We start from the raw sequence: 264,039 nt of genomic DNA on the forward strand, positions 1-264,039 counted from the left end.
GCAGAGAAAGTCCTGCACCAACTAAAAAGGGTGAACTAGAATTTTCCATATTGAACTAGAGTGACAGGCCTTCCAGCCTGGCAAGGAAAGAGAGGCAGCCATAGTCTGAGTTAAGGGTTACTAAGAGCGAAGCCCCCAGTGGCCATTTACTGTATGTACCAGCAGCTTGGGATTACTATTCTTGTTTCGAAGCTGGAGGAACTTGGACCCAGAGTGATAAAGAAATTTGCCCTGTGTGTCTGCTCACTTTATATATAGAGAGACTGACCATGCAACCGGACTACACGGAACCCTGAGTGTGGCTTTCCAGACCCGAAGAGGTCCTAGAACATAGCGACCTCACAAACCAACACTGGTCACTTTTAAACAAACAACTCTACCAAATGGACTTAAAGCCCAAACTCATAAAAAAGGGCCGGTGATAAAAAGTCTGGGTTCTCACTCCTCCACGCGGTTGGGTTTTGTGGCCGCCTCTTGGCAATAAGTAACGTGCGGCTCTTTCTTGATTTATTAACCTTGGACTTTAGCTATCGACTTCTGCAAGCACTCAAGCAAGCCGGCGTACTTCCCCTTCCTGTTGTTGAGTTGCTTCTGCACCCGCTCCTGCCCGGACCCTGGGCTGGGCATTTGGGCATTTGTAACCTTGCTTCTGAGATTAGTTCAAGGTCAACGGCTCTGGCCTCGGTGGGGTCAGTGTGGTCTACCTGGCCCCTAGGTCATAAGCGACTCTCAGCCTGCAGGGCTCAGCACAGCTGTATAGGTGTCCTAGCCGAGTGCCTATTATAGGCTGGCAAAGGTCGCCTGCCACTCGGAGGCGTGGGAAGGTGTGTTTGAGAGGGGCAGGTGAAGCTGCCTGCTGTCAGCCAGGAGGCGTTTTGATGGCCACCATTGGCCTACACATTATCTCAGAGATTTCTGCACATCTGGTCTTCCAGATCACAGGCCTTGGGTCTCCAGAGGACAGATGAGCCTGTGGCTGAGGTCAATGGAAGGCCAGACTCTTGGGGAAGAACTGCCGAGTCACCTGGTAGGAGCACTTCAAATGACAGGCTCGACACCGGGTGCCAGTTCAAACCTGTTTAGTCAGAGATTGTGGGAGGAGGCCGAACTAAATGGCAAGCCGCCCAGACAGGACCATGATTGGCAGAGGCCACACAACAGCTGGAGGGGACAGAAGTCCCCAAAGCCTCTTTATCTTACGGAAGAGCATAGGTCCTGTATGTGGGTCTGAGCATAGAGAGACTCTTATTAACTCCGAGCCTCGGCACCCTGACCTTTACAATGGGTATGTGGGCAGCAGAAAGGATTCTGGTTTTGAAATTCTGAACTGTGACTGGTTCAGGGGTAAAGTACTTGTGTAGCACACACAGGATAGAATCCTGGGTTCTATCCCCAGCACCACGAAAATTAAATAAAAAGAAACAAATATGACAGCCGAGGGAGATTCTCCCACCCGCGCTAGGTGGATTGTTGCTATGGCTACGCACTAACAGCGGCAGGGTAATCATCAGTCAGGGAATGGTCTGGGCTGTTCAGGGTGAGTATGGCCATGCAGGGCACCGGATACACATCCTCCTTTTGCTCTCAACCCCAGGATATGACTTTCATCTGGGTTTATGGCCAGTAGCATGTGTTCTATTCAGACGGGCAAGTGGGGGACAGGAATATGCGGCTTGACACTTCTTTTGAAAACTTAAAAAATATTTATTTATTTGTTTGTTGTTTATTTATTGTGTGTGTATGTATTTGGTCACACATACCATGGGCATGTAGCGGTCAGAGGTCAACGTACGTGAGGTGGCTCTCTCCTTCCACTGTGTGGGCCCCAGGGATCAAGCCAGGTTGTCAGTGGTAGCAGCTGCTTTGACCTGAGCCCTCTCACTGCCCAGACCATCTGTTCAGGAGTGGGGAGCCCAGTAGTGCAGACTCGGCTTCCAGTGGCCACCTATCGTTCAGGGTTCAGTCATGTGAACACCCTTAACTACGAGGTGACCTCGCAAGGATGTTTGGGCCCAGCTGAAACGCGGGGACTCTGTCCGCTGCAATGGCATGAAGCAACCCGCATCCACACAGACTGTAGAACTCATCTGAAGTCAGAACTGGGCTCTGACTTTGGACGGGTTTCATGTGACTTCCAAAGGCTTTCCACCCTCCCACCACGGCCGGACTTTCAATGATCGGGATTTTTCACGCAACAGTCACATCTCTAGTTTATATGGCAAAGACTGAGGACCCGATCATACTGTCTCGTATTTGCTAGTGTCTTTTCTCTGAGCTGGGCCCTGCTGCTGGGGGGCTGTGCTCTCCGGTTCATCTCCTCCCCTCCTGCCTGCCCCATTCCCCCTGCACTGGCAACTTTGTTGCCTGGCCCATGGATGCCACAGTTTGTAATTCTTGCCCCAGTACAGTGGCCACCACCCAGAGACAAAGAAACTGAGGTTAGGGAAACAGGTCCCTGGAAGATCTCAGCACAGGACACCCCAGGCCCAGCCAGGAGCTTCTGTGCCTGGGAGGAAGGGTATCCTAGAGGATAAACAGGTAGGCGAGAGTGGTGGCCTGGGCTCCCATCTGGATTCCGTCACTTTCTAGACATTCGTGCTCTGAGTCTCATCTTCAGAGATAACAGAGTTGGCTTCCTCAGGACTCAAGGTGAGGCCCTTGAGAGTGATGACCACCAAGTCAGCTCTCCTAACAACCAGATGCAATGTGAACTCAGGACAAATGGGAAAGCGAAGATCTTTAACCCTTGTGGCCCCCAGATCTGTCTAAGCTGTAGGTTCTTTCCTCTGTGGCTATGGCAGCACCGTGGTGCTAAAGCTTCTGTGGTGTGAATGGCCACTGTCAGGCTGTGGTGTGAACAGCTGCTGTCAGGCTGTGGCGTTGAGACTGAGCAGCCGTGCGCTGGGAGGCTCTGAAAACACAAATGCTCTCTGGGATATTGGAGCAGGGCTGCAGGCCTTGCATTTCTCCAGCCCCGCTGGGGTTCAGTTATGGCCTGGGCTGGTCTAGCCTTGGGGAGACCCAGCTCCCTTTTGAGTCAGCTGTTTCAAGGAATGAGATGTTTCAGAACTGGGTTTAGCCCTCACTGCATCGCCTACCACAACCCCACATCTGGTTTCCGCCTCTAGATAGGCCACGTACCTAGGTACTCTGGAGTTTTGTTTCAACAAACATCATTTGCATACCACAGTGGAAATAATTTTAAAGTGGTTTTGAAAAAGCACCCACAGCCCTAGCCCAATGGTTCTGCACCCCGACGGCATTGCCTGAGAGCTTGTGAGAAGCAGGGCACTGCCATGGTGGAAGGACATGCTTAGATGGAAACACTGAGGTACCCGGTGGTAGGTCACCTCCTTAAGGTCACTTGAACCCACTTCCAGGGTCTGGCCATTACTTCTCAGAATGTCTCTCCTTGCTCCATACCTCTGCCATCCTCAGGCTTGGCTCAAATACTCTAATTCTTGCTATGTAGAAACTTTCCAGGGTCCCTGGGTATCAGCTCTGCCTTGGAGGAGAAATGCTCTTGAGACCAGTGAAGACACAGCCTTTGTATTCTCTGTGTTCTCTACTGGGTGTACCACGATACTAAGCATCGTGTTGTTGTGGCCACACAGATGATCATGTGACCAATGTCTGGGTTTGCCTAGGACCAAGCAGATTCTTAGAATGCAGAACTTTCCAGGCAAGGACAACCAGGGACAAAATAAACCAGCTGGTCACTTTCAAGGTGAAAACTGGGGCGAGTGTTTTCCTGGTGCCGGATGTGTAGGCTGTTGGTAGCTCTTTGCTGGTCTGCCTGACGGCCCTGTCACAGCCCATTGTTACCAGAGTATCCCTTCCTCGGGGTCTTCTCGAGATGAGGAGACCTCAGAGGACATACGGAAGACTCAAACCCACTTTGCGACCCAGCTCTTACCTAAGCCCCTGGGAAGCCAGCTGGGGACCTAGGATAAGCTGAGGGGAGGACGCCAGTGGTAAATGTCTAACTGTCTGTGCTGGTGGACAAGACTGTGAAATGTTTGGACCATCCGTGGCTTGGCTGTTAAACAGCTGCTGTGAAATCATAGGAATTGGAGGGAGTTCAGCGGTAGAGCGAATGCCTAGCATGCATGAGGTCCTGGTTCTGTCTCCAGTAACACAGGCTTATAGAATTAAAGCTGGGCATGTGTCTGTGGTCCCAACTACTTGGTTGGATGAGGCAGGAGGATTGCTTGAGACTGGAAGATTGGGACCAGATGGCACAAAGAGGCTGAAGGAAGTGGGGAGGAGGGGGAGAGATGGGGGAGGGAAAAGGAGGGAAGAGGAATGAAATTACACAAACAAAATTACAAAGTAGTAAATACTCAGAGCTCTAAACTTCCTTTTCTTTTCTTTCTTTTTTTCTTTTTTTTCTGATTTTGGTTTTTCAAAAAGGGTTTCTGGTTTCTCTGTATTTTTGAGCCTGTCCCAGAACTCGCTGTGTAGACCAGGCTGGCCTCGAACTCACAGAGATCCTCCTGCCTCTGCCTCCCAAGTGCTGGGATTAAAGACGTGTGCAACTATGCCCCACAAAGTAGCACTTTCTAATGGTTACACCTGGCTATAATCTGTCCCTGTGGTTCAGTTCTTGGCTTTCTTTGCTTTCTTTGTCATGGGAATCAAGGTTCACAAACCTGAGCATGAGATGCCATGACGCGTGTGTGGACAGGATCATTCCAGATTTAATCAACTTAGCTGGAGGCTCTTAGGGTCAAGCCCTTTAAAACAGGGAAAGTGGGCCCAGACAGCCATCCAGGGAAGGGGGAGGTGGAGATCTAGCAATGCTACCCTGCCCAGGAGTGTCAAGGATAGCCTTCATCCACCAGAAGCCAGGAAGAATTGTGTAAAGGCCCTTGGGGCCCTCAGAAGGAACTCACCCCGTTGAAACTTTAATCCTCAACTTCTGGACTCCAGAACCAAGAACCCATTCCGGCTCCTTAAACTACTCAGTCTTTGGTACTTTGTTACAATTAATTCCCTGGCAGACTCATACCTACCTCTTGAGGTTGGTGACATCTACTACATGGATATGGGCAATCCTGTAGAATGCTGAGCCCCCCTCATCTTCCTTGGTTCTGAGGTCCAAGCTTGGTCTGCTCAAGCTGTCTGTGAGGAGCTAAGGTATGGGAATCTGAAGGAGATTGGAATTAGGCTGCGGCCATTAGCTCGCCGATCATCTGGATGAATTCAAGGAAGTGGAGGAGAGAATGTTAAATAAGGCACATTTGGTGACTGCCAGGTCTTTAGCCACCACCGTCATCAGGAATAATGACTGACAACAGAAACAGTGACATGATCGTCCAAGCAACCTAGAATCTTGACTCAGGAAAAGAAGTGTGTTGCTGGCAACAGAGGACAGTTCCGCCAGGTTTCATCCCACTTAGTGTAAATGAAAATACCCATTCAGGCCGGAACAATGTTTAGAGCCTGTCGTTACCCTCTCCTAGTTCTGCACCGACTCAGGGCAGAGTGGCCAGTTCTGGCATGCTCAGGACAGCTAGGCCTAAGGCCGCCTGCCTTCCAGCTTCCCTGAGTGACTGGAGTTGGTGTCTCTCCCGGGAGGGAGTGGTCCTCTCCCCAGCTCCCCCCATGCTCACCAGCCTTCAGTTTCCCTACACTTGTCCTCACGCCCCTTCTGAGTCATCCCACGTGCCTTGGGTCCACTCTTCTCAGGGCCGCTGTCTCTTTCCCTCCTCTGAGAGGGCTTCCCTGGTTTCCTAGGTAACATGTGTTCATGATTTCATACACTCTATGACCACTCCTTTATGTTATATGTAAATATTTTTCTTATATTTATGGGGTTTCTCTAATTTTTAAAATTCTGTACCTGACTTCCTCATCAAGGCACGAGTACCCTAAAAACATGCATAATGTTTGTCTGGCCCCACAGAGACCAGCCTGACACTTGGAAAATGTTGGATGAACAAATGAAATACATCAGATATGAAACTTGATGATGTAGATAAGCCAGGGACCAGTAGTCCATTCAGAACATGCTGCTGGCCCCGTTGGGCAATGCAGTTACATTTTGGTCTCAGCCTCCTGGTCCACAAACCCTAATGCAATCCAAATGCAGTGTTTGGAAGCGACCTGGTGCTCAAAAGTGGTCCAGGGAGCTCCTCTGAACACTCCTACAGGTAAAGGAATGCGGGGCCATGGGGTTGCTAGGGTTAAAGACTAACTTCCTATGGGTGGGTAGGGTGCCAGGAGAGGGCAGGTGGAGTTTCCCTGGTAGAGGAGGGGTGGGAAGTGAGTCCCCTGTGTGGGTGAAACCCTTTCTCAGTGCTAACTCCCCTCGATGCATCTCTGTTGGAAGCCCATATGTGACATTTGGTTTCCCCCAGTTTCCTGTGTCTGTCTAGTGGGCTCACCATGAGTGCTATCTCCAGGCTGAGGTGGGGGTGGGGGCTGGAGATGTGACTCAGACGTCACCTCAAGGGACAGGGCCACTCCAAAGCAGTGTCACGGAACATTGAGGACGTGGCCCAATGGTACTGACTCACAGTGGAGCTGTGCATTTCTCTTGCCTGCTCTCAGTATCTCCATCTATAAAATGGGGACAGATATTGCCCTTGGATCTGCTGGCATGAGTGTGTCTTCCAAAAGTCCCCCCCACCCCATCTTCTCCTGCCACTCTCTGGAGAACACTTCGGGATGGACCTCTTATTCTCCCTTACTGACTAAGGGTCAGAGAAAGGCTCCAGCTTCAAAGAACTGAAGTACTACTGCGTGGCAACCACTCAGACCGCAGCGAGGTTTCCTGTCTCTAGACTGGACACAGGTGGGTGACGCTGTGTGGAAGAACCTAGAAGGCTAGCCTTGACTGTGACCAGAGGACACAAAGTTGAGAATGACCTCACTGAGACCTAGCGGAGTCAGAGTCTGCGGCACAACCCAGTTGGCCTTGAACTCTCCGTCCCCTTAACCCAGCCTCTTGCCAGGATGACAGTCATCACTCCTGGCTTGCTACGGATTTACCAAGGCCTAGGCAAGGTCGTCTGCTCTCCATCCTTCCCATCTGCTTTCTGCAAGGCTTGGAAGGCTACCCAGGATGCTGCTGGGGTGTGCTCTGGAGCAGTGACCTTGCACACTCACGCTGCCATGAAGAATGACTTCTGCCAGGTCATTAACAGCAGGAACAGCACTGAGCACATAAAAGGCTGCCGGCCAGATGTCGGTGACTTACCTTCTGCTCTGCACTGGGGATGGGGGACATTTATGGGGCACAGAAACATGTGTCAGCCATTGTCCAGGGGGCTTTAGCATCTTCCCATGGGATCCTCACGGCAGGGACAGGTGCCTCTCACACCGCTGTGCACGTGGACTGAGGCTAAGCCAGGGGACAAAGCAGCAGGTGGAGCCGGGCTCCAGGCAGTACACACCCGGGCCCTGGCCTCACCATCTCCACTGGCTGCTGGGGGTGTTTGTTTTCTGAAACAGAGGCCCCACACTTAGTACTTACTAGGCAAATATTAGCTCAGTGGATAAATACAGGAACTAGTGAAAAACGAATGGCCCAAGTCAGTTAATCTGTGACTAGGAAGCACAGTCGTCACCACAGGTGAAGCAAGTCCCTTCTCAGTGCCCAAGGTGAGCTCAACCACGGCTCAACCAGGGCTCTCCACAGAGATGGGAATTCACGCCCTGGCCTTATGGGCCTCACCAGCTCTGAGAAGGAATGTGGAAGCTTAGCTTCAAAGCATGGGGTACAGACCTGGGGACCTTCTCACCCTGTCCCTCAAGTGCCTGAAAGGGAAGGGACCCATATTTTCTCTATTTCCAATGGGTAGTGGTGGGTTTAGGACAGATTCTGGAGACCATCTGCCTGGGTGTGACTTCAGGCCTGTTCTTGGACCCCACTCTGCCTTGTTTGGGAGTAGCCTACCCCTTAACACCAGGTGGCTTCTCCTTCCAGGATGAGCAGGGGAGTCAGTGTGATCCAGACAGAGCCTGCTTTTGTCTCAGGCCTGGATCATGGTGGTTACAAACATCTCTGCAGCTGGCAGGTCTGAGACCTGGACACAGTCTTGTGACTTTTCGTGTTCTTAACAGGCTATCCCAGAGGATGATCTGGGTTGCCAGGAGACCAGGCCTTCAGACTCACAAATGTTCCTCAGGCACCTGCACTGCCAGGCACGCTGAACTGCCCAACTCTTGTTATTTTTGAGAGGCAATCAGAGCAAAAGCAGGGTTTCCCACTTGATAGATGACCTGAGTCACAGAGAGGTTAAGCAACTTCCCCAAGTGCACTCAGCAAAAGAGGGCCCAAGACTGGGATTCTAGCACCAGCCCTTGCTAGTAAGTGACAGGGAACGATGGTAACTTCACATGCCAGGGGCCCCGAGGTCACATGGGAAAATGTGAAGCGTGGGTGTCACAAGTGAGGGAGTTACCAGTGGCCATGCAGGAAGTCACTGGGACTCCCTTTGTGTCCTTTTCAGGGCAGATGATATCTCCAGGACAACGGGGAAACTCTGTAGTCAGGTTTTTGTGTGGGTCCGCTCTGTGACTGTCTTCTTCCCTGGTACCCCTTATCTGCTCAGCTCAGGGGACCCTGCTTGTGCTGGTCAGAGCAGAGGGGTGTGTGCTCACACTGTAGCTGAGGGGATTCCGGTAGCCAGGGGTTCTTATATGGAAGGGGTGATGGTGGCATTGAGGGTCTCAGCAGGGCCCGGAAAGAGCGGTTGCCAGCAGGCAGGTGCTTACATCACCTCCTTGCAACACATGACCACACCTGTCCTTCCTAGACCCCCGTCTGTCTGTCTGGCCACCCTTCTCCTCTGCGGCCTTGTCTCTACCTTTGGCTCTTTCATTCAGTTGCACAGCAGTGAGCAAGCTCCTCCTCAGCCCTTAAGCCAGGCTCACCCACCTCAGGGCCTTTGCAAAGCTTCTTCCTTCTCCTAGAATGCTCTACTCCAGGCACCCCAAAGGCTACCTCCTCAGCTGCTGTCTAAACTCAAGCATCATTTTCCACCGTCTAGCCCTGCTCCCTTATCACTCCCCTCATCTTGATAGCTCTGGATAGATTTCATATTTATTGTGTATTGATTTATGGTCTGAATCCCTGCAGTTCTGAGAGGCCAGGGATTTTAGTGGGTGGTTTTAGGATTTAGTTCAGCTGTCTCTCTTATGCAGTCTTGGTTCGCAGTTGGCTTTCCATACACGTGTGGCATCCCTCCTCCAGTCCATCCATCTATCCATCCCCCGATCCATCTTCTTTTCTTATTCTCTCACCAGTTACCCATCATTTGTCAAGACCAGACCCTACTCTGGGTCTGCTCTGGTAACGGCGAGGGTACATAGACAAGGAAAGTTAGGGGGATCCATCTGGGTGACAGCAGGAAACACAATGGAGTGTGGGGATCCCCCGAGGTTAATCCGAAAGGAGTGACACACCCCCACGGCCCTGGCCCTCTACAGTGTTGGATACCACTTTGTTGGGAGGCTTGGCCTCTGCTTGAGTTGGCTTCCTGGGGGCAAGTCTGGCTCAGCCTGCGGGTCTCAGCGCTGGGGGTGGGTGTACATCAGAAGGACCCCTTGTATACCGGCGCCTGACTGTAAGAACATTGAAAAGAGGTGGGTGGCAGGGGCTGGGGGGACATGTACGCACAGGGCCTCTCTATTGCAGGGTGAAGCTTGCCTGTACTTCTCCCCTGGCATCTGCCCAAGATACCTGGGGCAGCTGCCACTACCCATCCCTAGGAAGAAGCTCCGTCTCTGCCCCTACCCTCTGCCTGCTTCCACCTTAGTCCAGCAGGACATTTTAGGAACTCCACCCACAGCCCTGGAGGCCTCCAACATCCTCCAGCCCGTGGCTGCTTTATACTGCACTGCAGACAGGATATGGGGCAGGATTCAGGTGGGGCCCCAGCTCAGTGGAGGCGGAGAGAAGCCACAAAGGGCTGGCAGTTTGCAGGTGTGCGGGGGCGTGGTGGCATGCCTCCGACAGACTCGAAAGGTCTCTGAAGCCCAGCGACAGGGTGATCCCAGCCTCATACAAGGCAGCTCATGCTGTCCAGGGTAGAGATGCCAAAAGTCCAGGGAGGCTGAAGACCATTCAGACTGCGCCAGAAAACTCGGGAGTGTCAGAAGGCTACAGACACCGGAAGCTAGAAGGTAGGTGGAGCCTCACCTGGATTAAGGTTACTGCTGCCTAGGCAGGCTCAAACTAGGTACTGGATACCTAGGAGGAGGAGGAGGCTGCAGACGCTGTCAATTGAAGGGCCTGCCTAGACTTGGAGGTGAGAGGCTTCTGTCCAGAGAGGAAGACAGAGGTAAGAAAGAGCAGCGGACATGGCAGGTCTTAGCCTGGCCCTGCCCACTTGACCTTGGTCTCAGCTCCGCATTTCTCGCCTGTGCCTGATCCCTGGTGTCTCCCAGGGAACGAGCGAGTTAGAGGCACTAGCTGATCCGAGGTCGTTCCTTGCTGCTCAGAGTGTGGCCTGAGCATGTTCACATGGGGGTACTGGAACGTACCGCCAAGGTGTAAGGTGTGTCTCTCTTGGCTTAGACGGAGACCACCGACGTGAGGGCCAGAGTGAAGCTTGGACCCCGGCATGTGAATGAGGGCTGGCAGCATGAACCCCATCTTTGCCTTCGTCCCCAGTGCTTCCAGAGCTGTTTCCTTCTGAGATCCATGGGGAACCGGTTTAGCAGCAGGCCACCCTACTTGTTTGACTTTGAGGAGGAAAAGGAGGCAGGCAGACTTTCCTGGAGAGCCTGCAGAGGGGCAGAGCTCAGGTGTGTCCATTTCTACTGTGCCAGCCAAGGGTCCCTTTGCCTCTCAGCCCGGGTTTGTCACCCCATCTGCAAGGGTCTAGCAGAAGGTTCCCCTCTCCTACCAGCTTCTTTCCCCCACATGGTGACCAAAGATGCACCTGGACAGAGAGAGGAAGCTCGGGCTTGCCATGGTCTCTGGTGGAAGCCTGGCATTCCTTCTATCTGGACCCATGGCCCCAGTTGTGCCATGGTGGGGGTGGAAAGCAAATGCTGCTTCTAAAGCCCCAGTGCCCAGCCCCCAGCCCCAACTCAGGGCCCCCAGCCAGCCAGACAAAGGTGGGTGGCTGGCGCCGCTGCTCTGCCTCTGCCAGCCTGGCTCCCCGAGGCATGTGGGCTGCACGGCGGGCCCCTGCTAATGAGCATCTGCCATCGTTCCATTATGTATCCTGCACCACCTGCGCCCCAGCACTTAGTGGGAGACCCCGGGGGGAGGTTCCCTGGCTGCTGGTCAGAAGGGTGTGCAGAAAGTGAGAGGTTCTGGGGGCGGGGTCTCCTGGGACTAGGGTGTCCCGTGCTCTGCGGGATGTCTACGAAGTACTCAGGATCACAGCTCTTAATTGCATCAAAAGAGAAGTTGGAGCTAGGCAGGGTGACACGGGTCTGTAATCTCCACACTAGGGTGACTGAGACAGGTCAATTTCGAGTTCAGGGCCAGCATGGACTCCCTGTCTCAAAGGAGAGGGAGAGGGAAATGGGGAGGAAGCGGTAGAAGCCTACTGGGCTCTCAGGTGAGGAAACAAGTGTGTCCGCTTTGGGAATTCCTAAGTCTCCCGTAGTCAACACCTCAACATATCTGTGCTGTGTCTGCACTGAGAAGAGGATGTGGGCACAAGGGACAGCACAGCCCAGATCCCGGTCCTGGAGACTCTGGCAGTGGGTGACCTGGCATAGTGTTTTTCTCAAGATGAAGCAAGTCTTACCCAATATTTGCTCCCTGCTATACTACCTTATGGGTGGTCACTAAGCCTTTCTGGACTTCCCTTGCCTGCCTTGGCACAGATGAGCTAATGCCTCTCTACTTGATCAGAAACAGCTGGCCTGAGTCTGGAGCCTGGGCAGCTGCCACTCAAACCTCACAGGGCAGGAGCTGGGGAGGGGCAGCATCGACGGGGCACAAGTGTGTGACAGTTGGCAGAACTGGCATAGAGATGCTGGTCATCTCAGACCAAGTCTGACTTTCTGGCCAAGACGGGGTGGAGGATCAAAGTCCTTCTGTTCCTGCACACTGGGGGCGTTTTCAGAGCAGATCCATGGGGCTAGGGAGATAGCTCAGCTGGTAACACACTATGTAAGCCTGAAAACCTGAGTGTGAATCCCCAGGACCACATAAAAAGCCAAACTTGGTGGTTTGTGCCTGTACCTTACCTCTGGGGAGGCAGAGACGAGAGGGTCTCAGGCTTGCTGTCCAGCAAATCTAGCTGAATCAATGAGCTGCAGGTTCAGTGAGGGACCTTGTCTCCAAAAGTAATGTGAGGCCAGCAAGATAGTGAGGCTGAAACAGTTTCCTTCAAGTCTGATGACCCGAGGGAGAGCACTGGATCCCACATGGTGCAAGGACAGAAGCAACTCCTGCAGGTTATCCTCTGACCTCCACATGCATGCAGAGGCACTGGTACCTGCATGTGGGCTTGCATGTGCACATATGTGCATGCACACACAGACGCACACACACACACACACACACACACACACAGACACACAATAAATAAGTGTAATTCCTAAGATGTTTAACACATAAGACAGAGAGTGATAGAGGAAGATACACACCCTGGAAGTTGACTTCTGGCCTCCATACACATGTGCACACATGCATTCACATAGACATGTACGTAAGCATATACTTCAACACAGGCCAAAGAGCAAACCCAGGAGGATGCCACCCCATTTTACATATGAGGACACTGAGGCACAGAGAAGTCAAAGTCCAGCAATTTGATGCTAGACTCCCACGGTTGTTATGGAGGGCTTTGGGGCAATTCTGTGGGGTACCAGAGCAGGGAGAGAGAGAGGTTTGGAGTGGATCAGTGGCTCCCCTGAGCACAAGGCATAGAGTCACACCCTGAAGAGGCAAAGCAGGAAGGCCTCATTGTGACAGCTCCCCTGGTCACCTGCGCCGTAGAGGGAACCTCTGTTCAGAGATAAGTCGGGTCTCACGTTTTACCCTGGGCCTCTGGATCCTGAAAGGCAGGCCCAAACTGGCAGATGTGTGGCGGGACGGGTGAGGGCTTGTTCGAAGTGCCTCATCTTTGCCCTGGGCTCAAACGTTAAGAGTCAGGGGCATGGCCAGTTTGATTCTCTAAACATGTTCTGGCTGGATTCAGCCCTCCTGCTAAGGGCTCTTGGGGTGGCTAAGCTGAGGGTCAGACATTCCGTCATGCCACAACACGAACAGGAGGTTCTTGTTTAGTTTGCGTGTCTTAGGTAGCTGGGCACTCAGGCATGCCCACCTCCGAGGGCAGACAGTGGGGGTGACCTTGGAGGCCAGCCAGCCTGAATTTGTCTAGGGAACAGGACATTGGAGTGGCCTCTTCCCTGCAGGCTGGAACCAGGGGAGCACAGAGAGAAAGGAAGTGTGTCCATGTTAGGGACCAAGGCCACTTCTTGGCATGCTGTCAAATGTCATTGGGACGAGGAAGAGGAGGGAGTTGGGGAAAGGAACTTGCCTGAAGGTCAGACCCTGGCTCTGGTCAAAACACTGGGCTGGCGGGCTCCTTCCCTCTCCTACTGTAAATAAGGCAAAGGCCCTTCCCAGGGTTGTAGGAGAAAGCACCGGTTACTTGTGTGACATTTGGCAAGTGACTGTTTGGAGTAGGGATGAAGAGGGACAGTGCTGTGGCCAGGAGGGGATTAAAAGATTTGTGCCAGCATTTGGGGTGTGACTCTTCCAGACCACAACCCCAGGGCTTTGAAAATAGAGGCAGGTAAATAGAGGCGGGCTTCTGCTTGGCTCCGCCCCCAGGGAGCCGGAGTAGACTCCAAATAAGGTCTCAGAAAACAGGCTTGGGCGGACTCAACTTACATACTTTGGCTAGCCTTCATTTAACTTTATCTGGCAGGGTGTCCTTGAACCCCAAGCCCAGGCTAGAATCCCCACGAGGCTTAGCAGCCCGCTTTAACAGTTGAAAGGGGCCCCCTTTCTCCTCATCTTGGACCAGTCTGGTTTTCATATTCTTCCCAGGCTAGGGGAAGGGAATGGCCCGCAGTGGGAAAGCCTGTCCCGGGCACTGGCACACAGCTGCCTTTGTGAGGGTGGCTGAGTCACATGGGCACCGCCATGCATGCTGGACCCTGGGGCTACGTGACAGGAGGTGGCGTTATCACGGGGGCTGTGGCTTCCCCCACGCTTGTGGGCAGGAGGCTTTCCCACGGGAATGAAGGGAGCAGGGAGGTGTCTGGGAGCACAGTATTGCCCGATCTTCGGGTTACAGGCTATAGGATTGTGGAGTGGCTTTGGGGAGGTCCTCTTTCTGGGCCTCAGTCTTTATCTCTGAAAAATGGGGGGTGCTCCTGTTGTACAGAGGAGACGCTGGATATTTATTAGCTGGAGCTTTGCACCCTTGTGTGTACTCAGCATCTGTATGCTGGGCATTGTGCTCCAAAATATACAAGATCACCGAGCTTGCAAGAGAAACCTGTGCTTGAACTCTTCTCATCCAGTAAAAACCCATCTCTGAGCACGCAGTGGCTGTCTGGGCCCCTGGCAAGGGTGGGCACAGCTTGCTGCTGTTCACGAGGCTGGCTTGTGCAACCTGTTGTTCTCTCTGGCAGGTTAGAAAGAGAGCGAGGTCTGAATGTCCCCTGAAGTTCCACCAGCCACACACTCCATCTTTCTCTCTGCCCAGGCCTTGTCTCAGGCAGCAGCCACAGCAGGCACAAGCCCTGTTGGTTTGCTCTCAGTATCCTGGGGTTCATGTGCCCCTGAAGGTCTCTCCTAAGTGCCGAGGGAGCAGGTGCCATGTTTGTCCTAAACCAACAGCAAAGAGGTGGTGGGGCAGAGACGCTTGCCCAAGTCACCAGCTGGCAGAGTCTGCTGTAGCCAGTTGGCTCCAGATCAGCATCAGCATTGCCTCCCCTCCATCCCTTGTACAGAAGGGGCAACCGTCAACTTCCTCTGTCCCCTACCCCACCCCTGGCTCTGCCACCAGTCTATAGCCCCCCCCCAGCCCTCCCTGTGGAGCCACAGCTCTATGGCTGAGCCCCGGCACCATGTTTCCAGTGGCCATGGAGGATGTGTGGCTCCCATCCCAGCAGGCATTAGGGCTGCCTTTTCTCACCTCCCAGATCTGCACCCCATCCCCAGATATACACATCAGAGATGCTTTTGATACCTCCCCCTTTTCTGATTGACTTTCCCCAACCCTGCATCTGGTCTCTTGAATGAGAGTCTTCACCCCAGCTTTTCTTTGTCTCATCTTACAGGCACCCCTTAGTCGAACACCTTCAATGGCTCCCAGTGCCTTTGATGAGCCCTCCAGTTCCATGCATTCAAAATCATCTACCATATGCCCCATTTCTTCAACAGGTTCTATTTCCTTCCAAAAATGGCTCTCCCCACCTCTCTACCCATGTTGCTGTCCCCCTGGAAGGCCCTTCTGTGGCTCTCTGTTTATTGGCGGTCCTGTCTTCTCCTTCAATATTGAGCAGGGGCTCTGGCTTCACTAAGTTCATACCTGGCTTCTAGCCTTTGAAAGGTGTGGCCAAGAGTCCCTTGCTTTCTCTTTCCCTGGAGCCTCTTCTGTACGGTGGAGATATGGTGGAAATGATGAGGTGAAGGGTCTGCACCTGATAGGTGTTTGCTGAGAGCCACAGGCCCACCCATGTCTTAACCGTGCAGCCTCGGATAAGCCACCCGCTTGTGTGTGGTCACCTTGCCTTACGCAATGGTGCTGTTGTGAGGTGGACCATCGGGCTCCGGCCTGACCCCAACGCTTCCCCAGCCGTGTGACCTTGAACAAGTTAATTCCCTTCCTCTGCCCAGCCCTCTTCCTTCCTTACTCCATTCCTGGAGAATATTTCTCGAGTCTCATTAAGCGTGAAGAAGGCACGAGGGAAGGCTGGGATGCCCGCGGTGTGATCGCTATTAGTCCATTACTGCCATTATTGTTATTGTTGCCGCTTGCCCTCATTAGGTTGTGAAATCCCCATGGCGCTTGCCACCCAGGACTTGTTTGTTCACACCCTATGGAGAGGAAAGACTGGAGACTTCCCTTGGAGGCCTAGGCTTATCCCACTACCCCCCATACCTCCCACTCACCCACTCCCGGCTGTGCAGGACCAGCGAACCTCAAAAGCGGAGGGAACAGCTAACACGGACGACCGGCCTAAGCAGGCATGGTGGGGTTGGCCCATTTCCAAATTGCTCTTTCTGAGGTTTTGGAAGGGCTCTTTATCTGGGCCTCAGTTTCCCATTTGACTCAGCAGACAGACTATTTCTAGAGGTCCCTGGGGTCTCAGGGTCTAGGACGTGGGTTTTGAAAGGTTGCCGCTGACGGAGAGCCAGGAACTCTGGCCTGGCTTCCTGCTGGGAAGAAGATGCTCAGAGACACAGGTCAGCATGGCCTCAAGCCAGCGGCCTGACACCCCCTTCCTCCAGGAGTCTGCCAGTCAGTACTGCTGCCTGCTGCCAAGGAGGTTCGGCTGGCCTTCAGGAAGGGGCAGTTGTTGGCTGCGCCTGGAGGAGGGGACAGCATCTGAGTGGCCTGTTACCATGGCAAATTGGTTTCTTTGACAGAAGTTCAGGAGGGGCAGCCCCCAGGGACCTTGGTAATAGGGGGTGAGAAGGCACAGTCACCCCAACTCATTCCCATCCCTGAAACCGGCACCGGGGTTCTGAGATTGATTAGAGGTGAGACCCAGGTTCCCACTTGCCAGGCCTGAGTCATGGGCATCCCCCAGGGTCCCTGCCTCACCTCTGTCAGCCCTGCCTCCTCCTGCCTCCCTCTGAGAAAGCCATGACTCACAGTTAGCCAGTCATCTCATCCCCAGCCTGAAGGGAGGAGCTGAGCTAGGGCAGGAGGGTGTCCCGGCTCTCCCTCTGGTTCTCTGGCTCCGCACAGGCTGCTGACTGCGGCAGAGGGGCTGCCGGCTGCCAAGAGTCTGCCCCTACTCCCGGCCAGTGCACTTGCTAGCTAGCTCTTGCTCTCTCTCCTGCTCTTAGCCACGAGAGACCCAGACTGGCAGATTCAGCCTTGGAGGTGAATCCTGAAAGGGGGTCCAGCTGCCTGACTCCTTCCAGAGCCCTCTGCCTGGCAACAGGTACGGGACTAAGGGCGGCCAGTAGGTGGGAGGAGAGGCGGCTGCTAAGAAGAGAGTGTAGAAAGTAAAGGAATCTTGTGTGTGTGTGTGTGGGGGGGCAGCTTAGCTCAGATGAGTACAACTGTGGGGGTCTCTAGCATAGAGATGTGTGTAAACTGAAAGCTGCCGAGAAAGGGACAGGATCAGATGGAACCCAACTTTCGGAGCCCCTCGTTGGGCCTCTGGAAAACCAAGGCTTGAGTGATACAGTCTTGGGCCCAGCAGTATGGCATCTGTGCCTTGGGACTTTCATTCTCTGTTCTCAGCTAGATGGGGTGACACACACACACCCCTGTAATCCCAGCATCTGGGGAGGCGGAGGCAGGAGGCTCTCAGGTTCAAGGCCTGCCTAGGCCACAGAGATCTCCGCTCCTATTGCAGGGTTGGGAAAAGGGAGACTCTGAGAGGGCAGGCGGCTGGCCTGAGGTCACACAGCAAGTCTAGAGATGGAGAGCCAGGCTCCAGAAGAGGGCACTGTGGTGGACTGAGCACAGTACCCCTGAAGCTGGCCTCCCCTGTCACTTCCCTTTGGGACAGAACAGGGCCACAGAGACAGCACAGTCTAACACTCTGATACCCAGGAAGGAAGGCCTGGTGCGGCCTCTGGTCTGAACGGGAGGCACCTGAACCAAGAGTCCTGGGAAGTGAAGCCAAGGGGCCAAGAGCTCCTTACCCATGAACCACAAGAGCTCAGGGCCCCCAGCTGCTTGGGCCTGATAGGCCCTTAGTCCCCCTTCCCCTGGTGTAGGAAATGGGGGCAGGGTTCCTGTTTTCCCCACTTTCTAACCAGCCATCTGGTGGTGACCGTTAGGGCCTCCAAGGGGCTCATTTTACTGAGGGGGTGGGGCGAGGAGGGGCAGAGTCCCTTTGTCCCCCTTCCCTCTTAAGCAGCTGTGGTGTGGAATGGATGGCATGGGAGGGGACAATCACATACCTTCTTCAGAAGGCCAAAGAAGTCACCTATGCATCCTCTCAGCGTCTACTGAGGGCTCCCTTAGGTCCTAGGGGCACAGCGAGCAATAAGGCAAATAGGTCAGTTGGAACTTATAGGTGGCCCCCTCCCTCGAGGCCCCCAGGAGTCAGAGACTGTGGGAAGGGGCAGCTTGGGTCATTTGGAGCTGCAGGCTGCTAAGGGTCCCCAGAATTCAGGCCAGTCCCTGCCCCGTTCAGAGACTTTACTAGCTTTTGGGACTAGCTTGTATCTTCCTTTGCTATTGGAGCCCCAGAAACTTGAGTTACAGCCTGCTTTGGTCAAAGCGACTTTACCTAGCCTCTCTCTGCATTGTTAAATTGGCATGGGAGGGGGTGGTCCTTGCCACCTTGCCTCCCATGGGCTGAGGACTTCAAGAATCCCAGCCAGGCTCCTGGTCCTATCTTTGATGAGGAGGGTGTCTGAGGTGGCATCTCCATCCTGTAGGGACAGGCTGGCGAGGGGGTGTGGCTGCAGAGGGAGATGAAGGGACCAGAGGAGGTGGCAGGAGCTAGGGGTCTGTAAGAAATGGGGAGTGAGTTGGGCTCTGAACTGGGCAGAAGGGAAGGGGGAGGGAACGGTGTCTGAGAACTGATGGCTGGAATGTCCATGGCAGAGAATGCAATATGGGAAGAGTTTGGGGGAACGATAAGAGCTTGGAGGCATGGGACTAGCTGCAGTCCTGTCGTCTGACGTGGGTCACTTCAGCACGCTTGGTGTCATGCCAGGGGGTCTCAGTCTTCCGCGCAGGGGAAGCAATGGCGGGAGGACTGGGCAACAGGGCGGGAAGGGCAGAGGATGAGTGCTGAGGGTCTGGCCTGGCTGCTCAGCCCCTGGCTGCTCAGCCCCTGACTGCTCAGCCCCTGGCTGCTCAGCCCCTGGCTGCTCAGCCCCTGGCTGCTAGCTTGAGCCTTGGGCTTAGGGATGACTTCCTGGCTGAGGGAGTCCAGCCGAAAGGAAGGGAAGAGAGCAGACAGAGCTCTGACAGGGCAGTGTGGTCCGTGAGGATGGCCTGCTTACTCAGGATCCCGCATGGTGAGGGAAGAAGGCAGCCTGGGCAGGACAGCCATGGATGGGGCCTCTGTAGATGATCTCCTGTCTGGTGGATGCTGAGCCCTCCGGGGGATGTGGGATGGACTTCTAAGAAGTAGGGGAAGGGGCAGGGCCCTGAGAGGGGTGTGAGAGGTGCTGGCTGGTGGGGAGGTTGGGGGAAGTGTGAGAACACAGCACCCAAACCCCAGTGTTACACCCTCCCTTGAAGATTGAATAGGGCTTCATACCGCCATCCCGGTCCTCAGCGTGGCCTTGCCTTCTGACTCACATCAGATGGGGGCATCATGTGAGCGCACCCGGCAGCCAAGGGTGACCAGCCTCCAGGGTCCTGGCAGATGGCAAATGGGGGGTGGGGCAGAGCTGGCACAAAAGGGCCTCTCAGAGGCAGTGGGTGGAACACTGGCAAGCCATCTCTCGCTCGGCTGAGAGCTTGTCCCTTCTCCAGGCTCTGGATCTTCATCCCCATCTGGAATTGCTGGGGGCCCCCGGGGAAGCCTGTAGATTCTGAGGTCAGGCCTGAGCTACGGGGGAGAGGGACTAAGGTTAGCCCGCTCAAACCACTGGTCTACTTGGTGAGAGATGGTCTGAGACACAGTCCCAGGCCCCATGTGCTCCAAACTCTCCAGGTTCCCTGGGATCCCAGCCCGGATTGGAGCAACCCTAAACCTCCCATGCTGGGCTCAATGCTTTCTTTAGAGTCAAGGAATGTAGGTGAGGAGGCTTCCCCAGCAAGGCAGCTGAATCTCTGGGGCTCCAGGTCCCACTGCTGTCTTCTTCTGCCTCTCTTAGGAGGCAAGGTGGTCTTGTCTGGTCCTAAGCTAGTTGTTGGAGGGCATGTGCCCATGCCTTGCCACTGGCAAGCCCATGCATTGGTGATGGGATTCAGGCAGGCTTGCTCAAAGAGACCTTGGCTGTACCCTTTTTTGGTTGTGTGGGCTTAGACACGTGCCTCTGTTTCTCATCTTTAGCCGTATCTTTAGGGGGCTGCTCAGAGCGTGGCAGAGTTAGCATGAACCGTCTAGAATGGCACTTGCACCACTGGGGAGTTAGCATTTTTCTCTCTCACTCCCATTGGACAGATGGGCATACCGAAGCCAGAGACGTCACTTTTTCTTATCTCCACTGCCTGAGGGGGAGCTGGACACTGGAACGAGTCAGCCTGCCCCAACTAGCTCTGTGTGTCGGCAGGAAGACTTGCATGGTTGGGCACCAAGCTCCTGGGCTGGCATGGACCTTGGCGATGTGTGGAGTACAATTCCAGGCAGGCAGAGATAAGAGCTTACTGAGAGAAGCTGGCAGAGCATCGAGCATCAGCAGGCAGTCCTCTCCACGATAATGGGAGATGGGCTGGGGTTAAGGGACCGGTTCTCCTAAAGCCAGCTCTAGTGCCCTGATGTATCCATGGTCCCGTGGCCAATAGCTTCATCCTGCCCTCCCTGTTTTCAGAGCTGCTCTGACTCCAAAATGTTAAGATAGAAGACTGTCCTTACTGCCTCTCCTTCCCGCCCTTCTGTCCTCAGTCCTCTTCCTTCCTACCTGCTAGCAACATCTGCCTGGATTCTCAGTTCCCATGGCAGAAAGTGGGTGAGCACCAGAGACTCCTTACACTGCCAAAGATGGAGCTTCTCTGGGCCTCAGTTTCCTTGTCTGTAAATGGAAATGACCAGGCCTGTCTCTTGTGAGCTTTGTTGCCAGAACACAGGGCAACACGGGCTGCAAATGTATAGTTAGCACTCTGCCGCTTTGAGGATCCTCTGGAAGCTCTGCTCAAATACTTGGGGATGCTTGAATTACAACGAAGTTCAGACCCTTGACGAGTGACCTTGAACAGAGGCCCTCTCCTCTCTCCTCTGCCCTTCTCCCTCCTCTTCAGTCTTCCTCTCCTCTTTGTTTTTCACACAGGGTTATTGCTATGTAGCCCAGGCTGGCCTCAAACTCATGATCCTCCTGCCTCAGTCTTCTGAGTGCCAAATTAGTAACTTCCTTGCTCTGAGTCTTATTTATGGTAAGGTGAGGATGGGATACCTGAATCTCTAGGAGGGGATGTGGGGAGTGAAAGGGGTAGCCACGTGTTGCTGGGACTCAGAAAAATCAGGCCTCATCCCCATCTGCCCCAGACCTTCCCCGTCTCCCATTATGGCAGTGACCTGGGTCAGGTGCACGAGTAGTTAGGAGTGTGGGCTCTGGGGCTGCCTGGGTCCATCTCAGTGCCAGCAGCTGTGTGGATTTAGACAGGTGTGCTAGCCACCCTGTCCTTGTTTTCATCATCATCATTAGTGGTATTTTGGTTTTTCAAGACAGGGTTTCTCTGTTTAGCCCCGGCTGGCCTTGAACTCACAGAGCTCCGCTTGCCTCCTGAGTGCTGGGATTAAAAGCATGCGCCACTGCTGCCCGGACTTTCTCTTAAAACAGGAGTGAAAATAGCATCTTGAGAGGGTTGAGGGAGCCATGAGATTTTAAGTGCATCATTCCCAGACCTGCAAGTGCTGTGCTCTACTGGTACCATTCTGGAACCTTCTCTGGGGGAATAGCAGAGCCTTTATTCTGGAGCAACAGTCTGCCCCTTATCAAAGATGTCATCCAATTGGTGGACAGCCCACACCCTTGCATATTCCATTGAGAGGGTGCTTCTTTGAGAACTGTGCTGTCTGGGACTTGATCCTGCTTCCTAAGACCCGAGGCCTTACTTCCAGACACTTCCCTGATATGTGGCACTTGAAAGCCAATCAGTTTTATACAAGAGCCACCTCCTTTGAGTCTGTCTTCCTCAGAGCTCCGCCTGGGGTTCTCGGGTGCACAGAAACCCTTGTATAGAGAGAAGAGGTGCTGTAAGATGGTAGACAGACAAACTGCATGATGAACAACAGTCTTTGGCATCTACGGTGTCTGGTCCTCCTTTTTCTAGAGAATATCACTGTTGACCTTGACCCCTAGAGCTCCCATGACCCCTTAGATGTTACTTGTCTGCTGGAGAAATCTTACAGTAGTTTACTGCTTGTGTTCATTGACTCATAGCTGCTCAGTAGTAGCAGGAGGACAGCCCATTTTGACGACACTAAGGGTCAACAGATTCCCTGTGTTCTGCAGCCTTCGAGAGAGATGACTTCACAGTTAGCATCACCATCATTTATCTGGGACTTCTCTTTAAAACTTCAAGTACAGGGGAAAGGGATGGAAGACCCCTTTGCAAAAGGCATAGCAAGGGAAGGTGACCGTTAGACATTGCCTGCTGTTAGATGTAGGCCTGTTTGAACACCTTCCTGGCTTCAGAAGGGATGCCTGGGTTATAGCCAGGCTGGTGTCCTGAGCAGCATTCTGTGGTCCCTCCTCTTTTAAAATGAGTTCCCTTGGTCCCTGGGGCCTGCATTGAGTGGGCATTCCCAGCTGAGTCCAACTCTCAGGGTATGGTTCTGTGTCTGGAAGCCTGGGTTTCTGACCTTGTGGTAGGTGACAACTGCCCGGCCCACCTGTTTTGAGGTTGGCAAGTGTGAGTGGCGGACCCTGGAGGCTGGTCAGGACAGCTGAGTCATGCTGAACCTGGGCCTGAATCCCATCTGTTGTATCATCATCTGGGCAGATGCCAAGTGGCTTGGACCGGCCAATAGCCTGTCTCCTCAGCCCCACTTCCCTGCCCAAGGCCCTCATTCTGTCTTTGGTACTTCTGCTCCTCTAGGGCTTAATTTCTATCCATATTTCAGAGATGATGAAGTAGCGTGGGGGTTCTTGGACAGTCCATGGTGGCAGGGACCTGGTCACTTACTTACCTCTGGTCGGACTTGTTCCCATTTTGTCGCCATGGCTGGTCCCACTGGAGGTTGCGAGTACCCCATCCTTGCAAGTATTCAAGTTGGTTAGAGAAGCCATGTGAGGGCCTTGGGGGCTCAGGAGATTCTTTTTGCAGTTCTTCTAGAGCTTTCCCAACTCTAGGCCATTTCCTGGGGAGATGGCCGCAATGACCACGTCCTTTCCAGTTAAGTGCTAACCACACACGGGTGATGTCTGAGTGACATAATGACCCTCCCCACTACCTTGCTGGTCACTGCATCTAACTCCCCCGTGGGTACATTGGACTACATCGTCAGGGGTGTTTTCCAAGACAACACATGAGGAGCTGGGAGTGAGCGAGGTTGTTTTATACAGGAAGGACACTTCTCCACCTGCAGAGTCTGGGGCCTCTGGATCATCCGTATCCTATAGTCTTGAATCTGGGCAGCTGTGCAGGTTGCCCCATTCCGCTCCAACACCGGTGATATCATCTTGCTGGATTGCAGGCAGTGTAGTAAGGAAACTTCTTGTCAACACTTGTTCCACGCCCTTCTTGTACACAGTTAGGATACCTGATGGTAGGGTCTGGTCTCTGAACCTGTCACAGGGGTCACCAGTACTAGCTGTGACTGGGGAAGGCAGTTGGCACTTCTCCCTGGAGTCCCTGCTGTGGGCATCAGCATAAGCAGGCATCCCACCCCTGTCCCCCTACTAGGGGAACCAGAGTTCAAAGCTGCAGTAAATGTGATCTGTGAAGACAGTGGTGTTCACACACCACATGAGTGTACAGGGATGGTCTGGCCCGGTCCCTCAGCTGTGAGGCCTCGGGATTGCGGTGCAAACCCCTCTGAGCCTCCATCTCGACCTCATGCAGAGTGTCATGGGCCACTAACACTCTTGCGTTGTGGGGCTGCCCGTGTAAGAGTGGGGTGTTGCATCACTAGAGGCACAGGAGTGAAGGAGTTGCAGACTGGATTGGGGTCCAGTTTTACCAGTTCTGTGGCTCTGGGCAAACAGCTTCTCTCCACGCCTGTTTCCTCAGCTGTATGATGGGAAAGAGTCTCCCTCCTCACAGGTGGCAGTGGAGGCATGGAGTCAGGTGAATGTCATGGTGCTCACAGGCACATCTCTGATGTGGATTAGCGCTAGTCTGTGTGCCTAGTCCTAGTCTTCAGAGGCTCCCACATACCCCGGGTTCCTATACCCCAGCACCCACTTCCTCTTTCTGATCCACCTCAGATTTCCTGCAGAAGGCGTCCCACCTCTGTTCCCCTACTTGGGGAATGTGTCCTGACAGTAATAGTTCTGTGACCTCCCTTTGTAAGTGAGACATCTTTCTGGGCTCCCTAATCCCATGACACAGGAGCAGACCCTTGAGAGGTACAGGCTGGTAATATTGCCTGTGTGGGAAGAGAAAATCTGGGGCTTGTTGTTCACAGTTGCTTGTCAGATCTCAGACGTCATGTCATCCAGAAGCCTCTGGAGTACCCCCCACCCCCTGCACCCTGAGGTAGGTAGGAACCTGGGTGCCTCAGGACTTCTCAGAGCTTTTATTAGGCTCTTTAGTGTTGGAGGGGTTGGAGGGGGAGTTAGCCTCTCTCAGCTCTCAGGCTGTGCATGGTCTTGGGTTCCTTGCACTAGCCCAACATGTGGCAGAGGTGTGGGTACTCCTTCACACGCGGTGGAGGTGTGGGCACTCCTTCCCTAGTCAGAGGCTGGGAACGGCTCAGTGTTCAGCCCCTCCAGCAGATATTGTTAGTGTGGATCTACAGTATCAGGCTTGTGCCTCAGTTCCCCTCGCTTGCTTGCTCGTTCAACTAGCAGCACTGGGCAGCTGCTGGGGTCCCCACACTGCGCCAACAGGGACGTCGTATGTGCAAAGCCAGCCAGGGCTGGAGAGATGTGACTCAGTGGCTTTTGCAGGGGATTTGAATTTGGATACCATACCAGACAGTTCACTACCACCTGTCACTCAGCCACAGGGGGATCTCATACCTCTGGCCTCCAGAGCACCCGTGCCCACATGCACAGACACACACAGAGAGAAACAAGCAGGCATGTACGTGGAATTGAAAAAAGTGTCACAGCGACAATAATAACTTTAAAAAGAAAAGACAGCAAATGCCACCGAAGAATAGTAAACAAACCAATGGTAGGGGCACTTCAGAAGTGACCACGAGCCTTCAAATGACACAGATGACTAGAAAAGCCACAATGGACACAGAAGACAGTTAGAACTGGGGAGTCATAGATGGCTTCTCAGGAGAGGAGACATTTGAATGAAGGCCCATCAGAGGGGAGGTCTTAGAACACACAACGATGAGGGAAAGCGTGTGCCAAGGCCCTGAGGTGAAGCTAGAGGTGCATTGGACTTGGTGACTGTGGGGAAGACAGGGGTGGCAGAAGGTGGGACCGGAGTGGGGCCACTGGTTTGTGCTGACAGCTGTATTGCTCTGGAGTCTCGGATATCGGGCAGACATTTCTGATCCCCTGCTCTCCTCAGCTCAGATGCATCCTAGAAGCTCTGGAGCAAAGCTGGTCTAAGTCCAGCTGTGGTTTCTGAGCAGCAATTAGCTGGGTCAGGTTTCTCGTGGTTGAAGATGGGTAGGAGGCTCAGGGGCTGCAGACGGCAATGAGACACTGTGCCCGCTTTTTGCTGTAGTGAGTAGGCACCAAGTGTGTGTAAAGGGGCTGGGGTGCCCGCCCTTTGGGTCCGCAGAGCCTCGGTACCCTGCCAGCTTCTCTGAGGTCGCAGGGTCCAAATGGCTACCTTCCCAGCCAGTGGGCCTTTAGGCTCTTTCTGGAGGCAGGGAAGGTGTCTCCACCCCACCCCCACTCCTGCCCAGGACAGCAGCTCCTTTCTTTGCTTTCTTTTCCTCTTCCTCCAGGCCCAAAATAGAGCCTGAACAGTCCCAGGCTCTGGCAGTGAGACAATAGTGGCCTCCTGACCGCGGCAGCCTGCTGGCCTGGGTCCATGGGCTAGAGGCACTGGGCTAGTGTACCCAAGGCTCCAAGCCCTGCTGCTTTTCCCAGGGCCTGTGCCAGCCCTTCTACCTGAGGCATGGAATTCCCGGAGTTCCCACTGGTGCTCAGGGGAAAGGCTTGCCTCACTCAGCAGAGGCCTGGGACCCTGTGCCTCAGCCTCGGCAGCCCTGCTCTGTCCTTATCTGCTGCTGGCTCAGAGCTGGAGGCCTTTGTGCACCTCTCTACTCTCATTCAAGTTTGTCTGGCGCTCAGGGTCACTCCGAGGGCTGGATGTCTTTCCCTTTTGACTCACAGGGTAGAAAGGCTCCACCGAGGTCAGAGCTGTGCCCACTCAGAAGGAAGTGAGCAGAGTCCTGTCTGGAGATCAAATCGAGCTTGGTTGTGCATGGTATTGGTGAGAGGGCTCCACAGGATAAAATGTGCGCTTAGAGCTCAGACGTCTGTGTTTGGGTTCTACAACCTGCCCCTCCCAGTCAGGTAGCCTTGAGCAATCACATTCCTCCCTCCCCAGCCTCTAGGGTCCTGTCTCAGCCTGGGCTCAACCCTGTTCACCTTGCAGCATGGTGGAAATGAGTTTCTAAAACGTCCAACGCTGGGTGCTCAGTGAAGGAGCCAGAAGCCTTGATCTGTCTGCTTTCTTCCTAGGCAGGTAAAGAGTGGCCCAGAAGCTCCTGCCCTAGCCAGAGAGCTGTGGAAGAAAGGCAGGAGGAGCCTCAGTTCTGGGCTGGCTCAGAAAGGGGCTTCTGAGTGAGCTGTGGTAGTCTGGGAAGGCTTCCTGCAGGAGACAGACCCTTGACGTTTTCAGGGAAGAATGCCATATGCTCTATTCACTGCAGCCAATGACAGGGACCAGAGAATGTTCCACCTGGCTGTGGTCAAGTCCACAGGGAGGCAGCCAGCAAGTGCCAGCTTCCCAGAGGTGTCATTTGGCCAAGGGTCTGGCTCCTAAGGTGTTCTAAAACCATTTTGGTGTTAAAGTCATTGCCGAGGGCCAGAAGTGGTGACACACACCTGCAATCTCAGTACCTGAAGCTGAGGCAGGAGGATAGCAAGTTCAAGACTAGCTTGGACTACGTTGCAAGACCTTTCCTCAAGCCTCTCCCTTAATATATATATTTCATGCAAAAATCTATCATTCTGCTTCTATAGAGAACTTGGGTGCCCTGGGGCTTTGAGGTCCTCTCAAGACAGACAGTCTACCTTCTAGGACTTGGGTTTCTCGCGCATGAGCCCAGCTTGTCCCTGCCAGCGCCTGCCTAGCCCAGGCAGCCTCAGGATGAAAGCACTCACACTCTGGTACAGACAAGTTAGAGAGCCCGCGCTCTCAGCCAGGCCGTGACGCAGTCCATGCAGCTGCCAACGGTTGCCAGGGGAACGGTTGCCAGGGGCTGCTGTCACCTGCGCCCCTTCCTCCCCCTTGGCGCTGGAGGCCCGTCTTCTCAGCCCAGCTTCCCGCCTGCCCCCTTTGTTTGAAGCTCTAGTAAGGGGGTGGTGACTTGGAGGGGGGGCAGGCCTCCATGCGACCTTCAGCCCCTTGTACTAGGGGAAAGTGTCCCTTACTCCAGCAGTCTGCCGCCTGCAAACAGGGAATCTTCGTCCAGTCACTCTTTTGCCTGGAGGAGGAAGCCAGGTAGATTTTTGCTCCTGTCCTTTTTTAATCTCCTTTTTCCTCCCCTTTCTCCCCCATCACCCTTCTCATCATCTCCTTCCCTTTCTCCTCAGCCTCCCTTTTTCATTCTCTCTCCTGAAACCCCGCACGCATCCCCTCTTTCGCTGACACTGATGTGGAGATAATGGTGGTGGGTTGCCAGGGACCCTGGGGGGCATCGTAGCTGGTCCTCTAAGGGGACTCAAACATCAGCAAGTCTGGAGAATCACCAGGAAGTGGTTGGGGGTAGCCACACACTCCCTCCCTCCCTTCCGAGCTGAACATTTTGAGTCAGCTATAGCCGTGGTCACAGCACAGGTCTCAGAGAAGGGTTGGGGGAGGATAGCCGGACGAGGAGGACTGGAAACACCACCACCTTGGGAAGAGCTGTAGAGGAGCTGTGACCCATGGTCACCTCGGTAAGTTCATACAGTGCCCTGAACTAGGGCCTTGCATAGACGGCAGCCAGCTTAACCCAAGGAGATCATTCCCCTGTGAATTCTAAACAGAGGCTCTCACCAGCAGGTAAGCTTCCCATCAGGAGCTGGCCTCTTTCGGAGCTAGCCTGGATTCCCAGAGACCATTACTCCTCGTGTGTGATCCTGGCAGGTGACTTGGCTTCCCAGGGGCCTCTTGTTCATCTGTCCGGTGGGTCACGGTCCTTTTCTCATGGGTTTTTAAGAAGATTAGATGTGTTAATGTAAGTCAGCCCTGGTGGCTCAGGCATGTAATCCAAACACTTGGGAGTCTGAGGCAGGGGGATTATAAGTTCATTGCCAGGCTGGGTGGCATAGAGAGACACCATCTCAAAACACAAGCAAATAAATATATTAGTTGCTCAAAGAACTTTGAGTTCCGCCCTGCCTATCTGGAGTGTTTTGTTGACGCTAACTGTTACTACAGGGGCCAGCACCTGCTTGTTGGTATTACAGAGGAGCTGAGGGAACCTTTGTGTGTTCAGGGAGCTGAGAGGGGACTCTTCAATGCCTCCTGTCTCCTCCCTGCTGGGGCCTTGGATCCAGTCATAGTTGAGAGCTGCTTGGCTTTGTGTCCCCGAGCTGGCAGCCTTTGGGCCAGAAAAGAGGCAAAAAGGGAGGTTTGGTAGCTGACCTTGGGAAACAGAAAGATCCTACAGTCTACAGATGGGCATTCTGCCTGGTTTGGGGAGCCCAGCGCAGCCCCCAGAAAGCCAGCGGGTGGCCTTGGGCAACTCAGGAAAGCAGATGGGAAAGGGGAACTTCAGGCAGACACAGAGACTGCTGTAGTCTGAAAGGGAAGAAAGTCTGGTCAGGCTGTGTGTCCTCTTTGTCCCTCACTGCCAGCTCAGAGGTAAGGTCTTCACCTGCAAGTACCCTAAATCTGCCCGGGTAACAGGCAGAGGACAGGGGTTGTAATTGCCCATTGACAAAACAAGAAACTGAGGCCTATTGAGAGGCAGGCTGGTCCACAGGTCCAGGCTTAGGTGACCACAGAGCTTATCTGACCTCTATGCCTGTAACTGCTGCCACCCAAGAGGCAGATGCTGGTCCCTTGTAACAATCCAATAGGCTGGCTATCCACAATGGCTCATTGAACAGGACTGTGCCCTGGACACTTGGCTTTGGCCTGGCCTGGAACACCCAGGACTAGAAGCTGAACTAGAAGCTCCTGGGTGTTACCCCCCCCCTCCCTTAGCGTCTCAGACTCTCCAGTTAGGCCCAAGATTCCTTGCAGCTTTGAGCATCTACATCCTCAGACTCCCGCTTTCCTCCCTCTCTCCAACATTCCCAGTGTCTTAGCTGCTGGAGATTGAGATTAAACTCAGCCACCTAGGGGAGGTTGTAATGGGCCGGATCATGTTGGGTCAGGCATGGCACTGCCCTTTCCCCAAGCCGCTGCTGCCTGTGAAGGGAGGCAGGACCAGCCTGAGTACAACCCAAGCTCACAGGGGACCCATCGCCTGGAAGTGTCAGAGATGGTGATGAGGGACCCTGGGGATCACTGCAACCTAAATGGCTTTGGTGGCCCATCTTGTGCTGGCTAATAGCCTTGGGGACAGCTCAGAGAAGGGCAGGGCTAGAGACTGTGTGTGTGTGTGTGTGTGTGTGTGTGTGTGTGTGTGTACATACATGTGCACTTGGAGGCGAGTGTGCTGATAGGCTACTGTGTGGTATAAAGGCATCCGAGGGCTTGTTTTTCATGTGAATGACAGAGGCCCATGCTGAAAATGACCTGCCATCCCATTGCTTTCGGGACTGGTGCCAGCAAGCTTTGTGCTGTTTCTTCTCGCTGGACTTATCAGAGCCGTTGCTATGCTAGGGCACAAGAGAAAGTAGGGTCCAAAGGTCTCTCTAACCAGAAGATAAGTAGCAAGTTCTACGCTAAGGCCAGGGAGACTGAAGGGACTCAGTAACCACAGTGGCTGAAACTTGAGGTTTGCCGGACTTGATTTGAGTTATGGTATGAGTCCCCCTTTGTTTTGCAGTCTTGCCTGTGATGTGATTTTCATGTTAAGTTTCCTGTCTTTGCATAAGCATCGTTCCAGAATTAGTGGGAGGTAAGCAGACTACAGCGTTGTGAGCACTGGGGTTACCATGTGGCAGTGACCCTGCCGGTGCTGGTACTAAGTGCTTGCTGGAGGGGACCTGGATTCCAGAGCCTCACTCTCTGCTGCCTACTGTCATCATGGAGCTGTGGGGGAGGCAGAGGCCTGAGCCCTGGACCGTGGCTATGTGACAAGCTAGAACCACAGGAAGGGCCTGTGTGTGTAAGAACAGTTAAGGGAGTGGCCAAGGTCAGCTCATCCCTGCTTGGTGAAGATCCCTTGGCCTTCCTAGGGTCTTCCATATGCATGTCTTCTTGTAGGAACAGGAAACTGCAGAATAGTCAGCTGCTGAGGTTGAGAGTCCTTTGTGCCCACAGGCCCTTTGCTGGCTGGTACTCAATACCCACACAGGGGTATTGCTGTGAGTTTGAGGCCAACCAGGCTAACTGCAAGACGAACAAACAAATAAACAAACACACACAGAAAGTGAGCCTTGCCTTAGTGGGTAAGGCCTGGGAACCTGCCAGCCTCCAGCAGGTGCCAGCTTGATTTTTATTATCATGCAGTCTAGACAGATTCCTGAAGCCTGAAGTCACTGTGCTGCCCCTATGACCCCAGTGTTCCTTCTCAATGAGGGGTAGGTTCTGGAGGGGTCAGATTGCTTGGGTGTCAGTCACCCAACTGTGGCGCGGGGACAGATGAAGAAAGCAGGACCCAGCCTTTACAAGTATTGTGCTCAGAAGCGGGGCGGGGCAGGGGCATAGCCCAGTGTGCTCTGGCTGAGCAGGGAGACACCTCTCTGAGTATCTGGACATGCGGTGCTTGAAGTGGGGAGCTGTCCTGAAGGGCCACATCTGGAAGATGCGGGAGGGAGGATCCTCTCAGCCCTGAGCTCTATGAGGCAGCATACACAAGCCTGTGCCGCTCATGTGCCTTCACACTCCCATTTTGGCCTTGGTTGAGTTGCCTCCTCTGCAGAAATAACATAGTCCGCTCAGCCTTCCTCACCTCCCTCCTCACCCAGTGCACACTGCAAATGCACACTCATGGGCTTGTGGACACACACTTGCAGTTCTGCATATATATACTCTGAAGGTTCCTATCATACCCTGTCCTCTCCCTGAGTCTCCAGAGCTCTCCAGGAACACATTCTACAGCCCTATGTTAGAAAGTAACTGATCGTATGCTGGGCCTCTCCTCTGTCTCCCCAGACAGGGCCTGGGTTGATCACAGGAGACTCAAACCTGGAAAGTAGTTGGCCCTCTCCTTCCTCCCATGGGCTTTACTTCCTTCTTTGGGCTATCCTGTGGGAGGTCCCTCAGATGGTTGGCCCCTTGCCAAATACTGTGGACCACGTGCCATGTCATGGGGAAGAGACAAGAGTCAGGAGAGGTGGGCTGCCCCTTGTCCCTGTCCAAGGTTTGTATTTCCCAGTCAAGCAAATGCAGCAGGCCCTTGCCTGCTCCAATGCTGCCCAAGTCCAGCTGCTGGGTACCCCTGGTTCCCACAGGTGGCCTTTCAATCACTGGATCCTGCCAAAGCCCGGCTATGAGCCCCACCTGAGCTGTGGTGTACAGGACCCAGGCCATATGCTTCACAGCATCTTCCTGGGTGGGGGGGTGGTTCCCAGGCCACTGGCAGTTTGGGACCCCTCTAATGGGGCCAGCCCTTGGTAGGGAGACACACAGGGCTGTGTGTGGTTGGAAGTCTACTCCTGTAGACTCGGGCTTTGTGCAGAAAATCACAGCGGAAATCTGCTGTTCAGAACCCAGGACATCCTGGCAAAGGCCCGAGGCAATGACATATACCCTTGGGATACCCTGTAACCCCAGTGGAAGGGGGTACCGCTGGCCACTTGAAGGGTTAATCCAGAGCCTTCCTAGTCCCATCCATTCAACTTCCACCTCCATCCGAGGAGGAAATGGGTTTTCCAGGAGCTGGCAGTGTCTAGGTGACGCAGGTCCACACAGGATGGCAGGGGAAGTGACTCAGGCCTCAGGAGAGAAAGTGAGCTCTGGGACTGCTGCCTGTCATGCGGGGGACCCCTCCCCAGAAATCAGTCATGCTAGGAATGGGGGTGTCTGGGCTCACACAGCCCTGCCCCCTCTACTCCAGGGAATCCCTGGGGACCCTGTGATATCCTCCATTGTGTCGGGCTGGCTCAGTTTGTTCTGTTCTCTGCATGTTTACCGGAAGCTGAGGTCAAGGATGCCCACTCTGAAAGAATGGGGAGTAGGGGGCTCATCCCAGCAGCTACTCCTCTCTAGGCTGCACTTGCCTACCGTGCATCTGTGACCTCCACAGCTCCTGCTTCTCTCTCTCGGGGGACCCCAAACCAGGGGTTTTTTGAAAACCTTAGGGACTTTTGAAGAGAGGGCTCAGTAGCAGCCCTGTGTGCTCTTGGGAGAGATGGCCTTTTTTTTCTGGCCTCAGTTTCCGCATTTGTACCCAGTCACCCTTCAGAGGTCGCTGTTACTATTGGGGTGAGGCTGTGGACCCACCTTCTCAATAACCATTGCTTCTGGCAGTGCTGTGGCAGGTGGTACAACTTTGTGTTGGCTTGGCATTTGGGGATGGAGGCTTGTCTGCTCTGCTGTTCATCGTCTGTGAGAGAGACATCATCTGTGCAGGTCAGAGGTAGTCCCCAGGAAGTGGGCCTCTGCTTCCCAGATTTGGTTTCTGGAACACAGAGGCCCCTCTCTCTGGCCAGGTGCCAGGCTGTGAGGAATAGGTGACCAGGTCTCAGGATGCCTGCAGGAGGCAGTGGGTGCTCCATCGTAGGCATTGCCTGTGCCCTTTGGGTTGGTGGCAAGTGTACATCTATAGACAGCCCCGGGAGGGACTCAGGCAGGAATACGCTAAGTGGGTAAACAGAACAGTGTTTTTCCAGACCCGTGTGGATGTGCTTTAGTTGTCTGAAGAGCAGCCCCACCCCCATCGTCCTCCCTCTCTGTCCCTGGGAGTCTGTGACACTCAGGGCCGGCTTGGAGGAGGGAAGTTCTCTGGGTGGGGCCGCAGCCTTCCCGCTACTCTATCCGGAAGGGAGGCTCACGTTCTAGGAATTTCCCCTCAAGCGCTCTGAAGGCCAAGCTGGCCACCTGCAGAGGGCAGGGGACTGAGTGTAGGATAAGGAGTTGGGGGAAGGGGTCTGGGTCCCAGCCAGGCTTGCACTGGTTGGAAGGTATACAGAGATGGTCGGACTTCAGTGGTACCTACCCTGTGTGCATCCTGGTCCAAAGCCCTTTATGGAGAACAACAGACTTAATTCTCACAATGGCATCTGAGGTAGGCTTGGTTTGCAATCCTCTTTTACAAGGGAAGTGAAGCCCAAATATGGTGAGCAAGTTAACTCCAGAACGCACACTGGTGAAGTACAGGAACTGGGATTTGAACCCAGGCTGTCTGACTCTGGAGTCCACTAAGAGATCCAAGCAACAAATACCTCCTCATCCAAACCTAAGAATGCTGGCAGGGGCGCTCGTCCTCTTTAGAGTGGTTCCACGCAGCTGGGATTGAACAGGGACTAGGTGGAGGGGCAGTAGGGCATCCTTGTTTGTGTTTGACCCCTTCCACGGGTTGCCAGGGTGATCCAGGATGATCCAGGTGACCCAGCCTCACTGGGTTGTTCCCCTTGCTCATTCCCTTCCCGGCCTCCTTTGTTCTCAAGGGCCAGTTGGGGAGGATTGGTGTAAGACAAATGGCTCTGTCCTGTCCTGGGCCCTCTGCTGACCGCGGTGGCCCATGTTGAGAGGGACATGAGTCCTCACCAGCTGTGTGACCTCATGAATTGTTGACTGTCTCATCAAAAAGTGGAAAATGGATCAAGTTTTCAAGTGATTTGTGAGCTTCAAGTTGAAGTGAGGAGTAAGGAGTCTATGTGGAAAGAGAGACGTTCGGACTGCAGGGTTGAGTGACAGGCGCTGCAAAGGGAAGGGAAGGGTGGACAGTGTCAGGGACCACAGAGGGAAGGGGGGATCTGGCCTGCTCCTAGATGCTGGCCTTCTGCTGGTTCTAGGTGACTGGCAGTGGCTTGATAGGACACGGGGAAGCCCACACGGAGGACACACTAGCTCTCCAACAACCTTCCTGTTCTCTCTGTAATGCTCCAGCACCACGTGAGATTCCGTTCCTCACGTTCAGATCCTCTTCATGCTTGGGTGTGTGGGACTGGTTCTCGCTTGAGGGGCCAGCATGAGCAGAATGAGGCTCAGGAAGGAGACAGGAAGGAGGATCCTGCTTGGGTCACATAGGCATGGAGTTTAACATCTGCCTCTTCCAGAGGGCCCATTTAGTTTCCCTCCAAACTCAACTTCTTTTGTGCCCCAAGTGTCTGGGCCCAGCAGATGAGTGTCCGTCACTGTGGCCTGACAGAGTTCCCGATAGGATCTCCATAGGCTGAGGGATGGTAGTCAGGGTCTGTCAGCACCCAGCTTGGTCACTGGGCTAGCAGGAGAGCCAACAATAGAGCTGGCTCCAGTTTTAGTGTGCGTTCTTGTAGGTGTAGGGTAAAGAGCTGCCTAGGTTGGTAGCCATCCGGCACCCAGCTAATAGTGGCCTATGGAGTCAGTGTGGCGTGAATGGAGCTGGCCCTCATGGGGCACCAGGGTAGGGGTGAGTGGGTAGACACCACAAAGAGCACGTCTGGGCTCCAGCTTCCCAGACTCTGGTGGCTGGCTCCCCCTGGTGGTCATGAGAGACAGCCCATTTCCTCTCTTGGCCTCTAAACCTGGTAGCTGCAAGGTGAATTCTAGACAGGGCCACTCTATGGCCTCTGGGACCCCCCTGCCCCGCTCTGCCTCGCACGAGCTGCTTGCACTCTGTGGAGAGTGGTGACTGTGCCTCTTGATAGCCTCTGGCTGCTCTGGAGAGGAGACCTGACTGTTTCTGTATGACCTGTAGCTCACACCCCACCTACATATATGCTCCTGCTGTGGGGCTGCCCCCCCAATAATGCTCTCACTCTTTCCCAGGTGGTGACTTCTGGGGAGTACAATGGCGGTCCAGCTGCTGCGGCAGATGGTGTATCTCCTACTGAGTCTGTTCTTCCTGGCTCAAGGTAGGCTTTCTTGGGGCCCTGGGACTGTCGTGACTGTTAGTTAATGCCTCCATGTCTGTGAGTGGACTCTTTGGGTAAGAGGTGGTCTGCAGAGCACAGCTTAAGCTGGTTGAGGACACCTTGGGGGAAGCCGAAAGGTGCCTCTTCCTTCTGAGATTCAGTCCACAGAACACAGCTCGGGGTGGGGTTCGCAGACTGGGTGTCAGCCTCTCACTCCTGGGCAGATTCTTGGACAGCCCACACTTGTGCCACAGTCAATGGCCGCTATGTTCTCATTAAATAACTTGTATTAAAGTTGGGCTTTTGACTTTGAAATCATTCTTTATTTCCAGTTTTGTTTTTGTTTTCGTTTTTTGTTTGAAACCAGTAATGTTTTAGCAGGATAGACACATTGTTATAGATCCTTGAAGTATAGAGGTTTGGAATGTGTGTGAGTCCCGGGTCTTTGCCCGTGTTTGGTCCTATCTATTGCCTCTGCCTCCTCAGGTGCCCTCGGTGGCAGTCCCCGAGAAGACTTCCGCTTCTGCGGCCAGCGGAACCAGACACAACGGAGCTGGCTCCGTTACAGCCAAATTCCGGAGCTGCACATCTCTGTGCGGAACACGGACGAGGCCCTCACGATCCACGCCCCCTTCTCTGCAGCCCCTGAGCTCCCTCGCTCATTCCCAGAGCCCAGAGGGCTTTACCACTTCTGCCTCTGCTGGAGCCGCCACACAGGGAAGCTCTACCTGCTCTACGGCAAGACGGATTACTTGCTGAGTAGCGAAGCCTCCAGCCCCCTCTGCTTCCGGAAACAGGAGCAGAGCTCGGAGCAGGGGGTCCCGTTGCTTGCCACCTCTGTCAGCTCCTGGCGGAGCCCCCAGAACACCAGCCTTCCCGGGGCTGCTGTCTTCCGCTTCTCTTTCCACAGTAAGGAACAAATGGATGTAGGATGGGAGGCAAAATGGAAAGCCCGTCACGGAGGACCTGGGTTCTGATCGCAGCTATGGTTACCAAACCTGGGCAGCCCCTGGCAGTAGGGAGCCATGAAAGGTGTCTGAGGAGGGGAGGAGTGGGATCCAAGGAGAACTTCTGGAAGCTCTGTGGAAAAGCATAGGTGAGGGTAGGAAGGTGGAGCCCCGCGGTGGCCACACTGGAGAACTACACCAGCCCTGCAGCACCCTGTCTGTCCCTGCTCTGTTCTAAGACCTTTGTGATAGCTATGGCATCTCTTCAGTCATTAGGAGAGTGATTTAGTTACTTTTTATCTCTAAGATCAAGTGTTCTGACAAAAGCAACAGCCAGGGAGAAAGGGTTTATTTTGGTTCCCAGCTCTAGGGCACAGTCCATCATGGTGGGGAAGTCCTGGCGGCAGGTGCTGGAGGCAGCTGGTCATGTGCATCTGAGATCAGAAAGCAGGCTGTGATGGATACAAGCTTCCCTCCTCCTTATCCAGCCCAGGACTCAAGCCTAGGGGATGGTGCTGCCCACGTGTAGGGTGGGTCCTCCAATCTTTGTTAACCTGATCTAGATAATCACTCACAGTCATGCCTCAAGGCTTGTGTCCTAGGTGATTCTGGATCCTGTCAGGTAGATAATCAGATTTAACTCTCGCAGAGAGCAAGGGATGGAGAGAGTTTATTACTTACAAGTCTTGGGGTGCAGAGCACACATGGAGGTCATAATTACACACACATGAAGGTCAGGACACAAGGAGTGGAGGGGAGGGGGAACACAACTTGACCTGGTAATGTACCGTTAGGAAATGTCAGCATTGGCAGAACCACTTCTATTCAAAGTACAAGGGCTGGAGAGTGGTTAAGAGCAGTTGCTGCTTTTGCAGAGGACACAAGTTCAGTTCCCAGCACCTACATTAGGTAGCCCCCAAACATCTGTAATTCCAGTTCCAGGATCCCCCACATCCTCCTCTGGTCTCTGCAGGAACCCAACATGGACACACATACATGTACTCCCCCCCCCTCTCTCTCTCACACACACACAAATAAGTAAATAAATAAATAAACTGATAATTATTTAATTAGATCATTAAAAAAAAGTATGGATAGAAGCAACATGAATTATAGGCATGTTCCATACACCTTTGTGTCAATAGAGAGGAAACTGAGGTACATAGAGCTATACAACTAACAAATTGGGGGTTTGGGGTGTGAATCTAGCAGCTGATGGGTAGGGTCAGGAGAAATTAAGAGGGTCAAAGTCCAGGAAAACAGGGAGATTAGCAGGGAGGCCTGGGACCATGTCCTTGTGGGTTAGGGAATGAATGCTTTTTCTGCCTGCCTTTATCATCTGGGTCTCCTCAAGTCCCTGATGACACCCAACTTAGAAGGTCCTGAAGACAAAGGCTAGAGGTTGTGAGGTCCCAGAGCTGGCACAAAGAACCCACATTCTCCTCAAGGAGAATGTGCAGTAGACCCCAGGAAACACAACCTTCCTTCATGTTTCAGTGACCTGTGGTCTCCTCCACCTCTTGCATCCTCAGTTCCTTCTGCAAAGTCAATAAAAGTGTGGAGTACCACATGAGGGTTGCATAGGGTTGTATGCTGGCCATTCTCTAGGTGGCAACCTCAGGCAGTCTGTTGCCTTCCCAGATGCCCCGCAGGTCTCCCACAATGCATCTGTGGACATGTGTGATCTGAAGAAGGAACTGCAGCAGCTCAGCAGTTTCCTGCAGCATCCTCAGAAGGCCTCCAGGCGGCCCTCGTCAGCGCTCATCAGCCAGTGAGTGTGGATTACTTTCTTAGGGGTTGGTGGGAGATCTGACCTGGGCCCAGGGACTCCTTCCCTGAGGCTGGACCTCCCCATTAGATCCTGCTGGGCTCTCAGCAAAGATAGAAATCAGTGCATAGCCAGGCAGTGCCCCGCCTCTTCCCCACAAGAGACTCCATCCTGGCGTCTAGCACATTGAATCTCTGAGAGGCTGGGACCAGCTCAGGTATAAGTGGGTCACAGACATGGGCTGAATTCTAGAACAATGTCCCTCGCTGCCACTTCCCCATCTCCATACCCAGCTGCCTTTTTCCTTGGTCCCCTCTCCTCTGTTCCTGACTGCCCTGTGTATCTAGATCCCCTGCCCTGGCCCTTTCCTCTGTCACCTACCATGTATCCCTCCCACTCCCATACCAGGCGGTTACAGAGTCTGGAGTCAAAGCTAACCTCTGTGAGCTTCCTGGGAGATACTCTATCATTTGAGGAGCACCTGGTCAATGCCACAGTGTGGAAGCTGCCACCCACAGCCGGGCTAGAGGATCTGCAAATCCACTCCCAGCAGGAGGTCGGGTGACCCAGGGTAGGGTGGGCTGGAAGGGCAAATGGGAGCATTCCATATTGTATGGTACCCCTTGGCTTGCCCCGAGTCCAGGGACAATCCACAGCCCATGGGAGAGCTAGTGTCTGAAGGCCCAGATTGTAAGACTCCATTGAGAGTCTCCTAGCTAGACTCCTGCCACCTGACTCCCAGGCCTCATGTGGCGTTGCCCAGAGCACAGTGTTAAGAAGTGTGTGGGGGGCCTTTGTGCAAGGTCGGGGTGGCGGGACCTGGGGCATACGCTGGGCCGGGCACTGATGGTCCTTGATACGCAGGAGGGGCAGAGTGAGGTCCAGGGGTACTCGGTGCGGCTGCCGCGGGCCCTCTTCCAGCAGACCAGAGGCCGTCGCAGGGATGCCGCCAAGAGGCTCCTGGTAGTGGACTTCAGCAGCCAGGCCTTGTTCCAGGTATGGAGTCTTCCCTGCCTACTCTTTGGGGAACTGATTTTGTACGTCTGACAGAGAGGTGGGGAAGACAGTAGCTAGTCTCTTTCCTCCAGGAGCCAAAGCCTCTCCTATAAAAGCAGAAAGGGCAGGGCAAGGCCCAAATCTCCTGGGAGAGGTGTAAGAGGCTCTGTGTTCTCACGACAGGACAGTGTGAATGACCCACAAGACTCTGAAAGCAAAGTGCTAGGAGTGATGGAAGTCTGGCAAGAGTGGGTGGAGGCCTCCTTAGCTTTTCTTCTCAGGCTTAAATCTCCGACCTGCCCTCCTCACCCCCAACTTCATATATCTGACCTGCCCCCCCCCCCAACTTCTTATATCTAGGACAAGAATTCTAGCCAAGTCTTGGGTGAGAAGGTCTTGGGTATTGTTGTACAGAACACCAAAGTTAGCAACCTCTCGGAGCCCGTGGTACTCACTTTCCAGCACCAGCCCCAGCCGGTAAGCATCCCTTCCTGCTCCCATCCCTCCCAACTCACTTGTCCGGAATGGAAAGGTTGTCTGGCTGAGAGCACCCAATAGCCAGGTCTCCGATTGGGGGAGGGAGAGAGCTGCAAGGTGGGCTGTGAAGAGAATGTGAAGGGTGGGCCATAGAAAGAAGGAGAGATAGACTGGAGAGAGTACTAAGGTGGGCTATAGAAGGGCCATGGGAGGAGGGCAGAGAGAACAGAGGGCAGACTGTAGAGAAAACACGGGGAGTCGACTGTGGAAGGAACTCCGGGGATGACTTATGGAGGGCCCATTCTTCTTGTCCCCACAGAAGAATGTGACTCTGCAGTGTGTGTTCTGGGTTGAAGACCCGACATGTGAGTATGGAGGGGTGTCTGGGAGAGACGGAGATCCCCAGGGATGGGTTTCTGGAGAAGACGGGCTTAGAGGAGGGAGTGATGGAGGCCAGGGCTCTGCTGGGGGAGGAAAACCTTGCAGGAATGGTCCAGTCTGTGTTGAGGGCATGGTGGGGTCTCGAGGACTGGGGTCCATCAGAGTCTCATGCATCCCCCTCAGCAAGCAACCCTGGGAGCTGGAGCAGTGCGGGCTGTGAGACCGTCCACAGAGACACGCAGACATCCTGCCTGTGCAGCCATCTGACCTACTTTGCGGTTTTGATGGTAGGTGTCTCCCGCTGTAACTCCCTTGCATTTTGGCCACAGGTCAAGTTGTGCGCTGTGTTATGTACTTGGAACCCGCTGACTCATTTAATCCCAAATAACCCTCCAAGGTAGCTCCTATCACTATCCTGCCTGGAAGGAGGTTGAGTCACACACCTGAGGCTGCGCAGGTCATTAAGTGCGGGTCCCTAAAGCTCCTGCTTGCTCTTTGTTCTCAAGTTTTGGTGTGTGATAAAAACGCAGATTCCCACCCACAAGCCTGGCCCAGGACACTGCTTCTTATACACCCCAACTAGAAGCCACTAAGATGTGCTCTTTCAGACCCCAGATCTCAGGGGCTTTATTGACCGACTTCATGCTCCCAGAATCCTTTGGGGAGCTTAACTTTTGGGCCGAACATCATGAAAACCAAGATTCTTCTTGCCTCACAATGTGGTTACATCCTGATAAAACCACTGTGAGGAGAAAATATGTCAAATCAAAAATGTATACTGTGCCCGACACCAGCTCTTCTAAGCACACAGGGTGATCATCTCCTGCCCCAGAGGGCTGAAGCAGCTTCAGTGGCCCTAGGGGATTTCAAAGTCTGAGCTCAGCTTCTCCTGGCAGCTGGTGCTTGATACCATTGTCAATGGACAATCCCCAGCTCAAACTGCCTCAGCTAGGGCTTTGTGTGTTTTAGGCTGGGCCAGAGCTCACATCTTGGGTGAGAATTCCTGGTCTTTGAGAGTCAGAGACTGCCTGGGTTGGAAGGGAGTCCCAGAGGACTCTGGAAGGGCATTCAGGTGGGAGGGGCTTGCCAGCCCCCAGCTGATCAGGAAGGGGCACACACTGGCTACTGGGGAGGGGAGCGTGCTGAGACTGCCATTCTGCCCCCGTTCAGGTGTCATCCACGGAGGTAGAAGCCATCCACAAGCACTACCTCACGCTCCTGTCCTACGTGGGCTGTGTCATCTCTGCTCTGGCGTGTGTCTTCACCATTGCCGCCTACCTCTGCTCCAGGTAGGCCAGAGGAAACAGTGTGGTTCTACATCCGTGTAGCCTAGGACCATGCAGGCTTGCTTCACCCAAAGTATGTGTGTTGTTGGGAAGCCATGGACTGACTGCCTCATGCGGCCATCATTGGATACCAACAGTAACAGTCAGTCCAGCTTTAGCACTGAGGATGTGAACAATTAGAACCCAAACTGCGGGGCACACAGGGTAACAAAAACACAACAGTGATGGAAATGGGACTAGGTGACTTCAGACCGAGTATCCATACGCCATGCACTGTTCAAAGAGGGTGGCAGACTTCTGAGGCCTCACATCGAGGGAGTGAATGAGATTGTCCAATGGTCAGTTAGGTCCTGGGCCTGCCTGGGTGGAGGAGAGACATCCATGGCTTTGGGTGACCCTCAGCAAGTCTTCAGTTGTCCTGTAGCAGAAGGAGGGGTGGAGCTTGGTACAGGTATGTCATAATCAGGTGCATCGTGACCAGGTGCACTGCAGCTGTGCACCAAGGCTAGGCATGCCGTTCTGAGGACAGGCAGTGGTTGGCTTCATGGAGGCCAGGGTGGGCAGGGCACTGAGCACAGGGGCAGGGGCAGAGGCAGGAGGACGAGTGGGAAATGCAGTCTTCCTGTATCAGACACTTTTCCAGCTCTATCTCCCACTGTGTCGAGAAGAGGGCAGTCTGAGGTGAACTGGACTAGCTTGGGGCAGCGTAGGATAAAAGAACAAGTTGAGGATGGTTATTGTGGGGCCAGTGTCTGCAACTCTGGAACTCCTTAGAATCCTGGGGTACAGGGATACCTCACTGCTGCTGGTGGGCACGTGTTCACAGCTACTCAGAGCCACATACGACAGACAGCCACGGAGCAGGCATACAAGGCTTTCTGGAAGAGGGGCATAGGGAAGAGGAAAGGAGAGGAGGAAGAGGAAGGAGAACAAAACAGGGCCATACCCCTGGACCTGCCCTGGCCCACCAGCACATGCTTCTTGTAGGAGGAAGTCACGTGACTACACCATCAAAGTGCACATGAACCTGCTGCTGGCTGTCTTCCTGCTGGATGTGAGCTTCCTGCTCAGTGAGCCTGTGGCACTGGCGGGCTCCGAGGCTGCCTGTCGTACCAGCGCCATCTTCCTGCACTTCTCCCTGCTTGCCTGCCTCTCCTGGATGGGCCTTGAGGGCTACAACCTCTACAGACTGGTGGTAGAGGTCTTTGGTACCTATGTTCCTGGCTACCTGCTCAAGCTGAGCATTGTGGGCTGGGGTAAGTGGCAGGGGAGAGGGGACACCAGCACCCACTGTCTTATCCACTGTCTGCTGGGCTTCAGGCCAAGCACAGACAGCAGGTTCTGCCCTTCCCTGTTAGGGAGACCAACTGGTTCCTGTACCCGGACTGGGGCCACTTAGGCTAGCAATGACTCCACCCATAGACCGCCCCCTCCCCAAAATCCTATGTGGCAGAGTCTCTATGACTTTGGCATTTGTTCTTGGCTGATGACAATTCACTTTACCTACGTCTCAGGCTATTCAAGTCATACTGGGACCCAGAGTTTTCTACTCTGGGTCACTTTGGACACTGGAAAGACCGTGACCTCCCCACACCCCTTGCTGTTCTTCCCATGTCCCTCTCATTCACCTTCTGCGAGGATTCACAAAACCCGGGCTGGCTGTGGCAACCTTGGCTGTGTGAGGGGATTCCCCACCCCCACATGGAACTTTCCATTTCTGCTATCAGAGAGTCAAAGTTGTCCTCCCTGCCAGAGTTCCTGGTGTCCTCTTACTGTCCACCCCCACAGCCCCATCATCCTCTCATCTTCCTTGTTTGACCAGGCTTCAACAGTGGACCGCAGATCTTTTCTCCTGGGAGACTCAGGAAGGGATAGGGCAAAGTTGAAAGAGAGCCTACCCATTATGGGAAACCAGAGAGGACCTACTCAGGTCCTCTGGGAGTAGAGGAAATGGACTCAGAGGGTGGAGCCAGAGCCTCTGCTTACTGCCCACAGGTTTTCCTGTCTTCCTGGTCACTCTGGTGGCGCTGGTGGATGTGAATAACTACGGCCCCATCATCCTGGCTGTGCGCCGGACTCCAGACCGTGTCAGCTACCCCTCTATGTGAGTGGCTGTGGCAGGGGCCGGAGGGTGGGCCTGGAGGGAGGAGCAGGGACAGCATCCTCACCAGGCCATGCTGCCCAGGAGGCTATGAGCTCCAGTGAGCTGGAGCAATGGGCCTGGCAGTGGTCAGAACCCAGGGCTAAGGACCACAGGACCTAAGAGAGGCCAAGACTGTCCCCCAGCACTCAGGTGCCCGTGCTGCAGAGCCTAGCCCTTCTCTGGACCTCAGTGGAGAGGTGTTGGGCCACATGGTCACCCATCAGGCTTCCTTGCCACATCCACTGGTTCTGAGGCAGATGGAGGCCTGTGGCCTAGAGGGCATGGATGAGCCCTCCTCCACCTCCCTAACTTACTCCATCTGGCAGCGGACATCCTCAAATTAGACCTGAAGCCAGGCCTCTTGAGTACCAGGCCTAGAAGGAATGCTTGCCACTGGGTCCATGTAGATGACATTTGCCCCGCTGCACCAGGCCTGGTGGGTTTGCCTCAACCTTGTACTGTCAAGAACATGGTTTTCTTAATACCTGCTTTAAAGCTATCTGACTGGTAACTCGTAGGTGTGTCTTTAAACATGATGGCTCAGTGGTTAACAGTGCACACTGCTCTTGCAGAGGAGCTGAGTTTGGTTCCCAGCACCCACATCAGGCAGCTCACTGACACCTGTAGCTTCAGTTCCAAACGATCTGACCCCTCTGACCTCTGTGCACCAGCACTCCTGTGAACATATCCACATGAAGACACACACACATAATTAAAGATCATAAAATGTTTTTTAAAAACTAATTGACTTTAAAAACAGCACAAAGACAGCAAGGCAGTGGTGTTTGTACATGATGAGCATTCCCAACGGCTAGCCCAGAACCTCCCAGAACTGCCCAGAACCACCCAGAACCACCCAGGACCCTGCTGCTGCTCCCCCTTCTAAGCTGAGCCTCCCCTTCCTGAGCTGCCTACTCTCGTCCAGGTGCTGGATCCGGGACTCTCTGGTTAGCTATGTCACCAACCTGGGCCTCTTCAGCCTGGTGTTCCTGTTCAACCTGGCCATGCTGGTCACCATGGTGGTGCAGATCCTGCGACTTCGCCCACACAACCAGAAGTGGCCCCACGTGCTGACCCTGCTGGGCCTCAGCCTGGTCCTCGGTCTTCCCTGGGCCTTGGTCTTCTTTTCCTTTGCTTCCGGTACCTTCCAGCTTGTCATCCTCTACCTCTTCAGCATCATAACTTCCTTCCAAGGTAGGCATGGTGAGGGCCCCGCCCCTACTCCGTAGCCCTCACCCCTCCAGCTGGTGCTCTCTCCAAAGGTGGAGCAAAGGGAAGAGATGGCCAGGGAACCACAAGTGCTCCCTTCTCTGGGCCTCAGTTTCCTCCTGAGGGTACCCAGGCCACATGCAGGATGAGCCTGTAGTGAGTACTTACTGTGTGCACATAGCCCCCTGCTAAGCCCCAGGGTGACAGTGACCACCGAGGAGACTCAGAGAGCAGGAGAGCTATGGTAGACAATGACAAGTGTGGAACCCGGGCTGGCGGGGACAGTGGTCTTGGGTCAACAATGTCAGATTCACCAGGGGCTTGAAAAGGCAAACTCTAGCCCGCTCAGACCCACTGATCCTTTCTGCACCTGAACAAGATGCCCAGGGCACAGGTCAGGGAGATCTAGTATAGGAGCAGCAGGTTGGGGAGGGGCAAAAGCAAGGGCCCTGTGGTTAGAACAAGTGTTGGGAGGCCGGGGAGCGGAGTGTGGCTGAAGGTCAGGCAGTGGGAGCTGGAAGAAGGATCCTGGAGGCCTCACCTTGAGGCCGGCAGGGTCCACACCCTCTACCCCATGCCTCCCATACTCAGACACAAAGGCCTAGACACTTCGGCACCTGACTGTGCTGACTGACCAGGGGCCACACGGCTATGTCAGAGTCAGTGGAGTCACTGTGGGATGGAAAGGGATGAGGAAATTTATTCCAAAATAGTGTTGTTAGACGTCTCCTTCTTGTCCCCTTGGAGGTACGGGACCCTAAGCTGCTATGTAAGGCCAGCACTGAACCACTGACATGCCACAGGGTACCGAATCATCACGAGTGGCTCCAGGGCCCTGAGTATATGTCTGGGTCCTGCACAGAGGGACTCTGAGAGGGAACCAAGGGCCAGACGTGGCTCTCACTTCCTACTGATGCATGTGTCTCCCTGCCCACAGGCTTCCTGATCTTCCTGTGGTACTGGTCCATGCGGTTCCAGGCCCGAGGCGGTCCCTCCCCTCTGAAGAACAACTCGGACAGCGTCAAACTCCCCATCAGCTCCGGCAGCACCTCTTCCAGCCGCATCTAGGCCCCTGCCCCACCTCCCCGTGGGAGGACACACACATGGCGCCTGTTCACATTGTCTGTGGCTCGGTTTTGTGCCCAGCCTTTGTTGGGTAGGGGCATCATAGTAGAGAAGGCCCTAGTCCCTGAAGGGATAAGGCTGTTGTTCTGGTAGGTTGACACCTAGCTGACTTTGGGGACTACTCTGCTCCCAGATCTGGTTCTCAAAGCACACTGCCATGCTGGCCGTGGGGCTGTCCTCACAGCTGTATCAGGCTGGAGCCTCAGGCCTTGCCTTACTGGTCACCTCTGGGCCCAGCTGTGAGACTCGCAGGCCCAAGCCACGGTTAGGGTTAGATTTTGGAGCTTGACACATCCTGAACTGTTGCCCCTGCCTGAGACACAGCTGCCTTGGCTCTTGCCACTCTGTCCCCGTGGTCACCGTGCGGCACTCGGCCTCTCTGACTTTTGATCCTGGGGATAACACTGAGGGTGGATGGGCTGTTTGGGAGAAGCTCTGGAGCCAGAACCCCTCAGGAGACAAACACATCCTGCTACCTGCCTATCAGCCCTCTTCCTCCCCCAGTCCCCTCCTCCTCTGTGGTCCCCTAGCCCTCCACCTGCAGCTTGGGGTCCCAGGTCTATGCTGTGATTTGGGGTAGCTGATGCCTGCTACAAACTTCTATCTGCTGTGGGCCTTGGCCTTTTACCACCTCTGGCTCAGGGAAGGTTCCAGGGCTGGACCAGGCCAACCTGTCTGAGCCTCTCTCCAAGGTGCCTCCCCTTTGCTCACACCTCAGAGGGGCTTCCGCCTCTCCTAAAGCTTCCCTCCGGCAAGAACTGTGGGAAACGGCGCTTTTTTTTCAACCCAATATTCTGAAGACCAAGACGGCCCTCTCTGGTGACATTGGCAGCTTGATGTTCTCCTGATGGGTGATCTTCAAATCATTGCCGATGGCTCTGAGGACATTGGACTGCCTGTCGTGAATTCTGTCCCAGTAACACACTTTGGTCCTGTGCCAGGTGGGAAAATCTGGCAGTGGCCCTTGGAAACTTCCACAGTGTCCTGGAGCTTTAGTTATAGGGATGGGGAACCACTTCTCTTGGCTGGGAATCCAGGAGGACTTCCTGTAGGAGGTAGCATTTTATCTTGAACTCAGCCTTCAAAATGAGGAGGATATGCTCTTTTTAAACTCCAATTCGTTTGTCTTTTGATATTAAAGCTCTGTGTAGAGAGTTTGGAAACTGTAGGAGATTGTTGAGAAGAAAAATAAAAATCGGCTGTTATCTGATGCCATTGCAAAGCAACGCTGTTTGGAGAGATTCCGTCTCGGCTTTGTGTGTGTGTGCATGTGCACACACGTGTGCGGCTTTGTGTGTGTGTGTGTGTGTGTGCGCACGTGTGTGGCTTTGTGTGTGTGAACACGCGCGCGTGCACATTTTGGGGACACCTTCTCAGGAAAATGGAGAAATGGGCAGCTGGTGTCTGTTGGGGGTGGTGCTGGGCAGAGGCGTGGCCCCAGTGAACTGGAGACCATGACCATCAGCTGCAGCTGGCTATTGCGATGTGGAGGAGGACCTAGGTAGCCACATAATTTGCCTTTCATGGGGTCGAGACTAGGAAGTAAAAAATCCATCGATCTTAATATCTTGGACATGCAAAACCTTCCTAGCCAAGGAGGTCACTCTTGAGAGTTGAGCCCAGACGTTGACCAGACATGGTATACACGGACCAGTTGGGCCACCAGTCTGAGGCAAGTGGGCTGCAAAAATGAAATGGCTCAGCTTTTCTCCCAACCCTACTCCTCACATCTCTCCTCCTCGTCATGTGACACATGTTAGACACGTCTCAGGTGTCCCCTTATGTGTGATTGTCCCCATCTGTCTCCAGGTACAAAGGTATAAAAAGCAGGGTGTGGTGGTGTATACAGTCCCAGTACTTGAGAAGCTGAGGCAGAAGGACTAAGAGTTCAAGACCAGTCTGGGTTATATAGTGAGACTGTGTCAAGAAAGGGAAGGAGGAAGGAAGGTAATTTCTCTGCATTTGAAGTCTGAGATCAGCCAGGATCCACACTCACACCCCACCCCCACCCTTCACGGCTCCAGGGGAAGCTGGGAAGTAAACTAGGCCAGGCACTCTGTAACCAGACAATGCTGCCTCAGAGGATCTAGGTATACGGGCAGTTCAGTTCTCACACCAAGGCATGAATGTGGTAGATTTGGGGACCTGCAGGGACCTTGGCGTGTTGTAATAGGGAGCAGTGGGCTGCGTCCCCGGCACCCGGCCGCCCACATGGCTAGCTCTAGCTTATGCCCCGAAATAATTACACAGAAACTGTATTCTTTTAAACACTGCCTGACCCATTAGTTCCAGTTTCTTATTGGCTAGCTCTTACATATCGATCTAACCCATTTCTAATAATCTGTGTAGCTCCACGAGCTGGCTTACCAGGAAAGATCTTAACCTGCGTCTGTCTGGAGTGGAAGAATCATGGCGACTCCTTGACTCAGCTTCTTTCTCCCAGCATTCTGTTCTGTTTACTGCACCTACCTAAGGGTTGGTCTATCAAATGGGTCTAGGCAGTTTCTTTATTAATAAGAAATCACTCCCACATCATTGGCGTGTGGGAGCCCTTGGTACCATGTCTGTCTCCAATCTTCCTCTACAACTTTGGTAGCCTCTGATTCTACTTGGGGGCTTTTATTTGTTTGGTTGTTTTGAGACAGGGTTGCTCTATGTAGCTCTGGCTGTCCTAGAACTCACGGTGTAAACCAGGCTGGCTTCGAACTCAGAGATCCACCTGCCTCTGCCTCTGCCTCTGCCTCTCAAGTGCTGGCATCCAAAGTATCTGCCTCTACAGCCTGGCTTACTTTGGCTCTTATGTCCCCACCTTTGAGGGAAGAACCAACCCTTCCCAAGTCCCTCTGCCTGAGCAGGATCACAGTGCTTGTAGGCCTCTAAATCTCTGTGAGCCCTATTGACTAACACCCTCTCCCCTCTCACAGGCAGAAAGCACCCCGTAACTTCTTCCCAGAACCTCTGGTTTCAAGGCTAGCTCAGATAAAGGGGTGGGACCCCTAATGGCTTTAAGGGGCTCCTTTGGCCCTGTTGGCCCTTTTTAGGCTGAGCATAGACAACACACTTTCCCACTAAGACAAGCTAGGGAGCCTCGGAGACACCTTTCTGTTTGTGATACAACCAGGGTAGCCCAGGTGATGCCGGCTGGCCTGGCAGAGGGCTTGAGGCCTTGCTGACTAGAAAACATTGGGATAAGCTGAGGAGGGAGGTAGTAGAAGGGGACATTACAGTTATGTTAGTCCTGAAATGCGGGGACCCCGGGGCTCTTGAAGGGACGCTAGGCCAGTCCCTGGTCTCATGGGGGTCTTTCGCCTGGCCTTTCCACCTCCCTGGCTGCTCCTGTCTGGCATTCCAGGAATACTTGACACCATGCCATTGTCTGTGGATCACTTGGCCTTTTCTGTTGGGAGCAGTGAGACCCCAGATCCTGAATTTCTTGTAAACAACTTGTTTTGCCCTGATCTGAGTGCCTACAGCTGCTCTGAGCATGAGACCTTCAGGAGTTCCTGATGGCAGGAGAGTGGTTTCTGGTGGGTTTGGCTGAACACGATAAAGGGGGCATTCTTGGGGAATTCAAGGATGACCCGTGTCGCTGTCTCTCTGTCTGTGTGTGTTTGTGTATTTTAACCTCCAGCCCCTTGCCCGAAGCTCGGGAACTGGGTGCCAGCGCACAGAGCGCAGACACGGGGGCATGGTGTGCGGCACTTTTCAGGAACCCATGGAGCCAGCATGGGTTCTAGGGTGGCCCCCAGGACGCCAGGACCCAGCATCTCACACATCCTTGCCCTTGCCTGTCGCTAGGAGGGAGGCCAGAAGCAGCCAGAGGAGGCTGGCTGGAGGAGGGGCAGGCCCGGTGGCTCTCATCTTCCTGTCAGAGGAAGCTCAGGACACAGGAACTTCTGGATTCTGACCTGGGAATCCAGGCTATATCCCCCACCCACCTTTTACCAGAACAAGAGTGACCCATCATCCCTTCTCACACCCCCTCAGGTCGAAAGGGCCTAGCAGGGGACGTGTGGAAGGAAGGGGAGACAGAGGACAGCTACAGAGTAACAGCTCCCCCAGAAAGACCCCAGAGCGGAGCAGAGCTAGGGTCAGATCTGAGAGGGGTGCTAGTGAAGAGGGTCTTTTGTCCAACTGAGTGGCTGTGACAACACCAAGGGCCTGGCCTTACCCATGACTTCCTTGGGGTCACCCCTTCGCTAAGCGCGTGTATATGTGTACGTGCGTAAGTGCGTGTGTGTGTATGTGAGTCCCTTTCTTCCTGCCTGGACCAGCAGTGAGCAGCTTGGGGAGGGTGAGTAACCTTGCAACACTCATTACCGTCACACGCTAGTTCTGGCCAACTCCACACACGTCACGTGTCCTGCCCAAGCCTCGTGAGGGGGGCCAAGCAGCAGACAGATAGTGCAGGGTCTCCAGGCCAGGCAGTAGCCATGACAGGTATGTCAGGATGATCACTTCCCCCAGACCCTGGCCACCTCCATAGGGCCCACACCCCTGTTCCTGAAGCTGGGACACCAGTTTATTCTCCCTGTTATCCTGCCTTGTGGGAGAGGCTCGAGGCCCACAGTATCAACTCCCTTCTCCTCTCGGGCCCAGCAGGTTAGGTTCACACTTGGTCTTATTCATATGACTTCCGAGTCTTTGGCCTCACGGGTGTACTTGGCCAGGTACAGGTCTCGACAAATCCAGACACTGACGCTCAGCTTGTGAACAAGCTGTCCGCCACTTGGTCCCTCTCACAGGCACGGGAAGGACTCGTGACTTGAGATGTGTAGAGTTGCTCTGCAGAGGAGATGCATAGTCAGTTAGCCAACACTGGCATGAGATGGTAATCCACGCTGAGAAGTGACGGTCGCTGTCCCCAAGCTGGCCACTGCTGGATCAGGCAGGAAGAAGGGAAGTCATATACACGCATGCACACTTACGCGCATACAGAGGCGGAAATGAGCTTCCCACACCCTTGCTAGGGAAATGGGGAAGGTGTGCAAGACTCCAAGCCTACTCAGGGCAGAGACACCTGTGGCTGCTGGGCTCCAGCTTTGCAGTGCCCACTGGCAGGGTGGTGGGAGTTCAGCCAAGTTCCATCTCCAGGTGATCTCAGGACCATGTGGGTCACAGAGCACTTCCTAGTTCCCCACAGCCACCTTTCACAACCCCACCGATGGCGCCATTCATTGGGCAGGAAGAACAAGAAAGAAGAAACAGGAAACAGTGACCGCACGTCAGGCAGGAGGAAGGCCAGTTGGACAGAACTTGCGACTAGGAGGCCATACAGCCACGGGATTCTGCTGAACACTGATGGCAACAGCCAGGAGCCTGGGCCTCCTGCTCTTTCTGCTACTGGGTTCAGGTGAGCACACGTGGTTCCTCTAGCCTTCCTGCAAAAGCTGCAAGATGCCGTGCCACGAAGGACCCCGGGGAGCATGGGGAGAGATCCAGGGACTCAGTCAGGCTGGGGAAGTGAGGAATGAGAGTGACCACCTTATCATCTCTTTCGTCCTGTTGGGTCATTCTGTCCTGATAAATCCCATCAAGCTGGGTCTCAGCTCCCTCCGTCACTCCATAGCGTGTTGTAGGTGGGGCGGAAAGATAAATGTCCATCCATCCCAGCTGGACTAGAACCTGGTGGGCCAAACGAGCTATTGAGTAGCCTCTGGGTTCCAGACAGAGGTGTTGGGGCTTCTGGAATCTGAGCCTGGAAGGGTGAGCAAGTGCTCTGCCCCCATAGTCCACCCATCACAGGCTCCCCCTCCCTGTCAGCGCTGCTCAGTGTCACCAGTGATCGGAGCTGGGACCCAGACCACTCCCGTCATACTCATTTCTGCTTAATATCCCAACATGGGTTCCTAGTCTTGCTCTACCCAGGACAGCCAGCTCCCACCCTTACCTCCATGGGTGGCTCCATGTCCTTGGCTGCCGAGTGCCGACTCTATGGATTGGTGTGGTGAGGTGCTCCTGTCTCCGTGCCCTGTCTGCCTTTGTTTCCTCCAACTTTGACAAGTATCCTCGGGGTCCACTTCTCTGCATGTCTGTCACCTGTGGACTTGTGACTGGCCACATGGGTCAGCATCTTTTGGTTTAAAATCTCCTCTTTTCTTTAGATGTTAGGAGAATTGGTAAAGGACAGAGTTCAATGTCTGGCTCAAAAGTGGGCAGATACTGTGAGACATACTCACTCCTGGGAGGTAGGTGCAGAAGGATCAGGTGTTTGAGTTCAGCCTCAGCTGCATAACATTTTTGAAGCTAACCTGGGTTATTGGAGGCTCCAGATACAAAAGTAGATAGAAAAGGACAGTGCTGTCTTTCCCATGGCTGGAGCACATCCTGGGGCAGAGCAGGCTGCCAGGCAACCCTGGGAAGGCCAGCAAGGCTTTTCCAAGTGGTGACGTGGATCTAATGGTGGCAGGGATGCTCAGGACTGGGTGATGTCAGTCATCTGAGTGACATAGGAGTTGGCAGCTTCATATAGGACGTTGGATTTTGCCCTTTGCGGTGCATCGGATGACATATTCCATTTACCCCCCAGTCCCTTTACTCACACACTCTAGAAGCATGTGTGGTGCTAAAAGGGGCGCACAAAAGTGGTAGCTGCTTGCCTGACACCCGGAGCCTGAAGCGAGAGGAATGGGCTGCGGCTGTAGAAGGGAAAGGTGCCAGTGACGAGTGGAGGGTCTCGGGTGTGAACACGTGTTTTCTGAAGGGAAACTGATAAAGCCTAGCAACAGTCATTTCTGCATTTGTTTTGGGAGACAAGGTTTCCCACATGCTAAGTGGCTTGCCTAGTGAGCCCCGCCCCTGCCCACACTCACTTCCCTGGACACTAGGACTGACCCATTGTACATACCAGACAGATGCTCTCCTGCGCCACACTCCAACCCCGCGTGGTGAAATTCTGATGCAGAGTCCTGTGATACGAGCCTTTCCTGAAGTTTTTGCAGAAGCTAATAAAGATAGAGACAATGGGTGATACACACACACACACACACACACACACACGCACACACACACACATGTCCAAATGCACACACACACTCTCTCACACACACACCAATTTTACTTCAATTAAAAGTCACTTCGTAAGGTGGTGGCCCACACCTTTAAACCCAGCATGCAGGAGGCAGAGACAGGCAGATCTCTGAGTTAGAGGCTAACCTGGTCTACAGAGCAAGTTCCAGGACAGTCTCCAAAGTGACACAGAGAAACCATGTTGGCTCTCTGTGACTTTGTGATCAGCCTTGTCTACATAGTGAGTTCCAGGACAGCCCAGGATATGTAGAAAGACTGATTCTGTCTCAGAAAAAAAAAAACAAAACCAAACCACACCACATCGTCCTACATAAGATGGGCTGTGTGCCCAGGTGTATAATCTGTTTCCATCTCCTGAAACAAAAGGGGTGAGAAGATCAAGCCTCAGAGAGATTGAGTAACTCTCCTGAGGACAAACAGCCAGGCTGTGACAGGAAGCCTCTGGGCTCCGCCGCACAGGGCTCTAAGAAGTCACAGAAGCTGGTCTGTCTCGCTCTGTCTCGTCTTAGAGTAGTTTCCACCTGCTGACTGCTCCAGCCCCTCTGTTGTCCTCTCCCTGCACCTGGGCCTGCTGCAGCCCCTACCTACCCAGGCAAAGCTGGGAGGCTAAGGTCAAGCAAGACTTGTGAGTTAGAGCCGGCCGCAGTTGCCAGGCCTGGGAGGATCCAATGGAGCAATGCAGGGAACCAGGCAGGCTCTGCGGAGGAGACATTCGAGGGTGACAGGACTGGCAGAGAAAGCTCTTCGGGGTGCACTGCATGGAAAGCCTTTGTCTAGAGAATCACGTGCCACGCTTTCCCCCAGTCACCACACCAGCCCGGTGAGGTAGGAGTGGCTCTTGGGAGTTGGGGAGGGTGGAGCCTGCTGGGAGGGCCTCTAGCTGATTGACAGATGCAGCTACCTACCTAGTCCACTGCCCCTCCGCTACCTGCCCCTTGTCGCTCTGTTTCCTCCATTAGTAAAAGGCGAAAGATTTATACGGTCTGAAGAGAATCCAGAGTATGTTGAGACCACTGAAGAGTCAAGGAACGTTTGCCTGTTCAAGGAGAACCATGAGTATGACAACTTTGACTTGAATGACATTGCTGAGTGCTTCACCACGTGCGGGCCGTCAGAGAACATCTCCTGTGATGTGGGGAAGTTGCAGAGGTGAGGGGAGAAGGGTCTGTTGGGAAGCCATAAGGTCATAAGCCCCCAGGGCCCTGGAACACCCTGCTCCCTTCTTCACCCTGGCGTGTTCTCGCTGACCTGGCTCCACCCAGGTAATCAGAGTCCCTACTGACTAGGGCAATGGTTCTCAACCTGTAGCTCATGAACCTTTTTGGGGGGCCAAAGGACCCTTTTCACATGGGTGGTCTAAGACCAACAGAAAACACAGATATTTACATTACAATTCGTAACAGCAGCAAAATTACAGTTATGAAGTAGCAATGAAAATAATGGTGGCAGGGGGGGTGTCACCATAACATGAGGAACTGTATTAAAGGGTCGCAGCATTGGGACGGCTGAGAACCACTGGACGACTGGATGCAGAGACAATTATCCTATCTCTGCCTTGGGAACAGTGGAGGGACAAAAAGGGGCACACATAGTGATGACTTCAGAGTATGGCCAGTCAGAAGTGTGGACAGGGAGCCAGTTTAGCACAGAAGAGGAAGTCTGCTAAGGCCTTCTCTGGGAAAGGGATTTGAGAAGCGTGGGAAAGTTTTCCAGTGGACCCACACGATGGTGGGTGATATGACTGCATAGCTCCATAGTGCTGGGGACAGCCAACAAGGCTTGAATCGTGAGAATGCAAAGACGTTCAGGGGACAGAGGTGACAGTGTCAAGATGGGACGGGTGGGGGACAGAACTGGAAATATAAACAAGGAGTCAGGTGTGAGGGACCGTTATGGGAAACAGGAACACGGCACAGTTGAAGTTAAGAAGGGTTTGGTCAGCTCTGCGTTCTAGACTGATTGCTTGGACTTCAGGGCAGGATCCAAGGATGGTGTCATAGGCGGAGGTGAGACGGGATAGGGCGTAATTCTACAGGCTCCATGGAGCTGCTCAGGAAAGATGGCCCCGGGGAGGCCAGAGATGAACTTCATAAGACCAAGGGAGCTGGTTAGATGGGGTGGGGGAAGGGAAGCCTCCAGGTGCTGTCCCGGCTGGAGCCATTGCCAAGAGTAGCTCTGTCCTCTAGGTAAAGGGACCCAAAACTCACCAGGGAATGCTACCAAAGGGCCAGCTAACAGCCAGGACTCAGGAAACGTTCGTCGAAGGGTTGAATGAAAACCTTTGCCCAAAGCTGGCTATTAAGACCCAGGTTCAGGTCGGCAGTCAGTCTTTCAGTGGCCTGAACACATTCCCAGCCCCGCCTGCCGCTACTCAGGCAGCTTCTTAGACACCTTACAACCTGAATAAACACCTTGGAGAGAGCAAGTGCCGCAGCGACTGAGTTGGTTCCCACTACATCCCTTGAGTTTGCCCTTTTATCTTCATAACACTGTCTACAGTTACTTTTCCTATCCCTGAAACAAGATACCTTGCAGGAGCAAGCTAAGGGGAAGGCTGGTTCACAGTAAAGGGTGCTGTCCATCCATGGTGGGAGAGGCTCTGTCCATGGAGGCAGAGGCTTTCAGCATGACTTGCTCATACATGTCTACGCCTTGTCAGGGAGGGGCACGGGAAGCAGAGGCCAATAGGAAGCGGGCCTCGCTTGTATTCTTCAAGGCCTGTCCCCTGTGTTCTACATCCACCATCTAGGCCCAACCTCCCAAACAGCACCGCCAGAGGAGGTCATAGTGTTCCCACGCAGGAACCTGTGGGACGTTTGACATCCAGACTAAAAAGAGCTCTGAAGTAGGTCCTGTTATCAACCCAATTCTCAGATGAGAGAACTGAGTGGGGTTCTGTGCAGTCAAAGAACTTGCCTATGATTGCACAGCAGGTAAGAGGTCAAACTGATGGAAGCTGAATATGTGACAAGCTGGACCAGTCTGCCAGTGTTCACGTGTCGTCTAGGTTACCTGTAAAATGGGATTCAGAGGATGACAGCAAAGGTTAAACACACAGCTCTACACCTGAGGGCTGGGGTTTCCGCCATCATCCACACGGCCACATTGCCGCGTTCTCAAGGCCTTGCTTCCAACCTCTCAGGCTTCCTCACAATGTCACTGATGATTGATTGCGTGAATAATTCATGGGGGAGTATTAGCAGACAGCAGGAGCTCAATAAATGTTAGTGTGCTTTATTTTAAAGGCTCTTCTGATTATAAAAATAATATATGCTGGGTGTGGTGGCCATTAATCTTAGCACTTGGGAGTCAGAGCAGGCAGAGCTTTGAGTTCAAGGCCAGCCTATTCTACATACTGAGTTCTAGGACATCCAGGGCTACACAGAGAGACACTGTCTCGGCAAACAAAAGGAACTACAAAAAGTAACACATATTCATTGAAAATCAGCTACAGAAAGGAGATGAAATTCCCCCTAACCCATGAACCAGTGATGGCTATTGTCTTCATTTGGGTGTGTTTCCTTTTTCAGCCTCTTACATGACATGTAACTTACTCCTTATTTCTTTGTGGGTGACTCAAGCTTTTAAGCATTTGTAGTTGGGTATTGTAGTGAACTTGTTTTCCCAGGCGTGGAGCTAGTGATTCGGGGGAGAGGCACAGGGTTAACTCCAGAAGAAGCTACTGAGTGGTCAGATCAAATCTCGCTCCACAAGTTGTGTCATTGCGGTTGCCCTATAGCAGTGCTAACTCTTGGTATTGTTTGCTTTTCCCTTTAGCCATCCTTACAGTTCCTAGTGTACCTCACAGAGACTGTAATGACATTTTCCTGATAACTGACACTTAACACCTTGCCTTGTTCCTCTTGAATCTTGACATCTCTGTGTGCTTGTTGGTCTATAGAGCTGTCTGGATTTTCCATAGTGATTTGGGGATCCTTTGGATATTCTGCATGTGTCTCTGTGAATACGCACACTGAGAGTATTCTTTCTCTTCACGACTTCCTGTTCACTTTCTCAGCACTGTCTTTGTTGCTAAGGTTTTTAATTTTAGTTACTATAATTGATCAGATCTTTAGGTTTGCTTTAAGTGTTATTATTGTGTGTGTGTGCATGTGCATGCATGTGCATGCACGTGTGTGTGCATGCATGCGTGTGTATATAATGTTAGGGAACTAGCATGCCACAGCATATGTGTGGAGTCAATTCCCTCCTTCCACCTCCCACATGGGTTCAGGGATTGATGACAAACATCTTTGCTCCCTTGAGCCATCTCACAAGCCCTATTGCCTTTTTTTTTATTTGCAGAGAAAATGGGTATTTAGTGAATTACAAAAGGGAAGGAGAAAGGGGAGAAGGGGGAAGAACAGAGAGAGTAAGGGGGGTGGTGGAGAAGAGAAGCCACGACAGCAGCTACCTCTTCAGGAGAGAGACAGAAAAGGAAGGCACCCCATTGCCTTTTTAAAGAATTTCTTTTCGAAACCAGGCAGATGGGACTAATGGAGCGCCTTTAATCCCAGAACTCAGGAGAAATCAGAAGGCTAAAGAGATCAAGTCTAACCTCAGATACACGATGAATTTGAGGCCAACCTGAGCTACATAAGGCCAGATCTTGTCAAAGACAAAAAGAAAAGAAACAAACAAAAATAATTTATCTACACTAAGATCACAAAAATGGCCCCCTTCTGGTTTCTTCAAAAGTTTTATTGCTTCCTTGCTCACATGTCTAAGCTCTGGTGAGAAAAGAGCCAACTGCTCGGTTCCTCGGAGCTTTCCACTTGGCTGGCAGAGACAGCAGTGTTGGGAGAAAAAGCTTGCTGCTTATTTGGGGCCTTTGAGTCTCAGGTTTGTTTCTCTTCTCTCACACACCTACCTGAGACCTCCTGATGCCTTGCTGTGGCTCCAGAGCTCTGAGCCTGTCTGAGGCAGGGCCTGATCTCACTGCTGCCATAGTCAGCGCTGAGGCAACTTTCTTCCCCTGGGTTTGTCTGTCCTGGTGACATAAAGGGAGCCAAACAGCATTTAGGAATGGCTTCCTTCCCTTAGCGTGCTCTTTTGGTTCATCCCTGCCCTGGCCAGTCAGGTGACCCATGGTGTTTTGTGTCCTGCGGTGACCTCTATTCATCAGGAACTCAAACTCACAGTAGAATGATCTTAGGAAGAACAGATGTCCTAGGACAAGAGAGGCCTCATGTTCACAATTTTATACAGGATGTCACCTTGAGGTCGTCACTGTCCTAGACTTTATACAGATGTCACCCCAAGGCTGTCACTGTCCTAGACTTTATACAGGATGTCACCTCGAGGTCGTCACTGTCCTAGACTTTATACAAGATGTCACCTCAAGGTCGTCACTGCCCTAGACTTTATACAGATGTCACCCCGAGGTCATCACTGTTCTAGACTTTATCCATGATGTCACACCAAGGTTGTCACTGTCCTAGCTGCCATTTACAGGGTGCCACAGCCATTGTTGCATGACTTTGCTTCTCCATGCATTTTTAGGAGAATAAACAACTCTTTCTGATCCCGAAGCAGAAGTCCAACGCCATGCTTCTTTAAAAATATATATGTTCTAATAATAATTATTCTTTTAATGCATAAAGTTTAGCACTAGAGAAGGTGGCTCAGCAGTTAAGAGCGCTTGCTGCTCTTGCAGGTGACCCAGGTTCAATTCCCTGCACCAGACTGCTCACAACCACCTGTAACTCCTGCAGCAGGGGGTCCAACACCCTCTTTTGGCCTCTTCCAGTGCCTGTCCCGAGTGTGGTAGAATTTGCATGACTACACACATCTGTCAACCCCACCCTCAGAAAGCTGACAAAAATTTCAGTCTCACAGAAGGCCTGTCATGCTCCCTCCAAACATGGAGGATGTTAGTAACGGTGGCAACCATGGCGGGGTGGTTAATTTTTCTTAACATTTATTTTCAGTTATTTTTAGATTTTTTTAAATTTTATGAGCATGAGTGTTTTGCCTGAATGTGTGCGTGTACACCATGAACATGCGGTGCCTGTGGAGGTCAGAAGAGGGCGTCCAATGCCTTGGAACAGGAGATACGAATGGTTGTGAGCCACCATGGGAGCCGCTGTGTATGTGTGACTTCTGTAAGAGCAATGGGTGCTTTTAGCTGCTGAGCCATCTCTTCAGTCCTTGATGGTGAGTCTTGATTGTCAACTTATTTGTGTTGAGCAACTGGATGACAGAACTACCTCTGATTGTGTCTGAACTCCTTTCAGAGATAATAGAATTGTGAGGGCTCTGAGCTAGCTCATGAATTTAAACTTGGAACAAACCGCTGGGGTGGGAGAGTGGAACTGGGAAGGTGCTGCCTAGCTGGGGCATCCTTTGAAAGGTACCTCTTGGCCCTGTCTGTCTGTTTCCCATATGCTCTGCTTCCCAGCAGCAATGAGGTGAGCAGCCTCTTCCTTACCTCACATGGTTTTCCGCCTCACCGAAACAGGGAAACAATAAAGACACTCACCTGGGGGCTGAGCCCTCTGAAGCCATAAGCCAAAATAAGTGACTCCTCCCTTAAAACCGTGTCTTTCAGGCAACACACTGACAGCAACAGCGCCCTTGTGGTCACTGTTCTATAGTCCAGTGCTTTTTCAAGTTTACCTGTTTTCACATAACACATCACTTCCCCCTTATCAACATGCCTGTGCCATGTGAGCCCTCTTGCTCTCTCTTTTCCTCCACCACACCTCCATGCTTCCTTAATAGAGTCTTTAGAGGCTGGAGAGATGGCTCAGAGGTTAAGAGCACTAGCTATTCTTCCAGAGGTCCTGAGTTCAATTCCCAGCAACCATATGGTGGTTCACAACCATCTTTAGTGAGATCTGGTGCCCTCTTCTGGCCTGCAGGCATACATGCACAGAGAACACTATACATAACAAATAAATAAAGCTTTAAAAAATATAGAGTCTTTAGCCCAGGTTGACCTCATACTCAACATATAACCAAAGATAACCTTGCCCTTCTGATCATCTTACCTCTATCTTCTATGTATTGGGATTGCAGGCATGTGCCACCACACAGGGTTGATGCTTCCGGCATGCTACAGTTTATTTTCTTTTTGTTTGTTGGTTTTTTGGTTTCTTTTTTTTTTTTTTTTTTTGAGACAGGGTTTCTCTGTAGCTTGGGAGCCTATCCTGGAACTAGCTCTTGTAGACCAGGCTGGCCTCAAACTCACAGAGATCTGCCTGCCTCTGCCTCCCAAGTGCTGGGATCAAAGGCGTGTGGCACTACCACCAGACTACATTTTATTTGCTTTTAAATTTGATTGTATTATCTTCTTTTTCAGCAGTGAGTGTATGTGTGTGTGTGGAGGGGAGGGTCAGGGTCTCTTATAGCCCAAGCTTCAAACTGACTAAGGATGATCTGGAACTCTTGATCCCTCTGCTTCCGCCTCCCAGGAGCTGGAGTCACAGGACTGGGCCACCTCAGTTTGGCATCCTGATGTGGATGCAGTGGATAACAACACACACACTGTTCACCACTAGAGTTCAGTATTAGGATATTTATACAGTGTGTGAGGCCATTGCTGCGGTCACTCTCGATGCTTGTCTGCAGCCTGCTGCTGCTCCTGCCCCACCACCATCGGTGCGGCCAGCCTCCTCCTCCTCAGGACCACCTCTGGGCATCTTGTATAAAGGGAATTCTTTCAAGTGACCCTTCCTTCCTTTAGTGCAGTGAGCCTCATCCATATTTTATGGTCTTTATTTTAGTTTGATTACCCATGCAAATATATTACATTCTGTTGTCCATTTACCAATTGATGGGCATTTGAACTGGTGCCAGTCCTTGATTGGTCTGAATATTGTTCCTATGAATATTTTAATCCAAGTCCTGAGGCCATATGTTGTCATTTGTTGGAAGATCTATGCCTGGGAACAGAATTGCTGGAATATATACTGAATATATGTTGTGCTCCATAAAAGACTGCCAAACTGTCTCCCGAAGTGATTGTGCCATTTGCTTCCTGTCAGGAGTGTAGAAGGCCCTCATGTGGTTCTGGCCACTCAACATCTTTGCATGAGCTCATTGGTCATTTAAATAGTTTCCTCTGTTAAATCTCTCTCTCTCTCTCTCTCTCTCTCTCTCTCTCTCTCTCTCTCTCTCTCCCTCCCTCCCTCCCTCCCTCCCCCCCTTCCTCCTTCTTGTTTCATTGTCAGAAATTCCAGAAGGTCACTCTCTGACAGAGAGTTGTCACCACAACGTATTGTATCTGTATGGTTCGTATAGGGTGTGAGGGTCGGGGAGATCAGTCAAGTGCTTGTTTCGATCTGTCCTCTTGGGGAAGAGGTCATCAGAACTAGCTTACCATGAAGCAGATGTCTGGATTGAACCCATTAGAAAGACTGGAGGAGGGCGTGGGGTGTGGGTGTGGAGACTGCTTCTGAACGGGAACGTTCCGCTTACATTCTAGATGATTGGGAGCTCCAGTGTTGTGTGCATCTATAATCCAAGTCTCAGGAGGTGGAGGAAGGTGGGCTGTGAACTTGAAGTCATTCTGGGACTGTCTCACAGAAGTGAGGTGGCACTAAAGGAACATAAAATAATGAGAAGTCACTGTACCCAAGAACCACTCTGGGGAAACTTCCTTAGGACAGTGAAGTGTGCTGTTTTGCAAAGCTGAGGAAGGTCTCTAAGTATATAAGGTAGGAACGTATAGAAACATATATTTAATTAACTATTTACCACTTTTTGTGGCAACAAAAATGTCAATTCTTCTACAATTTCTTATTTTATTTGGTACCAATGAAAGCCAACCCTTCCCTGACTATTAAAGGTAAATCAAAGCAGGATAATATACTCTGCTCCATGGATTCCACAGCCTCATCTCTATGATTCTGGTCCAATGGTTTTCTTATGCTATCTCCATCCAATGATATTTGCATATTTTTGCATGATTTACTTTTATATTCTGCAATCTATTCTCTGTTATCTCTATAGGGTCCTTTCTCTTTGATAACTATGGCTATTCAAAAACGATGACAAAGATTGGGGTATAGCTTAGAGCACTTGTCTAGCATGCCTGAGATCTCATGTTTCATCCCTACACACACACACACACACAGAGAGAGAGAGAGAGAGAGAGAGAGAGAGAGAGAGAGAGAGAGAGAGAGAGAGAGGAGAGAGAAGAGAGAGAGGTAAGAGAAGGGGAAGAGAGAGAAGAGAGAAGGGGGAATAGAAAGAAGAGAGGAGGAGAGGAGAGGAGAGGAGAGGAGAGGGGAAAGAGGGAGAATTGCCTTTTGTCTCCATGGCCTCAGTCTGGGTGTATCTTCCTCTAGCCTCTTGCCTCCTATCACTACCTCAGCCCTACCTGTTCAGGGTTTCTTGGAAAGGGGAATAGTGAATAGAGGACTGGAGAGAGGTCAGTAAGGTGTGGTGTACAAGCATGAAGACTCGAGTTCTGATCTCCAGGACTACATTTTTAAGAAGTGGGTGGGGGAAGTGCTAGAGAAGTGGCTTAACAGGTTAAAGCTCTTGACACACAAGCTGGACAACCTGACATCAATTCCCAGGACCCACAGAGTAGAATGAGAGAACCAATCCCTGCAAGTTGTCCTCTGACCTCCAGATGCAAAGTGTGGCATGCAGTGTCACTCACATAATAAACAAATAAAGGTAATTTTAGAAGATTTTAACCAGGCAGTGGTGGTGATGCGTGCCTTTAATCTCAGCACTCAGGAGGCAGAAACAGGTGGATCTCTGTGAGTTCTAGGCCAGCCTGGTCTATGAGAGCTAGTTCCAGGACAGCTAAGGCTGTTACACAGAGAAACTTTGTCTCTAAAAACCAAAAAAGAAAGAAAGGAAAGAAAGGAAGGAAGAAAGAAAGAAAGAAAAAAGAAAGAAAGAAAAGAAAGAAAAGAAAGAAAGAAAGAAAGAAAGAAAGAAAGAAAGAAAGAAAGAAAGAAAGAAAGAAAGAAAGAAAAGAAAAGAAAGAAAGAGGCTTGTGATCCCAGCACTAGGAAGACAATAAGAAGGCAACAATTTGGGCCCAGGCTAGGGAAAGAGACCCAAGCACAGAGAAGGTTCTAAATTTCAGCACCACGGAGAGTGACACCAGCCCTTTTCTACAGAATGAGAGACAGCAGCCTTTGTGTTGTCTCTACTACCCTCTGCTCCCAGGCAGTCAAGTCCCATGTGGCCCAGTTTTCTCTCTCTCTTTCCCTCTCTTCCTTTCTTCCTTCCTTCCCTCCATTCCTTTCCTCCCTCCCTCCTTTCTTTCTGTTTCTTCCTTTCCTTCTTTCTTTCTAGTTTGAAGTCTATTTTGTTAGATATTAGGATAGCTACACCAGCTTGTTTCTTAGGTCCATTTGATTTTTTAAAAAAATCCCATCCCTTTACTCTGAGGTGATGTCTGTCTTTGAGGTTGAGTTGTGCTTCAGGTATACAGCAGAAGAATGGATTCTCTTTCCATATCCAATCTGTTAGCCTGTGCCTTTTTATAGGTGATTGCCAGGGATTGCTAGCTCCTGTTATTTTAGTTTTTGTTGTTGGTGATGTTATTGTGTGTTTTTTCCCCTTCTTTTGGATTTCCTGCTGTGAGATCATCTATTACCTGTGTTTTTGTGGATGTAGCCACTTCCTTGGGTTGGAGTTTTCCTTATAGTACTTTGTATAGGGCTGGGTTTGTGGCTAGTTATTGGTTAAATCTGGTTCTGTCATGGAATATCTTGTTTTGTCCATTTATGGTGATTGAAAGTTTTGTTGGGTATAGTAGTCTGGGCTGGCATTCATGGTCTCTTAATGTCTGAGTAATGATTGACCAGGACTTTCTGGCTTTCATTGTTTCCATTGAGAAGTCAGAGGTAATTCTTACAGGTTTGCCTTTATATGTTACTTGGCCTCTTTCTTTTGCAACTTTTAATATTCTTTCTTTATTCTGTATTTTTAGTGTTTTGATTATTATGTGGTGAGGGGACTTTTTTTGATCCAGTCTATTTGATGTTCGGTAAGCTTTTTGTATCTTTTTGTATCTTCATATGCATATATGCTTTCTTTAGGTTGGGAGCGTTTGTATCTTCATATGCATATATGCTTTCTTTAGGTTGGGAGCGTTTTCTTCTATGATTTTGTTGAATATATTTTCTGTGCTTATGAGTTGAACTTCTTTTCCTTCTTCTATCCCTACTATTCTTAGGTTTCGTCCTTACATGGTATCCCATATTTCCTGAATATTTTGTGTTAAGCTTTTGTTAGATTTAATGTTTTCTTTGACAGATGAGTCTATTTCCTCTATTGTATCTTCAGCGCTTGAGATTCTCTCTCCCATCTCTTGTATTCTGCTGTTTATGCTTGCATTTGTGGTTTCTGATCATTTTCTCATAAATTCCATTTCTATCATTCCCTCCATTTGTATTTTCTTTATTGTCTCTATTTCAGTTTTCATGTCTTGAATAGTTTTCTTCATCTATCTGATTGCTTTTTCTTGGTTTTCTTTAAGGGATTTGTTGATTTCTTCCAATTTTTGCTTGTCTTTTCCTCCATTTCTTTGAGGGAATTTTTTATTTCCTCATTAATGGCCTCAAATATTCTCCTAAAGTTATTTTTTTAGGTCATTTGCTTCTGCTTCATTTATATTTAGTTGTTCAAGTCTTGCTGTTGTAGGTCCACTAGTTTTTATTGGTGTCATATTGCTCTTTGTGGTATTGAGTGTGTTCTTACCTTGTCTACCCATCTTTTTCTCTGAATGGTATAGCTGAAGCTGTGTCTCTGGTTGTCAATCCTCCAGGTGCCAGTGGATCCAAGGCTCAGATGGTTGCTCCTCATGGTGCAATCAGAGCCACAGTTTCAGTCACCCCAGAGGTCACTCAGTGTTTCTGGAGGTCACTCAGCACTCCCAGGGGTTGCTCTGCAATACCGGTGGTCATTCGTGCCTGCTCCCACAGAGGTTGCTTGCTTGGGGTTGCCACTGAGGTTACTGCCTTGGGCCTGCTCTAGCAGAGGTCGCTGGCTCAGGCCTGCTCTGGTGGAAGTCACTGGTGTGGACCTGCTTTGGTGGAGAGGTCACTGATTCATGCCCAGTCCCACAGAGGTCTCTGGTTTGGGCCTGCTCCTTTAGTGGTGACTTCCTTGGACCTGCTCCTATGGAGGTCGTTTCCTGGGGCCTGTTCTGGCTGAGGTAGCTGACTTAGGCCTGCTCTGGCAGAGGTTGCTGGTTCAGACCTGTTCCCACAAATGTCCCTGGCTCAGGCCTGCTCCCTCAGAGGTCCCTGACTTGCACGTGCCCCACAGAGGTCTCTGACTTGGGCCTGTTCCCTCAGCGGTTGTTCCCTTGTACCTCCTCCTATGGAAGTTACTGTCTCAGGCCTGCTGGACGGGGGTTGTTGGCTTGAGCCTGCTCCTGTGGCCTTCTTTCTTTCTTTTTTGGTTTTTCCAGATAGGGTTTCTCTGTGTAGTACTGACTGTCCTACAATTTGTTCTGTAGACCAGGCTGGCCTTGAACTCAGATATCTGCTTCCCTCTGCCTCCCAAGTGCATGGATTAAAGGAGTGTATTATGCCACTTTTTTTTTTACACACATACATTTATTTAAGCCAGGTATCATGGCACATGACTTTAATTCCAGCACTTGAGAGGCAGTGGCAAGTGTATCTATGAATTTAAGGCCAGCTTGGTCTTATAAGGCTACATGAGACCTGTTTTTAAAAACCCCAAAATATATTTATTATTGTGTTTTATGGTGTGGGTAGGGGCACACATGTCACTGCACATGTGTGGAGGTCAGACAACAAGTCTGTCCAGTCAGTTCCTCCTTCCTGCCTTTATGTGGGTTCCAGGAGTCAAACTCAGGTCGTCAGACTTGCTCAGCATGTGCCTTTGTCTTCTGAGGCCTCTTGCTGGCCTGTGGCTCAGTATTCAAAAGCTGAATTTTTAGTATACCATTAGCCCTCAATAAATGTGCCCAAAGAGATGTTTTCACATAAGATATGCATAGCCAAAAGTGTATGAGAAGACATTCAACCTCACTGGGTCACTAAAAAGATGCAAATCAAAGCCACCACCTCATTATGGCCGTAAGTGTGGCTACAGGTGAAAGCAATACAAAGTAAACCGTTGTGTTGTCAAGGCTAGGGAGCTGCTGGAGCCTTCATACGCCGCAGGTGTGGACGGGAAATGGTGCAGCTGCTGGGGAAAACCATCTGGTAGCTGTTCAGGAAGCGAAACGGAGAATTAGAATATGACCTAACCATTCTACTCCCGTGTATGTGCCCAAAAGAGTTTAAAATAAGTTTTCTGTGAGCACTCGTGAGTTGGCACAGCAGCCCTGTTCACAGCAGCTGGAAGGTGGGAGCTCTAATTTGCTTTCTGTTGCTGTGATCAACACCACAGCCCAAAGCAGCTTATGGGAGGAAAGGGTTTATTTGGCCATCATCATGGAGGGGAGTCAGAGGCAGGAACTGAAGCAGAGAATTTGGAAGGAGGCTCCTTACTGGCTCACTCCCCATGACTCATTCAGCTTGCTTTCTTATGCAATCCAGGATCACCCATCCAGGGTTGAGCCACCCACAGTGGACTGGGCACACATCAATCATTAATCAAGAAAATGCCCCATAGACAAGCCCGCAGGACAATATGATGGACTCAATCTCTCGGTCCCTCTTCCCAGGTGTCTCTAATTTGTGCCAAGTTGACAAAACCTGTCTAGCACAGTGGGAAATATTCAAGTGCCCTTCATGGGTGGGTGCACAAAGCCGTGTGTCCATCAGAGGTACAAAGATCCATACGCCCATCAATGGTGGTATCCAAAGATCCATATTGCATTTTGAAAGACAAACATCTTTCAAAAGATCTCTAGCTAGACTTCTTCAGGATCAATTTCCAAGCCATTCCTCTTCCTCACATTAACAGTCCAGGGTCTCTGAGATTCTGGGCTAACTATCACCCCAAGAGCCTGATGAGTCGGTGGCTCAGCCTACAAGCTCCTCCTTCCCTCGTCCCTTGCCCCTTGCAGATACTGGCTGAACTATGAGTCTTACCTGCTGGAGAATTCCAAGGAGACTGTGGACAAGCCTTTTGTTAAGGCCTTGATTCAGAACGTCAGCACAGACATCTCAGAAGACCTGCTCTTCTCTCTGACGCCCTCCAAGGTGAAGAGCTTCCTGGTGGCTGGCTCAGGCCTCTGTGGTATCCATCAAAGCTTACCCCTCCTGAGCCAGGGTGCAGGGAGATTCCTGAACTGGCCCCCCTTCTCAGCCCTTGATGTCCTCAGAAAGTCTCCTTTCTCCCAGAGGCCTTGCGTGCTCATCTGGAAGATGAATCTCTGGCACCTCCAAGCCTAAAGTGCCCACTAACCTCTCTACCAGAGCACACATCTGAAGTCAGAGTAAGGGCACACTTGGCCTCAGAGCAACTGAACGGGAGGGAAGGCTGTAGATTTACACTGTCTCAGTGTAAATTTCCTCTGTCCTTAGCCATGGCCATTGTGGGTACACTACTTTTCTGACCCTCCATTTTCTTACCTATAAATAGTGAGAATATTGCCCACTTTCAAGAGATCAGAAGCCAGGCAGAATGATGCATACTCATTCTCCTGGTACTCAGGAGGCAGAGGCAGGAGGATTGCTCCTGAGTTCTGGGCAAACACAGGCTATCCAGATGGCCTCTGTCTCAAAAACAACAGAACAAAAACATTGGAAAGAGCATCTGACTTAATATCCAAGGAATTCTTGGTCCAGCAAGGGCTCAGCAAGTCCTCAGTCTTCCCTCAGGGATGAAGTTGAGGGCAGAGGTCCGGGCATCTTGCTGAGTTGCTCATCACCCAACATCCTCAGCCATTTATGATGCTGTGCCCTCTGGGTAGGGTATGCACTGACCCAAGGTATCACCCACATGTCCTTTTGACAAGATCTGGACTAGGAAAGTGAAACTGGGGCTTCAACCCCAATTCTTCCCATGAGCATGGACCCTTCTGAAGCAGGGAACTGGCAGGTGCAGGCTGAGGCTCCAGGGTACCCAGGAGGCCAGAGACTAGACAAAGCATGACCGGTGATTTCTGGGGAGGTTTGTTCTAACATTCTAACTATGCTCGGTTCCTATAACACTTCACTGTTGGGCAGGAAGGACTTCATGTTCAAGGTGAATACAAGTCTCTTGCACACCAGGGAAAACTTCTTTCCAGGATGTCCCCCACTGGCCCTCCCCACACTTAAAAGCAGAGCACGGTTGCACCAACACAGTCACGCTCAGCTGGTCTCTGGGATGGGGAAGCTGGGCCCCACTGTTGATGCCTGTCCAAGGGCCTAGTCCACGAGAAGCAGAGCCTCCACCCCAGAACTAAAAGTCCTCAGATGCTGCCCCTTCTCCCGACATGCTGCAGTTTCTCTCCCAACGGGGATAGTAGCACCACCTGAGTGGGGGCTGGAATCCTCCAGGTAATGGAGGGGCTTCTGGGTCCGTGGTTACAGATCCCAAAGCAGGTGATGCAGGGTGAGGTCCAGCCCACTGACAGAGTCCGACTTCCCAAGAGCCTGTTTGGAGCCCTCCTGCCTGGCAACAGGTCTGCCATCCGGTTGGCCATAACTGTTCTGGACATTGGTGCGGGGAATGTCTTCAAGGTAAGAGGCCTGCCAGGAGCTCAGGAAGCTGCAGTTAAATACTCAGTGGGCCAGAGTCCCTGGGATGTTTCTCTAAGGCAGCCAGGTCATCTAAGAGCCATTTCTACAGTCTGTGGACTGAAGATGATTCTGATATCCTGACATCAGTAGCTGTTGGCTGTGTAGGAAGTCCAAGTGGGCTCATGCATGCGCGTGTGTCCTTGCACATGCATAAACACACTTTGTATTCCCGAGAACATATAATCAGGTGTGCTCAGATATGACTCTGTCCACACGGGCAAACATGCTCTCCCTGGACAACGCATGCCAGACGGCACTCCTGAGGCATGCACCCATCCGCTTAAACTTAGCCTCAAGCTCTTTCGGTTCAGAGATGTCAGGGGTTGGCTTTCAGCAAGGTGATAGGGAGCCTAGATCCCAGTTCAGCCTAGCTTAGCATGTTATAGGGGGCAGCAGGAATATGGCTGCCTATGCCCCTGGGTCGCCGGATCCCTGCTCCCCTAGTTTCAGGCTTTGACTCCAAGTGAGGGGGTGACCTAGAGTTCTCTAGCTAGGGCAGGTAAGGTCAGCCCCTCCTACAGCCTAGCCTCCTGCTATTGCCTCCCAGGGCCCCAAGCTCCTCCAGGACAACGGCAGCAGCGTGTTGAACAACCGCATGGTGGGCCTGAGTGTGGGCCAGACACACGCTACTGGGCTATCGGAGCCAGTGGAGATCACCTTCTCCCACCAGCGTCAGCCACCTGTGAGTCTTCTGCCCAGGCCTGGCAGTTCCCGGAGGGCACACAGCACCTGAACTCTGAGAAGCCATGCATGGGCCTTGCGCCCTTTACCTAGAAGAAACCATCAGGGTCGTGCAGAGTTATGCCCAAAGACATCTGTGTGCCCTGCCCATGTGAACATACATGCCCCATAGTGTTCCATCTCCGTGTTCATAAATGTGTGTGCGTGCTTCCATACTCAGCAGGCAATGGTCCTGAAGGTGTGTGTGCACAGACAGGCAAACCCTCTTATGTGTGCCGTGTTTACTGTATCTCCCACACGCACAGCAACTGTCCAGGGAGCACAGATTCCCAGGCATGCAATCTCCCCGTGTAGCCTACAGAGGTCTTCCTCTTAAGGCACATGTAGGCCCCGGGAGCACCCTGTCTCCTCCCTGCCTCCCACTCCTTCCTTTCCTGACTTGTACTCTCTGGTTTCAGAATATGATCCTCACTTGTGTATTCTGGAATGTGGTTAAAGGTAGGTCTGGAAGACTTCTCTAGAATGAGAAAAAAAGGAAGCTACATGCTCCCATAGGGCTGAAGGTGAGGGTAGAGGCGGGTCCTCCCTTCCCTCTTCTTCTTCCCCCACCCCCGCCCTTACTTTCCTGTGGCCCCCAGGAGACTGGGATTCCCAAGGCTGCTCCACGGAGCTCGGGGATGAGAGGACTGTCTGCCGCTGCGACCACTTGACCTTCTTCGCCTTGCTGCTGGTAACAGCCCATGCCCTCCTGATCTCAGAGGTCCAGCCTCTGTCCTGGGAGAGGCTTCCTGGCAGGCTGGGGTTTGGGAGATGTGCGGACCTGGCCTCTCAGTGATGTGATGTGGACTTGGGGTCATCTACAGAGGCCGATCTTGGACCTGGCCACAGCACAGACTCTCACTCGCATCTCCCAAGCAGGCTGTGGAGTCTCCATGATCTTCCTGGCCTTCACCATTGTTTTCTATGTTGCCCTCAGGTGAGCGGCCCCACCCCCTTTTTCTCATGCCCTCAGGGATGTACAGGAAAGGGATAAAGTATCTTTGTCCTGTGGCCTCACCTGGTGGTCCTCTCTGGTCCTGAGTCTGCTAGTTGACAAGGTGGGACTAGCATTTGAAATTGGAAGTAGGAGAAATTCAGCTCAGATGGGCGAACACAGGGCAAGATTGATTCATGGAACTGGAAAACTCACCTCCTGTGGCCCAAGCAGGGCTAGAACTAGGGGCTCCACCCGAGGCCGCAGGGGTTGGCCCTACCTTCCACAGCTTTTCTCTCTCCTTTGTCAGGATGCTAATTTCAGCCTTTTCCTCAAGAACGGCTCCTTAGATATTCAAGCAAAGATGAAGCGCCAAAATTGAGGTCTTTAAAAGCAAACATTTTGAAATAATTATAGACTAACTGGAAACTGCAAAAATAGCACAGACAGTCTGTGGCTCCTTCCCGGAACTTCCCCAAGTATGCCATATGTAACTGTAGAGTATCATCAAAGCCAGGAAGCTGTCAGTGGCAGAATATGGTTAAGTAGTCTCAAGACCCCTTCAGTTCCACTGCTTTAGACATCATCAATATGTGCATGCATGCATGTGTGTGCATACATGCAGGGATGCATGCATGTGTGTGCATACATGCAGGGAAGCATGCATGTGTGTGCATGCAAGTGCATGCATATATGTGCATGTGAGTACATGCATGTGTGTTTGTGTGCCCACATCCACACTGGAATGGGGATACAATCTGCCTCAATGAAACTACTTGGCCCCTGTCAGAGTATTCAAAGTTGCAGCAGAAGGCTGAGCACTTCTGTAGGCACAGAACTCTGGGGGTCACACTTCTATGTGTATGCATCTTTACCTCATGAATATCTAGTTGTTTTAGGGTCTGACTTTGATCACAGGCCGATGACCCAGGCCACAATGGTCACAGGGTAGAATGTACAGGCCGGCCAAGCCATTTGACTACTCTTGAATTAAAATGGCAAGAGATTAACCACCACCTTCCTAGTTCCTCGTGGCTGAAGGTGGGAAAGAGTACCCCTTCAGGGACATGCAAGTTTCTCCAGCAAGGAACAGGCATGGGACAGGACACAAGGGACAGATGGCCCTGCCACCTGGCTCTTCTGAGTCAGACTGTAGCAAAGACACCCCATACCTGCTGACATGGAGGAACCTGTGAGATAAGCCTCTGTCCCAACCTTCCCTAACCTCAGCTCCTGGAGCCCAAGCTCACTGGAACCCACTGGGAGCATTTTTTGACCTTCCATCTTTCCAGTCCAGGGACCCTCTGTCTTTCTCATGTGCCTCTGTCACCGAGTAGCCCTGGGCTTCAGCCCTTGTGTGCCGCACCCACGCCATCCCTCCCCTTTCCCACCCCTCCAAGCACTGGCCTAGAACACAGTCCCTAGCCTGTTCCCATTCTCAATGAGCTGAGTGTACCTCACCAGCTAACCATGCTGCTGGATCCTTGAGCAGAGCCTGGAGCGCTAGAGGAAACGGTTGCCGGCTCCCAACACCGGAGCCTAGCAGCTTAGGTAGACATGCCTCTTATCTCCACTCCAGAAAACTGTAGGCTCTGACTCTCGAGTGGGAGCCCTCCTGGTCTTTATCTGCTAGGAATTCAGAGTGGCAAGAAGCCCCACAGAGAAGCAGGGCACACTGGCTGGGTAGAGACTCTGGGACCCTGAGCAAGTCTCTGGCTTTCCCCCAGCCCTGTTCACTGCTACATTCTAGGCCTCACCAGTTTGCCCACATCTGCTCGCCCAACTCACATACCCAGAGCTTCCTGCCCCCCTGTGCAGGGCCCTGAGGCCCAGCATGGGTGGATCCCCTATGGCGAGGTAGCAGAGAATTTCACTGCTACTGGGAAATACCTGCATGGTCAAGCCTGGGAGACACGAGAAAACAAACTCCGTCGTTGTTGCAAGTTCCATGGCTTAGCCAAGCAATGTGTCAGAAGGTGAGGCCGGCAGGACCCAGCGCCCGCACAACCCAGAGAGCCAAGAAAGGCCTTGTGGATTTGAACCTGAGTGCTCGCACAGAGGAGTCCCCTCTGTATGCTATGAATATGTTTTATTACCATTGGTTATTAAAGAAGTTGTTTTTCAGCCAATGGCTTAGTAGATTAAAGCCAGGTGGAAACCTGAACAGAGATGAAGAGAGAGAGAGAGAGAGAGAGAGAGAGAGAGAGAGAGAGAGAGAGAGAGAGAGAAAAGAGAAAGTTGGCTGAGTTGAGGAGACACCATCTAGCTGGTGAAGGAGACAGACACCCAGAACCTTACCAGTAAACCATGAGCCTCATGGTAAAATACAAAATAATAGGAATGGGTTAATTTAAGATATAAGAGTTAGTTAGTAAGAAGCCTGAGCCATTGGCCAAACTGTTGTAATTAATATAGTTTTTGTGTGATTATTTGGGTCTGGGCGGCTGGGAGACAAACAAGCGGTCTAAGCCTACAACTAACCACTGGTAAAGATGGAAAGTGAATGGTCAGTCAGGAGCTGGCCATGAGGGTCATAGCAGCTACCTATGGAACTGTGGCCGGGAGATAGACCAATCTGGGTACCCCAGGTAAGCTGTGGTTCCTTGGGGCTGCTCCCTGGCCCTTCTCTCCCAGGCTCTCTCTGCAGAGGTTCAAATCTGAAGATGCCCCTAAGATCCACATGGCTCTAAGCAGCAGCCTATTTCTCTTGAATCTTACCTTCTTGATCAGTGTGGGGAGCGGCTCTCAAGGCCCCCCATCTTCCTGCGGGGTCCAAGCTGCCATCTTCCACTACTTCCTACTGTGTGTCTTCACCTGGATGGGCCTGGAGGCCTTCCACCTCTACCTGCTGGCCATTAGGGTCTTCAATACCTACTTTGGACACTACTTTCTGAAGCTGAGCCTGCTGGGATGGGGTAAGCACAGGCTGGAGGGGTAGGAGTCAGGTTAGAGGGCTAAGGAGGTAGAACCCATGGAAGCCCAAAGCTTGCGGGATGGATGGCTGCAGGGCTTTGGGACAAGCTCACCCAAGGGAGCACTGGTGATGCCCACCTCCTCCCCTTGCCCCAGGCCTGCCTGCTCTTGTGGTCATTGGTGTTGGGAGTAGCAACAGTTACGGTGTTTACACTATCCGTGACCAGGAGAACCGCACCTCACTGGAACTGTGAGTGGGGCTGTGGGGGACAGAGGGTGTGGAGGTCTTTGGTTTCCTGAGAGGGAGAGAGTGAGGGGAGGGGGCCTTAGGAGGAGAACGACATGCTAAGGATGTTCAGATCCAGCTGACTTGTGACACAGGAGGCAAGTGGAAGTCTGGAGTCAGAAAGCGAAATAAGGGACGCAGTCCAAGAAAGATGGGGCAGTAGTGGAGGGGGCATCTCCTGTCACTAAAGATCAGCCAGGGAAGCTTCCTGGGGCTCAATGGACAGGGGCTTCCTACTCAGCCCCAGCGGCTGTCCTCCTCCTCCTCTTCCTTCAGGTGCTGGTTCCAGAAAGAACCTGCTCTTTATGCCACCGTCCACGGCTACTTTCTTGTCAGCTTCCTCTTTGGAGCTGTGGTGCTGGCTCTGGTGGCCTGGAAGATCTTCACCCTGTCCAGTGTCACAGCAGGCAAAGAACAGGGGCAGACCTGGAGGTCGGTCTTCACTGTTCTGGGCCTCTCGAGCCTGGTGGGCATGACCTGGGGGCTGGCTGTGCTCACGCCCCTGGGGTTGTCCACCATCTACATCTTCGCCCTCTTCAACTCGCTGCAAGGTGAGGCTGTCTCGTCGGCACCAGGGGTACCTGGGGGTCAGGGAGGGCACTTTCCAGGACACAGGATCCCACAGAAACCAGCTCAAGTCAAAGGTGCTAATTTTAGATATGCAAGACTCCTGTGGGATTCACGGCAGCAAGAGTGCCTGGTGTCACCGGGGCCAGGATCAGGAAAAGCCACATAAATCAAAGCAGATATTCCCACCTTCTGTTCTGGAGCTGAGTGTTGTCTCCTACCTAGGCTCTGTGGCAACTCGGTCTCTCTCTGCTTTCCAAAATGACTGCCTAACATAACTCTTTCAAGCCTCTGAATTAGGTGACCACCGCTAGTCCTAACCAGTCTTATCTAGGAAGGCAGGGTCACGTGATTCTACGGGACATAGAATTCTAAAGAAGTTTTTAAATGTATTTAATTTTTTTAAAATTACTACAACAAAATGCCCAACAAAAGCAGCTTGCTAAAGGCCTCCCCTTGGCTCATGTCTCACGAGTGCAGACCCTGTGATGGGGAAGGCGTGATGCATCTGCTCACATCATACCTGTGTCAGGACACGGGAGAGAGACAGTGCTGGCACTTACTCTCTCTTTCTAATTATTAGAATTGTATTGGTTTATTTATTTGTGTATGAATGCATGCACATGCGGCAGTCAGAGGGCAACCTGTGGAAGTTGGTCCTCTCCTTCCACCATGTGGACCCAGGTATTGAGTCCCTGCCGTTGAGTTTTCTGGCAAGCACCTTTACCGCTGACCCGCGTCACCAGACCTCTTTGAGATTTCTTCCAGGTCCTTGGAACAGTGCTCCCTACTGTTAGGGTGGGTCTTCCCACCTGGATCAACTTGATACCACAGACACTCTCACGTTAGGTCCTAGCTTTAAGTTTGATGCATGTATGTATGTGCAGTATGGGCAAAGAAAGGGACCATGGGAAGGAAAAAGGTTTAAAGGAAGAGGGTGAGGAGAAGGAAGTGGAATACGTAGAGCATGAGAGTAGATAGGGACTGCTGGGGTGAAAGGTACAAGCTGGGAGACAGAGGTGGAGAGAGAGAGCACCCAAAACAAATTATGTATGAAAAAGCCATGGTGAGTACCCGGAGAGGTGGTTCAGTGGCTGAGAGCATTGGCTGCTCTTCCAGAGAACCCAGGTTTGGTTCCCAGCAGCCACATGGCAGCTCACAACCTCTGTAACTCCAGTTCCAGGGAAGCAAGTGCCTTCTGGCACCAGGCACACTTACATGCAGGCAAAAACACTCATATGTATATCATAAGATAAAAAAAACAAATCTTTTTTTTTTTTTGCTTTTTCGAGACATGGTTTTTCTGTGGTTTTGGACCCTGTCCTGGAACTAGCTCTTGTAGACCAGGCTGGTCTTGAACTCACAGAGATCTGCCTGCCTCTGCCTCCCAAGTGCTGGGATTAAAGGTGTGCGCCACCACCGCCCGGCACAAATATTTTTCTTAAAGAAAAGAAAATGTTACAGTAAAATCTATTTCTTTGTATGTTAACTAAAACGATAAATAAAAAATGGGCTGGAGAGATGGGTCAGTGGGTGAGAGCATTTGCTGCTATCATAGAGAACCCAGGTTCAGTTCCCAGTGCCCCATGGGAGGTCACAACCATCTGCAATTTCAGTTCCAGTGAATCCAGTACCTATAGCTTCCCCAGATACCTGGTCCACATACATACATGTAGGTAAAACCCTCATATATATAAAAAGTAAATCTTTAAAAAACAATATACAGACACACACACACAATTGCTTTAGGACTATCTGAGATAGTCTCCAGATAAATAATCATTAGTTCATATTTGGACTATCCCAGAGGTTTGGAATTGGGGAGAGAGGCATCTTGAACTAAGAGATGACATCATTCTTTTTTGCTTGTTTGCTTTATTTTGTTTTTGAGACAGGGTTTCTCTGTGTAATGACTCTGGCTGACCTAGAACTTTCTTTGTAGACCAGGTTGACCTCAAATTTACAGAGATCCGCCTGCCTCTGCCTCCTGAGTGCTGAGATTAAAGGTGTGCACCATCACTACCGCCTGGCTAATCTCACTATTCTTGCACGGGCTACACTAATATTGAAGCCTGCGTGTCTCACTCTGATGAGTCTATGTTATTTGGTTTTCCCACCTTCCTCCACGTACAACAGACAGAGCCCTTGGTACCATTTAGTGTCTCAATATGGTTACTGTTATGTGGTGTTTTCATTATGAATTCCCTTCATACACAGTGGTACTTCCCAGTCAATTCTGTACTTCCTCTAGTATTTATACGCTACTACGCCTTCCCTTCTCACAGCACGGTGGGGCAGTGGCGTTGGTTTATATAGCTGGAAATGCCTCTGTTTTGCTCTTCCTTTGCTGTGGTAGGTGTGTGTGGAGATTATCTCAAGGCCGGTGTTTGTGGTCTCTAAGGTTTTATTTGGTTCTCTTTCAGGAATAGATTCCATTTTACCTAATTCTTTCGTTGAGTGCCTGACTTTAGAGTGGAGCCCCTGCTTTGTTGCAGCCTGTCCCAGGCTCACCGAAACCCTCTCTTTACCACAGGCGTCTTCATCTTCTGCTGGTTCATCATCCTCTACTTCCCGAGGCAGAGCACCACAGCCCCCTCCTCCGGCACTGCCCGCCTTGGCCAGGCCCACTCCATGTCACAGGAGTAGGTGACTGAAGTGTACTCTCACCTCCAGCTAGGTTGCGTGACCTCAGACAGCTAGCTCCCCCTACTTCCTTCTGGGTTCCGTTGCCTTCTCTATACAGGGTGTCTGAGGAGGAAGAGAACGGAGACCACGCTGAACCATATGACTTCGAAGCTCCCATTCAGAGGGCTGGAGATAGATTGATGGCTTGAGGAGGACACTGGTTCAGCTCCCAGCACCCGCACGCTGGCTCACAACTGTCTGGAACTATAGTTCCAGGAGCTCTGATACCTCTTCGGGTCTCCAAGGGCACCAGGCATGAAGGTGCTGTATACACATATGTGTTGGCAAAACACTCATACACGTGAAATAGATATTAAAAAACATTTTGAAAAGCTCCCATTCTGATGTGTTCATGGGTCCAAAAAGCTGCAAAAGCAGATTTGCAGGAGAGTCCCTATTAGCCTGAGACCAACCACTCTGGCAGAGTGTCATCTTTACCCCTGCTGCCATGGAGACGGATCTCTACATCTAAGCAGCTGTTTTCAGCCATGGACCACCTCTCATCTCACTGAGAGCCTGGGCCAAAGAGAGGAAACTTGGTGAACTGCCTGTCTGTCCATCTTCCCCAGCCCCCCGGGACATTCACAGGCCATTGTTCCGTATGTGCCAGGGGAGCAGAGGGCTGGAGGTTTCTTTGGGGGCTTTGATGATCTTCTACCTACTCTACCCTCATCTTTGCTTCCTAGACAGAGCTCATCCTAACTGCAATGACTGCACCATTGAGGGCTGAGGTCCTTCTAAGTGCTCAGGACACTTTCAGAGAATGCCCCTCAGAGGGTGAGCTTCCAGGAACACCTGCACTCACTCCACTTGACTGCCAGGTGGGAGGTCTGAATCTGACCTGCTGCCTGCTGTCATTGTTGGGGCACAAGTTGAGGTCCAGAACTGGAGCCACGCCTGCTCCATCCACGTTAGTGCATGTGGCCAAGGTGGGGAAGGGAGAAGAGGCCACCCTTTCCACAATGTCCAACTCCTATAAGCAGGGACCTAGACAGCCTTGTCCACTGCTTCCACCCAGCCTGAGCAGCAGGCCTTCCCACGTTAAGCCAATAATTGTCACACATATGTTAATAAACGAATACTCGTTGGCTGAGCAAATGGATGTATGTGTTTGCACAAAGCTGACAGATTCCCGGAGAAGGGGATGCTTCAGGCAAGACTCAGGTTAAGCATGTGGCTTTCGGTGGCTCGGCCTTCATTTCTCAACCACAGCTTTCTTCTATAGCTTCAGAGGCCTTGAAAGAGAAATGGGCCAGCACTGCCACCTGCAGGCTGAGGAGGTCCCTTATCCTCGATTTTGTGGAAGAAAGGAATTTCTGTAGAGCCAGCGTGAAGCATGTAGTTAAAGAGAGAGCGTGTGTGTGTGTGTGTGTGTGTGTGTGTGTGAGAGAGAGAGAGAGAGAGAGAGAGAGAGAGAGAGAGAGAGAGAGAGAGAGAGAGAGAGAGAGATTTAAATGTAGATTTAAACAGGGGAGCTCGAAGAGGCTCAGGAAAGGGATAGGTCACAGCTGAACGTGTGAGTGTGGCTTCTCAAGAGAGCCTCTAGCTTCAGGTCCTGACAACTGCCGTTGATACATGTGTGATCTGAGTGGCTCTCAATTGACAGCTCAAGCAGTTGGTGAGTAATTTCTTTTCTTCTCCCTTTCGGATAAATGAGATTATACAGTTTCTCCGGCGATGCCTTGCAAGACCGTTATCTGGTCAGGTAAAACCGTGGGTCTCAGGCTGCACAGGGGGTTAAGACGTACCTGTTACTGCAAATAGGGTTCCTAGAAAGCTGCCCATTTCTCGTTGGGAAAGGGAAGCTGTCATACACTATAGGACTGGAGCATAGTTCATTGCTAGGCTGACATTCTTTGAAATCCCTCTGCGAAGAGAAACCACTGTGCTGTGTGGGCCGCCAGCCGTCACAGCAAACGTTCATCATGCTGGGACGTTTGACTCTCAGCTGTCAAGAGTCTTCAATCAGACTCCAGCGTGAGGGGCTCCTTTCTCTCCTGTATCTCCTTAATTCCCCCTCTTTCTCCGGCCTCCATGAGAAGCAAAAAGCAGCCGAAATAATAGAGAGAGCCAGATCTGGTAGGTTACCCCAATAATCTCAGCCCTCAGGAGGCAACGGTGGTATCATCCTAAATTCAAGGCTAGCTTAGGATACATAGTGAGACTTTGCCTCAAAAAACAAAGAAAATAATAATAGAGATGTGGAACAGGGCTAATCTTCATTGTCTACTTGGCTGCATCCGATATCAACTAAAATCAACTTGTAAAGGATTTTTCTAGGTCATATTAGTTGAAGCAAGAAGACCCACCCTAAGTGAGTGTCACCTTCTGGTCTCAGATAAAAGGACAGTGAAGAAAGGCTTTTTGCCTGCTTGTCCCCCGTCTCCCTGGCAAACCCATCTCCTGTCGCTGTGGGGTTCTTCAGCTGATACTAGCACCAGTGTGGACTGAAGACCATCAGCTCTCCAGGAACCTTCTCCATCAGATTGGGGCTGCTGAAACATTCAGCAATTTCCGTATTCTCAGCCTCTCTAACGTGAGACAGCCATTGTTAGGCTGCCTGTACCGGCTCCTTCCTGTAAGCCACTCTAACAATCCCATGTATATTCATTTATCAGTTCTCTTTCGAGAACTCTGACTAAAATGAGAGGGAAAGGAGCAATGGTGAGCGCCCCACCCCTGTCCTGCAGAGTACCCCTTACCTCCCAGGGCTTTCTGTCTACCTAGATTTCTGTGCCCCTCATTACCCATTCCCAGTAGGCCAGTATAGATGCCTAGACTAAAGGCTGCCAGCCACTTCCTGCCCAACTGGAACATCCTTGTCGTATGACTTCTGGCTAGTAAGAGGAAGGAAGGCAATAAGGCTGCTGTTGAATTCTGGGAAAGGATCCCATGCTTTGGTGTGTGTTGAGCCGCAGTCTGTTTTGGAGGACAGGCTTGGGGCCTTTGGGTCTTACCGTCACAGGTGTTTCTCATGCATCAGAGCTAATGATAGAGTTGTCTTAGAAACTGGAATCTTGACTCTGCTACTCAGGAGTCGTGTGACACTGGGCATGTGGCCCCACCTCTCAGAGCCTAGGCCTTGCCTCACCTCAAATAGGCATTATAGAGTTCCTGCTCTGTCCTGAGAGGTTTGTGGCAAAAATAGATAGCCGGCCCTGATTCCTATTGACACCCCCTTCCCTCCTCCACCACCACTTAAAGAACTGGCCAAGGGTGCTGCAATGTGGAAATAGAGTCAGAGAGGGACAACAACCTGTCCACGCAACATCCCTCCACAGATTGGACTGAAGCCAGGGTGGCACCTGTGGGTGCCGGCTCCTCCCAGGACCCTTCCTGGATGCATGGGATACGCATGCATGTAATCCCAGCACTCAAGAGCATGTGGAACCAACAAAAAGGCAGTGGGCAATGCCGAAGGAGATTGTGGGGCAGGGGGATGGCAGGTTTCAGGTCAGCCTGGCTATTGTGGGGATTTAATGAGAATGGGCTACCTAGTCTCATATATTTGAATGCTTGGTCCTTAGATAAAGAACTATCGGAAGGGTTAGGAGGTGTGGCGTTGTTAGAGAGGATGTGTCACTAGGAGTAGGCTTTGAGGTTTCAAAAGCCCATGCCAGGCCCAGTGTCTCTTCCCCCAGCCCTCCTGCTTCCTGCAAATCAGGATATAAAGCTTTCGGCTACTGCTTCAGCCCCATGCCCGCCTGCTTCCCACCATGATGATCATACACTCACCCTCTGAAACTGTAAGTCCCAATTAAAAATTTTCTCTTATAAGTGTTGCCTTGGTCACAGTGTCTCTTCACAGCAATGGAACACTCACTAAGACAGGTACATTGCAAGACTCTGCCTCAGAACTATCTCCACGTCCCCACCCTGAAACTCAAGGCAACCCGGGCTGTGGCTTTCCTGGGCAGGCTCAACGAGATGTGGGCCAACCAGGCTACAACCCCATTGACTGGCTTCCTGGTATAGACAGGGGTGGGGGAAAGACGACTCTCCTCCAAGGCCAGGGAGGGTCTGTGGGGCTGGGACCCCTGGCTTTCTAGAGTCCCAACAATAGCGACTCCCAGTGCCCCGCAGAGCACCCAGGTTGAAGTCAAGTGTGTCCTTGATTGACAGGCAAGATTCCTCTGTCATTGCCTGGCAACAGTGACTGCTGAGGAGCGGACATCTTCTTAGAAGGACCAGAGTCCCCCAAAGCGGGCTGTCTCTGCCTCTGCCTCTGCAGCCCCTGAGGCCAATTCCACTTGCAGACATGGAAAGCAAGACTTCTACTGTCCCAGGATGGTGGCGGAGTGGTTACCAGAGATGTTAGCTTCAGCCCCGCCCAGTGCCTGACACCTGCCATGAATGAAGGTGACTAAGCCAGAGTTTGGCCTGCCCTGCCCTGTTGGTGTCCTGGTGAGCTGCAGGGAGGGCCCCTCCCCCAGCTTCTTGTTGCTTTGTTCTGCCTAGGGCTTCATAGCCAGCTTCTGAAGTTACACTCTAACAAAGAGGCAGGAAACAGGTGCATTTGCTTTAGGCTCTCATTAAATAGCTTAACATTCAAAGACATGAAATTCTTCCCAGAGTAAAACATATTCATCTGAAACAATCCAAATTATGATTTGTGCTGATTTTTCTGAGTTTGGGGCCATGCTCTTTGTAGCCTCCCTCCCCCTAGGTTCAGTTATGGGAGGTGACAAGTAGCTTGCTGTCACCCCGCATCAGAAAAGGCAGATGTGGTGGCCTTAAGGGTAAAGGTGGCAGAGTGGTTACCTGAGATGTCAGCTTCAGCCCCGTCCAGTGCCTGACCCCTGCCATTGCCTTGCTTCTAAGCCTGGTGGCCTGAGCTCAAAATCCAGACCAACCACATGATGGAAGGAGAGAACTGACTCCCACAAATCGTCCTGTGACCTCAAACATGTGCCTCTCTCTGTGAGTTCGAGGCCAACGGTTAACAAACAGGTAAAATGGCTGAGTAAAGCATTAGACTGTAAATCTAAGCACATAGGACAAAGCCTTTTTTCACCAAGCCTTAAGGTAATAATCACATCGAATTGCAAATTCTTTTTTTTTTTTTTTGGTTTTTCGAGACAGGGTTTCTCTGTGGCTTTGGAGCCTGTCCTGGAACTAGCTCTGTAGACCAGGCTGGTCTCGAACTCACAGAGATCCGCCTGCCTCTGCCTCCCGAGTGCTGGGATTAAAGGCGTGCGCCACCACTGCCCGGCCGAATTGCAAATTCGAAGGTGTAGAGAAGCGAGTCTACGAAGGCTTCTCCCGCCCCCTTTCTATAGAATGAGTTCTAGGATAGGTTCCAAAACTATGAGGAAATCTGTCTCGAAAAAAAGAAAAAAAGAAAGAAAGAAAGAAATGTATTTACTTTATTTGTATGCATCCGAGTGTACACACATGCAGGAACCCATGGAGATCAGAAGAGGATGCTGGCTCCCCAGAAACTGGAGTCAACCAGTCCTTGTGAGCCACCATTGGGAAGAGTTTCTGCATCCACCACGACATCAGCTAGACCATAAATTGTCTGCTACACGAAGAGGCCCAGGTTAGCCCAAAGCACACATTTGATCAAGTAACCTGCCTCCCTAGATCCTGCACTCCCAGGTGTCTTGGTGAAGGCTACCTCTCCTATGGCAGGGCAGAGGTAGCTTGAGGGTGTTTAGCCATTTGCTTCCCAAGAGGAACCTTTGTCTGCAGCCTTTTCCAATTCCCATGGCGTAAATAACCACCTTGCATTCTAAGCTCTTGCTCGGACATCCCTGGACAGAGCATGCCTAAGAGGCATGGGTTAGCATAAAATTACCTCAAGTACACAGAAAGCAGTCAAGTAATTGGGAAGTGACGAAGTTGGAGGATTCACTGCTTTTTTTTTTTTAATAGAAGGACTTTGTGGAGTGGTTCGAATGAGAACGACCCCCCATTTGAAGGTTTGGTGGTCCCCAGTTGGTGGAACTACTTCCTAGGGTTAGCAGGTGTGGCTTCGTTGGAGGAGGTATGGCTTCACTGGGGGAGGTGTGTCACTGGGGCTGGGCTTTGTGCTTTCAAAAGCCCATGCCATTCCCAGTTTACCCCCTGCCGCATGCCCGTGTAAACACTCAGCCACTGTTCCAGGGCCATTCCATCCAGCCTGCTGCTGTGCTCCCTGCCATGAGTCATGGATTCTAACCCTCTGGAGCCGTGAGTCCCAATAAACTCTGTTCTAAGATGCCTTGCTCATGGTGTCTCTTCATAGCAATAGAAAAGTGACTAAGACACTTCATGGGAGATTTTTATCATTTAGTGATTCTGTGTTTGACAACTGGCTCACAAAAAAATTCCTAAAATCTTGGTGATCAGCTCTTGCGCTCTGATACTTTACCACGCAGCACACTATGGTGGTGGTGGTGGTTGGGAAACTGGACCCAGGGCAATCGCAGGAAACTACATTTCCCAGAAGCCTCCTCTTTCAGGACCTGCCCTCTGTTGTTACCATGGAGACAACTAACAGATAGTAAGACTGTTCTTGGAGGGTAAGGAGGCATCTGGGAACTGGGGGTGGACAAAGGGAAGAGGAGGAACAGGGGCGGCAGGGGTGGATAGCAGAGTACTTCTTGGGGGTCTTCCAGCCTGGACCTGTCTGATGAAAGCTGGGGGCGGGGGCTGTTTTGTGGGGAGGAGAAGGTTGCTGCTGGGAAGAGGCTCCAGGAAGGACGCTGTGGGTGTCAGGAGCTGAGAAGGTAGCTGCCTGCAGAGTAGTGTTGCAGGTCTGGACCCCATCCGCTCTGACGACCCAGACTGTGACCTTGAGCCCCAGCTGGAACTGGCCTGCCCACTGATACCTTCTTTCTGTCATGTTTCTTTCCTTGCAACCCATTCTTCTTCCATGACTCCTCTGTCTTACATGGGTTTCAGAGCCAGAGCTACATCTGTTCTGTGCTAGCTGCAAACTGGATGGGTTCTCTTAGGCTCTCTGGTTCTCAGCATTCTTGCCTGTAGAGTGGGCCGCACAGGACTAACTCCATCAGAGTCACTTCAGGATGAAGGATTTGTTTTTGTATAGCCCCAGGGATTGTCACACAGGAAGTGTCTAGAGAGCTGAGGATGCCTTAGAAGGCATTAACCCCTCCCTTGTTATCTCCCCTGTGCCCAAGAGGCAGACAAAGAGCTTTGCTAACCAGATCATGCTGCTTGGCTGGAGGTCTGTCCCCAGGAACAGGAGTACTGAATGGGCCTGCTGGACCCAAAGCTTCAGCTGGGATTCAGGCAGACTGAATCTAGCCATAGGCACCCAGCCCTTCCAGAGTCCTAGAGCACAGAATATCCACATTGCAGAAAGGGAAATGGGGGGGGGGGCTAGAAAAGGGTGGGGTGTGGCCTGTGAGCTCCAGCAGGAACTACTAGCTGAGGCAAAAAGAATAGCAAATACTGCCCCCATCTCTCCCTGTGGCTCAGTCTGGCCAGGCAACCCAGGCCTTCCTCTGCAAGAGTCTAACCTTGCAATGCTAGAGATGGAACTCAGAGGCTCATGCACATTGGGTAAGCGCACTACCACTCAGCCACATCCCAGCCCATCCGCCTGGTCCTGAGTCTGACTCCTCTCTCTGAGCTGAGAACAAGTCTGCATCCTCTTTCTCTCTTGCCGTTACTGCTGTCCTGCCTGCACCGCTTCCATTGGGTGGGGGCTTCTGTTCTACTGAGAGCAGATCTGAAAGGAGGAGAGCGGAGGAGAGGCCTGAGGTGCAAGGCAGAGGCCAGACAGGTGCAATGGTGTTGGGTAGCAGGGAGCAGACACCAAGCAGAGGCCAAGTTCTACATGAGTTGGAAGTCTGGGAGTGGTCCTAGGCTCCCGACTTGCATCCGTGGGAACCTGACTCTCTCACTCCCCCGTCCTTAGCAGGCAGCCTTGGTACACCAAGTGGCCCTTACCAATGACCTCCCCACCTCCCACTTGGTGTGCATGTCTCAAGCATAAAGTGGTCATAGAACCAAGGCTGTGTACTTGCTGCCCTCTAATGGCCTCTCTTCCCACTTATTACTGGTCACAGCTGGGCCATGTCTTCTCCAAGACCTCATTGCCAGAGAGGCCAGGAAGTGGAACACTTCAAACCTGGCACCTTGCCGCCCCAATTCAAACCTGGGACTCTGTGGTGTGGAAAGGGGCAGATCTTTGGGTCGGTGACTATGGATCTTAGTGAGGTCTTCCTCTGTGGCTGCACATATAGCATCCTGTGTGTCACAGGATGGTAGCCGTCCTCTGGGCTGCCATCACCCTCTACACGCCTTGGCAGAAACTCTGCCTTTTTAAAAAGATGGTCTTAAAGGTCTTAAATTTCTTGTGTGTGTCTGGGGATGGGAGTCAGCTTCCATACATGCATGCAGTGCCGATGCAGGCCAGAAGAGGGCATCAGATCCCCTGGGACTGGAGTTACAGATACTTGTGAGCCACTGTGATTGTGCAGGGACCCAAACCCACGTCCTCTGGAGGAACAGTAAGTGTTCTTATCCACTGAGCCAACTTTCCAGCCCTGCAAGTCTTTGCGAGCTTTGCCTCAGTTTCCATTGTAGTAAGATGAGATTTCATTTACCTGCTATTCTGTGGGTCTTATTTTGTTTTGTCTTGCTATTCTAAACAGTTTCCTTTAATCCAGGAAACATATTGATTTATTGAACGTCATCAATATACCTAAATAGGAAACTATATCCAGCCGTCTCTACAGCATTAGTGTCATTTGCTAGAAAGAGACAGTGGCCACCAAAGCCACATTAATAACTTTGGGTAACCTGACACTGACCTTGTCTGATGTTTGTTGGAAAGGGGCTTGGCTATGTAGCGCAGGTTGGTCTGGAATTTAAACTCCTCCTACTTCATCCTCTCAAGAGCTGAGATAGGCATGCATCACCATGTCCAGTTCTTTGTCTTTGTTCTAAGGGAGATTTGTATTACAAGGTATTAGAGATGGGCTAGCAACAAATGGAGACTTCCTCCCCGGTGGAAGGGATGCTTGCATGGAATATTGTTCCTTCTCTATGAGGAAAAGCATCCCCAGGCCCCTCTGCAGGCCCAGGTGGAGGAGAGCACCCCAGGCCCCTCACATGCGCTGGTGGAGGAGAGCACCCCCAGGGCTCTTGGCAAGTACAGGTTATCTTGATTTCTTTCTGGCTGACCATGGCCATTTTGAGAATATCTGCTTCTCCCTACAGAGATATTTATCTTAGTTATCCAGAGACATCAGGATGGAGGTCCTGAGAGAGAAAGTAGAGGAGGAGGAGGCAGCTGAGCGTGAGGAAGCCGCTGAACGGGCAGAATGGGCTGAAAAGATGGAGAAGATGATGAAGACGGCCGAAGTGAGCAGAGAGGAATCTGTCCTGACACAGGATGAGCTTCGAGACCTGGAGAAGAAGCTAACGGCCATTGAGATCCCCACCCCAGCCGAGCACTCGTGAGTATCACCACTGGGGCTGTCCACTTAGCCGCCCTGGCACAGTTAGAAAGGACCAGGCTCAGGGAGGACCAAGGCAAAATGGTGGCACCTAGGCCAGGAGGGTGGCCATGGAGGGATGAGGTTCAGTTTGAGGATCTGTTTCCTCTATTTCCTCTATTCCTGTGTAAAAGCAGAAGTGTGAGTAGTGATACTGCCTCTGTGTAGTTGTGAGGAATAAATGAAGAAAAGACAAAGTCAAAGACAGCTCAAGTGCTTTGGGGGTTCCCGGGGTGCCAAGCATGGCCTCACTCAGAACTTTGCCATCCCTGCTGGGACACAGGATCATAAACAAGGCCCCCATTGATGTCACCAAGCTGCCTGCTTCCTACACTAGCAACTCACCCAAGGAGGAGCACCTGCTGCAAGTGGCGGACAACTTCTCCCGCCAGTACAGCCACCTGTGTCCAGACCGCGTGCCTCTCTTCTTGTACCCGCTAAATGAGTGCAATGTGCCTGTGAGCCTGGGGCTTGGAGGGCGGGGCCAGAGCAGGAGCAGAGGGGGTGGAGGAAGGCACACCCAGCTCTCCCTGTGGAGCAGTGCTGGCCTGCGGGGAGCTGGAGGAGATGACTCCAGGGGAATGCGGGTCTGGGACCTGAACTGGAAGTGGGGCTACCACCCTGTCACTGAGCTACATCCCCAGGCTTCTTCTTAGTCTTGAGTCTTACTACGCAGCCCAGGCTAGCCTTGAGCAAGCTGTGGCTTTCGGCTCTGACTTACGAACACATGCTAGGAGACCTCACACGCTTGAATGAAACTGAATGAACAGGTATAGATGAGGAGAGCTGAGGCCCGGAGGGGTTCAGGGAGGTGCCTGGGGCCATGTGGAGGGGAGCAAGAACCCTGTGCCAGGTTTTAGGGTGTGCTCTGCCCCCACTTTGTCCCATTTCTTTGTCCTTTCTTTGAGGTGCTGTCACCTGCTACTGGAGACCACCCTGGTCACCAGCCACCCCTCCTCAAAACCTCTGTAGGCTTGCTCTACAAGGGCCTCAACCTGGTCAGACATCTATCTCCTCTAGACCTTAGGCAATTTACCTGGCCTCTCTGAGCTTGGAGGGAAGGGTTTTCCCCAGTCCTTCCGGCTCAGATCCAGAACAAGCTAGTACTGTCCCCATGGAGTGCTGTGAATAGGTGCATCTCAGCCATTGCCACCTCCAATGGCCAATTCTTGACCTTCTCAGCAAGGGACTGCTCCACCACCCTGAGACCAGTGAGCCGGGCCTCTTCAGGGTCCCCCTGGGAAGTCAGGGAAGAAGGCTGGGCCAACCAGGCAGGGATGCTCATACGTCCCTGTTCCACACGGTCCCTCGCATGATCTTTTACTTTCAGAAGTTCGTGAGCACCACCCTGAGGCCAACATTGATGCCCTACCCCGATCTCTACAACTGGGACACCTGCGCCCAGTTTGTGTCCGACTTCCTCATCATGGTTCCCCTGGTTGATCCACTCAAGCCGGTAAGTGCTACTCCCTGGCTGCGTGGGCTAAGCCTAGCAGGTTTAATACGAGTCTGGGCAACAGGAACTCAGGCAAGCTCCAGTCTCCTGGACCCCTGTAGGGAAAGGCACAGAGAGGCAACCACTGGTCTGAGGGTACACAGCAAGGCTGGTCCCCAATCTAGTGGAGTCTGCCTCAGTCTCCCTTTTTTTATTTCAGGAGGCACAAAAGAGCTGGGGATAGCAAGCTGCCTCTAGCCTGCAGCCCCATCTTTGGGCTTCTGAAAGGTTCAGTCAGCTTTTTATTGAGAAAGAAAGGAGGCAGGAAAGAGGGGCGAATAACCGAGCGCTGATAGAAGGATGAGAAGGATGGAGGGGAGAGCTTCGGAGGAGAGCCATACGTTCCTTGAAACGGCAGTCCCGTGTGTGGGTGGCACGGGTCTGGTGTGCCAGGTACTCAAGAAGCTCCTGATGCAGCAGGGCCCCTACCCCGACAGGTGGGTGGTGAGTGGCGAGGGGTCTGGCTGAGCTGACGGGTGTCCTGTGCTCAGCCCACGCACCTGTATTCCTCGACCACGGTGCTCAAGTGCCAGAAGGGGAACTGCTTCGACTTCAGCACCCTGCTCTGCTCCATGCTCATCGGCTCCGGCTACGACGCTTACTGCGTCAATGGCTATGGCTCCCTGGACCTCTGCCTCATGGACCTGACAAGAGAAGTGTGCCCACTCACCGTAAAGGCCAAAGAGGTATGCCGGATACCCCCTCCTTATATGCAAACTGTCCCGGCTGCCCATCTGCCTGAGAGGATCAGGGTCTGCCCTGACCATCCTTGGAGAAGCAAGAACTGGGTGGGTCTCTGACCTGGCCACCCTTAGGGGTGTGAGGATTGTGTCCCTGCCCTGGCCAACCCTTAGAAAAGTAGGTCCCCATCCAGGATGTCCTTACACTCATGGGTTTCTTCCCCATCACTACGTGTCCTCTGTCGCTCCAGATCCCCCGTTTCAGTCCCTTGGAGATTTCTCTGTCCTCAGCATCACCCAGAGCTCATCACCCAGAGATTTCTCCCAGCTGCTGTCCCTCCCGCCTTGTCCTAGTTCAGTTTAAGACACTGTGCTGCCACTGGGCAAATGTTATGACTCACGTGGCTTCTACCTTATCTCTAACCGTCACAAACCTACCCACTTCCGCTTGCAGCTGGTAAAATCCTATCTGGTGGTTTTAATGGTGGGAAACAATGACCAAGTGAGTGCTTGATTCTCAGCCCTCCTAAAACACACACCCCCTTTGTGTTTCCAGGGTGGACCTGAGAACCTCGCGCGTGCTAGGCAAGAACGCTAGTCTGAGCTGCATCCCTAGCCCCAAAGTATCCCATTTAACGGGGCAAACATTACCACTTCCCCCAGTGAGTGGCAGTTGAGTTTCCTGTCTGCTGATTAAGAATCTAAGGATGACCAGAGTTTATGCAAACAAAAGAAGCACTTTTTAAACTCTAACAGTGTTAAAGTTAGCGTGGAAGTACTGAGCATGCGTTTGGCTACGGTTGTGGGTAACGGGCATCCATGAAGGCATTTTTGTGCATGTTTCATGCCAGAATCACATCTATGCTTGGAAAAACACCACACTGTGCCCACAAGAGCTTCCCACACCCTGGGTGGATTCCAGGGCTCTGTGATAAGAGTCAGGCCCCTCTGCAGCTGATGGATGGAGACCCAGGGGCCTGAGGCACTAACCGGGAGATTGAGGAAGAGGGAGAGGTGCCAGGCAGACTGCTCATTCAGGACTGGTTCCCCAAGCAAGGTGTCTCAGCTAGGGTTTCTTTTCTTTTTTTAAAAGATTTATTTATTTATTATGTATACAGTATTGTCAGTATTTTGTTTGCATGTGTGCCTGCAGGCCAGAAGAGGGCACCAGATCTCCTTACGGATGGTTGTGAGCCACCATGTGGTTGCTGGGAATTGAACTCAGGACCTTTGGAAGAGCAGTCAGTGCTCTTAACCACTGAGCCATTTCTCCAGCCCTCAGCTAGAGTTTCTATTGCATGAAGAGACACCATGACCATGGCAACTTTTTTTTTCTTATAGAGTTCTCTTTTTTAAAAGATCTATTTATTTATTATGTATATAGCATTCTGTCTGCATAGATGTCTGCAGGTCAGAAGAGGGCACCAGATCTCATTACAGATGGTTGTGAGCCACCATTGGTTGCTGGGAATTGAACTCAGGACCTTTGGAAGAGCAGCCAGTGCTCTTAACCTCTGAGCCATCTCTCCAGCCACCATGGCAACTCCTAATAAGGAAAACAATTATTTGGGCCGGCTTACAGATGCAGAGGTTTAGTCCGTTATTGAAACAGTAGGAAGCATGATGGCCCACAAGCAGATATGGTGCTGGAGAAGGAGCCAAGAGCTCTACATCCCCATCAGCAGGCAGCAGGAAGATATTGTGTGACATTGGGCTTGGTTTGAGCATTTGAAACCTCAAAGTCCACCCCACTGAAACAGTTCCTCCAACAAGACCACACCTCCTACTAGTGCCACTCCCTGCGGACCTATGGGGCCATTTTCATTCAAACCACCACACAGGGATGAGCAAATAATTTTGTTTGTTTGTTTTGTTTTGTTTTGCTTTTTTTTTTCTTTTGAGACAGGGTTTCTCTTCATAGCTTTGGAGCCTGTCCTGGAACTCGCTCTAATGACCAGTCTGGCCTTGAATTCACAGAGATCTGCCTGTCTCCGTCTCCCAAGTGCTGGGGATTAAAGACCACTGCCTAGCAGCAAAGCATGTGGCACAAATGCCGTCTTCTGTCTTTTCCTTCCGTGGTCTCTGAGCTCACACCTCCTGGTCTTCTTGTCTCTGCTGCAGGTTTAATGTGGGCATGGGTTGACTCGGTGGCTACTGATGACAGCCCTGTGTAGTTGGAGTTGTCTTTCTTTTTTTTTTTTAAAGATTTATTTATTTATTATGTATACAACATTCCTTCCATGTATGCTTGCCAGAAGAGGGCACCAGATCTCACCATAGATGACTCTGAGCCACCATGTGGTTGCTGGGAATTGAACTCAGGACCTTTGGAAGAGCTGTCAGTGCTCTAAAAGGGCATGGCCCAAAAGCAAGTGTTACCATGTCTGGAGCTACCAAACTGTGATGACATTTTTCGGAGGAGACCCAGGGATGGAGACCCGAGTCTGACTCCCCAGACTGGAGACGGCATTTCTTTTACCGCCACAAGCCTGCTTCCACAGCGTCTGGAGAGCTCCTTCATGGCGGCACAGATCATCATTTTGTACATATCTATATACACATGTGCATGCATATACATGTAGAAACACACACACAGAGGTTTTTCCTTCCTGGCCCAGAAAATTTGAACTTGGAGTCAATGTATGAAACCTCCCAAGGATAACCCCTGAAAACTCTGACCCCTGACAATCAGCTCCACCTTCTGGCTGGGATCCAGATCAGCCTGGTCAGCAGGGTAATAAGACTCCCCTTCCTGTTCACAGTTTCCTGTGCAAGGCTGATGGGGAGATCCTTAGGGCTCTCTGCTGCACAGCTAGGCTTGATCTGTAGAGAGGACCCCGCCCCACCCCACTCCTCTCTATGCTGCAGCTCCCTCTTCTGTCAGGGTAGGCCCTGTGAAGGATGTGGGTGGGAGTTAGACTTGCCTCTCTTGTTGGGTGACAGACAGTCAAGAAGAAAGAGAAGGCAATGCCTAAGAAGTACGCTGTCAAGCCACCACGGGACCTGACCAGCAGGTTTGAGCAGGAGCAGGAGGAAAAGAGACTGCAGAAGATCAAGACTATGGAAGAGAAGCAGCGCAAGGAAGAGGAAGAGCGCCTCTTGGTGGGTATAAACGGCACTGCACCCTGGCATGACTGTTCACGGTACCCCCTTCCTCCCAGCCCCCAGCCCCTCCCCCCACGCCAAGGGATAACATACCAGGGCCATAAGGCCTTATCTTATGATTCACCAAAGCTCTCCTTGCCCGTAGAACACATTGCCTTTCTTTGAAGGAAATCTCACCCAGGATACAATCGCTCTGCAGAATGAACCACAGATCTATCTGGTGGTTGCCTCTCCCATTTTACCGGTTGAAACTTTGGGCCTAGGAGGGGAGATGGAAAGAGAGATCCCCTTGGCTGGTGGTCACCCACCTTTTCTGTGTAGAAGGAAGAGAAGGCGAAGCCCGACCCCCTGCATGGACTGCGCGTGCATGCCTGGGTCCTGGTGCTGGCCGGGAAGCGCGAGGTGCCCGAGAGCTTCTTCATTGACCCGCTGACAGCGCGCAGCTACAGCACCAAGGATGACCACTTCTTGGGCATTGAGAGCCTCTGGAACCACAAGAACTACTGGATCAACATGCAGGACTGTTGGAACTGCTGCAAGGTGCGTGGGAGCAGGGTGTGACCAGGGATGGGGGCCAGGGGCGGCCATGCTACCAGCCCCTGACATCAGGAGGCCCCAGTACCTACATTCCTGCCTATCAAGGGTCTTTCTGGCAAGATGAACGTCTCCAGTTTTGTTGTGTGTATCCTTTTTTAGCCCGTTGGCTATTGGTTTGTGTGAATGAACTTTGGGCGGAAGGATAACACCCATGCCGCAATGTGCGTACACATGAAGGCTAAGCTCCCTGTCCACGGTCTGTAAGCTGATCGGGCCCTGCTTCCTGCACCCAGACTAAGAAAGAATATGACCCATACCTCAGAAACCCTCTGTGTTCAGTTCCTACCCCCCCCCCACACACACTCCCAAATGTATACTTGTACGTTAAGGTCATAAACAGCACGGGCATGGGCTGGTAGGATGTTCAATGGGTAAAAATGCTTGCCACCAACCCTAAGGCCCTGAGTTAGATACGAAGGGCCCACATGGTAGAAGGAGAGAACTGATTTCTGCAAGCTGTCTTCTGACCTCCATATTCACACACCCACATACACGTATACAAAGAGGTGCTCAATCTTAACTGTATACCTTACTGGATTGGTTTGTGCAAATGAACTCCCCTACGTATCCAGGACCTTCCCCCTCTCATCCAGTAACCCCTCCAGCCATGTGCTCAATGGTAGAGCAGGTGCTTAGCCCGTGTAGGCTCTGGGTTGATCCCCCAGCACCACAAAAATGAAGAAAAGTTCATTTATACAAACCAACATTCTTCACTTGAAAAGGATGCCCAGGTCCACAGGGAGATGACAATCTGATTGGAACCATCAGTGAAGGGTGGGAGTGTGGGCGAGTGGGCTCGGCTATGAGGACAGAGCCCGTGCTGACTTCTTACAGCGCCCATCAGTTTATTCTGATTTAGGACAGCTCATCGACTGCCTTATACAGTGTGCATTCTTTGTGTTGGATTTGTGAAGTCATGGAGATGTTTGTGAGATTCACCCATCTTTTCTGTGTGCAGTGCTCGGTTCATTTTCATTGCTTATTAATTCCCTCTTCTTAGCATTTTTTTTTTGAATTTTTGAGACAGGGTTTCTCTGTAGCTTTTGGTTCCTGTCCTGGAACTAGCTCTGTAGACCAGGCTGGCCTTGAACTCACAGAGATCCGCCTGCCTCTGCCTCGGAGTGCTGGGATTAAAGGCGTGTGCCACCATCACCCGGCTTATTCCCTCTTCTTGAAGCACTCCAGAACTTATTTTTCTATTTTAGAGTGGCATGCTTCAGTTGTTTCCAGCACGGGACTATTTGGGATAGCCCTGCAGTGAGCAATTCCCTACCCGCACTTCAATGAACACGTGTGCGCACGTCTGATTGATCAAGACCCAGGAGAGTCAGATTCTTCTCATTTGCAGAAAATGACTGCATCGACTTATAACCCCCACCTCCAGCGTTGTGTGAGAGTCCGGACGCCCTCCTGCTCCTTACCAATACTCCTAGTTACTTGTTTGGGAGTTTGAGACGGGATGGCACTCTGTCTTGGCCTCCTGAAGCTGAGATTACAGGTGTGCACACGGATGCCCACCCAGTTTCCTCTCTCCTCATGTTGGCTGTCTTGTGGGTAGCTCGCATACTGCGTTGTTTTGAAACGACAGCTGATTTTTGCACTGTCCTCATATCCAGGAAGTTTTAAGCCTGCTCATTAACTCTAAAAATTAGAAAGACTTCAGGGATTTTCTACCTGTGAAGTCATTTTAAAACCTTCTCCAGGGAGCTGGAGAGATAACGCAGGGCTTAAGATGGAGTCCTGTTCTTTCGTGCTCCTGCTGAGGACCAGAGTTCAGTTCCCAGCGCCCACATCAGGGAGCTTACACTGCCTGTAACTCTAACTCGGGGGGATACAGCACTCTTCTGGACTCTGAGGGCACCCGCAACACGCTTGGCATTCTCACACAGTGCCACATACATGTAAATAAAAAGGGTTAAAAAAAAAACAACCTTGCTAGGTGACTTTCTATAGAATCACTATTGTTTCTTCCTTGGAAGCCATCTGGGTCTAGAGTTTTCTCTATAGAAATGTTTTAAACTACACATTCAGTTTGGATAATTTGTTTTTCTGACAGTTCTGGGGATGGAACCCAAAGCCTTGTGTATTCCAGCCCTGGGCTCTAGCATCAATCCACACACTCCCAGCCCAGGGCTTTTATTCTTGAGTGAGTTCTGGTAGTTTCCATCCTTTGGAAAACTTTATCCCTTTATTTACATTTTCAAATTATTGCTATAAAATGTTGATATTTACTCCTTATTTTTCTTTTGATATTTCAGAGCCCATAGTGATGACTGCACGCTCTCTGTTGGCACTGATAATGTACAAATATTTTTTTCTCCTAGTGAATCTAGCAAGAGGCTTATCAATACCTTTAGAATTGTCAATAAACTGTGTTTGGTTTTGTTATTTTTTTCCCCTATGGCTTTGTTTCATTTATTTCTACTCTGATCCTTATTATTTTCTAATGCTTGCTTTAAATTTCATTAATTAGTTTCTTAAGGTAGAAATCGAAGTAATGACTCTGGGCCAGTTTTTCTGGCAAAGACCTTCATTCCGTTAGTGAGTTCCTTCACTGGCGTCCCACACATTTCAACAGCCTGTGAACTTGCTTTCTTTTTTTTTTTTTTTTTGGCTGTTTAATATTTATTGTATTTTTTTCTTTTTTTAAAAAAAATTTCAATTGAAATAGTTACATAACTTTCTCATTTCTTTTTCTCCCTCTATCCCCTCCCAACTACCTTTTCTCTTCTCAAACCCTTCCCTCTTGTATCCCTTCATAACTCTCAAATTGATAACCACCCTTTTCTTATTATTGTTCCATACATATATATATATATATATACACACACAAATAGATATAGATACACTCTGATAGGTCTGTTTCTGTTGTTTCTATAATATTTCAGTGTTGACCATCCTGTATTGGACAACAAATAAGGGCGTGATCTTGTTTTTCTTCAGTTCAAAATTCTCTCTCGTTTTTCTTTTCATTTATCCTCTGATTCACAGGTCATTTTATTTTTTTTTTTTTGTTTTGTTTTTTTTGTTTTTCGAGACAGGGTTTCTCTGTGGCTTTGGAGCCTGTCCTGGAACTAGCTCTGTAGACCAGGCTGGTCTTGAACTCACAGAGATCCGCCTACCTCTGCCTCCCGAGTGCTGGGATTAAAGGCGTGCGCCACCATCGCCCGGCCTCACAGGTCATTTTAAAATGCGGTGTTTCAGACAGGTGGTGGTGGCTCGAGCCTTTGGTTCCAGCACTAAGAAGGCAGGGACAGGCAGATTGCCAGGGCCACACCGACAAACCCTGTCTTGAAAAACCAAAATCCCAAAACAATACAAAAAGTGGTGTTTCATTCATAGACATGTAGATATTTCCTGGTGACCGATTTTTTATCTCAGTGTTGATTCTGTGATTGTTAGAGAATGCTGACCATGCGATCCCCGCTCTCTTACCGTGGCTTGGTTTTTGGTCCAGACTTTGCTGTATCTTAAACGTTCTGTGCATTTGACGAGATGTCTGCTCTTTGTGGTTGGGTGGAATGTTCTATCGCATGCCAGTGAACACAAGTCAGTTGCCGGTGCTCAGCTCTTCAATATCTTTACTAGTTTTCTAGATTCTAAAATGATTGACATCATCTAAAACTCGGATTACACTGTTGGATTTCTGTTTCTTCTATTGCTGTTTGCTTTACACATTCTAGATATCTATTTACAATTTATAAATATAAGTTTTCTGGATTTCTTTTGGTTTATGCTACCATGGGCAAGCTTTGCCTTTTACAAAACTCTATTTGTATTTTCTAAATTTAAGTGTGTATTGTTGGGCCTTTCCTTTATCCATTTTGACATTCTCAGTCTCTGATTATGGTGCTTAGACCATTTATAGTTATTGATAAAATTAGTTTTTGATAAAATTAAGTTTATAGCTATTATTTTTCTATGTACATAATCAATTTTGAATTTTTTTATTTTAATTGAAAATAGTTTTTAAGCTGGATATAGTGGTGCACACCTTTAATCCTAGCACTCAGGAGGTAGAGGTAGGAGGATCTCTGTGAGTCAGAAGCCAGCCAGGTCTACACAGAAAGACCCTATCTCAAAAATAAATACGTAAATACAATTTTCTCATACGGTCTATTCTGATTATGTTTCCCCCTCCATCGTCTCCCAGATCCTTTCTGCCTCCTACCCACCTGCATCCACAGGCTTTCTCTTTCTCTTCCAGAGTCACGACAAATGTTGTTTGTTGCACTGGAATTCTCTTTCCCTTTTCCCATGTCCTCTTTTTTTTATGATTTTATTTACTTATTTTGTATACAGTGTTCTGTCTGCATGTATGCCTGCAGGCCAGAATAGGGCACCCGATCCCATTACAGATGGTTATGAGCCACCATGTGGTTTCTGGGAATTGAACTCAGGACTTCTGGAAAAGCAGCCAGTGCTCTTAACCTCTGAGCCATCTCTCCAGCCCCTTTGCTTTCTCTTTCTTATTAGAATAATCAGGCATCTAAAATAATTATAATAATAACAAGAAGAAAAAAGATATGATATGTAGGCCTATATTTTGTGCCTATTACATGGCTTCGGACCTTGACAAAGATAAAATAAAAAAATAAAGCAGAATAGGACAAAACAAACAGAAAAAAAGAGCCAAAGAGAAAGCCCAAGAAACCCATATAGATACACACACACAATTCACATACATAAAAAAATCCCATAAAAAAAACACAAAGTCAGAAACTATAATATACACACAAAAGACTTGTAATGCTAAAAACGAAACAAAATGAACAAAGCATTATGAAACCAAAAACCCATTCTGTGTCTGCCTTCTACTGCTGGGCATGGGGCCTAGTTTGCACACCTAGTGAGACTCCACTGGAGAAAACCAATCTTTCCTTTGCAAGCACATATTCAAACGTTCCATGTGTGTATGTTTGTGCATGTTACTAAAAACTACATATGAAATTTTTTTGGAGATAACTGAGTGCTTAGATGTCATAATCTTTCTGCAGAGATGTTGGGTGAGATTCTGGTGGAAAACGCGGAGATCTAGCAATCCTGGAGAGCTTTAACTGAGCCTTTGCGTTATCTTTACTCCCTTGGTGCGGCCCATCAAAGTCTCAAAGCAGAGTCTGGGACATTTGTCACTTTTTTCCCCTTTGGAGGACTCTGCATTCTGATTTCTGCCCCTTAGTGCTATGGATAAACTCAAAGCTGTTTCCTTCTCCTCCTCTCCTTCCTCCTTCTCCTCTTCTTCCTCCTCCTCCTTCTGTTTGATAAGGTTGCAGGCATCCCAAGCTAGCCTTGGACTTACCATATAATCAGGGATAACCTTGAACTGCAGAACACCAGCTCTCCTGCCTCCAACTCCTAAACTGGGATCACAGGCAAGTTCCACCATGCCTAGTTTATGTAGGTCTAGGAGGGCTCCCAGAGCCTCATGCAAGCATCCTACTAACTGAGCTACACCCCACCCCTCCCAGAAGCACTTCTCAGTCTTTGATCTGCTTTGGACCCCTATGTGGAGAAAATGTTCCCAAACCGGAAACACCTTTCAAGCTTCTCTGTATGAATCCTGGCTTCTTCATTTGTTTTCCTAAGTGGCAGACTGAACCTGGGCCTCACACACGCTAGGCGAGCCCTCTACCACTGAGCCTCATCCCCAGCACAGCCTCTTAAATATTGTGGTACCCGTTGTTTGTTTTTGAAATAACATCTTCCTTTATAGCCAAGATTCTCAGAGGGAACAAAGTCCCGGCGCTATTTTTAGCAGTGTCCACGCTGGCCAGTGTCATGGTCTCTTCTTCCACGCCCCTATTTGGTAACTCAGTACTGGCTCTCTCACCTCCCTTCCACCTGCCACAAATGTCCTTCCCGTGGCACTGGTGTGGCGTACACTAGAGTCCTGGTGGGGGTCGAAGGACAAGATGAGGACCTGCAGGCTGAAGACAACAGTCATCTCTGAAGGGCCGTTAACACTGAGCGTGTGTTCATTGTGAGTCTGGTCCCGAGGAGGGCAGCTTTGACTCTGCATCGTCTGTGTAGGGTGGGATAAATGTCATTGACCTGGGTGTCGGTGTCCTTACGCGTCACACGAGTTAACAAATCTGACACTCATCAAATGCCCAGGACCTATTAGCGCCTTCTGAGTATCGTTTTCTGTGAGGGAAATAAGGGCCGAGAGACCCTGGGGTCAGACGAGTCAGGTCGAGTCCTGAGATCGATGTCTTTCTATCCCAGGAATTCATCTTCCACTTACTGACACAGTTATAGACCACATAGGGGAAGCTTGTCCACTCTGCCTGTCTCCCATGGGGCCACAGTCATCCCTTAGACCAGTACATTGCAACAGGGTTCTATCTGGTCAGGAATGGCGGACACTGGGGATAACAACAGAGCACAGGACTTGGAGGCCTGAGGTCTGAGTTCGAGTCCAGTGGCATGTTGCTTTTCCCTTCCGCTGGACAGGAAGTAAGTGCCTGGGATTGGAGACCTGGTCTGTATCGATTGCTCTGTGTGCGTTCCTAGGCCAGGTACGGGCCTGGCATACAGTAGACACTTTGTGGAGAAGTTGAACACACTGCTTCCCCTCCCAGAATTGCCACTTGCCCATGCAAAAATGACCCCACCAGATGAGTTAGTCACATATCACTCCCCTGACTGCACTCTCTTCCACATTCCCTTTATGCCAATCCACATTTAAACATTTCTTCCCCATGAGTAGGGTCTTAAAGTACAAAAATTCTTTGTCTTACAATTCTGGAGACTGGAAATCCAGGACTGAGGTCCTGGCAGGGCTGGATTCTTCTGAGATCTCTTGTATCCTCCTGAGCCCCAAGGAGCAGTTGGCTCTTGCCTCCCTGACCTGGGGCAAACAAAAACAAAAAGAGAAACCAAGGAGGCTCACTTCCTGATACTTTACCTGCACAAAAATGCCCCATAGTGGCATATACAGGTCTGTCCCCAGGGCAGGGTACTGATGAGTCTCCTCTGGACATGCTGTGGGATTTCTTTCTCTGGAGATGGGTCGGTGGGATGGGAGTGGGGCCTGCATCCCTGTTGAGATGAAGAATGAGGCTGGACTCTTAGAGACTGAACGGAACTGACATTCTGCACAGCCCCTGCAGGCCTCTGGGAGCAGCTGTTTCTATTGTCCTAGGAGTGGGCCCAGGCATGGGGTTCAGGGGTGCATTCAGTTGGTTCCCTCTCCATCAGGACTTGATCTTCGACCTGGGAGACGCTGTGAGATGGGAGTATATGCTCTTGGGGACCGATAAGCCGCACCTGTCCTTGACTGAGGATGATGACGAAGGCCTGGACGATGATGACGATGTAGACGAACTGGTGAGTCGGGTGGCCTGAGGGTGGGTTGAGGGGCTTCACCTGTTTTGCGTCAGGCAGCCTGACAGACACCCCTGAAAGCATGTCCATGTACGGGGAAGTCCAGAATCATACATTTTTCCGAGCAGAAGGGCCTGGCCTGAGCCCTCATTTTCCAGTTGGGTAAACAGAGGCCAAGGTACATCCAGTGACCAGCCTAGGACTTCCCAGTGTGTTGACAGTACCTGAATTCAGTCTCTTCCATCTGGAGCCCCGTTCAAGGGTTGGGGTGCTCCTCAGAGAGATGTGCTCCTTTGAGTGGCCACCCTGTTAGCTCCTCCTTAGTCACATTATGACTATCAAGCTAGGCCTTTTCTTCCTGTTCTATTACGTCTTCTAAAAACCACTGGCCTGGGGGATCCACTCATCAGCCTTCCTTCCATCACCTCCCAACAAGGTGCGCGTGTGTGTGTGGTGTGTGTGTATGTGCGTGTGTGTGTGTGTAGAAGGTGTGCTTCCTGCATGAAGTCTTGAATGAGAAATCCAAGACTAGGAGCCCAGCAGGCAAATTCCCCCAGCTTTGGGATCTTCCATTTCCCCCTTATGTGTAAAAGTAGGTGAGGGTTGGGCGGTGGTGGCGCACGCCTTTAATCCCAGCACTGGGGAGGCAGAGGCGGGTGGATCTCTGTGAGTTCGAGGCCAGCCTGGGCTACAAGAGCTAGTTCCAGGACAGGCTCCAAAACTACAGAGAAACCCTGTTTCGGAAAAAAAAAAAAGAAAAAAAAAAGAAATGAATCCACCCAATTTCATAACCTACTTTTTCTGTACCTAAATTTTCTTAATAAAATTTAGCATAGCAATATATTCTTTTTCAAGCGATGTAAACTTTAGTTTCTTTAGCCCCTTCATTTTGAATATGATGCCACATATTAATGTAAATATATATATGTATACATATATATACATACATATATATATAAAACGTAGGTGAGGGTCATAGTCTGGTATCGACAGTAACAGGTGTTTTTACACGTCTAGCACTGACACAACGAAGAGTTACAAACTGGGGGTCCCACACTACTGGAGGTTGGAATTTCAGGATCAAGGTGCTGGCAGGGCTGGTTTCTTCTGAGGTCCTCTGGGTTTGCTGATGGCCATCAGGGCTGTGTTTTATCTGGCCCCCTCTCTATGAATCTCTGTCCTAATCCCCTTGTCTTATAAGAACCCTTAGCATATTTAAGAAGCACATTTAGACTTCATTGCCTCCTCCCTTAAGACATACTTCCAAATGCAACCGGATTCATAGATACTGGGGTGAGGGTTTGGTGTGCGATTTTAGCAGGAGGTTGAGCCATGCTCCCAACAAAAGACAACACTGAGGGACGGGCTCTGCTTTAGCATGGACTCTGAGCTCACTCATTTAAATCGCCTCTGCCTGGGAGGCTGGCGGCTTATAGGCAGCAGGCAAAATGAGGCATCAAAAGACCCACCCAGGAAGTGAGAGAGCTGGGAGCTGGGTTCCTAGTGGTGACCTTCAGCTCTGGGAGCTGCCTGAGAATGACTGGGTCACCCTGTTCGCCAACTCCTCCTTTCTGAGCACTGGCGCCCCCTGCTGGCTGCAGGCACGAACCAGTGGTGTGCCGGGCAGGTAAACCCAAGTGGGGAGCCCACTTTCTGCAGGCCCTGTCACATCCCTAGAACGAGAATCCTTATTGTCTCCAACATGGACAAATGCTACAGCCTGAACAGCAGCCCTCAGCCGTGGGACCCTGGGATTTTTAGGCTGTCTCAAGAACGCTCTGCCCATGCCGCCTGCTGACTGCTCGCCTTCTGTGTCTCTGAAAGGACTCAAAGTTAGATGAACAAGTATCCAAGGGCTAAGCATTGTTTGTGGCAGGAAGTGTACACATGGAAAATCTAGAGCCTGGTTTGAGGGTTATTTGTCTAGACCAGGCCGTATTGCACAGCACAGACCAGGAATAGACAGCAGACAGAGCTCCGGGCATTATTCATGACATCCTTTAGTCCTCCCAGGAAACAGCTAAGGAAACCAAGGCTTAGTGTGGACGAGGAACTTTCCCAGTCCTCCTTACCTGGGATAATAGTTAAAGGTATGGCTCCGCTCTCTGAGCAGCCATCATGGCCGCAGGTGGTACCATCATCTTAGACCAGGCAAGCAGGGAATGGGGGTCTGCCCAAGATGACTCCCCTTCTGCCCCATCCTGATCACTGTCCTGATTTCTGCCTCTTCCAGGGAAACTGACAGCCCCCTTAGCAAAGCTGGGTCTGGGGTAGGGGACAGAGTTGCGCTATGGCCTCCAAGGGCCTAGCCAGCACCCACCTCCTCTCCTCACAGGCCAAAGAGGAGGAAGAGAAGAGCTTCGACATGCCGCCTTCATGGGTCTCCCAGATTGAGATCACACCTGAAGGTCTCTGTCATTCACCAGTTCCTAGAGCCCCAGGGAGTTCTACGGCCATAACTCAGCAGAGAGGCCATAGAGGCTTCCTGAGCCGCCGTCTCCACCCCCTCTCAACACCCCACCAGCTCTGTGCCCAGAGCCTGATACCATCTGGGACACAACTGGACTGTTAACATGACTCCCAAAGTCTGGAACATGGCCTCTTTCCTTCCCTCAGATCCTCTGTTCTGAGGAGACCACAGGCAGGACCTGTTGACGATAGTGTAAGAAGGTCAGGCCCCGGGATGTATGGGCAAAGAAGGCAGGAGAGTGGGTTATCTTCTGCTCCATGTCTGCATAGACCCATCTGGGAACCCCAAGACTCAGAAGAAGGATTCAGGCTGCTCCAGCAGGTGACAAGTGCTAGAGAAGAGGTCATGGAACCTGACCTGGAGTACTCATCACAGCCTAGATGAGGGATGAAAGCAAAATGGGGTTCAAGAAATAGGGAGCCCTGGGGCTGGGTCTTGAAGGCCCAGAAGTCATTCTAGCATACCGTTCTCACGGGTGAAGCCCTGGCAGGGGTGAGGGATGGCTGGGCCACAGATAGGATTCTTGCGTGGCGCTGGGATTCTGGCTTGGATACCTTGGGAAGAGTTGAAGCCAGCACCAGTGACGACTTTCGTCTTCCCTAGAGCTGTTTCTGGACCTAAAGGGTCTTTAAAGGTGATGCAGAAAAAGGATGAGTGGGTAGGAAGGGTGGAAGGAGAGACCCTCAGCACCCTCTGCATCCACAGAGTTTGAGACCCGCTGCCCCAATGGAAAGAAAGTGATCCAGTACAAGAAGGCCCAGCTGGAGAAGTGGGCTCCATACATCAACAAGAACGGCCTGGTGTGCCGCCTCACCATCTACGAAGACATACAGTGTAAGGCACCTTGGGGGCCAGGATGGGGGACAACCAAATGTTGTGCTCGGTCACTCCGGGCATAGCACCTCTACTTTTTTGGCGTCTGTGGGGGCAGAGGCCAGAGGAGCTGGTCTGCCTGCAGCAACCATCTTTTGGGGCCCCCACAGGCACGAAGGTTCTGGAGATAAAGGAGTGGTACCAGAACCGCGAGGACATGCTGGAGCTGAAGCATATAAACAAGACCACGGGACTGAACGTGGACTACTTCAAGCCGGGCCATCCCCAAGCTCTGCGTGGTGCGTGGATCCCACTGCTGGGCAAGCCAAGAGCCCTGGGGGAGGGGGGTTACCTATAATGATATGTGATGGGAAGAACCAGCCCCAGGTATCAGCGAGGTCCTCGGGTCGCAAGCATGGACATTGTTTCTGCCTCTGTAACATAATGAGGTATACAGACAGCTGAGGAAGCTCAGAAAAGGGAGACACTGTGGCCAGCAGCTCCCCAGGAAAATCAAAGGCAGGGCCACATGCAGTTCTGTGGCTGCGATCAAGCTGGAATCTCCACCAGAGGGTACACAGTGTGGATCACACGTAAAGGGTCTAAGGATGTTGGACAGTAAAGCCAACCAAACACCACAGACAAGGGCAAATGCAGAGGGCAGAGCGCCCACTGGATGGCTGTGGCTAGGGGTCCATGAGGTTGAGAAGAAAGAGTATGCCTTCCAAGATCCATATCCTACCCCAGAATTCACCAGAGAAAAATCTGGAGCCAACAAACACATGGAAACACATGAACTGCATTTGGGAGCTGAACATTTCAAGATGAAACCAACAAGGGGCCACGCCACTGCTTTTGTGTGAGCAAATGGTCCTAACCAGATGGGACAGGGGTTGGAAGCAGCAGAAAGCCCCTCCCTAGTGACTTGGCAGGCCACTCTTAAGCATAATTAAGCGAAATGTGTTAATATGGGGATGTAGCTCAGCGTTAGAACACATGCTTAACATTCCTGAGGCCCTGTGTTCCACCTCCAGCAACAATGGCCTTAAAATGTGCACGCATTTTGACCCAGTAATTCCCCTGCTGAGAATTTGTTGTTAGCGAACACTGAGCAAGATCCATAAGGGCATGACATAGATGGATGCTCCTCATGGACTTGTTTGTAAAAATGAATAATTCGACGTAACCACCATATCCAGAGAGTGGGGGTTGGGCACATGGCTAATGCTCCTGTGTACTGAAGAGCTGCCCTCTCCCTGGGCCTGGGCTTGGGTGCAGCGTCAGTTGACGATGCTCACTCGACCCCTTCCCTCCCTGCTCGTCACCCCCCTCCCCCAGTGCACTCCTACAAGAGTATGCTGCCCGAGATGGACCGTGTCATGGAGTTCTATGAAATGATCCGTGTCGATGGCCTGATAAAGCGGGAGGAGACGCCCATGACCATGACAGAATGCTATCAAGGACGCTCAGACTTCCTCTCCTACCGCCACATCAATTTTGGACCCAGAATCAAGAAGCTCACCCAGAACAGCGCAGAGTCCAACCCCAGGCCCATGGTGGTGAGAGCATGCTGGGGCCGGGGCCTGCTGCCCATCTTCCCTGGCCGATAGAGGGTCAGCAGGACGGGGGAAACCCTGGTTCTGGGATGGGATCAAGGCCTGTGATTTTTTGCCAAAGTTCTAAATCTCAAACAAGCAGTTTAACAAATGTAGAGCCCTGGGCTTGCTAGAGCTAAACTGCGTCCCCAGTCACCAGACAGAGAAGCGCTGTTTCCTTATTGTAACACACACTTATGACCAGATGTGTGGAAATAGGAGAAACCAGAAAAATGTGAAGATATCTCAGAGTGACTTCTCTCCAGTACTACTGTGGACTGGTAGGTTTGTTCCTAGTTGAACAACTAACCTCAGCACTTGAGCGGGGGTAGCTGAAGGATCGAGGGTTTAAGGTAACCCTTGGCTACATAGTGAGTCCAAGGCCAGTCTGAGACCCTATCTCAATGAACTCGGAGCTGAGGGATAGCTCACTCCATAGAGTATGAAGCCCCAAGTGTGATCCCCAGAACCCACGAGAACAGCCAGGCACTGTGACACACAGCTGGAATTCCAGCACCAGGGAGGCAAACACGGGGTTGTTGGCCAGTCAGCCCAGGCAATCCAGTGAACTCTGGGTTCAAGAGAGTCCAGGTTTTGAGAAGTGTAATTGAGACAGACAGTGTCAGTCTCTGGTCACCACACAAGTGCGTGTATGTACACCAAGGCACACACACAACTTGTTCTGAGAGACTTTAATTTTATCGAGATGAAGGTTAGAACCCCTGTTTTCTACCAAGTTTTTGGCCACTGAGCTTTCTGACCACGCCCCGGGGAAGCTCGTCTCCATAGCAAGGAATATTTGGTAATGGGATAGGCTTCCTGGAGAGGTGGCAGCTCCCCATTGCTAGGAGCAGGCAAGCAGAGTCTTGTGGAGGAGGGAACTGAAGAGCACACTACGCGAGGCTGACGTGGCTAGACCCCGAGAACCCACAGGAGTCACAGAATCCACTGCCTGGCTAGAAGGGACTAACCAACAAGCCCCACCTCCAAACTCTTGGATCTGGAGCGTCCTTTGCTCCTGTCCACGGAGCATGCACAGAAATCCCCCACCACCTTCTGCATGTTCTGGCCACACAGAAAATCACGGAGCGGTTCTTACGCAATCCAGCGAAGCCTGCGGATGAGGACGTGGCAGAGCGTGTGTTTCTGATGCTGGAGGAGCGCATTCAGCTTCGTTACCATTGCCGCGACGACTACATCACCGCATCCAAGCGAGAGTTCCTGCGGCGCACGGAGGTGGACAGCAAAGGCAACAAGATCATCATGACCCCGGACATGTGCATCAGCTTCGAGGTGGGCTGGCGACCGCACTGGGCAGGGACTGGCGGGGGGCACACTCCGGATACTGCTTGCAGCCTTTTCTGGCAACTTGGGAAACCCCAGGTGGATTCCTCCACTCCTCCCCCATTAAGCGTCCACGGGGAAACCCATCTCTGTCCCTGGGAACACGTCTATTTCCCATCTGAGGATCTGTTCCTTGCAGCTCCTCTGAGACTCATCCCATTTCCATCAAAATGAGAATCCAGCAGACTGAGACATCCTCGTCCCCACCTGCACCTCTGGGGAGCCTACACCCCAGATCCCAGGGACCCATCCTGGAGGTGGCAGGGTGTCTCATCTCCTAGATGGTCTCATCTTCTTATTCTAGTTAGCTTTCTCTGGCACAGCCCTCAGCCCCTCTGCATCTTTCTTTGGTCCCTTTTTGTTACTATGTCTTTGTAGACAGGGATGCTAAGGTCTGGAAAGGTTAATCACCTTGCTTGAAGTCACCCAGCTAGAAAAAGGTAGTCCGTTTAAGCCTAGTGGTCCCTAGACCTGACCAGTTGTAGCCTCTCTGTCACTGTGGTGATTCTGGTCCCAGGTGGAGCCCATGGAGCACACCAAGAAACTTCTCTACCAGTATGAGACCTTGATTCAACTGAAGAATGAAGAGAAGCTGTCCCGGCATCAGGCCTGGGAGTCGGAGCTGGAGGTAAGGTCCTCCCAGAGGGCGGATGTGGCGGAGAGAGAGGGTCTTAAGATGTGCACATCCGCCATTGTGTGCCATCAAGGTGCTGGAGATCCTGAAGCTCAGGGAAGAGGAGGAGGAGGCACATACGCTGAGCATCTCCATCTACGACACCAAGCGCAACGAGAAGAGCAAAGAGTATCGGGAGGCCATGGTGAGCTTCCCCGCTTTCCCCGGGTCTCCTTCCCTGGAGGCAGGGCTCCAGGGTAGGGAGAGTATGGGAGTCCTTTGGAAGGGATGGCGTCACTGGTGACGTCAGGTGAGCATTCTTGCTGACTGTCACCTGCCACACTGTGTTGATGGGTCACCCCGAAGGGCACTTAGGGTTCAGGCTAGGTGTCCTTATCCTGGACTGTGGCCAAACCAAAGCCTGCCTTGCATGGGGAAAGATGAATGTCCACCTCTGCCAGGGCTTCCACTGAGGCTGTGACCCGAGCTGGGAGTCCAGCCCACTGACTCAGGCACAAGTTGAACACCAGGCCTCAGCAACACAGGGCTTTGGCCACACCCCCTCCCCCAGGTGCAAGGGCCCGATTGGGTTCCTAGGCTTGCTTCTAAATCCTCTTCACCATGCAGGGCAGACATTTAAAGTAGTTTGCAGTTGACCAGGCAAGGCTGGGCTTTGGATTGTTCTTGGATTCATAGGGAGAGGCAAAAGCCTATGTCTGCAGGTTCTCTGGCTTCTGGGTGCTCCATGTAGGGCCTTATGGGCAAGAGAAAATTGCTGGGAGTCTAACATCTAGCTAATCACCGTCATTCTTTGAACCTGCTGTGGGCTGTCAGACCCAGAGTATGTGCTTCCCAGATCTAAGCTGGTCTGATTTCAGAGGAGGAAACTGAAGCTCAGATTGAGAGGTGAATTCATGTCAGAAACAGGAATTACATGTCACCCTTAAACATGGGTCAAAGGGTGATCCTTAGGAACTTAGTTCTCCCAGGAAGTCTCTGCTAGGACCTAGCTTTGGGGCCTGACTTTGTACCGTTGCTGCTCGGGAGGCCCCCAGGATATGGTGCTCTTTCAGCTGGTTCCCTGGTCCATAGGAGCGTGTCTTGCACGAGGAGCACCTGCGGCAAGTGGAGGCCCAGCTGGACTACCTGGCCCCGTTCCTGGCACAGCTCCCTCCAGGCGAGAAGCTCACGCGCTGGCAGGCTGTGCGTCTCAAGGACGAGTGTCTCAGCGACTTCAAGCAGCGCCTCATCGACAAGGCTAATCTCATCCAGGCACGCTTTGAGAAGGTGAGACCATGGCCCAAGTCAGGGAGGTGACCTCACCCTCCTCAGTCAGAAAATGGGTCCTGAAATCTTTGCTCAGGGCGTTGCTGATGTGTGAGCGAGATGCGTGGATGCGTATGTCTGTAACTGGGGCTTCCAAATATCTGACTTCTCCCCACTTCATTACTGGATGGATGATGCGTGGATGGATGGCGGGTAAATGGGGGAATAAATGAAGAGGATGGGTGGGTGCAGTTTGGATACGTGGGCAGGCGGGCGTGGGTAAGGATTAGAGGTGGGATGTGGATGGGTGGTGAGCAGGCGATGGACTGATGAGTGAGTGGGCTGATGGGTAGATAGGTTAGATTGGCAGACAAGGGATAAAGAAATGGATTGCTAGGTTTGTGGATAGATGGACTGAGGGGTGGTACATGAACTCCTAGTCCTTAGCCCATTTCTGTGAGACAGGTGAGGTGCATACCTTGTGGCCTCCACGCAGTGTCTCGGTCTTCATAGAATACACAGGGTAGAGTCAGGTGGAGTTGGACACAATACTTCTTATGTTTGGAAATGAGTTACTTGGGGCTCTGAGCATCTCAGCAACTTGTCTAGGTCACATAGCTGTTTTGTGTATGTGGGTGTTTTGTTTGCACATATGTATGTATGCCATGTACACACCTAGTGCCCTCAGAGGCCAGGAGAGGCTGTCAGATCCCCTGGGACTGGAGTTTCAGATGATTGTGAGTCTCCATGTGAGTTCTGGGAATCGAACCCCAGTCCTCTGGAGAGCAGCCAGCACACTTGCTTTGTTTTTTTGAGACAATGTCCTATTGTGTAGCCCCAGCTGGCCTGGAACATGCAATATAGACCAGACAGGCCTTAAATTCACAGAGAGCCATCTGGCTCTGCCTAGTGAGTACTGGGATTAAAGGTGGGCACGACCGCACCCTGCTGCTTTGATTTTGTATGAGGAGCTAGGGGTGGAACCCAGGGTTATGCACTAAGCCACATCCCTAGCCCTGACTAACTGTTTTGGCTGTTCTGATTTCATGCACACCTTGTCCTTCGAATCATGACTCCAGTAGTTCCAACCCAAGATCTTTTGTGATCCTCTAAGTCTACCCCTCTCCACGGGAGGTGGGGATAGAGGCTGCCTGGTAATCTATGGGCCTGGCTGATGATCAGTTCACACTGTGCCCCTGCTCATCTCCCTGTGCCCCCAGGAGACCCAGGAACTGCAGAAGAAGCAGCAATGGTACCAGGAGAACCAGGTAACCCTGTCATCCGAGGATGAGGACCTGTACCTCAGCTACTGCTCTCAGGCCATGTTCCGAATCCGCATCTTGGAACAGCGACTCAATCGGTAAGGGGCAGAGCCAGGAGGACTCCTGGGAGCGCTGACAGCTTGGCTATCCCTCACCTTCTCCTCCCTGCCTCCCTCTGCTCAGGCACAAAGAGCTGGCTCCGCTGAAGTACTTGGCACTGGAGGAAAAGCTGTACAAGGACCCACGCTTGGTAGACTTCGTCAAAGGCTTTGTTTGATGCCCCTCATGGGACCATGGCAAGAGCTGCCAGAGAATGGAGTCCCGCCCTTCTCCCCGGCCACTGTGACCCCACACCAGCCTCACTGCCATGCTACCTCCCTGTCCCTCATAGTCTCCCTCAAATAAACACACTCCTTATTTGCTATTTGTACTTCGGTACTCACAAGCTCCAATCCCGTCGCCCCCCCCCCCCCCGTCCTCAGCCTTTCTCTGTCATCTTTTGTTGGAATATCAAGTATTAACATCTCCAGATGGTTCCACAGTCATGGCTGTCTAGTTAGAGCTCAATGTGGTGATGATGGGCCGGCTCATAAAGTGGGAATGGCCTGGCCAAGGAGCACACCCCAAGATTGGGTGGCTTGATGTTAGAGGTCAAGGAACTGAATCCAGGTTCCTCTTCTGCTTACCACCTGTGAATGGGACTGACATTCTTTCCTGACCTAAGTGTTAAAGAGCAGAGAGAGCTGGGTAGAGTGGTGCATGTCTGTAACCCCAGCAGAAGGATCTAGGTTCGAGATATGCCTTGGCTATATAGGGAATTTGAGGACAGCCTAAGCTACATGAGAATTTTTTTGGGGGGAGGTTTCAAGACAGGGTTTCTCTTTGTAGCTTTGAAGCCTGTCCTGGAACTCCTTCTATAGAACAGGCTGGCCTTGAACTCAAAGAGAGCTACCTGCCTCTGCCTCCCAAGTGCTGGGATTAAAGGTATTTTTAAAAACAAAGTAGAGAAAACCTGGCCTATAGTCTCCAGGGCATGACACAGCCATTGCAAATGATCTCACAGCAGCCACGATTGCCTGCACAGGCCTGGGCCCGTCAATAAGCAATCATGAATCAGGGCGGGGCTCGTGAGGGCCTTGTTCCTCCCTGTCTACTGGTTACTGTCGAATTCTGTTGGAGGGGTAGTCATTGTCTTCAGAGGTGAACCCACCAGGCTTCAACACCTACTTCCAAACCCACGGTTCAAACTGGGGGCTCGAGCCACAAGTGGTGGCACTTGCCTTTAATCCCAGCTCTTGATCTCTGCCAGTTCAAGGCCAACCTGGTCTTTATAGTGAGATCCTGAAACAGAGGGAAGAAAGGAAGAGATGGGTGTATGTGTCTGTGGCGGGGGAGAATAAGGAGGATAGAAGTAAGATGAACTTGAAAGAGCCAAGTATGCCAAATCTTGCCAGGTTCTTAGTTAAGAAACACACCACCACCACCGTGTGTGTGTGTGTTCCCTAAGCAGTCCTCGTCTCTGCTCCTCACAGCCCTGGGTTACACATGCAGCCATGCCCAGATGTTTACGTGGGTGGTGATGATTTGAACTCATTCTTGGCACTGCAATCGTTCCTAAGATTGAGCCATTTTTCTTGCTTCTAGTAAGTTTTTATTTTCAGTGCTGGGGACTGTACCTAGTTCCTCCTCACACTAGTCAAAGCTTTCTACCAGAGCTACATTCTTGTTCCTACTTAGAGAAGTTATTATGTGTGTTGGGGATGATTACGATCATAATAATATAGTCTACACGTTAGAGGTAGGGGTAGTGAGATTGGTCATGCTCAGTGTTGTCATGATTGAAATGTCTGAGATTGATAATGCTCAAATACTTATGAGGCAAAACGTGTCAAAATCAAGAATTTGACATTTTATTTAATAATAAAAAGTTGAGAAGAACAGCAAGCTACAAAGTTTTGATTGAATGTTATTCTCCGAATCCAGGTCTTTTAGTAATCCCCAAAGTCTCAGAGCCAACTTCCCAAATCACAGAAGGCTGGTGGATGTCTTTTGTCCCTGCAAAGTTTTTCCATTTTGTAGGGACTTGGCACGTCTTGATTTTAAAGGTTCCAATCCTGGGGCCATCTTCCAGAAGTTTGGTCTTTTCACCTCAGCATCGGTTTCCTCATCTGTAAATGGGGAATTCCTACTGCCCTGTGGAGCAGAAGAACGCCAGGCGCTGCTGCCCCCATGAGACGCGCGAGTGGAGGACGGACCAGGGTTGGAGGCTCTTTCTGCAATGGGCCGGGGCGAGTTCCTCCTCAGTGAGCCCCCCCCCCCCACCTCTCCCCGCGCCGGCTCATGGAGGTTATATTTCCGCCACCCGACCCCAACCTGTCTGACCTGTCGCACACATCATCTGCCTTTCTCCGGTTCCCTAGTCGGTGGTTTCCGACAGCGAGCATCCACAAGCTTACTCAGTCATCTCCCACCGTGACTCTAGGAACGCACTCCTGGGTTCAACACCGACTCCACCCGTACTCAGGGTCTGTTTCTGTCCAGAACTCCACCAGGGAACTCAAGCCGGAGTGTGTGCCTGTGTGGGCAACTAAGCAGAAGCCAGATCCGACCACGTGGGCAACACCCTCAAGCTGAGGGCGGGGTCCGGGCGGCCCTGTTCCAAGATGGAAGAACTGCGACTTCACGCTGCTCCAGAAGTTCTCTTCCCATTGGTTGTCCGGAATTGGTTCTCCAATAATACTGACGTTCATTGGCCGATCTCGAGCTGTTGCTGAAGGGATTGGTGCAGCCGCCACCGTGTGCGGCTCGCGGATTTTTCAAACTTAACCGGGTTCCAGGAAGTGAAGGAAAAGGGCGGAAAAAGGTAGCCCGAGTGGAGGCGGGACTAAGGACATAGAAGCCGGCATTGGTTCTTTCAAGACCTAAGGACGGGCCGTAAACGCTTCTTTCTCGTGATTAGTCCGAGTCGGGGGGGGGGGGGGGGGAGGAAGGAGTCAGGTGGCTCCGTAAATCGGCAGATGCCCTTGCTTCTATTGGTCAATCTCAGAGGAAGGTGGAGCTTCCGTGGCAGCTGATTGGTGTAAGAAGTGAAGTGGGTGGGACTCTAGACCGGAGGTTTTGTTGTGAGGGTCGGTTGTCAAGCAGCGACCAATCAGGGCAGAGGATGGAGGCAAGTGGGGGTCGCGCCTGGAGGGAAGTCTTGGCCTCCAAAGCTACAGCTGCAGGTAGAGTGGCCCCCGGGGTCTTGGAGGCGAAGGGAAGATGGCTTTGGTCTTTGCGGAGCCTGGAGGGGACAATCGCGGCGCCGGCAGAGGGCTCTGGGCCGGGGAAGGCTGGGGCCGGTGCCCCTCAACACAGAGGGGCGGAGGGTCAGGCGAAGCTGAGAGACCAGTAGCAGATTTTGGATGAGCGAGACGAGTGTGGAGGCCGGGGAGGGAAAGCTAGCGGGCCGGAAGCAGAGCCGAGGGTGTGCGGAGGACCGCAGTGAGTTGGGGCTCCAGAAACAGGGGAGCGAATGAATGGGGAACTCCGATAGCAGCAGAGTGAAGGGGAGTGGAGAGGGTCTGGCGAGGCGTGGCGAACTTAGGGAGCTCAAGGTGTGCTGAAATGGGAGCACAGGTGACCGGAGAAAGGGAATGTGGTGAGAGTTGACGAGCCGTGGCTGTGGCAGGCTCCATCCATGCCGTGGCCTTTTAGAAGTGAGGAGTCATTCCGACTCACGCCTGGACCGGAGACCCAGTTCCCAGCTCTGTCCTTGAGAATAGCAACCGGTGGGAGTGGTTCCCGTCCTGGGAGCTGGGGAAGGAGGGAGCTAGAGGACTGGACCCTCAGAATCCTCTGGAAAACCACTCCTCTGCGAAGGCCTTCACTATCAGTCTCTTCACATTCTCACTCTCCCTCTGTGTGTGTGGTGTCTGCCTTTCCGGTGCCTCTCATGGGCCCCTAAACATAGCCTCGGACTCCAGCGCCTCATCCGATACAGGAGGTGCAAATCTGCGTGAACTGCAGACACGTGGTCCTCTCCGTCCCGATGCAGTTGTTGACACTTAAGACAGTCAGCATCCTGGAGCCCAGCTTTCTGCCTCTGGGAAATCGTCAGTCTTTCTTTCAAAGCGAGGAAGATCCGCCTGCCTCTGTCTGTGCTCCTGAGTGCTGGGGTTGCTGACACCACCAGGCCCAGCTACTTAGGGATGGTCTTTCATCTTTGGGCTCTAAGTCACAGAGGTTCACCTGGTCAGGTTTTCAGGCCCAGTGTGCACTACAGCCCCAGGCCACGAGGGCTTTCGTGGACCTGCATCAAGTGGCCTTGGTGACCCAGGGAGCTGCAACTCACCTCAAGTACTTGTTCACACACCGTCACCTCTGCTTGTATTCCAGACCAGTGTTGAGCTGAGATGGCCCAAGCCTGACAGTCCATGATCTGGGATCCAGACTTCCGTGTACAGGCTGCAGTTTCCTAGCGGATGATATAAACCACCAGGCAGCGCTGGGCCAGGAGAGGAGGACTCTCTGCCTGGATGTGTGGGAACTCCCTGCCAACTTGATTGTCGGATCTGGGGGGGATCCACCCCCACCCCACAGGGAAAGCACAATCTGTTTTGTGGGTGGGGGGTCTCAGGTGCCACCCCCTGAAGCATGGCCACCCCTGTGGTCACCAAGACTGCCTGGAAGTTGCGTAAGTACTTTCTTGTTTCTTTATCACCCCGTTGTTTTGTGAACTGCTTGCGGCTGGGTTCTTGTCTCCTGTCCTTGGCACAGCCCTGGTGTTAGGGTAGACAGAGATGTAAATCGCACTGGGCAGGTGCCTTAATCCTTCTGAGGCTGAGTTGCCCTATCTGCACAGAATAGTTGCACCTGTGCTCTGCAGTTGCTGAGACTCCAGTAAGAGCGTGGGCTTGGTAAAGCACTTGGTAAAGGATTTCAAGTCAGGCTATGGGCAGAGTGTTTTGAGAAAGGCTGGAAGGTGTTCTAGGATTTTTCAGATATGATCCAAGTCTGTTTCTTCCGTCAGATGAAAGTCTCAGGATGGCGGTGGAGACGCTGGCGGGGCTCTGGGTGTAATTGAGCAAAGATACTTCTGAGCTCCTCAGTCTAAACTCACTTCTATTCTTTTCCTTTTTTTGAGATAGGGTGTCCCTCTAGCCTTGCCTGGCCCAGGACACGTGCCTCAGTCTCTGGGGTGCTGGGAATAAAGGCCTGTGCCACCACGCCAGGCTCTTTCATATTCCTAAAAATTATTGAGGACCCTATAGGGCTCTTGTTTATGGAAGTTATACTTACCCATGTTGCTGTATTAGAAAACAGTGCTGAGACATCGATGTCCTCAAACCTTATAGTAGTGAGGTCGTCACATGCTGTGTATCTTCTCAAAGACTCCTCCTCTTGGGCAAATGAGAGTACCGAAGGCCGCTACCATCCTCATATTTAAGATAATAGTTTGGTTCTTCTGGGCCCTCTAAAGACTCTCGGGGGTGACCTGCATCTGTGCAGCTGGTTGTCACAGGTTTGGTGTGCTGTCCCTGGTCCCACTCTGCTGCTAACGGCCCCTGGGCTGTTTTCAGGACAAGGACTTTGGGCAGAGCTATTTTCTGGGTCTAGGTTTCCTCGTTTGTAAAGTGAGAGATTGGAACCATTTTCAAGTTGTTCTCCTAAGCACTATGTTCTGGGGAACCCCCTCCGCAGCACTCAAGAAAGGTATACTTTGAGTGGCTTTGTATTTATTGACATTATGTATCCAGTTCTTTAATGGCTTACCCTACCTGAAGGTAGAACCAGATGCTAGGGAACCAGCAAACGCCACATTACCCAAGGAGCCCAGCCTCGGGAGAACTGTAGGCAAGCACCAGAATTACATCCCTCTGTTCCCAGCCCTGCCCTGAGTCTGAGCCAGTGTGTGGGCTTTGAATCAGTTAACTGATGGGGGTGGAGGGTGTGTGAGCAGCAAGTGCAAAGGCCCGGAGACAGGAAGCTTTGTACATGGGAAAGACTTATAGGAGACCATGGGGGCTACTGCTCATCAGCAAAGAGAAAGTGATGCCAGGTAAACCTAGTGAGTTCTGCGGGGCACATGCCCACAAGACCCTTGTCCCCAAAGGCATCAAAGTATCTAAGCAGCAGGCAGTATGTTGAGGAGCTGGCAGTTTGTTGTACGAAGAGGTGTATGGCTGTATAGCCTGAGACCACGCAGGCTGGGCCTTCTTGGGGCTCCAGGGTGTGGTGAGGGTCAGAAGGGTTATTGCCAGTGTGGGGTGGCTGAACCCCTGCCTTTTGTGTCTTCCTCCTAGGGTTTAAGTCCTTCAGCACCTCGGGCAGACCAAGAGTGATCCCCAGCTTTGGCTGAGATTTGCCAGGCTATACTGCTGGGTCTTGGGGGTGGAGGGGTCCTGATGGCTTATGCTGGAGGGAGAGCAGCTGCTGTCACCTGGCCTGCCAGGGGACACGGAGAGCTTGATGTTTGCATGGAAATCTAGTACCCATGTGTGGGCCGTTGGTGTCTGGTGTTCCCCAAGCCAAGCCAGAAAGGGAGCCTGCTGTGAGGACTGGGCGTCCCTTTTGCTGGTGCCTGTGCTGTCTTCCTGTCCGCTCAGGTTCCCATCAGCCCCTGACTAAAGGGGAGTCATCATCACCCCACCTCTGCCTGTGACTCTTCCAGTGCCAGGCCCGTCTGATCCCCCTGAGAGCAGATGCCTGGAAGCCCTTCTGTTACACGTTCATGGGACTCAGCCAGACCTTTCTCTCTTTACCTGAGGAGGGTGAGGACCAGGGCAGATGCCCGGGGGTCTGATGAATTCGGGGTGTGGCTGCAGAGATAACTCAAGCCTCTAGAACAGAGTGGTTGGCTGGGAACAGCTGCACAGCCCTCCTGCTGCTCAGACAGATATATAAAGGATCACGGCTCAAGCCTGTAGGCAGCTGTCCCGCAGTGTGCCGAGGACAAGATTGTGGTTGAGATGACAACTCCAGCAAGACCCAGCTCCCTTGGGTCAGATGGCAGGTCTTCCAGTCCTTAGATTGGAAGAATCTGGGCTGACAAGGAACTCTCTTCCTGTTTGGTCAGCCTCTGCTTGCACCAGCTGTGCCCTGTCAGGCCCTGAAGGGAGGTGTCATTTCAGAAGTTGCGGCTTTGTTGGGACCCTGGGCGTCTTTGGAAGCCCAGACTGTCAGGGCTTTCCTGGGCCTGTTTTCCAATCTCCTTATGGACTGCAGCTCACACAAGAGCTACCCAGGCTGGGTAGAGTCAGACCTAGGGTGGGGGAAGGGCCCTTTACTAACAGTCATGACACCCTTCTCATCACCCATGCCAGTCTCCAGCTGCTTTGGGCATCTGTATGTTGCCTGTTTGAGAGACCTGCCCTCTCCTTCCTCCTGTTCCAGAGGAAGTTGGGGACCAGGGACCGGCTTACAGGCCTGTCTGTCTCTTGATTGAGCACTGATAAAGCCCGCAGTTCCCGTCTGTGTTCCCCATGTCAGCACCCTCCTCCACGGTCTAGGCCAGGGGCTCTGGGGGGCTGTCCAGAGGCTTTAGCTCCCATTCTCGGGGTCGGCTTTGCCCACCAGCTCCTGCTGTATCTGCTGCCTCCTGCCATTATCCTTACGGAACCCACTCCCTGCTGCCCTGGGACCCTGATAGCCACTCTGTGCTTCAGTCTATCTCAGCCCATTCCTAATGAACTGGCCCTGGGTCATGCTGTTCTCTGGACCAGGACCGTCTCTCAGAGAGGAAGAGAGACTAGACCAAGGCCACGCAGCTGGCAGAGCTCAAATCAATACCTGATTCAGAATTCTGAATTGGGATCTAGGGACAGCTGTCTAGACAGAACTTGAATTCTTCTGAAGGTGTGTCCCAAGTGGGCTTTGTCTGTATGGCAGCACCTGAGCAGTTGAAAAGCACTTAGGTGATACATGGGTTCATTTAGAAACACAGCAGTTTGTTTTTTGTTTATCGTAGGAAAAACATTTTCTCTGGATATTAGTGCTTAACAAAGTAGATAAAAACAGGAAGCCAATTTTTAAAAGTAAAACTTAGTCTTCCCACAGTACCTGCGGTGATTGGTTCTAGGACCCTGCACACAGAGAGCCATGCCTGCATGTACTCAGTCCTTTATATAGTGATGCGGTGTTCGCGTGGAAACCTGCGCTTCCTCCGGGTACCTTGACTCACCTGTTACTTGTGATGCACAGTACAGTGTGATGTTGTTTCACTGTTTCTTGCAGTACATTGTTTGTGGACCGGCAACGAGGACGCGTCTGCTCACACCCAGCCTGATGAGCGCAGACGCTCGTTTTGTTTTGTGACAGGGTCTTGCTGGTAGCCTAAGCTGGCCTGGAACTCATGATCCTTGGGCCTCGGACTCCCAAGTGCTGAGTTTACAAGTGTGCACCAGGTGTCCGGCATTACAGATGCACCTATCCTAAGTCTTTCCCCTCAGCAGCTGGTTGAGGGTGCCTGCAGGGCGACCTCTGCAGTCTGTGTTGCCAGCTGATGGGAAGAGAAAGGAGGCCTGAGAGCAGGGCAGTGAGCTGAGGGAGAGACGGGTATCTCAGCCTCTGGCCTACACTTGGCCCTGTAGCTGGTCCTGAAGGTGGGGGGCATTATCTGAGTGTTGTGTTCAGAGCTGGTGACTGAAGAGGGCCACCTCTCCCATATGGCCTGTCAAAGTCCCCTGACCTCTTTCTTCCCCTCCTTTCCTATGTAGAAGAGATCGTGGCCCATGCCAGCAATGTGTCCTCATTGGTGCTGGGCAAGGCCTCAGGGCGGCTGCTGGCCACTGGTGGAGATGACTGCCGTGTCAACCTGTGGTCGATCAACAAGCCCAACTGCATCATGGTGAGTGATGAACCACGGCCTCTGCTGGGGCTCCTTTGGCAGGCACTGGTGATCCCAGGTCCCCAGAGTGGCCCCGCATACCATTAGTGCTGCTCCGTTATCTGCTCCAGAAGGCCCAGGAGAACCCAAGACAGCCGGGTGGGTGGCCAGCCCTCGGGAAGAGGGGCAACACAGGTGTGGGACAGAACTCCAGAGTCCTTGCGGGAAGGCTTACACAAGCCCCACTCTCTGCCTGCCAGCTTGAGGGACACATCTTCACAAAGGGTCAGAGGGGACTCAGCTGGAGGCCGTTCTTGACTGAGATTCCCTAGTCACGCCACACAGGGCTGCAGCTGCTTTCCGAGGCTGGACAGCACACGGAGAGGGAAAGCCGTCTTTTCAGGCAGTTCTGTTGGTTGGAGGTGGCCCGATGTTGAGTCTGTGTCTTTCTAGATAATGAAATAGAAGCAGATACATGTGCGTGCATGTGTGTGCATGTGCACACGAGCACACAGGTTTCTCCGAATACTATCTTTGCCTTGTGTGACCTAGTTCCTTAGAATGACAGTGTCTTGAGGATTTTTCCTATGTCAACAAATACTGTTTTATAACATGCTTCTAAATGGCTTTTTGGTATCCGTCACAGGGATGAACTGTAATTAGCTTAGCCACACCCTGTCATCAGCAGGACTGCTGGCTCCAGCTTTTAGGTTCTGCTAAACCACAATATGTCAAACATTCTTACTTGTTGAGACTTCTGAGCAGACCCCCGATCACTGCGTCTGGGCCGAGTGTGCAGTTCTGAGAAGTTGTCACACAGGCTCCAAGAAGCCACTTTCCATCTTCACCCACAACACGGAAGTGTGGCTGTGCCCTGTGTCCTCGACACCTTAGGCGATTGTCATTTTTTTGTCTTTTGACTAAGTAAACAAAAAATGGAGACAGTGATAACTGTTAGTGGAAGTTTGGTTATTTCAGTGATTTCATGAGACTGGGCGAAACTGAGACCCACTCGGATCTTAGTCATGGTTAGTACGTCAGGGTTCAGTAAGAGAATTGCTCTTTTTATTTTTTCCTTATGATGTATTGATCTTGGTTTTATTTTTGCGTGTCTATGCACACTATGTGTGTGCAGTGTCTGTAGAAGTTAAAGGTGGCACTGGATCTCCTGGAAGTGGAGTTACAGATGGTTGGTAGCTGCCATGTTTATGCTGGGCATTGACTCCAGGTCCTTTGGATGAGCAGCCGGTGCTCTTCATCACTGAGCCATCTCCCCAGCCCCGTTTTGTTTTGTTTTATTTGGAAGACTCGAATGTTTTCATCCCCCATAAAATGCCAGAGTAACATTCCCTGACTTGAAAAGCAATCAGCATAGGCTAGAGATGTGGCTCAGCGGTGGAGTGCTTGAAAAGCAATCCGCATAGGCTAGAGATGTGGCTCAGTGGTGGAGTGCTTGAAAAGCGATCCGCATAGGCTAGAGATGTGGCTCAGCGGTGGAGTGCTTGAAAAGCAATCCGCATAGGCTAGAGATGTGGCTCAGTGGTAGAGTGGTTGCCTACATATTTAAAAAAAATATTCACCCAGAAGAGGGTAAGTGCTAAAGTGTTTTTCTCTGCGGTGACTTCTGTGTCCTCCTGGAGATGACTAGAACTTCAAATTCCTTCTGTGTCCTAGGATTATTCAGTCCACGGACAAGCAGATACCTGTTTCCCTCTAGTGGTCTCATACTGTGTACATACCTGGCCTCATGGAACTTAGTCTTCCTCGTGTTTGAAAGGTTACCGTAATGGGCGTTTACATGGCCTCTGGTCTCTTGTCATGAAAAACCTTGGGTTTGTGCTTACAGAGAATAATTTCCCTGAAGAATGGTGGTGCCATTGTTTTTCTGAGACAGAGTCTTACTGTGTAGCCCAGGCTGACCTTGAGCTTGGAGATTGTCCTACCTCTGAGACCAGAGATGTCCTTACTGCTGGGATTGCAGGTGTGTGTCACCACACCTGGCCTTGGATTGTGTGTTTGGAGAGAACATGTGTTTCTTATGGGGGCTGTTTTGCTCAGTTGTGATCCTGGAAGTCTGGACCCATTCAGATCCCCTACCATTGTCCAGCAGGAGCCAGGCAAGCTGCTCTAACTATAAGGCTTCAAACATTGGCTCTGAGGAATGCCCCCTGCTTCCCACATGTCCCCATCAGGAATGTTTCCTTAGTAAACACTGGTGAAATGGCCACTGGGCTTTGAGGGGCCAGCATTGAACAGAGTGACAGACACAATGGACTTGGGTTCTGGCCTTCCCTCTTAAAGCTAAAGGTGACAACACCTTACCTGATCCAGCTGTCCCTGTGGGTGCTCTGGGTGTGCACAAACCTGCCCGCTCTCCATCAGACCTTCCCAGGCCCCTGGAAGCACGGCGCAGGCAGCCCCTGGAGTCAGGCACCCAGGGCAGGCAGTGCAAGTGTGTTCCTAGCTTGCTGTGGTCTCTATGATCAGACCGAGTAGATAGAGATGGGGATAGCCTGGATGGGATCATTCAGACTCGGGGTAAAGGTCCAGCATCTCCTTATCTTGATCTCCTTTCCCTTCCAGTGACCTGGAGCCATTCCCATAGGTGATGCCCATGCCAGGAGCCAGGAGCACTGTAGAAGGGAGAGGGATGCCTGGGGATCAGTCAGGGTCTCTCAGCATGTAATCAAGGCTGGCCGGGATCTCATTATGTAGTTGAGACTGGGCTGGAACCCACCATCCTCCTGCCTCTGTCCCACAGACAATGGGGTCACTGGTGTTGAAGGGCTGCTTTATCCATTGTGCTGATGAACCGCCATGCTCAGCTGAGTTAGGGCATAGGTGGGGCCCCCTGAGAGCAGCTCAACACTCTTTACTTCTTACTGAAGCTATTCTCAGGGACCCTCAATTTGGGACAGTAACTGGGGGGTTATCCCTGCAGTCCATTGGAGCCTCCACCCTTTCTCCGCAGAGCCTGACAGGTCATACATCCCCTGTGGAGAGTGTCCGCCTCAACACCCCTGAGGAGCTCATCGTAGCCGGTTCCCAGTCAGGCTCCATTCGTGTCTGGGACCTGGAAGCTGCCAAAAGTAGGCCTCCCTGCTTACTGTTCCTTTGTGTGTGGGGGGGGGGAGGGGGCACTTCAGGCTCGGGGCATTGGGCTGCCACCTCCAGGAGGTCTGGGTTCTTTGTTCCCCCAAGCACTGACCAGAGTGGGTAGCATGTCATCCATGGCACTCTGTCAGTCCAGCAACAATGGGCACTGCCATCCCCCAAGTGCTAACATGAACAGTAAGGTGTGTGTGTTTATATGTGTGTATTTGGAACCTGGAAGGACATCACTGGAGGGGATATCCTGCAGGTAAGTGAATAAGTGGATGGCTGTGTGGGAAGAGCCACTGAGATCCTGGGAAGCATCCCACATCAGGGTAGATGTTGGGTGGCTGGATCTTCCGTTTGTCCCCCTTCCCTGTCACATACTTTGAAAAGTCCATGTCAACTTGAACCTTGGTGGCATGAGGAAGTCTTTGCCACATGCTTACCCTGTTCTGGGGCCTCTGCTTCCCCCACTGTTGTGCCCAGCAATACCACCCCTTTCCTAAACCTATGGTGTCATACTTTCTTTAACAAAACAAGTTGGTCCCTTACAATGGTGCCTGCCTAAAATCCCAGCATTCAGGAAGCTGAGGCAAGAGAATAGCTGTGAAATAGAAGGCCAGCCTAGCCGATGGTGTATTAGCCCACTGCAAACAAACAACCCTCAAATAAAAAAACATACCCCTGCAATGAGACAGGGCTTGGCTCTCAGCAGCTGCCCAGACCCGAGCCCATTGCCCCCACTTCTCTTCCTGTCCTTGGAGTGACACCATTTATATGGTCAGTGTTTGTGCTGTAGGGACCCCGTGTGTCTCTTTCTGTGACATGGTTTCCCTAGAGTGAACAGTCGCTCCTTTTTCCATGTGCATTTTCAAAATCCCTGTCAAAATCATCATTGCTCGTCGTTACCCATCATCACAAGGGCCCTGCTAGACGGGTCAGCTTTGACCAGTCCTGCATTCCAGCGCCCTCTTCCTCAGTGCCTGGGAGCCCATCACCCTCACCTCCTCACCTTGTCTTTGCTGTCCTGAGACCTATAGTGTCCTCTTCTGTGGCTTCCTGCTCTCCAGATAATCTACTAGGAAAAGATGGAGGGAGCCCAGGACACAGAGGCAGGAAGATTGCCTGTTCAGGTCCATCCTGTCTCAAAATGCAGGGGCAAGGGCCACAGCTCAGTGGGAGAGCTTGCCTGGCATGTGTGAGGCCCTGGTTTGATCCCTGGCTCTAACGGTGAATGGCAGGCACAGTGTTAGGAACCCTCTATGACTGAAAGCGACTTTATCCTATCTCTGTTCTTTAGAGTTCAAGTGTAGAATTCTATTGGAGATAATTTTCTAGTGGAATTTTGAAGGTGTCAACACGCTGCTTTTAGGTTCCAGAGTTTCCGGCGGAATCTGGTGCTGCTTTTCGCTGGTCCATCACATGGGATCTGCTTCTCTCTTCCTTCTTCCTCCCTCAGTTTGTAGCAGGCGTCCCAGCCTCGAGGGTACAAGCCCTTCTGCGGGCGTGTTCTCACATCTGAGCTTGGACCTCACAGGTTCCTTTTGGTCGAGAAACTCACCTTGGGGTGTGTCACACAAAGTTCCGCCTTCTCTGTGGATGCTACCAGCCCCAGTACCCCCCAGCTTTGTCAGAAGAATCTGGAATTTGATGTGGAATACCTCCTCTCTGCAGTATTGACAGCTAACTAGGCATGTTTTACCATCCATGTTCAGGACAACCTCAGGAGATCCGAGCAGAGTTGGTTTGCTCGCCTTGGGGGCCACCTGCTGCAGCTCAGAGGTCCCAGCCTTCTTGTCCAATGAGAACTCCCTGAGCTTGGCTGAGCCTAAAAGGCCCTTCTGGCACAGGCTGCTACAGAAATCAGGAGTGAGAACCCAGAGAAACTTCAGGGACACAGGGGCTCTGAGAGCCACAGTTAACACCAGGCAGAGGCTGAACAAACACTCCACAGGGAGACCATGGAGGTCCGTACATGTGTAGGCAGCTTCCTGTCTCCTCTACTCCGCAGGCCCTAGAGCTGTGACCAGGGCTAGACATCCCCTGGGAGAGACAAGTAAGGGCAGAAGTCATGACAGAAGAATGTGGTCCTGCCAGCTCTCCACAGTGCTGGGAGCTAAGGACGCAGGCCTGTAGATCCCACAGGAAGGCACCCTTACCTCAAGAAGCTGGCCTGTGTTGGGTAAGCCCCACCACGGCCTCTTGTGCCTGAGTTTCCCTTGCTGTGGCAACGAGGCGAAAGATGGCTAGGGCAGCATGTTGCCCAGGCTTCCTGAACTTCCAGCAGTGCGAGACAGCTAAGGAACAGGGGAAGCCAGGGCTCAGTGTGGGTGTAGTGGAGTTGGACATGCACTTCAAGGATGAGTCAGGGACCTTGGTAAGGTCCTCAGGTGTGAGGAGGAGGTATCTTCCCAGCTGTAATGTCTGTCTGAAACTGAACACGGAGGTGAGATGGACAGTGGTCCTGGGCCTCAGGACGGACACTGGCTAGGGCCGCCATTCCCTCTGTGCTGTTCCTGCCTGGACAGCTCTGGCTGCACTTCACTCCTGAGGCCCAGGTGGGATGTCTCACCATCCACCCACCTCCTGGCACTGAGCTAACATAGTCAGCTCGCTGAACACCAGAAATGATCAGCGGGTGCACAGTGACAGGGGACGCCAGTGTGTCCTCGCTGAGCCCACGAGAGGGAGAAGACGCGGGCTGTGAGGTCTGAGGAGGAAGAGACTGGAGGAGGTGAAGGCAGGCCTCCGGGAGGAGACTAGAACTGCACAGTCCCACTCTGAAGTACTTGGTGTTCATTTTAGTTTTCATTGTAAACCAGCCTGAAGGTCCGAGGGGCCTAGAGACGGCCTAGACTCACACAGCAGTTCCGGAGCAGAGCCGGAACTGATCTTGGTTTTGTCAGGCCACCACGCCAATGGGTGGATTTTCCAGCAGTTACTCAGTTCATCTGTGCTTGGACCTCTACGTACCTCTCCATAACACAAGAGCTCACTACCTGCGAAACCTTGGTGCAACCTAAGGAGAGCTGGACTCTATACCCCTTGGCTTACCATAACTCATGGGCTGGGGAGCTTTATTTGGTCAGTGGAAATATAAATGTTCCAAAAAGCTATCTGTAATACTTGGAGATACAAAATTTGCCCCTGGCCTGCCAGGCCTTAGTGGATTAGATGTGTCCCCAAGGCAACAATAAGTGATTAGTCTGCTCCCGGCTGCCTCTCCCTGGATCTTCCATTTGTATTGGCTGTAGGGCCATGTGTAGGTGCCATCTGACTGGGCATTGTGAGTCCCAGCCATATCCTCTTGCCCATGGCTGTTATCCACTTGATGCTGTCCCTTGTCTTCCTGGACTCTTTAGCCAAGCAGCTCCCTCGATTGTAGCCTCTGCTCAATCCTTGGTACTGTCCTGGGGTTATTTGCCCTGCATAACAGCCCATGGACACATGGCCTGGACCAAGCACCGTTGTGGCTGCTGCTGCTCAGGGACCTTGGCACACACAAGCTATGGGTAATGCCATGCATTTTCTGGGGACTTGAGTAGTGCCAGAAATGGCTATAGAACTGTTAGAGTGGCCCAGTACTGGCTGATCGCCCCTATTTTCCTATTGGCATTCCAGTTTCTGTGCCAAAGGGTATACACAGATGGGCTTGGCAGCATGCTGCTGGCCAGCTAGCATTTACATGGCTCTATTTTTGCTTTGTTAGTTCTCCGCACACTCATGGGGCACAAAGCCAACATCTGCAGCCTGGATTTCCACCCCTATGGTGAATTTGTGGCCTCAGGTTCCCAGGACACAAATATCAAGGTAAGGTACCACTGTGCCTATGTCAAGTGTAAGGGAATCCTTCCTCCATGGCAGAATCCTGGGGACAGAGGAACCATGGACTCTTGGTCAGACACTTTCAACTTGGGATGCCCAGCTTGAGTAAGCCTTCCAGCCTTTCTTTTTGGGGCTGTCATGACCTGGAGGTATCCAGAGGCCTCTCAGAGCTGCAGAGTACCCTCTGGCCTACCCTCCAGGGCCATCACAACCTCTCATGATCCACCCTGCCTACCCACACCCCTGCGCTCTCTCTCCTACAGCTCTGGGACATCAGGAGGAAAGGCTGTGTCTTCCGATATAGGGTAAGCATGGCTTGTGTCGGTTACCTGTGATCTTATGTGACATGAGTCACAGCATGGGTCCATACCACAGTGGGCCTCGGAGGCTGCAGTCCATTGCAGGTTAAACCTCAAAATACACCTGAAGTAATGCAGTGCCTTGGGTGGTCTGTCTGGACCCCCAGCTTCCCACCAATCCCCAGAGTCACACCTGTTAAGCTACTCCATGATCTGCATTTGCAATCAGGTAGCTAGCTGGTGTCCCTGGGTGCAAGGCTTTCTGTTCCTAGGTGTGTGGCAGTACTGTGAATGACAGAATCCTTCTTGGAAGAGACCATAAAATACTTTTAGGATGTAACAGACTGCACAGTTGTGATTTCTTAGAGGCCTGGGAGTCTGGCCACATAGAAGTGTCTCTCATGTCTCCCAGCAGTAACTATGCATCCTTTCTGTGGCTGGTCCTTAGGAAGGCCCTGTGTTTCAGGGAAGCCATTGGGGATGGGAAGGTGCTGTGGGACCCAGGCCCCTCCAAAGAGCTTGGTTCTTTTCATCTTCCTCAGGGGCACAGCCAGGCTGTGCGGTGTCTCCGGTTCAGCCCTGATGGGAAGTGGCTGGCCTCGGCAGCAGATGACCACACAGTGAAGGTAACTCCTGACCCTGGTGTGCAGGCTGGACCCAGAGGGATGCTGATCATACCCAGACTGTGTCCTCACCTCACTGTTAACTGGGCGTATGGGTCCCCAAACTTGTTGAGAGTAGAGGGAGCTCAGGCCCAGAGCCAAGGGCCCAGCCTGGCCCTTAACCTCTTCCCACCCTGCTCCAGCTCTGGGATCTGACAGCTGGCAAGATGATGTCTGAGTTCCCTGGTCACACAGGGCCTGTGAACGTGGTGGAGTTTCACCCCAATGAGTATCTCCTAGCTTCTGGCAGCTCTGACAGGTGAGGAGGAATAAGGCGCATTGCCTGACAGTAGTCCCCACCTTCTCTTTCCCCGTCATATGCCTGAAAGCCTATGTGGGCTAAATTTTAAGCCAGGATTAGTTCCTGGTCCCATTTCTCCCAGGCTAGAGTCCTGGTCTTATACTTTCCTGGCCTGTTAGGACCCACACCCCCTAGCGGAGCACAGTGCAGGGAAGCCTCCAGCAGGTGGGGTTGGCTCTGGGGTAGGGCTGTCAGGACCAGCCTAGGTCATTTTACCCTCTGCACGCACAGGGCCATCCCTGCCCCAGACATCACTCCTAGTGCCCCTGCAGGGAGGGTCCTGGAGAGGCCCTGGACAGCATGAGGGACTGGCTTCCTGTGGCCACCTTTGTAGGACGATCCGCTTCTGGGACCTGGAGAAGTTCCAGGTGGTGAGCTGCATTGAAGGGGAGCCAGGGCCTGTCAGGTACGTAGAGCACATGGGCCCCTCACCTGCGCAGTGGGATGTCGGTAAGGGTGATTTTCCCTGCCTCTGCCTCTCCTCTGTCCTGGACTCGCCATCTCTCTGGGGGTCAGGTACAGTTGACTGACAGCCAACTCTCACCTGGCCTAGGAGTGTCCTCTTCAACCCCGACGGCTGCTGCTTATACAGTGGCTGCCAGGACTCGCTGCGCGTCTACGGTTGGGAGCCTGAGCGCTGCTTTGATGTGGTCCTTGTCAACTGGGGCAAGGTGGCTGATCTGGCCATCTGTAATGACCAGCTGGTGAGAGTCAAGTTACCCATCCCTCCCCCTGCCCCTCAAGCTTCCGCCTTCTGGGCCTCCTGGGTTCTGGCCCCACCCCACATCAGCTCTGCCTGTCCTGCAGATAGGAGTGGCCTTCTCCCAGAGCAATGTCTCCTCTTATGTGGTGGACCTGACGAGAGTCACCAGGACAGGCACTGTGACCCAGGACCCTGTGCAGGCTAGCCAGCCTCTGACACAGCAGACCTCCAACCCTGGTGTCTCCCTCCGCCGCATCTATGAGCGGCCCAGCACAACCTGCAGCAAGCCTCAGAGGTGGGTGCTCGTGGCTTTGGCAGGGTGCATGTCCCAAGGCGGCTCCTGCATACTCAACCCTGGGCCTCACTGAGGATGCTGGCCTCTTCAGCTTGACTCTGTACACGCCAGGGTAAAGCACAACTCGGAGAGTGAGCGGCGCAGCCCCAGCAGCGAAGATGACAGGGATGAGCGTGAGTCCAGGGCCGAGATCCAGAACGCTGAGGACTACAATGAGATCTTCCAGCCCAAGAACAGCATCAGTGAGGCCACTCTCTCTCCCACCTCACAGCCCAACTCCTCACTGTGGCTCTATCCCCTAAACCTTACCTCCTCTCCGCATTTTTGTACTGGGCTAGTTTCTAAAAAGGGAACCTGGACATTTGCAGCAGAGGTCCAGCAGCTACTCACTGTGACCCCCTACCCTGCTTGAAACCAAGAGGGCCTATAGGTGCATATGGGCTCGTAGGGTCAGGAACATGTGCTCGGGGATCACCTTCTAGTCATGTGTCTATCTTGATTAAGACCTTGGCCACACACAAAGCCTGTTCCCAGAGAGCTTACGGGAACCCAGTTATCAGCCCCTTTGCCTTGGCAGGTCGGACACCGCCTCGGAAAAGTGAGCCCTTCCCAGCGCCCCCAGAAGATGGTGAGTTGGAAATAGCTGGCCTGAGGACCAGGCCTCACCTCTCACTGCAGCCCCTAGCCTACCCAATTAGATCTTGTCCTGTGCCTGCCTGAAAGTGCCTGCCTACCATGTGCCTAGCACACAGAAGGCCCTGGAGGCAATTTAAGTAAGGCAGGCAGTGCCTCCTTCAAGCCTATGCCTGATTGCCTGGAGAGAAACAAACACAGGTGGACTGCCCATGGGGTGTGTGCCACTGAGGACTGGGTCTACTATAGATACGGGGAAGCAAGACTCCGAGAGGGCTGGGGGTAGAGAACCAGAGGATCGGGACCCAGACCTGCAGCAGGAGCCAGAGAGCTAAGCTGCAGGCCAGACCCACAGAGCCCTGGCCAGGAGTTTGGTACTGAAGAAAGGGACCATCCAGTCTGCTTTGGGATAGCAAAGGGTCCATCTGTAGCAGCATCTCTATCCTCCTGGCTCCCCTTGGGGACCCAGTGCTGCTGCTTTATTTTAGTGAGGCTGTTCTCCTGAGAAGCTCTCCTTGTTTACTGCTCACCCCCACTCATCTGCCGCCCTCTTCCTGTACTCCATTCCTAATGGCAGGATTCCCCTGAAGCTGCTGGGTCCCACCTCCACACACCCAAGGACAGCCCCTGCCTCAGCCCCCCCAGGATGCCTACCTGCTGCAGATCTCCCTGTGCCCAGCTCCCTGTCCCCGTCTGCCTGCTGACACCTGCTCCTTCCCAGCTGCAGCTGTCATGGAAACCCATCCTGACCTCTTCTCACCGGGTCCTTCTAGTCTGATAGTGAGCTTTTCTTTCTACTCCTAGACACAGCCACAGCAAAGGAGGCCTCGAAACCTAGCCCAGCCATGGATGTGCAGCTGCCGGTGCCAAATGTATGTCTGAGCAGAGAGGATTCCTGTGGGTCTGAGCCAGGGTGGGGACCTTGCTGTCAGGAGCTGTGGGAGGACTCGGGCTGATGTAGCTGAGCCTCTGCTCCCTGCAGCTCGAGGTCTCAGCCCGACCTCCAGTCTTGACTTCCACTCCTGCACCCAAGGGCGAGCCTGCCATCATCCCTGCCACACGGAATGAGCCCATTGGCCTAAAGGCCTCTGACTTCCTGCCCGTGAGTGGGATTTGCCCGAGGTGGGGTTGAGAGCTAAGAGGAGAATGGAGTGTGCTATCTGCTCCCGTGCCAGCATCTGGGTGTCTCCTCATAGGCCGTGAAGGTCCCCCAGCAGGCCGAGCTGGTGGATGAGGATGCCATGTCACAGATACGGAAAGGCCACGACACCATGTGTGTGGTACTTACCAGCCGCCACAAGAACCTGGACACTGTACGGGCCGTGTGGAGCTCGGGAGATATCAAGGTAAAGGTGACTTCTTAGCCCGTTGCTTGGGCTTTAGGCTGGACAGAGAAGAGGCCACGCAGTGGGACCCTGGGGTACGGCAGCCTTGTGGTACCCCCGTAGCCAGCTTCCATCAGTTGAGCGCTGATGTGAGGCTGCGCCCCACCCTCCTTGTTGGTGCAGTCTGTTAACGTGCTCCAACCCTGTCTGCTCCCATCCTGTGCCACCCTCTTAACGGAGCTTGTCTGCAGACATCAGTGGACTCCGCAGTGGCCATCAATGACCTGTCTGTGGTGGTAGACCTCCTGAACATTGTCAACCAGAAAGCGTAAGTGGCCTCAAGAAGAGAAGGGGGTGGTCAGGGCTGGCGGGTGGCATCACACCCAGCTCTCTCTCCAGCTCGCTGTGGAAGCTGGACCTGTGTACCACAGTGCTGCCACAGATTGAGAAGCTTCTGCAGAGCAAGTATGAGAGGTAGGGAGCCCCTCCATCCCCGGAAGCCATCAGTGGAGTAGGCACGTGTGTGCCTGTGCCCCGCCTGTGGAGGACCCCTCTGTCTCCCATCTGCTCGCTGGCTCTGGGCCCCATCTATGTATGACTCCATCTCCTTTGCTCCTGAAGCTATGTCCAGACTGGGTGCACCTCCCTGAAGCTGATCCTGCAGCGGTTCCTGCCCCTCATCACTGACATTTTGGCAGCCCCGCCTTCTGTGGGTGTGGACATCAGCCGGGAGGAAAGGTAAGGGGCATGATGCATGCTGCCCTCAGCCTCCATTGTGGGTAGGTGTGCCCAAACAGCCCGCAGTGAACACTGCCAAGTGGCTCAGGATGTACGGGTATGGCCGAAGCATGGGTTCCTCCCTGGTCTTGCTTGACCCTCCACACTGGCATGGCTTGGGAGACTTCTTGTGCTCTTAGGAGGTGCTGGAGTGGTTGGTTAGGGGAGCGAAAGCCCGAGGCTTGCCGGCATCCTGGCCAGGTGGGGTGGCCTCCGTCCTCAGCTGCTGCCTCTTGGCCTACAGGCTGCACAAGTGCCGACTCTGCTTCAAACAACTCAAGAGCATCAGTGGCCTCGTCAAGAGCAAGTCAGGTCTGAGTGGCCGCCATGGCAGTGCCTTCCGTGAGCTGCACCTACTCATGGCCAGTTTGGACTGAGGAGCTTACTGGTGGGTCTTACACTCTAGTTCGCTGTATGCCCGTGGCCCATGAGCCTCAGCTTGGCCTCCACTCTTGCCCTGATGGCCATCCTGGAGGCAGCATCGCCAGCCCACTGACCACAGTTGTGGACTTACAACTTCCTCTCCAGCAGCAGCTGCACAGTCTTGCTTCTCAGGGCAACTCCAGCCTCGGAGCTGCTGCTGTAACTTATCAGGCAGATTTATTAAATGTATAACTGTTCCTGACTTCCTTATAAGAGATATCCTCTGGCTGTCCCAGACACCGTGGCCTGGAGGTTTGTGGAGGCTGAGACTATCCTCCTCTTCCCAGTGCAGCTTCTGGATGTGGCCAGCAGAGGACAGCAAAGGGCTGCCTGGTCAGCTTGACTCTGGGGAAGGGGAAAGGTGTATCTTACCCACACTCCCAGTTGCCCTTGGGCTCCTTTGAGGCCAGTGGATGGATGTCCAGCCCAATGACTGCATAGCCAGAGGGCAGGACCCCGGCCTTATGGCTAGCTACCACTAGGTTGGCTAAGAGCCATTAACCCTCCCCTCTGACCTCTAGATGCCTTGAGGACTAGACCAAGATGTTGAATGACGAAGACTAGAGTGGCTTTCAGAGCCCACAGGAATCTCTGCGCTTCCTGGCTGGATGAGAACCAACCGCTGCCCTCCAGGACAGCTGTTGATGTGCCTAGCAAGACGTCGGGGCCAGGCACAAATGTGTAGGTAGGGAGTGGGGTCATTACTAGTGGCCACAGTTCCAAAGACTGGGAGCAAAGACCAGCCCAGGGTGAGCAGTGAACTGACAAACCTGACAGCTCCCTGTAACATGGAAGTGAGACCATGATGGGATGGGACAATGGTTACAGGTACACATGGGGTCTTCATAGTTGAGATCATAACCAAAATGATAGACAGGCATGGGAACAGGAAGACTCCTGGCTCCCAGTGGTCTTTGGTGGTAGCTTCTAGAGTCTGTATGGCCACTTAGTGGGGAGCAACAGGGCATAAAATTCCACTCTCCATGATCCATACACAGGGTCTCCCAGTACCAATGACTCAGACTATGCTCATGTAAAAAGACATTCATTTTAATAAGTAAAAATGGCTAAGCTTCCAAAAGTTCTTAAATAGGATTTGGGGAGAGGAACATGTTGAGAATCAGTGGGCAGGGAAAGTGCCTGGTGTCAGACAGATGAGCAGGACCCAGCCCTGTCCACTGGCCTCTGCCAGCCATAAATACAGCCCAGACCCCTGACAGGGTGGGGGCTCCTATATACACCTTAGAACATTTATATACATACTCCAGTGAGGGACCCCCTTCCTAAGGAGGGTAAGCAGAGATGCTCTTACTCTCCCCAGCCCCCAGCTGGTTCCTCAGCCTTCCCCACTAGTAGGGACCACCCTCCCTGCAAGGGCTGGACTTCCATGGCTTCAGCCTACCAGGCAGAATACCATCCCCACCCTTCCAGAAGCCCACGCTTGGGTGCCTAGAGCCACACACAGACTTGCTTCCTTCTGAACATGTTTCTCTGGGGAGAGGCAGGGCAGGAGAGCCTCCATCTCCTGCATCCATGATGGTGTTAGAACAGGCAGCCAGACCACAGGGCCCAGCTCCAGGCCTGGCAGCGTAGCACATCCTCACACAGGCACTGGCCTCAACTTCCCTGAAAAAGAAGGGTGCTCTCAGCCTCCTGCCTCAGCAGGCGTGCCCACAGCAGATGCAGAGCAGGAGGCCAGCAGAAGCATATGGACAGCAGGCAGCGGAGGACAGGCCCGGCTCTGTACCACGCAGCCCTAGCAGAGCCCTGCACCAATAGCAGACAGCAGGCAGGCAGCCCCAGGCCGCTGGCCCACACTCACCTGGAGACTGCAGCCCCAGCCGTCAGGCTGAAATCAAAGTGATAGACATCTCACTTGCAGAGTTTTGACCCAGCTGCCACCACCCCTTTTGGACCCAGTGAGTGGCCTGGCCTCCAAATGATGAGGCAGGAATCCCGGGTCACAGCCCTGTGATGGGGCCTCTTCCGCTGGGGATGGCAGGACTGCTTTGTGGGAGGTGGGGGGCTCTGCTGGGGTGAGGGCTCCTTTGTGCACAGCATGGGCCTTGAGTAGGTAGCACGTGCTAGGAGTAGGAGCTTCTAGGGCCAGATTCTTTGTCACCCTCTCCAGGGGCTTGGGACTCAGTAAAGCAGTTCTGCCTTCTGTCCAGAGCAGGCAAGGCAGGGAGACCATTTCTAAATGTGGTTTTGGGGTATTGAGGATGGAACCCAGGACTTCCCACATGCTAGGCAAGCAGCTTCCCTTTGGGGAAACAGTGTCACTATATCTCTGGCCTAGAACTCAATGTGTAAACCATGCTGGCCCAGAACTTGCAATCTTGCCTTTGCCTCCCAAACACTGAGGTCAGGCACAAGTTACCATGCCTGACTTTACCTCCTTTTTAAAATTCCATTTTGAGACTGCATTGGCCAGGCAGGCCTCTTGTTTCAGCCTCCCAAGCAGTTGAGACTACAAGGTGGGGGCCGCTAGGGCTGGCTCATAGGGTTTTTCTTCCCTTTTTAAAACAGCTTATCTAGGAAAGGGCAGCCTGTCAATGTGGGAAAGGCCGTCCTCCTGCCCTCCCATCCCAGTCCTCTCCCAGACAGGCTTACCTGATGGCTGCAGCTTCCTTCGGATGGAGCCCGGGCGGCTGTTGGTCCCAGAGCCAGGGGCAGAGTGGGCTCGTGATGTTGGCTGTGGTGTCTGGCAAGCTGGCTCCCACTGTGAGCAGAGAAGGCCGGTTGTTGTGGGAGCCAGGGCTGTCCTGGCTCCTCCCCTCCATCCACCTGACAATGTTCCCTCATCTACAGAGACGACTAATGAGAAGTCAGCCCAGGAAAATTACCCATGAAGGAGGAAATTAATTTGCATTGCAATCCACAATGCATTGCTGGCCCCCAAAATACAGATGGCCTAGAGGGGCCATGGAGCTGGTATAGTGACCCCTTAGCAATCAGAAAACAGGCAGGCAGATCTCAGTGAGTCTGAGGCTTCCTGGTCTACAAAGGAAGTTGTAGGTCAGTCAGAGCTACAAGGTGGAAACCTGCCTCAGAAAGCAAAAACGCCACTGGGTTCTAGCTTTACCCACCTTTGAGGCAGCTTCTGCCCCCACCACTCAAGCCTGTCAGCCCTGCTCCCTACTCAGAGCCAAGCCCACAGGGGGAGGGGGGATCCTGGGGTGGGGAGGATCCTCCTCTTCTCCCTACCTCCAGATGCTCTTGACTTGACCAGGAGCCCAGCTCTGTGCGGCGGGACCCAGGGCCCAACTCCACAGAGCGAACTCTTTCAGCAAACTTGAGGGAGTACAAAGTCTCGCTGGTGTTCTTCTCTACTGGGGACACCTAAGGGACAGAGAGTTCAGGTCCAGTCCATGCCAGTTGTCTGCCCCCATGCTTAGGAGGCGGCAGCATGGTCACTAGAGGATGCTTCTGATCAGGGGAGACCACTGGGGGCAATAAAAATGGCAGAGGCATGGGGAGAGAGTGTTGCCTAAGAGTGTTGGTAGGGTCCATATGGGATTGGGGGAGCTGACAGACAGCCTGGGGAGGCCGTTCCTGAACCCCAGACCCTCACCTGCACCACCATGAGAGTCTTGCTGTCACCACTGAGGGAGTCCTGCAGCAGGTAGGTGAGCTTGGAGTTTCGGAAGGGCACGTGGCCCTGTCGGGAACGCAGGGCAGCAATGACGTCCCCCAGGGCAGACAGTGACCTGTTGATGTGCTGTGCCTCTCGCAGGCGGTTGCCTTCAGCCCCTGACTTGCCCACACGCTCGGAACCAGCCAGGTCCACCAGGTTCAGCTTCCCTGCAGGCAGGGCAAAGGACAGGTCAGCACTGCTCAGGATAGCCCATGGAGAGTGCCTGACCGGGGTGCCCACTGTGTCTCACCCGTGGTCCGGAGGCCTGTGCTGCAGTCCACACCGCGCACTGTTACAATGAGCAGAGCGTGGGAGCGGGAGCTGTGTTCGTTCAGGTTGGTGAACTCTGTGGTGCGATTGTTGTAGCCAAACTCAAACACCTGGGAGGCAATGGGGCTCCTTTGGGAAGGGCAATGCCACCCTGTGTGTTTTATTTATATACTGAAGTTGATTTGGGTTTTGTTGTTCGATTTTTGGGGGAGACAAGTTCTTACTACGCACATCAAGTTGCAGCTCACAGAGATCGGCCTGCCTTCTCAAATACTGGGATGAAGGGGTGTACCATCAACAGCTGGCTACTTTTTTAATTTTTTGTTTTGAGACAAGGTCTCACTATGTAGCCTTAGCTGACCTGGAACTCTCTATACAGACCAGGTTGATCTCAAACCTGCCACTGTCTCCTGAGTGCTGAGATCAAAGGTGTGCACCTAGTCACTTGAAGTGCTTGAGACAGGGTCTTGCTAGGTAGCAGACTGGTTTCAGATTCACAATCCTCCCCCTTTCCCTTCAGATGAGGACACAGGCTTCCAGAGGCCTGGGGACTCCTCCAAGCTGCACAGTCAGGTGGTGACAGAGCCCACATCTGAGCCAGGCCTGTCCTCCAGAACAGCTGGTGGGCAAGGTCTCCCCGCGCGTCCCATACTCCTTACCTTGTTGATGTCATCCACGCTCTGCACCTGGAACTCAGTCAGCCCTGGCACATAGAGCTGCCCGCTGCCATCTGGGCACAGCCGGATCTCCAGCTTCTCCTGAGGCTCTTTCCCCAACAGGTCTCTGGGGGGACAAGCAGGACACTACTCCCTCCCACTCTGGCCTCTGCTTGCATTGCACCCAGTCCCTAGCCTGGACTCTGCCCCCACAATCAATCTTGGAATCTTGGACAGTGGCGCTGCTGACCTTTCCTCTTCTGCCCTGTCCTCAGAAAGGGGGAAAAGGTTTCCACAGAAGTCCTAAGTAAGGGTGTACGCCCTCTGGTTGGACAGGGATCCCCACCCCTATCCCAACCAGCATAGTGCAGCCCACAACAGGAAAAGGAGCCCAGATAAGGGAGGACCTACCTCCTAGATTTGGTCAAAGTCAGCTCTAGCTAGAGGCTAGACCCAGAGACCAGGAAGCCCCCACACACACCATGAGCCCCACAGAACTCTGGCCTGGCCCACCTGAGGACCTCGTTGTAAATCTCCGCCGCGCTGACAGTGATGGTGTACTGCCAGTCAGACGCCTTCTCCTGCACCTCCGAGAAGAGCAGCTGCAGGGCCCGCTGATTAATGCCTGGGTTCTCGGGAGTCCCCTGATGGCAGAAGGAAATGCCCAGTGGCCCTACAGATGCTCACACAGCATCTGCCACCCCACGCCCCAGGTACCGTACAGGTGAGCCTCCCTGTGAAGCTGCCTGCTGCATGTTGGCCTGTTCTCAGAATAAATATCAGGGTATTCTACTAGGAATAAGAGAGTTTCCCTACCTTTAGGGCAGCATTATCCTGCTGCCAGGAAGGTGGTGAGAATGGAAGGAGGTGTGGGGGTAAAGGCCTGGAACGCCTACCCTGCCAAGCACCAGGGCTTAGGCTGAGCATCTTTCTAGCTCTCCTGTCTGGCTCAGCAGTCTCTACTCAGAATTCAGGGCGTGGGGATTAGTGGAGAGATAACAGGTGCCCAATGGCCTGAGCAGGACCCAACAAGCCATTTTCTGCCAGCTCCCCTGTCCTATGTGAGGAGTCCACAGTGACCCCTGGAGAGCCAGAAAACTACCAACAAGGCAATACCCAACAGGGCTGGAGTTTTTCTATTACACTGGGCTAGAGTGTTGACTCATGCCTTTAATTCTAGCACTCAGGGGATCTCTGTGAGTTCAAGGTCAGTCTGGCCAACATAGTAAGTTTCAGGATAGCCAGGGCTACATAGAGACCCTGTCTCAAAACAACAGCAACAAAAAAAATAAGTAAATAAATTCCTCAACTTAAGTGACCCAGTCCTTGCTTACAAGGACTCTGGGCACATGGCACGGATAAAGCCCTTCTCTTAGAGCCCAGCTTCCCACAACTATAGTCACATAGGTAGCAAGTCTCTCCCATGGCCTAGAAACCCCCTGAGGGTTGATACCAAGCCTCATTCATCATAATATCCTGGGAATCCTCAAGCCTAGTCTGAGGCAGCCACACTATAGGAAAAGAGCTCAGGGAATATACGCAAGGAAGGAGTCCTCTGATGTCTGTCCCCACTTCCTAGAGACATGCGAGCCTATGGGGCAGGCTCCTGGGAAGGAGATGCTTGTTTTTGCAGGCCTGGTACCATGGAGTCAATGCAAGGAACAGCAGCCCAGGGTGGTTGTGAGAATAAGACAAAGCATTCATTGTGCAAAACCCAAAGATCATGGAAGGAAGCTAGGTCCCTAAGCCTGTTCCCACCGGGCACACACCTACCTCCATCGTGTATGTCTTGCCGGCACCTGTCTGGCCATAAGCAAAGATACAGACATTGAAGCCATCGATGCAGGAGGTAATGAGGGCCTGTACCTCTTGGAATACCTGCGGGGACACAGGGCAGGGACCAAGGGGCTTCCAGTGCTGCTGGCACATGGGGCCCCACACCCCAACTCCAGCCACCTCCCAGCTAAGGCCTCTATCAATGAGAACAAGGTCACTGTAAGGATTTAGCCACTATCACCAGGGCAGGGTTTGGGGCCCAATCCTAGCTTATACATTCTCAGGGAAGACTTGACCCAACCAAGGCAGAGGCTAGCATGTGTCTAGCACATTCTCTGGCTTGGGCCTGCCTGACCCCCAGCAGGAAAGAGATGTGGGCCAGACAAGGCTAGAAGGCTGCCTCTGAGCTGAGGAGTGTGAAGCTGTCACTCCCATGGAGTTCATGTTGCTCAGCCTTGGCACTGGGGGCGTCAGAGACAGTGGGAAGTTCCAGAAAGTTCCATGGTACTGTCACAAGAAAGGAACTCAAGGCAAGGGAGGCTACCCTGGGCCTAATGGCTGATGAAAGAGGCCTTGAGGTAGAAGGAGCCATGGGTAGTCATGGTCCGTGTGGATCTCCCTAAGGCCTCCAGTTGTACCTTTCTACCCACTTCCTTCCAGATGGACGAAGAGAGATTCATGCTTCTCCACTCTCACCTAGCCTTGGCCCCTGCCTTGTGTTTCTGTCTTTCTTCTGCTGCTCCTCCCATGTCCCTGCGAATGCCCTGCAATGGAGCCACACTCACATCCTGCTGTGAGGCCCAAGGGGAGAAGACCTTGTCCAGCTCGAAGGACACAGGCTTGCCCTTGTGCAGCAGGTGGATGATGGAGTCGTCATCTGGATCAAAGGTCACAGCATTGGTTGCCTCAGGTCCGTCCCCATCCTCCTTGGTGACTGGCCGGACTCGTGCAATCACCCGGATGTTTCCTAGATTGGTAGAAAATGGAGAAATGAAATGGATCAATGCCAGACTGCAGTTCTAGGCAGACCAGTGGCCCAAGAGTCCCATCTTTTATGCAGAGTTCCAGGAGCAACTTATTATTAATCACTCAGACTATTGTATGAATTCAGTACATTTTCCTCCTGAGTAGACAAATTCAGGGTGCTTTACCTTATGGCTCAGGTACTGCAGCCAGTCTTGGTAATACTCTCTGTGGACTTGAGTTTCCTCATCTATTCAAGGAGCTTGGACTCCATGAACCAAGGGATTTATCTATCAATCTAGAGGGGCACAGGGAATGCTATGTAGGATTTGGGTACCAGAACCAGACAGCAAGAAAAGGGTGGCTGGCAGTGTATCCTAGGGACAGCTACACGTGTGCTCCCAGCCCTGGTGAAGGGACACTGTAGGGTTCTCTGGTGACTAATGACCACTCTCTCTTCTCCCAGCCAACACGAGCATGGTGAGGGCTGGGGACACAGCTGACTCCCCAGGGTCTGCAACAGCTGGCACAGAGCAGGTGATCTCTAGAGTTCAGGGCAGAGATCAGTGAAGCCCTAGTCTACTACTGCACAGTGCCCTCACATCCCCAGGCCTGAGAGGAACCTGCCATGGGCAAGGGGCTTTAAAGGTAAGTTCAAACCCAAGGTGGACCATTTGCTAGCTGTGTGCCTTTAAGTAAGTTTCCTGAGTGTGCTGGGCCCCTGAATCCTTAGCAGCATCACATACAGCACTAGGAGTAACTGCACGCAGCCGAGGATACTCACCCTTCAGCCGCACCAGCTCATTGTGGCATTTCTTGCGCAGCTGCAGTTCCCGGCGGTACTTGCGTAGCAGCTCCTGGTTGTTGCTGTTGACCTCCTCAATGGCCTGGCCAATCTGGGGAGCGTGCACACTACCATCAAAGGCCTGGCTCTGTTAGCTTCCCTTCCCTGTCCACCTGGCCTGATGGCATTACCCTCATCTGCCCAGGCTGAGACCTGACATGTACTATCGTGGCAGATCAACCTCTGCGGAGGCACAGCCAGCACCCCATCTTAGAGACAAGGAAAACTGAGCTCTAGGCAAAGAAGCAAAGGCCTGGAACTTGAGTACCTGGCTACAGCGAGATTCAGCTCCTCCCAAATAGAACCCTTCCCACGGAGCTAGGACGTTAAGGAGAGTGGTGATGCCCAGAACACCCTGGGTTTGGTTCCTGGCCACATCCATGTATTACTGACACGATTATTTCAAGAACTTACTTCCTTTTCCCAGAATATATCTGTCTCTGCAGAACTGTCATACAAACTTGAGAAGCCAGCGGCTATAAAAGGCTCAGGCACATGGGAGGCCCCTGAAGATTCACTGGCTATTCTCACACTATGTGAGGATGGCTTTAAAAAACAAAATGAGCACCTAGGGATGAAGCTTGGAGGTAGAGCCTTTGTCTACCAGGAGCGAAGCCCTGGGCTCAATGCTTCTTATAGAAGAAAGTAAGTAAATAATAAACACAGTGAGCCAGGCATGGTGGCAAATGCCAGGAATTACAACTCAGGAGGATGAGGCAGGAAAATGTAGAGGCAGGGTCTCAAAATATAAATAAATTATTAAACAAATAAACATAATGGCTATAAGGATCCTGTAGCATGGATGAGAGCTCACGAGAGGAATGTCTTTTGAGAACAATGCAAGAAGCTGTTGCATAGGGGATCTAAATACAGGTGACTGGCCTCTGCCAGCGAAGTCCCACTGGGTTTGCTCACCTCAGCTTTGACACTCCGGAGAGCCTCCTGCAGGAGCAAGGGGAAGCCCCGCACCTGCCGCTTGAGCCCATTATAGTCGTTGGTGAGGGTCCTCAGTGCAGGCTGCAGCGTCAGCAGGTTGGTCCTGACACCTATGGAGCAAAGGTGTTAGACATCTGGGCTTCCAGGCATGGGGCTGGGCAGAACCGGCTTCAGGCTCACCTGCCAGGTTCTCGTGTACTGCCTTCATCTCCACCTGGGCCCGTGCAAAGGCCTCCTCAATGGCCCGGTTCTTATCCTCCTCCAGGGACTGCATCTCCTCCAACATCTGCCCGTGTGCCCGCTCCAGCTCCGCCTCATACATGGCAATCTGATGGCCAGACCAGGAAAAGGTTCAGGAGGGAGTGTGAGAAAGGGCAGGGCAAGTGTGGAGAGGAAGCCCCCGAATCTCCTGGGCTTGAACTATGCCTGGCTGGTGTAGAGGGACAGAATGGCCTGCTTTCCCCACGGGGCTGCGAGTCTGCACAGACATCACCTCCTTGTATTAAAGCACAGTTTCAGCTGGTCTGTGCACATAACACGTGATAGACTATGCGCCCCCAAGAAACATGCGCTCAGGAGATTGGAAAAGGCATGGCGACACACGCAGTGGGACCTACTGAGCAAACCTGGGGGCTGCCACAGACAGCCCCTTATGATCACTTCCCTGTGTCCCAGGAGCTTCTGTGACCAGCTCATGTTATAGATGAGGGCACAGAGACTGACCACATGGTGAGGGGAAAGGAGGAACTAGACCCCGAGTCTGTGGTGTGGAGTCCCCACTACAGCCCTCTTGGCGCGCTCACCTGAGCCCGCAGCTGTACTGTCAGCTGATGGGAGTTCTGCAGCTGCTGCTCCATCTCTTTAAGCACCTGCCGCTGCATGGCCACTTGCTCCTGCAGGTGCTGATTTCGGGTCTGGGACTCACTGAGGGCCTGCTTGGTCTTGGATGACTCCACCTCCACTGTCTTGATGACGTACTGCAGAGAGAGGGAAAGACAGAACAGAGCATTGTTAGATGCAATTGACCCAATAGCAGCTACTAGTAGAACAAAACCTCCAGGAGCTGAAAGGCCTGAATGCTCCAGAATGCTGCAGGGCCTGCTAGCATCTTCCAAAGGGAAGCCTGACTGAGGCCAGGCTGGGCACAAAAAACCAACAAGAAGGACAGAGACGACAGCAGGTGCACTTGTGCAGAGCATACAACAAGCCCTGTCACAGAGCCTGCCCTGGCAGCGAGCGCGGAAGGAGAGAGCCCTTCAGTCACATACACCTGGCTGTCCACTGGGACAAGACCTGCCCTGGGCCCAGGATTCCTTCAAGGCAGCACGACTCACCTTAACCGGTGGGGACTGGGCCCTCAGACTGGCGATAGTCTCGTGGCTGTCCCGCAGGCGCCGGCTGAGCCGCTCCTCCTCCTGTGCTTTCTCAGCCAAGCAGTCCTTGAGCCGCAACTCCACCTCTGCTAGCCGGTCGGTCTTCTGCTGCACCTCCAGGTTCAGCTCTGACAGCATACCTTTGTTCTCAGCCACTTCCAGCTGCAGCTGGGACAGCTTGTCACGGAGCTGGGTGCTCTCCTGCAGGTAGTCAAGGCAGACAGGATAGGCGCAGGGCCACGTGGCACAGCTGAGCCCAAAGGCCCAGGGTGGCCATGGCCTGCCGGCTTACCTGGCTGTGCTCACAGCCCTCGCAGGGCACCACCGGCTGTGCCCGAAGCTCCTGCAGCTCCACCTCACAGCGCCTCAGCTCCTGCTTCAGCTGCTCGTTCTCCACCATCAGCCTGTCCCGGTGCTTTTCTGCGTCGGTGCCTCCCTGTGGAGAGCCGGGGCCCAAAGGAGGCATGAGCAAGGGCACACACACCAGGAGAGGCTAGATGAAGCCAGGAGAACAGAGGGAACATGAAAGGAGGCAAAGAAAGGGGCAGCAGGGAGAGAAAGAGGCCAGGGGCTCAGAAAAACGTCAAGAGAGAGACAGGGAAGGAGGCCGCGAGGGGAGGCAGGCCCGCTCCCTGCTGCCCTGCTCCTTTCAGTCTATTTTCCTGAGTGTGAAAGTGACACAGAGTCACATTAATGCAGAGTTCACACTCCTGTTCTCGTCAGCAAAGAGATCCAGCCCCCTGCTCTGTGGTGAGAAGTGACAAGCCTTTGACACAAGGCAGCCTAAGTTCAGGTAGGGCATGGGGACCCAGCCACACTGAGGTGGTATCCTCTGCTTGGCATCCACCACCCCTCCTCAAAATGGCACTGGGGTCTCACCAGTTCTGATTGTAGTCGGCTCACTTCCTGGGCCTGGTTAAGGAGCTTTTCCTTCAGATGCTCCACCTGTGGGCACAAGCCAAGAGCACTGTGAGCCCAGGTCCTCACCACCAGCCTACACCCAGTCTGCTTGCCCAGCTCCAGTGATAGCCAGTGTGGCCCCTCTGACCCCAGGACCTCAGGTTTCCCTGTGTTCAAGCACCAGGCTATGCCTGGAACTCTGGTAAGCTGCCCTGTTTCCAGCGACCTGCAATGTCCACTCCCTGCAAGAATGTGCCAGCCATGGCCCTGCAGGAAGGCCTGGAGAGGAACTCTTAGGAAATTCAGGACCCCTCACTGGCTCAGGCCCTTCAGAAGTCCCTGGGCTCAGCCTTGCCCAGCCCCCAGCATTTTCCACCTTGGGGAGCTTCTAGTGAATCAGCCCGTGAAACTGTGTCTTCTGCAGCCAGGACCTTGAAGAACTGTGACCAGGAAGATGGGCATGAACATGGACAAGCAAGATACTCAGTGAGGGGTGGTGACAATGCCTTGGATAAAAATCCTAGGACAGTGACCCTTCCTTGAGCTGCCCCCAACAGGATACCATCCCTGAAGGCCCCAGACCCTGAGCCTATATCAGTCTGCCTCAGGAAACCCCCTAGGGAACAGGCTTGGCAGATAAGATTCCTGGCAGCAGAATTTGCCAGGGCATGTTGAGTTTCTCCTCAGAACATTCTCTAGATGACTGTGTCACCTTGGAAAAGAAGTGGAGAGTCAAATGGACGTTGGTGGGTTAGGAGGCTTATATATCTTGACCTCCAAAGTACTGAACTCTGATTACTAAATGAGGTGAAGGGGAATACTGTCTACAGACACCAGACAGATAAGGCAGACCTCCCCCCCGCCAGACACACACACACACAATTGGATACCTAATGACTACCTGAAGAAGAATCTCTGACGTGGGTACCCATGGCCAACGTCTGATGGGAACTCATACCCAGTACCTCAAAACTTATCTCATAAGAGAAGCTAATACCGGGTGTGGTGGTGCACACCTTTAATCCCAGCAGAGGCAGGGGTAACTCGAGTTTGAGGCCAGTCTGGTCTATATGGCGAGTTCCAGACCAACCAGGGCTACATAGTAAGACCCTGTTCAAAGACAGGTAGGGTGGGGCCTGGATGTTTAGATGTAACATCTCAGATGAGCATGTAGCCTCAGAGGTCACTGTTCCCTAAGCCTGGACAAAGTGGCTAGCTGGGCAAGAGGAAGAGGGCCACGAGATCCTCCACCTCGCTGTAGACCCAGCAGGCCAGTGCAGGTCAACTCTTGATGGCCCATGACCCCACTGAGAGAGTGGAAGGCCCAGCCAGGCTGCCCATACCTCCAGGGGATAAGCAGGTGACTTGAGAAACCTTGCCTGTCCTCACCTCTATTAAGTTCCTTCCTAGGGGCACTCTTAGCCATGGGCCCAGCAGGAAAGCAAAGCCCATGCCATTTCTCTACCCACTACCACTGCCCGTATGGGGCTGAGAACCCAGTGTGTGCGCGCCCTTTGGCTACAAGCAGAGTTAAGCAGCCAGAAAGCAGAGATGGTCTGAAGTCCTACTATTGATGAAGCAGCTAGGTCAGCTGTGGTACTGACTACAAGGCAACTGTGAAGCTGGTGCTTGCTCTTTGGTTTGTGGAGGGCAAAGCTGGAAGTTTGAAGTGCAACCTCATCACTGTGTCTCCCAGACCTGCCTTCACCAACAAGCCCAGCGTAGACTTGCTGTGTAGCATCTCTGACCAGAGGGGTCTTTCCAGTCCTTTGTGACCACTCTGCCCTGCCCCCTGCATCCTGCCTCAAGGTAGCTATTAGCATCCTATCAAAGAGAAGCCTGTATGGGAGATAGGAAGGAGCGGGGCCTCCAGGCTGCAGAATCCCAGTCCACGGATCTCCGTAATTTCCAGTCAGGTGTGAAGTGTATGAGTTTCTCTTGCATTTCCCTCACCCTACAGTAAGAGGATCTACTTTCTAACGCTTTGTACTGCCTCACTACATTTCTGAAGTTCTGACCTTGGCTGTTTCCAATGCTGGCTGATGCTGGGTGCTCAGCCCTGCTGTAGGGAACATGGGGCTGGCAATGCTTCCTGGGAGTCAGGGCCTCTGGTCTGTCTACAGCCTAGCTCCTTCTTGCATCACAATGGGAACTCAGGTGCTGCTGGCTCTGCTGGGCTAGATAAGGAGACACATGAGATGGACAGGATGGGAACGACTTGTTGACAAGGAGTGGGGACCATAAAAGACCCCTTTGGTCAGAAATACCAGACACTAAGTTATCTGGGAGCTCATCTCAGGAAGCAGAGCTGGGGAATCTAACTCTACTGGTCTGAAGGGCACCCTGTCAGGGGCGGCCATCACCACCCATCAGGCACAGCCCACTAACTCCTTCATGGCCTCCCAAGGACCAGCTGCACCTGACTGGGGCAGGACAGTTAGAACCTGCTGCAGGGAGAGGGTCCCTGCCTGCGCTGGGAGGGAGGCTCTGTTTGGAGAGGGCTCGAGGGCAGAGAGCAGAAGAAGCGAGTGGAGCGTCTAGAGAATTGGATGGGAGGCAGGAACAGGAGCAGAGAGCAAGGTACCACACCCTGCAAGCCTGTGCGTGCCTACTCACACACTTAGGAGGGAGGGCTACAAAGGCCAAGCAGATCGCAGATGCTCAGCGCGATTCAACAGCAGAGGGCAGCGTGCAGAACCCCTGAATCAAAGAACGGAATGGAGAGTGCAGAGTCCACAGAGGCGACGGCCCTCCCACCTAAGGTTATCAGCTAGAGCAGTGGCTCTGATCTGCGCCTGTGGATCGTGACCCCACCCCCACCCCGTGGCAAACCTCTATCTCTGAAATTATCTACTTTATAATTTATAACAGGAGCAAAATTTCAGTTATGAAGTAGCAATCAAAATAATTTTATGTTTGGGAGTCACCACAACATGAGGAACTGTATTAAAGGGTTGCAGCCCTTGGAAGGTTGAGAACCACTCAGCTAGAGAAACTGAGGCAAGGGGCACAGCGAGTGGGTCCTGCCTGTCTACTGACCTGACATAAACCCACATTTACCATGGCAGAAGCAGCTGGATGGAGGTAGGTACCCGCTCAGGTCTTCATTGTCTCAGCTGTCTGCTCCCAACCCAGTGATTACCTCCCTACCTCCCACCATGCCTGGGCAGCGTGGTCAGCAGCTATCTCGAGGCATAAAAGCGGCTCTGCCAAGGGTTCTACAGAGCCTTGCTGAGCTGGCATTTCACCTGGAGCCCCAGGGATGGCGGCAAGGGGCAGGGTGGGGGGAGATCAAGGTAGTACCCCTCCCACAGCCACCTCCCTCATTCTGCCTCCGATACACCCCAGCTGGGAGGCTCGCCTGGCCTGGTTGACACAGCTGTGTCCAGTGCCATGCAGTCCCCTCTGCCCTCCACCCCTGAGGGGCAGGGATAGCATTTGAGAACCCAGGATCCCAACCCTAACCAGACCTCCGCTCATGAGAGCAACCAGACAAGTCCCTTCACCTCTCCATGCCTCTCCGCATCCCTGTCTGCACTGAGGCGACCTCATCAAGATCCTGAAGACTACGTGAGGAAATCTGTGCAATGTGCTTGCCAAGGCCTGGCATATGACATACTCTACTACAAACTGAGCAGCCGGCATCTGAGTGTTCAGGACCAGAAGTTTTCTGTAGTTCAGATTTTTAAATTGTTGCGTATACACTGTGAGACATCTTGGGCATGGTGCCCAGGTCTAGGCAAATTCACCTGTGTGTCACATGCACCTTATACACAGAGCCTGGGGTAAATTTTACAGTATTTTAATAGCATTTTTGTGCACGGAATAAACTTTGTTCAGGCTTAGCTGTCAAAGTTGTAGCATAGTGTTTGGACTTCGGAGCATTTGGGATATGGGATTAAGGCTGCACAGCCTGGGCTAGCATAGGAGATCTGTAGTGACCCCTGAGCTGCTTTCCTAGTGCCTTGTGCTAGTAACTGTAGATGAGTGTTGAACGCAGGAGTGCCCTCAAAGACCACAGTGAGTGGTGAAGTTGGGTCAGAGCATGAAGTCATCAGCATGGGTGGGCCGGCCATGAGCTAGACCAGAATGGCCACATGACTTCACACAGAATGCCAGGTGGGAATGTCAAAGAAGCCACATCTTCCACTGTCAGAAACAAAAGTGAAGGTCGGGGCTGGGGTGTGGCTAAGCACTTGGCCAGCTTACACAGGCTTTGGGTTCAATCTCCAGCACTGGGGGGGGGGGGGGGACGACAGATTTTCATGCAAATTGAGATTTAAAACTGGTGAGTAATTTGATTTTAAAATCAGGCCAGTAAGAACTATTAACTTCAGCAAAGTTTTGCAGGATGTGAAATCAACGCAAGAAATCAGTTGTGTTGCTATAACAACAGACTATTCAAAGTAGAAAATAAAATCATTCCATTCTCAGTGGCATCAAGAAAGAATGAAATCAGACTACATTTAAATGAGGAGATGGGGAGATGGCTCGTTGGTAAAGTGCTTATTCAAGCACACAGATCTTGGTTCAGGTCCCCACCATCCTTTCAAAAGCTAGGCACGGGGCTGGAGACATGGCTCACTGTTTAAGAGCACTGGCTGCTCAGCCAGAGGATCTGAGTTCAATTCCCAGCACCCACACGGCAGCTCACAGCAGCCGTCTGTAGCTGCAGTCACAGGGGCTCTGACACCCACTTCTGGCCTCCAAGAGCACAGCGTGAGTGCGGTGCACAGACACACATGCAGGCATGGCAGCACACAGAGCAGCACACGCCTGTGACTCCAGTGCTGGGAATAAGGACAGAGACAGCCAGATAGATCCCAGGGGCTCGTCAGTCACCCCGTCTAGCTAGTCTAGCTGAAATTGTGAGCTCCGGTTCAGTGAGAGACCTTATCTCAAATATAAGGTGGAGAGGAATAGAGGAACACACTCTATGTCAGTCTCTACCCACACATACAGGGACATGCACCCGCAAACTCGTGTGAACATGCATGTGCGTACATAATGAAAAAGGTAAGAAGACATCATGAGAACTAGAAAGCTGGAGAGCTGGCTCTGAGTCCAATTCCCAGCAACCACATGGTGGCTCACAACCATCTAGAATGAGATCTGGTGTTCTCTTCTCTTCTGGCCTGCATGCATACCTGCAGGTAGAACACTGTATACAAAATAAGTAAAAAAAATTTTTTAAAAAAAGAAAACTACAGCCGGGCAGTGGTGGCACACACCTTTAATCCCAGCACTTGGGAGGCAGAGGCAGGCAGATCTCTGTGAGTTCGAGACCAGCCTGGTCTATAAGAGCTAGTTCCAGGACAGGCTCCAAAGCCACAGAGAAACCCTGTCTCGAAAAAACAAAAACAAAATCAAAAAAGAAAAGAAAAGAAAAAGAAAACTACAAAGGTCGCTGAAGGAGATTAAAGATGGCAGTAAAGGAAAGTATCTTGTAGCCGTGGGTTGAAGACTCAATAAAAGGCTTGCAACAATACCCAGAGAAATCTAGAGATCCAAGACAATTCCTACCAAAACCCTAACAGCATTTTCTGAAGACATTTAAAAAAAAACCCATCCAAAAATTCATCTGTGAGCTAACAGACACCGAACAGACAAGTGCTGCACAAGAGGAATGAAGGTGGAAGCCCGTGTCTTGACTTCAGCGCTCCGGCAATGAAGCAGTGCGGCTCTGGCTGGAACAGACAGGATGGAGACAACAGAGAGGATGAGAGAGTCCAAAAGAACCCCAGACATGTTCTAGTTGTTTCTGACAAGGGTGCCAAGACCATGGCATAGCAAAGAACAATCTTTCTGACAATTGGGGGTGGCAGACTGGTTCGCCACATGTCAAATAATAAAGCTGGGCCCTTACCCATGTACCACAGAGCAATATACAAAAAGGATCAAATAGCAAATGGATCAAAGACCTAAATACAAAAAAGAAAATATAGAAAAAAAAACTTCATAACACTGAATTTGACAGTGTTTTTTTTTTATATGGTCAAAACATGAACAGTAAAAGAAAAAACTAGCTAAGTGGTCTTCACAAAAATTAACTTCAGTACTTCTACAACTCAACAAAAGAAGAGGGGCTGGAGGCGATGCAGAAGACCCAGGTTTGCTTCCCAGCAACCACAAAGTGTCTGCACAACTCCAGTCCCAGGGGAATCTGATGCCCTCTTCTGGCTTCTGCAGGAACTACATGTATGTGGTACACAGACATGTGTGCAGGCAACACACACACATACACACACATACACACACACACATACACACACACACACACACACACACCATTAAATCATGGGTGTAGCGCTTCAGGTTAGCATCCCTGGACAAAAGACACGGAGCAGAGTGAAAGGTACACACGGAGTGGAGGGAGACGTGCAGATCAATTTCCTGAGAGAGGGTTACTGTCCAGATGACATAAAGAACTTCTACAACTTAACGATGGAAATCTAGTCACCTGGATAGAAAAATAAAGAACTGGGCTGGAGAGATGGCTCAGAGGCCAAGAGCACTGACTGCTCTTCCAGATGCCCTGAATTCAATTCGCAGCAACCACAGGGTGGCTCATAATCGTCTAGAATGAGATCTGGTGCCCTCTTCTGACCTGCAGGAATACATGCAGACAGAAATTAAAAAGAAAAACGAAGAACTTGAGAAGCTACAGTGAGACACCACTGCACACCCACCGGAAAGGCTGTTAAATAAGTTTCAGCGAGAATACAGAGACACTGGAACCCTGGGCACTGCTGGTGGACATGGGAAAACTCAAAAATTAAAAACTGAGTTAGGTCTGGGAGCACTCCCTGTAGTCCAAGCCCTCAGGAGGCAGAGGCAGGATTATTGCCTGTGAGATCGAGGCCACACTGGTCTAAGTAGTAGGCTCCAGGCCAGTCAGGGCTACACAGCAAGACTCTAAGAAAAAAATGTATAACGGTAATTATAACAAACTGAGCCAGGTCTGTGGTTCACACCTGTGGGGGTGGGGGCAGAGAGTGGCAGGTCATCTCAAGGTCAACAACAGCTTGAGGCAATATCAAGATCCTGTCCCAGGAAGGCACAGTAGCGCACAACTTCAATCCTAGCACTTGCAAGGCAGAGAGAAATGGATCTCTAGAGTTTCAGAGTTTGAGGCTGACCTCGTCTACACAGGGAGCTCCAAGCCAAGCAGAACTACATAGTGAGATCCTGTCTGAAAAAAGAGGAAAGGAAAGTCTCAACACTGAGTCTCAATAAGGAAAATAATGAAATCCTACATGATTCAGTAATTCCAATTCTGGGCATACGCTCCAAAGAACTGAAAGCAGGAACTTGAAGGGACAGTGGTACATGGCTACTGGCAGTGGTCCTATTCACAGTGCCCAGAAGGCGGGCACTACCCACTATGGAGTTCCAGGGCACATGGGGCTAGATCACGAGCTTATCTCAGAAAGACCAAAACCAAAGCCAACAGCCAACAACACAAAACCACAACAAAAGCCACTGTAGGCTCAGGAAGACAAGAGGCCAGAGGAACCCATGGGGCACCACACATTATAGTTCATGATCAATGTCCTGTCCACATTTATGACCCATCCATCTGATAACCACAAAGCCACATGCATCAGCTGGCCAGAAATGAGAAGATGGAGTTCAGAGGATAGACAATGTTCCTAGAGCCAAGACAGCCTCAGACAGACATATTTCCCCAGTTCTAACCTCCCTATGACACAGTGCAGCACAGAGCAGCAGGGAGCACTGCAGGGTCCATCTACAAGTAAGGTGCAGACTGGCAGTTACCTATCCCTGGGCCACAGGGCCAGAGTCCTGCAGAGTCAGGGTTTGCTCCCGTCTCCAGGCCCAGGAGTTTGAGCATGTCTCCACAGGATTGGACCCTATAGAGAGTAGCTCATAGGTACAGAGCTTCAGGAACCATCCCTGGAGAACACTGTTGTTATAAATACATAAAAAGTTCACAGATAAAACCTGAGCAAAGGCGAGGTACCCTTTTGAATTTCCAGGTCATCTGAGAAGATCCTCCTTAAAGTGGAGCTTTAGGGACACCAAGAAGGCTGGGTACTCCACTTTCAACTTCCCCTCTTGATAAGCAAGTAGATTTCAACAATTAAAGGGAAAAAAGTTTTGTCTGGGAAGATGCTCAGGTGCTAAAGACACTTGATGCCAAGTGAAACAACCAGAGTTTGAACCTCCTCATCCTGTAGCATCTCCCCAAACCAGAAGATGTCACCACCTGACTTCTGGTGGGGTCCAGGTACCTTAACAATGTCCTCTGACCTGTTCCACAGTGGGCAGTGGCCTCTGTTTGTCCCTGCCTCCCCAGGTACCTGGTTCTGCAGCTGGATAGTTGTGGCTTGCCGGTCACTGTCGTGGAGGGCCAGCCTTTCCCGAAGGACCACCAGCTCCTCCTGAAGCTGGGACATGGCCTCCACCGTCCTATGTACCACGGGGTCTGGGCCTGGTGACCCCGACAGGCTTGAGCACCTCCCGATGCCAAAGAGCCGCCCACCTACAAGCAAAGTAGTGGCTGATCAGCACGACAGTGAAGGTCTGCCTGGAGGAGGGGTGCGGCCATCACCACAGGGCACACCGTCGGTGGGAAGAGGATGCAGGCAGGTAGGGCTAGGATGAGGTCTAGAGGCTACAACAAAACGGGTTTGCAGGGGACTTCCAGGTCTGCCTTGGGGAAGTCACTTTAGCAGTAACTTCTGGGGACAGAACTGCCTAAACCAAGACTTAGGAAAGCAGTTTTATTGAATCCCCTCAAAGCAGTGTGTCTCCAGACAACTGCCACTGGGAAAGAACAGAGGCTCACTCAGAAAGAGCTCTTCATGCTAAGACACACCCTCTCAAAAGCACGGCAGAGAGGATGGGGCTTTCCCAGCTGCTCTGTGGACAGTGGTCTCCTGTGCATGGAGGAGGGGCAACCAGGCATATTCTCAGGCTGATGCCTGCACGTGGGGCCACACATGCACAAGAAAGGGACAAGCACCAAGTCAAGCAGGGCCTCAGCCCAAGTCCTCCCCATCCCACACCTTCCCCTGTTCTGTCATCAGAGTGGGAGACACATGACAAGCAACAAGGGCTATGATCAGTGCTTGCTCCAAAGCACTGAAGAGGAGCATGGCCTGTGCACTGAGGAACCAGCTGCAGTCCAGGTGGACAGGAGAAGGATTTGCCTTCTCTCCCCAGCAGCCCAAGCGAGGCCCTGCAAAGTATCTGGGAGGGCAGAGGGTTGGTGTTAGCTGGTGAACCTTTCACTTCGATGAGGCCTTAGCTTCTGGCCTTTCCAGAGGTGAGGGGCCTCCCTGTGCCTGATCCCCACCAATGGACCCCTTGACTACAGTTCTGCAAAGCCCCGGAGCAGCACAGGGAATGGGAGGCAGCAGCAGCAAGGCTGCTGGGGGAAGGGGTTCTGCTCCCACGGGTGGGGCTGGGAGGCCCTCCTTCCAGAGACAATTCATGCTTAGCCAATGGCCTCAGCTGTGTGGCTCTGCATGTGACACAGCATGAAAGTCACACAGAGCTGACCCAGCCTCTGTGATCTATTCTAGAGGCAATAAGGGCAGCCCGATGCTTCTAGGCCAGCACACAGGGCTGCCACATGATCAGCATGGCCACAGACTGTACTGTTGCAAAGAGAATGTGCTGGGCTCGGCTGAGAGCCGATCTAACCTCTTGAGTCACATGGGAGGGATCCTGCAGGCTCTTCCAATGTGCTAAGCCCAAAAGCAGCCCTGGGAAAGGAGCTGGGCTCCCCCAGGTAACACAGGTTTGAGTGACTATCCCGGGTCTTGGCAGGCCTGTCTTCCATGACACGACTCCTGTCCCGGGAGGCCCTGAGCCCCAGACCACAGCATGGTGCCTTGTGCAGGGGCCAGGAGTTGTGTGGAACCTGCAGAGTCGTGGGTAGTGGGAGAAACACTCTTGAAGAAACAGAAGGAGGTCTGAGAATGGGGAGAAGGGAGGAGAGGTGAGGTCCCAGGGTACCTGAGCAGAACAAGCCTGTGCTGAGGAAGCCACCACCTAACAGGTCAGTTTCTAGAAGCACACCCACCACAGGGCCCAGGGATCCAGTATTACGCCAGTCCTCATTGCTAGGAGGATCTAGCCTTCCTCCTCTGAGCCTATCCCACCTACTGGCCAGTTGGTGGCTGTACTGAAATCCTGGCTGCTCATTGCAGATTCTGGGAAAGTGGCACCTTTCCCTCACACCCCTGGCCTTGCCCTGAGGCTGCCTAGGATGCTCTTTCTCTGTGGCCACTGGCCTGTACTTACTATAGAAACCCCAGAGGAAAGCAAAGGGGCCTGGAGAACCTTCTAAAACCAGTCAGCTCTGGATGCCCATTTTGGGCCGAGGATAATGGAACCACAGGCTCAGTTTTCTCAGCCTGAAGGCAGGGGAACAATTCCCTGCTCTCTAGATCTTCTGACCAGAACAGCCAGGCTCTGTAGCCGGCACCAGTGGCGTCTGGGAGGCTGCTCCTGGGCTCTGGCTTTAGATGGGTACTTGGAAAAGACAAAAAGAAGGGAAATCCAACCCTAGCCTCCAGTGGCCAAGGTCTCTTATCACTGGGTGGAGCCCTGGTGGACCTGGGACAAGGGGCAGGACAAGAAAGAGGACAGACACATGGCTGTCCCTGGATTTGGAGGAGGCTGTCCAGGGTCTCAAGTTCACATGGGTGGCCAGACCAGCTGAGCCACCTCCAGCTGTGGGACAGAGCATCACACAGCTGGGACCCCATGGGAGCCTCTGTCCTGCACCAGTTCAACCAGGTGTGCTGATGGGCTGACCTCCTTTACCTGTGTTTTCTACATTCATGGCGCCACCAGCTTCTGGGGCCTCCCGGTCCCGCCTGGGGGCCGGCGCCTGCCTCTTCGGGAGCTTGTCTTCTTTGGTCCCCTGACTCTTGCTCTCGCACCCCTTGTCCTGCAGGGCCTGCTGCCAAGACACAACCAGAATCCTCTCATGAAGGGGACTGTGTGAGCATTCTGGTCCCAGGGCCCAGCACTTTGTCTCCCAACACGAGGTGTGGACAAAGAAGCCTGCCTGGAATCCGGGGAAGCCACACTAATATCCCACAGGAAGATGGCGGTGACTTATTCTTGGGCCCCACAGTAGCCGGCCTCCACACTGAGGACGCTGTGGTCCCCAAGTGAAGCTAGTGTTATCCCTGCAGGTTCTGTGGGGCAGAAGTCAGCAGCAGGTGAGCAGCTGGTTCACACCATCACAGGCGACTATCCAGTCCTGCCATATACACAGCAGGCTTGGGGCAACTCCCCTGTAGTGTCATCTGCTGCAACACCTTGGCAGATGGCCTCCCACCTAAGGATGGCACACCCAGGACTAGGAGGCTGCACATGAATCCACCTGACAGGGAGAATGACCACCCTGCCACTTCCTCGCTCTGCCCCATGAGGCCATCCAGGGGCAGTGTGACCCCATATCCCCATCAAGGGACTGAGACAAAGGTAGCTGGGCTGGAGCAGAAGAATGGAGGTGCGGGAAAAGGGTGCTTCATTTAGAGACATCCCCTATAGCTCAGAGAAAGACACCAAGCAAGGGTCAGAACAGTGTGGGAAGGTGTGATCCATCTGAGGGTCATACCCAAGATGCAGATGAAAATGAACTGGAGTTCACAGGCTCGGTGTTTCCTCACTGTGCGGTATGCACACACAGAGGCCCACTGAGATAGAAACAAAAGCAACTTAAACTTGGGAAACGGAAATAAATTTCACAACAGGAGAAAAGGTGATGAGCAGACAGGGCCCTCCTGGTCCTTCTGGGGATGTCTGGAGTTTGAATTTTTCACCTCAGAAACACAGTTTGGTTTGGTTTGCTTATGTCCATGGGGACATCTGGGAAGAGAATTTTATGTCTTTATGCCCTCTTTGTGTTACCTATTTTTATATATACAGGGTCTCACTCTGCAGCCCAGCCCTGGCTGGCCTGGAACTTGCAGAGATCCATCTGCCTCTGCCTCCTCACTACTGGAATTTAAGGTGTACGCCAACCTTTAATACTCAGTACAGAGAGAGCAAAGCCTGGTGAGATAGCAAGTCAGACCCACGCGCTGTGTGGTGTGGACAAATTCTGCACCATCACAGTAGCTGTTTCTCTCTGTCTCCCTCTGTTGTCTCAATCTAGAACCACTGACCTCTGCCTTCCAGTGCCAGTGGGCAAGTCAATGGCAACAACAAGAAAAGCACATTTAAGGTGCCTGGCATATACTAAACGCCGCATAGATAGCTGTGGTCCGTTTATAAGTTCTCTAACCTACATCTTTTACTAAGCACCAAAAGGCCAATCAAAAGAATTGCAAGGGTGAAAGTGGCCAGGGCAGGTACCTGGGGAGCCATGCCCTCAGCCTCTTTCTCCCCTCATCTTTGTATTTAGGAAAATTCTCCTCAGCTTAATTTTGTCTCTACCCCTCAACCAACCGCAATGCCATCTTGAGCAGGTTGGGGAAGGTGGGGGTGGCAGGGATAGCAGCAGCTGGAAGTTTCCATTTGCCTTCAGACAGGAGCAAAGGTTACACTATTTCTGGGCTGCTGGCCGAAGCACCAGAAGGACAGACGTCCCCCGGGGGCTGGGAATTTCTGCACCACCTCTGAGGGTATAGCTCAGGCTGTAGTTGCTGGACCAAGGCTCGGGTGACCCGCAGGTTGTTTCACTGAACTTGGGACACACTTTGGCACACATCCATCCCCATAAACATGGCAGAGCTCAGCAGGGGCCAGAAGGACATGAACTTGGAAGCCAGTCGCTATCAGCTTCTGAACAGCCCGTCAGCAGAACTGCTGAGCCCAGGCCTCCATAGCAGCCACAGCCCAGCACCCCATAATCAAAGCTCAGGAACAGGGCCACCACCCAGCTGAGCAGCAGTTCCTCACCACAGCCTCCTGATTTAACTTCCCTCTGGTTTCCTTAACTGTTGTCTCGCCGGACCCACTCTCCTGCTCTCCTCCCTGACCTCACAAAGGCAAGAAGTGTGGGCCGTTCAGCTCCCGGAAGAATCTCAAGAGACCCAAGAAACATGGCGAAACAGACTGCCCCTGAAGTGCCATCACCATGGGGGTCCTGCCCAGAGCAGTGGGCCAGGGCCGCAGCTGCCCAGGGCATCCTGATGCATTTGAGGTCATTGGTGACTCTCTGGAGCTTCTGTTGGGCTGTCTTCCCTATATCCCTCCTCAGCATCCCTGCACCTGTGCTAAGATGCATTGGCATAAGGCATCCAACCCATAAATATCTGTTCAGCAAATGCACATATTAAAATACTAACGCAGGAGGGCTGAAGAGACCAGCAGTTAAGAGCACTGGCTGCTCTTCCAGAGGACCCAGGTTCAATTTCCAATACCCACATGGTGGCTCATGACCATCAGTAACTCCAGTCTTCTGGCCTTCACAGGCAGCAGACATACATGTAGTGCACAGACATATATGTAGTCAAACACACATACACATTAAAAATAAAAATAAATCTTAAAAATATACTAATGTAGGCTCATACTCGGTGGTTTTGTGCACCAACTCGACACAAGCTAGTCATCCGAGGAAGACACCTCAGCGAAGGAAATGCCTCCCTGAGATCCAGCTGTAAGGCCTTTCTCATTTAGTGATCAATGGGGGAGGGCCCAGCCCATGGTGGGTGGTGCCATCCCTGGGCTGCTGGTTCTGGGTTCTACAAGGTGGGCTGAGCAAGCCATAGGAAAACAGCCAGTAAGCAGCTCCCTTCCATGGCCTCTGCATCAGTTCCTGCCTCCAGGATCCTGCCCTGTTTTGAGTTCCTGTCCTGACTTCTTCAGTGATGAGTTGCAATGCTGAAGTGTAAGCCAGATAAATCCTTTATTTCCTTCCCAACTCACTTTGTGGTCATGGTGTTTTGTTGCAGCAATAGAAACCCTGACTAAGACATAGGCACTAGAGAGATGGCTCAGCAATTAAGAGCACTTGCTGCTTTTGTGTTCCCGGCACCCATATGCGGATTCATGTTGGTAACTAGTTCTAGACATGGAGTGTCAGCAGATCTGATCGATTCGGTTCCCAGCACCCACATAGTAGTTACAGGGATCTGATTCCTTCCGGCATCCCCAGACAGCAGATCCCAGGCATATACATGATGCATATACATATATGTAGGCAAACATTCAAACACATAAAAATAACTCTAGAAACAAACCAAGCTAATCCTGCTGGGTATGGTGGCACACGCCTTTAATCCCAGCTCTTAGGAGACTGAGGTGGTAGATCCCTGTGAGTTTACGGCCAGACAGGGCTGAACAGTGAGATCCTGTCTCAAAACAAAGCAAACAACAACAAAGTAATGTAGGCCAGTCAGATGGCTCAATGGATGAAGGCCTTGATACCCTGAGTCCCCATCCCCAGAATCTACACAAGAAGGAGAGCCGATTCCCACAAGTTATTCCCTAGTTGCTCACAGGTGCCCTGTGCTCACCCCCACCCACGCCCAGAGACCCCATCCACTCCCCACATACACACAGTGAGTGTAAAACATCAACGTCACAACTGCTTGAATGTCAGAGGAGCTCACTGTCATCAGAGATAACACCCAGGACAGACGCAGAAAATTTTGCCATCACCACCATGGGTACTCGGTGGTAATGGGATGAACCTGAGGCCTCACGCATGCCAGGCAAGCGCTCTGATGCTAAACCATACACACAGCCCAATTACAGTTTATGGCAAAGCCTCAAGTAGAATATTACGCAGCTGTTAAGAAAATAGAGGTGGTTCTCTATGACTGATGGGTATGAAGAAATCTCCAAGATGATTCTGAGGGAAACAATACGGCGTAGAATAATATGTAAAGGTAAATATAAAAACCATATAAATGGAAGGACCATGAGGGGCACACAGTTTCTAGGGATTGTACTGTGAATTCTTTACACCAATTTTTTTTTAGGGGGGAGGGGGTTGAGACAGGGTTGCTCTGTGTTGCCCAGCTGTCCTGGAATTAGCTCTGTAGACCAGGCTGGACTCAAACTCAGAAATGCACCTGCCTCTACCTCCCGAGTGCTGGGATTAAAGGTGTGTACCACTGCCACCTTTCACACCATTGCAATCAAGTGAGTTGTGTTCAGTAGCTCAGATCTCAGTCTGTATGACCAGCAGCAAGTTAGTTAACCTCTCTAAGCTTTGAGCATACCTGTCCTCATCTATAAAATCCATTCAAACAGTATCTTTCTGCTGAGACACGAGATGTATTGCCTGTATTCCAAAATAGCATTGAATAAAATCCACTAACTCTTTGTATTATTTCTACAATCAAAGCCTCCCCCACCCATATACAGTAAGTCTGCCTTCTGAAAATCAATGACAACTGTGGAGGAAAAGAATCTCCCCATTCGGGCTGGAGAGATGGCTCAGCGGTTAAGAGCACTGCCTGCTCTTCCAAAGGTCCTGAGTTCAATTCCCAACAACCACATGGTGGCTCACAACCATCTGTAATGAGGTCTGGTGCCCTCTTCTGGCCTGCAGGCATACAAGCAGACAGAATACTGTATAAATAATAAATAAATATTAGAAAAAAAAAAGAATCTCCCCATTCCCCCACCATCTTCCTTTGAAGCTCCCTGCCCCCAACCCCTTTTGTGAGACAGTCTTTCTGTTTTCCTAGCTGGCCTTAAACTTGCTTTGTAGACCAGGCTGGGCTCAAGCTCATAGAAGAGCTCTACCTGCCTCTGCCTCTAAGATTAAAGGCTTGCACCATGCCCAGCCTGGCCTTCCCTTTGATTCTTCAAACAAGGGAACACGGGCATTGTCCACATAAAAACAAACAGCTCCCCCACACGGGCCTGTTTTCCCCAATATCTCCTCTAACTCTGCTCATCTTAGCCAAGGCCTCACTTCCCACCTCAGCCAGTTTGTGACTGAAAAGTTCCTGTCACAGCCTAAGAAATCGCCCCTGAGATAAGCTGAAATCAAACCTGCTGCCTTCGCGCAGGCTTTCAGCTGTGGGCTAGCCAGCAGGTGCCTGGCAGGTCCCCAGTTCTTCTCCCTGGCACACTGCTGGAGCTCAGAGGACCTGGCACACTGGCCATACCCTAGCCCTGCATCTGACGGCCCATGCTTACCTGAACTGTCAGGTAGAGTCTATGCGGACTCCTACTGCCAGGCCAGTCCACACTGAGGGCTCGACACTGTGCCAGGGACGGGCGACGGGAGCTCGAGTCTTCCTCACCACCAGTGAGGGTGTCTTTTCCACGCCCTGTTCCAGGACAGACAGACAGGTGAGATGACATACTTGGCTGCTGGCCAAAGAGAGCTGGGTGCAGTTTTTGCCCCCTCCAACCTGCCCAGATGTGGCCAGCAGGACCTCATGTGGCCTCACTGGCTCCCTCCACACTGGAGCAGATAGGGACAGAGTGGGGCCACCTAATTCTCTTACCAAGAGGAACCCTGAGATTCTTTCCTGAAGGGTACCCAAGACCCTACTGGGGGCTCCCCAGTTGCCACAGTGACTCTTGGGGTCCACACTTGTTCATCAGCTCCTCTGCAGAGAGCAACAAGAAGAAGCCAAGACACCGAGGGAACTGGACACAGGACACAGCTTTATTACCCGGGCTGCCTCTAGGTGGCAATTTCTCCCTTGCCTTCATTAAGACCAAACCCACACTGGGTGGCCTGGTCCCTACTGTTTCCAGAAGTGTACCCAGAAACAGCTAAAGGACATCCTCTGGGGCTCCTATTGGGGCAGGACACCCCGACCCCTTTTCAGCTTGGCCAGAGTGGGAAACAGTACTGGCCCCACTGTCAAATGCACAGCCACAGGCTGGAGAGATGGCTCAGCCACAGAACACAGGCTGCTTCTGCAAAGGACTGGTGTTTTGTTCCAGCACCCACACTGGGTGGTTCGCAACTGCCTGTAAGTCCAGCCCCAAGGTATCTGATACTTCTGAACTCTGTAGGTACCTGTATTCATGTATGCTTAACTATGTACAGATAAATACACATAACATAATTAAACTAATTTAAAAAAATCAATAAATGGAAGCTTTTTCATCAGGCGCAAGCTTTTAATCCTAGCAATCTGAAGGCAGAGGCAGGCAGATTTCTGTTAAATTCAAAGCTAGTCCAGTCTACAAAGCAAGTTCCAGGCAGCCTTAGTAAGACCCTGTGGGGGGGGGGGAATGCACAGCTACCCTGGGATAAACTAATAACCTGAGGGCATAACCCCATGGTGAGGATCAAAGAGGATTTAGGCACAGTGAGGACCCACAGATAACAGCCATTAGGACAGCAATTATCATCACAACTACTCAGGGAAGTGGAGGACATTCCCCTGGTAGGACAGGCAGAAAACCAGAGATCCTGAATCGTTAACAATATGCCTAGTGTCACCCAAGGCTTGTATTCAAACCCCATGTGCCAACCAACACTGGTTGATTACCACTTTCAGGATGACAATAAGACTAGCAGGGGATATTTGGAGAAGGCTGGGGTGCCCTTGTTGGCTGAGACTCTCTTAGGTGCCAAGCCTATGCCTGTCTGTCACAAATGGATTTCACTGAACCTTTATCTTAAGTTTATAAAGTGGCCAGAAGTCTCTAAAGTCACAGCACTCATTTTATACACACACACACACACACACACACACACACACACACACACACGAAGTAGATGAAAAGCTCAGTTTTCCAAGGTGAAATGTTTAGTTTTGTTTACCAGAAAAGCCACACTTACATCTATCACACCCTGGGGACAACCTTGTAGAGACCATCCGTCGCCCCTTTCCAACAACCAGCTGACTGACCCACAGAACCTCTCCTTTGCCTGAAGACTCCCAGGGTATAAGGGGGTGGCCAGCCTGGGGCAATCATAGAAGCTTGGAGAGCTGCAGAGCACTGCCTGGCTATCAATGGCAGAGTGAATGTGTTATGGTTAGAAAGGGAGACAGTAGGGATTTGTTATGAGCCCTCTCTGAGCCTCCGTGCATCCCCTCTTCTGTGTACTACGGGGCTTAGACCAAATGGTCTCAGGCCCAGAGGCCAGGACTGGCAATCTGAACACTTCTTCAGTAGGTCAGGAGCAAGCCCCTGAAGGCAGTTCTGGATAACCCTGCCTTCCCACACAGCTGAGGCACCCTGCCTACCTGCCCACACTGAGCTGGGGAAAGGGTCAAGGCAGCTCCTCACCCCCACACCCAGCTCCTACCCAGAACAGAAGAGCCGCTGGCTCCTTGACAGTCTCAGCACCTGGGACGTGACCCAGAAAGCTGATGGCTGACAGTTCCCTAGGGTACAGCAACGGCCCAGGCTCCAGGACCCTCTCACTATAGACCTCCTAGTAGGATCACTTAGAAGGCTTCATTGGCTGTCTGACACCTAAAACCTAAGGCCTGAAACGCAAAGTCCGCTGGGCAACACTCTGAGTAGTCTGCATTCACTCCTTACTCCCGGTCCAAGGCAGCCTGGCGGAATCAGGTGTCCGTGTTGAGCAGGGCGGTCAGCCCCTTCACCTACCTTGTTTACCGGCCTCCGGCTGACATTAGAGAGCACCCAAATTAGATCTCAGAGTCTCTGACCTGCTTCGGCTGGCGGGAACGTAGCTGATGCCGCAGTGGTACGGACTGTTAAAGTTTAACCGGCCCCAGCCTTCTCCTCCTCCCCGGCTGGACGCAGGGAAGGAGCACCCAGTGACGCTGAGCTGCGCTGTTCTCCACGCCCAGACGGCTCGGAGCTGCTGGCTACCCTGTAATTACCTGACAGCTCTGACTGAGTTTAGGAACCGCGAGAAACCTCAGTCTCATCTCGGGGATCTGGAGGAAGGAAGGGAAATGAAGAGGCATTCTAAAAATGCGGACTCACCAGTTCTCAACCTCCCCTGGCCGGTGTGTGGGAAAGGGCGGGCGGCTGGGCTGGCTGGGGCGGGGCGAGCCATCCCGGGTTTGGGCTTGGGCTCCTGGACCCGGCCCACTCTCCACAGGCCCCGCAGTGAAGGCGTGGCTCCCAAGTTCCACGTCCTGCGAGAGGGGACCATGGCCTGGGGCTCAGCAACCTCTTCTGGGTGCCGGGCAACCTGTGGAGAGAACAAGGGGAGAGGAGTTCAGGAGGCGTGGGTAGCCCACAAGCTGTGGTGTCCGGAGGGGTCTGCAAACAAGGGTCCCTTGCTACTCAGAATAGCAGCCCCAAGTGTAGCAACCCCTAAGGGCCCTGGGCTCACAGGAGGGTGCTCAGTACTGACTACGGCATTTCCCAGTGGGACTGGAGCAAGTCAGTGTGTCGGTCACTTGCTGTGAAGATCCACGGCAGGACACACTGGGGTAGCAGCCCCACGTGGGGGAATCTCGAAGCCTATGCTTCTTCCAAGCAGTGGTAAGTTTAATCTTTTTCCTCCGTGACATCTCATTTTCTAATTGCACTCAGCTGCTAGCTTAAGTCTCAGCCTTCAGGCTGTGTCCCAAGCCGGTGGCCCAGCAGCTAGTACTCCTGAGTATTAGCTTCACACTCAGGAGGGGCTCAGCCGGGGCTGGCTTAGGGCCAGGGGCAAGCTGGGTTTACATTCAGCAAATTCTCAGAGCCAGTTCATTCACACATTCACCTAACTCAGTATTGAGGGTGTGGCAGGCACCCTGCCAGGCATTCATTCAGTTCTCTTTCATAATCGTTTATTGAGTGCCTACTATGTGCCTGGCACTAGAAGTCATCTGATTGGGAGAAATGGGTCCTCAAACGTACAGTCAGAAGAGAACAAATCGTCAAAAAGCCTTCACAGCGTTAGGTAAAGGGTTATTGAAAGTGATGGTGCATGCCTTTAATCTTAGCACTCCAGAAGCAGAGATCTCTAGAGTTCAAGGCCAGCCAGGGCTATGTAGTGAAACCCTGTCTGAAAACAAACTTACAGATCACGAACAGGTTACAGGCAAGGGTAGAGAGGTGCGCCAGGAGCACCGGTCACTGTACTGACCACCTCCTGCCCTGCAGCAAGAACACGTGCTGAACTGGCTGTCTCCCCGACCCTCTCTGGCTCCCTGAAGGGAGGGGGCTCACAGGAGCTTTGCCCATGTGCTCCAAGATAGCTTACTAAATGAGTAATTAACCAAAGCCTGGAAAGGAGGACCAGCTAGCCACCAAGACTCAGAACTAGCGGGGCAGTGGTGGCACACACCTTTAATCCCAGCACTAGGGAAGCAGAGACAGGTGGACCTCTGTGAGTTCAAGGCCAGCCTGATCTACAAGAGCTAGTTCCAGGACAGTCAGGGTTGTTATACAGAGAAACTCTGTCTTAAAAAACCAAAAGAAAAAAAAAAGAAAAAGAAAGAAAGGAAGGAAGGAAGAATTAAAAAGACTCAGAACTAAAGGCCACCACTGCTAAAGGTGAGGACATAATCGGCAAAGTTGACCAAGAGGGAGGCAGTCTGAAGTAAGGGCAGGGCTGGGGTTGGGGGGCGGAGGTCAGAGGGGTGGCAGGAGCTGCCCAGGGCATGCAGAGTCCTCAGGAAGAGGCTGGACAGCAAGTAGGATAGTCAGGTGGCCATGGCAAAGTAAAAGAAACCCTAGAGGGAGCTGGGTGGGGTCTCACACCTACCATCCCAGCACTCAGAGGCTGCAAGTTCCAAGGTGGCTCAAGGAATTGGAGAAGGCCCAGGCAGCAGCTGCTTCCTTCTCTGAGGGAAGTTTAGCTAGGATGGGAGGGAGATGAGCTGAGACAGGGAGAAGTGGCATGTGGGGTAGACAGAGGGGCAGGAACAAAGCATCCAGAGGCAGAAAAAAAGCAAGACTCAGGGGTCAGAGACCAAAGACTTGAGATCTGATGTTGATGGGGCCAAGTACTGAAGACAGTGAGGTCATGGTCTCTTCCTTCCTTGACTGAAGACAATGTGGGGTACTCATTGGGAGGGGGACAGGAATGTAGGACAAACAGTCAGGAAGATGCTAATCCATAGAGTAGCCCCATACCGCTGATGCCTTGAGAGGAAGAAGCAAGAGGAGCAGATACAAATGCCCTCTCCGGGCAGCCTGGCACAGAGGTGGGCATAAAGCCAACCCTGCAGGCCAACGGGAGAAGATGGGAGGACCGTCCTCTGCAGGTGCTCCTACAGGTGAGGCCGTGTAGGAAAGAGGATTCCAGGGGTCCTCGGCTCAGTCTAGGATGGCAGAGGCAGGAGACCATATTTCTGTGCTATCAGGAAAGGAAGTTGGAGGGGCAGCCTGAAGAAAGAGGAAGGGTGTGTGCTAGATCCCTAAGAGGAAAAGGCAGCTGAATTTAGCAGCTGGAAACCCTGGTGTGAGGTCAGAATATTGAGGAATCTCAAGCAAGCCCAGGGTTCCAGGCCTAGCGGGAAGCACACACTCTCCTACACAAATGTTTGATCTGGGGTCCCGGGACCTCTACTAACTTGGAATTCATGGGGTAGAGCTAAAAGAGTGGTCCAGGCAGGCCTTGGCCCCGCCACCTAGGACAATTAATCATCTAGTCTTTGTCTGATCATCTCCATGTATAAAAGGACAAGCACTGTGCTTCACAGGTCTGGCATAAACATCAGACAGAGCACGTATGGAATGCTGGCATGTACAAAGAGCTTAGGATGCTGTCTTTTGGTGCATTCACCCATTGGTGGGTGAATGCAGAGGCCGGCTGGGGGATGGGTATTGCCTGCCTCTCTGGGTTTGGGCCAGGATGGTAGAGCTGCCCTCTTCCTGTCCTAGACCAGAGACCGTGCAAAGACTTCATAGTTGCTTGTTCTCCTGGGTGAGCATTTTTGGGGTGGCTAGCCTGGGCTAGGTTTCCCTTGGCATACAGAAAATGTTTCGGGGAGTCCAGATGACCCAGAGGGACAGCAGAACTCACCACCCCAAACCCTGAAGTCCAGCCACACAAATACGCAGAGCCATTCTGGGGCTGCATTCCTAGCAAATGACTCTCTCTGGCCAAGGAGACGGCTCCTTTATGAAGGGCATGGGGAAAAATCCTGCCAGGCTAGGAAGGGCACTCACCCAGTCTGGGGCAGAAGGACACTAAGGAAGGTGAAGCTAGGGTGGTCCCAATGCCCAAGCTTGAGACATGTATTAAGGGGAGTGGTGGCAGGGGTGACAAATGTACTCAAGAATTTAAATCTAGCTTCCTCTTTAAACTGTCTCAGGACCAGGCCTTTCACTATGTCAGGCAGAGTTCTGCTGTTACTTGCAGTAGAAAGGCTGAAGGGGACAGGCAGCTTCTGGGCTCCCCCTCCCTGTGGGGATTCCTCAGCTGCAGCTGTCAATGACTTGATTCGGCTGGGCTTGTGAGGGTTATCTCTGAGGCCTTTCCTCCTAACCTAGGGGCTGGCACACCCCACCTTGGGCCTGGCCAGAGAAAGCAACTACCCGAGGACACAGAGGGAGGGCCCAAACTGCAGCCTTCCTGGGAGTGACCCATGCAGGGGAAGGGGCGCGCTGGTTGATGCACAGCACCCAGGTAGGTTCTGTACATTCCCCACCAATGAGATCCTAAGCGGGTCTAGGCGACGCGACCCCAGAGGCCGTGCCACCCTCTAGCCCAGGTCCCAGAGAGATTCTGCGGTTGGACAAGGCAGTGGGACCCCACTCACAGGCGGGTCTCTGGGGCCCGGTCGCCGCACCCGCCGTGGATCGGGACAGAAGGGTTCCCGGGCAGGGTGGGCGCGGAGCCCACCAGGCGCAGCTGGGGGAGCCGGCGCCAGCCGGTCCTAGCCTGCCCGGACCCCGACTCACCGGCCTAGCGGAGACAGGATCCCAGTGTTGCCGCAGAGCCCAGGGCTCGGCCCGCTCCGGCCCGCCCGCGCGAGGCAGCTCCACGCCGCCGCCGCTGCCGCCGCCTCCTCGGCCCGCCCCGCGCCCGCCCCTCCCGCACTTTCCACAGGAAATGATTAACTCAGGCCGCGGCGCGTTCCCATGGCAACGGGCTCGGGAGGGGGCACGCTCACTCTCCCGCACGCGCCTGCCCCGGGCGCACGCCCCCTCTACTCCTACCCCCCAGCACAGGCTGGTAAAACTTACGTGCTCGCCCTCTGGTGCACGCGCCCTGGCACACCTGCCTGCGCCTTCAGAGCAGGCTCACACCCTCCGCTGCACACTTCACGTGCCTGCACACTCGCCCTTACCCAGCCCGCAGGAACGCAGGCCTCTTACTCCCACCCAGGTGTTAACGTTGGGAAAACGGTTACACTCACCCTCAAACGGTTTGTACTCCGCCTCTAACCCAGGTGCAAAAGTTTCACGCACTCCTGCTAAGATTCACACACATCCTGGCACACAGATTCACACCTTAAGAATACATTCTAGGGCTGGAGAGATGGCTCAGTGGTTAAGAGCATTGACTACTCTTCCAGAGGACTCAGGTTCAACTCCCAACACCCACATGGCTGTAACTGCAGTTTGAGGGGACCTGAAACCCATGGTAATGACACTAATGCATATTTTTAAAAAGACAAAAACCCGATATATTCTAACACACACATACTCTTGCACAGGAGATCAAGCATATAAACACATTCACCTGTTCTGCTACATGGATCTCTGTCTCTCTGTCTCTTGTCTGTCTCTGTCTCTGTCTTTCTCTCTGTCTTTCTCTCTCTCTCTCTCAGCCAGGCCTGCCACACTGCCTTTCCAGCTGCGCCCCTGCTCACCAGCCAATGAGCATCTTCCTGAGCAGCCTGCTTGGGGTTTGTTAAGGTAACACATTCCCTTAAGCTCCAGCCAAACAGCCCCCAATCTGTCTTTAAAAGCTCCTCCTGGAAGAGGCCTGGGGGAGAGCAGGCCCAGCCAGCCAAGAGAGACAGCTGACCCAGAGGAGCCACTCTGTTCTTTGTCTCCCAAACAGAGAAGCATTTATTTTAGCCACAGCATGCCCACTCGAGGGTGCAGAAGGAGAAAGTGGCACCGGAGCCTCTCCAACAGAGACTGCCAGTCCCCAGAGAACCTGAGGAGGGTGGGGGTCTGCCCCTTCAGGCCTCAGAGGGAACTAGAGAGGGCCGTGCAGCCTCAGATGGGTCTGTTTCCTACTTTTGCTGTTGAGATATGTGACTGGGAGTCAAGAATCTGGACCAAGACTGGGACAAGGACTTGGGCCCCACAGAATGTCCAGCACCAGAACAAGACAGTGAGACCACAGCTGGAAGCGGGCACTGTCTCCTTTATCGGAGGCTTTATTGGGTTGTCCATTAAAGTTCGAGTATAAAAGCAGAAACCTTGTTTTGCTTGAGGGTTGGGACACTGACATTAACTTCAGCATCCTTCTAGCAAAGCCAAAGTCAGGTTTATTATTATTATTAATAAAAACTTTTATTGTTCCCTTTTCTCCGATCACAAAAGTAATGGATGCGCATTGTAACCATAACCCCACCCGCTGGGAATAAATGCTGCCAACACTTTATTTAGTACGGCGTTTTTCCCCTGCACACATAATAGACACCATTTATTCAGAGTGAGCCTAGTGCCAGACACTGTGATGAGCTCTAAAGACACAAGATCCTGTTGGATCCTGCTCAGGCCGGTAGGTGGGTACATCCTATGTCCACTTGTTCAAGAGAGGAAAGGTTCATTGGAAAACTCAGAATGTGTCTGAGCTGAGGCTCCAAGTCCAGCAGAGGTGTGAGCATAGATACCTCCATAGGCCATAGGAAGTGCCCATCATGGAGAAAAGAAGATTGGGGCATTAGGAGAGCACATTCTTAAAATTCCAGCAAGGTTCTAGCTTGAAAAGTAAAAACAAATTGGTCATTGATTATGACTGATTTAAGAATTCACACCCTGCTGGTCTTGGTGGCCCAGGCCTGTCATTCTAGCCTTGGGGGAGGCTGATGAGGGGATTTAAGTTCAAAGTCTGCTGGTTACCGAAAGTCACCAGGAACTGCAAACCGACTCACTTTCCTGGGTGGTTTCACTAGAGGCTGCCAACTCTCTCCTAACCATGGGGAGAGTGAAAGATTTCCCAGGATCCTGGCTATGCTAACCAGGTCAGGCCTCCACAGCCCCTGGCCTTGATGCTTCCTGCCCACTGTAGAGATTGCACTCGGGCCAGATAAATAGGCAGCGGCCAGAATAGTAAACCTCGTAAGTATCCCAAGCAGCCAAGGGCCCAAGAGCTCTTCCCCAGAGGAAAGCGGAAAGAAGAATTGAGAAATCCCTGCCACGATTTTCTTTTCCTCTCTCCCCTAGTGGCCAAAGTCCACCACAGATAAGCAGACAAGGTTTTTCAATCTCTGGAAGTCCATTGGCCAGTGACCTCCAGCCTTCACAAACGCCCGGAGGCCTCATTCCTTTACAACCCCCCCCACCACCACCACCACCAATCACCACCTCCTTTATCTCATCAATTCTAGATGGCCTTCGAGTTCCACAAGTCCAACAAGCTGCCTTCCTCACCTTTCCCTTTCACTCCCAGGCTCCAGCAGGCAGCAGAAGACTCCCAGTCCCTAACAGTGGCACCTCCACCACCTGCACCACCAGGGCCATCGCTGTGGCCTGTCCTGTCAACACCACTCCCCCCCTGGAGGACAGGGCCCTTTCCAGACTTCACAACATCAAAAGCTTCAGTCCAGTGTCTGGCAGCACAGACTTGATAACTGAGTAGACAGGGGTCAGTAGGATTCAGAGAGCAGGATACAGGAAACACACCCAAATAGACTTCCTCCTGTGCAAATGAAGGATCATTCCTTCTGTCTAGAAGGTTTTTTAAACTGCTGTTCCAGCATGGTCTGAAAGAAGCCCCCCCCCCCCCCCCGCCTCTGGGGAAAGTTATCATCTTCCTGCTGGAGAAACTTCGTTTTATTTGGGTTATGTTTGACAGCGTGGGGGAGGATGGACTTGCAGTGTTGCCCAGACTAGCCTCAAACTCCTAGGCGGAAGCAATCCTCCTCCCTCAGCTTTCCAAGGAGCACATCATACGCCTGTACCCAGCACATGTAAGGAGCATACACGCCTGTACCCAGCACATGTAAGGAACACATATGCCTGTACCCAGCACATGCACACATACATGTACACATGTGCACATGCCTCTGTACCCAGGTAACAGACCCTTGAAGCAAGAGAACATGCTAGAGTTGACTCTCGAATTAAGTGGTCCTACTGAATGAAACTCACATCTTCCAATACTCCTGAAGTTGTCCATCATGAACACGGGAGGCGGGGGGGGGGGGATTCCAGAAGGAAGGGGGTGCGGGTGCAGGTCTCCTGATCCTTGTGTGTCCCCACTTTCTAAAAGCCACAGTAACAGGAAGAAACAATCCTCACATTTTTCAGGAGACTCTACCGGAAGCAAGACAACCTTTGCCCCATCCAAGCCTAACTTTGAAATTCTCAGACCTCCTGGACTTTTACCATTTGCCCAGAGGCCTCATTAAATGGGCACTCCCCAGCTCCCACGAAGGTGGTTAAAGATCTACCTTGGGCCTGCTGAGGAATTTGGCATCCAAACAGAGGTTTTCTCACCCTTATCATGTCTTGTAGTCTAAAAAATGAGAGGAATGCAAATACTGGGGTGATAATGTATTTATGTGCCGGGTAATAAAAAGATTTAGCATGACTGACCCTAGAAGGGTGTGTGTGTGTGTGTGTGTGTGTGTGTGTGTGTGTGTGTGTGTTCACCTTTAATCCCATAAGCACCAGGCAATAAAAAGATTTAGCAAGAATGACCCAGAGAAGGTGTGGTGTGTGTATGTGTTCACTTTTAATCCCAGCACTCTGGAGGCAGAGGCAGGTGGATATTTGAGTTCCAGGTCAGTCAGGGCTACAGAGTGAGATCGTGCCTCAAAAAACAAACAAATAATTAAGTAAAAACAAAGAGCGATCCTGGGCGAGGCAGTGAAGAAGCCCTGCTCTCCCACCGGCCTCCCAGACTCCTAGCTCCTCCCCTACTCTCTGGCTTCACTTCCTGTTCCCAGTGCCTGACTGCTTGATCGAGGCCATCTGTGCCTCGGTGCTCCCGTTTTCATTTCTTGCTCATTAGTCTCTCCCTGTTGGAAGTTTTGATGTTTGGTTGGGCCTGAGCAGGCCCTATCGTCTTTTGAAACCTTTTAGAGGTACTTCAAGAAGGTTCCTTAGATAAAGGAATTTGCCACCAACCCTAACTTCGATCCCTGGCACCCACAGCAGTAGGAAAGAACTGACTAACACAGACTATCCTCGGACCTCTCCAGTGTGCCATGGCATACACATGCTCCCACATACATACACACATACACAAAAATGGATTTTTGAATGGGAGGGGCTAGGGAAATGGGTGAGCAGTTAAGTAATTGTCTCTCTTGTAGAAGTCCAGAGTTCAGTTCCCAGCACCTGCATGTGGTTCATAAGCCACAGTAACTCCAATTCTGGGGATCCAACGCCCTCTTCTGACCACTGTGGGCACTGCATGCATGTGATACACAGGCATACACACAGGCAAAACATTCACACACATAAAACAAAGGAAAAGCTATAAAGCTTTTATCTTGTGATAGTGACTTGCTATGTTGCCCTCTTTCCCAGGCTCAAAACTCAAAACCCTGGGTTTAAGAAATCCTTCTGCCACCAGCTCCAAATGCTTGGGGTTTGCAAATATGTACAAAAGACTAATTCTTTAAAAAATGTATAATTATAACAGAAGTTGATAGAGTTTGGAAAAGTCCCCAAGACCCTTTATTAGGTCACTGTTCTAGATTTTTCTCCCTGGTAATGGACTGTGAGAAGAAAGCAATCTATAACAAGAGGGACAGAGACAGTGGTTAGACGTGGGCTCAGAGGCCAGGAGCATGGAGACCTGAAGCCCAGCTTAGGGTTCCTCCTCCCTGGTTATTCTTGTACCGAACCAATGATGTGCTGTGGAATAGAGGAGGGAGCGAGTGCCATTACACGGGACCAGCAGCATCAAAATGCACATTGCAGGTGACAGGAGACAGGCTGGAGGCCATATTCTACTTTAGACTCTCAGCTTTAAATTTTTCCCATGTAATTCTTTTGTTGTTTCTCAACAAGAGTCTTGCCATATAGCCTAGGCTGCCTAGGACTGGCAATCCTGCCTCAGATTCCTGGGATTACATCAGTGCTGCCACACCTGGCTACCACATCACTTTTTAAAAGACCTGCTCTTCTCTGTGAGCCCCATTAAGGCTGAGGTTCCGATCCCATGGTCCTCGTGACAGTAATCATTGCATTATTTTATTCGGGGTACTGGAAATCTCACACATTCTGCCCAAGCTCTGCCCCTCGCCCGTCTACCACTGTCTTATTTATTCATTTTGTTTTTTGAGATAGGGTCTCATGTACTCCACAGATTGGCCTCAATTTCATTTTGTAGCTAGGTATGCATGGCCTTGAACTCTTGATCATCCTGTCTCTACCTCCCAAGTACTGAAAAGACAGGCATGTACAACCTTGCCTGGCTAATTGTTGTTTTGGAAACTGGGTTTCTCTGTGTAGCCTTGGCTATCCCGGAACTCACTCTGTAGACTGGGCTGCTGACTTTGAACTTACAGAGATCCACCTGCCTCTGCCTCCTAAGTATTGGGATTAATGGTGTGTGCCACCACAGCCCAGGCTGCCTGGCTAAATTATTACCTTATTTGTTTTGAGAATCTCCTGGAGCCAAGGTTGGTTTCGAACTTGATGTGAAAGCTTTGAACGCCTGTTACTACCCATCTCCCCAAAGCTCCCCTTTTCATTTTTTATGAAGAACATGCTCTCCACACTCCCTCCCCTAAACCCATGCATTCCTCTGGGGCAGGAGTAAGGAGTGGGGGCTATTAGCTTCAGGGAATCTTCTGGAACAGAGCCTGAGCATTTTGTTGTTGCTTGTTACACATTACCGATTGTCTTCCAAAGGGCTGCACCAAATTTACTCTGCTGTTGGTAGCGCTTTTTGAGAAGAACCATTTTCACAGGAATTTACCTTCCCTTGAATCTGACTGTGCTTCCTGACAGGTTCTCTGCGGAGGCACACGAAGAGACGGCTGAGCGATGGTTGTCAAGAGCAGGGTGTGTCTGGCTGGCAGAGCCTTCAGGTGCCGAAGCCCTAGGTGTTTGTCATCAGAGCTGGGAAGGTTTGGCTAAGGTCACTGGCTCAGGCTCCCCTTCCCCACCTGCTCTTTTGTCTCTGCCACCTTCCCAGGTGGTTGTGTGACATCCCATCAACACAGGGAAACCCCGAATGGAATACTGGTTTCAGGCAGCCACCAGCAACATCGTTCCTGCTCCCATCTTACCCTGACACTACATTCGGGTTTCTTGCAAAATGTCAATTACTCCTAGAAAGGAAACCCCTGGGGGCTGGGGCCAGGGGTGGCACCAGGTCAAGGAAACTTCATTCTTCCAGAACACAATGCTCCAAGCCTGACCACCCTGCCAATCTGTGGCATGACTGCCTCAGCATCGCCTGAGTGAGGCCACCACTGCCAGCCCCTCCCTGTAGCCTGTCCTCCTCCTCTGGGGGTGGCCCTTGTTTGCAAACATCAACGGAAGTTTTGACGCTGCTGATTAACCAGCCTCCCACGGCACCCAGTTCTTAGTCATCCCCACAAGTCCCAACCTTCCACATGGGATTTGCGGGCATCCAGGTAACAGGGAAGAAATAACAGGGATCCCTGTAGTTTCTGTAGCTTCTGTATTTCATTGGGGGTGGGGGGATGAACTTCCACCATCCTCACGGTCAAGATGAGCAGGTCCTGGAGCGCCTGTCATCTGCCTGAGGACAAGCATCCCAGCACAGCCTGGACCCTACCTGTCCCTCTTACCTCATCCTATGGGGGTATTGCAGCAAGGTGGGGAAACTGAGGTGCTACATTGTAAGAATGGCTGGGGGAGGCCCATGAATATATATTGGGGGGACACTGTTGGGAGGTATCTTAGAAAACTGTAAAAGGGGAACACTTTAGGACATAAGCTGGTCCCCAGCCCACTGTCTGGATCCCTACGCTTTGGTTGTCTTGTCCCCACTCCCTAGTAAAAAAAAAAAAAAAAAAAAGCAGAGAAGAACAGGCTGGCGATCCTTCTAGCATTGCAGTGACAAAGAGGACAGCTGACCACTCAGGATGGTTGTAGTTGAAAGGCAGGGAGAAGAAGGCCAGAAGAAAGAGAAACCTACCCAGACGTCAGCCAAATATGCCATTAAGGTTTGCCTTCTTAGCAGAGGGCTCAGCCCCTAGTCGTCCTCCAGTGATCTCCCATATGCCCCAACTCTAGGGCAGGAGAAGGGTGTGTATGAAGTCACCCAAAGAGCAGGCAATAGTGACAGTGGCCAACTAGGACCAAGAGTACTCCTACCCGGGCTTCTACTGTTTGCTTTTCTGGGTACCCCAGTATATGTAGACCTGGGGTGGGGATGAGGTGAAAATCCCTCAGGGATATGAGCAGGAGAGAGCTGGTGGATCAGGACAGGGCCTGAGCTGGAATCTCTGCAGCAGGGCGCACAGCTCACTCCAGAAGGGAGTCAGACACACGTGCAACCCCCAAAGGTCACTCACTGTTGGTGCGCCCCATCTCTATGACAACCCTGGGGACTATTGATAGGTATAGCCCTCCCAAGAACAAGGCCAGCTCAAACTTGACCCCAAGCCAGTGGTACAGGTACACAGGGCAACATTGACCAGTAAGAGGCTGGAGATAACTCCATCCTGGATGTTAGGGCACTTCCTGTTGAGAGAGAATCCCAGGGTGTCTAAATCTCCCTAGAAGACAACCCAGAATGCACCTGTCCTGGCCAGACCTCTGATCTACACTAGCTCATCCTCATGGCCCAAAATCAGTTACCCCAGACAGGCCTCCCACCACACAGACCTGGCCTCTCAAATCCCCTCCAGGGCCAGTGGGTGCAGATGGCCAGTCCCAGGGAGACTCTCTTTGTCTCTTTGGAAAGATGCTCTTTGGACACTCTTGCCATCTTTGAAGCCTCAGGCCCGGTCAAACCCACACGGCTGCCAAGCCCTTTCGTGGCCGAAATTGAGATTTTGCTACTCTGAAGCTTGCCTCCAGCTTTGTACCCAGAAACTCCTGGGAGCCCACTGCAGCTTCCCTATAGGCTCAGCGCCCTCATAGCCTCTGTAATATGTGCTCAGAGGAAAGACACCTTGAGCGCTCAGGGACTCAAGGAAGCTGCGAGTCGTAGCCAGAGGGTTGGCCAGAGTGTGCTCACACTAAAAACCTCGCTGGTCAGGCTGGCAGAGGGAGAGGAGAGCACAGCACAGGTACATACTCAGAACGCACCTTCCGCGTGTGTGTGTGTGTGTGTGTGTGTGTGTGTGTGTGCGCGCGCACGCGCGCGCACTTGTGCACGCACACACACACACTGGAATGGCTCCCAGGCAGGCTAACTTGGTGCTTCACACCTCACAGAGCAGACCTTGCCCCATGGTCACTCCATAGCAGGCCCTTTTGTCATGTGACCACCCATGAAACTATCACCTGGGGGGGTTTGAGTAATGTACCCCCAGGCTCATGGGGTGGTGGTGTCTGGTGAGATTACTGGAGGAAGTTCACCCCTGGGGGTGGGCTTTGGGAGTTTATAGCCTTGCCCCACTTCCGGTTCACTCCCCGGTTCCTGTTTGCAGTTGAGATGTGATCTCTCAGCTTCCTGATTCAAGTCATCCTGTCCTGATTCCATGTCACCCCTGCTATTAAGGATTCTAGTCATCTGGAACTATAAACCGAAATAAATTCTTCTGGAAGTTGCTTTTGGTCGTGGCATTTTTGCCACAACAGAAATGTAACTAACACAGCTCTCCTCCTTGAGGCCTCCCTGACACCACCCAGTGAGAAGTCACAGGATTTCCTTCCCAGTGCTAGAATGTGAATGAGGGGACCGCTCACAGTCTCCTCTCTGTCAGACTAGGACTCCCTGATTCAGACAGCTCCCCACCCGTGTGGTGTGGCTTTGGGCACGGCAGCTAGCCTCTCTGAGCCACAATGTCATAGGTGAGCACTATTCACTGAGCATTCACTATGTGCTAACCCTTAAAGCATTTGGTGAGTGAGTACTTGTCATAGCTCTCTTTAGTCATTAAGTTCATCCAGCCGAGAGCCACCTGAGAAAGGAGTCCCGATTAAGGTGTTGTCCCTATCAGACTGGCCCATGGAAATGCCTGTGAGAGATGATCTTGATTAACTATAGAAGAGCCTAGCCACTGTGGGCAGTCCTATTCCATGGGCAGGTGGTCCCAGGTGGTACGAGAAGGCTAGCCACGCACGGGCCTGCCTATGAGTCAGCAACAAGCAGTGTCCCCCATGATTTCTGCCCTAACTTTCCCCAGTGATGGACTAGGACCCAGAAACAGAAGCCAGGAATCCTTCCCTTGCACTCGCTGTGTTTTGCCACAACAACAACAAGGAAACAGGAATAGTGCTATTTAGCCATGTTAGAGATGGGGCATCCCTGTTGCTAAGGAAACAGGAATAGTGTTATTTATCCATGTTAGAGATGGGGCATCCCTGTTGCTAAGGAAACAGGAATAGAGCTATTCATCCATGTTCAAGATGGGGCATCCCTATTATGAAGACCATCACTATTCTCACCATTTACCAACCTTCCTGCTACCAAGGTTAGCACTCAGTTCACCTCAGATTCAGGCCTATGAGATGGCTCAGCTCAGCAAGCAAAAGGCACCTGCTGCCAAGTCTGACCACCTGAGTTCAACCCCTAGGACTTCCATGACGGAAGGGGAAAACTAACTCTCACAGCTAGTCCTCAATGTATGCCCCACGGCACATGTGCACACACATGCACACAGCCCAATTAAATAGAGTAGATCAAAATTAATTCAAAAATGTTTTAAAGACACTCAAGAAAATGCAAATAAATAAGTAAGTAATAAAGATGTCCAGTTGGTTGAGTGTGGTAGCCATGTCTTTAATCACAGAAATCTGGAGGCAGGGGTGGGAGTTTGAGGCCAGCAGGGCTACATAGCGAAATCCTGACTGATTAAAGAAAAGAGAATTTTTTTTCCATTTTGTTTATTTATTTATTTATTTATTCATTTTTTTTGAGACAGAGTTTTTCTGTGTAACAGCCCTAGCTGTCCTGGAACTAGTTCTTATAGACCAAGGCTGCCCTCGAACTCACAGAGATTCGCCTGCCACTGCCTCCCAAATTCTGGGATTAAAGACATACCACCAACGCCTGGCAGAAAAGAGAATTTTTAATAACACTCTGATTCTGTGAAATTCAAATGAAGGTAGAAGTGAGGGGGGTTTACCTGGGAGTAGTATAGAAACATCCCTGTACGAGCTGGGCACTGCCATATTTGGAGCTTCCAGCCACAGTATCTGGAGACCTGAGCCATGTGCTTCTACCTCTCCCCTCAGCCTTGTCTTCGCCACATCTCTACCAAATCCAGCTGTGCAGTGAGTAAAGCCAGAGGCAAGCAGGCTGGCTGGATCAGCTGTGACAGAGCCTTGAGTGTCTCAGGCCCATCAGTAACCATGGTTGCTCTGTGGTGCTGTTGCCAGCTCAAGCCTTAGGGACAGGACACCTCATACCTCTGGACTCCAAGATCTACGCCACCCTGTTTTCTGTCTTTGTGTGTGCGTTATTCATGTATGTGCTTACATGTGTGTGGGTGCATGTGTATACATGCATGTGGAGGCACTAGGTTGAGATAGGGAATCATCCTTAGTCAGTCTCCACCTTATTGAGGCAGACTGTCTGATCTGAACCCAGAAGATAACGACTTGGCTTACCAGCGTTGCTCCCCCTTTTGGGTACTGGAATTACAGGTGGCCCACTCTGCCCACCTGACATTTACACAGGTTTGGGGTTCTGAAGCCAGTCCTCATGTTTGCCCTTCAAACACTATCTGCTGAGCCACCTCTCCAGCCCCTCTCCAGTGTCTTACAGTCACTTGTCTCCCCAGCCGCCTCTCAGAAGCCCCAGGAGCTCTTTTCAAGGTTCTCTTCCCATAGTTTCCAAGCCAACTATGCTAAACCACATCAGCTTCCTGTCCTTGCTCTCCTGCTAGGACACCCTTCAAGGCTATGATGATACATGACCCCCTCCCCAGGAGGTACAGGTTCCAAATCTGAGATGCAAGAGTCTTGGGTCAGCATGGGCTACATAGAAAGACCCTGTCCCTGTCTCAACCTACCACTAAAATAAAAAAAAAAAAAAGAGGGGGGAGGAGGGAGGAAAGAGGGGGGGGGAGAGAGTGAGAGAGAGAGAGAGAGAGCAAACAAGCCCAGCCTGCTTTGATCCAGTACTCAGAGGGCAAAGGTGGAGGCAGTGATCTCCGAGTTCAAGGCCAATCTAGTCTGCCACAGCCAGAGCTACACAGAGAAACCCTGTCTGGAAAAATAAAACAAAAACAATCCCTATACAAGTGAGGAAAGCCAAGTCCCTAAAAGATGGCCTGGGGCCAACAAGATGATTTAGTGAATGGAGGTGACCGCTGCCAAGGCTGAAGACCTGAAGTAGACCCCACATGATGGGGGACAAGAACTGACTTTCACAGGTTGTCATCACACACACACACACACACACACACACACACACACACACACAATTAGTCAGTTTAAAAAATTGTGACCAGGACAAGAAGGACTACTAGATGGGGATCTTCTGAGGTTGTTTTTTTCCACAGCCCAGTTGATCTCCCTCCTCCCGCTGTCAACCCAGGGGTTCCCCCTCTGTCTGTGGGAGGAAAATCTCTGAGATCCAACCTTAGTGTCTGAGCAATCTGGGCTGAGAGTCAAGGGCTCTGGCCACCGTCACTGAGGAGACCTGCTCCCATTTCTGAGGGCCCTGTGAGTCACACTGGCATCACAGGTTAGCAGCCTGAGCTGCCTCACAAAACCACAACAGACTGCATGGTGACAGCTCCGTGCTGGAAGAATGTTGTTGCCAGACAGGTTTATGAAACATCCCAGCTCCGAAACCAGGCTGGGTTGCTGCTGTGTGGGGCGGTGTCTGGGACAGCCCCCACCCCCTCATACAAGGATACATGCAGGACCCTTAACCTCAACACACCCTCTGAGGGCTCGAAGAAGCCAGTTAGCACCTCTGAGCTTTTGGGATGCTCTGCTGGCAAAGGTGCCTGTTGCCAAGTCTGATGACCTGTAGCTCCCCAGAACCCACATGGTGGAAAGAAAGAAGTGACTTCCATAAGTTGTCAATTGTTCTCCATACATGTATCATGGCATATCCCCCAGAATAAATATTTTTTTTTAAAAGAAGTCAGCCACCTCCTCCAGACAAGGCAAAGCGGGGTGGGGGTGGGGTGTGTGACCCCAGGCCATCATCCTATGCCACTCTGATAAGTTGTAGGGTCAGGGAGGTTGGAGAACTCCCTAAAGGAGTCTGTAGGTATTGTGGCCAATCTTGAGCCTTGAATACTGAGGATGGTGACAGCAATGACAACTGACGACCCTAGTCCCTTGCCGAGGTGGACTCTGCTCAGCACATTCCTGTGTCACACTAGGAGAGTCTCGAGGCCCTGAAACAAAATTTCCACAAAGCAAGTAGCTAAAAATGACTGTCCCAAAGGCTGAGGTCACCAGACAAGCAGGGTCCTGCTTCTTGGTCTGGCTCTAGCAGGGAGCCCTTGCTTCCATGGTTGTTGTAACAATCCTTGGTTTTCCTTAGCTGGAAGATGGAGTACTTCTTGCCTGTCCCTGCCTCTTTCTCAGACTCTGAGCTTCTTTCGTGTCCAGAGCTCCCTGTTCTTAGAAAGACACTGACCATTTCATACTCAAGGGCCTACTCTAATCCAATATGACCTCAAGTACACCTGCAAAGGCAAAGATTGTGTTTCTAATAAGGTCATTGTCACTAGTTCAGGGCACATACATTATTCAGCCCAATATATCACATGTTAATTCTCTCAACACACCTGCTCCTGATCCTACCTGCATCACACAGACAAGAGACTCAGAGAGGTTAAACAATCATCCAGAGGCCACACAGCCACCCCTGGGGATCTGGATGAGTCCTAATGATGTCATCCCTCCCTTCCTCACATCAGCCACAAAGGACCTCCTGTGCAACCTTGAGGGGCTAGGCTTACGAGTTCGCAAAGGAAATGGGGGGGGGTGTGGAGGAACCTCATTCATTGGCCAAGTTCATACAGTGAACAAAGGGCAGGTCTTTTGGGTCTAGGGCCAGCACACATGATCGTGTAGGCTGTAGCAGGCAACCTAACAGGAGCATTCTGTGACTGTACTAAGCCAGTCGAGGCTACTGACCCAGCATGATCAATGGCATTACTGTGTTTGTTGGTAACAATCACAATTGCTACACCTGCCAAGTTCATCAAGGCTCCAGCTGGCCTCCTTAGGTGCCAGTGGAGGTCTGACCGAGAGTCCATGAGAAGGGCTTCAGAGAGTGGTTAAGCACATTCTGCCTTTGCAGAGGACCTGAGTTCAGTTCCCAGCACCCTCCTTCAGGGGATCTGACACTTCCTTCTGGCCTCATGGGCACCATGCACACATTCTCATGTGTAAACACAGAAACAAACCTTAACAAACAAGAATCCATGAGACACGGACACAGTACACACACATGTATTCCCAGAAGTACAAAGACCAAGGTGAGAAGCACACAAGTTTGAGGCCAGCCTGGGCTATATAAGGTGACCTGTGATGTGGGAGTGTCATCTATCTATCTGTGGCTTTCATTGGTTAATTTATAAAGAAACTGCTTGGCCTTTGATAGGCCAGCCCTTAGGTGGGTGGAGTAGACAGAACAGGATTCTGGGAGAAAGAAAGCCGAGTCAGGCAGTCACCATAGCTCTCCTCTCCGAGATGGATGCAGGTTAAGAATATTCCTGGTAATATGGTGCTACACTTATTAGAAATGGGTTAATCAAGATGTGAGAGTTAGCCAGTAAGAGGCTAGAGCTAATGGGCCAAGCAGTGTTTAAAAGAATACAGTTTCTGTGTAATTATTTTGGGTAAAGCTAGGCAGTGGCCAGGAGCTGAGCACGGGAAACAGCCCGCAGCTCCTACTACAGACCTGGGGTTTTTTTGTTGTTGTTTGTTACTATTATATGTGATTATTAATACATAAAATGAATTTCCAAATTGCCAAATGATTTAACAGGCCTTGCTTCACGGATATCTCCAACAGCAGTCAAAACACTTGGCTGACTTTTAACTCTCACGAATGCCGTTTTAATAATATATTTTGATAATACCAGAGCCTAACATGCTGACTAGTAAGTTGTACAGATTCAATTAGGGCTTTGGCAGCCACTGTGTCATTAATGGATTTTTGGGATTACATGATATTGGATACTCTCTCAGGCCCTGCTCTGACCTGCTGCAAGACTCAGGCAGCTCTTATCTCCACTCCAGGTCTCTCTGTTGCCTTCAAAATAAAAGACTAAAGATGAAACTTAGAAGTCTTATCTCCAGATTAAATCCCTTCCTTTTAGTCCCCATCATTTTCATATACTTTCTTCTGTTTCTGTTATTGCTCTATGATGCAGGCATACCTCAAGTTCACCCTGTAATCCTGGATGACCTCAAACGCAAGGCCATCCTCCTGCCTCCAGCCTCCTGAGTGGTGAGATTACAGGTAAGAGCCGCAATACATGGCTAACTTTCACTGACTTTTGTTTGTTTTTTAAAGGTCCCAGTGCTTTCCCGTGGAGCTTACAACAGATTCCTCTTTGTACCAACCAGGCTGGCCCAATGACATGATCCTCTTCCAGTTAACTTCAGCCACAGATTCCCTCCTGATCCCCAGACATGTCACCGGACCGCTGTACTTGCTGTTCCTTCTTCCTGGGATGCCATTCCCTGTACCCTGGGTCATGCTAGCTAGTTCCTTATGCTTAGAATCCCAACTCAACTGCCCCCTCCTGAGCCCTAGAGTTGGGCAGAGGCCCCAGTCACTCTCCATCATGTCCAGGTATTGTCATTTCCTAGTGCACTTGCTACCACCTGCAATTACCCTGTGTGTCTGTCTCTCTTGCTTCCCAGTTGTCTTTCTTCCATGAAGCAAAGGCTTCTGGCCTCATTCTCTGCTGCCCTCAGCACCTGCCACACTGCCCAGCACATGCTAGGTCCTCAATGAATGGTCGCTTAATGAATACGAGTCTGGTAGAGAATGCAGAGACCCAAAGACCAAACGGGTGTGTGTCATCCGGAGACTGGCCCAATAGTGTGAGGCCCAAGTGGAAGCCGCTCTGGACATTTTGGCAAATTTGGCAAAGTAGAAGCAGGGGCTGGGCCTCCACCAAGCGGAAGTCTGTGACTAGACCTAATTGGGGGTGGGCATGGCTGCGTCTTTGGAACAGGCTTGAACAGCCTGACTTGCCATAGTCTGTTGTAAGCTCCACGAGAAAGGCTGCAGCTTTAGTCGGGATTAGAAAGAGAAGCCAGGTGACCCTTGGCTCAAGGTCCAGCTATTGTTAGGGATACCGACTAGGGAAGAGCTCCTTGGTCTATGTCGCCATGCATAGCGCACAACAGTGACTTGGATTAGGTGGCAGAGGCGTGAAGTTCAGAGATGAAATGTGTACCCAACCAGTCATTCTCTGGGCCCTTGTGCTGGAGCCTCTCCAAGGGGCTGAAGGCTAATTGTGTCCTCTTTCTTGGAGGTCTGAGGAAAGTACAGAGATCTTTCTGTCTCTGAGGGTTCGTAGGGAGAAGGGGCAGTATGGGTAAGAGATATCTTAGGACCTCTTAAAGGGTTCAGAGGGGCTGGGGAATGGTGGCACATGCCTTTAATCCCAGGTAAAGGCAAGAGGATATATATGAGTTTTAGACCAGCTTGGTCCATCGTGGGAATTCTAAGCCAGCTATATTGGTGAAACCCTGTCTCAAAAAAAAAAAAAAAAAAACCAATGATGATAATAATAAAAGAGTGCATCAAGTCCAAATTATTAAAGACCTCAACATAAAGCCAGCCACACTGAATCTTATTGAAGGGAAAGTGAGATGTACGCTCGAACACACTGGCACAGGGAACCATTCCTGAATATAAGCCCAGCAGCACAGACACTGAGAGAAACAATTAATAAATGGGACCTCCTGAAACTGAAAAGCTTCTGTAAAGCAAAGGACACGGTCAACAAGAAAAAACAACAGCCTACAGAATGGGAAAAGATCTTCACTAACCCCACATCAGACAGAGATCTGATCTCCAAAATATATAAAGAACTCAAGAAATTGGTCATCAAAAGAACACATAATCCAATAAAAAAAATGGAGTACAGACCCAAACAGAGAACTCTCAACAGAGGAATCTAAAATGGCTGAAAGACACTTAAGGAAATGTTCAACATCCTTAGTCATCAGAGAAATGCAAATCAAAACAACTCTGAGATTCCATCTTATACCTGTAAGAATGGCCAAGATCAAAAACACTGATGACAACTTATACTGGAGAGGTTGTGGGGGAAAAGGGAACACTCCTGCATTGCTGGTGGGATTGCAAGCTGGTACAGCACCTTTGGATGTCAGTGTGACGATTTCTCAGAAAATTAGGAAACAACCTTCCTCAAAGACCCAATAATACCACTTTTGGGTATATATCCAAAGGGTGCTCAGTCGTGCCACAGGACATGTGCTCAACCATGTTCATAGCAGCTTTGTTTGTCATAGCCAGAACCTGGAAACAACTTAAATGTCCCTCAATCGGAGAATGGATTAGAAAAATGTGGTACATTTACACAATGGAGTACTACACAGCAGAAAAAAATAACGACATCTTGAATTTTGCAGGAAAATAGATGGAGCTAGAAAACATTATTTTGAGTGAGGTAACCCAGATACAGAAAGACAATTATCACATGTACTCACTCATAGGTGGTTTTTAAACATAAAGCAAAGAAAGCCAGCCTACAAACCACAATTCCAGAGAACTTAGACAACAATACAGACACTAATAGAGACTTAAATCGATATAATCTACATGGGAAGTAGAAAGTAGAAAAAGACAAGATCTCCTGAGTAAACTGGGAGCTGGGGACCTTGGGGGGAAGATTGAAGTGGGGAGGGAAGAGGCAGGGAGGGGAGCAGAGAAAAATGTAGAGCTCAATAAATATCAATTAACACCCCCCCAAAAAAGAGAGTTTTGTTCTGTATCCCAGGCAGGACTCAAACTCAATCTGCCTTCCTCAATAGATATCAATAAAAAAATTAAAATAAAAAGAGTTCAGAGGAAGCCGGGTTCATCCCAGCACTCAGAGGCAGAGCTCTATGAGTTTGAGGCTAGCCTGGTCTACAGAGGGAGTTCCAGGACAGCCAAGGCTACACAGAAAAACTCTCAAAAAATTGGAGAGGGGAAGGGAGGGGGTGGGGAGGGGAAGGGAAGGGAAGGGAAGGGAAGGGAAAAGAAGAGAAGAGAAGAAAAGAGAAGAGAAGAAAAGCGAAGAGAAGGTGCTCAGAGGAAGGGAGAGAGAAGAAAAGTTTAGATGTTTAGATAGCTGTAAAGGAATGAGAATTCAAGAAAAGCTTGATTCTGGGGGCTGGGTATCCAGGAACTTTTGTCTTCTTTTGAGATGGGGTCTTTTTGTAGCTCAGCATGCCCTTGAATTCTTGGTCCTTCTGCCTCAGCCTGAGGTGCTGGAGATTAAAGGTATGGGCCATGCTGTCTAACTTCTCATACATTTTAAAGACAGGATTACACTTTGAAGCCGTGGCTGACCTGGAACTACAGAGATCCATTTCTTTGTTTATTCCTCCAACCTTTCTATGAAGTCTGTAACTATGGAAACTGGAAAGGAAGATGTGTCTGATCATGCTACTGAAAGTATTCAGTCTCTCTGGAGGCTGGGAGGGTGATCCTATTCTTGTGGGCCAAGACCTGTCCTGACCTTACTGCTGAAAACCCCTTGTCCTGGAAATCCCCCAGCCCTGTGTGAATTGGTGTGGTTGGTCACTCTACTCCCAGACGACCCTCAGAGGCTGCTGTCAAGCATGTAATCCTCCTGCTTCATCCCCCAGAGTGCAGAGATTATAGGCGTGTGGTTCACATGCGGCTTTAGCGGAACCTTGCTGCACACTGACATACATGAAGCCTTCACTGGAAAATCCCACACCTGTCTTCACGGGATGTGCCCCAGCTGAAATGCAGATCCATTAAAGAATAAAGCACAAGCCAGGCAATGGTGGCGCACGCCTTTAATCCCAGCACTCGGGAGGCAGAGGCAGGCGGATCTCTGTGAGTTCGAGACCAGCCTGGTCTACAGAGTTAGTTCCAGGACAGGCTCCAAAGCCACAGAGAAACCCTGTCTCGAAAAACCAAAAAAAAAAAGAATAAATCACAAACCAGATGAGGTGGCACAGGCCTGTCATTCCAGCACACAGGAAGCAGGCTAGAGGACCAAGGCCTATCTCAAAACACACAAATATTTTTGAATAAAAAAATTTTAAAGATCAGCTGGGGAGATAGCTTCAAAGTTAAGAGCACTGGCTATTCTTCCAGAGGACCCAGCACCCACATGACCACTTCTTCATCATCTGTACTCCATTTCTAGGGGATCCAGCTCCTCAGGCACCAGGCATACACGTGGTACATGTAGGCAAAACACCCATACATTAATAAAATAATATTAAAAATAAATATGGGCTGGTAAAATTGTTCCAGGACAAGAACACATGTTCTACAAGCAGAAGACCTGAGTTTAAATCCCCAGCGCCCAAGTAAGACTTTTAAAAATTAAAATATGCCACAAATTTCCTTTTAGGCAATACGAAACATAACTAATCTTGGGTTTAGACAATCGTTGGATCACCTCCCAAAGAAATCTCATCATGTGTATGGAAATAATATAATTAAAAAAAATCTAAGCTACTTCTTATACTTCAAATTCCAAAAAGGAACACCCAATCAATAGATAAAACCAGGACTGAGCCAGACACAGTGATATGTGTCATGTATCTCCGGGAGGCTGAGGCAGCGTGGAGGCCAGCTCGAGTTACAGAGCCAAACTCTAGACACAGAGAGACGGAGACACAGACAGGCAGAAAGACAAGACTAACAGAGGTGGCCTAAGCTTCGCAAAGGGAACCACCAAGGTGGTGGGGGAAGGGCGACAGTGAGCAGGCTAAATTCACACAAGTCACGTCAGCACATCTAACAAGAGCCAGCTACCGCCCTATTTTCAAGACGAAGTGTTTTCTGTAGAGGGCAGCCTTCTGTTTGCATCCCTTCTGAGGCCTCTGGGTGGACAGAAGCAGGCGCCTTGCTCCGCCCCCGAAGCACCTCCTGGCTAGTGCCTCAGGCAAATAGTTAGCCTGCATCCTCAGCCTACTCAGACATCACCGAGGTTGGAATTTCTGGTAAAGGATGAAAGAGCTGGGGCAGAGCACTTCATGGGCAAAGAATGTGACCGATAGTGCACCTTATCCCCACCCAGCCCACCTGGCAGGTTGCTGACCCAGCCTGTGGGCAGTCTTGGGCTGGGGACTTTCCTCACACCGGACTAAAAAGGCAGAGAACAGCGACATCACCTCATGAATCACCATCCACCTCCCCCTTAAATGCCAAGCATCTGTCCCCAGCCTGGGCTCTTGGGTGGGATAATGGGGCTTGCACCCCAGCTTTGAGCTCCCCGCATGAAAGCCAAGACACGTGATTATAACGAGAATGCAGGCGTGCGTGTAAACGCCAGCCGAAGAGGCTACCACTCCACTTAACTCGGAGGTGCTGTGGGGCCAGCTGTGAGTCAGGGTTCGGCCTGGGTAGCTTAATTTAGAGGAGTGTCAGCTGCCCACCCAAATTAGCTGCCCCCGTCCTGTCCAGCCTCGGCTCTGCTGGTCGCAGGCCTGTCAACTTTGATTCTCTTGAAAACTGAGCCCGCACTTTGCTGAGAGACTATGTCATTTGTATAACAGTTTTTAAAACCATCCGAATTCAAATAATAGAAGCCCCTGTACGAGCAGAGTGTGTCTCCCTGCTTGACCTCTGACCTCTGTGCCACTCCTGAAGCCATCATCGCCACCAGAAATTAGCCCCATTTATCAGCTCAGTCTGAGAATTGCTCCTGACCCCCTCCCACGTTAGCCTGGTTAGTATATTGTTCAGCGCTTGGTTCTTCATACCAGACCTCTGAGGAGCATTCCAACAACCAGGCACTCGACCCCCAACTCCCTGGCACCACGGTTGGACATCTCTCAAAGAGTGCGTGTGCCCAGCTGATTTGATCAATCTACTGAAAACCGCAAACCAACCACATAAAAATATCTAAACCAGGGGTAGGGGTGCATGCCAGGAACCCCAGGACTTGGAAGGCTAACACAGGATGATCTGGGCTACATGCCAACTCCCAGAACATCCTAGGTCAAGAGACCTTGCCTCAAAAACAGATTCAGCTTGGGATAGTCAAGCTATTTGTGGTCCTTTGCAAGCACAATGCTTCCAGGAATGTCTTCGTCACTTGGAACTTCGCCATCACCCACAAGTAGCAGATACCCCTCACTAACACGAACACTATCACTTTATCTTATTATTTGTTCAGCAGTTGTTAAAGACGTGTCTCTGTTTATGCATATGGATATTTTGTCTCCATGTATGTATATGGATCATGTGCACACCTGGTGCTGTCGGGGTCAGACGAGGGTGTCGGATCCCTTGGGGCTGAAGTTCCAGACTACAGTGACCACCACCCCTTTAGGAATCTAGCTTTTTAAAAAATCTAATAAAAAGCCATGCAGTTCTTTTGCATTTGATGTTTGGATGCAGGCGCATGGAGTTCATGTAAAGAGGGATGAAAAGAGTAGGGGAGTGGAGCAGGGGAGTGGCAGGCTTGGTGAGTCACTGTGAGTTCAAGGCCAGCCTGGTCTACAGCAAGTTCCAGATCAATCAGTGCTATATAATAAACCTTGTCTAAAAAAGAGGGGAGTCAGGCCGGGTCACGGTGGTACACTCCTTTAATCCCAGTGCTAGGGAGGCAGAAGCAGGCAGATTTCAGTGAGGCCAGCCTAGTCTACATAGTGGGTTCCAGAACAGCCAGAGTTGTTACAGAGAACCCCTGTCTCAAGAATGAAAAGAAGAAGAAGAGGAGGAGGAAGAACAGGAGGAGGAGGAGAAAGAGAAGGAGGAGGAGGAGTTATCTGCCACCAAGCCTGACGACCTCGATTTGGTCCCCAGGACCCATGTAATAGAAGGAGAGAACTGACTTCTCAAAGCTGTCTTCTGACCTTCATGTCTTGCCGTGGTACCCTCTTCCTCTCTTTAGACAAAGGATTGGAAGAGGAGACTAGAACAGAGTAGAATTCTCCCCAACCATCACTTCTCTGGGGGCAGGTTTTGATATGATTATCCTTAAGGGAGCCATCAGCTTGTTCTGCTGTAACAGATAATGAAGTCCAAACCCAACCCAGAAGTCAGTCTTTCTACGCTGCAGTGTCAGGGTACATTACCTCTCATGCTGTCCCACTGCTGGGCCTGGAACACCCGGGATGTGGCTGTCATGCAGTGTAAATGCTGGGCTGGGCTGCTGGACACAATTATTCTGAGGTGTGGGGCCCTGGGGCCTTCTGCAGACCCCGGGGAACAGCTGCAGCCTCGGGACTGTGAAACCGGACCCTGCTCCGGAAGGCTCTGGAGCTCACACACCCAGGACATTAAAATTTTATCCAACAGTCAGTAAGGATTCAGGGGAACAGAAGTTACCTCAGGAGGGAGCCAAGCAGCCAAGAGCCTACCAGGTACCTCCATTCAGGCACTGTACCAGGCTAAAGGGATTCTCCAGAATTAGAAAAAGCCAGAAGGAAAGGAAGCTGCAAACAGCCACAGTTGGTGGGAGCTCATGTCAGTGACCAAGGTGACTTCAGGCTTCACTGGCTACCGGTCGTATACTGTTGGCTGTATATTCAAGGACAATGCCCACTCTGAAAATGTGGCAAGAACTGAGATGAGAGAGCAAAGACTCGGCTGACTGACTACAGGGTCACTTTCACCCCACATGCCGGGGCTAGGCCAGGAAGCTTCAAGGTGACTGGTATGGTGGGAACAAGGGACACCTTCTCTCCATGTTCTTGGAGATGAAATCCTGTCCAGAGCCTCATCCTGCCTGTGTGGTACCCACGGTGACCTTAGGCCCACAGCTTTCCAGGGGAGGACATTTTCTGGGGCTGAGGAGCTGCCATCATGAAACCCTGGGTGGCCAGAAGTTCTCCTATGCTCCCCAAGTCATAACCTTCCCAGCAGGCACAAGAACGCGTCTCTAACACCTGGGAGAGGAAGGGACTGGGGATTGGTGTCGGTTCTAGAAGGTTTTGTCCTGAAGACTAAAGTTACTCTACTTGAGGCTAAAAAAATGAAAAAAATTAAAAATAAATAAATAAATAGTTAAAGGCCCAGCATCTCCTTAGAGGTTCAGTGGATACCAGATTCCACCAGGACATTCCAGATGGGATAACATTTATTCCTCCCTGCATACCTTGAGACAAGTCCCATAGCTTTCTGTGCTTTTCAGTTGACGAATCTTTCAGGTGCAGAAAAACAGTGCACAGACTCAGAGTTACACCGTGGTTGGGAATCTGTCACCCTGGCAGATCTACAACTTTCCATGATCTTTATGTGATTCTTTACCTGCTGCTAGAGGGAGGAATGGTTGAGGAGTCTCCAGCAGCTCCTTGGCCTTCTCCTCTTCCATCTCAGGAGGGAATGGGACCCATGCTAGTGCTGGTTACCCCACAGGTACGGAACCTGTGTCCTCTGGTGTCACTTGCGAGGTAGGAACTGGGATTGTGTCCCTTTCCCAGGAAGCTGGTGTGAAGTAACCTGCCCAGCCAGTCAGCAACAGAACTGGGACTCCGTCCAGGCCTGTGCTGTTGTTAAAGCTCTCTCTGGGCACTGCACGAGGCCATCCACGTGCTCACATGACCATGAGAAAACGGAACGAGCCAGGATGAGGCCAAGGAGGCAGCGTGGGCCGCCAATGGGAGGAGGGAGGTTGGAAGCAGAGCTCTGTGTGTGCCCTTGCCAAAGCTGCTTGCAATGGTCGGCCTGCGAGTGTGCCCTAGAGACAGGCAGGCAGAGCTCCGCAGCACCCTGGCTGCAGGCACCCGCTCTGCTGAACAGAGCCAGTCTTGGAGCAGGCCTGGGCAGAAGGCAAGTCCTGGGACATCCGGGCCCTACTGTTTGAGACAGGGGAGCCAGAAACAGAACTGACGGTGAAAATCTCCAACATAATCCCTGCTTCCCTCTTTCCTGCCCCTTTCTTTTTTTCCCCTCTTCTTTGAGGCAGTCTTACCATGTAGCACAGGCTAGCCTCAGAATCATGAACTTCCCTCGGCTTATGTGGTGGGCTTATGTGCGTAAGCCATCACACCTGGTCACAATCTCTTTTCAATAATTGCCCAAGAAGCTGCCTGTCACCCAAGAGAGGAACTCTGCCCTCTCCACGGCACGCTCAGTCCTTCCTGCACAAGGCCCTGGCCTAGCAGAAGGCAAGAAGGACAGACAGTTCCACCAAGTACAGGAGCAGCAACTAGATTCGGATAGCTCTAGAGCCTCCTCAAACGCTCGCCACTTGTGGGTCCGAACAAATATGTCTCTATACCCATTTTGCATTTGAAAACTGGCTCCAAAAATGTCAGCTTGGGCTGAGGAACACGGCACAGTGGTAGAGGGCTTGCCTAGCATGTACGGTGAAGCAGAAGTGCACGGCTCTTGGTGAATCTGAGGCCAGCTTGGTCAACATAGGGAGTAATCCAGCCAGAAGAGCACAAGGAGACTAGGTCTCAAGAAAAAAAAGAAAGAAAGAAAGAAAGAAAGGAAAAAGGCAAGTTCCTGGCTTCAATTCCCAGCAACAAGACACCACAGACCCCAAATAAGTCACCTCATCCAGTAGGTATAGCAGGCACAGTGCCCAGAATTCTTGCAGGAGTCCGTAAAATAGTTGAATTTAGAGCCAGCAAAATGCCTCAGTGGGCAAAAGTGCACAAACCTGATGTGAGCTGAACTTGAGCCCCAGAACCCACAAAAGGAAAGAAGTGACTCCTCAGTTGTCCCCTGACCTCTACCGGAAAGCTGTGGTAGAAGTACCCCCCTCTCTCTTTCTTTCTCTCTCTCCTCTCTCTCTAATACATGTGTGTGCACACCTGTATAACCAAATTGATAATAATAAATGTTGGGCCAGGTGATGGTAACATGTGCCTTTAATCCCAACACTCGGGAGGCAGAGGGAGGTAGATTTCTGTGAGTTCGAGGTCAGCCCAGTCTACAAAGCTGATTCCAGGAGAGCCAGGGCTGCATAGAGAAACCTCATTTCAAAAAACCAAAATAACAACAACAACGATGATGATGATGATGATGATGATGAATGTTGAATTTAGCCGAATGTGATGGAGCATGCCTGTAATTCCAGCACTCAGAGAAGGCAGGAGGAAAGTTCAAGACCAAACCTGGGCTACACTGGAGTAAATTTTTAAATTTCAATTAAAATCTAAAGGAGGAATATGAGTTTTCAGAGTGAAGGAATGTTTTTCATATAGCAAGAACCCACTCTTTCTTCTACGATAGCGGTGACATAACTCAGTGCTTTTTTCCTTTCTGGTGGAGAGGACGTTCACAAAGCAGAAGTGTCCAGGACTGCATCTGGATGATGCAGCAGAATCTGACCGCAGGTGTGCTCCCTGCTCAAGCCATGCTGGTCTGGTCGAACCCTGTGACTAAAGAGCTGGCTCGGGCCATCTTAGGGAGTGTCAGAGCCTTAGCCTGTCCCCTGGAGGGCCACAGGGTCACAGCCAGTACACCACTTGCCAGCCTGCCCAGCTGGTCACAAATCCTAGTGGGCAAGCGGCCCGAACTCAATTCCTGGCCTTCCAGGAAGTCACCAGAGCAAAGAAACTGCATTTCAGAAGCCAGTCATTCATGGTGAAGAGGCAGGGCCAGTGCCAGCATGGGCAGGTGCTCACCCCGGAGCAAGGACACAGGAGTGACAAGGACCATGCAGAACATTCTAGCTTTCCTTCCTCCCTGGAAAGGCATCCCTACCAGCCGGTACCGTCCAATTGCTGTGCTATCATTTTTACAGGGTCTTGCTGTGTAGTCCTGGCTGATGTGGAACTCCCTATGTAGCCCGAACTAGCCCCGAACCAATCTGTGGGTCTCGACCCCTTTGAGGGGGAGGGGTTGAAGAACCCTTTCATGGGGTCGCCTAAGACCATAGGGAAACAGATCTTTACAGTTCTTAACAGTAGCAAAATTACAGTTATGAAGTGGCAATGAAAATACTTTTATGGTTGGGAGTCAGCACAGCATGAGGAACAGGATTAAAGGGTCATAGCGTTAGGAAGGTTGAGAACCCCTGCCCTGAACTTCTACAAATTTGCCTGCCTCTGCCTCTGGAGTGCCGGATTAAATATGTGCGCACTACACATTTAATATTTAATAAACCAGGCCTGGTCCTGGTTTCCCCAGTGTAGCCGGAGCACACTGGCTTCAAAAACACAGACCTAGTCAGGGACCCTATTCTGCTATGTAATTGGTTGTATAATCCTGAAAAAAAAATTACTTCTGTTCTCTGCGTTTTCCCTTTTGTGAAATGATTGTAACGAGAACGGGCTGTAATCAAACGCTTTCTATATTACAAGGGCCACCATAACAAACAAAAGCCAGAGCCTTCATCTGTTTAGAAAAGAAAAATATATTAAGCACAAATCCCCAGGGCCTCAAGTAATTGTTATGCTCTGGGCTTGCCTGAGACTTTGATAAATTTGGAAATGTCACCAAAGCTAGTCCCTGGGGGGCCGCAAGGCGAGGTAAGGTCAGCCTGTTCCCTATCAGGTCTTTGAGGGGACAGCTTAGACAGAAAGGAAGGGGGAGCCTGGCCTCTAATTAAAGACCCAGCAGCAGAAATACCTCTGCCAGGGAGACCTGAGTCCTGAAAGTCTGAGATTACTCAACCCAAGACAGAAACCGTGAAATAGGGCCAAGGACCAAGTGCAGGTGAGCCAGGCCGGGGCTCAGTGAGTAAGGTGTGTGACGACAGCCCTGTCTCCTCATCCACAGGGACGGTTTCTCAGGCTCCCCCAAAGCTCTGGGAGGCCGGCAGCCCCCGAAGCAGCTCTGGTTGCACACCAACAAAGCAGAGTCCGAGTCCCCTGTCCTCAAGTGTCAGCAATGCCTGCAGGAAGATGAGGCCCAGACCTTGGGTCTTGGATACTACATTTCAAGTCCAGCCTGGTGACCATATACATGGGAGGCTGAGGCAGGAGAGTTGCTGTGAAATCAAAGCCACCCTAGGATATATGAGTTCCAAGTCAGCCTGAGTTAGAGTGAGATATGTAGAAAACAAAAATATAGAAATCAGTCTTGGAGTCTCAGCTATGAGTATTATATTCACTTTTTGTGTTTGTGTGTATGTGTGTATTTGTATTATATATGTGTGCACGTACCAATGCATGCCTAGGTAGAGGTCAACGTCAGGTGTCTCCCTCTATTGCTCTTTACCGAAATGAAAAGAATGAAATTTTACTTATTGCAAATGTGTGTTCAGTGTGCCTGTGTAAGAGCGGGAGCGTGTGCGCCATGTCATGCCTGTGAGAGTTGGAGGACAGTCTCGGGAGTCAGTTCCGTCCTTCTGTTGTGGTTCTGGGGATTGAACTCAGGCCCTCGGACTTTCATAAGCACCTTCACCTTGAGTCGCCTCGACTACCCTTCTACCTTATTTTTTTCAGCCCGAGTCTCTAATTAAATCTGAAGCTCCTGACTGGTTACACTGGCTGGTGGTCCCTGGGATCCTCTGATCTCTCACGGGGGCCAACCTTTTTTTTTTTTTTAAAGATTTATTTATTTATTGTGTACACAGTGTTTGGCCTCCTTGTATGCCTGCAGGCCAGAAGAGGGCACCAGATCTCATTACAGATGGTTGTGAGCCACCGTGTGGTTGCTGGGAATTGAACTCAGGACCTCCGGAAGATCAGCCAGTGCTCTTTATATGATGTTAGGGATTTGAACATGGTCCTTCACGCCTGTGCTGCAGGCACATCACCCACGGAGCCACCTCCCCAACCTCCGGGTAGTTATTTTTAAAGGGGGATTCTTACAGAATCACCTCCAACTGCTCTTCTAAAAAGAAGGGGCTCAGAGTGGCATCTGGGACAGGTGTTCCCACTGGACACCCAGGAAAGAGGGAGTTGAGATTACAGCAAAGGGAAGCTGAGGGGCTCCAAAGCTCTGCCTGGACATAATTCCTGCTTGTGGACAGCACTCTAGGGAGCCAAACTCCAGCTCGTGAAGGGACCCAGGGGGATGAGCCTCCACTGGAAGCAGGGCCTGTATACCATCAGAGCAGCCAGGCAGGACTCACACTGAGAGGGGGAACTTCCAGGCATGGTCTGAGCCATCTCTCCCCAAGGATACTCCACCTGGAAGCTGTCCCCTGAGGTCAAAACACCTATGATGTCTATTCTCCATCTGTGGTTGGCTTTTGGGACCCTTTTCCTCATACTGAGTTGCCTTCGTCTAGCCTTCAACTTGATACGCCATGTTTGATTGATACCCATGGGAGGTCTGCCCTCCTCTGAATAGAAATGGAGGAGGAGTGGATAGGGAAGGGCTGGGAGGAGAGGAAGGCGGGGAAACAGCAGTCGGGATGTCAAATAAATAAATTTAAGAAAAGACCCACTTATGATCTCAACGTCAGAGATCAGGACACTGACACACAATAGCACAGAAGGGCACAACTCCATTTGGGACTCTGGTTCCTTGTTCTAGGGACTCTTTAGAGGCAGGGGCTAAAATTACTAAATGGGAATCATGGCCACCATTCTCCATGAATCTCAGGGTCAGACCTGGAGTGCAGTGTTCTTGTTTTATGTGCGTAGTGGGGGTGGGCAGAGGACAGCCTTGGGGGTCATCCTTAGGGTACCATCCATTTCCTTTAAGACAGGACCTCTCTTTGGCCTGGAACTCTCCAAATAGGCTACACTGGCTAGCCGGCAAGCTCCATGAATCTTCTTAGGTTTGCCTCCCCGGGGCTGAGACTCCAGCATGTGCCACCAGGACTGGCATTTTATGTGGGTCCTGGGGACTCAAGACAGGTGCTCATGCTGGCAAGGCAATCACTTTAAGGGGGAGCCATTCACCCTGAGTGAGATGGTCTCAGTCTGTAGCCCAGAATGGCCTGGAACTCTCATTCCTCCTGTCTCAGCCTCCTGAGTTTTGGGATTACAGGCTCAGTCACATTTTTTATGAGGCATTGTACCCACTACTTATGATTAGTTTAATGAGATACCCTATTTAGGAATGCGCTTACCCTTTGGCTTTTTAAAGTAATACATGTGCCATAGTTTAGAAACTCATTACCATTGTTTTATTTTGGGGGGCGCGGGGTCAGGATTTGAAATGGGGTTTCTCTGTGTAGCCCTAGCTGTCCTGGAATTTGCTCTGTAGACCAGACTGACCTCGAACTCACAGAGATCCACCTGTCTCTGCTCCCCTGAGTAAAGGGATTAAAGGCGTGCACCATCACCTAGACTGTTTGATTTTTTTTTAAAAAAAAAGAACAAAACAAAACTTTTTTTTTGTATGTGGTTGTACATTTGTGTATTATAGTACATGAGGGTGGGCAGGGAAAAATTTGGGAGAGTCATTCTTTTGACTTCTACCATGGGTGGGATCCCAGGGATTTGAACTTAGGTTATCAGGCTTGGAGGCAAGCAGTTCTACCCACTGAGTCTTTACCCATATTGCTGGCCCTCCCTTCTTCCTTCCCTTCCATCATGCTAAGATTCTGAACTCTGTGAAACACAATAAGGTTGGTTGCTCTCCTGAACGGGTGCAGCCTCCAGGCTCCCTGGCAGTCACCCTGTGGAAGCAGAGGGTGATTGGCACTGCTCAGGCCTCCGCTCCATCTCCCCTTAAGAGACTAAATTTGGGGAACTGTGGGAGATGCCTGGGTGAGACTATAAAATTTAGGAGAGGGGAAAGGCCACACAAAACATCTTTCCTGGCCTTCCTCTTTGCCAAGGCTGGCTTACTCCCTGCAGGTCCCTCCGCCCTGTGAGTAAGAAGGAGGCTCCTTTTTTTTTTGTTCTGAGACAGTCATGGGAGAGATGTTGTCCCATTGCCCACGGGGTTCAATACCAACATCTGCATAGTTGTGTCTGACCATTCATCAGACGAGAACAACAAAACACAGCGGCTTTATGGGGTTGGGCATCCAACCCAGAGCCTGTACACACTAGGTGAGTGCTGCCACCACACCACACCCCAGCCCTAAGGCGTTTTTGTCTTTTGAGACAGAATCTTACTATGTAGCTGAGACTGATCTTGAACTCCTGATGCTCCTTCCTCCACTTCTCAACTGCTCTGTTTACAGGCCTGAGCCACCTTCTTTTGAAAGGGGAGAGTGAGATCTCAGTGGTTTTGCATACACTTGGCACTTCATGCCTTGGGTTTGATTTCTGGCCTTGGCAAGGGTGGAAAATAAAATGAAAAAAAAAAAGCACAAAAAACCCTCCAAACCAGCTTGTATATTGATAGGGAGAGAAGATACATGCTATTAACAACATCCAGTCGGCTCTAAAGGACAGCTGGAATGTATTTCCAACATCAGCAAAGAAGTCTGTGTGTGGAGTACCTGCCCAACATGCACGAAGCAAGTGCTGGGCTCACACCTAGCACTGAAAAGCCAGGGCTGTGTGGCAGTACATACTTGTAATCCCAGCACTCTTGGAGCTGGGGCAGGAGGATAAGGAGTTCAAGATCAATCTTGGCTCCACAATGAGATGGAAGACAGCCTAAGCTACGTAACACCCTGCCTCAAAACAAAGAAAAGGAAAAAACTAAAAAGTACCATTTAAAGCAAGTACTTCCTGTAATGGCAGATGCGTCCCTCCTCTGTGAATTCCCTCACCAACACTCAACGCCACAAAGGTTCACGTCTCCGGAGCACTCACTATGAGCCAGCGTGTCTGTGGCAATTTAATTAATTATCAGAACAACCCTATAAAGGAAGTGATTTTTGGTGGGTAGGGAGCTGTGGATGGACTATATCATTCCAGGCACGGGCTAACCACTGAACCACACCTCCAGCCTGGGAAGCATGGCTCCTGTCAGCCTCATTTCCCAGACCAGAACTACGGGGGTAAATTACCCCAAACTGTGCCTAACAAAACTTAGGGCAGAAAACCCACAGAGTCCCCAGGGTTTGTGCAAGCGTATCGTCCCAGCCACTCAGCAGACTGAGGCAGGAGAATCACAAGTTCAAAGCGAGTTCAAGGCTGGCCTGAACCAGAACCTGTCCCCAGATAAAAGGTACAAAGTTGGCAGGGCCTCCACGCCAAAGGCCTTGGACTCAGTGTCCAGCATTGAAAACGAAAACACTGATGGGCAAAGCCTGCTGACCTAGGCCTCTGTCTCTGGGCCTTGGCTCCTCACTCAGGACTTGAAAGACTCCGGAGTGAAAGCTTCTCACTGGGACCTGACCCACAGGCTACACCTCTAGGAGACTGAAAGTTGATACAGGCATATTCTCAGTGATCCTTGGCAGAGCCACTGGCGTGGGGGAGAGCACTGTGGCAAGAACATAACAAAATTAAACAAAACCTTAAGCCCCGAGCTGTGGCACACACACCTGTTATCTCACGACTGGGAGGTTGAGGCCAGGGGATCAGAGTCGAGATAGTGATCAACCTGCCTCAAAAAGGTGGTGGGGCAGGGAGCAAGGGGCTCAGACAGCTAGGGATGTAGCCCAGTTTGTTGCTTTTTGCCCACAGCACACGAACCCAGGATTCTTTCCCCAGAACCATGTAAACAAAGGATGCAGTGGTATAGTCTGGAAACCCCAGCACTCAGAGGTGAGACAGTTTAAGGGACAAGTCTAGGTGTAGGCGCACATCTTTAATCCCAGCACTCAGGAGGCAGAGGCAGGGGGATCCCTGTGGTCCATGTAGAATGTGCCATCTAGTTAGGGCTCCACAGAGAGGCCCTGTTTTAAAAACAAACAACAGAGTGAAAAGCAACAGCAGCAGAACTCGTGCCAGGTCAAGAGAATAGCAGAGTTTTTCTGGGCCCATCTCATCGTTCAGTCCCAGCAAGGCACGTCACAGAGCTGGAGCACCACCTGTCAATCTGGAAGTCCAGGCAGGAAGGGGGTCTGCAAGTGTGAAGTCAGGCTAAAAGCATACATCCATGGGGGCCAGCCGGACGGCTCAGCAGGGGACATCGCTTGCCATGCAAACCTGGGACCTGAGCTTGAGCCCCAGAACCCACCAGAAGGTAGAAGAGAAAGAGCTCCATCAAGTTGTCTTCTGACTTCCACATGTATGCCCACACGCATCATACACACACACATGTGCATGCGCACACGTGCACACACGCGCACACACACACACACCCCATGATGACCATGACAATGATACCGCTAATCCCATCTCAAAAGACCATTAAAAAAAAAAGATGATGATGATGACAAATAAAACTAAAGATGCATTATGGGAGCCTGGAGTATGGCCCTGTGAATTCGGGTTGTTTCGTATGAACAGTGCCCTGGGTTCTTTCCCACTAACCATTTAAGAAAGCCTCATTGGCTGTTTTACTCTTTGCAAACCAGTGTGCACAGTGTTTGTGCGTTTTGAAAGGGTGAACAGAACAACTGAGGAATTCAACCAACTCAGTCTTCAGCCTTGGGCTGTTTTTTTTTTTCTATTAACAGCAAATATGAGATTGGGGTTGCTATGGCAACCCAGCTTAATTGACATTTTCATTTCCCAAGCGTTTATTCTGGGCAGGTGGGGCAGACACGTGTCCTCAGGGATGCGTGAGAATGAGGGTATCGCACTTCCTCCTGCCAGTGCTCCTCACTGGGGGGATGGTAGGATTGAGGTGTTTAGCAGGCAGTGCACAGAGCGTCCCCGATCGGAAAAGCCAACGTCTCCAAGTAAAGACAGCATGGAGGGGATGTTAAGGCTCAGGGTGGCCATGCAGAGTGGCTTCAGCAGCAGAACCCCAGGTCAGTGACATCTGGGGACTGCTTCAGACTGGCCTGCTCAGTCAAGTTCTATAGGGGAAGTTAAAAAAAAAAAATCAGGGTATGCAGGCAGCATGGCATAGGTAAAATATATAAAAAATGCAAGGCCCACGTCTATCTTCTCAGCTCACCCTCATTTGCATATCATATGTCATTTTGTCAGCAAATTTGCTGCCCAAAGACAAAGGCCAGGAAAGCAGAAGCATGAGCTGCTTCCCAGACCCAGCAATGGTCAGACGGCATTAAGCTGTGTTACCTGCAGGACAACTGATGTCTACCACAGACCTCTTCAGCCTAAGACACAGAAAGCTGCACAGACAGGCAGCTTCGTCTTCACGGCCGGCCGTGAGGTTGCTGAGGACAACGCACACGGAATACTAAACGCACCCCAGAGAAGTCCCACTACTGCCACCTGCTTACTGCTCTGCCGTCTGCGGTGATTCCTCTCCAGGGCAAGGCTGTGTGCGTGTCTGTTACCAAGCACACACATACAAGACAGAATTCAGAGAGTGCCGCTCCGCGGGGGGAAACAGGAGTCATCGGCAAATCATTTTCGCAGGGATGGGAAACTCTCTAGCTGGAAAATATGGCTTTGCGACCTCCCCGGGAGGAAAGAACAGGCTGAAATTTCGCTGGGGCTGCAGCTTGTATTTTGAGAAAAAGAAATGCTTATTTTGAGACGCTCGTTGGGTTCCGCGTCACCAGGGCTTTGCGGAACCAGTTTTGTCCTAGGTTTGGGTCCAGACCTCCTCCTGCCTCTTGAAGTCACCCTAGACCTCATCAAACAATAAAAATAAAAGCCAGTAGTATTCGTACGTGTGTGAAAAAAACCAAAAAGGCACTGCTTGATCATGGGGTGAGTTAGGTAGAAAGATGGCGTGAATGGAAAGGCCTCTGGGAAAGATGGGGGAGGCCGGAGGAGCAGCAGGATGGGGTGGGGGATGCCCTGGACCTCTTCCTGAGGACACATCCTTAATATAAACCTTAGCGTAGGTGACAATGGTGATGACAGGGGGACAGAAGCCAGGTCTTCATGTTCTTACCCCACAAAACCTGCTCCCCACTTAGGTTCTGTCCACCCTGGTTACAATGTAGAGATGAGCCTGTGCCTTGTTCTTTGCCTTTATCACAAGGAGAAGACAGACCAGGAACAAGATAATGCTGGGATGTCTCCAGGGACAAACCGGCTACTGATCTGTACAGCCTGTCCCCCATCGCCACTGAGGATTGAGCCCAGGGTTTCTCCAGTGATATTTTCTTTATGCCTGTCTGTATCTGCCTGCTGCAATATTAAAGTTTTGGTATAGCATATGCTTAGCTGGGGTGCAATTCCCAGCCCTCCTAAATAAATAAACACAATGATTTATTTCTAAAGGTTATTTATAAATGTTTCTATAACTCAAGTGTCCTTCCCAAATCAGTAAATTAAGCCAGGTGGTGGTGGCGCATGCCTTTAATCCCAGCACTCGGGAGGCAGAGGCAGGCGGATCTCTGTGAGTTTGAGACCAGCCTGGTCTACAAGAGCTAGTTCCAGGACAGGCTCCAAAACCACAGAGAAACCCTGTCTCGAAAAAAGCAAAAAAAAAAAAAAAACACAAAAAAAAAACCCCAAATCAGTAAATTGGAGACTTCTCTATACCATTCCCCTGATCTTAGTGCATATTTTTATGTGTTTACCTTACATCTAACTTGAAAATACAGGCTTAAAAAAAGTTTTAGACTGTCTCATATGTAGTCCTGGCTGCCCTGGAAATCACTATGTAGACCATAGATCTCTATGCCGATCTTAAATGCTGGGATTAAAGTCGTGTGCCACCATATTCAGCAAAATACAGTTATTTTTAACACTATTGTCCAATGCCAATTGGATGTGATACCATGTTTATTTACCTGAATGCTCAGATTTCAAACGGACTGATTACCTTCCCTCTCTCTCTCTCTCTCTCTCTCTCTCTCTCTCTCTCTCTCTCTTTTCAAGACAGGGTTTCTGCATAGCTTTTGGTTCCTGTCCTGGAACTAGCTCTTCTAGACCAGGCTGGCCTTGAACTCACAGAGATCCGCCTGCCTCTGCCTCCCGAGTACTGGGATTAAAGGCGTGCGCCACCACCGCCCGGCCCTTCTCTCTCTTTTTATGAACCTAAAATTCCTCGTCTTTAAGTAACTCCTGTTTGTTAGTTGGATGTTTCTCTGCAATTTCAAGTACTCTCTTTCCCCACTGAGAACTCAGCTCTGATAGACTCCTCCCAGGAGGACAGTCTCCTCCCCGATCAACACCCCAGCCTTCCCAGCCGCAGATGTTGCCCAGCTGTTCAGATCCAAACCTTGGTGGGAAACTGGGAGCATGGCTAAGAGGCAGGGAGCTTGCCTAGCAAGCACAAGGGAACAGGGTGGGGGCTGGGGAGGATGTCTAGTGTCTTGAATCCCTTCAGACCTGTGCCCAAGCCTTTATTGAGTCCAGTGGGCCCGACTGTGGAAAATCATTGCCAACCCAAGCCACCTCCCACCGCCTTCAGCCCACACTGATTTATACGCCTTCTTTCTCAGCCGCTGCCTTCTCTAGCCTCCCCCCTCCACATTCCTGAAAGCTGACTTCCGCCTATATTTATCCTCACATCTAACTTCTCCTCTGGACAACCCTCTGACAAACCCACCTTTCTCAGTGTTTTAATCTTATCACACAGCCTTGTTCTTATCACTGAAACTGTCTTGTTTTCTTCTTGTCTATCTACCAGGAATGCAAGCTCCAAGGGGGCAGATCACTCAGGGGCAGGTACATAACACACACACACACACACACACACACACACACACACACACACACCCCAGTATGAATGGAATGCAAGCTCCAAGGGGGCAGATCACTCAGGGGCAGGTACATAACACACACACACACACACACACACACACACACACACACACACACACACACACACACACCCCAGTATGAATGGGCCAGGTATTAGCACACATTCCAACGCATATTTATGGAGGGAGGGAATCAATAGCTCAAACAGAGCTAGATAATAAGTGTGTAATAATTCACTGGGTCCAGTGCCTCAAAGCCAGAAAGGCTGAAGACTTCACATCCCAACCTGAACCTCAGGCACTTCCAGTCTGTCAACAAGAGCAAATAGGCTCTTCTACAACAGAAATAACAATTCAGCTCAGGCTCCAGAGCTACAGGTGGTTGTTAGCTGCTGGGTGGATGCTGGGAACTGAACCCTAACCCTCTGCAAGAACAGTTAAGTACTCCTAACCACTAAGCCATTTCTCTGGAGGCACTCAGGCGCCTAAGGAAAGAGGAGCTTAAGGCAAGACTGGGCTACACAGTGAATTCATGACCTACATGGTGTGACTTTATCCCAAAAAATAAATTTGGGGCCAGAGAAATGGGACAGTGGTTAGGAGTACTTAACCATTCTTGCAGAGGATTAGGGTTCAGTTCCTAGCACCTACGCAGCAGCTAACAGCCACCTGTAGCTACAGTTCCAGGGGATCTAACCCCCTCTTTAGGCTTCACAGGCACTGCTAAATGGGGTGCACAGACATACATGCAGGAAAAACATCTACACGCATAAAATAAAAATAATTTTTTTTTCAAGACAAGATCTCACCACGTACCACCGACTGTCCTGAAAATCACTATGTAGATCAGACTGGCCTTGGCCCTAAACGCAAAAATAAATCTTAGCCAGGTGGTAGTGTTGCAGGCCTTTAATCCCAGCACTCGGGAGGCAGAGGCAGGCAGATCATTGTGGGTTCAAGGCCAGCCTGGTCTACAAGAGCTAGTTCCAGGACAGGCTCCAAAACTAAAGAGAAACCCTGTCTTGAAAAGCCAAAAATAAATAAATAAATAAATCTTAAACAAATTTAATGAAGACTAAACTAAAATAAAAATAATTTAATTGTAATTTAAGAATTCAAGTTCATAATTCCACTCAGTAGCAGCTCATCACACTAGTAACTTGGGCATTCATTCGAAGCCCTTGTCACTTAGTACTTTATCCTCCCAACCCAGGCATAGGACAAACCATTGTCCTCTTGTTATGAGGTCCCCAAGGTTCGAGAGATGTTTCGTATCTGTCCAAGATCACACAGCCAGCACAGGGAATACCTAGGATCCTAACACCAGACCACACAGTTATATTCAAATTCCCCCCAAGTATTCCTGAACCCCTATTGTGTGCTGGGCATGGTGTAAGTATTGAGGTCAGGTTGTGTCCTGCCCTGAGTTCCTCCACATTGTGTAAAACAGGGGTTTGCCAGGCTAGACCTTGCCCTTGGAGACTTCATTTTCAGGAAGGAGGATGACACCGCACCTTGACGGACTTGTAAAACAATCTGTCCAACACCTCCATGAGGCACAGGCTGATAAACACCTTACTCCTAAAAGTTGAAGAGAGACACTGGGAGGCAGACAGCTCGAGAGAGGGTCTGCAGCTACACAATAAAGGGTAAACTTCCCAGATAGCTGGCCTCTTCCTCCCCCTTCTGACCCGAGACAGGAGTCTGGCAGCTTAAAGCAAAGGCCTTGTAGGCCTTTTTCTCCCCACAGCAGGCCCCTGCTGATGGACCGGTTCAAGGCAGATCAAGACGCGTCACACAACAGTTGTGGGCCAATCAAACAATGGTCCTATCTTTCTTCAAACCAACCAACCCTAAATTAGGGGGAAAAAATGTTTCAGGAATTAAACAAAACAAACAAAACAAAAAACCCAGTCCTCAAGAAGACTGGCATTTTTGCTTCCGAGTGCCTCTCTACTTAGCAGAGGGTCTTTTTCTCTGTGTCTGCAGCCTGTGTGTGTGCGTGTCCTCACCCCTATAAACTCTTTTCTTCAACCACTGATTCTGTCCGCTATGCTTGAGATTTTTCTGCCCCTGCTGTCTGCCAAGCTAGGGGCTTTTCCAGCTTATCAGAAAAGGTGCCTCCCTGTAAATTCATCCAAGTAAACTGGAACTGTAGAGCTCAGGGGCATTTTACAGTAATCAAATCACATCAGGAGCCAGGTGTGGTGGCACACTCCTCTAATCCCAGCACTCGGGAGGCAGAGGCACGCAGATCTCCGTGGCTCAAGGCCAGCCTAGTGTGTAAGAACGCTTCAGGTCAAACGTTTTTGACCTTGTCTCAAAAATCAAAACGAAAACGAACAAGGATAACCAGAACACATTTACCCACTGAGCCATCTACTGACCCAATACATCCCTTTGGCTGCACCGTGACCGGATAACAGTGGGTTCAGAATTCACTGAAAAGTCTGTCTAAAACGACCTCTCTTCTGCCTGTCATTCCAAGAGTCCTTGAAACCTAGAGGTCATTGCCAAGCTGATTCATTTATTTTTTAACGTCAAGGATAGAACCAGGGCCTTGGACATACAAGCAAGGGTTCATCACTGGGATACTGCCTCTCCAAGTCAGTGGCTAAACAGAACTTGTCGACACCTCTGAGGTAAGGGACACAGTGACAACGGGTACCTAAGTGACTTTACAGGCCGCCATTTGCCTATCTCAAACTGTTCAAAATCCTTTGCATGGGGCCTACACACGTGTCCAGAGGGCGACCTGTTGGTGTCAAACACAAAACTCCAACCCCAGATCTTGGTAGCACCAGCATTTCTGAACACATGCCCCCAGAGCCCCACGGCGTCTGATTACATGTGTGCAGGCCAGCAATCCCTTTGCTTCTCCTTTAGCCGCCTTCCCCATGCCTCAGACCACCCTGTTTTTTAACCCCGTCAATTCCGATACCTTCAGCCTCAGATCTGAGGAGAGCTTTGCCGCCGCTTGTTCTTCCTGAATAAACACTTTCTCTTCAGCAAAATGCCTCGTTTTAGCCATTGGCACACTCCGTGGTGAAAACCAGGCTTGGTTCGTTAACAAAGCAAAGGAACCAGTTATGAATTTAGTTGACTGGACTGAGACTCATCATTAGAAACACCTGGTCCATGCAGGCGGCGGCAGCTCACGCCTTTAATCCCAGTACTCGGGAAGAGGCAGAGGCAGGCAGGTCTCTAAGTTCCAGGCCTGCCTGGTCTACAGAGCAAGTTTCAGGCTAGCCGGGACTGCACAGAGCAAACCTGTCTCCAAAAACAAACAAACAAACAAAAGAACACCTGGTCCACCTCTTCCAGTTAAATCTGTGCAACTGGCAGGCACTTTTGACATCACAGAAAATAGTAGGAAGAAATTAACATAGTACACTTCAGGCATGCTTCCAGGGGCTCAAGGCAAACCGTCATCCAAAGGTTAGGAAGGTCTGTGCTCCTTACCTGGAGTTCAGGGCCCCAGCCCTCGGAGCCTGTGATGGTTGCTGGGGAGCGAGCTTGGGGTCCTGCAGAAGCATGTTGGAAGGTGTGGAGTTCTGCCCACCAGGCCGCAGTCTTCTCCAAATCTTTGTTGAAGTCTTTTTCCCACTTTTCTCTTTGCTTCTGGGCCCAGCTGCTCCAGCTCAACCAGACCAGGGCTGGCCCTACAAACATGGCACCCACAGCCAGGCTTGCCCTGACAGCGCTCTACCCACTTAGAACATGAAGCATGCTGGGGGTTTCTGATTGGCTCACCAATTCCACCAGGAGTGGCTCAGCTGTGAACAAGGAGGCCTTCAGGCTTTAGTACAGCTTTTTTTTTTTTGGAAAGGCTCTGAAGGCAACACCTGCTTCCACTTCCAGGGAATCACCTGGGTCACAAGCTGTTTATGAAGAACTTCTCTGCAGTCCGCTCTACATGGTCCTAAGCTTGGTTCTAGCTTCCAACTGGAAACTCAAAATGTCCAGGCTGTTTTTGTTTTTTCAAGACAGGGTTTCTCTGTAGCTTTGGAGCCTGTCCTGGAACTAGATCTTGTAGACCAGGCTGGCCTCGAACTCGGAGATCCACCAACCTGACTGCTGGGATTAAAGGCCCGCACCACCACCACCTGGCTTGTTTTTGCCGGGCGGTGGTGGCTCACGCCTTTAATCCCAGCACTTGGGAGGCAGAGGCAGGCGGATCTCTGTGAGTTCGAGACCAGCCTGGTCTACAAGAGCTAGTTCCAGGACAGGCTCCAAAACCACAGAGAAACCCTGTCTCGAAAAACCAAAAAAAAAAAAAAAAAAGATAGGATCTCTCACGCAGCTGAGGCTGACCAAACTCTCTGGGTAGCTAGGATTGGCCCTGAAAATCTTGATCCTCCAGATGGACTCCACCTCCTGAGGCCTGGCAAGTTATCCATAGCTGAGTTTGATTTTCAGCCTCCCCAATCCTGTCTCACCTTCTGCCTCCATGCCCAGCCGACAGCAACATCCTCCTCCTTGAGTTACTCGGGAGGAGAGTTCAAAGGCATTTCTGATATTTGTGTTTTTATGTTACTGTTAGTGTGTGCATAGCCACAGCACGCATGTGGAGTAGAGCACAGTTGTGAGGAGTTGATTCTTCCCCTGTGAGTCCTGGGGTAGATCCAGATCCCAACTCTCAGGAAGGCACTAACAGCACGGTTGGGTTCCTGGAACTCAGGTCAATGGGGAATGCTCCTCCCTGCTGAACCAGCTAACACCACCACCACCACCATCCCACGCCAAGGTGGACAGAGAAAGACTTGCTCCGAAGAGCAGCCTGGGAGAAGTCAATCCTTGGTGCAGGAGGATCTCTGTGAGTTCGAGGCCAGCATTGTCTACAAGAGCTAGTTCCAAAAAAAAAAAAAAAAAAAAAAAAGCCGGGCGGTGGTGGCGCACACGCCTGTAATCCCAGCACTTGGGAGGCAGAGACAGGCGGATCTCTGTGAGTTCGAGGCCAGCCTGGTCTACCAAGGGAGTTCCAGGACGGGCTCCAAAGCTACAGAGAAACCCTGTCTTGGGGGGGGGGGAGGAAGTCACATGGGGCCTCCTTGAGGAAAAGGCACCCAAGTATGTATGTATATATATATATATATATGTCCCACCAGCCAGCTCCCAAATAATGACATGGAGACTTCCTGTTAATTATGAAAGCTCAGCCTATAGCTTAGGCTTATTCCTAACTAACTCTTATAACTGAAACAACCCATTTATATTAGTCCACATTCTATCAGATGGCATTACCTCTATTCCATCTTGCACCTCCTGTTTCCTCTCCATGTCTCCTGGCTTCTCCTCCTCCTTGATTCCTTCTCCTTTTCCTTTTCTCTGCCCAGACATCCCACCTGTACCTCCTGCCTAGCTATTGGCCATTTAGCTCTTTATTACAATCACAGCAATACATTTTCACACACTGTAAAAATATCCCACATTTCCCCCTTTTTGTCTAAATACAAAGGTTTTAATTCTAACATAGTAAAACTATATACAATAAAGACAATTATCGTATAAGAATTATATTCACCATGTCCAGTCCATTTGTATTTGGCAAATTTGGAAAAATTACTCTATTATCTGTCTTATATTGATGAGTTCAAAGTTTTATATCTAAACTATTTTTTATCATAACTTGTATTACCATTCTGAAATTGTCTTTTTAGACCTCAAAATATTTTCTTGGATAAACAATTTAAGTTTTTATGTTTCTCAACCTTCTATACTTTACATTTCTTTTATGAGTTTCTTTTCTAAATTTGGTAACAGGGAAAACTGTAACTATAACTGTCTAATCTTCAACCCCATCAAAGACCCAAGAAGGATATCATATTGTTTGAATAAACAGGAAATGCAGAGCAAGCAACTTCCAAAGCTATAGAAATGACAGAAACAGCTGGTAGCCACACAATGCAACACTGGTGCATCCATCCTCAGCTACAGGCCTAGAATACCTGGCAGACTTTCTTGTGAAGCACGAATTCTGAAGGACTGCCCTACTGTGTCTTGGCAAAGTTTGTCAGTCACCTTCTCTTTTAAAAAAATATTTATTTACTTATTATGTATACACTATTCTGTCTGTGTGTATGCCTTCAGGCCAGAAGAGGGTACCAGACCCCATGACAGATGGTTGTGAGCCACCATGTGGTTGCTGGGAATTGAACTCAGGACCTTCGGAAGAGCAGGCAATGCTCTCAACCTCTGAGCCATCTCTCCAGCCTGTCAGTAACCTTCTTTTGTGTCCTGTTGGTTCAATTTGGACAGCATACTGTCAGCAGTTGCGGCAGGGGCAGTTTCTTGCCCAGTAGCTAACTTTGTCAAAATAAAATCAAACTCAAATGGAGGGTCTTCGATACCCATTATCCTTTTTTGAAGTTAATTGGTGCTTCCAGAAGCAGACAAATATCACTGTCATGAAAAGCTTTATGTTATTAAAACATTTTAAATATCATAGTCTATAGATCTTTGAAGTATTGGAAGACACTCTATATTTAAAATAAATTTGTTTGATCTTGAAAACATACCTACCATGACTATGAGTTTGATTGTTATAGATGACTAACTACCCATCTATCTTTCTAATTTATTATAAATAGCTTTACATTACATTTTAAAATGAGCTGCATAGATTCCATACCTTAAACAAGAGTATAAACATAATACAGTATAACAAAAATAACCTTAAATTTGTATCAATATACAAAACTCCATACTGATGTAAAATATTTGAAACTAGTAATTGTTCAAAAGTAGACTCAATAATCCACCCTTTTACCCCATCGTTTTTATGCTATATCCATCCTTTATCCTTTCAGAAAGAGATCCCTGAGTCTAATATCCTTTGTTCAGCTTCTTTCTGGATCATGACCAATAACAACTTGTACCCAACCCCCCTAAATAGTAACAAACATCCATAACCCACTAAATGACCAAAAAGCACCCACCCTACCTCTTGGGAATGTGGGCATTGTGTTCTCTAGATTACTTCCTGTTGTTTGGGGCCAATGACATCTTTAGGAGACCCTGAGAAAATTGGGATGATGGTCAAGTCCTTGGAGACCTAGCTGTTGTCCAGTCTCTGTGTGGTGGGAAAGTGCAGGGCTTCTCTGAAGTCTTGGCTGGAGAGTCTGTGAAACTGGGTCATCTCAGCTAGCAGCTTTGAAGTTGTTCTGAATATAGAATTTGAGGAAACTCAGACAGAGGCACTCTGAGAGGCTGGGTCACCTGGGCTACTTGTCTATACTGGTGTCTGGTCCTTTTTTTCTGAAAACATACAAACTTTTAAAGGTAACATACTTATCTGCAATAACACAGTATGGAATGTGCAGTGTGCACAAGTCAGCTAAAGATGATTTTTTTTGTTCTGTGTCTGAGCAGGTAAAAGGCATCTGTCAACTTTATAAGACCATTTGGACTACATAACCAAACTATAATATAAATCTCCATCCATATGAAAGGATGACATGCAACAATAAGTCGTGAGGAATCTGTAGCCAACAAGATTTATCAAGTCTCATCCAATCACAGAGCTGTTCCCATGTAGAGGGATCAAGTCCATATGCCACCTGACTTGTAGTCTTTCTTGGTTTCTTTTTTATGTCCATAGCCAAGATTTTTCACTTCTCTAATCAAATCTGATCTTCATTAATTTTGAAGAGAACCATAACTTTTTGTTTCCTGTGGAAACAAAAGCATAACCTTTCCCCCACTACAATGTATTTCTGACTTCCATTTTGAAGTTATGACATTTTAAAAATATATAGATTGGTTTAATTTACCAGTTTTCATAATCTAATGTCTCTCAGCAGCTATTGTTTTTTGTGCATTAGCTTTAATAATTTCAAAGTCAGCAAAGCACCACACAGAATCCAGACCCCCTGTGTATTTCCCATCTTTACATGGCTTATTCTTTTATACTGCTCTGCTCTCTCTTTAAAGACTTTATTATTTTTAAACTATTTATTTTTTCTATGACTGTCTATACCCATTTTTTTTAACCTTATCTGTTTAAAGGGTTTTCCAGTCTGGACTGCTTTACCGTGTGCCTGCAGCCTTCTCTGACCCAGGAGCCAAGCCTTAAATCTGCCCTGTGGCTCTGCACATGGTGCTGCCTGGTTCAAGCCTAAAGGCAACAGCTGGGCGCTGCGTCTCTGTATCACTGCCTATCTGAGAGATTGTGGGACTAGGAAGCCATGTCTGGCTCTGTATTTGCATTTTTGGAACTTTTTCAAACTCTCTTAGGTCCTATGTGGAAATATGGGTCCCCATGTTGGTTCCATACGGAGCAAGTCTTTCTCTGTCCTGCCAGTCAGTTCCCAAACAATGACATGAAGCCTTCTTATTATGAAAGCTCAGGCTAGAGCTTGGCTTGTTTCTAACTAATTCTTAGAACTTAAATTAGCCTGTTTTCCTTCGTCTACATTTTGCCTTGGATTTTTGGTTTTATTGTGTTTTTGTTTTGTTTTGTTTGTTTGTTTTTAACCTTTCATTTCGTACGTCCTCCTCCAAGTTGACTGGCTGGTGGCTGCCTGACTGCCTGGCCCCAGGCATCTCCCTTTTTCTCTCCCTCATTCTCTCTCTCCCCCAGCTTAGATTCTGCCTCCCACTTATTCTCTCTGCCTGCCACCTCCGCCTAGCCCTCTCCTGCCTAGCTAGGGACCATTCGGCTTGTTGTTAAGCCAATCATAGCGGTATATATTTAAACCGTGTACACATGTCCCACAGGAGCCTTTGTTTTTGAGACAGGGCCTCACACTGTAGCACAGGTTGGCCTCGAACCCCTTAACTGTCCTGCTGCTTCAGCCTTCTTCCTTCCGCTAGGATCGTAGGTGTGCGCCGCCGTGGCCACCTCTGCTGCCGTCTCTTCATATATACAGTGGCAAGGCATCTGTTGGCCTGTGCTTCGCCTCCAGTGTCCCTCTGTGAAGGATGGCAAGCTCTATACATTGGGGTCTTTGTCTACAGTGCGTGCTAAGGTCTCCCAGGTAGCCAGTCCCCAGCCTGGTGTGGAGCAAGGGCCCTGCGAAGGCTTGTGAAGCAAGGGCTCCCAATAGCAGTTGCGCAGGTTTGTGAGACAAGATGGGTAAGGGCTAGAGATTGTATAAGCATCTGACTATCTCATCCCACCAAAGCAAACTCTGGAGGCACTTGTGGGAAGGTGAGGGAGGGTTCCATCCATTCTAGAGTAGGCAAGACACTCAAGTCCAAGATCCCAGGGCTTCTCTTGGCTTCTTGGTCCCAGACCTGAAGCTCAGCTAGGAAAAGCGGAGCTCTAAGATGGCCTCCCCCCACCTCTGCCCCAGCCACATGCCCTGAACTAAAACACCGAAACTGGCAAGCTGTAGCCGTGGGCTCTAAAGCGAGGTGCCACTGGGAAACCTGCTCACCTGGGCCAGGATGGTGGCACTGCCCAAACAGGTGCAAATTCTCCATTCTTAAGCCAGACTCCCATGGCCTATCCCCCCTCCCTCTTTCCCGTTCCATCTAGTTACCACAGGAGGAAAGGAGATTAAAAATGTCTCCCATGAGGCTAGGTCAAGGCTGCCCCACCGGCTCAGCCACATTCATCTCCCCAAATGCTCAGCTATTGAGTTTCAAGAAACCTCCCAAGCTAGACTTTGAACAGAACAGAACGATGACCCATGGAAGGACTTCACATTCATTTATGATTCTGCTGTAGATATATATAAAAAATGTAGCTAGTGGTGGTCCCAGGTTCTCTGCATAGCTCCTAAAGCCTAGGAACTTCTAGACTGGTAGGAGTCGTTTGTGACTCAGAAAAACCAAAAAACTAAAGTAAATACTTTCTCCTGAGCATCAGGAGTTCAAGGCCAGCCTGGGCTAGGAAGGGAGATCCTGTCTGAATAAAGAAATGTGAAGCCACTCTCAGTCCATCTGAGCATATGCATCCATTGGTCTCAGGCACAGCGATTAGGTGGCCTCAGGATGGGGTTGGTCACCCGAAAGGAGTATGTTTAGGGGGTTGGGGCTTTTACCCCTTTAACCTCCTGGCAGCACGCAGTAGGAAAAAGAAAAGAGATTTGCTGAAACCTCCACGAGTCGGTGAGTGCAGCCATGTGTTGAGAGAGTTCTGTGCACCCTGGCTCCCCGGATTGCAGGGGTGGAGGCAATGCTCAGGGCCAGTCCAGCTCCCTCTCCTCCCTCAGCTCCTCTTTTAGAATAAGCCAGTCGCTGCACACTGGGAGCTTTCGGCAAGTCAGCCCACCCGAGGAGGGGATGTGGCATCCCTTGAATGTACAGCCTGCCAATCAGCTTAGCAGTTGGGGGCTCGCTACCAACATCAGAGGTGGATACAGGGTGGAAGGGATGCGGCCTTGTGTTTCCAGGTCCTTGGCCTCTTACTTAAAGAACTGAAAATAAGGGTTCACTCAGATTTATAAAAATAACAAGACAACTTTGGAGCAACAGATTCCAGAGGGATACACAGTCCAGAGTGACAGCAGGCCTCATGAGGGAGGGCACACAGGATCCTGGATTTCTGTCTGAGGCTTCCTTTTATGGGGTTCAAAAGGAGGAGGGCTTGGTTACTGAGGGCCGTAATTTAAATGGTCTCTCTTACACATCAGTAATGTTTCACAAGTAGAACCAGTGGTTCCCAAATGAGTCTGTGTGTGTCAAACACACACAGGAGACATTGCCCAATTTCCTGTCACCCTTGGGGAGGGGAGTCACAAGTGAATGTACATGTGACGTAAGTATCTATGAGATGATGGACTTTCCGTATGTTCAAACCCAGGGGCTCAGGCTGTCAGCAGTGACAGGACACACACGGTTCCACACCGCCATCCTCACAGAGACAGGACACACACGGTTCCACACCGCCATCCTCACAGAGACAGGACAGACACGGTTCTATACCGCCATCCTCACAGAGACAGGACAGACACGGTTCCACACCGCCATCCTCAGAGAGACAGGACAGACACGGTTCCACACCGCCATCCTCACAGAGACAGGACAGACACAGTTCTATACCGCCATCCTCACAGAGACAGGACAGACACGGTTCCACACCGCCATCCTCACAGAGACAGGACAGACACGGTTCCACACCGCCATCCTCACAGAGACAGGACAGACACGGTTCCACACCGCCATCCTCACAGAGACAGGACAGACACGGTTCTATACCGCCATCCTCACAGAGACGGGACAGACACGGTTCCACACCGCCATCCTCACAGAGACAGGACAGACACGGTTCCACACCGCCATCCTCACAGAGACAGGACAGACAGGGTTCCACACCGCCATCCTCACAGAGACAGGACAGACACGGTTCCACACCGCCATCCTCACAGAGACAGGACAGACACGGTTCCACACCGCCATCCTCACAGAGACAGGACAGACACGGTTCCACACCACCATCCTCACAGAGACGGGACAGACACTCTTCCACACCGTCATCCTCACAGAGACAGGACAGACACGGTTCCACACCGCCATCCTCACAGAGACAGGACAGACACTCTTCCACACCGTCATCCTCACAGAGACAGGACAGACACGGTTCCACACCGCCATCCTCACAGAGACGGGACAGACACGGTTCCACACCGCCATCCTCACAGAGACAGGACAGACACGGTTCCACACCGCCATCCTCACAGAGACAGGACAGACACGGTTCCACACCGCCATCCTCACAGAGACGGGACAGACACGGTTCCACACCGCCATCCTCACAGAGACAGGACAGACACGGTTCCACACCGCCATCCTCACAGAGACAGGACAGACACGGTTCCACACCGCCATCCTCACAGAGACAGGACAGACACGGTTCCACACCGCCATCCTCACAGAGACAGGACAGACACGGTTCCACACCGCCATCCTCACAGAGACAGGACAGACACGGTTCCACACCGCCATCCTCACAGAGACAGGACAGACACGGTTCCACACCGCCATCCTCACAGAGACAGGACAGACACGGTTCCACACCGCCATCCTCACAGAGACAGGACAGACACGGTTCCACACCACCATCCTCACAGAGACGGGACAGACACGGTTCCACACCGCCATCCTCACAGAGACAGGACAGACACTCTTCCACACCGTCATCCTCACAGAGACAGGACAGACACGGTTCCACACCGCCATCCTCACCAGCCTGGGGAACTTTTAAGGCCCTCATCAGCCTAACTTCAACACTGAAAATTTCAGGGATAACGAGTTTATTGAAGCAGAGTTGGATGATTTTATTGTTTTGTTTTTAAAGATTTATTATTAGACAGGTGTGGTGGCGCATACTTTTAATCCCAGCACTCAGGAGGCAGAGGCAGGATGATCTCTGTGAGTTCGAGGCCAGCCTGGTTTACAAGAGCTAGTTCCAGGACAGGCACCAAAGCTACAGAGAAACCCTGTCTCGAAAAGAGAGAGAGAGAGAGAGAGAGAGAGAGAGAGAGAGAGAGAGAGAGAGCAGAGTCAGAGTCAGACGCTAGCAGCCACTGGAGGAGTAAGATGCCAGAGCATTCCTGGTAAGCCACGGGGCATGTGGTGATACATAGATCATTAGAAATGGGTTAGTTTATATGTAGAGTTAGCCAGTACGAAGCCTGAGCCATCGGCCAAACAGTTTGTAATGAATATTAAGCCTCAGAGCGGTTATTCGGGAACTGGCAGACCTCCAGCTACAGTTTAATAAAAAGCATTTTAATGAAAAGCCTGCTTTAATGAATTTGGACATGATTTGGGTCAGTGGTCATCCTCCTCAAATCTGTGGGGTTAACAACCCCCGGCCCCAAGAGCACATATACTTTTAGGTTAAGTCTAAAAGAGCCCTCTACAAAACAACTTAAAATTTGCTCTGAGCAACTATGTCATCCATCGTCACCGTTAACTGAAAACCAGAAGCCCAAGCTTTACTTATAAGTCCTTATTTTCCTGTGTAATTCCTGAAAATGTCCATACATCTGAGGAGTCTGTTAAAACTTTAAGCTCCTTTTGCTCACATGAGAATGCTCTGGTAGTACCCTCGTTTAATCAAGGCTTTCTTTAGTATGAAGCTGGAAACGGGGGCCTGGTTTACTTGAGGGAAAGACCACACAGAGAGCTAAAGCACAGGACCAGCCTTCAAGATGTCTGGGCATGAAGGGTGGGGGGCTGGGTGAGTGTATGGGCAAGAGAGACAGTCGGGATGGGGGGACCCATCTCCGCCTAGGGCAGGTATCAGACGCTGGTAAGTCACTGTTAAGATCAGGATTAGCATACTAAGTTCCTTAAGTTCCAACTGTAAGCATCAAAACATTTGGGAGTTGGGGCAATCTGATTTCATAACTGTATGCTTCAGAATCCAGCCATTACTCTCTTGCTAGCATTGGCTCCTTAGGCTCTCTGAAAAAACTACTCAGGCCCAGCTGATTGCCCCTCTCCTGAAGGCGCAGCTGCAGCCAGGACAAATAAGATACAGACATTTTGCTATTGGAGACTTAGAAAACTCTAGATGGTCCTATGAGCATCTTTATCCAGCCCAGAGGAACAATACAGTGATTAGTGATGTCACTGACCTTCATCTGCAGGTGAAGTGTATTGCTGTTAGTGCAATCACCCAGGCTATGACATTCAGCAGGTTGTTCAGGCTCACTTGGGGAGTCGCCTGGGAAACAGATACCATCCTGTGCTGTCTCCTCCGGAGTTGCAACATCAGGCCCAATGATGCTGTCAGTCTTTTCTGTCTTGTTTTAGTAGTGTGGGCTGAGTGGCAGCAGCCGCAGGAAGAGCAGCATGACGGCAGCTGGTTGAACTGTCACTCAACACAATCGCAGCAAGGCAGCCAGCTGCCTGGGTGCTAAAGAGGTTGAACAGTTCAAGGGAGTGCCCAGGGCAGGAGCAGCGGAGTGGCAGAAACAGACGCCAGAGAGCTGAGGCTGAAGAAGGAAGGAAAAACATAAGGAGCCAGAGAAGAGAAGCTGCAGGCCTTGGTGGCTATCAGAATTTTGAAGAAGCCAGGCAGTGGTGACACATACCTTTACCAGCACTCGGGAGGCAAAGGCAGGAGGATTTCTGAGTTCGAGGCCAGCCTAGTTTACATGGTAAGTTCCAGGACAGCCAGGGCTACACAGAGAAACCCTGTCTTGAAAAACCAATCAATCAATCAATCAAACAAACAAACAAAAGAATTCTGAAGAATTATCAGGTCTTTAAAGCCAAGGATCTCAGATAGTCCAGGCTTAGGACATGGCTACAACCAAGAGCTGAGGAATCTTCCTAATCCACATAGAGCGCCAGACATAGCTGGGGGTGGTGACACCTGCTAGCAATCCCAGCACTCAGGAGGCTGAGGTGGAAGAACTGAGAGTTCAAGGCCAGCCTGGGACACCTTGTGTCAAAGCAAAAACCAAAAAGAGAAAAAAACAAAATGAAACTTTGAGAGGAAACTTGTGTGGTGATTTAATTTCCCTTCTCCCCTCCCCCTTAAACATGAATTCTAGGGGCTGGAGAGATGGATCAAAGGTTAAGAGCACTGGCTGCTCTTTCAGAGGTCCTGAGTTCAAGTCCCAGAAACCACATGGTGGCTCACAACCATCTATGATGAGATCTGGTGCCCTCTTCTGGTGTGCAAGCATACATGCAGGCAGAATGCTGTATATATAATAAATAAATAAATAAATAAATATGAATTCTAGAATGTAAGAAGGTTCTCCCTTTGCCACCATGAAGAAGATACTTTGTCGGGGTTTCCTAACAAGTGGAGGACAATAGCGGTGCTGTGATCAGAGGACCCAGGGATTAACAGCGCTGCTAGCAATAAGCGCTAAAGTTTACACCTGCCACTCCACACGTGACCTTAGGTTTCACCAGCCCTTCCAGGTCAATCATTTCAACTGGCATCTTGATTGAATGAAAAAACACCAGGGCTCCAGGGAGGCACTGTTCTGGCTGTGTGTGAGGGGCAAGGGGAACTTCTAGAGAAGTTTAACTGAGGAAGGAAGACCTACCCTAATTGTGGGGGCACCATCCACTGGGTAGAGGCCTCAGATGTATAAAAGGGGGAATGAGGAAGCAAGCTGAACATCACCACGCACCTGCCCAGGTGTGAGGAACACCATGCACCGGCCCAGGGGTGAGCACCACCACGCACCTGCCCAGGTGTGAGGAACACCATGCACCGGCCCAGGGGTGAGCACCACCATGCACCTGCCCAGGTGTGAGGAACACCATGCACCTGCCCAGGGGTGAGCACCACCATGCACCTGCCCAGGTGTGAGGAACACCATGCACCGGCCCAGGGAAGAGCAAGCAGCTTCCTGCTGCTTTCCCTGCCATGATGGGCTGTACCCTCAAACTGTGAGCCAAAACCCTTCCCCTTTTCATTTGCCTTCTCGTTGGGTATTTCGTTATAGCGATGAATAAGGAGGCTGGTGTATCTATCTACCAATTCTAGGAACCTGCTGTAAGAGTTTGACAAATGGGCACCTCAGTCCAAAGGATGAGTGATAAAGAAGCAGTGCAGCTGGGCGTGGGCTGCTCACCTCTGACCCCAGGACCTGAGAGTCAGATCGAGGCTGTTGTAAGTTTGGGGCCACCCAGGCTACATGGCTCGCTTTTGGACAGCCAGGACTACAGAGTAATGCCCTGTGTTAAAACATTTTAAAAACAAAAGGTGTGAGTGGATACTGGAGGGTTAGACCAGAGGTTTAGAGCACTGACTGCTCTTCTAGAGGACCTGGGTTTGATTCCCAGCACCCTCTGGCAGTTCACAACTGTCTGTAACTCTAGTTCTAGGGGATCCAATGTCCTCTTCTGGCCTCTGAGAGCACCAGGAATGTACCGTACTCTACAGACATGCAGGCAGGAAAAAAACACATATAAAATAAAGATTTCTTTTTTAAAAATGTAAAATAATCAACCCCAAATTTCAAATTCCACTTTTCTCATTAATTTATTTCTATAGACCAGTTTATTTTTATTGGCTGACTGATTGATTGACAGGGTCTTAGTATATAGGCCAGGCTGGCCTCCAGCTCACAGAGACCCACTGCACTTGCCCCTGAGCACAGGGATGAAGGCCTGATTTGTTTGTCGTGCCAGGTCTTTTCTTTCTTTTGTTTGTTTTTGTAGTCTAATTTAATTGATATAAATTACCTTATAGGTAATAATAATGGAACACACAACCATCCTTAGGAGAAAACTGCTCTGCGGCAGGGTGGCAGTGTGTGTGTGGGGAGGGGAAGCACACACTCACTGCTTTTAGAAGTGTTTAGAAATAAGCGTTTCAAGAGCTACAGGGAACGGCTACAGGTCTGAGGGAATTTTCAGAGCTATACTCTCCTCTGGATTTTTGTTTGTTTGTTTAAGACAGCCTCTATTGATTGGAACTTGATATGTAAACCAGGCTGGTCTCAAAGTCAGAGATAACTCCTGTATCTGCCTCCTGATTAAAGGCATGTGCCACCGCTGCCCACCTGCTATCTTTCTTTTAAAATATGCAAGGCTTTAATTCCGGCACCAGGGAGGCAAAGGCAGGTGGATCTCTGAGTGTTCAAGTGTTCGAGGTCAGCCTGGTCTACATATTGAATTCCAAGACAGCCAGGGCTACGTAGAGAGACCTTGTCTCGAAAAAAAGAAAGGAAGGAAGGGAGGGAGGGAGGGAGGAAGGGAGGGAGGGAGGAAGGGAGGGAGGGAGACAGAGAGGAGGGAGGGAGGAAAAAGGAGGGAAGATGGAGAGAGAGAGAGAGAGAGAGAGAGAAAGAGAGAGAGAGAGAGAGAGAGAGAGAGAGAGAGAGAGAGAGAGATTAGCCAGCTGCTGTACTAAATCCCTGCAATCCCAGTATTCAGGAAACTGAGGCAGGGGGGTGAGAATTCAACCTAGATTACAAAATAAAATTTGATCTAAAAGTACTGAATAAACATATTTGGGGCTGGAATATAGCTCAGTGATACAGAACTTATCTAGCATGCACACAGCCCTGGATTTAATCAACACCAAAAAAAAAAAGAAAAGAAAAGAAAAAAAAAGGGATTATTATGTGTTTGAGACTAGCCCAGGTTACAAAATGAGTTTCAAGGTAGCCTGGTATCAGCTTTTCTCTGAACATGTGCCTGTCACTTCTTTATTCCCTTATTGTCCCTAATAAGGGTTCTGGGACCCAAGCTATGCAAGCAAAACAAAACAAAAACCCTACACAATAGATGAGCTAAAATAGTACACTTAAAATATTTAAATAGGGCCTATGAGGTGGCTTAGCCAGCTAAGGTGCTTGCCACAGAAGCCTGGCCACCTGAGTTCCACCCCTGGGACCCATGCATAAGTGGAAAGAGAACCAAATCTACAGAGTTGTCATCTGAGTTCCACATTCACACTGTGGCACACCACACACACACATATACACACATGCATATACACACATACCACACACACAAACATACATACACACCACACACATATACACAAATCACACACATACATACACACCATGCACACATACATACACGTATATACATACTACATATACGTACCACACACATATAGTCACACACATACACACATACCATACAGACATACATGCACCCCACACACATACATACACCACATACACACACCACATACATATACATATACACACCACATATAAACATACACACACACCACATACCACAAACCAAACACACATACTCACACACACACATACAATAAAAATAATTAATTAAAAAAAATTAAGAATAATCTAGAAAACAATGTGAAGGGGCAAAGGGAGAAACAAAAATAAAGATAAACAGAAAACAACCAAATGGTGAACTATATTCAAAAACTATAATTACATTAAATGTAAATTGTCTGAACCCACAAGCTAAAATGCAAAAACCATTAAATTGTTTTGTTTGGCATGGTTTCTGAGATAGGGTCTCACTGTGTAGCCCTAGCTAGCCTTGAATTTGTAGTCATTCTCCTGTCTCAGCCTCCAAGATACTGAGATTATGGGCAGGACTTACTATGCCCAACTTTAAATTGGGCTTTTGTTTAGTTTGATATTTTTCAAACAAGACAGAGTTTTCTGCTGTAACTGAGGCTAGCCTCATCCTCATGCCAATCCTCAGCCACCCAAGTATTAGGATTGCAGGCTTATGCCACTGTATTCAGCTCTTGCCTTTTTGAGGGGATTTTATTCTGTAGCCCAGGTTAGCTCTACACTGCTACTTAAACCTCTGAAGTACTGGGATCAGAGTCATTAACTGTTACACCCATCTTTTAAATTCTGACTTCAGAAGAGGCCCCCAAGAAATTCTTCACACATAACGATGAAGGAGCTGGACATGGTGGCATATGCCTTTAATCCCAGCACTTGGGAGGCAGAGGCAGGTGGATCTCTGAGTTCCAGGACAGCCAGGGCTACACTATTCCAGGACAGGCAGGGTTTGGAGAAACCTTGTCTTAAAAAACAAAACAAACAAAAATAATATTATATATAAAAGGGAAAATAAAAAGGTCTATTATATATAAAGCTATATATATGCAGCTAGAGGCCAAAGTGCCTATATTACTATCAGATAAAGTAAATACCAGAGCAAGAAAAATGACCAGGAATAAAGAGAGACTCACAATAATGATAAAAAGGGTCAGTTTGTCACCAAGAGGAAAACCTTGCCCATGAGATGCCCTCTGCAAGATTTCAGAATCAACTCGGAGGCCAAGCTGCCTGTCAGAGCAAAACCAGCTCCTTCACAGAGAAAGAGTGGACCCTCTTGTGTGGCGCAGGGAAACATAAAAGAAACCCCATCCTGACTAGTCTCAGTTACGTTAGAAACCACTGACTTTGGAGGTCAGGTAGCTAGGCAGCTCATCGCTAGCCCCCACTGCCTCCATGTTTGCGTGGGTTGTGGCTGTGATTGCCAGCGGGGCTTCAGGAGCCTGAAAACACCGGTGTTGTGCTTGGGCCTGCAGGTGACAGGTAGGTAATTAGGACGGATGAAAAGCCAGCCTTGCTGCTGTCTGTCTCATCTCCTGCCTTAACCTTCAGGTCAAACAGGACTGGGCTCTGCATGTAGGCATCTGAAACATTTGAGAAATGTGTTGCCCAAAACCATGAAACAGGGTTCACTTGAGCTAGACTTGCCTAGTCTGTCTCTCACCCAGCCTTCGAGGCTAGTGACACCTACAGCCACCAAGACTGGAAACACCAGATCAAGAAAGTCATGAAAAGAGGCGGTTCGTCAGCTCTTAGAAAATCCCACCTAGTCCCAGAAGTGCCATGAATAGTCCTCCCATTTCCTGGCCATCTCTCCCTCATTATTCCTACCTGAATATATGGTGAGAGAGCCAATTTCATTCATTTATTTATTGTTTTGTTTTGTGCTTTTGAAACAGGGTCCTGCTGTGTCGTTCAGGCTGACCTAGAACTTATGTGTAGTGTAATCTGGTCTTGATCTTGTGATTCCCTGCCTTAGGGTCTTGGCTAATGGGCTGGTGGGCATTTGTAACCATGTCCAGCTGGAGAAACTGATTCAGGAGCAAAAATCTCTCTTCTCCATTCTTTGCTCACTGAATAAAGCCTTCACCCCTTCTGCTACACCTTCATCATCCCAGCATCCATCTCTCGAGCACTGGTCTTCCATGGGATGAACACCTGAATCTGGGTCTAGTAACTACTTCACCAAGAAGGCAGAACTACCCTAAACATGTGTGCCTAACAACATGGCTTCAAATAGAGGCAGAAATAGGAAAATATACAATTACATTTAAAGACTTCAATACACCTTTCTCATTAATTGATGTTATAGGTCCGTAGATCAATAATTGAGTCATCCCATTAACTGAATGGACCCCATTAACTTTCATGGAATCTTTCATCTAGTAAGAGCAGAACACACCATCTTCTCAGGTGCACAAAGAGCACCGTTAGACCACACTGTACGGCGTAAAACAAATCCCAACATACTTAGAAGGAGAAATCTTTTTGATTGTGAGTTGCGCCTTTAATGGCTAGGCCATCTCTCCCGCTTACTTAAAAAGACTTAGAAATGATAAAAAGAAGTATTTTCCAGAATGGAATTAAATTTGAAGCGAATAGAAAAAAAATACCTGCAAAAGTACTTAAAAACCGAACAGCACATTTCTTCTTTTGTTTGGTTTGGCTTTGTCTCTGTGCTTCGCTTTGCTTGAGGTAAGGTTTTACTTTATAGCCTACAACTGTGTAGACTGGCTTTTCAAACTTGTGGCAATCCTCCTGCCTCTGCTTCCTGAGTGCTGGGATTTTACAGGCCTGTGGCAGCTCTTCCAGCAACAGCAGCATCTTTCTAAAGTGGGAGTCCTAGTCTCAAAAGAAAACCATTCAAACCAAACAAAAACGAAAATACAGCATGTGAAAATTTGTGGAAGCCGGGCGATGGTGGCGCATGCCTTAATCCTCCCCCCCACTGGGGAGGCAGAGGCAGGCAGATCTCTGTGAGTTTGAAGCCAGCCTGGTCTACAGAGTGAGTTGCAGGACAGGCTCCAAAGCTACAGAGAAATCCTGTCTCAAAAAAACAAAGAAAGAAAGAAAGAAAGAAAGAAAGAAAGAAAGAAAGAAAGAAAGAAAGAAAGAAAGAGAGAAAAAAAGAAAGAAAGGAAGGAAGGAAGGAAGGAAGGAAGGAAGGAAGGAAGGAAGGAAGGGAGAGAGGGGGGGGAGGAAGGAAGAAGAAAATTTGTGGGATATAAGTAAGTACTGCTTAAGGAAAATTTATAACATTAAATGTTTATCTTAAAAGAGTAAGAGCCACAGTTGAAAAGCTAATCTAGATCGGGCACTGTGGTCCACGCCTATATTCCAACACTCAGGGGAGAAACAAGAGGATAGGAAGTTTTAAGGCAAGTTTGGGCTACCTAGCAAAGCCCTCTCTCTCTCTCTCTCTCTCTCTCTCTCTCTCTCTCTCTCTCTCACACACACACACACACACACACACACACACACACGGGGGGGGGTACTAATTTTCCTCCTTAACAAACTAAAAAAAATAAGCAAAAGCAAAGAAATAATAAAGCTAAGAGAAAAAAATCAGTAACATAGAAAATGAAAAAACGGGAAAAACAACAGCTGAAATGGGTGGTGGAACAGACCTGTAATCTCAGCTACAGGGAAGGCTGAAGCAAGACAATCACGTAAGCCTGTAGATTCCAGACTGAAACTGAATAGGGACTCAAACTTGTAAGCCCAGCATTTAGGAAGCAGAGACAGAAGGACCATCACAAGTTCCAGAATAGCCATGGCTACATAGAAAAACCATGTCTCCAAAAGGCATTTTAAAAAAGTTCTATGGGGCTGGAGAGATGGCTCAGCAGTTAAGAGCATTGCCTGCTCTTCCAAAGGTCCTGAGTTCAATTCCCGGCAACCACATGGTGGCTCACAACCATCTGTAATGAGGTCTGGTGCCCTCTTCTGGCCTGCAGGCATACAGGCAGACAGAACACTGTATACATAATGAGTAAATAAATAAGTATTTTTTAAAAAAGTTCTATGCCAACCTAAGCAGCAAGGGAAAACACACAAAAACACACACACACATGCATGCACGCGCACACACATACATGCTGAATGTAGAGGTACCTGGGCACATGCTTATAACCTGAACACTGAGAGGCAGGAGAACTGCTACAAGTTTAAGACTCACCTGTGCTATATAGTGAGACTTATCTCAAAACCCCAACAAAATGAAGATCAGAAAATAAAAAACAGAAGCAGATTCTTTGACAAGATTGATAAAGAGATAGGCACAGAAGTCTGATAGTTCAGAAGAAAATGGACCAATTTGTTAAAGCCTCAACCTGCTAAAACTCCCCTGCGAGGAAACAGAAAGACTAAATTGTCCTATACTTGCTAGAAGAAATTGAATGTCTAGTTAAAACCTACCTCCACCCAGAAAGATTCTAACCCTAGAATTCTATCAGCTATTTTTTTTTAATGTGTAGCCCAGGCTGGCCTCGAACTCGTGATCCTCCTGCCTCTGCCTCCTTCAGCAAATCCTACCGGCGTGCGCCACCACAACCGGCTCTATCAGCTATTTAAAGAAGGCATTAAAATCAGTTCTCCACACTGACAGAAACATAGAGGAGGCTGGAACATAATGGTGCTCGCTCGTTAATCCCAGCACTCAGAAAGCAGAGGCAAGCGGATCCCTGTGAGATCCAGGCCAGCCTGGTCTACATTGTGAACCTCATACTAAATAGGTCCAGGTAGAGATACCCTATCTTGAAAAAGAAAAGGATTCAAGGGCACCTATTAAGTGTGTTTTCCCCTGGGGAGGCCTCCTTCCTGCGAAACTTAGAAGCACCTGAAGCCAACTTTAATTTCATTTTTAAAAGTTATTTATTTTTATTTTATGTACAATGGTGTTTTACCTGCATGTATGTCTGTATAAGTGAATCAGATCCACCAGAACTGGAGCTACAGACAACTGTGAGCTGCCACGTGAGTGCTGGGAACTGAACCTGGGTTCTCTGGAAGGTAGTCGGTGCTCTTAACTGCTGAGCCATCTCTTCAGTCCTAATTTTATTTTTTAAATTAACAAATTAATTAATATTTTGTGACAGGATCTCACTATGTAGCTCTGGCTGGCTTGGAACTCATTCTGTAGAGAGACAAGCCTTTCCAGAAATGTCACAAGAAAACACTGTTTTCCTCAGACCCCAAATGAACACTGGATTGTATCTTCTCTGCTTGGGTGTCCTCTCCTGCTTCCGTGTCCAAATTTAAGCCATGTTGTGTTCCCTCCCTCCCTCTTCCAAAGACATGGCTGAAGCTATTAAAATGGCATGGATGTATTTTAATTCAGAATTTAAAAGCAGAGAAGAACTGAGATGCAACCTAGAGCATTCTCTAGCCCATTGAGGCCCTGTCGCCTATACTCACTCCAGCCCCAGCTTCCAGACACACAAAGTAAAGAGTCGCCTAATGAAGTATTAATTATAGTTGCTTCCATTCAGCTCTCAGAACCCCCCAGGGGTCCCACCCCCTCCTGCTGAGCTGCCATAGACCCTGTGATCATGCCCTCAGAACTGACCTTAGAAATTCCTCTCACACAATTCTCTGACACCCCGATATCAGGCCATAGTCACGATGGGTGAACAGCTATAGGTAACTAAAATAATTAAAGGATTGTTTTCATTTTTTAAAAATATCACCAGTCAAGTGTGGTTACAAACTCGTAATCCCAGCACTTGGAAGTGGGCACAGGAGGATCAAGGTCACCCTCGAGGAAATTTAAGGAAAGCCTAGGCAACCTGTGACCTTGTCAGACAAAACAAGGGACTGGTGAGGTAGTGTAGAGGTCAAAAACAATCGCTGCTCTTCTGTAGGACACAAGTCTGCTTCCCACACCCACACTGAGCTCAGAGCTGCCTGTAACCCCAGAGCTCCAGGAGATCCAACACCTCCGGCCTCTGAGGAACCCTGTGTTCACATACAATGTCACCACCCACAGTTACAGGGCAGCACACACTCAGATCTGCTCAGAGTCTCCTAGTGCTTTCTTGGAAATCACGGAAAGGCAGAGTAAAGCTTAGAAAACCGAATGAATGAAACAAGCTTATATGTCTCCTTTATCATCAAGACTCAACACATCTCCCAGGAACCACAGCACCATGCAATGCAGTTTGTCAGTCAAATGCGGTTGGCCAGGGCTGGGAGGACCAAAGGGTTCCATGGATAGGAAAGCAGAAACAGTTCCAGGTCCAGGAAGCTGAAGTGTGGTGAGCAGGAAGGAAAGGAACATGGGCTTCTGGAGCAGATCTGACAGGCAGTGGGTTCCTCATCCTGCCTGTGTCTAGGTGCTGCATACATACATCAGCTCTTTCCATCCTTCAGATCTCAACTCAAGGGACATCCCCCCCCTTGCCAGATTGTAAGGGGACACACCTTTAATCCCAGTATTTGCGAGACAGAGGCAGGCAGATCTGAGTTCAAGGCCAGCCTGCTCTGCAGAATAGGTTACAGGACAACCAGAGAAACTCTATCTCAAAAAACAAACAAACAAAAAGCAGAGGTAACCCCCGCCCCGCAGACACACACACTTACACACACTACACGGTAAGGCCTTTCTCACCATCCCTAGCTACTAAGTGTTATTAGGTTTATGTGTGAATTCAGAAGTGGCTCTCTCTGCTCCCAGGGACGAGCCTGCCCTGAGGCTCTGTCATGTCATCTGAGCTCCTGTCCTGTTAGGGCTCTGGAGGTTCCTTGGAGCCCAGGTCAACTGTCCTGGCATATTGGAAGCCAAGGAACAAATGGAAGTGATCAGCTAGGCATGCTGACCCACACCCGTCCTCCTTGTAACTCGGGGGGCTGAGAAAAGAGGATAGAAAATTGGTGGCCAGAGTGGGCTCTGTGATGAGTTCAAGGTCAGCCTGGGCACATTAACAAACAAAGAGCCAAAGAGTGAGACAAAACAACAAAACAGCTGGGCGGTGGTGGTGAACGCCTTTAATCCCAGCACTCTGGAGGCAGAGGCAGGCAGATCTCTGTGAGTTCAAGGCCAGCCTGGGCTACAAGAGCTAGTTCCAGGACAGGCTCCAAAGCTACAGAGAAACTCTGTTTCAAAAAAACAAAAACAAAACAAATTAAAAAAAAACAGCAAAACAAAGAAGCAGGCGTGATCACTAACTCATCCAGAAAACATCCAACAGGTTCAGAAACCTGTACAAGCCAAACAAGCTCATCAGGGGCTTCAAACATTTAAAGGTTCATTTGCCCCAGCTTCCCTGACACATTGCACTCTGATTCAGTTTGTAGAACTTGTAGTTTGAGATGCCAGGTGACATTCTGAGTAACAACGGGATTAAATCAGCATTGGCCGGAGTCCAAAGGAAGCAGGGGATTGTCCCAGGCTTTTTCTTTTGGGTCACCAACCAGCTCCCAAATCACGACATGGAAACTTAATATTAGTCACGAATGCTCAGCCTTGTCTTATGCTCCTTTCTCTACAGCTCTTAGAATCTGTCTTGGTTCTCTTTATCTATGTTTTGCCTCCGGATTGTTTTTTTTTTAATCTTTATTTCCTTCTGTACGTCCTACTCGGTGTCTGACAGTCTGGCCCCTGGCATCTCCCTCTCTTTCTCCTTTCTTCATCTCTCTTGAGCCTAGATTTATCTTCCTATTTATTCTCTATGCCCACAAACTCTGCACTTGAAAAGAAAAAGGGAGGATATAATTATAATAAGATAAAAAGGTAGACTATTAAATCTACTTTTTTTTAGTTTTTCGAGACAAGCAACTACTAGTTTAAAATGTTTTATATTGGATTGCACTTTTGTATATTGTATACAAATTCTGTATAATGATACAAATTTGAGATTAATTTTGTTAAAAGACTGTACATATTTTTCTAATCATGTTCAAGGTTTTGTACCTATACAGATCATTTTACAATGTAATACAAATTTCTAGTCCTTGAAAGTTATTATTACAAACTGTTTAGGATAATAAGGAAATGCAGGCTAGTCATTAGTCACCTATTACAATCAAACTTGTAGTTACGTTAGGTATGTTTTCAAGGTCAGACAGAGATATATTTTAAATAACTAGGTCATCTTCAAACACTTTAGGGACCTACAAAATATGATATTTAAGATGTGTTAATATCAGGTTCTTTTGTTCTTTATTTTTATGACAATGAGACACATCTGCTCCTGGCAGCACCAATCTACTTCAGAGAATATAATGGCATTGAAGAAACTTCACATGGAGTTTACTTTTTTGGGGCAAAAGTAAGTCACTGGGCAAGAAAGTGCCCTTGCCTCAACTGCTGACAGTATGCTTTCTTAATGGGACAAACAGGACACAAAAAACAGTGACTACCAAATCTCGCCCAGAAAAGGTGGGACAGTTCTTCAAAAACTCTGCTTCACAGAAAAGTCTGTCAGATATTCTAGGCATGTAGGCTGAAGATAGATGCTCCAACATTGCAGAGGAACTTTGGGTGACTGACCAGACATTCAGCTGTTTCTGTCATTTCTCAGTTTTTGGAAGTCACTTGCTCATACTTCCTGCTTATTCAGTTAATATTATTTCCTTCTTGGATCTCTGAGGAAGTTAAAGATTAGATAGTTATAGTTTACCAGAAAGCAAGTTATGATAGAAAGTAAATTAGGTACAAGACTTTGGACTAACAAGATAGGATAGATATGTAGTATTTTCTCTGAATTTGTCAAATGCAAATGGACTAGACATTGTTGACATATTTATTGCCTATATATATTATATATTGTTATTGTATTTATTGTATATAGTTTTTCTTATATTAGTTGTGCTCTTCTTATTTTAGACAAAAAAGGGGAAATATAGTGATATTTTATTTATGTTTTAATGGATAAAGCTTGCCTAAAAGTCAGAGGGCAAAACTAAGCCATTAGAGGCCAGGCAGTGGTGGCACATACCTTTACTCTCAGGATTTGGGAGACAAAAGCAGATTCTGTGAGTTCAAGGCCACAAGATCAATGCAGAAATGGATCCATGGATCTACGTGATAGTGGCTCACAACTTTAATCTCAGTCCTAGGGAATCATTAGGTCATTAATCACAGCACTAGAGGAGGATATAAGACAGAGGAGAGGAGACAGAGGCACAGGGTTCAGCTTTCAGTCACCCAGCCTTGGTAGACATAAGACTTTTCTAGTGGCTTGGCTGTTTTGCTTTTCTGATCTTCAGCTTGAACCCCAATTTCTGTTTCTGGGTTTTTATTATTCGTGTTACACAGCCTATCCCTCTCCCGTCTAGCTATTGGCCATTCAGCTTTTTATTAGACCAATCAGATACCTTAGGCAGGCAAGGTGAAACAAATGCAACACATCTTTCTATAATTAAAAAAAAACAGCATAAACAAATGTAACACATCTTTATATCATTAACAAAGGCAGCAGAAACAAATTTAACATACCTTTATACATTTAAAGTAACATTCCACAGCATAAACAAATGTAACACATTCTCCATAGTTAAATTACTATTCCACAACAGGGGATTTTGCATTGGGAAATCCTTCTAGACACCCAGGGCCATCCCTGAACAATCCCCTCAATACAACCCCCAGACACCCTGTCCATCCAGCACAAGGCCAGCCTAGCTGCCTACCGTGAAGGCCACTCTAGGCTGATCCCTGTGACAAGGAGCCTAAGAGAGAGAAACGTCCTTAGCCTCACCAGAGCCCAGGCTCCAAGGACAGCAGAATTTGGATAAAGACAATGGGACTGGCTGTGGTGGCAAATGTCTTTAATTCTAATTCTCAAGGGGCAAGTGGATCTTTGTGAGTTTTAGGCCAGTCTGGTGTACAAAGCTAGTGAGCCTAGGCTACCCAGGGCTAAATAGTGAGACTCTGTCTGAGAGAGAGACAGATAGAGAAAGAGAGAGAGAGAGAGAGAGAGAGAGAGAGAGAGAGAGAGAGAGAGAGAGAGAAAGAGAGAGAGAATATTAAGGAAGGAAGAAAGGAAGGAAGGAAGGAAGAAAGGAAGGAAGGAAGGAAGGAAGGAGAGAGGGGGGAGAGAGAATAAAGGAACGAAGGAAGTAGAGAGAGAGAGAGAAAGAAAGGAAGAAAGAAAGAAAGAAAGAAAGAAAGAAAGAAAGAAAGAAAGAAAATATAAAACAAAACAAAAATTCAGGGGTCTGGGGTTATAGCCCAGTGACAGAGTGCCTTCCTAGGATGCACAAGGGTTTCATCCCCAGCACCCTAAAAAAAGGAAAACATTAGTACCATATCCTAGAAGAGGGAGACCATGAAGGGGGTGCCATCTATCAAGTTTGGGGAGTCACGGGGCTGGGGTGGATACAGGCCTTGGGGAGTCACGGGGATGGGGTGGAAAACAGGCCTTGTGTATGTATGCTGAGCAAACTCTACCACTAAGTTATGTTCCCAGCCTGGGAGGTCTATTTATAACTCTAATCAATGCTGTGGGCAGAGCAGGGCTGGGGAGTATTCCAGCATGACCCCCTTTTAGTTGAGAAATGATTAATAGCCCTACCTATGGGCACTTTGTGTGTGTCTATCTGGAATGCTATCAAACTAGATAAATAGAGAGATTCCAGGGGCCTGTGAAATGATCAGCAAGACACCTGTCACCTAGGCTAAGTCATGAGTTCTGTCCTCAGACCCACAGAGTGGAAGGAGAGGGAACTGCCTCCTGTGGGTTGTCCTCTGACCTCCACATGTGTGCTGTGGTATGTGTGTGCTTGTGCATAAACATGCAGTTGCACAAATACATAATACATACATACATCCATTCATTCATTTGTACATACATATAAATAAATAAAAGAATAAATTTCTGAAATCTCAGCCCCTAAAGGTGTACATTTAATTAAAATCAATTTTTTTCAGCTCTTTCTGAGCAGCACAAATCCCAGAGGTCTAGCAATCCTCTAGTCCCTGCCAGAGAAACCTGTCTTAGCTGAAACCTCTCTTCTGTCTCCTCTCTCCCCCACTGTCCCACACCCATTTGGTCCTCACCTCATTCTGTGTGTGTCCCCCGTCTCCACTTCCAACCTGTCCTTGTCTCTGGACCTCCATGAGGCTGCCAGGGTCCCCTTTCCAAAAAACAGCTCTGCCCAGGACATTCCTTGAGCTAGCTGCCTTCCCAACTGCCCCACACAGCCTTCAGGCTAAAGTACAAATTCCTCAGCAGAACACCTCCCTGAAGGCTCGGTGGTCACTCCTCCTTCCCCGCTGGCTGCAGCCCTGTGTCCTTTAGTTAATGTCACAGTCAGCTGCCCTCCAGCCAAGCCTTAGAAGAGCAACCTCCTGCAGGAGTCCCTGTGTTATCTATCAGAATCTTCTTAATCTTGTTAACAGGGGCCAAGCGGGAGGAATCACAGCCCAAGACCAGTTTGGGCAAAGGATGGAGATCTTGTCACACTGAGCAGAAATAAAACCCTTCCCTTAAAATCCTGCCGTGAAGACAGGGATGTGGTTCAGAGGCAGGGGACCTGCCTGGTGTAGGTGAGGCCCTGGACTCCATCCTAGGCACCACAAAAAACAAGCCCCCAATTCTTCAGAGAACTGATTGTGATCACCTCTGTCGTAAGAGCGCTTCCAGACTGTGTTTCTGTCTTCTCCGTTGCTTTACTCTTAAGAGAGGGTGAGCTGCTACCACCCTCGCCTTGTCTTCTTCATTCTCTCCAGGACCAGGCAAGGCCAAAGATACCCGATCACTGCTTCTTTTAAAATCGTCTATATTTGTTATTTGGGATGAATGAGACAGGTCTCAGATTGCAGCTCAGACTGGACTAGAACTATGTAGCCCGGGCTGGCCACCAACTCACTGTAATGCTTTTGCCTCAGACTCCTGATTTCTGGCTGGAATTAAAGATCTAAATCACCACACTAGGCTATTTTTAAAATTTTGTTTTCCAGTTCTTTCTTCCCGTCTTTTAAAAACAATTCTTCTGTAAGGAGGCCAGGATGGGGAGGTCCAAAGCTACCACAGTGCTTCCCTGAATATCCAATGGCTCTGCTCTTCCCGGGTGGTGTGACGATGTTGGAAGCTTGGAACAGATTATGGGGAGAGGCAGGAGGGGAGAGATCTTTTTGAGGCTCTGAATTACTTATGCTCCTTGACTTTCCATTTACTCGTTTGTAAAACAAAATCGCTGCAGCCTTGACAGTGTCCAGATGTCTCCAGCATGTTGGATGCCGGCAAGCTTCTAGGGTCTCTGAGAATGATAACCGGGATCGTAGCGCCACCTAGTGGGACTTTGGGGGAAGTGGTCGAGGAGCAAGAGAGGGAACCCACCGACCACGAGGAGTAGGGGAACCAGAAATTAAGCCAAACCTGCTGCGAAGGTGAAGGTGAACGTGAACGTGAAGCAGGCAACAAGGTAATTCCTGTTCACCATGGTCAGCCTCTCTGTCTTTCTTCCTCCCTTCAGGGTTCCTCTATGTAGCTCAGGATGACCCTAAATTTCTGATCTTTGCCCTCAAGTTCCTTAGTCCTGGGATCACAGGTCTGCACCACCAGACTCAGTCTTCGGCTTTTTTGTATCTTTGAGACAGGATCTCACAAAGCTGGCCAGACAGGCCTTGAAGTCGTCATGCTCTTGCCTTAGCTTCCTGCAGATAATGACAACTTACGCTCATTTTTATGCCAACCTATAGGGCTATTGTCTTCATCCTAGCTCATCGGGAGCCGGTGGAACCTCAGTGAGAATTGAGCGGCGATTACTATCACGTGACCCCAGATACACGCAGCATTGTATTGAAGTGAGGACACTTCGGAGGTGCGGTACTCGCCAAACCCCAAATAGCACAACTTTGTACAGTCATTTTGTGCTGGCGAGCATGCGCACAAAAACAATCAGTCTGCCACTAAGCGGCTTCTCCAGATGCCCCCATCTTGGCCCATGTACAACCAGCCTGAAAGCGATTGAACCAAGAAACTGCACAAGGGAAACGGTCAGCCTTGCTGCAGCGTGAGTTTGGAGACGGCTTTGAAGAAAGAGGCTGGCTCTCTGGGCGCAGGTGTGTCGGGCGCTGATGACAGAACACTATGAGTTATGGGCCACGGACTTCGGAGGCAGGCCCGTACCTGAGTTTTGTATTTTACCGGTGCTTCAATATGTGCCCCGACCTGTAAGCTCGGTAGCTGGGCTTCTCCTGTGGCTCTTACAGTTACATAAAGGATAATATGTTCCATTTAGATCAGCTCCATTGTATCTGATGAGTACAGAAAGAGTTTGAAACCTACAGTGTTTTGTTTGTTTTTTGTGGTGCTAGGTCAAACTTGGGGCCTCATACACCAGGTAGAGACTCCACCGTTAGGTTTACACCTCCGTCTCCTCAAACACACAGGGCAGATAGACAACGTTTATCTATTTGTTTGTGACAAGGTCTCCGGTAGCCTAAGTTTATGGTCATAAGACCTCAAACTCAGTATGTAGCAGAGGTTAGCCTTAAATTCCCAAATCCTTTTACCTCTTACCATCTGACAACATGCATGATTTTTGCTTATTATTTTACATTTCATATACATATAATGTACTTTGATCATATCCCCCATTACCCTCTCTCTCACCCCTTATTCATCACATGTATTAAAATGTTTAAAGTGCATCTATTTATTTGTGTGGGGCAGGATGCGTGTCATGGCGTGTGTGCAGAGAGTGGGAGTCTTCTTCCATGTGGGCCCTAGGGATTGAGCACGGGTCCTCAGACTTGACACCAAGCACATTTATCTGCCGAGCCAGCCTGCTGGCTGTGTCTACTGTGCTTTTGAGAGATTTCACCATGTGGCCTAAGCATTGTCAAACAGGAAATTCTCCTGCCTCAGTCTCCACGGTGCTGGGATTATAGTTCCACCGAAAAACAAATTTTAAATAAATAAATGTATGCTTAAAATAGCACTGTAGCCCACTACAGAGTGATCAGCTTGGTAAGAAAACCCAGACAGGGATACACCCACAGTGACTCCCAGGGCTTGTGGTTTAAAATACATTAAATACACATGAAAAATTACCCTCCGTGTCCACGCCATTGAATTGTAAATGTGGCCCTATTCTCCGAACTCCGCCGCTTGGTCCTGAAATTCCATTTGGAATTCTGTCTCCCCACGGATGTCCTGCTCATGAGGTCTCGTCTTATTGATAAGAATTCTCTGCCTAAGGCTTTTTGCAAGAGTTCTTTCTTTTTTCCTGTAATGAACACTCAGTGGCTCAAGCTTGTCTTTCCAGCCTGCTGGATGTAAGTGTCCCCTGATTAATGGACCTGCCAGTTCCAAGAGCTGATATCACACCAGCAAAGGCTCAGCCTGAAAAAAAAATATATCATCTCTTATCCCCGTTGTCCAAGCCCTTCTCTTTTGTGAGCTTTGTGAGCCTCCAGGGACACCCAGTATTTCATGTGGGGGTTTTGTTAGCAGCCAGGGTCCCCTTATAAGTAACAAATTGAAGTAGGTCACTGAACTATTTAATTCAATAGAAATAATTTCTTTTGTCAGACAATGTACTTCACGTGGTAAGCATAATCCTATGCTTTTCCCACTTTTCCTTTTTGATTTTTCACTCCTAACAGTTACACTGCACCACAACCATTTAAATCCACGTGATACATCACTCTCAGCAACCTATTATTTTAAAGATTTATGTTTATTCTATGAGTGTGTGCTTGCCCATATGGGCACCACACATGTGCTTGTTGCCCTTGGGAGGCCAGAAGAGAATATTGGATTCCTTGGAACTGGGGTTACGGCAGTTTTGAGCCATGGTGTGGGTCATGGGGACACTGCCTGGGCCTTCTGCAAGAGTAGCAAGTGCTCTCAACCACAGAGCCCTCTCTCCAGCCCCTCCTCTTTATCCATTAAGGTTTATGTAGGTGTGTAGCTGCAGGAACACGTGAGAATGGGGGCCAGAGGATAGCCTGAAGGAAGCTCTTCTTCCACCTTGTGTGTCCCGGGATGGAACTCAGGTCCTCCGACTTGGTGGGAACATCCACTGAACCATCTCGCCAGCCCTCAACACTATTATTCTTTTTCTAGGTTCTGCCTGGAGGTGAAGGCTTGTGTCTTAGTTATGTGATAAAACACTGTGACCAAAATAATCTTGAGAAAGAAAGGGTTTATTTCCTTCTATAGCTTGTAGCTCATCATCCCACAAAGTCAGGGCAGGAACCTGAATGCAGGAGCTGATGCAGAGGCCATGGAAGGGGGCTGTTTACTGGCTTGCTCCTCAGGGTTTGATCGGCCTGTTTTCTTAGGGCACTCAGGACCACCAGACCAGGGGAGACAACACCCACGGTGAGCTGGGCCCTCGCCCATCAGTCACCAATCAAGAAAATTCTCCATAAACCAAATTGGCAGGGGCAGTTTTTTTTTTTTCAAATGAGGTTCCATCTTTCCAAATGACTCTAGCTTGTATCAAGTTGACATAAAACAAGCCAGCACAACTTTCAATAATAGCGTTCCTCGAAAAGAAAAAATACCTTCAGGGCTGGTAAGATACTCAGTAGGCAAAGGCTTATGCTACAAAGCCTGAGTTATTTCCCCAGGACCCACGTGGTGGGAGGGAAGAAGTGACCTGCAGCCTCCTTGCACGGGGTCACACACACACACACACACGTACCACGTACACCCCACACAGACACAGAATAAATGAATGACGATAATAAAACCATGGTGCTCTAACCAAGCTGTGGTGGGCTCACTCTGCGGTGGACTGCTTGCCTAGCACATGGGAAGCCCAGGATCCTCACAGTTCAGAGTCGAAGCCGTGGAATCTATAGCAAAAGCCAAGGGCGTGCGCTTTGACGGTTGGCTTTGTGTTTGTATGTAGTTGCTGAGACTATTCGGTGGCGGAAATGGAACTCTCTGACGGCAAAGGGGTGGAATTAGGGGCCACTCCACAGCGAGGGAAATGACAGGCAGTCAGGCGAAATAATTTCCAAACTAGCGATCCCAGAGTTGTCAATGTTCTACAATGGAATTGTATTCCATAGCGTGGATAAAGTGTGTGTGTGTGTGATGGGGCTGGAGCCCAAATGAGAGCCAAAGGAGGGCTGGTGAGATGGCTCCATGGGAAAATGCCTGCTATGTTATCCCCAAAGTCCTGGTGTATAGAGAAAACTGACTGGGTGCTGCTAATTGCACCATGCAGCTGCCTGTCACCTGCTGACAGATTTACTAGGGCAGTCGAGCTGTTTTCCCATCAGCCATGACATGCAGGTATTTTTAGAGCTGGCTTATTAGAACTGGGTGGGTGCCCTGTGATTCCTCCCCACCCCCCGAGCTGGGAATCCGTGATTCAGTGCCCTTATTCTGCTTACTTTATTGTCTGCGGAGAAGTTAGTCATTTCTGGGCAGTGACTGCTGACTGCAGTGGACATTTCAAACCCGAATCCCAGTTCCCAGCCTTCCCTGCAGTCGTCATGTGACGTCATGGGTAATTAGAAATAAGCCATCCGCCCCCTCTATTTCTGCCCCCTCCACGTCCACCCTCTCCTGTTAATGTCACAGGCTGATGATGGCAAAGCAAAGGACCCTCTCTGGGGCCAACCTCAGTAGCTCAGCCATCTCTTCTTGGCAAGCTTCTCTCCTGGAAGGCACTCCCCATGGATCTGCCCAAGGCAGTGATATATTATTATATATCATCCACTGAACTTTAGCTGAGCGCCATCTGATTTTAGAGCTAACCATTTACAATTTGAGAGACAGACAACAGAAGAGAAAGCAGAGTGGAGGTGGGAGAAAGGTCATACTTCTAAAGCAAGGGGAAGGCACGTTGAGGAGTGTCTAGTCGTGGATCTGTGTTCAGAGAATGAAATTCTAGGCTCTTGAGTCCCACAACAAAGAATTGCTCGAGGAAGACATGGTTAAGAATAGAAATGGAAGCTGAGGCATGGTGGTGCATGCCTTTAGTTCAATGCCAACCTGGTCATCGAGACCCAGGGTCCAAACAGCTGGAGAGATGGTCTGCGGTTTAAGAGCACTGGCTCCTTTTGCAGAGGGCCTGGGTTTGACTCCCAGCACCCACACAGTGGCTCACAACTGTCTGTAACAAACTCCAATTACAAGTGATCAGATGCGTGGCTGACGTGGACACCAGGCATACACGTAGTGTGCATACGTTCATGTAGGCAAAACATTTATATACATAAGAAACCAAAACAAACAAAACAAACCTCTTCATCAACTGCCATAACTCCTCACTCAGGAGTGAACCTCCATCATCCATGTCAACCCATTTTCATGGGTTTGATTTTGTGTAAGTGATCGTGGCTCCTTTCTACCTTTTGAAACAGGGTCCAGATAAGTAACCTGAGTGACTGGGCCTTGAACTTATGTTCCTTCTGCCTCAGTCCTGGGGTTATAGGCACGCAACAGTGCTAGGGTGATAGACATGCAGGAGTTCTGGGGTGACAGGCAGGCAACAGTGTTGAGATGACAGGCATGCAATAGTGCTGGGGTGATAGGCATGCAGCAACACTGGGATGATAGACATGCAACAGTGTTGGGGTGACAGGCATGCATCAGTGCTGCGGTGACAGGCATGCATCAGCGCTGGGGTGACAGGCATGCATCAGTGCTGGGGTGACAGGCATGCATCAGTGCTGGGGTGACAGGCATGCATCAGTGCTGGGGTGACAGGCATGCATCAGTGCTGCGGTGACAGGCATGCATCAGCGCTGGGGTGACAGACATGCATCAGTGCTGCGGTGACAGGCATGCATCAGTGCTGCGGTGACAGGCATGCATCAGTGCTGCGGTGACGGGCATGCATCAGCGCTGGGGTGACAGACATGCAGCAGCACTTGGGTGACAGACATGCATCAGCGCTGGGGTGACAGACATGCAGCAGCACTTGGGTGACAGGCATGCATCAGTGCTGCGGTGACAGCCATGCATCAGCGCTGGGGTGACAGACATGCAGCAGCACTTGGGTGACAGGCATGTATCAGCGCCGGGGTGACAGGCATGCATCAGTGCTGCGGTGACAGGCATGCATCAGTGCTGCGGTGACAGGCATGTATCAGCGCTGGGGTGACAGGCATGCATCAGTGCTGGGGTGACAGACATGCAGCAGCACTTGGGTTGACAGGCATGCATCAGTGCTGGGGTGATAAGCATGCATCAGTGCTGGGGTGACAGGCATGCATCAGTGCTGGGGTGATAAGCATGCATCAGTGCTGGGGTGACAGACATGCAGCAGCACTTGGGTGACAGGCATGCATCAGCGCTGGGGTGATAAGCATGCACTGGCATGTGTGGTTATTAGTTAAATGATTTGTATCTGCCTGCAGTGCTTCAGGTTTTGTGCAACCTCTCTGCCCTCCATCTTTCTTTACAGATTAGCCCTTTGGGTTTCAGGAATTAGGAAGTATGAAAGCAGGAGGCCATAGTGCCCTGGGACTCTATACATACCTAGTAATTAGCTCTTCAGACATGTGTCTAGGCAATCACTTTCACTGGAAAGGGTGGCAAATCCCTTTACTTCTACAGGGACAGATGACTTAGTCTGAGCTGAGGTCCCTAAGTCATTCCCCAAGGGCATTTCTGAGCTGCCTCTTTAGGCATTTACATACCAAATGGCACAAGGCCCCAGACTTTAAAGACCTCTGAGGTTTTTTTGTTGTTGCTGTTCTTGGTTTTTTCAAGATAGGTTTTTTTTTTTCTGTATAGTCCTGGCTGTCCTGGAACGCACTCTGTAGACCAGGCTGTTCTTGAACTCAGATCCACCGCCTCGGCCTCCTGAGCACTGGCATTAAAGGTGTGTGCTGCTTAACATGTATCTTAATTAATTTTGTCTGGATGTTAAGTAAAAAATATAAATGCATTGCCATCTCCTGATCTTCCCCACAGGCCTTTTTGTGGCCTTCCACAAGCTATGGGACACACCATAGGTAAAAGCTAAGAAAGTTTACTTCTCTACCAATAAAAGAGAAGGCCAGAGAGATGGCTCGGACTTCCTTCCAACACTGACACGTGAGTTTGATCCGTGGGACCTACACAGGGGAAAGAGAGAGCTGACTTCTTCAGCTGTCCTCTGACGATCACTCGTCTGCATGACACGCACAGACATGATGACATTAAAATATAACGACAAGACGAAAAGGAAAGAGATAACTAGCTCCATCTTCCCTCACGAGAGTGGGAAGCACAGTGCCAGACATGTGTATGATTGTAAGGGAATACAGGTAATACCAGTACTCAAGCAGCTGAGGCAGGGGGATCATGAGTTTGAGGCAAGCCTGGGCTACACAGTTCAAGGTCAGAAAAAATGGGTGCGATCTAACCTATTTCATTCTGCTTTAAAGGCAAGCACACAGATGAGACTAGCAGAGGCTTACAGTGTCCCGTCCCAAACTCTCAAAAGGAGCCTAAGGGTCTCTCTCTACTCCATGTCCTAAAGCTGCAGTTGCCTTGGATCGCAGGTGACCACAGGAAAGACAACCATCTGTGATGATGAAGCCGAATCCTGGGCCAGGACCAATCATCTCCTGGGAGCCAGCTGGCTCCTTCACCCTGGAAGGACTTCTGGAGACCACCGTGTAGAACCAGACTTGGGAATGTCATCAACCAGACCACGCTGTGGCCAGCTGCTTAGTTATAGAGAACTCTCCTCCCTGCCCCAAATACTTTCTCGATTTAAACCTAAAGCTCATGTCAGTACCACAAAGACGGACGTGAGGTCTCTGGCCCCTTGACCTGTTCCTCTTCCCCTGTGCACAGGTTAAGCGGCCTCTGCTTTTCACCAGCTCTCATCTCTTTAACTGGTGTTCCGGTAGGGTGGCTGAGCCCTGTCACCCTCCTCTCGCAATCAGCACTGACTGGAGAAGCTGAGACATTCATTCAAAAGCCTAGGCCCGCCTCTCTAAGCCATGGGGTGCCAAGGTTGCACCCTACTTCTGCAGAACAGGAGCTACTGGTCTCTGCCTAGAGATGGGAAGTAAAATACACCCCGCTGGATTTCAGTTTCAGGTATGTAACAAACACTTCACGTAAGAGTATTTCAGAAAACACTCCTTGCTTGTTGGGAATCTCAGTGAGCTGGGCATCCTATGTTTTTATCTCCTGAATCTGACATTGATGATCAGGAAAGTCATGCCCTCAGCACCTTGGGCCCACTGAGAGAGTGAGATACGAAGGTACATTGGCCTTCTTTCCTTCGTTTTGGGATGATTAGAGGAGATGGTACCCGGCATAGTGAGGCAGGGAGATGTTCACATCCATTCATTTAAGTCCCTATTAGTTTATCAAATGTCTGTTTAATGTACCTAACCTTTTAAGATGTATTTTTCATGTATACGAATGCTTTGCCCGCATGTACGTATGTGAACCACATGCATGCCTGGTGTCTGCAGAGGTCAGAAGATGGTGCTGTCTCCCCTAGAACTGGAGTTACCAATGGTTGTGAACTGCCACGTGGGTTCTGGGAAGTGAGCCCTGGTCCCCTGCAAGAACAACCAGTGCTCTTAACTGCTCAGCCATCTCTCCAGCACCCAACGTTCTTACAAGAGCCTGCATAGACAAAACTTCTGGGGCCCAGAAGTCAATTAAAACAGTAAAATCTTCTTCTTTCCTTTTTTCTTTCTCTCCCCTTGTCTCACTTTTAAAAAGTAGTTTATTATTTTAAATTTGTATATGTGATGTGGGTATGTGACCATGAGTGAGGTGTCCTCGGACTCTACAGATGCTGGATCCCACAGGAGCTGAAGTTATGGGTGCTCATAAACTGCCCAAGTAGGGGCTGAGAACTGAACTCGGGTCCTCTGCAAGAACAATACACACTTCTAACAAATGAGCTAGCTCTCCAGCCCATGCTCCATTTAAAAGTTAGCATCTCGGGCCTGGAGTGATAGCTCAGTGGTTAAGAGCACTGGCTGCTCTCCCAGAGGTCCTGAGTTCAATTCCCAGCAACCACATGGTGGCTCACAACCATCCATAATGAGATCTGGTGCCCTCTTCTAGCCTGCAGGCCCACATGAAGGCAGAACACTGCATACATAATAAATCAATTTAAAAAAAAAACAGCACCTCACAGTGTAGCCTAGACTGATCTCAGAATCAAGAGCCTCTTGCTCCAGGCTTACAAGAGCTGGGATATAGGTGTGCACTGTTATACCCAGCTAAAAGTACTGTGCAAATGAAAGTTACCAATAGAAGATAAGGTAAGCTAGCAACCTAAATGGGACAGTAGCCTCCTGTCTTCCTGGGTGCTTTACAGTCTGGTGTTTCTGTCTCTATCCAAGGGTAGAATCAATCCCTTTCCTTTTGTTTAGATTTAGCCATCTATTTATTTTGTGTTTTTATGAGATAGGATCTCATGTAGCCCAGGCTGGACCACAATTGCTAAGTGGTGAAATTTGCTTTGAATTATTGATCTTGTTTCTCCTTCCCAAGTGCTGGGATTATAGGCAGGCACCGTCACAAGTGCTCTGGTTTTATTTTTCAGACAGGGTCTTGTATAATCCTCCTACCTCAGCCTCCCAAGTGCTGCGACTATAGGCGTGTTTCTCTCTTGGCTTCCTTTCTATCTTAAATTCAAATTTTCTCTATAATTTGAGTCTGACTATTTCCTTCCTGCTCAACTTGCAGGAGCATGGCATTCAATCTGACTGAGTGGCCGAGCTCTCTGATGCAGCAGGACACAGAGATCCACCTGCATCTGCCTCCCGAGTGCTGGGATTAAAGGTGTGTACCACCACTGCTCGGTCACAGTTCATTCTTACAGACGACATAAAAGTGGAACCAGACCAATCATTATTCATGAGTGGCCTTTGGCTGAGGCATACCCCTTTAGTACTAGAGGGATCTGGGGAAGGCCTGGGGTCAAAGAGCTTTGATACTCAAGTTTACCTCCCTAGACAAAGCCCACCCTTCTGATAGGCCAACTATCCTGAGAGGCATTTGACACTGTCTCAGTCCACACAGCCTATTCTCTCCCCAAGTCTCTGAGCTTTTCCTGATATTTACATTTAGAAACCAATACCTGTTTACAAACAGCTTTTGAACAGAAACCAAGACCAGGGCTATGCTGGAAGTCACACCCAGAGTGGGTGGCCAAGATCTTGAGATGCAAGCTGTCAGGAGATTCCAGGAAGTGCCTCGCCTACTCTTCTTAGGTCTCTTCAATCATGACCAACAGAAATCCAGTCTGACCCATTGACGCAGAGACTCAAAAGATACAAGGTGGCTTCTGTGATTTAGGGAAGAGCCGAAGAACGGCCAGGGGAAGGCGGGAACACGGGGACCCGTGGGAAATTGAATGGTATCTCATTTCTCACCTGCTCAGAGGGCCCAATAGCTGAGAACAGCTGATCCCATTTTCCTTGTGCCGCATCCATTCACAGCTGAAGTCAGGGTCAGAGAGCAGTCTAAATATCAGTGTATAGTTATCTCATATGATGGATGTGAAGTGGAGCGGTCTCGGGGTTGACTTGGTAAATATTTTATCATCTACAGCTTTGCCCACCTAAAATGTGTGTTGCTGGGTATCAAACTCAGGACCTCACACATACCTAGGCAGATAGTTTCAGCGATATCCCTCAGTCCTGATTTTTTGGCTGCTTTAGCTCCAAATACATCCTCCCATCAGTACAACAAAAGACATCCAGCAAGGATGGAGTATCTCCTTTACTAACCCCATCATCCTTCCTTTCCCAGTTCACTGGGCAGAACTGGGTCAAACGCTCACCCCGACACCAGGGAAGGCTGTCAGGCAAGTGTTGGGCAAGAGAAGAGCAGGCAGGGATCTTTTAGACCAGGGCTCCATCTCCTGGACTGTCATGCCTGGCCCGTAACTAAGCTTCTCAGGGGCCTCTCTGAGTAGGCCCATACTCTGAGTGACCATAAGTTGCTGAAAGTCCTTCCTTGGGACGATGTGAACAATGTCTACCTCCTCCCTCCTATGGTCCCCAAAACAAACCAAGGTGTGAGTTCACCAAATTTACTTAAGACTATAGGGGCAAAGGGCTGGAGAGATGGCTCAGAGGTTAAGAGCACTGACTGTTCTTCCAGAGGACCTGAGTTCAATTCCCACCAACCACATGGTGGCCCACAGCCATCTGTAATGAGATCCGGTGCCCTTGCAGACAGAACGCTGTATAGATAATAAATAAATAAATATTTTTTAAAAAAAGACTATAGGGGCAAAGCCAGGCGGCAGTGGCACACGCCTTTAATCCCAGCACTCAGGGGGTAGAGGCAGGCGGATCTCTGTGAGTTCAAGGCTAGCCAAGTCTACAATAGCTAGTTCCAGGATAGGCTCCAAAGCTACAGAGAAACCCTGTCTCGAACCCCCCCCCAACAAACAAACAAACAAAAGACTATAGGGGCAGGGTTACAGACAGGAGCATGGGCAACATCCATGCAGCCGCATTGGAAGGTCTGTATGCAGCATGAATGGTGACTCCTCTAGGCAGGTGGACTCCTCCTTCCCCAACCACATCCTCTAGTCTTTTCCAGACACCTTGAGACCACATGCACATAACTGGCTGGGAGGGGAGGCTGGATACTCAGGTGAGGGTCCGATGACCCTCCTTTCAGAAGATCAACAGTTAGCAAGCTCAGCTGTGACCTCTTCAGTGAGCAGCTGACCTCCTGGAAATGGTGGTTGCTTGGCTCTGAGGATAGCACACAACACTATTCAAGATAGAAAGGCAATCCTCCCAGAGGATTCTGGGACTGAAGGAAGGGAGATGAGAGGGAAGGAAAGTCCATCTCTACTTCCCTCTGCCACTGGACTATCAGATACTGTGTGATATCCTGTCTGTCTGTCTATCTCTCTGTCTATCTACCTACACACCCATCTGTCTGCGGTTGTGTCAAATACCTGAGCAAATCATCTTCCGGGAGGCCGTGGTTGCAGAGATGTAACTCCAAGGTCAGTGCGACGCTGCTGTGGGACTGAGAGGAGGCATAAGACCTGGCTGGCAAGAGCAGCACCAGAGGCTGCTCATCTCTGCCGGGGAGGCAGAAGAGGCGGCAGAGACAAGACAAACCTTTCTAAGGCATGGCCTTAGAAGCCCACTTCCTCCAGGAAGACTCCAGTTTCCCCCACTTCCCAGTGGCCCGTTCCACCCCAGATCTCCATGGATGAATCTACTGATGAAGTCAGAGCCCTCATCCGGCCCTTTCCTTGAAGTCCCAGCTCTGAACACTCCATGGGGGGCTAAGTCTTTGACCCTTGAGCCTTTGGAAAATATCTTGTATCACAATCACAACCACAAACCTTGCCGGGACTGATGATATCATTTGTGGGGCCCAGGACAAATACAGATGAAAGGCTCCTTATTAAAAGTCATCAGTAACTGCCACAAGGGGTCTTTCCGACAGCCTTGTCTGGCTGCAGAGGTCACACATCACGAATCCTGCCCTGGACCTCCCATCTTAGGAGACAGCAGGGCTGCTCATTCACTTTCATTCTTCATGCCCATTTTTTCTTTCCTCCCCGCCCCATGCCCACTCGGACTTTGCAACGTCAGCCCGTTACTGATCCTCAGAGTGGTACCCATCTCATCCTGCAGATGAGGGCTTCAGGACTCAAAGAGGTCCTTATCTATGGTACATGATCACCCTGGGACCGGAAGCCAGGCTGTTGGGATGCAGAACCCATGTTCATTAATACTCTGTCCTAACAAACTTGATGAGGTAGGGGAAATCGCATGGGGAGACCAGCCGTTGAAACCAGAGGTGAAGGGGTCTCAACTCCTAGGACCCCTGAGGTCAGGTAGGGAACATTCCCAGAAGCAGTGACACACAGTGCACTAGAGCACTGAAGACAGCAATGGGAGCCAGCAGGGAGCTGAGCCAACATTCACTCCTAGTGTACGCTGTCTCTCTTTACACATCACATACATGTGCATATATAATATCTATATGTATGTATGTGCATGTGTGTGCTGAAGACTGACGCTCAGACTTCGTGCATGTACATGCTAGGCAAGCATTTCACCAACTGTGCTGTTTCCTAGCCCAGTTTTTATTTCTTATTTTGAAACAGGGTTTTACTAAGTTGCCCAGGTAGGCCTTGAACTTTCAACCCTCCTATCTCAGTTTCCCTGAGCAGCTGGAATGACAGGCTTGCAGCAGGCTCAGCTCTTCCATTTTAATTTTTAAGTCTGTGTACAAAATAATGGGCTTCACTGTTATAGTTTCCTGCACAAATGTCATTGTTTTTTGCTTGTTTACCCCGTTGCTTCCCCTTGCACCTCTTTCCCCTGCTTAATAGTTCCCTTCGTCTTCCCACGTAGTCCCTCTTCTGCTTCCATTAACCTATGTGTGCCGTGTGTCTGTGTGGTGTGTCTATGAGCATGCATGTGTCTGTGTGTGTGTTCTGCTTGTGAGAAATGGAGCATTTGTCTTTCTGAGTTTGGTCTGTTTCACTTAACACAATAATCTCCAGTCCCATCTGCTTTCCTCCATGTGACACAATTCGTTCTTCCTTCTTTACGTGGGGAGCTGGAGAGAAGACTCTGTGGTTAAGACTGCTTGTGCTCCTCCAGAAGACCCAAGCTCAGCACCAAAGTCAAGAGACTCCTACCTGCCTGTAACTCCATCCCCTTTTCTGTCCTCTGCAGGCATGGCATGCACACACACAAACACACACACACGTACACCTTGTACACACACAAACACACATTTACACACATGTTCTCATATACAAACCCACACTCACATACATGTTCACATACACAAACCCACATTCACACACATGTTCACATACACAACCCACACTCACACACACGTGCACATACACAAACCCATATTCACATACACGTTCACATATACAAACCCACACTCACATACATGTTCACATACACAAACCCACATTTACACACATGTGCACATACACAAACCCACTCACATACACATGTACATACACAAACCCACATTCACACACATGTGCATATATACAAACCCACATTCACACACACGTTCACATACACAAACCCACACTCACATACACGTTCACATACACAAACCCACATTCACACACACATGCATTTATATAATTTAAAAGCCCCATGTGTATATATACCACCTTTACTACATTTTCTTGCCATTCGAGTGTTGTTGAACACCTTAGAGTTAATCCAGCTGAGCCTGTGGTTGGGGGCCTTTGGTCTCAGCTCTTGGGAAGTGTTCCAAGGCAGAAAAGAGACAAAGGCAGAAAGACCAGAGAAAGGCTCAGCAGAGGAGCCTGTGTTTACTAGCACACACAGTAGGGGGCAGCCTCTCTGCCAGGGGAAAAGGTGAGCTGTGACCTCTTATAGGGGTGGGAAGAGGGGCTTGGGGAGGAAGTTGTTGCAGCCATAGGCGATTATTTGTCTCCCCTTCCTGAAATTGCCCATGGCAAGACAGACTATCAGACATTCCTCTCTGGGATGACCAGCAAGGGTTGAGCAAACTCAGCTGTAATCTTGTGGGGTGTCCCCCCTCCCATCCTTAGAAGACTGCTTGGCCATGTGTTTAAGCCAATAGAAAGTCTTTATTAGTGGACCAGCAACTATACTGGGTTTTCAGGATGCCAGCACCTTTCTCAGGGCGAGCTTTTAAAGAGAGACACCATGTTCTGGGTTGACTTACTTCAGTTAATGAGAACAGTTATCCAGAAGTGGAGCTACAAGAAGCCCAAAAGCAAAGTGAGTCCATTTAGAGACTTTCCTATAACTGTGGACTTGGATGGACCAGGCCTTTGTTTTAGTTTTGGCAGGTGGTGCTGTCTAAGTGCAGAGTTTTACAGCTCAAATGGTACTTCCATCATGGAGTCAGCTGTGCTAAGGTCTCAGGGCCTCCTAAGGTCTGGGGCCCTGTTACAACCTCACAGGAATTCTGTTTTTACACTTTGTTGGGAGAGAGGCTAGACTGGTCTACATAGCATGCTTCAAACCAGCGAAGACTATCTAGTGAGAGAAATAGAGTTGATCCATTGGGTAAGTCAATCATTTGGCCAAGGTGGTTCCCCTTAAGCTATGCCCAAGAGATAGAAGGAGCAATTAGCCCTTTAATGAGAATGTGCTTTCTTTTCCAGAATTCCCTCCCCTTGAATACAGACAGTCTCTCCAAGCCACCATGAGGGTCTGTTGGGTCTGCCTGCCTTTCCTGAGCCCTGACTTGGCAATCATAGCTTTTCCTGCTCTCCTCTCCCCTCATTTCTTTAAAGGATGGTCCAGATCTCAGCATGCTCTCCCTGGTACCCTGGGCTTCCTTGTTCTTTCTCAAAAGCTCTCCTTCCTGCTATATGACGACTTGTCCATCCATCATGTAGCTGACCTCCTGCCAGCTTAACCCAAATGCTATGGCTTTCTCTCTTTCTCCTCTTCTTCTTCCTTCTCCAAGTAGCTCCAGAGATGTAGTGATTGCCAGCCCTGGGTTTTTTCCTTTAAAATCTAATGAAGTTGCTCTCAAGTTTCCTTTTGAGTCCATTCTTTTTTGTTTGTTTGTTTGGGTTTTTTGTTTGTTTTGTTTTTCTTTTTGAAACAGGGTTTTACTACATAGCCCTGGCTAGCCTGGAACTCACTATGTAGAACAGGCTGACTTCAAACTCATAGAGATCCATCTACCTTTGGACCTACCTATCAACCAAGTGCTGGGGTTATGATTTGCCCGATAACATGTGGCGATCCTGAAGGGACTATTCCCAATCCCCAAAATTTTCATTAACAATTGCTTTGTGTCTTTTTTTTTTTTGAAAGCAGGGTTTCTCTATGTAACAACCCTGACTGTCCTGGAATTTGCTTTATAGAGGAGGCTGGTCTGGAACTCCTGAGTGTATATAAAATAACACGGAACAAAATTGTCTACTTCTAACATTGCTGACTGCATGACAAATTTCTGGTCATTTCATTTTAAAAACTTGCTGAATCTTAAATTACTATGCTTGGCATGCCAAATTTAAAGTAAGTGTGTTTGTGTGTGTGTGCATGTGTATTTCAAGGAAAAATTTTAAACTACATTAATATACAGAAGCTGTGGCCTCTTTTTTTTCTCTCATCCTTTGACAATGCAGTTAGCTAAAAATAGAGGCATTAACTGTAGGATTTGGGACTAACGATATTAAAAAGTTAAGTTTTAACTTCTTTCCTGGTAGAATGACTTTGAGTCTGGCACTTTCAAATGTTAATTCTAGACACAATGTGAGAAAAAAAAATCTTGGTGCAGGATTTATAGGAGCAGTAACAACACAACTTACCAAGAAAGTTTAAAATACAAGCAGGCAATGCTTATGTGTCAGGAGTAGACTTTAGATTTAACTTATGTGTTGAGAGACCTGATAAATGAAAACTGGCTGTTGTAATTTGGTTTCTGTTGCTGTGTGTGATGGTTTGAAAGAAAATGGCTCCCAAAGGGAGTGGCACTATTAGGAGGTGTGGCCTTGTTGGAGGAAGTGTGTCATTGTGGGGGTGGGCTTTGAAGTCTCATATATGTTCAAGCTATACCCAGTGAGACAGACCACTTCCTGTTGCCTATGAGTGAAGATGTAAGAACTCTCAGCTCCTTCTCTTGCACAATGTCTGCCTGCATGCTACTTTGCTTTCTGCCATGACAATAATGGACTAAGCCTCTGAACTGTAAGGAAACAACTACAATTAAATGTTTTCCTTTATAAGAGTTGCCGTGGTAATGGTGGTGTCTCTTTATAGCAATAGAAACCTTAAGACACCATGATAAAACACTAACCACAACCAACTTGGGGCAAAGGAGTCGATTTACCTTACACTTCCCAATCACACCATCATAGAGTCACACAGTCAGGCAGGAACTCAAGACAGGAACCTGGAGGCAGGAACTGAAGCAGAGATCACAGAGAACCACTCACTGCCTATTGGCTTACTCCCCATGGCTTACTCATCCTGCCTTTTTGTAAATCCCAGGATCACCTGATCAAGGGTGATACTGTCCACAGTGGACTGGGTCCTCCCACATCAATCATAAGTCAAGGAAATGTCCCACAGACTTGACTACAGGCCAATCGGATGGAGGCCATTTTCCCTTATATTTTTGGTTCTTAGCCTAGCTTTTAAAAGTGAGCCATCTCCCCAGCTGAGGCCATTTTCGCAATTGAGGTTCCCTCTTCCCAGATGACCTGGGGTTATGTCAAGTTGACAAAAACTAACCAACAGGACTTCTAAGATGCAAATCTTAGGAAAAAACATTACAAAGATGGTCCTTCAAACTAGAATATTTAATGGTGTTAATCTTTCTGAGGCTTTGTTAATCCTGCCAAATGAGAATAAAGACCATTTCCCAAATTCTTTGGTCAAATTAAGCAAACTTTATTTTCTGTCAGACAGGGCTATCTTCCTAAAGTGGGAGTTTGAGAAAATAACATAGAAAATAGGTGATAGTGGGGTTTATATAATCCCCAAACCTGCAAGAGTAGGGGGTTTTCAAGAGTAGGGAATTTCCAACAGAATTTTGGTTATAGAGGCAATTGGCTGAATTTTTCAAAATTATTTGGCAGAACATCTTATCCTCAGGGTGAAGTGTAATGGTATAAGTAAAATGGTGCCGCCATTCCCTGAGTGGCCTGCAGGCCACGAGGAGCAGCAAGTCCCAGCCAGGGAGCCACATGGTGGGTGAGAGACCACAGTGGAGCAGCCAGTCCCACAAGGAGCTGCAGCCACAGTGGGTGAGAGAAAGACGGATAGGCATGCCATGCAGGGTGAGGTTGGATATTTATTTAGTGGGTTATTGGGGGGAAAGAGAAAAGGAAGAAAATCAGAGAGAGAGAGAGAGAGAGAGAGAGAAAGGAGATAGGAGAAGTGGGAAGAAGGGAGAGAGGCAGAAGCTGCCTCTTCTAAGAGAGATGGAAAAGAAGCGCTCAGACTGGAAGCAGAAGGAAGATCCACCTGCCTCAGTGGTGGAGGAGGGAGGGGAAGGGGGAGGGGGAGGGGTGGGTCTTGTTTCTTAAAGGGAAAACCATTACATGTGGAGGTCAGGGTATAGGGTGTAGAACATGTCAAATTCCAGATCATGGGTCAGGATCTGTTCAAATACCACTTTTACAGAGAGGAGAAAAGAACTTATTTTGTTCTCCTAACAAGATGATTTTTAATCTTAAAATGGAGTCAGGCTGGTCCATCAGTTTGAGTGATGGCTATTTTCATTATCAAGTCGACTATATCTGGAATTAACTAAAGTCTCAAAATGACTGGGCACATCTGTGAGGGTTTTTCTTTTTAATTAAATCATTTGAAATGGGAAGATCTACCTCTTATCTGGACCACACCTTCTACTGGCAACCAATATAAGGACATGGAAGAAGGAAGCTTTTGCTCTTTGCCTGCTTGCTCTCACCTTGCTAGCTAGCAAGTTCACTTCTTCACTGGCATCAGAGCCTACTTCATTGGGATTCCAGAGTATACTGAAGATGAGCTGAGACAGCCAGCCTTACGGACTGAACAGCTACCGGATTCTTGGACATTTCGTTCATAGGCAGTCATTGTTGAATTAGCTGGTAAATTATTCAAACAAATCCCATCTATTACTCTGGAGAACCCTGGCTGATACACCTGTGTCTGTGTGTCCTAATATATTATTGTAGAGAACCTAGTGAACGGGCTGTGAGGCACTTGGCAATCAGGACGTCCACACAAGACTTGTCTTTGAATATGTCAGTTCATTCATGCAAACTTTCCTTATGATGCTGAGGAAGTTTGAGTGAAAATGCCCCCAATAGTCTTATATATTTGAATGTTTGGTTTCCAGTTGGTGAACTGTGGGGAAAGATTAGGAGGTGTTGCCTTGTTAGAGGAGATGTGTCACTGGGGGGGGAGGGGGTTGAGGTTTCAAAAGCTCATACCAGGTTGAGTCTTTCTCTCTCTCTCTCTCTCTCTCTCTCTCTCTCTCTCTCTCTCTCTTTCTCAGCAGATCAGGATGTAGAACTCTCAGCTGCCTCTCCAAGGCCATGCCTTCCTGCATGCCACCATTCTCCCTGCTGTGGCAATAATAGGCTAACCCTCTGAACCTGTAAACAAGAACCAATGAATTCCCTTCCTTTATAAGAACTGTGCTGGCTATGCTGTCTCTTCATGGCAATGCAACACTAAGACAAACACCATGCTGATATAATAAAGGTAAGCAGACATCTCACCAGTGGGGAACAGGTGGTCAAACAGAAACCAAGCCCTCCATCCTTGCAAGTTGTTCACCTGCTCACGTCTTCCTGGCTATGCCATCTGAGCTGGAAGAACCCTCCACTTCTGCTCTAAACCCAGCTAACGAGCCCCTACCCACCTTTCATATCTATATGATCCTATCTAATAACCTACTTCCTGAAGAGCACAGGCAAATTTGGGAGCAGGCTAGACTACATGCAGATGAGGTTCAGCAAACACATGCAACACCCCCCACCACCACCAAGGGGGTCCCCGAGCAGGAACTACATTGGAATTATAATACCCCAAGTGAAATTCTAGCTAGGGACCAGTTTTTGAGTTGTCTCCTGGCAGGTCTCCGTAAGGCTGCCCTCAAGCCAGTAAACTATAATAAGCTCTCAGAGGTCATTCAAGATATGAAGGAAAATCCTTCTGCAGTTTTGAAACGCCTCACTAAAGCCCTGTTACAATACACTAACTTAGATCCAGAAACCACGGAAGGCAGACAGCTACTCATGACTCATTTTTTTCTCAGTGCTACCCTGACATTAAGGCTAAACTTAGACATTTGGAGAAAGGCCCCAGCTCTTCATCTCCAAGATTTAACTCATCCCTTCTCCCTCTATGTAACAGAGAAGGAGGGATATGCCCTTGGGGTCCTAGAACATCAGCTGGGACCTTCCTGTGCACCTTAGCATGCCTGTCAAAGAAGCTGGACCTCATCATGCAGGGCTGAGCACCCTGCATACGCACTTTAGTAGCTGCTGAGTTTATTATTCGTGAGTCAAAGAAACTAACCTTTGGGCAACCCACCACTGTCTTCTCCCACCACAATCTGTCCCATCTCTTAACTTACAAAGGCTTACAAACCTTACCCCCTTCCCAAGTCCTTTCCCTCCAGGTGGCACTAGTAAAAGATGCCACACTCACTTTCCAATGCTGCCCACCCCTTAATATCTCAAATCTCCTACCTCTCAACCTGATATTAATTATTCCCCATCTCCTTCCTGCATAGAGACCTTGGAGGATCTACTGCCCCACTCCTCACATATTCAGGAGGGCAAACTGTCCCAGGCCACTTATACCTGGTACACAGATGGAAGCTCCTTTTTTATGAGAAGGGACCCACAGAGCAGGCTATGCCATAGTGTCAGATACTGGGGTGGTGGAGGCACAGGCATTCCCTGCCCATACCACTAATCAGCAGGCTGAATTAATAGCGCTTACCCATGCCTTCCAGTTAGCAAAGGTACACTCTTTAAATGTTTACACAGACTCCAAATATGCCTTTCATATCTTCCTGTCCCACTCAGTTATCTGGAAGGAGCCTGGGCTTCTTACGATAAAAGGAGGAACCATAATTAACTCAGGTTACATTATGGACTTGTTTAAAAGCCAAGGGCTCCCTTCCAGGAACTGACTGGCAGCTTGATTTTACTCATAAACCCACAGTCAGATGAGTTAAATATCTCCTGGTTTTGGTAAACAACATGTCTGGGTGGGTTGAAGCATTTCCCACCACTAACAAGAGGACCCAGTTTTCGATGTTCTTCTCCAAGAAATTATCCCCTACTTTGGAATCCCTACCTCTCTTCAGTAAGATAATGACCCAGATCTCTCAAACTTTATCTAAGGCTCTTCACATTCCCTGGCATTTTCATATTCCATACCATCCTCAGTCTTCAGGGAAGGTAGAACGAACTAACCATTCCTTAAAAAATGTTCTTGTTAAGATGTCGCAGTAACTTCACCTTGACTGGGTAAAACTTTTGCCTCTGGCCCTTCTTAGGCTTAGGGCTCTCCCCAAAAGCCCCCTTTCCACCTTGCCCTTTGAACTCATGTATGGGTGGCCAGTTTTAACTCCTGGCCTCTCACCTAAAACCTCTCCCCTTCCTGATCACCTGCTTACTCCGCTGTTATCCCATCTTTGCTTCCTATTATGGGATTTTACTGACTACTCATTATCTCAACCATGTGCCAATTCATGCCCACTGCTGATTAAAATAGAAGATTGGGTACTATTCTCTCCCCCAAACCAATGCCCCTCACCCATTTCCCCTAAGTGGCAGGGCGCCTTTAAAGTAATTCTTGTAACTTCCACAGCTGCCAAGCTCAAGGGACTCTCTCATTGGATCCACCTGTCTCACCTTAAACCTTTTACTCTTCCAGCTCAAGATACCCCCTCATATATGGTAACTCAAACATGGTGTTCCAGAGGACACCAAGATCAGTCACTTTTTCTCCAGTTCCAGAAAAATAAAAAATCACTGTGAAACCCTCCTGTGCTCAAAACTACATGTACTCTCCCTCTTTTTCCTGTCTGCTTTACCAACTTCTCTATATCTCCAATGTCATACTTAAATTTCCAGTTAACCACTCTGCTGTTATTACAGGGACCATCATTAAACATAGAGCCGGAGGTACAGGGACTGTCAAAAGTCCAAGTGGTAAGAAACAGTAATGAGCTTAGGGACATTCACAGCCCCAGACTCCAAAAACTCACAAAGCAGACTTTAACATAACAGGTTCATCACTGACTGCAGCAGTGTCTCCTGGATGTTAAGGTAATACCATGATGCTAAAGAAAACAAGTGCCTTAAGATCTGCTTCAGGTAAAACATTGAGGGATCTAGTAATTTCCCTTACTAATAATTTTCCCTTTTTTCCCTCCTTCCTCCCCATCATCTTCTATTCAAACACTATACCATCGAAATCATAAGCTTTTAATACGTCAAAATTTATTTCTTTTCAAACATTTTTTCATAAGCTCCAGGGAGCCAATTGGACCTATCTACATGGACAAGACTCGCCCAGAATAAGTATCATTTAATTCTTCCCTTATCATTCCTGGTCTCGGGAACCCCTGGAAAATTCCCTCCTCCATCCTCCCGCCAAAAAAACCCTCTATCTTCCATCTTGAGACTCTCCTCCCTTAATCACCAGGATCTAAAATTTTTTCCAGACATAATTTTCTGCCTTTCCAGCATCTTGCAAGGTTCAAACCGCCAGCCAGCCAGTTCCACAGAGCCCGGAAAAAAACACAGAAGTAATCAGTCACCCCAGGACATGGTCAAGCATCTCAACTTTCCAATGCCCACATAATTAGCAAAAAGCAGTCTCGAGACACCTGACGACGCCCACAAAATCAGCAGGAAGCAGTCACAAGAGACCTTACAACACCCCATTCCCACCCATTAAAGACCCCAAACTCCCTAAATTTTTATAATAAATAAAAGGGTAGAATGTTATGATTCAAACACAATATGGCTGACACTTCCGGGTTCCAGGGCCACGCATGTGCAGACAAGCCCTCAGGCATGACCCACCTGCAGCATGGTTGTATCACCTATGTATGCCACAGCTACGTGAGACCTTGTGCGCATGCGTGAGCGCCGTCATCTGCATATGATGTAACCATGTCATCTTCGTGTGCATGTGCTGTGCAGCCCTTAAAACCTGGAGCGCTCTCTCTCTCTCTCTCTCTCTCTCTCTCTCTGCACACCGACCTCACCAGGCCTGTACACCCCTCCCATTAAACTCCTAAGTGGGTTTATTGCATGTTCATCATTTCCTTCTCACTCACACCAGGTAATTTCACTAGACCTCTTAAATTAATTAAAATTGGTCATGAAGGATTTTATTTGCACTAACTTTTTGTTTTTGTTTTTGGGGGGGGGGGTTTTGTTTTCTCTTTTTTTCAAGACAGGGTTTCTCTGTAGCTTTGGAGCCTGTCCCAGAACTTGCTCTGTAGTCCAAACTGGCCTTAAACTCACAGAGATCCACCTGCCTCTGCCTCCTGAGTGCTGGGATTAAAGGCAGGCATGTGCCAACACCACCTTATTACTCTAACTTCTTGACATTTATCACCCTTCTAGCATTGGATCAGATCTCATTCCCCAGTGACAACTGACAGTCGAAATTGGACTACCTATCTTCAGAGAAATTTGTTCAGGAAAAGAGATGATATTTTTAGAATAAAAACAGAGTCCTTCTGGCACATGGTACTTGCCTTCATTCTAGCACTTAGGAGGCTAATGAAGGAAGAACAGAAAAGCTTGGGTCCAGCCTCGGTTTCATAGAGAGACCTGCCTCAAAGTCAATAGAAATGGAGTCAATTGTCGTCCTAAAGCGAAACATGGTGGCTCACACCTTTAATCCCAGGATTTGAAAGGTACAGGCAGGAGGATCTCTGAGTTCAAAGTCAGCCTGGTCTACAAAGTGAGTTACAGGTCAGCCAGGAATTCTTAATTACATCCTGTTTCCAAAAACCAAAACAAAACCCAACAACAATAGCAACAAAGAACTGAAGTCAAGAGGTCGTGGAAAAACAGTTCTCCTGCATGGCTACCTGCCACTAATGGAATGTCCCCAGCTCTGGCTCCTCCTTACGTGTGTTTACACTGTTTGATTCCGACACAGGCATATCTCAGGAATTCTCACACCAAATCCCTCAAGATCTAGGTCTGAAAATAGAAAGGATTGTAATTTTTCCTAGCAAAGCCATTCTAAAAAAGGACAGGCCCCATACTTCAGTTACCAGACTGTTGAGACAACAGACCCCAAAGAACTGGAATTTCCTCAGGAATCTCATGCTGGGGCAGGAAAAGGCTAAAGCCTGGTGCCAGATGGAAGAGGAATCTGTCTCCCAGGAAGAGACTTCACACACTCTGACTGCTGGTCAAATGCCTTGCAGGACAAACTGCCTCAGTAGACACTGAGGGTCAAGAATGGGCGCAACCACACTTTGACAGGACTGCAAAGCTCTTGCCCTCCAGTTAAACCTAACCTGTGTCGGTATCTCAATATCATCCAAGGAGAGGACCCCTGGACCCCTGCATTTGTCCTTCCGTCCAGTGTGGCCACCCAGACATCTCTGCTTTCAACTATCATCTGTCTCCAAAACTGGTCTACTGAGGATGGCTAGTTGACTCTCATGCTCCCAGGGACCAGGTTTTAACCCTAAAACCACCAATAACAGGACCACTGAATATCAAGTGTTCCATTTTTATGTATTGGTACAGTCTTTGTAGTTTTTGATAATTGATTTTTAGCTTTATTTTAAAATGATATAAGATACATGCAAGTTATTTAGATATTTTGTATTTGTGGAGATTCCTTTTGTGGTCTAAAATGGGATCTGTTTTGGAGAAAGTCCCCTGGGTTGATGAGAAGAGTATGCACCTGTGGGGCCCAGAACAGCTTGGCCACACTGCTGCCCTCACACTTAATAAAAACCCAGCTAAAAGGTGGGCCTGAGTTTCAGCTTACTGGCAGGCAACACTAGGTTCCAGAGAAAGCCAAAAGCTGACACCACCCAGAGAGGGCCGGCTTCCAAAAGGAAGGACCTGACAGTCCCATCATTAGATAAGATTAGATTAAGATCACCAGAAGTCCCTGAGCCCAGGACCCACCTATTCCCCTTCTGCCAAGACCCCTAGACAAATGTCAGCCAGTCAGGGTCCTGAACCCTGGAAATCCCCTCACCCAACCTCTACTATGATAAAAACAAAAACAAAAACACCTGTGCTCCACTGCAGTTCGGGGTCTCTCCTATTCCACCTACTGTGTCGGAGGGATGGAGGACCCAAATTAACTTGTAATTAAAAAGATTCTTTGCTTTTGCATCAGATCTTATCTCTTGGTGGTTTGGGGGGTTCAGACTCTGGGCACAACAGTATGGATGGAATAGTCTAATTTTTTTTTTAATTTTATGTTTTCTCAGTATCTGTGACTGTGCACATGGTGTCTGCCTGGTTTCATAGAAATTGTAAACATGGGCTGGCAAGATGGCTCAGAGGTTAAGAGCACTGGCTGCTCTTCCAGGGGTCCTGAGTTCAATTCCCACCAACCGCATGATGGCTCACAACTATCTATAATGAAATCTGGTATGCTCTTCTGGCATGCAGGCAGAACACTGTAAATATAATAAATAAATCTTTTTAAAAAAAAGAAATCGTAAAAATGCCAGATCCCCAGGATCTGGAGTTACTGCTATATGCCGTGAGTGGGATACTGTCAGGTCCCACTGTGGGTGATAACCACAGCGAGGGACAGAATACACCATGCAGACATAGTATGAGTGTAGTTTATTGAGAGGAGAGGAAGGGAGGGAGAAGGGAGGAAAAGGAGAGACAGAGAGAGAGCGCGAGAGGGAGGGGGATAGAGAAGTGTGGAGAGGGAGAGAGGCAGAAAAAAGCTTGCCTGGGTGGAAAGAGAGAAGAGATTGGGAGTGGGTGGAGCTTGTCTCTTAAAGGGACCTTTGCACCTGTGTACAGTCAGAGAACTGCTTGCCATATTCAGAGGGGTGACTGTGTCAGGTTTCCAAGGGGCACCAGGATACTAACAGTAACAGATGGTTGTGAGCCACCATGTGAGCGCCAAGAACTGAACCCAGGTCTTCTCCAAAGCTATCTGTCCTGCCCTGGAATATTCTTTATCAGTGTCTTTAAGTCTGTTTATGTATGGAAGTTGTTGTTGCAAAGAGTCTTTCCTAAGGGAAACATAAACAATGCCTACTCCTCCTCCTACGGTCTCTGGGACAAACAAAGGCAAGTTTCCACTGAAGTTCACCCTGAGAAACCCCTCCACGAGGGGATGTAAATACCTAGGAAGCCCAACTAAGAGGATTCTTTTACAACAGGAAGCAGCTGAACTCTCCAAGAGTCTTGGGGAGTTGCGGTAATAATCTATAATTGTAAACACAAACGTGGGGAGACGCATTAACTAGTGTGTCCTTTAATCAAGGCAGCCATTCCTCCGCTGGAGCCCGTGGCTTTCCTGGTCACAGGCTCGTGTCTAAGTTCTCAGTACCAGACCTGAAGCAGGCCTTGGACCTCATCCAATCAGAGAACCGGTTCTATCCGTAACCACTCCAGCTACTGTTTCACAGGCTGCCACATCTTACCTGGCACTTTCATCGTGAAGCTGAGTAGAACTTGAGGTTTTCATTCTCCCCAGAACTCTCGGTAGCATCTTCTGACACTCTAGAAGCTGGCTCACAGGGAGGGTTCTCTTTAGGCCATGTTCTGGCTTTGTTCCTTCAAGTTCTGCAACCAAAGAATGCAACCTCTTCAGCAATAGGGTCTACCATGTAGTTCTGGGAGGCAGCCAAGAATGCTGGCAGTAACCTTCATTGTTTTAGGGGCTCCCAGGACCTCTGTAGCTGTGGTAGAAATTCTTGGTTGTCAATCTGAGTCTATTCAACTAGACTTAAGGTTAAACAGATGCCTAGAGGAGAAATAGAAATCTCAGTCCACGAAGAGACATGCTACACCACTAAAGAGTTTAATGAATTTGCGGTTCGTTCAAGCAGAAGTCTGGAGAGTATACATGGGAGTGGATTTTACAAGTATGGGATAATAGTGGAAGGAACCTAAAACTAGGTCAGGCAGTTTCTTGATATGGGCCTATTGAGTGGAGATTTTAGGCGTAATCTGGAAACTGGAACATGGTGTTAAAAGTTTGTCTGATTAGTTAGTGAAGCACTTGTCAAAAGATGACCTGCTGAGAAGAAGCCGGCAATGCCTGATATCCTTTGGCTTAGTGTTGATGAAGGGGTTTGAAGGCTCAGGGAAATTGCGGAGCTGGAGTGGGGATGCTGTGTAAAACCTAATCCTCCACAGTGGAGCTTACGAAGATTATGTCCGGAGTGCAGGAGATACGTCAGGGAATCTCTAGGTATTACCATGTCCTGTGCTTAAAGCCAACAGTAAAGCTACTACGGTCCAACACAGTCAATGGCAAAGGGCGCAGTCCCTTCGTGATGAAGATGTGGGTCACTCCTCTGGGGCGGTACTTGCTGAGGGTGGAGGAAATACAGAATGGGCAGTAGAGGAAGGAAGTTACAAAGACCAGCTAAGGTCATGTGACCAGTTGCAGAAATGAGGATAATTGACTTGAGTGTTTCTGTCGTATTTCATTAAGAATATTTTTGTACGGATATTTTAGTTTTCTTTTGTTGATTTCTTTATTATGTAATATAAAATAAACTGATACAGTATCAGCAATTATCATATTTAAGTTATTAGACACTAGAAGAATGTCCTTCAAGTAACATTATATTATAAAAAATATAATGCATTTGCAGTTGTACACGGGACAATTTATATTATGTTAAGCATAATTGTGACCTGGTTATTGTTTTCATTTGTAAATTAGGCATCACATAAGGAGATATGATTGTGTGACACCAGAAGAGGGTTTCTTCCGGGGCTAGCAAGGTTCCTGAAATTGAGATCAGTTGGGACTGATGGAGGGGAGGCATGAGAAAGACTGTTGAAGAGACAGTCACCTGGTGACTCCAAAGAGCAGGGAGGTACCAATGGTGAGCAGGGAGGAGAAATGGTTTGGGGCTTACAGAACACAGTGTTTGGGGTTATGTGGGTAAGTGGGATTGTTGCAGGGAAGCACAAAGGAAGTACGAGGTTGCATTAAGAGACCCAGTTACTGCTGTAAGTGGGACTCATTCAGAATAGTCTTCCAAGTCTGGTGGTGGCGGCGCACAACTTTTATCTCAGCATTCAGGAGGCAGAAGCAAACAGATCTCTGTGAGTTCAAGACCAGCCTAGTCCACAAAGTGAGTTTCAGGACAGCCAAGGCTACACAGAGAAACCCTGTTTTGAAAAAAAAAAAAACAAAAATAAAATTAAAAAATAAATAAGATAGATAGGTAGATAGATAGATAGATAGATAGATAGATAGATAGATAGATAGATAGAATAGTCTTTCAAATGCCTAATTAAAAGAGATGTCTCTTGGCTTGGGCTGCAGGGCATTCAAATTCAACTATACTGTCTATAGAAGTGGTGGGTATTTCTTTGGGGGAGTCCAAAAAATTACCACCGCCCCTCTGTGAGACGGGCCAGTCCCCACCATGTAGAAGTAGATCTGTCCCACAATGCACTGTGCCCATTTTTCATCCATGGGGTCTCAGATGGTGGGTGAAGGTGACCATATCTCAAGCAGGCTCGTGGAGGAATTGTTGAGGCTATATGCCCCATCCTGGTTCAGAGTAATGGTACTTACACCTACAGTTTGGAAGCTCACCCCCAGAGCAGATGTCCATGAAAGACAAGTTTGCTTGGTCTTGGAGGAGACAAAGGTATTTGGCATTATTATAGGAATTGAGGCTGGATTTACCATTATCACAGTTGGAGAACAGGCTGCCTGGGGATCAAAAGTCAGGGAGATCTCTAAGGGGCAGCCAGAAGTCAAGCAGACAGAGAGGACCCCCAGCAGGAGCTTAGGGTTTAGAGGTCCCATTGCCTGACAGGAGTATTTAGCAGATGAGGAGTCTGGAGCTAGTTTGAGTTGTGACAGATGGAGCCAAATCCCTACTCCTTGAAGTTTAGCCACCATTGGTGTGGTGAGGATGACCAGATATGAACGCATGGGTTGAGAGGCTTTCAAATGAACCCAGTCTCCTGGTAAAACTGTCTCAGTGACAGGATCAGTGGAGGCTGGTGGGGGTCGGGGGGAGACATGATCAGCTATGCTCCCCGAGAAGTGGGAGTGAGAGAACGTAAGTGGTCATAAAATGGCGCTGGTTCCAGAGGAGGCAAATTTCCCGAAAGGAAAGGATGGATTTATGAACAGAAATGGACCGAGGAAGAAAGAGGCTTGTTCGAGTTAGGCCTGAGGTAAGAGCTGAGTCAAAGGGAGGTGAAGTTCAGGAGAAGGTTTGGGTGAGTGAGTCTTACCGAGTCCATTCGTCCTTCCTACCTTCCCTGAGGACTGGGGGCAGGAGGGAACGTGGAAGTGCCTCTCTACCCCTCAGGTCCTTAAGACTAACTGGGTGACATTAGAGATGAATGGCAGGGCGTTATCTGATTCTCGAGGTCAGATCTAGACAGGATGTAGATCTAAGAAGCCTAAATCTTGGTAAACTATCATGCATGAGGAGGGTACAGACCACTTCTGCAGTCTCAGCTCTAGTAGGGAAAACTCCTATGCATCCTGAGAAAGTGTCTACCACAGTAAGAATATACCTATTTTTTTTAAGGAGGCATGTGTGTGAAATCTGTCAGTCCTCCCCGAGATGATTACCCCAAAACTGGTGTGGGTTGAAGAAAGGAGGAGGGGTCTCAAGGTCCCCTGAGGGGAGGTTTGGTTGTAGGTGGAGCATCCCTGGTTGATAGTCTAAAGAAGGATAAAAGGCTGGGTTGAAGCAGAGAGGCTGGAGGAAGCAGGAGAAAGGTCAAGACCCAGCGGGAAAGGACCTGTAAATGTTGTCAGGAAGGGCTTTGCCTCAGCATCCACGGAGTCAGTACCTGTCCTGTAGAAGGATCCAGCCCTGAGGACCTGTAGCGGCTCCCATAGCCTGGAAGGCCTGCTGTTGGAGCTCAGAGTGCATAGGAATTAGGCTTGTAGGAGCCAAAAAGAGACTAGAAGAAGGAGGTAGGGATGTGCGCTGGCCTTCTTGGCAGTCTTGTCAGCGGAAGCACGTCCCAAAGCTTGATTACCAGTAGCGGTCTTTTCCAAAGCTGTATCACTAGCAGGGGCCTGGTGACCCTGATGGTTAATAACTGCCGCCTGCTTAGGAAGATAAGAGGCTTCTAACAGCTCTAGGATTAGAGGCTCATTGGTAATAGATGTGCCCGTGGTGGTGAGGAAGCCCCTGTCTTGTCAAATGCAGGCACGGTGGTGTAGGATGCGGGATGCATATTTAGAATCTGTGCATATGTTTATATTAATCAGAGTTTGCTAGAATAACAGAACTTAGAGGGGGAAGGGCAGATTTATTAGAATGCCTCATAGGCTGTGGTTCAGCTTATCCAACAATGGCTGCCCATGAATGGAAGGTGCAAGAATCCAGTCGTTATAAATTCCACAAGGCTGGATGGCTCGGCTGGTCTTCAGTGTATGCCAGAATCCTGACAATAATTGATAGGTTTTCATCCCAGTGTCAGCAGAGGAATAGACCTGCTAGCGAGGGAGAGAGCAAGCAGGCAAAAAGAGAGCGCCTCCTTCTTCCACATCCTGAATTAGGCTGCCAGATTAACGGTGGATCTTCTCACCTCAAAAGATCTGGATTGAGGGCTGGAGAGATGGCTCAGCAGTTAAGAGCACTGGCTGGTCTTCCAGAAGACCCAGGTTCAAATCCCAGCACCTACATGGCAGCTCACAACTGTCTGTAACTCCAGTTCCAGGGAATCTGATACCTTCACACCAATGTACATAAAATAAAGTTAAATAAATTATTTTTTAAAAAAAGATCTGGATTAAAGGCAGATCTTCCCACCTCAAAGATACAGATGAGAAGTGGGTCTTCTCACTTCAAATGCTTTACTTAAGAAAACATCTCTCACAGGTGTGTCCAGTCATTTGGGCCTTGGTTAATTCCAGATATAGTCAAGTTGAGAACCAAGAACAACAATCACTATGTTGATAGTTTTGTTGCGTGCTAAGGTGAGGGCTCTTGTGAGTGCTATGAGCTCTGCCTTCTTAGAAGTAATGCCTGGTGGTAAAGGGGCAGACTCTTCAACCTGCTCAGAGGAGCCAGGGGAGCTGAGAGATGAGCTTCCATCTACGAACCAAATATATTCAGGACATGACAGAAGGGAAATGGGAAATTATGGATTTTTGCAGTTAGGGGTTTTGTGTGACTCTAGGTAGGAGTGGGTAAAGTAGTGGCCTTGGGGAAGGGGTGTAGAAGTAGGAGGGTTGAGAGGAGGCAAGGGATCAAGCAACATCACGATTTCCTAGGAAGGTGGTGTGGAAAAGCAGAGGAGAGGACAAAGCAGAAAGGCTCTTGTGTGTTAGGAGATCCTTGAGCAGACGTGGTGAGGGACAGAGAAAGACTGACCAAAGGGGAGCTTAGAGGCCTCCTGGGCCAATATGGAGGCTGCTGCTAGCACCGTAGGCAAGGTTGCCACCCCTAACTGTTCTGTCTAGCTGTTTGGAAAGGTAGGCAACAGGGACAAAGGGGGTCCTCTCATTTGTCCCCAAACTCCCAGGGCAATTCCCCCATTTTTCGGTAGTATACAGGATAAGGGATTCGTCAAAGTCTGGGATCTGTACGAGTGTGCCCTGAAGGCAAGAGAAGGTAGGCAGAACAGGCTTAGTAGGGTCTCAGGGCTCCGTTAGGTGGCCCTTAGCTGCTTCATAGAGGAGGTGGGTAGGAAAAATGAAGTTGGCAATTCAGGTTGCTCATCGGGCCAAGGCAGAAGAGAACCCTTTGCTGGTTGGAGCTGGTTGCTCTGTGATCAACAGTGAGCTTGAGGCTGTTAGGGAATAACAGAAACCTAGACACTTGACATGAAGGACGGGAAGTTGAACTTTGGAAGGAGAGACTCTGAATCTTTTCTACCTAGAAAGTTAAGATGTGGAGCACTATGCCATGACAAGGAGGGCCAAGAGACTGCATAGCAGAAGGTCTTCTACATATTGGCTTAAGAGACCGGGAGACAGATCAAGAGAAAAGAGATCAGTAGCTAGAGCCAAAGAAAGGGGGCCTATTTCAGAACCCCTGGGAGGGGACAGTTCAAACAAGCTGAGTTGCTGTTCCAGTGTTAGGGTGCTCCCAGGTGAAGTCATAGAGGTCACGTGAATCTGGATGTAAAAGAAAGGTGTGGATAGCATCCTGAAGGTCTGTCGTGGGGTGTTCACCTGTGAAGGCTGCTCGGACACAGCTTTAAGACAATAGAAAGTCTTTAATAACTGACTGGCAACTACCCTGGGTGTTCAGGACCTTGGTGTAGCCCTGAGGCTTTTTCAGGGTGAGCTTTAATGTACAAAAAGCCATATTCTGGGCTTTCATAATTAATAATTGCTAGGTTTCTGTCCCCTGACATTAGGTTTCTCTGCTGATGCAGTAAACCATATCAAGCCGAATGAAGAAGACCAGGTTTATTGGGGTCAAGCACTCTCAGGTGACCTTCCAAGCCCCAGAGGTGAGACAGGAGAAGGGGGCAAGAAAAGTCACACCCAGTCTAGAGACAGGAGCTTGAATATGCTGTAGTCGAGGTCTTGAGCTTTGGGGGAGTGGCCTGGACTTTTGGCAGTCTTTCTGAGAGAGCAGGGTCTGGAAGGGAAGAGCTGGAAACTCCAGTCGAACAACGTGAGTTTCTGTGTTATGATTTGGGGACTGGTGGTCCAAAAAAGCTGATTCAGGTGTTGCCACATTTGAGGTTCCACATTTTTTTCTTTTTTTAATTGATTTTTATTGAGCTCTACATTTTTCTCTGCTCCCCTCCCTGCCTTTCTCCTCCCCCTTCAACCCTTCCCCATGGTCCCCATACTCCCAATTTACTCTGGAGATCTTGTCTTTTTCTACTTCCCACGTAGATTAGATCTATGTAAGTCTCTCTTAGTGTCCTCATTGTTGTCTAAGTTCGCTGGGATTGTAGTTTGTAGGCTGGTTTTTTTTTTTGCTTTATGTTTACAAACCACCCATGAGTGAGTACATGTGATAATTGTCTTTCTGTGTCTGGGTTACCTCACTCAAAATAATGTTTTCTAGCTCCATCCATTTTCCTGCAAAATTCAAGCTGTTATTACTTTTTTCTGCTGTGTAGTACTCCATTGTGTAAATGTACCACATTTTCCTTATCCATTCTTCAGTCGAGGGGCATTTAGGTTGTTTCCAGGTTCTGGCTATGACAAACAAAGCTGCTATGAACATAGTTGGAGGCTCCACATTTGAGGAGTCTGTTGGTGCCCCATCTTTTTTGAAGGAGGCCTCAGGGCTGCTGCCAGAAACTGGTATTTCAGTCTGTTATGAGAAGTCCGTCCCATCCTTTCTGCCTCTTCCTTTCCATAAAGCACCGTAAACGTCATAGTCAGCGGGTCTCTTTGAGGGATTTGAGGCCATCATCTAGACTCTAAGCTTTCTCCTAACAGCAGGGGCTGCTTGGGAAAGTAAACAAGGCTGAGGACAGGTATGCCCTCTTGAGCATCAGGGCCCAGTGTGCTGTATTGAAGGAGAGCCTCCGTGAGCCAGGCAAGGAACTCAGCAGGATTTTATCTGGCCTCTGTGTGATCCTCCTAAGTTTGTCAAAATTTACCACCTTTTGGGAGACCTTGTGTAGGCTGGCCATGAGGTAAAAACTCTTTTATTCTGGGTTTCCCTACTGGTTGCCTGATGTTCATCGTTAACCTGATAATCCCAGCAGGGCTCCACCTGGGTAACCGCTGCAGCAACCACAGATAGGTATGGTCCGTTCCGCGGACGTTGTCCGCATGGGCCCTGTCTTAGTTTGGGTTCTTACTACTGTGAAGAGAACACCATGACATTTAATTGAGGTCATGGCTTACAGTTTCCAAGGTTCCCTCCATTACCATCATGGCGGGGAGCACAACGTGTAGGTAAGCCGTGCTGCTGGAGCTGAGAGCGCTTAAGTCCAATGACAGTCACAGTCATAGTATAGGAAGCCCCAAAGTCCACCCCAACAGTGGCAGACTATCTCCAACAAGGCCCACACCCACTCCAACAAAGCCACATCCCCTAATAGTGCCACTCCCTATGGGGGCCAGTTTCTTTCAAACTACCGCAGGCCCAGATAGCCATCCAGACCCTTTCCTTTCCCTCAGGGAAGAGAGTAGAGGAAAAAATAACATAGAGGTCACGCCAAGTGAGGCTATAGATCTGGGTGAGGAACCTGAATGCTTTGATGAAGTTAGAAGGGTCGCTAAGGAAAGAACCAAGATGTTTTCTCCCTGAGAGAGATCAGCCATAGAAAAAGGAACATGGAGTATGCTGCTAGGCTCGCCATTTCCCTGAGGGGATAAAGACTATATGGGAGTGGGTTTGACTAGCCAGGGGTGATGAAGCAAGCAAGGTGGAGCAGGCTGTAAGGGCGCCAGTGGGTGAAGCCCACAGAGGGTGATGCTGAGGCGGCACCCACAGGGAATGTGCTCCATCGAAGTTGAAAGGAGCGGGAGCTGAGGTCCTGGTCAGCTTGGGGAGGAGGTCTGGTCTTTGCCAGGAGAATTTGGTGGCTGTAACAGGAGACCCCCAGAGAGGAACAAGAGTGGAGAGCAAAGAAGGCTTGGACATAGAGAGTCTTGGGCCCCTTGCCGAAGCATCGGCAGAATTTGTCAAGAGCAGTGAGAATTTGAAAGTCTAATGCTTCATTTTCGGGCCATTGAGGCTGATTATCGAGCTCGTATTGAGACCAAGCTATACAGCAGTATAAAAGAAAAAACAAGGTGTCAAGGTTGATGGTACCTGAGTACGAGAAGGGCAAGAGACTTGGGAGGGCAGATGAGAGGAGTCTACTTTCAAATGGAAGGAGCCCGTGGTTAGTTAGAGGGAGAAAGGAAGACTCCCTTGAAGAAAAGGTGGCAGTCAAGAGTTCCCAGAAACAGCTCAAAGGGGAGGTGGGAGAGACTCAGAAAAGGGTTTTTCCTTTCCAAGTCCAGGTCTTAGGGTCCACCAAAAAGAGTCCTGACGGAAGGAGGATCCCAGCAGCACAGAAACGGAGACTCAGGGAGGGTGACATGCAAGAGCTCAGTGCCATAGGCTGGAGTCTCAATCTAAGGCTGTTCCGGGGGGCCAAGGCTCGTCGGAGAGGTGCCTGGTACACAGTGGACAGGTGTATGTGGTAGGGAGCCCGGAAGTGCATACAGAGGCTGCCAAGCACACTGGCGCAACTTTAAATGAGTGAGGAAGATAACCAAGGTAAATGTAAGAAGGGGAATATAGGCTTAAAAACACGAAATCCTTAAAAAAAAATGCAAGGAAAATAAATGTAAAATTATAGCGAAATGGTTCCTACTGTGAAAACTGTACTGCAATGTGAAAGGCTGAGTGTGCACAGTGTGCTCACTAAGAAAACTTTTTTTTAACAAGGAGGGGGGCAGAATAAAGCACTTGAGCAGCTTCCTCCTGGGTCGTCTAAAATTGGAATCTGCCCAGTAGACGCGGAGATGGAAAGAGGCAGGTGTGGAGCCAGGATAGCGACAGGCGTTTAACACAGCTGTTTTCGCTTTAGTCGGTTCAGGGTCCCTTCTTTAGCGGCCTCTGCTGGCCACACTTAGTGTTGCAGTCTATGGGCCGGGCAGGTTCTCTCACCCTTTTGAGGTCCCCATCTCCCCTCTTCCCTACAGGGTGGCTAAGATGCTTGGCCAGGGATGCCTCCCAAGAGAAGTGGAAACACAGCCTGGATCTGCGTGGGGAGCCAGTCTCTGTACCTTCAGAGCCCACTCAGCGTTAAATCCACCACTGAACGGATAAAGCTATGGGTGATCACGTTGTCTACCTGAGCATCAGAGATCCCCAGGCAGCAAACCTCACAGCAGGTCTGGCTCTAGGGGCTGATCCTCCAGCTCCCAGCTACCTTACTGTCCTAGTTCCTGTTCTGTGGCTGTGAAGAGACAGCGCGACCAAGGCAACCCTTACAAACAAAAGCATTTAACTGGGAGCTTGCTTACAGGTTTATAGCGTTAGTCCATGATGATCACGGCAGGAAGCAAACAGGCACAGCGAGCGCTGGAGCAGAAGCTGAGAGTGTCCATCCTGATATGCGGGCAGCAGATAGAGGGACCGAGACATTGGGCCTGGCATGGGCTTTGGAAACCTCCAAGTGAGTCATTAGTGACACACCTCCTCCAACAAGGCCACCTCTCCTAATCCTTCTAATCCTTCTCAGACAGTTCACCATCTGGGGATTAACACACAAATACATGAACCTGTGGATGCCAAACTCATCCAAACCACCAAACTCACTCTCCGTTATAGTCAGGAGATGGGCTCAGCTCTCAGTCACACCAAAGCCAAACCTCCTGCCACCTGAGCCTTCCAGCCTGTCAATGACTGGCCCTCCCCCTCTCTGTGACAGCCTCCTGTGGCTTCAGGAGTCCAATGGGGGGAGGGGGTATGTGGTTTGATCACAAGCTTTGTACCTTGTGGCTAGTCCCCTTTATCAGGCCTGTAGGGAATTTCGGTCTTAAACAATAGGCTGTCTCAGAGACATGGCCAGCCACAACTCACCGAGACTTGGAAATAGTAAACCAGAGCTGGTATTCATTGCTGAGCCCTCCCTCAGGAGAAGTCGCTATCTCACCAGAACTCCTGACTGGTATTTCACGGACCCTGAGCTTGTCCTATAGATAGGTCTGCCAGTTGTCTTTCTCCATGGTCATCTGGCTTACCTTTATTGGAGGCTTCTGTTTCTGCTCCATAGCCCCTTGCTGCTAGTTCCTCTCACTGGCTCCCTTTTGCTTGGTTTGTCTTTTGACAAGGTCTCTTTGGGTAGACCAGGTTGACC

The 264,039-nt window shown here is 50.2% G+C and overlaps 5 protein-coding genes and 1 long non-coding RNA gene across 23 annotated transcripts; 4 read left to right on the forward strand and 2 right to left on the reverse strand.

The window, feature by feature from the left end:
- Nucleotides 1-1,727: 1,727 nt before the first annotated feature.
- On the reverse strand, nt 1,728-7,394 carry LOC142852949 (uncharacterized). The gene is made up of 3 exons (XR_012911035.1): nt 7,205-7,394; nt 5,016-5,195; nt 1,728-2,074 (listed from the first exon to the last, which is right to left on the reverse strand). It is a non-coding gene; the product is annotated as an uncharacterized LOC142852949 (long non-coding RNA).
- Nucleotides 7,395-9,996: 2,602 nt separating this feature from the next.
- Nucleotides 9,997-46,650, forward strand: Adgrg1 (adhesion G protein-coupled receptor G1). Of its 8 annotated transcripts, none has more exons than XM_075976979.1 (15): nt 16,527-16,642; nt 16,955-17,052; nt 35,007-35,092; nt 35,579-36,001; nt 37,681-37,810; nt 38,216-38,363; nt 38,672-38,803; nt 39,164-39,280; nt 39,600-39,645; nt 39,845-39,948; nt 40,832-40,950; nt 41,935-42,203; nt 42,943-43,051; nt 44,016-44,284; nt 45,237-46,650. In XM_075976979.1, the coding sequence occupies exons 3-15, from the start codon at nt 35,029-35,031 to the stop codon at nt 45,365-45,367; spliced, it is 2,061 nt and encodes a 686-aa protein (XP_075833094.1). In that variant the 5' UTR covers nt 16,527-16,642; nt 16,955-17,052; nt 35,007-35,028; the 3' UTR covers nt 45,368-46,650. The 8 variants fall into 8 exon arrangements, with proteins under 8 accessions (XP_075833088.1, XP_075833090.1, XP_075833095.1 ...); XM_075976977.1 differs by lacking the exons at nt 16,527-16,642; nt 16,955-17,052 and adding exons at nt 27,261-27,494; nt 29,977-30,048; XM_075976978.1 differs by lacking the exons at nt 16,527-16,642; nt 16,955-17,052 and adding exons at nt 28,734-28,841; nt 29,977-30,048.
- A 6,815-nt stretch (nt 46,651-53,465) lies between these two features.
- Nucleotides 53,466-76,691, forward strand: Adgrg3 (adhesion G protein-coupled receptor G3). The gene is made up of 11 exons (XM_075977917.1): nt 53,466-53,602; nt 66,417-66,552; nt 67,870-68,019; nt 68,627-68,761; nt 69,219-69,258; nt 69,399-69,490; nt 69,624-69,736; nt 72,368-72,648; nt 72,803-72,896; nt 73,209-73,483; nt 76,033-76,691. Exons 3-11 carry the CDS (start codon nt 67,885-67,887, stop codon nt 76,143-76,145), a joined length of 1,278 nt encoding a protein of 425 aa, XP_075834032.1. The 5' UTR covers nt 53,466-53,602; nt 66,417-66,552; nt 67,870-67,884; the 3' UTR covers nt 76,146-76,691.
- Nucleotides 76,692-82,664: 5,973 nt separating this feature from the next.
- Nucleotides 82,665-108,634, forward strand: Drc7 (dynein regulatory complex subunit 7). The gene is made up of 18 exons (XM_075977918.1): nt 82,665-82,690; nt 85,362-85,600; nt 85,923-86,097; nt 86,970-87,095; nt 87,626-87,820; nt 90,758-90,916; nt 91,241-91,459; nt 98,717-98,845; nt 101,178-101,250; nt 102,018-102,146; nt 102,296-102,424; nt 103,464-103,684; nt 104,798-105,013; nt 105,582-105,692; nt 105,772-105,882; nt 106,770-106,964; nt 108,164-108,303; nt 108,389-108,634. The coding sequence occupies exons 2-18, from the start codon at nt 85,395-85,397 to the stop codon at nt 108,480-108,482; spliced, it is 2,628 nt and encodes an 875-aa protein (XP_075834033.1). The 5' UTR covers nt 82,665-82,690; nt 85,362-85,394; the 3' UTR covers nt 108,483-108,634.
- A 2,666-nt stretch (nt 108,635-111,300) lies between these two features.
- Nucleotides 111,301-129,563, forward strand: Katnb1 (katanin regulatory subunit B1). 2 transcript variants are annotated; one of them, XM_075976992.1, is made up of 20 exons: nt 111,301-111,429; nt 112,583-112,880; nt 116,902-117,032; nt 119,983-120,100; nt 123,817-123,917; nt 124,196-124,237; nt 124,774-124,857; nt 125,037-125,152; nt 125,529-125,600; nt 125,748-125,898; nt 126,002-126,192; nt 126,304-126,434; nt 126,770-126,820; nt 127,630-127,697; nt 127,808-127,927; nt 128,022-128,171; nt 128,402-128,478; nt 128,550-128,624; nt 128,772-128,888; nt 129,172-129,563. In XM_075976992.1, exons 2-20 carry the CDS (start codon nt 112,841-112,843, stop codon nt 129,302-129,304), a joined length of 1,968 nt encoding a protein of 655 aa, XP_075833107.1. In that variant the 5' UTR covers nt 111,301-111,429; nt 112,583-112,840; the 3' UTR covers nt 129,305-129,563. The 2 variants fall into 2 exon arrangements, with proteins under 2 accessions (XP_075833107.1, XP_075833108.1); XM_075976993.1 differs by having other exon boundaries at nt 127,859-127,927.
- An 821-nt stretch (nt 129,564-130,384) lies between these two features.
- Kifc3 (kinesin family member C3) lies at nt 130,385-163,515 on the reverse strand. Of its 10 annotated transcripts, none has more exons than XM_075976984.1 (22): nt 163,395-163,515; nt 159,531-159,741; nt 156,798-156,931; nt 151,506-151,641; nt 149,030-149,211; nt 140,685-140,750; nt 140,098-140,241; nt 139,767-140,006; nt 139,236-139,409; nt 138,613-138,760; nt 138,412-138,542; nt 137,437-137,548; nt 136,475-136,656; nt 135,687-135,791; nt 134,427-134,557; nt 133,917-134,040; nt 133,238-133,367; nt 132,925-133,154; nt 132,558-132,692; nt 131,964-132,072; nt 131,173-131,199; nt 130,385-130,976 (listed from the first exon to the last, which is right to left on the reverse strand). In XM_075976984.1, the coding sequence occupies exons 2-21, from the start codon at nt 159,700-159,702 to the stop codon at nt 131,195-131,197; spliced, it is 2,790 nt and encodes a 929-aa protein (XP_075833099.1). In that variant the 5' UTR covers nt 159,703-159,741; nt 163,395-163,515; the 3' UTR covers nt 130,385-130,976; nt 131,173-131,194. The 10 variants fall into 10 exon arrangements, with proteins under 10 accessions (XP_075833099.1, XP_075833098.1, XP_075833096.1 ...); XM_075976983.1 differs by having other exon boundaries at nt 151,506-151,644; XM_075976981.1 differs by lacking the exon at nt 131,173-131,199 and having other exon boundaries at nt 151,506-151,644.
- Nucleotides 163,516-264,039: the final 100,524 nt, after the last annotated feature.

Source organism: Microtus pennsylvanicus, chromosome 6 (assembly GCF_037038515.1).
Source record: "Microtus pennsylvanicus isolate mMicPen1 chromosome 6, mMicPen1.hap1, whole genome shotgun sequence".
Taxonomy (NCBI): domain Eukaryota; kingdom Metazoa; phylum Chordata; class Mammalia; order Rodentia; family Cricetidae; genus Microtus; species Microtus pennsylvanicus.

Bases quoted from the DNA above. Each gene is read 5' to 3' on its own strand.
- Adgrg1 (XM_075976973.1), top strand. From the start codon at position 35,029: ATGGCGGTCCAGCTGCTGCGGCAGATGGTGTATCTCCTACTGAGTCTG. The intron at 39,281-39,599 runs GTAAGCATCCCT...TTGTCCCCACAG, and splicing joins TCCAGCACCAGCCCCAGCCG to AAGAATGTGACTCTGCAGTG. The intron at 43,052-44,015 runs GTGAGTGGCTGT...ACTCTCGTCCAG, and splicing joins CGTGTCAGCTACCCCTCTAT to GTGCTGGATCCGGGACTCTC.
- Katnb1 (XM_075976992.1), top strand. From the start codon at position 112,841: ATGGCCACCCCTGTGGTCACCAAGACTGCCTGGAAGTTGC. The intron at 126,821-127,629 runs GTGAGTTGGAAA...TTCTACTCCTAG, and splicing joins CCCAGCGCCCCCAGAAGATG to ACACAGCCACAGCAAAGGAG. The intron at 127,928-128,021 runs GTGAGTGGGATT...GTCTCCTCATAG, and splicing joins AGGCCTCTGACTTCCTGCCC to GCCGTGAAGGTCCCCCAGCA.
- Kifc3 (XM_075976981.1), bottom strand. From the start codon at position 159,702: ATGGTCCCCTCTCGCAGGACGTGGAACTTGGGAGCCACGCCTTCACTG. The intron at 140,007-140,097 runs GTAAGCCGGCAG...GACTACCTGCAG, and splicing joins AGGGCTGTGAGCACAGCCAG to GAGAGCACCCAGCTCCGTGA. The intron at 133,155-133,237 runs GTGAGACACAGT...CCCTGCCTGCAG, and splicing joins CACAGGCCTCCGGACCACGG to GGAAGCTGAACCTGGTGGAC.
- Adgrg3 (XM_075977917.1), top strand. From the start codon at position 67,885: ATGCAGGGTGAGGTCCAGCCCACTGACAGAGTCCGACTTCCCAAGAGC. The intron at 68,762-69,218 runs GTGAGTCTTCTG...CTCTGGTTTCAG, and splicing joins CCCACCAGCGTCAGCCACCT to AATATGATCCTCACTTGTGT. The intron at 69,491-69,623 runs GTAACAGCCCAT...GGTCATCTACAG, and splicing joins CCTTCTTCGCCTTGCTGCTG to AGGCCGATCTTGGACCTGGC.
- Drc7 (XM_075977918.1), top strand. From the start codon at position 85,395: ATGGAGGTCCTGAGAGAGAAAGTAGAGGAGGAGGAGGCAGCTGAGCGT. The intron at 85,601-85,922 runs GTGAGTATCACC...GCTGGGACACAG, and splicing joins CCCACCCCAGCCGAGCACTC to GATCATAAACAAGGCCCCCA. The intron at 108,304-108,388 runs GTAAGGGGCAGA...CCCTCTGCTCAG, and splicing joins TTGGAACAGCGACTCAATCG to GCACAAAGAGCTGGCTCCGC.